At 49.3% G+C, this 245515-nt stretch overlaps 19 protein-coding genes across 33 annotated transcripts; 9 read left to right on the plus strand and 10 right to left on the minus strand.

Annotated features, from left to right (window-relative positions):
* Positions 1 to 1262: 1262 nt before the first annotated feature.
* On the minus strand, positions 1263 to 6770 carry PIGX (phosphatidylinositol glycan anchor biosynthesis class X). The gene is made up of 6 exons (XM_086467866.1): positions 6695 to 6770; positions 6020 to 6083; positions 5459 to 5600; positions 4329 to 4542; positions 2988 to 3088; positions 1263 to 1912 (listed from the first exon to the last, which is right to left on the minus strand). Exons 1-6 carry the CDS (start codon positions 6768 to 6770, stop codon positions 1739 to 1741), a joined length of 771 nt encoding a protein of 256 aa, XP_086323992.1. The 3' UTR covers positions 1263 to 1738.
* A 2985-nt stretch (positions 6771 to 9755) lies between these two features.
* Positions 9756 to 11065, plus strand: CEP19 (centrosomal protein 19). The gene is made up of 2 exons (XM_009960157.2): positions 9756 to 9915; positions 10195 to 11065. The coding sequence occupies exons 1-2, from the start codon at positions 9786 to 9788 to the stop codon at positions 10554 to 10556; spliced, it is 492 nt and encodes a 163-aa protein (XP_009958459.1). The 5' UTR covers positions 9756 to 9785; the 3' UTR covers positions 10557 to 11065.
* A 3312-nt stretch (positions 11066 to 14377) lies between these two features.
* NRROS (negative regulator of reactive oxygen species) lies at positions 14378 to 21835 on the minus strand. Of its 2 annotated transcripts, XM_086468043.1 has the most exons (5): positions 21754 to 21835; positions 20720 to 20854; positions 20046 to 20175; positions 17296 to 17419; positions 14378 to 17045 (listed from the first exon to the last, which is right to left on the minus strand). In XM_086468043.1, exons 3-5 carry the CDS (start codon positions 20147 to 20149, stop codon positions 15078 to 15080), a joined length of 2196 nt encoding a protein of 731 aa, XP_086324169.1. In that variant the 5' UTR covers positions 20150 to 20175; positions 20720 to 20854; positions 21754 to 21835; the 3' UTR covers positions 14378 to 15077. The 2 variants fall into 2 exon arrangements, with proteins under 2 accessions (XP_086324169.1, XP_009958458.2); XM_009960156.2 differs by lacking the exons at positions 20046 to 20175; positions 20720 to 20854; positions 21754 to 21835 and adding an exon at positions 18900 to 18914.
* Positions 21836 to 29321: 7486 nt separating this feature from the next.
* FBXO45 (F-box protein 45) lies at positions 29322 to 34678 on the minus strand. The gene is made up of 3 exons (XM_086467907.1): positions 34415 to 34678; positions 33880 to 34236; positions 29322 to 31896 (listed from the first exon to the last, which is right to left on the minus strand). Exons 1-3 carry the CDS (start codon positions 34676 to 34678, stop codon positions 31711 to 31713), a joined length of 807 nt encoding a protein of 268 aa, XP_086324033.1. The 3' UTR covers positions 29322 to 31710.
* Positions 34679 to 36453: 1775 nt separating this feature from the next.
* On the plus strand, positions 36454 to 40517 carry WDR53 (WD repeat domain 53). The gene is made up of 2 exons (XM_009961651.2): positions 36454 to 36936; positions 39263 to 40517. Exons 1-2 carry the CDS (start codon positions 36460 to 36462, stop codon positions 39848 to 39850), a joined length of 1065 nt encoding a protein of 354 aa, XP_009959953.2. The 5' UTR covers positions 36454 to 36459; the 3' UTR covers positions 39851 to 40517.
* Positions 40518 to 46070: 5553 nt separating this feature from the next.
* Positions 46071 to 55958, plus strand: RNF168 (ring finger protein 168). The gene is made up of 8 exons (XM_086468074.1): positions 46071 to 46120; positions 46877 to 47228; positions 47365 to 47708; positions 48537 to 48613; positions 51582 to 51758; positions 52453 to 52577; positions 52871 to 52958; positions 53615 to 55958. The coding sequence occupies exons 3-8, from the start codon at positions 47408 to 47410 to the stop codon at positions 54659 to 54661; spliced, it is 1815 nt and encodes a 604-aa protein (XP_086324200.1). The 5' UTR covers positions 46071 to 46120; positions 46877 to 47228; positions 47365 to 47407; the 3' UTR covers positions 54662 to 55958.
* A 2946-nt stretch (positions 55959 to 58904) lies between these two features.
* UBXN7 (UBX domain protein 7) lies at positions 58905 to 90849 on the plus strand. Its single transcript, XM_086467916.1, has 11 exons — positions 58905 to 58993; positions 62208 to 62355; positions 64352 to 64419; positions 67364 to 67429; positions 70434 to 70546; positions 76435 to 76581; positions 76990 to 77080; positions 78182 to 78309; positions 78740 to 79133; positions 79863 to 79942; positions 84560 to 90849. Exons 1-11 carry the CDS (start codon positions 58921 to 58923, stop codon positions 84719 to 84721), a joined length of 1470 nt encoding a protein of 489 aa, XP_086324042.1. The 5' UTR covers positions 58905 to 58920; the 3' UTR covers positions 84722 to 90849.
* A 6804-nt stretch (positions 90850 to 97653) lies between these two features.
* TM4SF19 (transmembrane 4 L six family member 19) lies at positions 97654 to 99309 on the plus strand. Its single transcript, XM_086468555.1, is given in 6 exon segments — positions 97654 to 97728; positions 97730 to 97918; positions 98029 to 98106; positions 98613 to 98797; positions 98968 to 99023; positions 99026 to 99309. Coding segments are annotated over 6 exon segments (840 nt in total). The 3' UTR covers positions 99283 to 99309.
* A 1711-nt stretch (positions 99310 to 101020) lies between these two features.
* Positions 101021 to 103114, minus strand: NEU4 (neuraminidase 4). Its single transcript, XM_086468120.1, has 3 exons — positions 102914 to 103114; positions 102455 to 102710; positions 101021 to 102066 (listed from the first exon to the last, which is right to left on the minus strand). Exons 1-3 carry the CDS (start codon positions 103112 to 103114, stop codon positions 101021 to 101023), a joined length of 1503 nt encoding a protein of 500 aa, XP_086324246.1.
* A 2887-nt stretch (positions 103115 to 106001) lies between these two features.
* GAL3ST2 (galactose-3-O-sulfotransferase 2) lies at positions 106002 to 113331 on the minus strand. Its single transcript, XM_009952899.2, has 4 exons — positions 113306 to 113331; positions 108668 to 108754; positions 107040 to 107319; positions 106002 to 106948 (listed from the first exon to the last, which is right to left on the minus strand). The coding sequence occupies exons 1-4, from the start codon at positions 113329 to 113331 to the stop codon at positions 106088 to 106090; spliced, it is 1254 nt and encodes a 417-aa protein (XP_009951201.2). The 3' UTR covers positions 106002 to 106087.
* A 5867-nt stretch (positions 113332 to 119198) lies between these two features.
* On the minus strand, positions 119199 to 126841 carry D2HGDH (D-2-hydroxyglutarate dehydrogenase). 2 transcript variants are annotated; one of them, XM_009952888.2, is made up of 6 exons: positions 126644 to 126841; positions 125371 to 125539; positions 124199 to 124342; positions 123629 to 123771; positions 122854 to 123019; positions 119199 to 121610 (listed from the first exon to the last, which is right to left on the minus strand). In XM_009952888.2, the coding sequence occupies exons 1-6, from the start codon at positions 126764 to 126766 to the stop codon at positions 121351 to 121353; spliced, it is 1005 nt and encodes a 334-aa protein (XP_009951190.2). In that variant the 5' UTR covers positions 126767 to 126841; the 3' UTR covers positions 119199 to 121350. The 2 variants fall into 2 exon arrangements, with proteins under 2 accessions (XP_009951190.2, XP_086324270.1); XM_086468144.1 differs by having other exon boundaries at positions 126332 to 126686.
* Positions 126842 to 129997, minus strand: LOC147415247 (D-2-hydroxyglutarate dehydrogenase, mitochondrial-like). Its single transcript, XM_086468147.1, has 3 exons — positions 129804 to 129997; positions 129191 to 129248; positions 126842 to 127632 (listed from the first exon to the last, which is right to left on the minus strand). Exons 1-3 carry the CDS (start codon positions 129958 to 129960, stop codon positions 127425 to 127427), a joined length of 423 nt encoding a protein of 140 aa, XP_086324273.1. The 5' UTR covers positions 129961 to 129997; the 3' UTR covers positions 126842 to 127424.
* Positions 129998 to 130665: 668 nt separating this feature from the next.
* Positions 130666 to 140578, minus strand: ING5 (inhibitor of growth family member 5). 2 transcript variants are annotated; one of them, XM_086468145.1, is made up of 8 exons: positions 140509 to 140578; positions 139907 to 139978; positions 139048 to 139214; positions 137234 to 137345; positions 136214 to 136307; positions 135094 to 135229; positions 134885 to 134946; positions 130666 to 133964 (listed from the first exon to the last, which is right to left on the minus strand). In XM_086468145.1, the coding sequence occupies exons 1-8, from the start codon at positions 140543 to 140545 to the stop codon at positions 133922 to 133924; spliced, it is 723 nt and encodes a 240-aa protein (XP_086324271.1). In that variant the 5' UTR covers positions 140546 to 140578; the 3' UTR covers positions 130666 to 133921. The 2 variants fall into 2 exon arrangements, with proteins under 2 accessions (XP_086324271.1, XP_086324272.1); XM_086468146.1 differs by having other exon boundaries at positions 139048 to 139215; positions 139890 to 139978.
* A 280-nt stretch (positions 140579 to 140858) lies between these two features.
* On the plus strand, positions 140859 to 149179 carry DTYMK (deoxythymidylate kinase). Of its 4 annotated transcripts, none has more exons than XM_086467969.1 (5): positions 140859 to 140988; positions 141359 to 141467; positions 142489 to 142579; positions 145216 to 145413; positions 148602 to 149179. In XM_086467969.1, the coding sequence occupies exons 1-5, from the start codon at positions 140859 to 140861 to the stop codon at positions 148710 to 148712; spliced, it is 639 nt and encodes a 212-aa protein (XP_086324095.1). In that variant the 3' UTR covers positions 148713 to 149179. The 4 variants fall into 4 exon arrangements, with proteins under 4 accessions (XP_086324095.1, XP_086324097.1, XP_086324096.1 ...); XM_086467971.1 differs by having other exon boundaries at positions 145288 to 145413; XM_086467970.1 differs by lacking the exon at positions 148602 to 149179 and adding an exon at positions 147550 to 148400.
* A 1069-nt stretch (positions 149180 to 150248) lies between these two features.
* ATG4B (autophagy related 4B cysteine peptidase) lies at positions 150249 to 172351 on the minus strand. Of its 4 annotated transcripts, none has more exons than XM_086467765.1 (13): positions 172318 to 172351; positions 166221 to 166319; positions 165609 to 165680; positions 163431 to 163529; positions 162454 to 162555; positions 161591 to 161663; positions 160495 to 160574; positions 157118 to 157314; positions 156006 to 156084; positions 155117 to 155262; positions 154404 to 154460; positions 154018 to 154111; positions 150249 to 152120 (listed from the first exon to the last, which is right to left on the minus strand). In XM_086467765.1, the coding sequence occupies exons 1-13, from the start codon at positions 172325 to 172327 to the stop codon at positions 152047 to 152049; spliced, it is 1182 nt and encodes a 393-aa protein (XP_086323891.1). In that variant the 5' UTR covers positions 172328 to 172351; the 3' UTR covers positions 150249 to 152046. The 4 variants fall into 4 exon arrangements, with proteins under 4 accessions (XP_086323891.1, XP_086323889.1, XP_086323890.1 ...); XM_086467763.1 differs by lacking the exon at positions 172318 to 172351 and adding an exon at positions 169577 to 169670 and having other exon boundaries at positions 160489 to 160574; XM_086467764.1 differs by lacking the exon at positions 150249 to 152120 and having other exon boundaries at positions 153116 to 154111.
* Positions 172352 to 173125: 774 nt separating this feature from the next.
* On the plus strand, positions 173126 to 195497 carry THAP4 (THAP domain containing 4). The gene is made up of 6 exons (XM_086468021.1): positions 173126 to 173202; positions 174119 to 175275; positions 183735 to 183894; positions 186835 to 186944; positions 188309 to 188412; positions 195346 to 195497. Exons 1-6 carry the CDS (start codon positions 173126 to 173128, stop codon positions 195463 to 195465), a joined length of 1728 nt encoding a protein of 575 aa, XP_086324147.1. The 3' UTR covers positions 195466 to 195497.
* Positions 195498 to 201166: 5669 nt separating this feature from the next.
* On the plus strand, positions 201167 to 219715 carry TRPM2 (transient receptor potential cation channel subfamily M member 2). 6 transcript variants are annotated; one of them, XM_086468455.1, is made up of 32 exons: positions 201167 to 201361; positions 201674 to 201759; positions 202243 to 202411; positions 202894 to 203074; positions 203461 to 203627; positions 204071 to 204251; positions 204772 to 204833; positions 205076 to 205276; positions 205651 to 205753; positions 205993 to 206114; positions 208268 to 208618; positions 209068 to 209205; positions 209894 to 210023; positions 210314 to 210459; positions 210617 to 210729; positions 210835 to 211048; positions 211615 to 211733; positions 212039 to 212171; positions 212315 to 212486; positions 212957 to 213140; positions 213409 to 213590; positions 213741 to 213873; positions 213992 to 214079; positions 214727 to 214814; positions 215243 to 215394; positions 215922 to 215998; positions 216090 to 216191; positions 216516 to 216602; positions 216805 to 216910; positions 217457 to 217558; positions 218007 to 218123; positions 218399 to 219715. In XM_086468455.1, the coding sequence occupies exons 1-32, from the start codon at positions 201167 to 201169 to the stop codon at positions 218522 to 218524; spliced, it is 4527 nt and encodes a 1508-aa protein (XP_086324581.1). In that variant the 3' UTR covers positions 218525 to 219715. The 6 variants fall into 6 exon arrangements, with proteins under 6 accessions (XP_086324581.1, XP_009945990.1, XP_086324582.1 ...); XM_009947688.2 differs by having other exon boundaries at positions 210617 to 211048; XM_086468456.1 differs by lacking the exon at positions 201167 to 201361 and having other exon boundaries at positions 201671 to 201759; positions 214727 to 214818; positions 215250 to 215394.
* A 2118-nt stretch (positions 219716 to 221833) lies between these two features.
* On the plus strand, positions 221834 to 222697 carry LRRC3 (leucine rich repeat containing 3). The gene has a single exon (XM_009950244.2). The coding sequence runs from the start codon at positions 221834 to 221836 to the stop codon at positions 222695 to 222697; it is 864 nt and encodes a 287-aa protein (XP_009948546.2).
* Positions 222698 to 224860: 2163 nt separating this feature from the next.
* TSPEAR (thrombospondin type laminin G domain and EAR repeats) lies at positions 224861 to 237324 on the minus strand. The gene is made up of 12 exons (XM_086468241.1): positions 237231 to 237324; positions 234312 to 234532; positions 233987 to 234225; positions 233782 to 233872; positions 233051 to 233207; positions 232490 to 232621; positions 230723 to 230955; positions 228563 to 228749; positions 226268 to 226497; positions 225788 to 225975; positions 225327 to 225428; positions 224861 to 225027 (listed from the first exon to the last, which is right to left on the minus strand). Exons 1-12 carry the CDS (start codon positions 237322 to 237324, stop codon positions 224874 to 224876), a joined length of 2028 nt encoding a protein of 675 aa, XP_086324367.1. The 3' UTR covers positions 224861 to 224873.
* Positions 237325 to 245515: the final 8191 nt, after the last annotated feature.

Raw genomic sequence — 245515 nt, forward strand, 5'->3', positions numbered from 1 at the left:
GAATTTTTCCATGGGGAAACAATTGCCTTACAGCTCATGCTTTGTGTCTGCCCTGTAGGGCTGGCACCTGCATCCTCCTGCCTGGCATACTGCTAAATACAGTGCTTGCTTAATGACAGTAGGTTCTGCTATGGCAGAAAGTTTAACTGGCAAATTCCTTCGTACTTAACACCACAATAGTTATTAGACTTATTTACAGCTTTTAAAGAAGAACTTGTCTGCTATATTTACAATACAAATGCTGTGGATTTAGAAACAGCAAATATTTGCTGTTTGCCATAACAAAAAACATCTGTTGAGAAGTTCTGCGATTTCTTTCGTATTTTACATTAATCAGTATTACTCAAGTTCAGCCAAAAAGCTTATTGGTGGGAGCTTGATGAATTTTAGATACACTTAGTAAGCCACGTGCCAACTACCCTGATCACTGCACATTTAAACTGGCCTGAAGTCAACTGTTTGTTTAGTGCTGACGGTGCTCAGCCCCCTGTAATCCAAGTCCCTCCTGCCTCAGTTTCTCCTATGCCTTCTTGCCACTAATGCGGGTTTCCATTCTCGCATCCTCACTTGTACAATTTCCAAATCATCCATTTGTATATTTTTACCACTTTTTTCATGTCTGTCCAAAGGACATTACCATTCACTTTCACTAGGTTATGACATCAGGCAGTTTGCTCTAAGGAATTCAACCTGTGATTTTCACTGGTATTATCCAATGTTAAAAAAAAAAAGCAAACCTGTGAGCTTTCAGGTGATAAAGACCTGCCAGAGCTGAGTGGCAATCCGGGATGTTGCCGTTCCAAGCATCAGACCGCAACACAGAATTACCTGCGTGATAGCGAGCACAAGAACAACCCCAACTCTGGCAATTAAGAATCTCACTCGGAGACAACTGTCACAACGCTGGCCCACAGCCCTGCTGCGCTCGCGTGGTTAAACAGGCCGCCAGAGCTCTCAGCAATTGTTCTCTTTGATTTCTCCCTTCCCCCAAGCAGATGCAGTGCCTGACTCCTCTGAGGTAGTGGATGAAACACTGGTGCAGCCATCATCATTCAGCACAGTCAAGGAAAAACAAGAGCCCAGTGTCAGAGCACTTGCCAACCTGTCGTGGGCAAAGTCACAAGACGAGCTCTCTATTGAATTCCAGCAGAAGCAGAAAGATGACCAAGAGATCCTGAAGCTACAGCTGGACAGCGATGAAAGGCCGATTCTGCTGATGCAAAGTCTCGGCTGCGCACAGAGCACTCAAAAGCAGGACAGAATCTGAAAATCAGAATTTTCATTCATTCATCCCCCTCACACACTCCCCGAAATCACCTGCTTTTACTAACTTAACTCTGAGCTTACAGGGAATAAAACCTATTTTCTCCACCAGCAGTCCCCAGGAATACTGTAAGCTCACACTGCCACCTACTGACAATGAGAAACAGCAACTGAGCTCTTCTGTCAATCCAGAGCAACTCAGGTTTTCCATTAAGTCATTTCCTCTCCATTTCCTTGTATTTATCAGCTGTTTTGACGGCAAATCTTTTAGATATTTGCGTCTAGTTAGTATCTTTTCACCAGCTTTTCCCTTCCAAGGGTTATTCTTTCTGCTTCTGAAATAGGGTGAAATTTCTTTCAAATTTTCTAAACTCTTTCTACTCTAATTTGACCAAGAGCAGCTAATCCCTCCCAGTTATTATGTCTCTTCACATATTCCTATGTAACCCATCTGGTTTTGCTGGATGGAGGTCAGTCATTCCATGTTTCTTTGTTCTGAGCAGGTCCCCAGGGAGAAGTCTCCATATTTGCATACAGCTGCGAGAATCAGACTGAAACAGAACACCGTGGCCAGAAGAGTCACAACACACACTAAGGAACTATGTTGCCTGAGTCCCACTGGAACCCGCAAAATCGATTCCTCGTACACCTACAAAGGAAAACAAACAGATTACACATTTAACAAGCTATTTCTTTTCGACTGCAACTCAAGAGGGTTAGTAACCAGACCACTAATTAGCCCTTTGCTAAGGCTTCTTCTGGGATTTGAAATCAAAACTGAGATGGGACACCGCCTTTCAGCAAACAGAGCGCCAGCCACTCCTGCAGCACAAAGCTCAATAAATTTATCTGCTACCATTTTAAATGGCAGCCATTTGTCTATCTTTGGTCTTACAACAGGCTTGCCATTGAGGACATGTATGTCATACAGCATGGAAAAGCACCTCTCAGAATGAGCATTCCACAGATCACTGAAAAGCCAGTTTTCTCCAAGGCAAATGACTATTTGGTTTCTCTGTGATGAAGAAAGCTCCAAAACGTTTTTGGACAAGGGCTGCAGATATCCCAGCCGTCTGCAGGTATCTCAAATACAACAAGGCACGTGCATTACAAAAACAACAGATTTGTTACAAGACAAATTAGCCTTATTTCTGAATCCCTACGCTACTGCAACCCTTCTGAGTACCAAAGGTAGTTGTTGACAACACTAAAGATCCAACTTTCCTTAGCTTTGACTACAAAGAAACCTCCCCTTTTCCTAGATACTTAGCCAATCAGATAACAACCAGAGAAACAGAAGTGGCCTTTTTTTAAGATGTTATCCCTTCAATCTTGGGGGTTTTACCCCTCCTTTAGTTAGATCATAAAGGAGTTTTCCACTTTGCTACTCCTCTGAGGCACCTATTTTGCAAAGACCTTTCTTAATTTGACCACTGCTGATTATATCCTAGAATTCCAAGTAAACTATTAAAAAAGGTGAGGAGAACAGCCATCATAAAGGACTAGAAGAGCCCACAGTGACTACAAGCATGTCAGAGGGGCAGGAGAACATCCATTAAAAGCCAGTCAGAAAGGAAGAAGGGAGCCTCCCTAAAGAGGAGAATCACACAACTAGTCTTTTACTGACTAGTTCCTGTGCTGTGGAAGCTACTAATCATGGGGGGGGGGGGAGGCAGCAGTTATTAAGAGAAACCCACAAATTCCCACCAGAAATAAGAACTCACAGGTTTGTGCATTACACTGCACCACTGACAGGGACCGTGGGTTTTGCCTGAACAGGGAGCATCCCCTTCCACAGGCTTACAGCACTCTGCTGACCAGCGACCTACGGAGAACATTAATACATCAGTGGGGTCCAGATGGGATGAAGCAATATGACCTGCAAGACTTTTCCAAATGAAGTATCTTTCCTCCACAACAGCTCAACAGAATCTACTTCCTGAAAGCCAACAGGTGAAACAGCACTGACAGAAATGTGCCAGCTAACCTGTGCGGTCAAAGTGGTGCTGGGCAGTCCTTTGCATGAACTTTTGCAACTCTTCCCTTCCTGATACAGTAGGTACCCAAAAATCAATCCCACCTGTGTGGCATCTTGGCCCTTCTGTCCTTAACAAGACAAAAAGAAACCATCATTGCCCTGTAGACCCCTCAACTTTAGTCACACAGTTATAATTTCTCTTCCCCCAAAACAAAGTCATTCTTCCATTCCTCCTTGTTGTGTCTCCTGTTGGCACATGCAAGATCTCCCCTCCAACACTTTAAATGCTTTCATATTAATAATAAATATGTTTTCTTGCTCATAAGTAGTAAATGTGGCAGAAAAATGGGAAGATTTCACATCCCTTTTTCAACTGACCAGACAGTCTTCCCTGCACCTAAGTTCATCCCAGAAAATCATTCCTCAAATAACGTGCAAGTGAAGATAAAGGAGCTGAGAATCATTAGCACATTTGACTTGGCAAGAATGATTTTGTGAAAGGAAATAGAATTTGTGGCAAAAATGTCAAGTTTCACTGTTCATGTAATTTAAAATATTCCTTGTCAGTGGATATCGGGTTCTTGTTTCACAGGAGTCCGAGACTCCAAACTCAGGCACGCAGTTTTCTGCATTTCCCGCTTACATATAGGGAACGCAGGAAAAAAAGTGTTATAAACTATTAGAATACTTTGATTACTCTAAATACATGATAGTGGATATTCAATATGCCCTGCATGGTTTCAGCTGTCAAGAGAAATACTGTAAAAACACGGTCCAAGCAGCTGACCTTTAACAAGCCAGGGCCTGCTGGGACGAACAGGCAAAGGAGCCCAAAGAGCCTGCTGCAGTGCAAGGGTAAAACAACAGCAATGCAAGAATCCTGTTGACAGTCTGCCTTTGGTCAGGCAGCAGCAGCATTCAAAGAGGAAGACAACATGGTCTTTGTCAGGGACACTATCTTCCCCTCGTGTTCACATGCCTACCAAGAGCTCCATCTCCAGACAACAAACACAGAACTGGATTCCAAGCTCTAGATTGCCCACAGTTATTCCTCTCTCCCCAAAAGAACACATAATGAGAATCTCACTGTCGCAGCAACAGAGCAGTATTTCTGGGCTCTGCAGAACAACCAACGCTTCCTCACTCTCTTCTGCCGGCTGGTGGTACCGACCGTGCACAGGCAAGGCAGCTCTAAAACAGTGAGAGCACCGATGGTCGGGTTCCATGTACAGGAGCAGAAGAAGATCTGTGGCTAAGTACTCGGGAGCCTCCAAATCAATGACATGAGGAATTAACACCGCCTGCAAGTGGGGAAAGATACAGATGTGGTTGCAGTCAGAATCAACATAAGGGAGGGATGCAGGGGAAAAAAGTATGAACAGTTTGTGGATGATTCTGGGATTTAAGCTGTCTGCTGTGGTAGCCTACTGCAGCATCAGAAGGGAAAACTATTTTCCTCATTCTGTTTTCTAACACTGGGCCTGATTTCATGGTCAGGAAGATCAAGTTGGAAAGTCTGTCCTTAAGCTGTTCCAAAATAACTTTTCAAGTCCCTCTCCAATGAGCAATTCTTACGTGTGAAAAGTTGAGAGTGCAACCATGCCTATAGCCAAGCCCAAGAGGTATTAGCTTAATGGTGCATGTAAGCAAGGCCATACCAGCACCTGCAAGGGTCCCAACAGCAGAAGTCGCCCAGACTCTTTGCATCCGTATGTTTTAATGGAATTTAGCACCTGAGGAGATTACCTTAGCACAGCCTCAGCACATCTCTCTACCTACAATGCGAAGCAAAGACTGGAAAGAACACAGAAAGCCATGATGAAAAGAGCTGTGAAGCTACTCGATCCAAATGCAGGACACACCACTTGGAGCTCATCACACCCTCTTTTGTGGGGGTAACCTTCCATCTTTGCCCCCTGAATAGCTTTACCATAGCTGCTCATCTGGGGCTGAGCAGGGTTGCAGCAACTCACTGGTACACATGCCTACATGTAGAAATACCAGCAGCACCGGACACAAAATGCCCTGCACCAGGCAATGCTGATCGAGAGATACAGTGAGATGTCATGAAGAGATAACTGTGCAGCATCTCCTTCCAGGAAAAAGAATTACTCACCTTGATTTGACAAGCCAGATAATGACCAGAGATTACAACTTCCTGAGCATATTCGTCCTTATCTGAGTAACTGCCAGATGTCTCAGCTTTGGGATCGTTACCTTTGTTAAATTGTGCTGCTGCAGCGTTGCCAGCTCATAGGGATCCACGTAGATTCCTGGTGGAAGACGAGTTCTAGCTGCCACCGTGCATCCTCCTGCATCCTCCCCCGCTACACCGAGTTCTACCTTCACCAGCAGATCCCTTCAAACAAGCAACAGAAGCAAAACGTTTATACCTGCCCTTCAAAAGATGGCACAAAACCACCCGAGAGAAACATGCAGAGGCAGCTCCCATGCGACACATTCAGAAAACAGTTCCCTGCTGAACCACGCTGTCCTGCTCTGGTTAGGATGATGTAGTTCACCCTAACTCTGCATCCCTGACCAAATGAAGTTTCACTTTGTTCACTTCTCAGAACCACCAACGGCCTCCACACAGATCTCAGAAAGCGGCCTCCTGTTCTTCCTCCCCTACAGCTTGGAATCGATAATTACTTTGTCATGATTCCTAGTGCCTAGCCCTGCCTACGGAGCACAGCTCAGTGAGTTGATACAACTGTGCACGAATCAGAAGCTTCTTCACATGTAAAATTACCCAGCAGCACCAGGGTGACAACTCACCTATGAAAGCCCTCTTTCAGAATCTCCTGCGTGACAGTGGCATCCCGACAAGTAGCCCGTACACCTAAGGTAATGCAGAACCAACAAGTAACGGTGTGTACAGAGCAGCACGTGTGATTATCACACAGGGAGACAACTTTAACAAGTTGTATAATCTATCAACACATACGCAAACCTCTCACGGCAGAGGGGAAACGCTATTTCACTGCACTCCGCAGTTTCCGAGCCCACTGACTCAGCTACTGTTGCCAAAGCCAGAACCCGGCCCTACGAACGCGTAAGTGCGCACAGCTCTGCGCGGGCGTAAATAAATATCTTCGAGATACAAGCCCGAACCGTCCGATGTCGGTACAGCAGGGCCTCAGGCGCTCACACTTGGACCCGGCGGCGGGCAGGGGCTGCGCCAAGGCGCTTTCCCCCGCCGGTGCTTACGGACACACGCAGCCCGGCCGGCTCTAATCAGCCGGCGCCGCCCAGAACCGCGGCTCGGCCGAGCTCTAGGCGAGGGGAAAGGCGCCCACCGCCTCTGCACGGGCCCGGGGCCGCCCGGCCGCCCTCACCCAGCCCCGGCTCCCGCAGCAGCGGGAAGCGCAGGGAGCCGCCCGCGGGCCCGGCTCCCCCGCGCTGGGCCAACAGGGCGCCGTTCCACCGCGGCCGGCCCGGGCGGGTACTCACAGAGGACGCAGAGTAGGGTGGACAGCCCGGCGCCTAGCACCGCCTCGCGGCGGCGGCGCCGCCGCCCGCCCGCCATGGCGACCTCGCTCCCGCTCCGGGCGCCCTCGGCGCACGCCTGACCCCGCGGGGTTTATCTGCCCCACGCTCCGCGGCACCCTCCGCTAAACGCTGCCCCGGCGCTTCAGCCTCGCCGCTGGTCCTAACGCGGCGGGCCGGTCCGCAGCGGCAGGCACCGACCAGCCGCCGCCGCCTGCCGCAGGCGCTGCGCGGGCAGCCCGGAGCGAACCGGCGGAGCAAGGCCCCGGCGGCGCGGCCGTAGCTGCGGCAACCGCCCAGGGGAAGCCCCGGCGGAGCGGAGCGGGTGGAGGCCGCTGTTGGGGGGCGCGCTTCCCTGCCCGGTCCCGCCGCCGCCGCCGCCACCGGAGGGGAGGGGAGGGGAGGGGAGGGGAGGGGAGGGGAGGGGGCGAGAGGCGGCGAGAGGCGGCGAGAGGCGGGAAGGAGGAACCCAGTTCCCTTCTCTCTCAACGTTTGGGCCTCGACCGCTCAGAAAGCCCTCGGGGTTTGCTCGTCTGGCGGAGAGAAGCGATAGAAGAGCGACTTTTTAATGGCAAAAATAGCTCTGCTGCAGCACGGACACTGGCAAGGCAAAAAAAAACCCCACCTATTTATGTTTCAGAGCTACGAAATCAGCCTGGTAGCGACGCTTGCTGCCTGCATTCTCTGAAGATATGAAACCTTTTTTACGTGGGTCCGAACGGCTTCTCCTCACGTCTGTATTTCTCACCTCAGGACTAACTTGCCATTTCAGAGGTGGAGGCCCACTGGTGTGATTGTCGGTGACCCTTTAAAAAGCCATTTCTGTTCAGTTTGAAGCATCGTTTCTCACTTTGAGATACTGAAAGTGGCTCTTGAGAGACATCGGCTTTGCTGCCTGACTCACAGAACTATTTAAAAGCAAACGGTAGAGCAGCTTTCATTGATTTTCGATATCAAGAACACTACTGCAAATTTCAGCTCTTCCCTACATGGGTTTTAACAAAGGAAGGCTTTTCAACTCAACTTTGAAGTAGCTTTTGGAGATTAGTGCAATTCTTCTTGATTTGGAGTCATACATTAAGGCTTTGGGTATCATGTCTTAGTTTGCCTTGCTGCAGTCTGTAGGGCGGTCAGAGAAGGAGATAACCTTCATGTTTGGCATATTTTCGCTTATTTAAAACCGAAAGAAAAATATCACGTGCATTCAGTGTTGTACACTAAGCTGAGAAAGAAGATCTGCAGAGGATTTGGATCTTGAAGTCTCCTCTGATACTTCATCTGACTCGAAAAGGGGACAGAGCTGATGCTGAGGAATTCTCAAGAGCGTGTTGGGCAGGGACCAATGTGATAAGGCAGAAAAAGAGAAGCTGCTGCTGCTGCCAGTCAGGCTGACGTTCCCCTTTTCCTCTTGCAAGACAAAATACTTCAGAGAAGAATAAAAAGGATTGTTACGGATTAACCCCTTTAATGAAGCAGCAGACCGACACGCTGATACCAGAGAGTTCCGCAGTCCAAATTTCATTTTGGGGAAACTCCTTCAGTGGGGCTCCCAACAAAAATCTGGTTTATACAGTACGTTCTTGCTATCTATGTACCACGGCCATAGGTTAGTGGGTCGCTCGGCACTTCCTCCCCACCCGCCCCCTTCCTCCACCTTTTAATTAAGACAAAAGTTCTCGGTTCCTCTGCCCACATGCACAGCAGCTCAGCATGTTCAAATCTTAAGATATTCTTGACCTTCATGAACACTTTGTAGCTTAAGCTCTACCCGCAATACTGTGCTGTATAAAAAGCATTTCCGTTTGTCACTTGTAAATTCTCAGCTTTTCAGTTTCATTGATAGTGTGTTTTAGTTTGAGAAGGAGTAAACGGTTGAACATCTTGCTTTAAAATGAATTTGTAGTTTCATTGTCGCCTAATAAGGAATTTTAATTAATTTTGGGCTTCATTTCTGAATCTTTTCTCTCTCTGTGTCCCATGTGTAATTGGTTACAGGTCTGGTGCTGTATTGAGATCACTCTGAAACTGTAAGAGAGCTTTACAAAACCTGATTAGGTACACTAGGTACCCCTCCTCTTAAAATATTTTTTTTTTAAAAAAGGGGGAATTCCAGTGTTACATACATCAACATTAGGGATGCAAGGTTCTCCCTCATTATATGAAATAAAGGCTATGATATCCCCAGGTTTGTGACAGAAACAGAGACCAGTAAAGGCTATTTGAACCATACCAATCACTTCGTATCTTCTCAAAGCAAACAAGTGTGTACGATAGAATTCTCTCTTTGTTGCACCTCTTGCAACATCCAGATTTCATTTTGTGGAAACGCAGTGGGGTGCCAAGACATTTCAAATTGTTTTATCTGCATTTTTCTGAAGGTTTTTTTTTTTTTTTTTTTTCAAAAAACCTTACAACAAAAAAGTATCATTATATCTGTACTGAAAAAAATGGATTCTCCCTAAAGTCCCACCTGGAACTTTGACATGAACTACCAGGCAATACGAAGTTAAAAGCCTGGTGGTTAGAGCAGAAAAGGGCTTGGCAGGTAGGCAGTTCCTGGCTTTCCAGAGCCATGGGTATAAGAGGCAGTAAATGTTGTTTGTGAAGAAACTGTAGTACATTGATTTACTGTTTCATGACTTTTTTAATTTTAAAAAATGCATGACTATTAAAAAAACCCCATCTTTTAAGTATCATTTGACTGTGTAGTACTTAACTTAGCTGATAGACCAAACAATTTACCTCTGTGTGATTTGGAATCCTGGCCAAGTAGAGGCACAGGTGTAAACCAGCAGCTGGGAGTCGCTCCGTGCCCTGGCACCCAGCTCACAGGGACACGTTCAGCTTCTGAAATTTCAGAAATCAGGCGGACTGACACCCTGCCTGCGTGGTTTTGCTGAACTTGTGTCACTCTAACCCTGATAAAAAGCACAGTATTGAGAGACGCTCATGCTTTCTTTCCCTTTTTCATTTACCTGTTTTTCAGTGAGCCTAGAGGTGGCTGAAGGCATCTCTGACAAAGCTGACCACGCTTCAGCCAGCAGTGAGGACCATAATGACTTACATTGCAAAGAAGTGCGGCGTCTGCTTTCAGCCCCCATCTGTCATCCTGATCTACCGAGACGACAGCAAGAATAAGACTCGTCAGCGCATCATGCCCGTCAGAAATTTCTCCAAGTTCTCAGGTGCGTTACTCGGGGCCAGGCACAGCAAGGGGAACAACCAGTTGGTAACAGCGCTTTTAGTAACCGCTGGGTAGCTTCTTACCAGCATGCAGGGAGCGCAAAGAGGGGTTCGTTTGGGGTAATGCTGTTCCTCCTGAGGAGCCCAAGGCTACAGCTTCACCTGAGTAGTGGCCCTGCTGAGTCTGGAGGTCTCACTTGTGAGGGTTTGGGAGAAGAGGATCTGTTTATGGGAAGAGAGTTGCTTGCAGCTCTAAGTCTTCACAGGGGCTTTCTCTTCAGACTGCAGAGTGGCTGCTGAGCAGCTGAAGACTAACCCTCGGCACAAGGCTTACCTAGAGGGAGTCTCCCTGTGTCAGCTAGAGAAGCTGTACAGTTTGCTGAAGGGTCACCTGGGAGGAGAGAGCCTGGCTGAGAGCTTGGGAAAGTTTCAACGGGAGGACACCATTGACCCAGAAGAGGATATGAACAAACTAGATGACAAGGAACTAGCCAGAAGGAAGAGCATCATGGATGAGGTCTTCGAAAAGAACAGAAAGAAGAAGGACGACCCAGATTTCATCTATGACATTGAGGTTGAGTTTCCGCAGGATGAGCAGCTGGAGTCTTGTGGATGGGATGTGGAGTCAGGTGAAGAAATGTGATTCTGGACAAAGATGTCTTGGATGGGCAGTTCAAAGACAAATCTCGCAGTCCTAACCAAGAGAATGATGTCAGCGTACATGTTCTCCTGCATTGTTCTCCACTCGTGCACCTTACGTTGGATACGGAGAACCCAAGGCCTAAGGTGCTACAGCAGCTCCAGGCTTAAGCAAGCTTTGTTGAAGAAGCCAGACTTGATGAAATGGAAGCTGGGGGAGCTGAACTTATCGGGTGATTTTAGTCTTTTCCTATGTGTGAGTGCCTAAAATAATTTTAAATTATTTAATCTTTCATTTGTTTACATTTCAGTCAGCTTTGGCTGAAAACCTCGCCAGCTTGCCTTGCTGCAATTTCTATTCAGCTTTGCCTGAAAACAAAGTGTTAAATATTTATGTCTTATCACTTGCTGAAATGTTAAATATGTATTAGTCTTTCTGGACAAATCAACACCACATTGAGAATATTACTTTTATTTCCTGAGCAATGCTTAAATCTCCAGCTTCCACTTACACAAACAGAAATCCCCATATTTAAGAAATGCAATATCTAGAAAATAAATTAGTCTTGAAAGTACTTTTGAAAATACAGTGATTTCAAACTGCTGAAGTGAGGTGTTTTGCTTCCTTATCCTACCAGATGATGCTTTCTGAGTAAAAGCTCAGTTCTGGGAAAATGTGCTTCAACTATCTGGGGAAAAAAAAAAAAAAAAAAAAAAAAAAAAAAAACAAAAGTAGCATAGTAGAAGGTCACAAAGGCTGGGGGGTGGTTTTAGAGTAAAACAGAACCTTTACCCCTGCTGCCTCATCGGACTGTAGTTCCACTCAAAATCATGCTCAGGGAGTACCTGACATGACAAGTAAAGCTAAAGCAAAAGGTCCTCCATGTTTTGGTGGTCACTGAGAAGCTCATCTCTGCACACAAATATTTAACTCATCCCACTGAAGTTTTTAATCCCACCTGCTACCTCAGCTGTTTTGTACTTGCCACATCCTGCTCTCTGGTAATAATCGGAGAACTAAGCTTAGGATCCGTTAGACAATTATGCGACTCCAAAAGCTTCCCAGGTTTTGGCTCTCTGAGCCTGGGTGGCTGTGAATGGGATGGGCCTTCCTCCTGAGTTGAGTGGCCTCCACAAACGAACGCCCGAGGTAAGCTGTAAACTGCCTCCAAGACTAGTTCCTGTCTTCCTTCTTGCAACCACGAGTGAATTAAAACATGTCAATTTTATCAATAAGACATCATATCATAGCACAGAAGCTGGGTTTTGGGAGAGCTCTCCCTCCTACACCCTGAAATGAGTCAGTTCTGTGAAAAATCTGAAACAAGTGTCAGTTAAACCACTGTACTTTGTCATCACTGGAGAAGATGAGTGAGCTTATAGTTGTCCAAGAGAGTCTTCAGTTCAGAAGAGAAATGGAAGCCGACGCCTCAAGGACTTGCCAAAGATTAAAGAAACAGAGAGCCTGACTCAGCTTTCCCAGGAACGGAAGGGGTGTGTAGATTTCCAGCATAGGCCTTGGTCTGTTTCCAGCAACAGCTGTAACACAACAGCATATAAAGATCCCCCACTTGGGTGGGAGGGGACCTCTCCACACCCAGCCTTCCCCAGGGCCAGGCCAGCCTGTGCCTGGCTTCATCCTGGTGGGGCTCAGAGGGGTTGCCTGCACCCCCTCCCCAGGTACAGCCCTCCTCACTGGCTGAGGTCTACATGAGCACTGAGTTGAGGGGGGGTAATTGCCTCTCTGGATCTTGAGGCTCCTGCTGGCCCATTTCTTCAGCCCACCCCAGTCCATCAGGACAGCAGCCCTAGCCAGTATCAGCTGGTCCTCCCAACTGGGTTAATCTGTGAACATGACACAAAGGCACTCCCCACGGCCTCCTCCAGATCATGGACAAAGACATCAAATGGGACAGATCCCAGATCAGACCCTTGGTGTCTTCTCAGCAGCCTCCCGGAAGAGTGCATCCTACCGACTGCTACCCTCTGTGCTTGAGCATCTGACCGATTTACCTGGTCGCCCACCTGTTCAGCCCATGACATCCTCAACTTGGATGGTGGGACACGGTGTTGAAAGCCTTGCTGAAGTTGAGGTAAACGGTAACCACTGCTCTTCCCTCGCGTACAAATCTATCCATTTCATCATGAGAGGCAAGCAGGTTGGTCAGGCATGACTTACCCTTGGTCAAGCCACCCTCTTCTTCTAGAGACGTGCTCCAAGAAAGCATACTCCATGGTTTTCCCAGCATAAGGATGACTGACGTAAGTTGCTTCCCAGGGTGTCCTTTTCATCATTACTGAAGATTGGTGTGACATTTGCCTTTCTGCAGTCACTGCGGACCTCCCCGATCACGACAACCTTGCAACAGCAGCTTTGGAAGGACATCAACCACTCTGAAAGTGGAAGCTTGTCTTGTTGCTCTGACATCCCTTGCACGTCCCAGCTCCAGGGGAGCCTCGTCTTTCCGGACACCATGTCCCTGTGTCCAGGTGAAGCTGCAAACATCTTCCGTGATGGAGGAGTGTTGAGTAACCCCCACATCAGCTCAATATGAGCAAGAATACCCACTTTTAATCCATGCCCTGGGCAGTGCCAGGCACTCAGGTTCCTACCTATGTGCGCGCCCATGGCTGTGCCCCAGATCTCCCCGCCAAAAGGAGAAGCGGCAGCAGCCACAGCGGTAATGGAGGAAGCGCACACATCCACCCTCCAAGGCCAGACCCAGCACCCACAGCAGGGGAAAATGACCCCAGGGAGAGGGGTGCTCACAGGGGCACCCTGCTCACCCTGCCAGCAGGGAGATGCTGAAATGTGGCTGCGGTACCCAGTGTTGGTGCAGACCCAATGGAGGACATCACACAACGTATTTATAGGTCACTGTTGTCCCTTTGGCATGCAGCTTACGGGCAGATGAATGGCTGAAATAGGTTGAGGGACTCCCCAGCTGGGGCCCGATTTGGTTTTGGCCGTTTTGGTCTAAAACAGGGCCAGAAAGCAGCTGTTTTCTGAGACAGATTTGACAGCTGGGTTTCCAGAGCCTTGCCAGCGCTCTGCTCCAGTGGTGCTGCCAGCTGATCCAGCATGGTCCAACCCTACGGTGTTTTTTCCAGCCCAGCCCAGCAATCAGCCAAGCAAGGCTCACCAGTGACCCCAGTCCTCATCCTCACGCATGCACCGAGAAGGATGCTGCCCTGCTGACAGCCTGGGCTCCCCCTGTCTGCACTGCCCTCCAGCATCACTCCTGGCCCCACACCAGCCTCAAGCATCTCGCTCCACCACCTCCCAGGACAACTCCAGTGTACAAGAGCGACACTGGGGCTGGCTGCAGGGGCACAAGCCCCCAGCACACCCCGCATCACCCTGCTGAGCTCATCCAAGTCCTGGCAACGACGAGCCCCCAGCATGCCCACACCGGCACTGCCGCCCACTTCCCCACACCCCGTTTTCCCATTAAACTCAGACACAGGTTTCACTGGAAAAATCCCAACAGTAACACAGGAATAAAGCCGCTCCGGTTCTCAGCAGGGCTTTTGAGTTAGCACAAGCCACCATCACTTCTCATTTCCACCCACAGCAACCCTCTAAGGAACAAAGCAGCACTTCCCCAGGTAGTGCGCTGCTGGTACGGGAGAGCGGATATGTGCTGCGACTAGGGCTGGGTGGAGGAAACCCCGCCACGGCACTGGAGCCGAAGCCCACAAGAGCTGGGCTTGTGCAACAAGGAGGAAGGCTTTCTTTTATTTTATATCCTTTGCATCTGTTTAATCCAGCAGTTGCCAAGAAAAAGAAATGGATGATAAAATGTTACCAGTGATATAATTTATTCTCCTGCCTTGCAATCAATATTTTACATCATTGCAGCTTGGGCTGCTTTTAACGGGCTTTTCTAACCAGGATTGTGACTTAACCACGCAACAACATCCCAAAACGTCTTTCAGCCCTGCTGACAACGTCTGTCTTACCAGTGCACGCACACGGGTGCGCGCCCAAGGCTGCCTGCGAGTTTGCTGGTGCCAGCAAGAGTGGTGTGGAAAGCTGTGGCCACGGAGACCTTTCTCCGCAGTGCCCGGGTGATGCTTGCTCCAGCCCAGGGCAATTCGTAGAGGCTGGTTGCAGACCTGGAGGATGTTTTGCAATGGGGAGTTGGCTACGGGGGTGGGGTGAATAAATAAAAGGAACTGCCTGAAGGGGGAGGAAAAACAGCGCTGGGAAAACTGCCTGTGCCCCTTCAGCCGAGAGGTTTGTTGTTGTGTCCGTTCAGCTCTCGCCAACATCAGCTGAAGGTTTCTGCTGAAGATTTGGCCCTTGAGGATGCCCAGCACAGCCCTAGGCTTCATCACCGGACATGGCCCCACATCCTTTGGGTACCCTTAGGGCATCCATAGCAGGAACAGCAGCTCTCCCAGCAACCCTTGGTCCTCCATCCATCAAGTCTCCCTCTCACTCACCTTGGAGGGTTGTCACCTGTAATCCTGACCATCTGCTTGCATTCACCGTTCCCAAGCCCATCCTCCTCCTCAGCCATCAGTAAGGGCTGGACACCCCACATCGGCTTTTCACCATTTTCAGCAGCTTTTGCTTGAGCGTGAGGAATACGACAGCAAAGGCCACCAGGAGCGTCAGGCAGGTGGGCAGAGCCAGCACCAGGTAGAGCAGTGCCAGGTCAGCCGTCTGCCAGCGACAGCTCTGCAGGATGGACTCAGGCAGTGCCCTGGGGCTCAGTGTGCGAGAGGCATATCTGCAGGTCACTTTCTGCCCATCAGGGATGTGCAACCCCTCGACCTGCTGCAGGGAGTCCCACCAGCCCAGCGTGCAGCAGTTGTAGGGGTTTCGGCTGAGGTAGACCTCCTGCAGGCTCTTCCCCAGCGGCATCTGCACGATGTGCGGCGGCAGAGCTGGGAGGCAGTTGTCCCGCAGGTCCAGGCTGCGCAGTTTCAGGATGCCCAGTGAGGTGGGGAAGACAGTCAAGGAATTCCCTGAAAGATCCAAGCGCATGAGGCTGTTAAAGGCAGAGAAGTCCATGGCAGTGGAGGAGAGGCTGGTATTCCTCAGAGACAACACTTGCAGTGTCAGAGCAAGGTCCTGCAGCCACCCCAGGTCCCCAGACAGTGCCCGATGATTGTCGGAGAGGTCCAAATGCATCAATGACGTCCCCTGGAAGGGGTGGCCGCCAAGACCCCGCAGACCACAGCCAGCCAAAGAGAGATGAGTCAAGGTTTCAACACCCCTAATGTCCACGCAGGGTGCGGTCTCTACCTCACCTGCAGTGGCTGGCTGGGGACAGAGGTCAACCCGGTTGTGGCTGAGGTCCACAGTAGTGATCTTCCTGGTGTAGGTGAAAACCCCAGGAGGAAGCGCCCGCAGCTGGTTGGCACTGAGGTTGAAGAGCTGCAGGTTGGGCAGGATGTCCCTGGCACCTGCCTCCAGCCCCAGCTCCGCCAGCCGGTTCTGGCTGAGGTCCAGCTCTGCCAGCATGGCTAAGGGGTCCGCCTCCGACAGGTGAAACATCTCCAGGCAGTTCTGGTTGAGCTTCAGGTGGATCAAGGAGGGCATCTGGGCCAGGAAGCCCTCTGGCACGTACCAGACCTGGTTCTGGCTCATGTCCAGGAGGCGCAGGGAGGAGAGGTTGCTGTGGCAGATCTCATCCCAGAGGCTGACTGTCGTGATGTTGGTGGAGTTGCCATCAATGAGCAGGAACTGCACTGTGACATTTGCCAGGGATGTGCCGTTGGGGAGGCGCTGGTAGAAGCTCATCTCGTTGTCCTTCAGCAGCAAAGAGTGCAGCTTGCTCTGCCGGGGCAGCACGGGGAAGAAAAGGAGGCGGTTGTGGGACAGGTCCAGCACCTCCAGCTCAAAGAGGTCATCGCTTTCCAGGGCCAGAAACCACTCGATGACATTGTTGCTGACGTTGAGCACTCTGAGCTGGGTCAGGCCAAACTCCACTAAGCAGGGGAGGTAGTTGTAAGCTATGTTAAGACTTTGCAGCCTCTGCAGCCCTTCGAAAGCTTGATCGATCTCAAAGATGTAGTTCTTCTCCAGGTTCAGCTCCAAGAGCTGTGTCAGGTTTGTGAAGACGGACGAGTCCAGCCTCATGATGATGTTCCTAGCCATGGACAAGGACTCCAAGGAGGACATGTTCCAGACCAAAACTGATACCATGTCCTCAGTGAGACGGTTTCCAGCTAGATCCAGCATCCTCAAAGCTGGCAGAGCAGAAAGAGCAGCTGCAGTCAGCGAATAGTTGGTGAAGAGGAGGTTGTCTGCCAAGGAGAGCACATGGAGGCCTTGGCTACTGAGGAAGGCACCGGGCTCAATGAGCTGCAGCTGGTTCTTGGGCAAGCTGAGATGCTGCAGCTGGTGATATGAGAGCAGGGAGGCATTGCCCAGGACCTGGATAGTGTTGTCATCAAGCAACAGCTCCTTGGTATCACCTCGAAGATTTCCCGGGACGGAGCTCAGCCATCTCCCAGCACAGTCTGCGGTGCTCTGCACCTAAAGCAAGAAGTGGATACATAACACTGCTCTGAGAGACAGGAGATGGCAGGAGATGAGGAGGGAGAACTTTGGGGAGCAGAGTGAGGATGGAGGAGGTGGCTGTATGGTTATAGCCTCAGCACACAGTCCACCCCTTAAGCTAAGCCAATAGCTGGGAGGGGGAAGGTCTGGAGATGCTGAGGCACCTGAGGTTTGCAGGGCAGGACCAAGCAGTCAGAAGGGTTAGCGTTTGCAAGAGACGACTTACGAGCTTGCAGCCACCGGGAGATGTTGCCCAGGCTGCAATCACCCCGCTTCCCCATCTCACTGCCAGGAGGACCAGAAGCAGGGAGAGACCAGGGAGCGGGGCCTCCATCTCAGCAGCAGCACTCCTGTGGAGATGGAGACAGAAGTGAGAAGGTCAAAAGCTGCAGACACCTCATCCCGAAAGGCTCAGGTTTTCCCAGAGAGCCCAGCACGGCAGTGGTGATCCTTGTGCACAGCCAGCCTCCTGCTTGTGGCTACTGCCTGCAGGCAGGCACACAGCCCCCGTCACTGCCCCCAGGAGCACCCAGAGGTGGTGGGCTCCCAACACGCCATAGTGGTGGCCACCATACCCCACAAGATCTGGGCCACCACAAGCTGCCTATGGAGAAATGGCGAAGAGCCCCAGCACCGAGCCCCCCCGCCCCAGCATGAGCCTTCGTCAGGGTCCATTGAGGAGAGCCTAGAGAGCAGTAGAAGAGAAGGGACAGGGAGGTGGCAGCCCGGTCCCCACACAAGACAGTGCATGTGAGAAAGGCACCGTCATCGCTGCACAGCTGCTTGCAAATGCCACTGAATTGCAACCCTCGAGCAGAGGCTTCCCCCATGCCAGGGCTCACGTTCCCCCTCTCCGGTGCCAAACGCTCCCCCGGGGGACACCGACCCAGCCACCAAGTCCCCTCCAGCACCCGTCCTGGCTGGAGGTCCTCCTAGGGACGCAGAGGCTCTCCAGCACGAGGTGCCCTGTTACTAACTTGGTGGAACCAGAGCTGACAGCATTTGCATCTGGGGAAAAGCTGAACCTCAGGCAAATGAGCAGCAAGGTCTCACTGAGGGCTCAGCAAGCGGCGTTTTCATAACTGCCAGTGCTTGAAGAAGAAACATGGGGTTATTTTTGGCAGCTTGGGTAGCCAGAGCTTTGCAGCACAGAGGGAGCAGGGGACACATCCTGGGTCACCTCCTTCCTTGGGACAGCCAAGAGCATTAAGCTGGTGTCTTACCAAAGCAGCATTCGTTAATCTGGTGGGAATGGAGAGGAAGCCCCCCTTCCCCAGGCTGGAGCTGACACACAGCTGCGCTGTGCCCCCCCAAGCCCTCCATCTCCAGCAGCGCCTTGCACACAGGCACAGTGGCAGGAAAGGGACCCTGCTGTGTCCTCACTGCACTCAAAACAACAGGGGCTTTGGCTCCAGCTTGCCTTCGACCCCTGAACCCCTCCACAGAAAGTCACACCTTCCTTCACCCAGCTCAGCCTTTCTTTGTTGCCCAGCATTGACCTCCCCCAACAGCAGAAGCGCCTCCATCCTCCCACGCTCCTCCCTGGGGCTGCAGGGATGGCACCTGCCCAGCCAGGAGAGCAGGCAGCAGCACCACCAGGAAACCCCTGCCTGCAGCCCCGCAGCCAAGCCCACATGCAAGAGGCTTGGGAGCACCTGGGCTGCTCCCCACGCTGCACGCTGGCACCGGCCCACACAGCCGTGACTCTTGCAAGCATGGGCATTAGCGACGCATGGCTACCACGATTCTTCAAGCTGGTAAGGGGGCTCCCCAAAAACCCCTGGGTGGGGTTTTCCCCCCTAGCAAAGGTATTGGGGGGTAGTTACTCACCGCACAGGGCGGCACGCAGGGTTTACTGCAACTCATCCTGCAGCCAGTGGCCTCTCCAACTGTGCTTGGGGGGCTCTTGGGGCCAAGAGTAGGTGAAACCCGTGGGGTTTCTCTCCCACCCGCTTTCTCGCTTAGCACTAATATAGCCTTTGCGGAAGGAGCTAACGGAAACTGCAGTCACATGGAGGCAGAGAGCACAGCCAGGCACTTCGCTTACTGATCTCAGCACTTACAACCCGGGTCATGCACTCGCAAACAGCTCCCCAGCAAGAAGGAACCGCAGGGGCGAGGCAGGCAGGCAGGCAGGCAGGCGGATGCCAGGGGGAACTGGCCCCTGCCAAGGGTCACACAGCTCCTGGCTCTCCCGCTGCTCCTGCGGGCAAGCCAGCACTGGGGACAACCCTTGCACTGTGAGTCCTCTGCACAGCTCCAGCAGCAAAAGCCCTGCAAGGGTTTCAGGCAGCAGAGCTAGTGACCCGGGGTGGGGGGAGTTCTTGTCTGCGGAGCCATGCCACCAACCCTGTCAGGGCTGAGGAAAAGCCACCAGCTGGGCAGCACTCCCCTGCATGGCACCATTGTGTTCCTCTAGTGTCCTGCTTGCCCTCAGCGCCCAGCACAGGGGCTTCGACAGGAGTCCAGGGATGTGCTTCCCCAAGGGGAAAAAACAAGATGCTGTTATTTCCCGTTGCGTCCCAAGCCGAGGCTGAACCTGTCCCCAGGTGTTGAGTCCCTGCTTTGGGACACCAGCGCCCAGCCTCTCGTGTTGTCTAGGTGAGGTTTGGAATGCTCAAATCCCACCACCCGCAGACCTTTGGGTCTCTCCTGCGGCTGCCTGGGATTTCGGCAAACCCAGCACCCAAGGTGCAAGCCAGACCCATCCGGATACAGGGACCTCCCAAGTGCCAATCCCTATGTGAAAGTCAGCATCAATGGCTTTTCCCACAACTGCCAAGGCAGAGAGAGACAAAAATCCACATTTCCAAGGCAATATAAACAGGGAGGACCCCCTTCCTCCTCACCCCTATCTACACCTGCTCTCCATCTCCCTTCCCACCCCATGTCACCCCTCTCCTAGGCTCCTCATGCACTCCCAAAGCCCCAGCAAATCCAGCCACTGAGGAGGAGAAACGGTTTGCCTGCATTTACCTAGGTGGGAAAGGGTTCAAAACTGTGGAGAAAGGATTCAGCTCTGCAACAGGAGCTGGTCCAGCAGGATCAGCAGGTACCGCCTTGCAACGTCCGTGCTCCATGTCCCAGGCACCAGTGCCAATGAGACCTGCAGCAGCAGTAAGGAGATGAATGTGTTATTGTGGCACACCAAGCACCCCCCCCAAGGGACATCAACAGCCTGGGTCACCCCCACCTGTCAGACCAAGTGGCCCCCAAATTCCTGCAGCCAGCTCAAATGACTGGGGAGATTTTTTTTTTCTGCCTTCACCCTAAATTTCATTTCTTCTCTAGAAGGAGACTGAGCTCTCCCATATCACTCACAAAAAAGCCCTGTAGTTTCATTTCCTCCATTTTCAAGGAAGTTTGAAGTATAAAAATCAAGAAGGAAAAGAGAGAAGCACTCCTCATCCAAGTGAACCAGAGCAGATGGCAGAAGGCCCATGGTAGGGCAAAATTCCCATGGCATTGCTTGAGGTCACAAGAAGGGCTGAGACTGCCCAACAATTACAAACCCACTCTTCATCCCCAAAACCCTGCCACGAGCCCAACCTGCACCAAACGCACTCATCTAATGCTTGGAGATGGAGCAGCCCACAGAGATTTGCCCCAGGGCTGAGAAGTCCTGAAGCCGTAAACTCGGGCATCCTCACCTGTGGCAATACTCCAGTCTTGGGTGATCTGGAGGCTCCTGGGAGACCTTCTGATGAGATTCCTTCATGTGGTGCCACCAAACAAGGTGATGCCTCAAGTGTCAAACCAGCTTCCTCCCTGCAGCCCAGGAGGAGCTGGGAAGAGAAAAACAACATGCTTCAAACCCAGCCCATTGCTTTGGCTGACCGAAACCAGCGTAACCCCCCCATCCCCAGCAGCGACGGCGCAAGTTGACAGGGCACCGTGGGATGGGAGAGACCCCGTACCTCCCGGCTGCATTTCACCCACTCTGTCCTCCCCAGAAAGCAGATGCACACCAGGGCTGCTCCCTGCAGAGTGGCTGCCAGCCTTGTGCTGGGGCAGCTGGCAGCAGCCTTGCATTGCACACTTTCCGCACATCCTGCAGCTGGATGGTTTTGAAAACATCCCGAAGCTGCTTCTTGCTCTCCTCCTCTTCCTCTCAAGCAGCATCATGCCCCCACCCAGCCCTCCTAGTAAGGACTGGATCTGGGCTTTGAGGGTTTTTTCTTGTTTGTGGTGTTTTGTTTTGTTTTGTTTTTTTAATATCAGCACAGTCAAGGGATAGGGATTGAGCTGCCAGGAACTGATGGTCTGATCAGCTCTTCGTGAAGCTCCAATCCAGCTCATCAGCGCAGGTGGATTAAACTAAAGGAGATTCAGCAGCTCGGAGTGGTGTCCACACATGCAGCTGCAACTCCTGCAGCTGTAGGAGAGGGCTGGGAATCCCCACACGGTTATACACCCAGTGAGCTTCCTCCATTCCTCCCACCCCCTCTTCCCTCAAAAATCATCTTTTTCCCCTTAATCCTCAAATTGTCAAGCACAAAACAAGAGAAAAGTTGCAATGAGAGGGCACCCTCCTGGTCGCCCCTGGACTGCTGCACCCAGCACAGGACCCACAGGGAAAGGAGAAACCGCCACAGAAACCAGCAACCCCATCACTGCACCTCGGCATGCGCTGTGTTTTCCTGCAGGAAATGTGAGTGGAAGCACTAAAAGAAAGGTCACTCACGGTTCACACAGCAGCAGGACCACAGCCTCCGACGGGTTGGGGCAAAGTGAAACAAATGTTTCTCCAGGGGCTTCCTCTACTCCCACTGTGATGGAGAAGTGGAAAGAATTAAACAAAAGTCGTTCTGCAAGGGATGATGGCACAAAGTGTCCCTGGAAAGCCTCCGGCTCTGCTCGGTCTCCAGCATTTTGCCCTACAAGGAGAGGATGCAGAGAGCACCCCTGCAAAGGGAAAACGAGATGGGGAGACCAACCAACTGCTCTGGGAAATGAGCCTGGGAAAGCTTAGATAAAAACCTACAGAAACATCATGATCTCCAGGCTCCTAGGAAACTGCAAACAGCATTACAGAAAACATTAGGTAGGCTTGAGCGACCAACTCTGTCGCAGTAGCATCTCGCCTGTTGGACCTCATTAGAAGACAAGGAGCGGCTGCAGGGTGAAGACAATGTCTTCCTCCAGCCATTCATTCCGAGGCACTGTGGTCAGCAATGACTCTGAAAACAAAAGAAAATTCAAATTTTATCTTCAAAACCCACATCAAATTTTCATTTGCTGTTTGGCCGAAGTGTGCACAGGCAGCGCAAACGTATCAAGATGACGTAAGTCAAGAAGTTACTTAAATTTAATCATCTGCTCTGGATAGAACAAGGGAAGACGAAGGTCTGTGGTATCTCAGAAGCTGCCAGTCGTAGCAGTTGTCTCTAATTAAAGATGAACTATGAACATAAAATGAAAACATTTTATGTTTATTCCTTACATGGCCAAAAGGGAAAGCTAAAACAGCCAGCTGGACAGCTTAACCTTAAACTACAGCTCTGGAAGTTCACCTGGCTGAATTTCCCAACAGGAATCCACCCAGTTTATCCCCAGGGAACAGCGAAAGACGTGTCCCGTCCCAGGCTGGTTCAGATGCATTGGTGTACATGAGCATGGGCATCTCTACAACCCCAGTGGTGCAGCTGAATTGGAGCTCTGCAAGAGGCACAGCTTCCCTCCAGTGCATTTCTTGCAGAGGAAACCAAGAGACAAAAATCAGAAATTTATAATCAGCTTCAAAATCTTTTTTTTTTCCCCCAGCTGTAGCCAGCGACCTGCTTGGTTGTTTACCTAGCCACGCTCAGCCTTCTTCTGAGGAAATGCATGTGCTAGCACTGACACTGGTTGCTAAACTAAAGCTTCAGGCTCTGGTTTAACAGTGACTTGTGTGCCTGGGAATGCCCCGTAGCCAGAGCCTCCTCCTCTGGGCTCACCCTACCACCCCGCTCCTGCTCCCTTTCCAGCAGCAGCCCACGCTCCTGGCAGGCTCTCACTCTGCAATTACCCATTTATCCACAACCACGCTCACCTTTGCTCCTCCATTTTCAGCCACCGGGAGCCTCCTAGCTCTTGCCAGGTTTTCTGATGGAAAGAGGGAAGAAGTCGCCTTCTTTGAACCCTGAATGAATTCTGGATTGTTCTGAGCAGAGCGCAGGGCTTGCTCACTTGCCTTTGCAGAAACACGCTGGTTGCCGACACCTGCAGACATCGGGGCTGCATAAGCTCGGGGTGCAGGGAAATAACCCCACCAGACTGACAACATGCAACAAGCCTGCAGGGACCCAGGTGGGCTTCTGGCACAAACAATTGGGAAAATGACACCTTTGAGCTTGGAGGACAGTTCACCGAGGACTAGACACCAACCAGGATCCCCACAGCAGCCATTTTCAGACAGGATCCCCCCTTCGACCCTTTAGTCTCCAAAACATGCAAGTATCCTCTATGGGGCTCAGAGGAAAGGCAGAAATAGGTCTCAGTGGAAAGCAAAACCACATTTCAGAGAGCGCAGCGCCATGCGAGAAGGGAAGAAGGGAGCTGGTCAGCGGCTCGGCCGGAGCTGCTTCCTGGATCCCTGCACCGGGGTGTGAGGCTGTGCCCGGTTCCCCTCCCACAGGCAGGTCCAGCACAGGCAGCTCCATCCCTGTGTTCACCACTCTTCCTTCTCCCACATCTGACAGTGTGCGAGATGTAAATGAGGAGGAAGTGGGCTGCAGAAGGGAGAGCCACAGAAGTGATCTCATTTCCCCCTCTGCTTGCCCGCACGCTCAGCCGAGCCCACCCTGCGGCCAGGCTCCTGCCGTCTCTTGTAGCCTTCATCCACCCACCTTTCCCAGGCCAGCGGTTTGAGGTCTGCACAAGGGATCCACCGCCACACCGAAGCGAACCTCCTCCTCAGAGAGCAGCAGACCATCCAGATCACAAGGTCTTCGGAGCAGAGCATGCAGCAGGATGCATCAGATGTTGAAGGCACAGAGCCTAGTATTTCTGTAGCAACTGGAGAAGCCAAGTCCATCTGCTCCCTTACAACTCAAGATCTGAGATACGACACTATTGGAAGTTCAGATGCAGAGAACCGCTTGCAACGCATCTGCAGGAGAAGCAAGTGCCTGGAGCCAGAGAAGACAACCAACCTTTCCTCCCAGATCTCCTCAAGAGCTGGAAAGCCCTGTGACCAGGGTGCTTACATCTACAGTTTGGTCTGTGGTTGCACCTAGACCTGAAAGCATGGCCCAAGCTTTCCCCACAGGGTTGCCAGATGTGGATAAATTGATCTCAGTTTTGTACTGTACAATAAAATAAACCAACAAAAGGAACACAAACACCCAATCCACCTACTGCAGCACACCTAAGTTTTTAGTGTAAAACTGTCAGGACTGGAGGCTCTAAGTCACCAGAAGAAGAAGGTATGGACAAGTCACTGCCGTGACATCACTCAGCAATGCAAATTGTGGCAAGATCAACTACTCCCATCTGTCATCACACGTACTCCCTTCCTGCTGCTGTTCTGCTTAAGAGAAGTGAGCAAAGGGAAGTGAAACTATCTCAGCTCCTCACAGGGCTAAGTGCATCCCAGCTTTCCCCTCCGGCCAGGAAAGCCAACATCCCCGCTACGCAGCATTACCTCACAAGCAGCTCTTCTCAAGGTGGCTGGCAATCAGGACTGGAAGTTGGAGCATTCACACTCCAAAGACTTCCTTTCCCAGGTGTTCAGCCATGAGGCTCAGCATCACTTCTTTCCAGCGTGATACTTGGGGGACAAGGGACGGAGAAAAGCCAGGCTGCAGGGTTTCAGAATTGGAGCACCCTCGTGCACTTGGGGCATATTCCTTGGTCTTGCATAAGAAAACAGAAAAAACTGCCAGGATAGAAGTTTATGTGGGTTTTTTTTAAACAAACTCTAACACAAAGGTGACATCATTGTTGCATCTCAAACCTCATCCCTGCAGCTGTATCTGCGAGAGCCTCAAAGCAGGCTTTCACCTTTCAGTTTGAGACCTGAATCAATGCAGGAATGCAAGAAGGGGGAAAGTTCAACCAGGTGCATCGATTAATAAAGCAGATCTTCCCCTCCTGTACCCCACTGTTCTTCCAAGAGCAGCAGCTAACAGTCTGCCAGTAAAGACAAGCCATGTCGCAGACACACAGCACAGGGGGCTTGAGATCACCGGGCCACAGGTTGACAGGTAACACCAACTTATCTCCATATTCCACACTCTCCTGAGTCTCGCTAATGTTTGTTCCAGTTCTGCTCCAGTTCTGCCCGTGTCAATTATTTTTCTAGGAATATGACAAAATTGTATGCTAAAGCCGATATAAAATCTCTTGGCCATCCACAAAGCATGAGATCCTACACTCAAGCTCTGCTTTTGCACAAGACCTTGAGGAAAGGCTCAGGTGCCCAATGTCAGATGGGACCCAGCATGAGAAAAGCGTTCTCTGTCACCTGAGCATAAAATAAAAAACAACCGAACAAACAAAAAGCCAACAAAAACCCCCCAAAAGGTGATTTGGAAGCAGTGGACAGAGGCTGCAGTACTCTGAATATCATACAAAAAGCATTTTGGTCAACACCCATTTCCTCGCTGGCAGGTTTGTCCAGCACTTCGTAATTCTTAAGTCACATATTGAAGCTGGCAGAGTGTACGCTCTTAAATTACTACTTAAAAGTGTTTGGATACGGTTTCCTTCTCCTAAGCGTAGGGTGCTAAGGAAACAAAAGAACTTCATAACCTTGGTTTAATAAACTCACTTGCAGGCTCTCCATCTCCCATCCTTGAAGTCTTTAAGGCTGCAAGCAGCAGTTTGTTACCCATAAGCAGGTATCGTGGAGGTTTTGTGGATGGAGAACAGCCCATATCGCACTTGCTCTCAGATTTAACACGTTCTTGAGATGCCGAGAGCCTGGGGAAGGCCATATGCACAGCACACGCTTGCCTACTGGGGTTGAAACTAGCTCTGTGCTTCAGGGTTTGTCTTGCCTTGATTTTCAGCTCACCTGCCGCAAACCAAAGCTGACGGACTGCTTTAAACAGAGACATCAGGAACAAAGGCCACCAGTGTGCCTTGCTGCTGGTACGTGACCAAGCTTGAACATTTGCAAAAGAACAGTAGTTTGTAGCTGGAGCCGAGATGCTGTTGTAAAACAGCTGTTTTCACATCTGTCCCTGGCTTTGGAGCATCCCTCTAAAGATGCACAGACCGCACTGCACAAATGAGAGCACATTCACAGCCCGAAATCAAAAGCTCAAGGACAATAATATTAAAATAAAATTAAAAAATAATCACTTTGCAAAACATACAGTGAAACATTTGGGGTTACAGTGCCTGTCCCGAGCAATAAAACACTGTGTGTCCATCTATAAAGGTTGCGTGACCCAGGGTGGTCACTTGTTTACACAATGCTCCTGTTGCTTCTGGATAAAACTACCGAAGGTTTAAGCTGCAAAAACCAGGAGCTCCCAAGAAGAACAGACACTATGCAGAAGGCAAGAACAGGCAAGGTTATACCCTCATACTTTTCCCCACTCAAACATTGCCTGCAGGTAAACACATAGCTTCGAACACAGGTTAAAATAACACATAACACTATGGATTAAGAAGACAAAATAAATCAAGCAAAGATGAAACAACTCCAGCTAGCTCACAACAACCCTGCAAGCGCAGGCACAGAAGGAAGAATTGCCCCCTGGTTCCTGAGCTGGTAAAATCGCAGAAGAAAAAACAACACCTGTAATACAAAACGAGTTTTATTCTAAAACCCCTTTTCAATTATTTGGTTTGCGTTTTTTCAACTGCAGTGTTGTTTTTGTATTTTTTTAAATAATCTTTCGATGATATCACTATTTCCTGGTCATAAATGCCTGAGAGGAAGAAAAGCAAGCCTGGGAAAAAGTAGACCTTGAAGGGCAACAGTGACATTTTGTTTGAGGCTCTCAAATCGCTTTCTGTCTTTTAAGGTGATCTCAGAGACTCAGCTCAGTTTGCTCTCACTGAAAATAATTTTCTGAAATGCAAAAATTTTCTCAGCCTAATTTCAGGATTGAGGGTTCAAACAAAGAAGGGTATTTAAAAAATTTCTATGTCCGTTATCCACTTCTCAACGATCACTTGTTTTGTTGAGTTTTCTTTAGTTTGTTTTGTTTTCTTCAAGAGGACAGAAAGCAAATGCTAATGGAAAAGGTTCCACATGAAGCGCTTATTTTGCACAACACTTAGGAAATTCAAGCTCCCACAGCGCTGTTAACTTTGCCCTCTCGTGGGGAGATGGGAGAATTCATTTGGAAGTCACACAGCACGTACAGCATCATGCAGCAGCACGAAAAAAAGGCACTTCAAGCATAAATTAGCAGGTTCAGCATCACTGCAGGAAAAGCTTTCTGGGTTCATTTACCACTTAATTTTCCTTTCAAACGCATTGTACCTTAGTGCAAGGTGGACTACTATCACTTGCAGAAATCAAACACGTCCCACTCCTAACCATTTAAAAATCTGCTTTGTAAATGTAGAAAGGTTCCTAGAGCAGATTTCAATAACGCTGTTTTCTGGCTACAGATTTCACCAAATTACCTGTATTGTGCAAGAATCGGTGCTGTTCCAGAGAATGGCAGCACATATAGCGCTTACAGCTGCGTTCCTGCCAGCGTCCAGAGTTATTTCTAACATGTAAAGAGCTAGAACTGAAATATCAGTATTGAAATATGCAGGCTCAGGAATCACTGAGGGCTGGTTACCTCTCAAATACTTAGGGAAAAGGAGTTTTGTATGATCAAACTATTATCAGGTCAAGTGTTATTTTAATTCATCACTGGTGTCACCATCCCAGTGAAAATGGAAGAGGGGGAAAAAAAATAGAGGCAGCCATCTGGAAAACACACCCATGTGTTAAGGAAATTTAAAAATGTAGCTCATCGGTAACTGGAGTTTTAAAGCTAGTATGTTCCAGATTGCTACTGGATTCAGAGGCAGGCAGAGAAGAATACAGCCACATTCAAGGCAGTAGAAGTTCAGCCCACAGATCAAGACCATCTGCTCCTGGCTAGTTTTGTCACCTGAAACATGGCCAAAAAAAAAATATAACAAAAAGAAATGGTGTTTCCTAGTAGAAGGCACATACAGGACTCCTCAAAATACATACTCATCACTGCATTTTAAGTGAGGAAAAAATATTTTCAAATAAATATCCCTATCAGGATGAATTCCCTACGCCATCTTGATTTATTAGTTCGTTCCAGCACCACATGCGTCCTCTTACAGAAAAAGAAGTCCCACGCCTGACTTCAGGCCAACACGAGCCACCACCAAAGCCAAGAACAGACTGCCCCGACACAAATGGCCATACAGAGCTCTTCACTTCTGCAGACGCAGAAACGGGACCAGATCAGATGACCAATTGTTAAGCTCCCCACAGATTTCACAGCACACTTAAACCATAAGAAATTCTGAGTTTCATTCAAACGATGGACAAAATGCTCACTTGCCAACAAATTCTGGATGTGCTGCAGGATTCTGAAGCCAAGACCTGTGAATCTGACAGATTTCTGTTATGGGAGCTATGAATAGTTGATGTTACTCCTGACCAAAGCAGTTAAATCACTAGTCGGGGTAAGGAAAATATTTCAAACAGCTGCTTAGCTGACTCTGAAGTACCTCAGGCTAGAAAAAGTGATTCTACATTCTTGGTGAGCCAGCACCAAACCCCTTCACTCCTGAAGACGCTCACAGAGATGTTAGCCAAAAGGTCACAATTTAAAAGCAAATTCTCCACACAGAAAGTCTGGAAAGCACCTCGGAGCTCACAAGCACAACACAGTCACCTACTTCTTCCTAAAATCACCTACTTCTTCCGAAAAGCACTGCAAAATATTGAACTTCCATAAAGAACGCTAAAGAAAGACAGAGAAGCCAAGAAGCTGACCTGGAAAGGAAGCACCTCGGCACATCAGCAAGGCAGCTGCAGCAGCAAGCACACCATCTCTTTTCGAATCACAAGACCTCCAGCGGTCAGGAAAGTCTTTTCCCACTCCACCACATGCCAGCATCCCTGTTTCAGAGGACGCAATTTCCCAAGCACAGCTGTTAGACCACAGAGTTTTCAAGTCCTCGTCAACCACTCTTCAGATTCTCTCTTTTCGAGCAGTCACGTAGCAAATCGCAGTCCCAACACCTCCATCTTCTCGGTGCACCAAATGGCTGCTCCATTTTCCCTATCACCACACCACGGATGTCATTACAGCAATCCACACCAATATATTCTTCTGAATTATAGCAGAGTTTATTTTAATATTTTGTACAGCCAGCATTGGTCTCCAGGAATAAGTTATAATCTTACATAAGTGAGTCCCCCCAAACCCACCCTTAAGGAATGTTCAACTTTCAGCATTTCTAATTTAGAGGGAAATTATTTATAGGGTAAGATGCAGTCTGAAGAATGGAAATCAATCTTAATTTGTGAATAAAACTCCTCAGAAGTTCTCAGGGTTTACTTGCATCTAATTGGATCCACGAACAAGCACAGAGGTCACGTCTTTCAGGACTGCACTGAGAATACAGTAATCTCGGGGACAATTTTATTTTCTGATTTTGGACAGGGTTTTGATTCCTTTTTTCCCCTACTTCATGCCCCACTGTTCTGCTATGCAGATACATACTTTACAGTCTAGTACAATCAACGCTTGTAACAGATTTTCCAAAAGGTACTCGTGTGCCCATGCAACACCATTTATTCGGTCGTTCTCAGCACCACTTAAAGCATCTTCATTTCTCACCGCGTATTTTGTTTCTTTAACACAGGCCAGAGGAACGGACCTCGATATCGCCTTCAAGCAATAAACAACACACCAAACAAATAAATACTTTAAAATCCTTTTAAATGGTAATGACGTACATACTCTGTTCCAGTGCAGAACCTGGTTATCTCCTAGGTAAAAAGCCCTCTAAGGACAGCTTGTCAGCAGCAGACTAGGAGCCTCAACTCACCTGCTTGCACCACTCTCCTCCCATTACTCGAGTAATGGGGGGTTAAATGAGCAATAGCCCAAGGGGAATTCCTCTCTCTTCCATGCTCAGAGAATAGCCAGTGTCCGATATTAAGCAATTCACATTCTCTAGCGCAAAGCAAAAAGAGGTTGTATAAACATTTTCTTCTCCTTCTCTGAAAAGCAAGCCCAACCCTGAAATAGCTCAGTCAGTTCAGGGAAACACCAACCAACAAGCAACGAGAGTCCAAGAGCTAGCCACAGGGCTCACAGCTTTTAATGCCCTATTAAAAGAAGCCCTCCTGGGGCTTCCTACAGACCTTTCAACCTCAGAGGAAAGCGATTTCACCAGGAAGTCCCTCCTTACTACACCCCTCAGCTTCACAGCTGCCCCAGCCTGCATACACCAGCACACCAACACACCAGGGGGGTTTGTACATGGTTTTTAGACAACCAGTGCATGTGAGAAGCCCAAACACTGAACCCCATCCCCATCGTTGGTGAGAGTTTTACTCGTCCTGACTGAAAACAAGCAGGTGAATACTTGCATACTGGTGGATCTTATTTAATTAAAGAAAGGTTCAGTCAAGTCTTAAAGCCTTATAACACCGTTTAAGCTGAAAACAAGGTCTGGATTCAGAAACTGAACACTCCTTCCTCATTATTTTGAAATCTTTCGCAACAGTGATTAGAAAGTGTAAAAATGCTTTGAAAAGTTAGTATTTTTGATGTCAAAAGGAAGACAACCTCGCTGCTGCGTTGCAGCTTCCTTTCCTGAAGGGGACAGCCAATTTTGGCGAAAGGAAACTCGTGGGGAAAACGTTTTGTGTTTCCTACAGAGAACAAAACTGTGGCTAGAGCTATGGAACCTTTCACAGAAAATGACCCACTGTAGCACCGTACTCCACAAGAGCATCCTAAAATGCTTTACAATACAACAGAAGTAGTACACTTACATGAATGTTATATACCTGTCCAAGGTATGTTTTCTGATGCCACAGAGTGGGGGTTTTTTTCCCTTTAAGAAATTATGTCCCCGTTAGAATAAAGCAAACCCTTTCTTTTAACTGTTCTTTTCAACATGTTCTATATATACAACCCTTAAAATACACTTAAAAATAGCTGCACACATTTTGTATCATTATACTAGAGAAGGGCAGTCCAGACAGACCATGCTTCTCAGTATGTTAAAAATTGTAAATAAAACCCAACCAGACTCGCTCTCCTCCGGTACCCGCGTTGGCCCAGAGGAGGGAAGGGAAGGAAGAAGCAGTTTTAAAATGGGAGTCTTTCACAACACACGCTACTTACAAATCTCAGGTTAATTTCCTCAAGCAGTTTTGTATCAACTCCTTTCTTAAACATTTCAGGTCACACGCTGCCATCTTAGCAATGAAATCTGTTGCAACATGCATGTGTCAGCTTCCCACTCAACCAACTGCAACCCTGAGGATTTTTCTGGCCTGGTAGAATGAGGAAATGTAATACAATTCCTGAAGTATGGCTGGTCCTCCATTTCAAAACTCCACGTGACTCCCTCGATGGTTCTTGGACACACACCCACACTTTTTTGTTTTTCCTCTAATACACATTTCCCTCTAACCAACATGCATATTTCTCCTCCCAATCATCCACATCTCGATGTCCCAATGGGACAATCCACGTCATCCATCCAGAGGTTTTCCCAGGTAGACCAAAGTCACTTCTGTGTTACCATAAACAGCAGACACTGCTGGATACAGGCAAACTTTTGGCAGTCCTCTGAAGGCAACTCCCAAGAACTCATAGCCCCTCTCAAACGCTAATGTTTTGTCTTCCATGTCCAGGATAACTCGAATCCTTTCACCTATCTGGAAACAGAGACAGGAGGGGGGAATTAAAAAAAAATTAAAAGAGTCAGCATATTCAAATGGTGACATAAAAATAAAGCGTAGCCCGTGTGTAACGCAGCAGGTAATTTTAAAGCAAGGCTTTCCTGTTTCACATGGTTGCATTACTTTTACGACAGGAATTTCTCAATTTCGCTCAAATGCACTAGGATCCCCAGTGCCTCCGCTACCCATTTCCAGGGGGCAGCCTGTATCTAACCTCCCACATGATAATGAACATAACCCTTCTCATACCAGCACACCACGTGCTTCAGCATACTGCAGAGTTTTGGGAACTTTGTAACGGCCCCCAAGTTACCTGAACTCTGTATTTAGCTGTTGCTATCTCCAAGAAGTAACTGGGCTGTGAACAGCAATTTTAAAGACAATGGACCTGTTTTAGACAGGGAAGTGCCACATACAAAATACACCAGATTACACTACTGTGCAGGTGCTGTCACTGACAGAGGTATTCCCTCACCGAGGCAGAAGGAAATTCCAGTACAAACCTTAGGCAAAATAAGTGTGAAAAATCTAAGTTACAGATACATATATACACACACACACACGAGTGAAACAAACACTAAACACTGCAAGAGACTCGGATCTAGGAATGCATGGTGGTCCCTGCATTCATCTAGCATACCTTATTTCAGACATAACTAGAAGTCCCAGACACCAGCAGCAAGCACAGCACGACACTGCACAAACTTCTGACTCCTCACCAGCCAGCCCCAATGCTAGGGATTTCTTCCAGCCAACACATTTTTCTTCTAACCAACACTAACAAACACATGTGTTTCCTTTAAGTTTGTTTTCTAGGAGCAGATCACTGTACAGGTAATAAACACAAAATACTCCAAAGGATCACCAATTTGAGCTCTCTACAATTTTTACAGAGAAAGCAGCAATTGCGTTCACCCTTGAGCTCCCACATGAGCTGGGGACTCTCGGCTTCAAAACCTTTCCTCACCCTGTTGCTGCAGAAAGGCCCAGGCAAGGACAGCAGAAAGCAACCACAAAGGGTTGAGTCTGGAAAGTCCTGACCCAATTTGCATGCCAGGGAGCATTCAAACGGAAAAGAGATCTAAATGTCTTTAATTACACTAATTTTAGGCATTACTCCCGAAAACAGCAGGTATAACATTCAGACAGAATGAAGTGCTTAGCGGTGAACTTTTACATGAAATTTAGGAATATCCGATACAGGTTACTACACAGATCTTCACCCACAATTGAAACATAAGCCAATACTCACACTAAGCCGCAGCATTACGAGATGAAAATTCTACAGCATACAGCTTAAGTCGCAACACGAGGAAACCCAGCGGTCAAAATGTGTGAGCAGCCAGAGGGACAAAGATAAACACTTCTATAGGGGAAAAAAGGGAGAGTGGCACTCGCTTTTCAATAGCGTGAAATTATCTGAACATCACATCCCAGCCAAGGGATGTCACCTATGGGAATGCTGCCAGTGATCAAACAAGCAGCACTCAGCACTGCTGCAGGCCTTTGCAGGAAGACTCCTACCTAAGCACTAACCTCACCTCACACTGCCACACAACAAAGGGGTAAAATACCACAGCCACTCGCCTTACTGTGCGGCAAGTCATTACTTCAGAAGGCTACAACAATCTTCTCAGTTTTTACCTCAAAAAGCAACACAGTATCTAAACAGACACCATGTGAGATGTGCTTCACATTCAATCTTTGAGATAAAAGCACAGAAACAACTGAGGGTCAGGTGCATTGAACACCACGCACAGGTGTAGCCTAAGGAAGCAGTAAAGGAAGGGGGACAGGCCTCACAAGCCAGAATCATTTGCCTTCTGCAGGGAAGACAAAGAGACCCAGAAGCAGGCATCTAAAACAAATTCACCAGACAGCCAGGACCCGTGAGGGAGGAGGTTCTTGACTGCCAGCTGCTGTCAGTGGAGCTTCCAGCCCACACCAAGCCCCGCTCACCTGGTATTTGGGTGCGTTGTTGCACTGGGGGAAACTGCCGTTCACCTCTCCATTATGCAGTAAGTTATTGTCCACCAGGTTCCAGCCCCAACTCTGGTCATCGCTGCCCAGCAGGGCCACATAACCCTGACACTGCATGGCTGCCCGCTTCGTGGCGATGCCAATGACAGCCACTGTGCCCAGCGGGCCCTCCCACCACACCTCCCAGGCGTGGCGGCCCTCACTAAAGCCAATCTTGGTCCGTGCCCCGTCCGTGCTCTGGGCGATGGGGTTGCGGTGTAGCGTGAAGCCATTCTTCTTAATGTAGACGTTCCGTGAGCAGTCGTTGGTGCTGAAGGCGTGGTGGAAGGCACGGACCTAGGGAAGAAGAAGGGGGGAAGATAAAATCCTGTCATGTTTTTCAGGGCCCCCCCTTGGTTTCCAATGGTGGCCGGGCCCAGCCTAGGGGAGTGTCCCCAGGCGCCTGGGGGGCTGCCGAGAGGCTGGGGAGGGGTGTCCCCGAGGGGCTGGGGCAGGGGGAGTGTGCCGGGCTCACCTTGCCCTTGTAGGTGGGCACGTTGCAGAGGATGTCGGTGCGCAAGGCCTCCTCCGCCAGGCAGCGGGCCGCCAAGCTGCGCCACACCTCGCTGTTCTCATCGCCGTGCAGGACGCGGTGCCACAGTTTACAGACCAGCGCGCAGCTCCTCAGCTCCCGCAGCTCCAGGTAGGAGAACACAAGCTCCAGCACCCGCCCCGGCAACCGCCAACCCGGCCCTCCCGCCGCCGCTCCCCCGCTGCCGCCGCCGGGGCCCGCCGCCATCGCCGCTCCCTCACCCCCACCCCTCTCCCGGGCGCCCCGCGGGCGGCGGGCCGGGACGTGGGGGCCACGCTGTCCCTCCCCTCGCCGGCGACAGCGGTGGCGGCGGGCCCCGGGTCGAGGGCTCTCCCCTCCCGCCCGTCCGCCCAAGGCCCTCACAGCGAGGGGGCGCACGCGCCCACCGCCGCCATCACAGCCGCTGGCGGCAGCCGGCCCCGCCCGCCGCGCATGCGCAGGGAGCGGCCGGCGGAGGTGAGGCGAGGCGGCGCGGAGGGCCTAGAGGGGTGGGGGGCGCTGAGACCGCTCCGCACCCCGCCGTGACCGGGTGCCGCAGGCGTTGGTCACGGGGTTCCACCGCCTCTGGGGCGGCTCCCCCGGAGGAGCTGGCTTGCCCGGCCCTGGGGTGGTTGGCTGCCAAAAAAGGCGGGAGTCGGGCCTACCGGGGCGGGGGGCTGCGGTGAGGGAGAGGGCAGTCGGGAAAAGGCGACCTCAGTGCGGGCGGCTGGCCGCGGGTTTGAGACCCGAGTTGCTGTTAAGACGTGTGGTGTTTTCTGTGGTTTTCTGTAATCGGCAAGGCTGAAATTTTCCTGGTGGGTTTGAGTTCTAGCTGCTCTTTAGACGAGGCTCAACAAAAATCACATGCAAAACATAAAACGATTAAAAAACCCCCAACCAAACCACAAAAAGAAACCCTGTATTGCTGAATAATGCAATAAAACTGTAGAGGTTAAGGTCGCCGAAGCTGCTGCTGGGACAGCCATAGCTCTGTCCTGCGAACCCCACGTTGCTGTCTGCGCCCCTACCCTGGCATTAGCCTTCCTTTTCCTGGCAGCATGCTAGTCTGTCCAAAACTTGTTACGCTTTTGTGTTGCTCTTCCCCCCCCTCCCCCCCCCTTAATTTTCTGCTGATTTGGTCCTGTCATACAGGCTGCTGTGGGTGGTCGTGCCAAGGAAGGGGCCTGAAGAGTTGTAAGCTGAATGGGCATGCTTTGAGGCCCAGTTAAATGTGTCACAAACCTTGCCTTAAACTGGTAATGCTTCTTTTAAAAAGATGCTGTTGTTTCTCCGATTATGCTTTACTGTTTACCAGTCACAAGAAAATCACTTTCACTTTGGGAACACAAAGTACACACGCACAACAGTATAAAATTTATCCACACAAATCAAATGTAGCCTTTTAAACAGTAATTAAGGCAACTGCTTTCAGCATTATTCAGTTTATCCCACTCTCACCAGCACAAGTTTCTTGCACCAGGTATTGCAAGACTGCTGTATGAATTGATGTTAGGTGCCGACTGCCCAGCACCTCGGCAGCTGGATGAAAGACAGATGTCTGCATGTGCTCTCACCCAGACCAGAACAATGTGGCTTCTCTGCAGGCAGACTACCAATTTGCTATCTTCCCCTTGCTCCTTCCCGGTATGTCCCATTAGGAACCGTGCCCCTGTTTGTCGGGCATGCTGTGTCCTTACACGCTGAGGAAGCAGCTGTCACCTAGGCAGCAACATCAGAGCAGCAGATTTACTCCATGTCCTGCACAGGTACATATGCCAGCACCACTGCTGTTCCACGCCATTGTGGCTGATGTTGATGCTGTTTGAGCCAAAGCTTTTTTTGCATATTGATCTGTAGGGTGCCTGTTTTAATCAGACACTGGAGTTTCAAGTAGTTTGCATTACAGTCAATGGGATGATCTTGTTGCTTTTATAAGCTTTCTGCTGTCATGAGGCCAACACCAGCTCAATTCAGGGTTTTTATTTTTGTTTCAGAGGTGTGCCTGAAACATGGCAGTCAAATGGACTGGTGGACATTCATCCTCTATATTGTGCTTGAACGTAAACACGGAAGGGCTGGTGGCTTCAGGCGCGGAGAGAGGCGAGCTCACGCTCTGGGATGGGGGAGGCGCTCTGGCAGGACAGCTCCAGCTCCCGAAGGCAGACGACGTGGCCTCTGTGGTGTTCTCTCCCCGCTGTCCCACCAGTCTGTACACCTCCCACGGAGAAACTGTCAGTTTGCTGGATGTCCGATCCCTCAAGGAACCTGTTGAACACTTCCATGTGAACGAGGAAGAGATCAACTGCCTCTCAGTGAACGAGACCGACAGTTTCTTGGCTGCGGCAGATGACTCAGGGGCAATAAAGGTTGTGGACTTGGAGAACAAGAAAGTCAGACGGTCCTTGAGACACTCAAACATCTGCTCCTCTGCTGTCTTTCGACCTCAGAGGCCTCAAAGCCTGGTTTCCTGTGGACTGGACATGCAGGTGATTTGTATACAAGTAGATGGTTACTAGGGAAGTAAAATGGTAGCTAGCCGCCTGCATAGTGAGGCGCTAATAGACTTTCACCACGAGTGAGGGTGTAGAGCCTTCAGTCACTGGAAAGCTCCTTAACTATTCCAAAGTAGTTTTGGGGAGAAACTTAAGTGTTGAGGCTGTTTGTGCCATTTTCTACTCAGCAGCTCCCCTCCCTGGTTTTATCTTCCTTAATATTTACAGTCTAAAAGTGAGCGGGGTGGGAGGAAATCAGAATATGATGCAAAGCTGTCCCTAGCAATCAGCTATGGCTGCAGATGAAATGCAGATGATAGTTAGGAAAAGGCAAAACGCTTGAGGCAGACAGGATGCTAGCAAGAATACTTCACTACAGGTAGATAAATATCTTTCCAAGTGGTATGTATCACTGTAAGGACAAGTCGTTTTTATAGTTTATCCTTTGTAATGTTCTTTGCCTTTTACGCTTCTGTCTTCTCTTCAAGAGGAAACCTTGTCCTTTGCACGCCACTCTGAGAAAAACCATGCTAGGAGTTAACAGAGTCTTGAGTTATGTTGCCAAAGCTGGCCACCCAGAACAGCTTTTCAGTAATTTCTTTCCAGTGGTTGAGATCTGACCACATTCCTGGTTTAGCCCAAGAATAAAACTATCACTTCTACAAAGGTTTCTGTGGTTCTAGCGGTATTAGGGTGAAGTTTGCTTTGACACCGTTGAGCAGTTTCACCCTACCTTCTTAAAACCAAAGTGCATCTAACACCCATTAGAACAAGTACATGCTGGTATTTAGTATAAGTGGTATTTTTCCATATTAAGCAATTTTCCATATAAGGTCCACAAGTATATACACCCAAATAGGGTTTGATGGATGGAAGGCTGCCAGGTTTAGCTTTGCCAAATTTTCAGAAATGTTCCAAATTCTTTTTTTCTTAGGTTGACTGAAAGATGGATGTAGGATTTTTTATCAGCATTGTAAGCATTTATATACTGCTTCTGTGCGACTGACTTGTTATTTTTTGTGATTTTTTTGTTGTAGTACGGTTTACTGTACCTCTGCAGGTTGTTTTTTTAGGTGAAAGTCAGTACCCCAAAATAGTAGAAATTCATTGATGTGGTTTTATACAATGAAAAGAGCATTTTTCTGCATTGAGGCTGGCTTTAAGATACATCATTTCACAAAGAGAAACTGAGCAGCAATACTCTGAAATGCTGTGCTGCAGAATGTCTTTGGACGAGTTACAAGCTCTACGAGCATCAAAACATGTTCTGGGCTCACATGTCAAACCCTCAGTGAAGCTGCAGCTGATGGGAACTGAAATTTAGGTTGCTGGAGTCTTTTCAGAAGTTCCATGGAAGCAGGAAAAACACCATGAGGACAGAAAATCCTTAGTTTGCAGAAAACTTGTTAGCACTTGATGAATTCAAAAAGCTGTTGCAGTGCTGTTTGTGATGAAAACGTTAGGACCCAGCCTCTCTGATTTACTCTGCTCTGCACAGACATCGTGGAATGCTTTCCTTGGAGATTACTAGTGGAGGAATACTTTTATCATCAATTCAGGTCCTACAAAAGTATCGAAAGAATTGTTTTTAAGTGGCGCAGTATAAATCTGTAGTACGGGAATTGCTGAATGAGAGCCGCAGGGTTAATTTGAAGGCACAGTTATTGCTTCATGAGGGGCTTGGAGGTGGGATGGCATTTTAAAAGCAAGTCTAAAATCACAACCTCCCCCCATCTCATGAGGAAAAGCACGCCCTACCTCAATATGGTAATAGCACAAACCAGATCTGCACATTGGATATATAAAAAATACATATATGTCTGTTAAAAACAAGGGCATGAACTACTGTTTGCCTTTTGCTGTTCCACTTTTCGAACACATTCATGGAAGTGATTACTTTAGGACAAATATGTAGCAGAGGCAGAACTAAAATTCAGAATGATAATGATCTCTGTTTATTGCTAGCAGTTCCATGTCCCTCCTTTTAAATAATTGATGTGCAGTCTATCATGATTACTACTGCTGAGATGAATGCAAAAGCATTTAGAACAGCTTTTTCATCCATTTTGTGGTCTAAAGGTCTGAGTCATTGCCTCTGCTGAATAGGGCAGCATGACAGTTTGGAAAGCATGCTGTAAAGATTGGCCATATTTCTCAGGTGAAGTTCAGCCGCTCTTCACAACATGTCTGGCGTCTCTTGAGCTCATGCATAGCCTTTGCTCTGCTACATCAAGAAGTGTGGTTGGGTTTCTTTACTGTTAGAGAAAGATCTGATTTTATGTAAAATGGACAAATCAGTGATTCATATGTTTTTTTCAAGGTTATGCTGTGGAACCTGCAGAAAGCTCGCCCCTTGTGGACCACAAACCTGCAGGAGTGTGAAACGGAGGAAGACAGCCCACAGTCAGCTGGCCAGCTCTTTAACCCACCACTTGCACATTCCCTGACTGTCGCATCGTGCGGCAACATCTTTGGCTGCGGAGCTCAAGACGGTAAAGTTAGGATATTCAGAGTCACTGGTGTCAAGTTTGAACGTGAGCTGGAGTTTCAAGGTCACAACTTGGGAGTATCGCAGGTCCTTTTTATGCCAGAAGCATACTGGTTGTTGACCGGAGGCAATGACGGGAAAGTCTTGCTCTGGGATGTCAGCAATGACGTTGGAAAGCAGCAAAAAAGTCCAGCAAAATCTCTGCAGAGAAGGAAGGCCCAGGCACCTGCTTCCACCAGGAAAGATGGGAAGCTCAACAAAGTGGCTTCAAATGAACATGCTAGAGTTTTACCAAAGCTAACCATTGAGCACGGAGAGAAGGTGAACTGGATCTCGTGCGCAGAGCTGAAAGGCTCCAAGAGAGTATTAGTTGCTGATCAGAGTAGTTCTGTATCTGTGTATCCATTGCCAGAACCTTAGACCCCGAGATGTTGAAAGAAATTTTTGGGGGAAAACCACTTCTCAGAGCATTTGAAATGAGTCCATGTCCATCCGCTGAGAGTGAAGTGAACAGGGAAACCTGCTGTGTCCTTCAGAAGGGGAAGGGTGTACTCTGCAAGTACTCGTGCTGTAACTGGCCTCACATTATGTTGGTATTCACTGCAGCTGTTTCTTGCAGCATTGGCAGTTTGCTTCTTGAATCCAAGTGAATCGAGTTTCAGTATATTTAGGAGCAACATTAGTTCATGACTAAGGTTGGAGCAAGAAATTCATGCTGACAGGGACACCCACAATGCTAAATGAGGATGCTGAGCAGTAACAGAGATGTCATTGCTGAGCTGTTTGCATTTTGATCTGTTGCGGTGCTTGACGTTACTCTCCCCACACTTAGCTTAAATTGGCTGTAGCGGAAATATATTCTTCATTAGTTTGTCAGCAGCTGCATATAAGACTAGAGAAGCGTCAACTAATGAGTAATCAAATTAGTTTAACTGCCATTGCCAATTGGATTTTTTCACGCTGCAGTAAACGAAGGAGCAGGGGAAAATGTACCATCTGTTAATGGGTCGGCTGTCTTACGCATTTAGTTGTTTATCCCAGGGAAAAATAACTATTACACTTGTCTTAATAAATGCTTTCTCTCTCACGGCTCCCTTGTGCTTAACTCACTCTAATTTTGCCAGACTTGCAGAAAATTGTGTCAAGAAGTGCATTGTACACCTCATCACAGGGACAAGGCAAAGGGCCAAAGGCACTGCTCCTCCTTGCCCAAATACTTCCACTGTCTTCCCAAAGCTTTAGAAATGCAATGAGCAGAACCTGGCTTGCTAGAAATGTCTTTTAATTCGCAAGTTGAAGGTGGAGAGAATGGAACTAAGAGGGAATGCTGCAGCTCTTGGCATGTTCAATTCATGCTAGATTTCCCATGGAATGGGCAAATAAATAAAAGGAAAAAGAAAAGCTTTTTGTTTTTTTTCTCAGGCTGACCTTAACCTTTCACAAAACTGAAGGCCTGGTACTGGCTGAAGACCTGCTTCACTGATGTGAGGTTTGTGCTCTTCTTTCACCAGCTGGGCTGTTACCAGACACACATGATCTATCTGCCTTCTTTTTTTTTCTTTTTGATGGAAAACTTTCCATGTCTTTTTTGCATACCCAGCTCCTGAAAATCATGAGCCAGTTGTGCTGGCTGGCTGTCCTTTACGGAACAGATTCCAGCCGTCTTGGTTTTGCTCAAAGCAGCTTCCTTCATCCAACTCTGATTTTACCATCATACCATTTGTTTGGGTTTTTTTTAGAAAAGCAATCTGCTTGTACAGCCTTTAACAGCAGGAGACTTTGGCCCAAGACACGAGCTGGTGGGCAAATGAAGCCAAAACACAGCAAACAAGCAGAATAGTGGAGGCACCCCACCATTGTGTCACCTCTGAATTAATTTATGTACGAAGACAGCCAGGATCAGGGGATCAGAGGAAGCGGCCTGGGTGCGTAGTTCAGTATGTGATATGTTCATGAGCATGCGTCTTTGCACCAGTCACCTATATTTGGATATAGCATCTATAAAAAGCCTTGGTACAAACAACCTCCAGCAGGAATTAGATCCCCTGTCCCTGTTGTTGCTGCCTGCTTCAGGAAAGAGGATCAAGCCCACTCCAACTTTTATTTCTTCTCTTCATGTTCTCCGGGAAGATGGCTAAAACCAGCATCTCTCTGCGCTCCCTGAACGAGGCATTAAACAGGTCACGAAAGGGTTGTGCTAGCACTACGCTGAGGGACAGGGAAGGATGAGGGGCATAGAGGACTGGGGCAGGGGAGAGGAGACAAGGCTGGCTGTTAGTGTGGTGAACCTGTGCTTCCTTGGAAATGTTCTTGGGTAATTGGATGTAAATCTACATCACGTGTATAAAGGAAGGGAGTTGCTCATGAGCAGTCTGTTCCACCTTTACTTCTTGGGGAGGGAAGGGGGACAAAGCCACGAGCTGCACTGTTTCGTGACCACTGTTCCGGCCAGCCCTGAGGCCTGTTGGTCCTGGTTGTTTGCACAATTGTTCCATCAGTAAAGGCCTGTCGCTGCGTGAAGTGTTGCCGGGTGATTATGAGTAACGGGAAATTCGGGTTCGTACTCTGCTATGTTGTAAATGGGAGATTTGGGATGAACTTCTGAATCTGGGAAAACGCCTCACAGTCTGGAGGGTTCCAAGATAGGAAGTAAGTGGTTATTGTTAACACCCACCCCCACCCCACCCCCCCCAAGAAGAAGAAAATGACTGTCACTGAGGAACTGGGACATAGGTGACGCAGATTCACCCTCCATTGTCAAAGCCTGTAGTCAGAAGAGAACGCTTGGCCAACAGGTTCATTGGCTTCATGTAAAATAATCCAGCCTGCTGGCACCGGTCCATGTGTTCAGCTGCAGCGCGACAGCACAGTTGCTGGTAGATGGTGTCTCTGCCCAGCCGGGCAGGAAACAATTGCAGGATCAAATATAAGCCATAAGCATGGCTCTTTGGGAGAAAGAGTTGAAAAATTCTCCACAGTTAGAGACAGGCAAGGCAGTGATCCCTCTCTGTGGATTTTCACATACTACCTTAAAAGGTGCTCTGCAAATAGTATCAAGCAAGAAATTTTTAAGTCAGCTTAGGTGTCATACACATAACTCTGGTTTACCTGTTCTAAAAATTATGACTGTCTATCACAAGTATCACAGCTGATGGCATGCAGTGCTTCTGTTCATGCAATTAATGATTACAGACTAACACCAGCTGACAGACTCGGTAAGAATCTGCTCCTCTGGCCAAGATACTAATATTGTTTTGCCAATGGCTTTTATGATTCTGATTCACACAACGGTAACCACAACAAAAAAAAAAGACACTAGAGACCTGGCCAGAGAAACAGAAACGTGGGAACCATTCCTGAAAGAAACAGTGAAAATTAAGTCTGTGGGGAACTGATTGAAGAACCAATGCAACAGCTCTAAAGTAATGAAAAATGTCGTTTCCTGTAAATGTCTGAACTGTGGAAATAAGGTTACGTAACCAGCCATGCTTTCAGAAAAGTGGGAGTGCTAGAGCTTGTACTGCAAATCTTCCAAGTATGTTCTGTACGCTAACAAGAAGAGAAGAACTGTAAAAGCTTCCTGGTAAAGAATGGGGATGTGGTTTGTGCATGCACTAGACAGAGATTAGAGGTCACCGACTCAATGGTAACTTCACTTACATGAAAAGTGTTTAGAGCTTTAGAAAGCAGGAGGTTTAATCCATTCTTCCTTGTTTCATTCAGAATTTTGCTCAAGAGACAGCAGCACTGATTCTAACCGAATTTAAAAAAGCTGTAGAAGATTAGTTACGGACATCAGTCGTACCACGGTGTAACCAAAGAGACATTTTTAGAACCAAAATTAGCAAACGCTGAAATGTTTGCTACAGATCCTTAAAAAGACCTAAGAGTAATTTACAGACAGGCAATACACTCCATATCAAAAAAGTGCTGGAAAGACAAAACTGTCAAATACTAAATCATTGGACTAAAGGCTGCTGAAAAACAACTACAGCACTGGCAGTAGCGTTATGATCAGATCTTTTATAACTTCACTATTATTTGCAGAGGAGAAAGCTCACAAGAATGAGCCATTAGGAAGCTTATTTACCTCAATAAAAAGCTGCAGATCAAGGAGCAATTCATAGGCAAGTATCTCCCCCAGGACAGCACTCATTATCCACCCAGCATCCTTGAAGAATAGATTCATTTTCTGACAATTCCACCTCCCTCTCTCTAAGAATGCTTGCACCATGTTGCTCCAAAACCTCTTATGGTTGGAGTTTCTGCGCTATCCCATTGCATTATCCTGTTAGATTGTTGTTCTCTGCCTGCGCAGCTACAGATACGAAGTGGATCTGAAAGTTATTCACAACAAATATGGAGCCACCTCACCTCAGCTTATACACTTGCTCTCTCTGTGCTGACAGACTCAATACTGTTATGACTTAGCAGCTCTTCCAATTCGTCTGAACTATCTGCATTTCTACATCACACAAGCTCAATTTTCCAAGTACAGTTCTATTTTAGTCCTAAAATTCTCTTGGCCAGCACACGCACACAAATACATCTAAATGGGTGAAGCACCACCCCCCCAAAAAAAGTTAGTCCAGGAATGATGTGCAACACAAGGGACAATAATTTGTTGAAATCCAACAGCCAGTAAGAACTCTGCCCAGTTTCAAAATCTCTGCTGTGACTCAGCAGGAGACAGAGGGCTCTGAGAAAGAAAAATCTTCCTGAAGCAAGCAAAGTCCTACCAAGGTAAGATCAGGATGTACGCAGCCTTCACAAGACCGCAAAGGAAGCCTCCTAGCCTGAGGAAACAGCAGCAAATCCTTAGGCAAGGATCTGAACAAGCTGCGAGACAGATGATGAATTAAGGTTAGGGCAACTTTTTTGTGTTTTTTTTTTTTTTCACCTGAAAGCTACTGGGTATTTTGTCCTTACTAAAAAGTTCAGCCAAAGATAATTTCTTTACTGAAAGTGTGGTCAAACATTGGAACGGGCTGCCCAGGGAAGTGGTGGAGTCACCATCCCCAGAGGTGTTCAAAAAACATGTAGATGTGGCACTTTCGGGCATGGTTCATTGGCCATGGTGGTGTTGGGTTGACAGTTGGACTTGATCTTAGAGGTCTTTTCCAACCTAATGATTCTATGATTCTATAAATGAAACAACAAACACGGTAAAGACCTTAATAGAGTGTTTAACACAGGTGGTTTAGAATCCAATTCCCTAAACATTAGATCAGTACTATAATAATAGTAACAGAAGCAGTGGAGCAAACTGGGGGTGAAAAAAGAGGCATTAGAGGAAAATATGTAGCGTCTTGCCCATGATAAAATGTAGCAATGGCATAGTTTTCGTTCAACTGATACAGTCTGGAGTTCTGCCAGTAAAATGCAAAGAAAAATCACAAAAATCTATGAGGAGTGGCTGGTGCTCTGCTAGTAAATTGCTTGTCAAGCACGTAGTGCCAAGGTGTTTGTTCTGTTCAATGTCAAATGAAAACGGTTCAAAAGATCACGACACTACAAGTAAAAGCAGAAATCATCTCAAAATGTATGAGAGAAAAAAAAAAGTGCCACTAATATTAATGCAAAGACCTGAAGCGATATCTAAATACGAATCTAGCATCTGTATTTACAAGTTACAAGACCTCTGCACCAAGGAAGGGCCAAAAAGGCCTGGGACATTTCAAAAAAAGCTTAATTTCTAGTGGTGTATATTCTCCTACAGCTTGGGAGGAGCCTTAGGATGGGATCTGGAGCTGTTACAGTGCAACGTGTCATCTGATGTCACCACTGGTTGATGCTCAAGTCCTTATGAAATGCTCATGTTTTCCACCCCTCAGAGTAGAAACCAAGCTGCAAACCTTGGAGGTTCATTTCACAGACCTGGACTCAAGCTTGCAGAAACTGGCGCAGAAGTTTGAGCTGCAGGCCGAGGTGTTGGAGAAGGAGATGAGCCAGGATGCCCCATGGCCGTGGGCACCTGAGAGGTGAGCACAGGGAGGGACAGACTGCTCCTCGCCCCCGTGTGCACAGATAACGCTGCTGTGACTGAGGATGCGCCCCAACGCGAGGCTGTGTCCTGACGCAAGGCTGTACGACCCACATCAATTTGCCTTTCTCAGTCGGGCTTGCTGTTTACTGCGGAAATGGGCAACATGAGGTAAAAGTACGGTTCCTTTGATGGTTGTTTCTTTAAAAAACAAAGCCAAGCACACAGTCTATGAAATAATCACGTGGTTTAACAAGTGGACAGCAGGGACATCAAGCCTGTTTGCGTAACTCCGTCCCACAGTAAGTGAAAGGAAAAAAAACCCAATTGCTTTCCGCACACGGTGGGAAACAGGCTCTGGTCAGGCTGCCTGTCAGCAAGGAACGATTTACGACTGAAATACGGTTCGGACAACGGAACTGCAGCGCGGCGGGGACGGAGAACTTCCCCGAGGCCCCGGCTGAGGCGGAGGGCGGTCCCTAGCCCCGTGACGGGCCTGCCTCCGCGGGCTGCGCCGCCTGAGGGCCCTCGATCTCTGTCTCCCGACAGGCTCGCCTCGGAAGAGGAGGAGCGAGCGGCCGAGCGGCACATCTGCGCGGGGCGCAACGGGCGGGCACTGTTACGGCGGCGGCCATTGCGGGAGGCCGCGGCCTTACCCGGCGCCGGGCCTGAGGGCCGCCGCGGCGCCCCTGCGGAGCTGCAGCCCGGTGGGTGCTGATTCCTTGCTTTGACCGCTCGGGGAGCGGGGCGGGGGGGGGGCAGTCTCAGCCCTCTGGCGCGTCTGTAGCGGTGGAGCGGCGTCCCTGTGTGGGGGGCCCGGCGGAGGCATGTGGGGCCGCCCTGCCCTGCCCTGCCCTGCCCTGCCCTGCCCTGCCTTGCCTTCCCCACGCTTGCCCTCTGCTCTGGACATCCGCATCTTGGGGACTTAGTAAGCTTTATTTTTTTCTGTCTATGTACGAATTGAAATCAGCCTAGAACAGGTGTACATGGACTTACTAGGCCTTTTTAACAAACCGTCTGTAAAGCTGTGTATTTCCATGTTATCTAGCATACTTAAAAAAAAAAGAGGATTTGTTTTATCAACAAAGGGAGAACAGAAACAATAAAACCTAACTTAAAGTATATTTGTCTCCATGTCGGGTTCCTGTGTGACTGAAATTGTAGTCCTCCTCTCGGAAGGACCTCCTGTCTCTGTGAAGCTGGCTGTTTTTAAAAAACTTGTAAGAACTTTAGTAAGTTCCTGCAACTTAAAAAACAGTATGTTTATCCATTTGCTCTGTGTGTCTTTTTATTTTCTGATCCACAGTATTTCTGGGCCAAGTGGAAGAATTCTGTGAGGAGCGTTGGTGATTGAAAGGCTGGATGATTCCCACCATTTTAAGTCGTACAAGAAGATGCTGAAGTGTTGAATGCATTGGTTAATTCTTTGCTTACACTAACAAAAAGTATTTTGACTTTTTTAGTCCCAGCTTGAGCAAATGAATGAATGAGGAAGAAGCTCCTCTCCTCTGATGCATCGAGATGTTGTATTTCACCTTCAGAACATGCTGGAACCAAGTCAGTGCCAGAAGCAGCTTTTGAAGGACACACATATACTGAAAAATTGACTGAATGGAAGGTTAAGGTAACTGTGATAATGTGTCACTAAGAAAGAATGAATGCTGGAAGAACTCTCACCTTCTTTCCCCCCTCTCCTTAGCACCTCCTTGCTATCCCCGAAGCACAGGAAACTGCGGTAGGAAAACCTGCTATGGTTTCTCCGTGACTTCTGGAAAGACCTGTGTCTTCCTCTGAAAGTTGAGTGCCTCTCAGATGGTGAGCAAAAGTAACCACTTCAGAAGACTTCTTAAATCCACTAATGTTTTCATAAAGCAGCTGTGAAACTGAGCATTTTCTATTTTCTTTTGTATTCATTACAGGAAGCAAAATACATGTTTCTTTTTGCTTTCAGGTATTGGTGTTGTGTTAGTCCTGTTCCTCTACTGCGAGTCAGCATGTCAAAGAAATCAGAGGCTCTGCTTTCCTTGTCTGACTGCCTCTGCCAAATTTGCATGGAGATCTTTGTGGAGCCTGTGACGCTGCCCTGCAACCATACCCTCTGTAATTCTTGTTTCCAGCTGACAGTTGAAAAGGCCAGTCTTTGTTGCCCTTTTTGTCGGCGTCGAGTCTCTTCCTGGGCACGATATAATGCCCGCAGAAATACTCTTATCAACTGGGAACTCTGGGAAAAAATTCAGAAGAATTACCCGAAGGAGTGTGAGTGTAGGATTAACGGACAGGATTTGGAAGAGGAAAGTAAGTAAAGTGTCACTTGTCCTGGGGTGTCTCTGCTTTCCAAAATAATTACTGTTGGTGGACTTTGGACATTGTGAAGTAAGGAACTGTGTGCAGACAGGCTGTGTTACTGCTAGAAAATGCAGTGTCAGAGCTCTCCTGTGAAAGGGGCTTGCAAGGCAGAGAAATGGCTGTTCGTGCCTTTTTCGTTTGTACGTTATATCATCTGGTCGTTTCAGTGGCCATTTGTTCAAGCCATTTGTGCAGAGCATTGGTGTGTGGCTGCCTGTCCTTGCAGAGGCAGTAATTCAGCACTGGTACAACTTCAGCAGTAAATCTGTGAGTGGAGTATTTGTATGTGTGTGTATTTATCACTGTCAAGGAAGTGAAGTGTTTAAAAGTTTTTCAACTCTTAGATGCTGTTAATTACTTTGATTAGAAATTCCAGGGCTTCAGTCTATGCAAGAATCTCTGAGCCTAAAATTGTGGCCTCAGAGAAAAGAAAGTGAAATCTGATTAACTCTTTGAAGAAGGATTTTGGGGTTTATTATGTTGTAAGCTCCCTTGAGGGAGGCTAATTGGTAGGTTGGCTTTACAGCACGTTGTTCCACTTGCAGTATTATGAAGTCTTTTTAATTGCAAAACCCAAAAGTTGTGGCCAGCTAACACAGTGCTTTTTTACTTGGTTCCTTTGTAACACAAAGTGCTTTTTTTTTCTCGTAGCACTTGATTTAAGTCAGATAATTCCTGTGACAGGGTATGGAAGTCAGCTTTTGTTAAAATCTTGCATTGTTGACTGTTGGGATCTTGCTTTGTTCCTCACTTCTTTTTTCCCTTCCTTTCCTTTAGTCTGTGTCCCCCTTCCGCAGCACCGGCTAAGCAAGCCTGGGGAACTGAGACAGGAATATGAAGCAGAGATTAGCAAGGTAAGTCTAAAAAAATAGTTAAAAGCATTAATGCTTGTATCTAGTTATTTTAATTGTTACCACAAACAGCTGTCTTGTTATTTAATGAGTGGTCGATCCTGGTTGCTCCTGAAGCATAAGTTAAATTTTTATCCTTTATGGAAGGTGAGAGATTTCATTGGTTTTGACATGAGGTGACTTTTCTCAAGTTTTCTTCTGCTGGTTGATCTGTGCCTCTGTGGTGGGTTGGTGTCTGGCGGGGTTTTGATAGTGGGGGAGGGGGCTGCTGAGGTGGCTCCTGTAAGGGGCTTTGAGAAGCTCCCCTGGCTCCGGTTTCGGACCTGCCTCTGGGCAAGGCCAGGCCAATGGCATCTCTGTGAATGACTATTTAAGAGTGAAAGAAGTGGCTGGTTGCTCTCTTTGTTTGTCTGTGTTGGTGAGTGGGTGAGAGAAGGGATGGGAGAGAGACAACCCTGTGGACACCCAGGTCAGTGAGGAAGGAGAGGGGGGCTGAGTCGGAGCAGAGGTTCCCCTGCGGCCCATGGTGGAGTGGCAGCTGAGCCCCTGCAGCCCATGGAGACCAGTGGTTGCCCAGAGGTTGGCCTGCAGCCCGCGGAGGGCTCCAGGCCGGAGGAGCAGGGACCGGGCCCAAAGCAGGCCGTGGCTCCGAGGCAGCCCACGCTGGAGCAGCCCATTGGTGGGAGGGCGGCAGCCACAGGAGGGACCCGCGCTGGGGTGGTTTGTGGGGAGCTGCGGCCCCTCGGGAAGGACTCCCGTTGGGGCAGTGGGAGGAGGGCTGTCTGCCGTGAGAGGGACCCCGCAGTGGGGCAGGGGAGGGCTGCGAGAGCCCCTCTCCCTGAGGAGGAAGGAGCAGTGGAGACACCTTGTGCTGGACAGACTGTGACCCCCATTCCCTGCCCCCTGTGTTGTTGGGGGGAAGAAGGAGCAGAGCTGAGCCCAGGGAGACCAGAGGGGTGGGGGGAAGGGTGTTGTATTTAAAATCTGGTTGTATCATCTCTCATTCTCCTTGATGGTGGTGGCTGTTTGTATTAAATGTATGTCGTTATCCCCAAGTTGAGTCTGTCTTTCGCCCATGACTGTAACTGGTGAGTGAGCCCTCCCTGTCCTGTGTCTCAATCCTCAAGCCTTTTTGGTTGTATTTTCTCCTCCCCATCCCTCAGGGGACGGGGTAGGGGTGAGTGAGTGGCTGCATGAGGCTTTTGTTGACAGCTGGGTGGGCTCAAACCACGACAACCTCCTACCTCACCCTCCCAGTCAGCCCAGTAACATTGCTGTCTTGTCCCTGCAAGTAGATGTTCTTTTCTGTCTGGGAAGCGTGCAGAGGTACTGACACAGCAGAATGCCAGGCAGGTCTCTGTTAGTCACTACCTCGTATTTCCCAGAACTCTGCAGAAGTGTTCTTTCAGGCTTAAAATGTCACCTTTCACTGTCTGCGTCCCTGCCCACACATACTAAAATGCCTTTTATAGGTTCTCAGATGCACATAAAGTATTTTGGACTAGCAAATGTGAAAATTTGCTGCTGTTTGGTCTTGTGCTTCCCTTCTTGGATTTCCCTCCTTATGTAACAGACCACAATTAGATGAGCTTCAGTAATGAACATACAGCATTTTCTTTCTTTCTTGCTCACTCCCTGTGTTCATTTGAAATTCAGAAAAGATTTTAAAGAATGCTGTGGCATATTGAATCATGGACTCAGGCTGTGGTGAAAGCTGAGACAACTTTATTTAGCAAGACCACTTATTTATACCCAGTCCCCCTCCCTTTCAGTCCTTCTGGGGATTTCCGCAGCTCTGTCTTATAACTATCCATTGTTCTTTGTGTTGGCTAGGTGATCATCACGAGGCGTGGGTTTTTTTATCTTGTTACTTCAGCGGATTACTTTCCCACGGTTTGTTTGCTATCAAGGCCTCACTGCTAGCCCAAGGGCTGCGTAGTGCTGATAAGCCGATGTCCTTGAGCTCATCACTCCCCACAGAACCCTTAATGTTTGCCTGTTTAAGGATCCTTCTTCTTCCAGTTCAGACATGGTAGTAGTAAGAATTACAGTTGGAAATGGTGTGAGAATCTCCTTTCCCTGACAGCCCTGTTGCTGGCTGTTACAGGAGCAGGGGGAGAATGTGAAGCAAAGGATTCTCTTTTATGGCAGTTGGGGGACAAGACTGATTGGCAGCAGTCGTATCGATGGCTGATGGAGATGGTGCCCAAAAGCAATGAAATAAGTAATGGTGTCCGGTGCCAATCATAAGACATCAGTACATGCTTTGAAACAAACTCAGACTTAATTTATCTTGTGTAGTATTGCAGCTTGGCGCTCTTCTCTAAGGCAAATTTCCAAATGTCATTACCCAGCTAAGAAAGCTTTATTCATCCTTGAAGTATTTTGCTGTCCTTGTGGAGTTTCTGGTAACTAATTTATCAAGACGTCTGCCATAAGAAAGGCAAATATAAAATTCTTGGTCTGCTGCTTTGCATTTTGCATGTTTCGAGAGAGCAGGATTCTCTAGAAGAGAGATGTGCTGTTTTTGAGGCATCTTGTGCTAACATTGGGATTACATTGATATAGGCAGGTTGAGCAAATGATGAGGTCTAGCTGGCATCCAGCCTGATAAAGAATCTTAGTCGGAGTTTCTCTGTAGATCTGTGTATTTGGAGATCTTAGTGTTGTTACTAACATTTTGAAAAGGGGAGTAATGGAACGTAACCTTGCAGGCAAGCAAGGTTAGCAGTATAGTCTTAGAGAAACCAAGAGGTAGGTTGCTGTTAGGAAACTGAAGACTCTACACACAGTATCAGTTTGATTCTTACATCTTTGGAGACTTGTGTAATTAAATACTGGCTTTGAAGTGTTCAGAGTGTCTTTGTAAATAGCGGATCATTCCCATTTAAGGAGTGTCAGCTGAGAGGTTCTGGCATAACATGTGGTCCTGCAGTAATAACCAGATGTGTTTAAAAAACTCATTTTTTAGGTGGAGGCAGAAAGGCGAGCGCATGAACAAGAGGAGAACAAGGCAAGTGAGGAATACATCCAATGGCTTCTAGCAGAAGAAGAGGAGGAAAACAGATTGGCAGAAGAGAGACGGAGGGAGATGGAGGAACAGCTGAAGCAAGACGAAGAGTTGGCCTGGCAGCTGAGTAACAGCCTGGTGAGTTAGGATCAAGGGTGACAGCAGAAAATGTGGATATACTGCAAGCAACTTAGCCTTTTCAGAGCAAAAGTTAAAATTATGAGTACTCTCAGTTTATTTTAATTGTAGTTGGAAGCTGTTGTCAGCCCCCAGTACTTTAGATCCTTGATTGATAGTTAATTTTTGAAGAACCAGCGGGAGGGTGAAGTACCCCAAACATTTCTACCTGTCTGACATGCACTTGAAACATGTGCTGGATGTTTTAATTGTGAAACATTTTAAGGCTTTCTTCTGAATACTTCCTTTTCCCCATGATTCTAAAAATACTCAGTTGGAAGAAATTGATGTCTGTAACCTGTACTGAAAAAAGGAAAGTACGATGAAATTTTACCTTATGTTTTGGCGTTTTTTTGTTTGTTTTATTAATTTGTTTTGGGGTTTTGGTTGGTTGGGTTTTGCTACCTGATAATAGTCCCAATGATGAACCCTGTGTACTTATTTGAGCAAAACCTTTTGTCTCTTAATGCCAGATAACGGGAAGAGTACAGAAAAGGTAACATTTCTTATTCCATAACTATCCATTACTTAAAATTCTAGAATTCTTTGGACAAATGTAACTAATTCTGCAGCAGAAACAAAGTAGTTCTCTGGGGTTTCTCCAGCTTGTGTTGTGGTTTGTTTTACATAATGTTATTTTCACTTGTCATCAAAGAATGACGATTCCAAAGGATGTGTGCTCAGCAGTCCTTTACCAGCAGGCAATCTCTCACCTGAAACATCCCCAGCAAATTTCTGCAAGATGAAGAACAAACCAAGCAACTCTGGAGACATTCAGAAGTAAGTAATTCAAGTTTTTCTTCTTTAATTATTGGTCTGTTTCTTGGTATAGTGTCGTGCTCCTTACTTGGAATCCTGTAGTCCAGTTTCCCTGGATAGTCTGGGGCAAACGTAAACTGTTGCATGTTAAAACACCTCCTCATAGGATAACACAGAGGAGAAGGGAAATGTCCCCCTCTTGGTGTTTTTGTTTATCAGAATGAACCTGAAGATCTTGATTAATGCAAAGGACTGACAATTCAAGGAAAAAATGCTTAAAATACACTTCTTTTTTTTTTTTTTTGACTTTTAAGGTATCTGTCTCCAAAGCTTCATCATATGTTGGGATCAGCATCATTCTCTAGAACAACAAAAAGAGGCAGGAGTGACTCTGGCTTTGTGGTAACTAGAATTGTTTTGTTACAAATCTCAGTGTCAGTAATTACGAGTTACTTTCTCCTTGCTATAGGATGCCAGTCCTATGTTCCCCTTGCACATCAGTGCTAGGCAGTTTATCTTGCCCTTTTTGAATTACCTTCAGTATTCATGGTTCCTCAAAGTGGAAAGGGAAGAATCCGTGCTTGACAGTCCGCAGTGCACACCTGTGGCTTACTTTGATAGTTCCCGTGTTACAAGTGCCTCACCTGAATGTCTTCTGTGAGCTCTGGGCTGCAACCGATAGTGTAGCAAACTAAAATGATGGTTCTGTTGCTCACCGGAGGAGGTTGCATTCTGATTTTCATCATTCCATATGTCTGTCTGTCTGATCTTTCCTGTTAAGCTTCAAAAGAAGGTGAACAGGCTTGAACAGTTGGTTTGAGTCATTGATAAGAGGAGAATGCTGCAGTTGTGTTTTCTTTAGCTAGGCTTCTGTAGGTTGTTCTAAATATTTTTGTTATTATTAAACAATTATATTTTTTTAAAAAGGAGAAGAATCCAAATTAATATTCCAGAGTAGTTATGAGCAGCACAGCTATGAGAAACAAGATCTGCGTTTTCTTCAGACCCATGGGCTTTTGATAAATTGACTTTATTAGTGGTTTCTCCCTTTTCTGCAGGAAACCAGTAGCAACGAAGGCAGCAGTTCTGTGTGGCAGGACGAGCAAGAGGAAATGCCAACGCTGTCTCCACAGCTGACCGGTGTTACTAAAGATTCTGGTGCGAAGGATTCATTTTTGGAGTGGTGCATGACCTATTTCAGTGCCTCAGCTTCAGAGGAAACCGCTGCTGTCAAGCAGGAAGAAACACAGGGTCCAAATTGTCTAGGAGATGAAGTTCCAAATGCACTTCATGGAATCGCAAAAGGGGAAGGGTCTAGAACAGATCTTTGTAGATCCAAAGGAGAAGGTGATGGAATTGAGTCAGACAGTGGCAGTTTAACACATGTAGAAAGCCTAAACCATGAAAACTCTGCTGAAACTGGTACCCATATTCAGTCAGGAACGAGCAGAAGTGTAACATGTGACCTCCTGAAGGTGGCTGGACACTCACATGAAGAGGGACCAGAGAGACTGCAGAACACTGAGATGCTAAAAAGGAAGTCACTGGAGCCACCAGCTGAAGCAGTGGTTGACTTATGTGTGCTTGATAAGAGGAGAAGAACTTGTCCGGAAAGTTTAGAGGACCAAGGAGAGCAGATAAATGGTTTTGACTTGCAGATGCAGAAAGCCTTTGAGCAGGTGTTCTATGAAAGGCGTGTGCAAGAGGAGCAGGACAGGCTTCTGGCTCTGCAGCTACAAAAGCAGATGGACAAGGAGGAAAGGACACTGAATCGGCAGAAGGGCTCTCCAGATGAGTACCTTCTTCGCACCAAACCATCTCAGTCTATGAAAGACTCTTCTGCCAGAAAGAGAGGTTCAAAGATGGCAAAAGACTCAAAGGTACAAAAAACCCAGGCTGAAACAAATCATCGCAAAGCTCGGAAAGGTTCTGGCAATGAGAACTGGCAGTCCCCTACCCGAGTCCGAATGAAATCACTGGGCATCAAGGGAGGAAAAGTTCTGAATTGTGTGGTTAATACCAGTGATGCAAATGATATTTGTTCCCTGCCTAAGAATAAGCAAAAGACGATCCTTCAGATGTTTAAAAGCTCTGTTGCAGAGTAGATCGACAGAACCACTGACATGTGGTGGAATCAGAATTGAAACTGTGGCAATGCTTTCTCCTGTGTTAGGCAAAGCTTCCCATAAACAGTTTTGAAGTTCTTGGTTTTGAGGGGGATCACTTTGGGACACAGAGTCTTGTGTGTTTGGAGTTGTTCTCATAATGTATGCCCTCAGGCTTTAAAAAATTTTAATTGGTCTTTTCTCGACTACAGCTTGTTTTCGAGCATTGCGTTTATGTAAGTTTTGATGTGCATAATGTTAGTGTTTAAAAACAAAAATAACTGATGGTCTTATCTTAAAATGAGAATTTGGAGCCTTTTACAGAAAGGATGCACATTCCACAGAGGAAAGAAGAAAAAAATGAGTCTGTGTTTCTAGTTGTCCGCCAACCACAAGATTGAAGGTTCACGACTGCTGTTAGGTGGAAGTGTGTTACTGGAATTCAGGCTGTTCGTTCGCATGACAGTTAACAAGAGTCTAACCAGACAGCCAGTCTTGCAGACACTCTCTTTCCCTCTCCCTCTCAGCCACTAACTCCGTTCTTAGACAAAGAGGGAGAAACCAGGTCGTCCTCCTACTGCCAAAGCCAAGGATCTTTCATAGATGCCAATAATATAAGTGGTTCGTAGAGGTCACTTCTGCGGATCAGACTCTTGCTGTCGTTAGGAAAAAGATACTTTTGTTTTCTTATTGCTGGTGTTCTGCAACTATTCTTGTACAATTAATATTACTTATATTTAGAGCTATTTAATTTTCATACTCAAACTGTTTTGACTCTGATTAAAAACATGGAATAGTAAAAAAACAGTCCAGAAGACAGTTATAATGGAGGAAGTTAAACCAAGAGGGAAAAGCAACTGAAAACTGGTGTTGTCAGTAATGACGTAACTATAATTAAAGATTCTCATCACCACCATGCCTGGCTGTAACTCTCCTCCTCCATTTTTAGAGGGAATACCAAATACTGTCTTCCAGTGGGGTTTAAAACTAGCAGCGTTCAAAAGACGGACAATTTAGATGTGTGGAAAGCTGAGGCTGGTGAAGAGCTGACCGACTGCCGCTCAGTATTCTTGCTGGATTGTTTTATCTGTTGCTATTACCAGTTGCATCAGTATAGATCTCTTTCTGTTTGATCCTTACCTTTCTTTGGGTTGTCTTCTGTCTTACCCATGCAGTCAAATATAATTGTTAAAGTGTTCTTTAAGGCAGAGGTACTGACTGTTTTCATGCTAGTGACACGCAGCCTTTCCAGCCATGATAAGCATGTAAGAAATAAACTCTCCATTTTCAAAACAGATGACGAGAAAGAGTTTGGGGATTTTTTTAAAGTTTGTTCAGCCTTATTTTACAATTTCTGAAGTCTGATGTCTATTTTTAACTTACTCAAAAGACGGTCCCTGCTCTGGCACGGAGCTCCTCCTTCCCCGATCACATCTCCTGATGGCTGCTGCCTGTTCTCATGTATGGCACTGTGTGCTTCTCTTATTTACTGCTGTTTTGGTGTGATGGGTTGTTCAGGATTTCAGAGCGGGTTGGAAAGGTTTTGGAGTGGTGAAGGGCAGTTCCCAGCCTCTTCCCACGCAGGGTACCCCTGCAGCCACCTGCTGCAAGAACCCTGAAGTTTATGCCCAATGCAACTGTCTCTGCAGTCGGAGACAGTTTCTGTGGCCCTGGCAGTCCTGCTGTGCCCCTCTGAGGGGTCTGAATCTCTGCTCTGTGCTTCTCAATCACTGCCTTTAATCTAGCACAGAGTCTGAATCTGGAGTGTTTCGAACTGCTGGCCATTGGTATGTAAGAAATCATCTTGCATGTCTTAAAAATTCTGACCCTGGTTAGTTGCTGTGTTTGTCTCAGCTCAACCGTCATCATACTCCAGTACAGCAGTGCTGGCTTTGAAATCGCTTTTACGGACAGGTCCTGATATTTGGGAAAGACTCGGTCGAAAAAATAAAAAAAAAAGGAAGCACGTGTGGTCATACAGGCAAAAAATATCCAGATAAACTTTAAAGAGCTGAATGGAATGAAGCTAGAAATTAGATACGTATCCCCTAACAGCTTTGATCTTTGTTAGGGTTAATTTTCATCTACTGCTTTCATGGTTTTGGGGCTAGCTCAGTGTGAGCATTGAGTAACAGTCATAAGATAGGAGGCATTTTGTTTAAAAAATGCAGGAGGAGAGTGAACGGCTGTACTAGCTCACTGCCAAGGACAGGATTCCTTCAGGTGTGCCAGCTTTGGCACTCGGGGCCTCTCCACAATCTAATTCCAGATGTTAAAGGGGTAGGGGAAGCATTGAGGGGAGAGAGGGCAAGGGAGAGAGGAGAATTTCCCTTTCTGGCAGCAATATGTCTTGTTCAAGTAGCTCAGCTGCTCATGAAGCCCTGTCCCAGTACATGGGATTGCTGCATTTAACACCAGTTTCATTCTGTCTTCCCCCAAAAGCTGTTCTGTGGATTCTTTCTTTTCCCTTTTAATCTGTCGATTAGGTTTCTCTTCCATGTAAGGTTTATGAATTGCACTAAACTAATCTCAGAAGCTCAAGGAGGGTGGGGCTTTTTGCGTCCTTACTCTTCAGTCTCACATGGACTTACTTCATTGGCATCAATAGCAAATCCTGCTGCTGTGATTCCATTGAAAACAAATACAAAAATTACAGAAATGATCCTTTTCAAGGGTCTAAACAGTACAGAAGTGTATTTTGGTGTTGGTGTATACTGGAGGATGCGTTAAAGTATTTGGGTGTTATTTGCGTTTTTCCAACTTAATGGATTTTGTCCCCAGTGTAAGAATGACTGACCCCTTGTGTAGGAAACATTTTTTTTTTAAGCAGAATGGGGAAAAAAGCAAGACTAAAAAGTCAATCATTAGCTAAAACTCAACTTTAACTGCAAAATTACTCAAAACCTATAATCTATACCAACAGCCTCATCTAAGGTGGGGTACTGCAAGCCCTCAGATCCCAAAGATGATCACATTCCGAACTGCGTGAACGGCATCATAATATTCACCAGGCACCTCTTTGACCTCGCCTTTTAGATTTTTCTTGTTAGATGGTGGAATTTGGCCAATGATGCGTGGATTTTGTTTGCACCAAGATCCTGTTTCTGTGAACTTTGAAGAAGGTGAAATCAGCTTTGGTTTAATGGTATTTGTGAAGCTGTACTTACGCTATCTGAGCTGGTGTAATGGTTCGCTGCTGCTCAAAAGGGTGAGCTCACCTTCTGCCTTCAGCTAGCTCTAGTTTGTCCCCTTTGTGAACAAATTCAGCTCATCCAACTGCCGGGGAAAAAAAGCAAGTACCAAGACTACCAGATATTTTGACAGGCTTGGTCACTTCCCTAAGAGCCAGAGCTGGTGTGGAGATGGGAGGCAGGGAGAGAAGCAAGAGGGAACAGCTCTACCTGTTTTCATAGCAGCAAGTTTTTAAATGCTTAGACTTCCAAGGAAACCTCTGCTTTCTGTGGTACTCCCTTTGGCTGCCACTTGTCAATGACAAGGTGCTCTGCAGCACACCAGCCTGCCGACAGCGTTGGCAGCAAGCCTGCCACCTGCTGTGCTGCGTTGTAAAACAACTGAAAGTAGTAAAATGTACCTTGTCTAAGGGTGCAATTTCTGCAGGTAGCACAGGGATCAAAAACAGCCAGCATGCTTCTTGTTGAGGCTGTTGCTTTACGACTTTGAAGAACTCACAGGGAAAGTATCCTGATAGCAAGTACTGCCCCGTTAACGACCTCCCTTGACACTGTTTCTGGGCCACGCAGGACCTGCCTTCTCCCTTGCAGCCCCTGTGGCCCCTGTACATGCTTCCACGTGAAGGCAAAGGCCTGCCAGACCTCTCACTGCTGTAGGTGTCTGTGACGAGGTAAATCTGTGCAGAAGCTCTGGCCTCGTGTCATGAGCGTTTCAGTGTCACCCCTGAGGCCTCTGCTTCTCCAGTCCCGCGATTGATGAGAGCAGAGGGTCTGAAATGCAGGGGGGAAGCTCTCCCCCACCGCCGTGGCCTTTGAGAAGCCGCGGAGGCCGCTGAGGCGGCAGGGAGAGACGGGCCGCGTTGCCACGGCAACTCCCGCCTCTCCGGGCCGCTGAGGGGACAGGGCGGGGCTGGCCGCGTTGCCACGGCAACTCCCGCCCCGCCCCGCCCGCGGCGGCCCGAAGAGGCGCCTCCTCGGCGGCGGCCCGAGGAAGGGCGCGGGCGGGTGCCGCGCCTGCGCAGAGCGCGCGGGCTCGCGGCGTGCGTGTTGTTGTGCGGCGGCTGCAAGATGGCGGCGCACGGGGGCTCTGCGGCCTCCTCGGCGCTGAAGGGGTTAATCCAGCAGTTCACCGCCATCACGGGTGAGGCACACGGAAGCCGGGGCCCGTCGAGCTCGGCCGAGGCCGCTGCTGCTGCGTGCTTAACGGGCGGCTCCCCTCCGGCCCCCGCCGCCGTGCCAGGGGGCGGCCGCCGCCGCGGCGGGCCGGGGGCGGGAGGCCAGGCGGGAGGAGCGGGCTGCGGCGCTGCGCGGGACGAGGCGGAGCGGCGCCGGCGGGCGGCACCGGGCACGCTCCCTGCCGTCTCCCGGGAGGCCCTCCCGCTGCCGCCGCGGCCTTCCTCCGGGCGAGAGGCGCTGGCGACGCCTGGGCCTGTCAGCGGGTGCGCTCCGGCGCCCGGCTCGCAGAGGCGGGTGGTGGCCGAGGCCCGAGTACCCGCGGTGCCTCAGCCCCGTACGTCGTGGGGTCCCCCTCGCTTTTAGCGGTGGCCTGGAGGCGCCGTTCGGTTTCTCCCCGGTCGGCCGGGCTTTTCGACGGTGCGGGGGTGTGTCCTTCCTCTCTCCCGGCGGTCCCATCCGCTCCGTCCCGGGAACCGCATCCCTCTCCTGCTAATAAAGCTGACGGCCGGGTGGGAGACTGGGGCTGAACGCTGAATCCGTGTTTAAAAAGCAATAAATATTTTAAAGTACGGTTGATTTACTGAGAATTTCGTTTGCTATTTTAGCAAGTCGCTTTTAAATCGAAGTTTGCAGCAGGTGATAATTCCTGCTTTACCTTGTATACTTTGAGTGCTTGACCCACTTCGTGTTTAATCTGCTTCACTATAGTCTCCCCTTGCATGTGGCATTGCATATCAAGTACTGAAGGAGCGTTTAAGAAAACATCTTTGACATTTTGGTTGATACAAGTGAAACTGCTTTTAGTTTGGTTACTCTTAACTAGCTCAATTTCGTATCCCTGTACTCAGGCTGGGACGCACTCAGATCCTGAATGGGGATGCTGAGGGCGTTGACGCTGTGAACGTGTTGGGAAATTATTGATCACTCAGCTATCCTTAAAGAAGCCTTTTAGAATAAACCCTCTGAATAAAAAGGACCTGCAGCAAATCTGTTTTCATTATAGTGTGTGCCTGTGTGGCTTGTGTTTTCTTTTCAGTAGTGCCTGAGATACCTGCTAAAAAACAAACCAGAACAGATAGGGCCATGCTAGTTTATTCTTCCTGACAGTTTTTTGGCTTATGCCAAAAGTAACAGCACCCCTCTTATGTTTCACAAAGGAAAAGAAGACCCCGCTGGGCTTCACCCATCCACCATTAAAGTAGAGTTTTGAAGTTCGTTCCCTTTTTTCCATTTTAACAATTTAAGGTTATGTCTAGAAGTATGTTGTCGTGGAGCTCATCTTGCCAATACTGGCATGGTTTGACAGGTGGTCAGAAGCACACACCCTCAGTGGTCTGTGCTAGCAGCTTCCAGTTTTGAGTTGTAAGTGTATGAAATCACTCCTGTCTGTGGGTAAAGGCTGAATGAATACTATACAGCACTTTGATTCTAGCACAGATGATAGCAAGGAATGAGGAGAAATAGTCCTGGATGTATTTCTCTTACCCTGGTGACAGAGTCATGTTTCTTTGGAGTTCTCATCTGGAACAGTATTGCTGAGAAAATGTAGCTCCTGTGCATCTTTACCAATGAAATGATGGGATCTCTTTGAAATTTGCTTTGAGACTTTACAAATATTCAGTGTTTTCTATTTGACAGTGCGAGTGCTGAAAACATTCGTATGATGGCAGCTTCCTTAGGAGTGCTGAAGAATCAGTACAAGTGCTTTCTCTGTTGGTGTCTCTTTAAATAGTGGAGGGTTGAGTATTGTTTTCCTTCTAGTTCTTCTAAACACGTGACTGTGCAGTGAGGTTGTAGGGTGGTGTGTGTATTCCAACCACACAGGTGTTGTTTCATTGCTACAGTCAACACTGAAACCAGCTGAGAATGCCAAAGAGCAGTTTGTTTGAAGAACACATCTTCCATCATTTTTTGATACGTCACTAGTTTTATTTTGCACCTTCTTCATCTCGATTGAGATGTGAAAACACAGCTCACTGCTATCACAGTACGCTTGTCATGGCAGGTTGGTTTTTTTTGAAGACCGATTCCCTCAGTCAGTTCGGCTTTCTTGGTGATTTGTCATTTAGAACTGATTTATGTCAGCAGTTTCAAAGTATATTCTCTGTTCAAACTAGAGCTTCTTCAGTCTTCCCCAGAAAAACTGAGAAACGTCCAAATGTGTTTTGTCCAAACTGATGTTGCCTGTGACACTGATGCTGGGGAAAGTGTTTTCTTCATTTTGGTGCCTTGCAGTGAACCTGGTAAGAATTACTACAGAGCTGAAAGCTGTTCTCAAACTGGTTCAGCTGCATTTTGCCTCTCTACCAGCCTTCCTATATGAAAATAAACTCTTTGGCAGCCCACTGCCTGTGGAGGCAGATGCTGTAGTAAGTAGAAATTTGAGGGGCTGGATGCAGGAGAGCTTCCCTTGGTGAGGGTGCTTCTGTTGATGGTGTGGTTTTTGAGGAGAAGTTAAGAGGTAGAGGCTGGCCCTCTGAGGAAAGAGTTACAGGTCATGCCAAGAACTACTGTTTCGTCCTGAGCAGCAAGAATAAGGCTGGATTTAGTGGTGCTTAGGAGAGATTTTAATAAATGTTAGTCATTATACAAATAACTGTGTAGACAAGTACTACTTTTTCCTTCTCGGCTTTTTTTTCCCTTCTCTTATGTGAACTGAACTTCTGCTGGTTTGTTTTTGCCTTTTAGCACAATCAGTAAAACAGTATCTTTTCTTTCATCTCTAAGTATCTGTTATAAGTGGGTAAAAAACTTGAGCAGCTGATTTAGTATTCTCCCTGTTAAAATGTTAAGACAGGTTTCCTTTTTTTCCTTTTTTTCCTTTTTTTTTTTTTTATGTATGCCTACTAGCGTTTGGAAAATTGTGCCAGGAAAAGATCTGACCTCTACCAAAAAAAAAAAGAAAATCCATGCTAAAACCCCTCAGATGGCTTCCACTAAGTTTTCTCTTGATGGGAGGAAGTCTGGCTGACCTACATGCAAGCATTCCCTTCCCCCATGAGATATGTATGTTTGTTTGTCTTGTTTCGTAGCTGTACTTCAGAGTTAAATGGCAATGGATGAACTGTTCTTTCTCATTATTAACGCTTTGAGAGAGAAAGCTTGCTGGTTGGCGGTTCCTAGCTCTTCCACTCAAAATGCTTTCCAAAGAATGCTTTAATTTTTCTTTGGCATTACAGGTGCCAGCGAAAGTGTGGGAAAGCATATGCTTGAAGCATGCAACAATAACCTGGAGATGGCTGTCACCATGTTTCTGGATGGTGGAGGCATAGCGGAGGAGCCTAGCACCAGTTCTGCAGGGGTGTCTGCTGTTCGACCACACACTGAGTACGTACCCGATGAGCACGTCAGTAGAAATTAGTAGTCTGTCTTAAGAATTTGTGTGAGGCAGAACAAGTAAGGCAATTGTCACTTCTAACCTGCTGTCAGCTCACTGTAATACGGGCTTGTTTGGTGGTGTTAAATTGATGGCTCCGATGTTGTTTGGGTAACTAAGTTTGTCTTATGTAACAAGTCGGTATGTAGACCAACATTAGTCTCTCTTGCATGTACTTCAGAAGTTTTCTGTAGCTTATACATACCTTTTTTTGCAAACAGAGCTCAAGATATTAAAGTGGGGATCCAGTAGTAAGAGAGCCTTACTTTTAAATTGCTCCAGCAATCTTGCTTTTCATTAATTTGGCAGTTGGAGAGTTCTGTTGGTTCTTACAAATGTAGTGACCTTAGTCCCATTTGTAAGGGTTTTATTGTGTTGTTTTAAGTGTGCCCAGATTTGGCGCTGGAAAGGCTGCATTGTGTACGCTAGCACGCACAGGAATAAGGAACTACAAAATTTGCATCGATGTGTTACATGTCAGATGCCAGTAAAGGAAAGAGTTGTTCCACTTGAGGTGGCAGAGAGTCTTTCAGTCTGCCTGTTGATGTGTCTGCTTGGGATAAATGGAATATTTTGAGTAGAAGCTAATTGGTGTAAGTCACAGTCAGTAAATGTTCTAAATTAAGCCTAGCCAGGCTTTTGTCTTTATGAAAATCTTCCACTTCAGGAAAAAAACAACTAACTTTTAAAATAAACCCTTGCCACTCATATTCCTGAAGCATGTGTAAAAATTTAAACAATTCTTTTAGTACTAACCTTCACAGTTGATGTCAAGTGCCTTCCTGCTTGAACCTGTGACAGGTAATGAAGTTAAAACTCTGTATCTCTAGGTGTTAGAGTTCTTATTTATAGACAACTTCTGGCGCATCAGTGACTTAAGATTCAAGTTTTTATTGGAATATTTTCTTTTTTATACTTGACATCCTCCAGGTGCTGGTCAGCTTAGTGTTACTTCTAGGAAGAGAGAACAATAAATATGCAAATACAAAATGGAGAATAATTAGCTTCACAACAGCAATCAAAGATGTGGAGGTTAATAGCAAGGTTAGTGCATCTTGCTGACATTGAGTTACGTTTTGAAACTTGCGTGGCCAAGAGCCATAAGCTGCATGCTTTATGACTTCGAAGAGTCTGAGGGAAGAAGGCACTTGAGGAGTAGTTTGTAGGCAGGATATAGCAATGGATTTCCTTGGGTGAGCCCATGCCCTCCTTTGCATAGATCCGTGGGCCAGGTGACCACATCGAGTAAGTGATACTGTTTCAGAGCCCTTGTGATTTCCTTTCTTCTGGTCGTAGTTTCAGGTTACCTCGCAGTCTCTGCAAGCGTAACTAAGCTGTTGTGAGGGAGCCCTGCTATGTAAGCAAAGAATTACTTCAGAAACGGGGGGAAATGGCCCTTTTGACCATCTTGTTTTCGTTCTTCTGGAAAAGAGGGGTGCGAATTTCAAGTGGAAGCAAAAAGTCTTCCAGCAGAAGAAAGCTGGTAATAAGGAAGATAGTAATTTTTTTTTTTTTCTCTGTATGTAGATAATCAGGGGAGGAGAGTGGCAAGTGGATTAATTAGCTGCCTTTGCTAAGTTTTAGGAAACTTTTCCAAGTTCTAAGGAAGTTATTAAAGAAGAAAAAAATCTTTAAATAATAGATTAACAGAGCCTGGGATTGAGTCATCCAGGGATTTGTATAATCTTCTATTAAGACTTACAAAGGTCATCCATGCCTGATCTTAATGCAGAGTGTACCAAGTCCTGCGTCAGTGCCACGAGTGGGAACACATGGTCTCCTGATGTCCCTTTTGACCCCAAATCTCTTGATTCTGTGCAATGGTACAGCGGCATCCTTAGCTGGTTCAAGCTGCAGGAGCCTTTGGAGCACAATGGGATGTGGTTTGTATAGTACTTGGAATATTATAATATCTCTGATTTTTATTTTTTTTTCCCCCTTTGATAGGGATGATGTACGAGCTCCAATTCCTCAAAAACAGGAAATTTTAGTAGAGCCTGAGCCGTTGTTTGGAGGTAGGCTTCTGTTCTTTTTTTGTTTGGTTGTTTTTTTGTTTTCTTTATCTTGAGATGAGCTTGAGAAGAAGAATAGAGCTTGCTGAATACAAAGAAAGCATTGTAGGTATTTTTATTCTTGTTTTTCCCTGCTGCAACTCTGCAGCCATGTAACATGATTGCATACTTGGAAATAACACCAGTGTTGTTGAAAACCTTGCACATTAGAGATGCTACATTCCCAGTGGTACTCATTTGCTAACTCCTGTTACATGTGAGGCAGCAGCCAATTAGCTATGGTAAGTATAAGTCTGTATTTTGGGGGTTCAGAACTATGTGATACTGTTGTGAATGTGTTCAAGATGGTAGGATGAAAGATTTGAGCTGATGAGTGAAAATGAAGAGGACAAATGCTTGCTTCTCAGGGAGATGTTACATCAGAAAGAAGATACGAACTGTATGATTACTCATCATTTTCTCCATTTCTCATTTAGGAATTTAATTGGCTCTTTAAACTGCACTGTGCAGTTAGTTTTCTTGTTTGTTTTCTGAAGCTGTATAGCACTTTTGCTTTTGAAACTTTTTTTTTTTCCTCTCTAAGGAAATAGCTGATGGAAATACTGTTTTCTTTTGGGTACTTCTCTAAAACACTGTTTAGTGCTCAGGTAGTACACTAATGTTCTGAATCTCAAAATCTCCGTCTCAAGCCTCTGTTGTAGTGGTTCTTTTACAGCAGCACAGGGGTGGAACAGCAGGACCGGATTACCTGATGCATCATCCTCTCTGTCTGTATAGTGTCCATGTCTGTATGGAGATGGAAGGCTCTCTCTTTCTGTGCTTCGTTCCTCTAGCCTTGTGGGGCTCTGTCCTCCTCATGTTGACCAGGCCGTTTCTGGCTGTCTGTATGGCTTTTGCCATGTCAAGTGGATTGAGAGTCTTACCCTTTTTATCAAGGAAGGGCATGCAGTGTTCATCTTTTAAAGTGCTCTTGTACCCATAGGAAATGCTTTTTTTGTGTTGTTTAGTTCCTGTGCTAGAAAGGAGAAGGAGGCCAAGCTTCTGTTTTACCCTGGAACTGCTTTTCTTTTAATCCTTTGTTTCTAAACATCAGGGAGGTCTTTAGCCAGGATGCATAAGCTGAGGGGTGGTTCCAGAAGAAGGTGCCCTGCTGAGGGCTCTCTGGAGACTGTGCGCTTATTCCTGTGGCCCCACAGAGTTTTTGACTCCTAGGGGCTCAAGAATCTGAGAAGTGCAGGGTTAAGATCTGCTGACCCTAATGCTTGATCCTGTTCTACCACACACTGATCTTGGACGTGCTGTCACTGAGCACCCAACTGAGGTGATCTGCAGGTCAGCGATAGCCTCCCAGCACTGTCTGCCCCACCAGCACTGATATGCTCACTAATGCCGCTTCTGTTTGTAATGTGAAGCAGCCTGACAAGCTGCTGAAATGGAAAAGATACTCACTTCAGCTCTAACCTCAAGGGGACATACCAGTTTCTGGTTTTAACAGTGTTGTATTGAGGTGTGGTCATATGAGCTTAGGTTTTCTTCCAGTTGAAGACATGACCCTGTCTATTTGTAGTCTGCCAGATACGCGGATCCCATCTTGCAGTGCAAAGGATATCAGAAAAACATTTACCTGGACGACTGTGAGCATCTTTACCAGCACTGCCAGGCTATAGCTGAGCCTGGCAAGGGAAATGCTGCTTTTGCCGAATGGTCCTTCAGTTGCTGTTCATGGCTGCAGTTTAAATTGCTCTGAAATTGGCTTTAATGGGTTGTGCTCGTGCCTAAGCATTTAGAGGTGAAAGAGATGTTACTTACTAGAGTTAGAGAGCCATTATTCACAAGCATGCTCCTCGTTCAGGCTTACTTTCTTTTTCTGTGATGGTCTGTGTGGGATATGCTGATTCTTTCCTTTGTACTCTGTACAAGAAGAACACAAGGAACAAGATCTGTGTGGCGTTCTTTGTGCCCATGGTGTGGCACCAGGTGAAAGATGCTGCATGCATTATAGGTGCAAAACGAGAAAGATCTCTGAAATCAAGTTTTGGAGGTACTTGCTTTGTGATCTATGCATAGGTTGTGCTTTCTCACAGTAGAAAGATTTTTCTTAATACAGGTTTCTAGTGGGTATACGTTGTATTTGTCTTACTTTAATTTGTTTATTATTTATTATGTCTTGTAACAATTAGTCTTTGAAAGTTCTATCTTCCAGTTGTCCTACTTTCAGTTAATAATAATGCAGATGAATAGTTGGGAGTAAGTCTTGGCAGGCAGTTCTGTATTGCTTTCCAAGTGCAGTGGCTGTACTGTACTGTAGGACTTCAGTGGTGCTTTTGGGTACTGTTTTGGTTACCTGCCTGGGCCACTGCCTCTGTCCAGCTGCAGATACCCTTCTCTGAAGGTTTTCTTGCAGGTAGTGATACTGGATCCAATGGAAAAGTGTGGCTGTTGCCAGTCCAGCCAAGAAGTTGGGACAGGATCTTGGTAAGAGATCAGAAAAGGATAGAAATGCATTGTGAAAAAAACCAAACCTGTTTCCTAATAAAGAAAACATTCTCCCATGGGGTTTAATTTTTTGAAGCGTTTCATCTACTTGAAGGCCTCCGCTAAAAATCTGGACTGGAATTGTGATGTATTGATGCTGTGACAGTGCTGCCACTGCGTACTGATGGCCCTTGGTGAGCCTATCAGAAGGGACTGACTTTAAACTTCTGGGTGTTGTTGGTACACATTTTGTTTCTGCCTTAAGGTTTGCTGGAGAGAAAATATGTTAGGAAATGGGTCTTAAAAACTATTTCCATCCTCCCATCCTCTGAGACTTCCCAATGATCTTACTCACACATCACTCATGCTTTGGGTTCCTATTCTGTTTTCCCACATGTTTGATGGGAAGTACTAATATGTAATTATTTTGATAGTATACCTTTGAAATAATTCTTGAAATATTTTTTTTAAGCTCCTAAACGACGCAGACCTACGCGCTCAATATTTGATGGCTTTCGGGATTTTCAAACAGAAACCAGTAAGTGTCTACACATCAGTAAGCTAGAGGTTCTATTTTTTTATTTATTTTTTTTTTTTAACAAAAGCAAGATTGAAAAATAGTTTCCATTGTAGGCTAGGACAGCTTTCAATCGTTGAATGTTTTTTAAATTGCCTACTGTATAGCAAAAGTGTTTTTTTAATAATGTTACTTGGCTGTTCATTGTTGTAGTGTCAGTGCTGTTTGCTGACATGTCTCTTCCATGTTTGTGGTACAGTGGAGGTTGTTGGTTCATTGTTCTGGGGTGACTGAAGAGAGAGTACTGAGTAATGGACTTAGGAAGCAGGTAGTGAGAATAATAGTCCAAACACTTACTTGTGTTACGTAGATAAAACCTGTCTGCTTTGGTATGGCAAATGTTTTCTTGATAACTCTCAAAAAAAAAACGACCTACCTTTTTCTGCTCTAGAGGGAATTGAAAAAGGGGAAGAATCTAACACCCATGTAGAAATTAAGTTAAGCCACTGAATTTTTCTTGGCTAGCCAGTGGTCATTCTGGCACTTGAGTTAGATTTGAGTAGCCCTGAGGCTTCTTCCTTGGCTGCATGCAAGGTTCTCATGAATTTCAGTGCTGCTAAGTCTATCTGTTCATGCGCAAAATCTCCAAATGACAAAGCATTGGCTGTTGTTTAAGCCATTAAGTTTCACAGAATATGATTCTTTGGCGGTAGAACACTGGATATTTCACAGCTGAGTTAGAGCTTGTGCACAGTTGTTATCGCTGATGTTGCTGGAGTGTTCAAGAGGTCTAGGCACGGACCAGGTTCCCCTGTAGTTGGGTGCTGAAATGACATACAAAACCCACCTGGATGTGTTCCTGTGTGACCTACTCTAGGTGGTCCTGCTCTGGCAGGGGGGTTGGACTAGATGATCTTCCGAGGTCCCTTCCAACCCCTACCGTTCTGTGATTCATAATTACTTTCTTTCCCCTGACAGGTTTGGTCAGGGTTTTCCAGTAATAATGAACTCATCAAATACAGAAGTCGCTGGCAGCTGTGTAAATGAAAATACACCATTTACAGAATGATCATAGCCTTAAATTTTTTCTCATCTCTGCTCTAAGACATTTTGAGACATGCAATATGTAGAATCATTGTGAGGGCTTATGATGAAATGTTAACGTGCTTTTTTGGTAAAACTTCATAGATTAATATCACTATCTGGCTATCTCTGAAAAAGCAGCCCTGGCCACAAAAGTCCAGATTATGTCCTGGCTCCTAGGCCCATCCCACAGGGATGTTTTTTGCCCTGTAGGGATCCAGTGTCCGCTCAAAAATGGTTTCTATGCTGTGGCCCACTGACGGGTCCTTTCACTACTGGAAGGTTTTTGGTCGTGAGATATTTGTTGTCCCTTTCAGCTGACTTGGTTCCATAAAATACAGTCTATCACTGCTTTTAGGTGAGCAATTGTGATTTGCCTTTATTGTATATGGTCGTGTCTATGTAGGAAATATGTTCTGTATTGTTTTGAATGGAATTAATACCACTGAAAGAAACACACTCAAAGTGTGGTACTTGGGGATAAACAAGGCTGAAAACCCATTCACCTGAAAGAGACAGTGGTATCTTGAGCCAATTGTGGGAAGAGTAGATGTTTAATCATAGAATCATTAGGTTGGAAAAGACCTTTGAGATCATAAAGTCCAACCTTGACCTAACATCACCATGCCCACTAAACCATGTCTAGAAACGCCAGTTCTGCATGTTTTTTGAACACCTCTAGAGGTGGTGAGTCCACCACCTCTCTAGGCAGCCTGTTCTGGTGTTTGACCACTCTTTCGGTAAAGAAATTTTTCCTAATGTCCAATCTAAACCTGTCACAACATGAGGCCATTTCCTTATGTCCTATCACATGTTACTTGGGAGAAGAGACCGACCCCCACCTCACTACAGCCTCCTTTCAGGTAGTTGTAGAGCGATAAGGTCTCCCCTCAGCCTCCTCTTCTCCACACTAAACACCCCGAGTTCCCTCAGCTGCTCTTCATAAGCCCTGTTCTCCAGACCCTTCACCAGCTTTGTTGCCCTTCTCTGGACAAGCTCCAGCACCTCAATGTCCTTCTTGTAGTGAGAGGCCCAAAACTGCACACAGCATTCAAGGTGCGGCCTCAACAGTGCCAAGTGCAGGGGCGCAATCACCTCCCTACTCCTGCTGGCCCCACCATTTCTGATTCAGACCAGGATGTTGTTGGCCTTCTTGGCCACCTGGGCACACTGCCGGCTCATGTTCAGCCGGCTGTTGACCAGCACCCCCAGCTCCTTTTCTGCTGGGTAGGTTTTCAGCCACTCATCCCCAAGCCTGTAGCGCTGCATGGGGTTGTTGTGACCCAAGTGCAGGACCCAGCACTTGCCCTTGTTAAACCTCATACAATTGGCCTCGGCCCATTGATCCAGCCTGTCCAGATCCCTCTGCAGAGCCTCCCTACCCTCAAGCAGATCAACACTCCCACCCAATTTCGTGTCATCTGCAAACTTACCGAGGGAGCACTTGCTCCCCTCATCCAGATCATCAATACGGATAAGCATCCAAAGACATACTTCTCCATGTAAACCAAGTCTGGAGTTGATTTTTTTTTTTTCTTTTCTGTGGGATTGCCTTCCAGTCAAGAAACAGAAACAGTGGAATAGAAATACTCCAAGTAAAAGTTATGATGCTACAATCTAGCTCAATTTCCCCTTTTAAAAACATCCCTGGGGACAAGTCACAACATTTTTTTGCTCGTTTGTTTTCCAGTGCTGGCATATGACCCTCTATGCTGATACTTACGTTTATTAGGACGTTTTTAAAAAGTGAAATAAATCCTCAGTGCTTGAGAAAGCCAGGGCAAGCGGGGTTCTTACCTTACACAGCAGCTAATCTTGTTCAGCATGGTCTAACCGTGTGACTATAGTGACAAAGTTTTGTGTATGAGCATATAGCCAATAATAAGTCCATGTTGTGAGTATTGTGTCTAATTCAGCTTTCTTTCCTCTTGGGGCTGTGCAGTTCGACAGGAACAGGAGCTACGAAATGGAGGGGCAGTAGATAAGAAACTCACTACTCTAGCAGACCTCTTCAGGCCTCCCATTGATCTGATGCACAAAGGCAGCTTTGAAACGGTAAGTTGGGAAATTCTGGTGCAGTTCCTTATGTGATGGCTGTGTACGGCGTGGAGCCCTTCTGTTAGGTTGCTGGTGTATATGACTGCATTGTTGTATGATCAGAAAGTTACAAAAGACTGCATAGTGATAAATATTTGATGGACTGCATATGGAAATGTTGATGACTTATTGAAGGGCTTAACTAGTGATGGCCGACCACATTGTTTAAATGTCAGTGTAGCAAATCACACTTGGTGAAAGACTTTAGTGCACAAGAGAGGCTGGTCAAAATGGAAGAATTGCATCCCTTGGAGTATCTCTGTAGAGCAGGGTGCAGAAAAAGCTGAAGTAAGATTGCTTTTGATAAATGAGCAGATACTTTGCAAAGGGCGATACGGTTTGCAGCCCAGCCCTGGTAAAAGCTCAGGCAGAGTTACGTTAACACAGCTAAGTGGTTTCTGATACCTGAGCTAGTAAAAGTATTTGAATGTGGCTTTGTCATGAAGGCACAACTTTTATCTTTAGGAGAGGTCTTGCTCTTGTATAGAATCACAGTGGTTCTTTTGCATCTGGTAGCGATGGAAAAAATACCCAAGAGATTGTCTGCCGGAGAAGGGGACTGTTAGCTTTGAATAATTTCAGGTGTCACCTTTCTTGTCTGTGTAGGCATGTGTGGATCTAGTCATTTGTTACGATATGGACCAGTGACTTAACTAATGATTAGAGAATATGCAAATTGGTATATATTTTTATTTTTTGAGTCCATAATTTCTAGATGTTCTTCAGAAGTTGCAGTTACTACTGAACTTCCACCTGGTCAGCTTTAAGTAGCTGAGATTGATTACTATTATGATGTCATAATTTCATGAGAATGCAAACTGATGATCCAATGGTGCAATACAGATGCTCCAGACAGTGCTGGAATTCTGACTACATGAGCTGAACAAAAATATTACTTACATTCTTTTCACATTCTCTTTTACTACCATGCACAAATACTGCTGGAGAACTTTTTGAGAAATGCTGTGCGCCTTTATTGAGTCTCCAGCTCTCATCCTATTGGCCTCATCTCTCTTTTTATGCTTCCCAAATCACCAAGGGTCTGTTGGCTTGTCGCTAATTCCTGTATGCTGGCAGTGCCCTCCATGTGCTTTAATCTCCTTACAAAATTCCAGGTTTGAAAGGCTGCTGACAGAGAACAGTGTCTGCCTCTGCAAGTAATTTGGTGCAGCGGAAGCAGATGAGCAGACTGAAGTAGTTGGTGCTGAGGCATCTCTGCCTCGTGATGTGTGCTTCAGGGTTTCCTTCGAACAAGGTTGTGCCAGGTCCTCCAGCCGATGGTACCTGCTGGGACAGAGTTCAGAGATGTTTGTGAACCCAGTGAAGATGTGATTAAAGGCAACAGTAAAGGGAATTCACATGCAAACAGCCAGTGCTGCTCCAGACTGGAACTTACGCACAGCAGGCGAGTGCCCTCTGACCTCTGCTGTGGAAGTGCCTTGTGCTAGTCTTTCCGAAAACGTATCAAGACTTCAGCAGTGTTGATTGTGGCATCTGCCGCAGTCAAAAGTAGTTTTAGTGGATGAGATAACTGATTGATAGATTTGATAGTCCTAAAGTATCTGCATTCTTATTCAGTCTTGTAAATTAAAAAAAAAAAGTGCGTGTGTAGACACACCTTGTCCCGTTCTTTGTAGTAACTCAGATTTAAAGACATGTGCCCTTTCTGGTATTGGTATTCACCTTTTTGTGTTCTTGTACAGTTCCTTGTCCTATGGGATATTCTCCATTTCAAACTGATGCTCCTCAGCTTCATTGCAATAAAAATCTCCAGCTTCTCAGTTTGACCCTTATGCCTTCCATTTTACCTTTTATGACTATAGACTGCCGTACTGCTTCAGCCTGGGACAAGGTTGGGCTTCCTGTGAATCCAGTGACCAGAGTCTCTCAAAATTCATCTCTAGCGAGCTGCTGTTAGCTTCTTCCTTTTCTGTATGCTTAGATAAACATACATAAACTGTATAATAAGTCAGAGATGTTTATCATGTTCCAAAGTACCAAAGACTAAATACTGTCGTTCTCATACCCTTGTAGTTTAGTGTTAACCTGAGTGGGGTTTTCTTATTATTGGTGTGTGGTGTATTCTAACCTCTGGAGGGGTGTGCAAGAACATTCTGCCCATACCTGCATCATAGAATCATTTAGGATTTATGACTTTATTCAAACTTAGCATGAGTGGTGACATCTGGTCTTATTAAGGTTTTCATGTATCTTTGCTCTTCTTCAGGTACTCTAAGGTTGATTTTGATAGTGAGTAGGTTTAGTTATCTTTGGTTTTCCCCAGGAAACCTCATTTTTCTTCAATTACAAAGAAATGTCATTATCAATAAGGCACAAAAAGTTGCTATTTTAAGAGTAGTTGAGCATTAACTTTCATTGAAGGGAAATTTTCAAGTGTTGAATGACATTGGTTTTTTATTTTTTATTATTAACTTGCTATCTGTGAAAAAGCAGTGTGCTTCACATACAGAACAACTTATGATCACTATAGTTGTAGTTAAGTGTATGATCAACTAATTTACACTGTAGAAATGTCGTGAAAAAGATTTGATACAGAAAATCTATAAAAGACTTCCTTTATACGATTATACGATTAGGCTGTTGTCAGTTAAGATTGCACAAGGGATTTGTAACTGTTGTTTCTTGACTGTAATGTTGAGCTTTAATGTGTATTGAGCTTCAGAGTTAACTCCTTAATGTGGAATCTGCTAGGAATAAATCACTAGAGTATAATAAATGACTGACTCACACACCAAAGATGATTTATAAAGGACAGCATGGTTTTTGTTCTAATCTCAAAGACTGCTTTCAAGAATTGCAGGTATTCATCTCTTCATGCTTGTGATGTGAGATATGTTTTCATTTGTGGGGGGTACACACCACGTTGACTTAGTTGACATTTCTTGTTTAGGGAGGAGATAGTTCTGGCATGTGCAGTTCTGTACTTAACACTTATTAGGATTTCAGTACTTCTGTGAAGTGACTGTGTAATGTAAAGTCTCAAGTCTGTCTATATGAAGTTTCCTCATTTTACAAGTTGAACCTTTTCTAGTTGCTCCTAGCTTTACAGCTGATACTGAATTTTTTTCTTTGTACGTAGCAAGCAGTGGTAGTTTGGGAGCTAATCTAGTCACTGGACTCAACTGGTGCAGTTATCTTTGCATAAGGTGCTTCTAGACTGGCTGTTTGCATAAGTGTAGCCTGCCTTTGGCACAGGAATGGCTGGGTGAGGAGAGGATGTATATCCTGGCCCAGGCAAGAAGTGTAAGTGTAGCACAGATAGGATATTTCTTGTTAGATAATCTCACGCTCTGACTTTCTGTCGCTTGTTATCTTCTGAACTGAGGGTTGATTAGAAGATGTCCAGAAGTTTGCAAGATGCTGGCTCTGCTTCCTTGTGTCTCTCTGCTGACTTAAAGGAGCAGTGCATTTCAGAAAGCATCAGAGCAAGAAAGAACCACTGCAGCATTTATAAACCGTACATGGTTCAGAAAAGTCAAATGAGAGGAAAACATGTCATTTTTAGTAGTGCAAGAGCTAGAGGTTATCTGGTAAGATCCAGTACTGAATGTAAAGCCAGACTTCTTTCGCATATTGTCTCACCAGATTGCTGGTTTGTTGCTGTAAGTTGTCATAGTGATGAAAAATGTGAATGGTAGAAAGGGTAACGGTAAACTTAGGGCAGATTGGTTTTATTTTGCTTTTTTTGTGTCTGGCTCATTGTATCCAAGATCCACTACTCTGTCTGTGAAAGTTCCTACTCCGCTGGTTGCTGAAGGCTTGAAACAGAGGTGCTTGCAAAGGGTGGTTGTTCTATACTTACCCTCTTGGTGTTGGCCTCCTTGAGGGAGGAGGAGAAATGGGAGTCAGTTGATGTTGGAAACAGTGGATCTAAAGCCATCAGGCATAGCTTTCAGGATATGCAAGCCAGCTCTTGAGCCTTACATTTTTCTTTTGTCACTTACCAGAATGATCCCCCAATATAATCTCCAAACTCAGTGTTTCTTCCCCCAGTGCTCTTCACCTTCCATCCACCTCCACCCCCTCAGAAAAACCCCAGTAGCTGTGTAAGAGCAGAGCTGCATGTGTGTGAGGTGGTATAGCAATTTAACTGTGTCCTTTTAAATGTTAAATGTCAAGTCTGTTGTTTTTAGAAGGAAGGTGAAAGTAGCCTTAAAAGCTATACATGCTCTACAGGTGAAAACTCATCTTTGCAATTGTTGTGTGTGGAATTTCCTACTTTCATCCTTTTGAGGACCTAGGCTGCATGGAGGAGAGGTAGAGCCAGGTTTTCACTAATACTGAAAAATATACAAAGTAAGTGTAGAAGAGCTAGATGCACTTCCTAGCTTTCTAGTTATGTATTTTTGAGTTTGTTCTTTTAATCCAGTATGGATTACGTTAGAACACAGGACTAAGGCAACCCGATGGACTGAAATGATGTAAGGATTTTTGTTAACTTTAAACTTGGTCAGTACATGTAGGCCTTGTTTTAAACTGATTTCCTAGAATTAGTTCTCAGAATCCATAGTTAGCTCAAAACAAGTCTTTTAAATAAAAGTGTTATGACTGTATTCAAGACCCTTACGAGTTACTTAGGTGTCACCTGCTCCACTTGTCTCTCCTGGTGACCAAATACTGGATTCTTAGACTGTAATGTCAGTGGTAAGTAGTTAGCGTGAGGTCCCTTGTGAGAACAGGAGGACTGTTCCATGCTTCTACATTGATTCTTTTTTAATTTTTTTTTTCCTTGGGTAAAATAAAAATTGGCTCTGCAGGTCAGTTGGCTGTGCAGATTAATTTTGTAGACTGAGATTCTTCGCTTTGTGAAGCTGAGTGTGTGGGATTCACATGTCTATGTCTATCACATGTTAGATAGGCTGACTATTAGAAAGTGCACTGGCTAAAACTAATTTTAAAAGTAAAGACTTTGGTTTGGGGAACAAAATACTGCCCAGAACAGCAAAATCTTGCCTAACATCCTAATTCCTTGAATTTGCTGTTCAGTGCTTTACCAGCAGGATGGTGAACACACTATAAATAAACACTTTTTTTCTTTTTTTAAAAAGGAAAGGGAGTTCATATGCTAGTTCCAGTCTTTCCAGGTGGTAAGAGCATTCCTGCTGTTGATATAGCCCTCTTTTTTTCAACAGGTATGACAGTTCAGCGATCAGAATTACATTCTTGATCAAACTCCTACCATTAACTTGCAACCAAGCAATCAGACAATGCCAGCTTTGTGACTCAAACCAGTAAGATTTCTTCCTGCGCCTTCCTGTCTTCCTCCCCACTTACAGTCTGGATAACGAGCATCAGAAAAGGATGCCTAATTTGGCAGTTGCACAGTAATAGAGTAACTCAAAACTTGGAGAGAGAAAAAAGAAAGCACTCAGAGAGGGGGTCCTGTTGAATTAATGCAAGTCCTCTGTCAATTATGCAACTACTTAAATAGAAGATATCCACAGGTTTATCTTTAGAACGAGCAGGTCTTTCCTCTGTTGTCAGATCAGTGTGAGTGACTACGCTTTTCCCCGAACAAATACTTTATTCGACGTCCCTGTGTTTCCCCCCAAGTTGCATTTCCCATTCTGTGCTTGGCTTGTTGAAATCCAGCAGCTCTGTTCATCAATCTGATTCTGTAATTCAACGAGTCTCATTTAAAGCAGGTCTTTCAGCCCTGCCTTCTGTTTTGTGGATGCCTTTTTGCTAGCACTGTCCATCTTTCTCACTGTGAAGGGGTTTTGGTGAAAAATCTGACAGTGTTAGAAGCATCAATGATCATTGCTGGCATTGGTTATGTCTGGCTCCTCAGTTTTATCTAACGAAGCTTTTCTCTCTGCTTACAGGCCAAGGAGTGTGGTCAGATGCAGAACAAATGGCTCATGATAAACATTCAGAATGTGCAAGATTTTGCCTGCCAGTGTCTCAACCGCGATGTCTGGAGCAATGAGGCTGTGAAGAACATAATCCGGGAACATTTCATTTTTTGGCAGGTGAGAAATTTAATGGGGCCATGAGGGTAACTTGGTGTCCTGATAGCTGGGGCAGTGAAAGAAATGGAGTTCTTTGAATAAAATGGCACTGTTGCAGTTCTCTTGGTGAACTTGCAGAAGAGATGCAGTTGTTCATGGGGATGTAGTTTATGGATGTAGATGTAATTCATGGATATGCATTTGAATGCATAAACTGCCATTCACTTGGGCATTCAGGGTGTTACCGCATAGCTTCTAATACGTGGAGTGTTAGAGGTATATTTTCAGCTTGTTAGAGTTACTGACAACTGTACCTACCATTTGTAGCGGGTACTGCAAAATAGAGACAAACTTTGAACATTTGCAAGGAACGGTTTGTTTGTGTTCCGTCTCTACCCAGTAATTTGCTTCCAACGTGGTATTTTGTAGGTATACCATGACAGTGAGGAAGGACAGAGGTACATACAGTTTTATAAATTGGCAGACTTCCCTTATGTCTCCATTCTGGATCCCAGGACAGGTAAGATAAGTGACCGTTGGTTATCTAGCCTGTGAGAAGGAGTGGCAGGGATAGGCTAGAATACTCTCTTTTGCAGTATGTGAAGTGCATCTCGGTTAAATTGCTTTGCTCTCTGAGAGTCCTTGTTGTCCCTGAAGAAGCGAAGCAGTATGTTTTGGAGGAACGAAGGGAATAAAACTGCTAAGGCTTGCTGAAATTCTGTGTATTTCGTATCACACTTGATATAGCTTAGCGAGTGCTTTGCTTAGGAAGTGAAAATAGTACCACCTGGTGGCAAAACTGTCAAGTGTCCTTTTAAAAGTGACGTGAAATCATGATGAGTAAACTACAATATTTGTAAGCATTACATGAATCTGCTTGCTGCTCCTTGCACAGCAGCTTTGTGAGCCTCAGCAATGACTGACTAAATTGCATCTTAATTTTGAAATACCGTTTTGGCTTTGGGTTTGTTGTTTGGTGTTTTCTTTTTACCTGAACAATCCAACTTCTACCTCACTTTCCAGCTCTTTTGATATTGTTACCTTTTCGTTTGTATCCCAACACCCTTTCTTCTTTTATCATCATATAATGCAACTATATTAATGGTCTGGTCTCCTGCTTATCAGGACTGAAGTAATAGTGTCTGTAATTAGAGCTGAGACTTCTTTCTATTTGACAACCATTTAGAAACAATCTCTTTCTTTTTTTAGTGTTGAAACTGAAGTTAGAATGCTCTTCTTAGCACTTTACTTACGAAAACAAGTGGTGTTTGCCAGGGTGTAGAATCAAAGCAGGCAGGAATGTAGAAATGCTTCTTCACCAACTTAGTGTTTGGCTTTTTTCATTTTGAAGCCTGATTCACTGTTCTGTACATGTTATCATATATAAAAAGAAAAGAATGGAAATAAACAGGGTCTGTATTTATGCCTGTCCATGACTGAAACCTTTTCAAGGGTGGAGGAGGTTTCATAATTATCAGGTGGTATCCTGTAGGAAGCTGCAATTCTACAAACATGGACTCTCGCAGAGTGCACGTGCAGTAGTGACTTGGTGTGTTTGACCGCTAAGCTGCAATCTTTTGCTGAAATTGTTTCATGACACCTTTTGTTTCATGACACCTAGGCCAGAAACTAGTGGAGTGGCACCAGCTAGATGTGACTTCATTCTTGGACCAAGTGACTGGGTTCCTGAGTGAGCATGGACAGCTGGATGGCCATTCAACCAGCCCTCCCCAAAAATGCTCTCGTTCAGTAAGTATGAGGCCCTCTAGGAGGACTGGAGAAACCTGAAAGCACGTGCTACCCTGTCTTTCTCCAGCTGTGCTGATTTCCCATTCAGTAGTATAAACAGCCTTAATGAGTTAGTGCAAGAGCATGCAAAAATATGGTGTGCCAGGGAATGCCTTCTCCCGTAATAACTATTTTTGCTGTGCAGTTTGTGCTTTCAGCATTTGTTTTGGATTTAGCAGTCACTAAATTGTGCCTATGTGGAAGGAAAATACATTACTCCGTGTGAAATTCCAAGGAGAAGGCATTAAGTAGTCATGGCATGACTGGCTTTCCATGCTGTTTGTTCCTGACAGTTTTAGTAGCTTCTCTTTGGAAGGCTGATGTCCTCTTGATTTTCAGCACGTATTTAAAAGCAATTTTTATGTATTTGTGTTGTGTCTGTATTCAACAGGAGAGTCTCATTGATGCCAGTGAGGACAGCCAGTTGGAAGCCGCTATCAGAGCCTCGTTACAGGAGACACATTTTGATTCCTCACAGGCCAAGCAGGAGAATCGGTCAGATGAGGAGTCAGAGTCAGAGCTTTTTTCTGGAAGCGAAGAGTTTATTTCGGTTTGTGGATCTGAGGAGGAGGAAGAGTTGGAGAATCCTGCCAAGCTGAGGAAGTCTCCGCACAAGGACTTGGGGTGTAAAAAAGAGGAGAGCCGGAGGCCTCAGCCTGAGCCCCCTGCAAGGACTGAGCCTGGGACGACATCAAATCACAGAGTACTGCCCTGCATTGATGCAGGGATACTGGAGGAGTCAGCTGACAAGCCTGAAAGTACATTTCAGGGCTTAGATGTGAATGGTGAGTTGCCACTTTTTTCTTTTATAGTGACCTGTGTTTGAGTGGGTTTTTTTCCTGAAAATCTTTATATGCCAACAAGCATGGTTTCATCCTTTGTTTTGAAAAGCTAAATCTCTTCTGCCTTTCTCTCTCTTTGACACCAGACGTCTGAGTGGTTCACCTTGCCAGCAGCACCACTTGGGCATAGTGATGCTACAAACTGCAGAGTCATGCTAGTTACTGAGCTCAAGTTTCTTGGTTTGAGACCTTGTCTACGAATAAAGTACGCATTGGTTTAATGCAGGTGCACGTGAGAGGGCTTCTACCAGTGTGGTAGAGAGAAGCAGAGTAACATCAGCTCCACTTCGTGCTCAGTTATCTTGGCTGCTGCAGTGGTCTGGACTGAGTTTTAGTAATGCAACTTTGTCTGGTACAAAGGAGTCCCTGGAGTCTCTGCTCCTCCGTGCAGTGCCTGAGCTGGGATGCAGGCAGAGTGAGGTGGCCTCAAAGGCGGAGGTAGCACAGTGTGCTATTTTCTCTGGATTGCTGACAGTTTCAGTCATTACTATTAAGTCTTGAAATTTTAAACACACATGGTAGAAGTATATCTTCTTAGACTGGTACCTTGTATTTGTCTCCAGTCCCTAACCCTGTTAGCTGCGCAGTAAAGTGTGCCACCTAAAAGCTACAGAAGAGCTCGACTCAGCTGCCTTGTTGTTTGTTAACTTGTAGTAACTTCCTTTATGCTAGGACCAAAGGCACAGCTGATGCTAAGGTATCCAGATGGAAAGAGGGAACAAATTTCGCTGCCTGAACAAGCCAAACTTCTGGTGAGTGGAGTTAATCAGAATCCTTGTTTGAATACAGGAGAGCTGAAACTGGAGAATTTCTTTTCCTGTGGTGGCACTATTGAAATTGGATCAAGTGAAAGTGGCATATACAGGGAGTGCTTGCGCTGACATTCTGTTGTGTTTCTTCCGTGTCATTCCTCTCTTCTAATTGACAGACTCTGCTGGTTTTGTATCTTTCCGTTGCTGCGTGGGTTGCATGTACACTGCAGTGTCTTCCTTAGTCCCAAAATGGCAAGTTTCCTGTCTAAAATTACTCTAAATGGGTTTTGCATCAATCATTAAATTACCATAAAATACTCTCAGCTCACTCGTTTGTGGTTCTTTTTTTTCTGAATGGAAAAGTTCAGTTGTTGCCCATGGTCAGACAACAGTAAAATCAAAGGCCAAACTCTTCATTCTTGTTCTCCATCTCTTTCATCATACTTCCACACTCTCTTCTGGGTGTGGATGACAGAGCAGACTTTGGAGGAAGTTCTCCCAAAACAAATTTATTACAATTATTATTTAATTACTGTGCTTCAGGTGTGTTTCTCAGCTGTGCTTTGCGCTCGTTTACCTTGGGGAAGTTGTGTATGGCTTTTCCATCAGAATTTTGCAGGTACTTGTCTGGAAGCTTGTCTGTGTAAAGAGGTCACTGTATTCCTGTTAGCCATGAGTTTTCATGACACAGTGGCCAGTTAATCTCATTTTAATGTAATCTGCCTAAAAGCTCTGCTTTGAAATCTTAGAAGGGCAAAAGCACGCATCTGCAAGAGGCCCTTATGCAGATTTAGGAGAAAAGTGTCTCATCTCTTACAGAAAATGAGACTATAACCCGGTCTGCAGCACTCCAGACAGTGTCTCAAGCTCATACTCTCATCCTTAATTCTCATGCTTGAAAATAAAAGGAAACAAAAAAAGTTGCTTTTGTTATACCATCAGCGCTCTCAAAACCGAGCTGAAGTGGGTAGGATGTAGGCTGCCTGCAGTGCTACATGTGGAGTCCTGGGGCTGAAATGTAAAGACTGAGGAACACTGGCAGAGCATCGCTCTTACTGTAGGAACCAGCTTTACTTCAGACCTTCATTCTTGCTTTGTCGTAGGGTCATAGGCATATAATCTTTTTCCAAGTACTCTTTTATATCTTCACTGCTTTTTGAGAGCAGTCTGTTAAATAAAGTTCCGTGAAATATTTAATATGTAGCACTTCTGAATATTTAATGGATTTATTTAGGTGATACGTAGGTGTAATACTGGTGTATCCCTGATTATTCTGACTTCTGGTTTGACTCCTTTTGTGGACTATGGTAGTTAAAGGAAGTTAATTTCAGCATGTGATTTCCTTTGCTGTCGCCTGCTTTACAGTCAGCAGAGGAATTTAGGTGAGTCAAAGTTTGTGGGTAAAAGCTATCTTTTCATTGCAGAGCTGAACAGGCAGCTTTTGTGCTCAAGCCATGTGATCTTTTAAAGCCGTTTCAGTCAGATCAAGATTGAGTCTCAGATGTTTCTTTGTGAGCACCTTTTCCACGCTGATTTTCTTTTCAGCTCTTAGTTGCTTCAATTTAAAGCTGTCCAGAACTATTAAAAAAAAAAAAATTGTTTAAGGAGACAGTTGCACTACAGAATTTTTAACCGGTGATACGATGTTGGTTGGTCTCCCACCAACACTGGCTGGTTTTTAAAACTTTTTTTTTTTAATGATTTCATTGTTATTGATCAAGAGTGGCTTCTTTACACACTGTTATCTCCAGGATGTGCTTATGCTTCCACTATTACCCTAATTCCTTTCTTTCCCCCAGGCAAAAAAAAAAAAAAAAAAAAAAGCCACACTGTCTTTTTGTAGAAGCAGTTGCACATTGTGTGCAGTTAAGCTGGCTGACTTCACTCTGTTCATCAGCTCAGCCCTTCATCTGCATTGCTGACTGGTTGCCTGAATAACTTCTGTTGTCTACCAAGTGTTGTAAAGTGTGCAGGAAAGGCTGGCCTGTAAACGGGGCGGGGCGGGGGGGGAGATGTGGGCAGTAAACTTAGCTGAATTTTTAAATATGGTGATTTGTAGAGGAATTTTAATCATCCTTGTGGCCTGAAAAGAAATCAAACCCACTTACTTGCTTTCCTCATTGGACACAGGCACTGTGATCTGCAAAGCCTGTAGAAGAGCAGTCCAGGTAAAAGAGGAGGTTGGGGCAACAGTCTCCTCATACCAAAGGTTTGTGTGTGGATTTTGATGAATTCAGAAGAAAACTCTGTGCAGGTACTTCCCTGTGCAGGGTACTGCGGGTACTTCCCTGGCTGTTCTGCAGTCTTCAATCTTAGAAAAGTCCAGGTTGAAAAGGATCCCTGGAGATCATCTGGTCTAACCCTCTGTTGAAAGCCTGACTGTAGATGCAGTTATCCAGGGTCTTCTCAAGCCAGGTCTAGAATGATTCCAACAAGGGACAATGTTCCACCACTTCTCTGAGCAACTTACTCCAAAGTTTAATTTCTCTTGTGGTAAAGAATTCCTTCCTTATATCCAGATGAAATTTCCCCTGGAGCAACCTCTGTCTGTTGTCACCCTGCATCTTTGAAAGAAGTGCCTTTTTCTTCTTTACATTGCAACACTGTGGTGATATTTCCACCAAGCCTTTTCCTTTCTACGCTGAACAAATCCTAGTCCTCCAACCTTTCTGTGCATACCGAGGCATGTCCTATACTGTAGTCATTTTAATGGCCCTGCACTGGATCCTCTCCAGTTTTTCTTTGTCCCTCTTTAATGTGCAAAGACCAAAACTGAACACAGTATTCCAAGTGTGGCCCAACAGAGTGGCGCAATCGCCTCCCTTGGTCTGCTGGGCATACTTTTGTTGATGCAGCTCAGGTTGCCTATCGCTGCTGCAAGGGCCCACTGCAGACAGGAGTTGAGCTTTCTTGATGAGTTTTGACAATCTCTCCATGACATCCTGGATCTTGGAATAGGCAAGCAGCGGGCTTCCGAGACTCGGAGTTAGGTCGGCAGCTAGGTGCCTCAGTCCTCCGCAGAAGGAGTCCCCTGCACCAGCATGTGCTACTGCTCCCTGCTGAGTAGGACCAGTCGGTTCAGTTGTGTCTTCTAGTGGAAGTTGTCTTTCCCGTTTATTGCTAAAGATTTTATATTTGTTTTTCAAATGATTTTTAAAAATTTATTTTTCCAAGTGAGAGGAGAGCTGCGGTTTTGCTGCCACAGGTCTCCAGGGTGCCTTATCTTACAAGTTGCTGGCCTTTCTGTCTTTGTGTCTTGCTTCTGGTCGTTCCATTCTGTCGTCACCACAAGGCCTCAGTTCTTGCCCTTGCAGTGTCACTGCCAGCGTCCTACCTTCCTGCTCATCTTCCCTGATGCAGCAGAACAAGCTGACCTCTTCATGCAGCTCCTTGACCTCTTGATCCGTCTGGATTGATACCCCTGAAACATTAGGAAGATACTGTGGGCTGTTGTGGGAGACTATATCCTGGTTCATGGACCGACAGCTTTCCTGTCAGAACACACACACCAAAATGAACAGCTGCCCAAGCGATTTCCGGAGCCCCTTGCCTGTGAGCTGTGGCAGTAACTGCCAAGTGCTTGTTTGCAACCACTTTTTTCTGTGTGCTGGGTCACTGCTGTCCTTCAGTGACAGTTAAATAGAGGGGAAGCTAGTGGAATGCGTACTAGTAAAAGATTAATGCTGCTAGCGTACCCCACTTAATTTACTGGCGTAAGTTGCCCACCGAAACTATGTGAGCAGTATTGTTGGGTCGCCCTTTGTCATACTTTCTGTTTTATTGCATGCTAGTTGTCTTTTTTCCCCCACTTATAAAAGCTATGACTTTTCATGCTGAGTCTTGCTCCCATTGCTGTGTTCCCCAGCTGTTCTGCCAATCTCCGTTTCTCTGTCCCTGTCTATTTGTACTTTACGCTGTCATCTGCTGTTTCCTGATGAACTTAGGAAATCGCTCTCATCATAGCGTGGACATTAGCTCTTCCTGATACATCTGCTTGTTGGTTGTGAGGCTGATGCTCCTTCATCCCAATGCCCTCTGTATCCTGTCCCAATTGCTACTGTAGGCAGAGAAGTCAATGAATTGAAAAGAACTTTAAAAATCAAATCAAAACAACCCCAAAGCCTCATGCTGCTTGAAGGCAGGGAAAAAAAATTAGTAAAAATACTGCATTTATTTTTGTCAATGCTACCTCACAGAAATGTTTCTTTGATGGCTTTTGGGCTTTATGTAAGGGTAATGTCTCATAAACAAGTGAGGGGGCTTCTATTTTGGGACACATAAGGATTTATATATTTTTTTTTTTAAAATCTTATTTTACTGTGACTTGAATGTGTGATGTGGAATTCGGCTCGCTTGAATTAATGAACTACTGTGTATGTCTTCCTTCTGTTTAAAGAATCAGGTAAAGGATCAGTTGGTAATTAGCTTTTATGATTATTCATGCTATGTGTGGGCTTAATTAGATAATAAAGTAAAAGAAGGTCTTACTATATGCAAAATTTCCAAATTTCCTTTGTTGTCTGTGATTACAAACTTCATTTTTTTAAAAAGGAAAATGGGGGATTTTTTTTTACATTCTTTTGAATTATATCACACTTTGCCTTTCTTTCTTTCCAGGCACTTGTGAAACACGTCCAGTCAAAAGGATACCCCAATGAACGCTTTGAACTTCTCACCAACTTCCCTAGAAGGAAACTCTCCCACCTGGACTATGAGATCACGTTACAGGAGGCAGGCTTGTGTCCTCAAGAGACTGTCTTTGTGCAGGAAAGGAATTAGCACAGTGGTCTGAGTTCTCCCAGCCTTCCTTCCCTTTCCTCTTTGCCTGGGATGCCAACTCATGAAATACACAGTGGAGGGTCATAGGATTGCAGTGCTGAAATCGGGCAGGCAGCTGGCTAGCCCTTCTCTGTCTTCTTCCCTTCTGCTCTAGTGACCAAATGAGAGTGTTCAGAGTTTTATTTTCTTCCTCAGCTTGGACCCTCCAGAGAGCATTGGGAAGAACATCTTTCCTTTGTTTTCATGGAATAAAGTAAAATGATGATCTCTGTATCCAGTATGCTGGGGCTTGGAGTGGCCATAATACACATACCCTTCTCGCTGCTGTTCTTCAATCTGGTTTGTTTAATTTATTTTTGAAAATAGTGTGTGGTGAGGCACTGAGTCATCTCTCTGTATGGAGACAGTGTAATGTTCAGTATAGTCTCTCCTTTGTTTTAATTCTCTACACGAAAGGTCTCCATTAACCTTGCAGCCTTCTCAAGGGTTCACTTTTCTAGTGCTTTGCAAAAACTTGGTTTTTTTGGGAAGAAGTTGGGTTGAGCTGTGGTGAGAGACTTGGCCCCCATCTTAATTTAAAGGCTTCTAGTTTGCATGCGTATTTTCATCCTGCTTTAAATGCTGCCAGTCGATGTAGTAAAAAAAAAAAAAGCAACACACAAACAAACAAACAAAAAAAACCAAACCCAAACAACAACAACAAACCGAACAACCAACCAAAAAGAAAAAACCTGCTGTACTCCGTGTGGGATTGACTTCTTGGGCTAGAGGGAAAACTGCAAGTCCACTTTGGAGCAGAACTGACTCCTTGGTAGAAGTAGGTGGGGTTTCCATTTGTTCTCTTCCCAGCATCCCCTGAGTGTCTCCTTTTGACTTGCTCTCAGGGTTTTGCAAACAATGGTGGGAGGTGCCAGGATACTGTAAAGGTCTTGGACTCTCTGGAAAACAGCTGGCATAAAAACTTGATAGTTGGCTTTTTTTTTCTGTGCAGGGTGGGTTTTTTTGTTTTCTCCAGGAGTGACTAGCTTTGCCAGGGTTTGAGAGCACTGACCGCAATTGAGCAGGACAGCAAGCCCTAGGCAGGTTTTCTTTCGTTAATTAAAAACATACACGGCCTTGTCAAACTGTGGAATGAACTAATGCTTTATAAAAGACTTCACAGCCTGGTGGCTTGAACGCTCTAGGCTGCTTTTTATTCTATTTTTGTGTTCACCTACTGTCACGTACCTCCAGATGTGGAAGGCTGTATAGAAAGCTACGCCTTAATTTAGGCTTTCTTCTCAGTGCTGGAAGCTGGCACCAGAAGTCATGCAGCCATATCCTCTGCGCACACTGGGCTGTGTGGAGTACCCTGTTTTTCCAATGTCTTCTCCAGACATTGAGCTGTTGATCAGTTGGTGTTACATTAGGTATTACAATGGGATAAAGATTAACTAACACAGCCATCCTCAAGGTGGATGTCAAATTTGTGTATTTACAACTAAACTCGTTTTAGTGTGCTCTTCATCAGTGAGGAAAAAGGCATGCGAGACCTTCCATAACTGCTGACTTCTTCTGCACCTGTTGGCTGATTATGCTTGTTAAAGAAAAAGACTTTAGTGGTCAGAAATTTACTGCAGACTAAAATTTCGAGATACTTTTGCCTTTAATTTCGTACTAGCCTGCGTACTTTGGCATCTTGAAATGTAGGAAGTCACAGGAAATGTCTTGCATTCCCAATGATAATATTAGCTCACAACTGTTTTCTGATAATAATTGAGGCTTTATGTGTAATCACACAGTTGTATAAATTTATTTCCCTTCTACACAAAAACTGTTTTGCATTCTGCCGCAAGGTGTGGTAACAGGAGAGCAAAATCTGATTGCGGTTTCCTGACCAATAGTTGATGTGACATCAGATGTCATTTTTGGTTTGTAAAGAAACCCGGTCATGGAGGCTGCTTCCCAGCATTGGAAAGTGAATTGTAAGGCCAGAAGAGGAGGGGTGGGTGTTGGTGTTTGGCCTGTGAAGCAGCGGTGGCACCTCTCAGCTGAAGGATCCTTTGTGTTTGTAGGATATCCAGATTCATAATTTGGAGGTATGAGAGAGCGGGACAGAAGGAAACCCTTTCCAAGTAGGTCTAATGTTTTCCTAAGTCGCTTCAGCTGTCTGCTTGAAAGAACTCTGACCTTTGTCGTCTTGAAACTCATTACCTCCTCTGTGGTTAGCCACAGGAAAATAAAGGCAGGCTGCCACCAGGACGCAGTACCCACCATGTATAGACAGTCCCTTTGTGTCCCTCGGGCAGGCTGGGGTGGGAGCACGTTGGCCTTTGCTGCTCTTCTGCTTGTTCCTGATAGCATAAGGCAGGGCGCCTTTGTGGTTCCGCTGATTGCTCCCGAGTTGTTGCTGGTTGGCTGTGTTTGCTGGTGGAGGGCCAGCCCATTTTGGACAGGCTTGGGTTTGTATCCACTCTGGGAACATTGTTCCACATCAGCTTTTCTAGCAGGTTAAGTTAAGTGTACAAAATTGACTCTACCTTTCCAGTCTTCGGTCTGTTTCATTGGTAGCTTCTCTCCTTCCCCCCTGCCCCTCCAGGTTGTACTAATATACATGGGGCTAGTCTGTGATACGGCAAAGGATATAAAATAACTAACAGCTCTGTCAGCAGTGGGGAAGAGGGGAAAGAGCATTGCAGACAAGAGCATGGACTTCTTCCATCAGCTTTGCTGCTGGAAGGATTGCGCACTGTGTGATCCCACGCCAAACCTTCCTCTCGTACCCCTTCTTTGGGAGCCAAGAGTGTGAGCCGCAGGGCAGCAGGCAGCCGACTCCCTTCTTCCCTGCTCAGCCGTAAGGAAAGCAGTAACCTTCTGCTCATCATCCTGCTATCAGGAACAAAATGGGGAGCCCTAGGTTAGCGTTTCATTGCTTTTGTTGTGCCAAGAGCCACTCTGTCACCTCTCTGATGAGGAAGCAAATGTTGCACTTGGCTGCTATGAGTTTATTGTTAAACTGTCAAGGAACATGCCTCTCAGGCGTGGTAGATGGTGTTGCCTACTGGTGTAGTGGGACCAGGAGTGCTTGCTTATGCTCTCACTTAATTTTTTTCTTTCTTGAGGTTTTATTTAGAAAAATACTAATCTTTTCATAACCTGACAGGGAAAGAAGAATGTGAAATGGAAAGTTTACGTTAAAAATGGGACTTTTCTTCCCTCTCCCAGTTCCTAGTAGTTTGTTCTGTTCCAAGAAATTATGAGACTTTGTTTTGTTTCTCTGGCACAGTGTGTTTTTGCTTTGGTTTTCTTTTGCTTTGGTCTGTGAGCAGTGGCAGAGAAAAAGTTTTTAAGAAATACACATCCCTGCACGTGGCTCTTATCTCCCTTCTTTCCCCTCTTTTACCCCTTTCTTCCCCACCCAAATACAACCAGTGCTGCAGCTCACGTGTCAACCAGCTGCACTGTGGTGGCTGAAAGCTATTAAGAAACAGCACCAACCAGGATGCAACCTCTTCAGCTCTCCACTTGTGTTGAAGCCCTTTGGGGGAATCGTTTTGCTGGAGTGAGGAACATGGCTGGAAACATTAACCGAGTTGCTACAAGCTGTTGCAGGCATAGTCAAGGTGTCAGCTAGCTGGGCTGTAGTTTTAAAGAGCCTTTGTCACAGTTGCTTCTAGATGTTAAATCTAGAGTTCAGATTGCTTTTGGCAAGGTTGGAAAAAATGCCTTAATTGGATTGCAAAATAAGGAGTTGAAATATGAAGGACAAAGCAAAAAAATCCCTCAAAGGCGGTGGTTTGTGGCTTCCTATGGGTGTTGCTTGGCCATAACTTGCGTGTTGTATTGCAAGGACTGCTGTGACTTTGGAGACGCAGAAGTGCATGTACACAGTGGAAGTCTTTCTGGGGAGAGAACTAAGCAGAGCATTAGCTCTGTTTCAAGCTGTAACTTCTTGCTGATTGTGGAGAAGTTTCCTTTGCGTGTGCTCCTCCTCTAACAATGCTTTGTTTTGACGTTTAATGCCTAATTGCAACTAAGAGTCTCAGTCACAACCAGCATTCGGAAACAGAAGGCAAAATGAGCACTGGCTTTCCCTGCCAGGTGCTGTTGACGTGTTTACCATTGGCTTCCCACTTGTGATCCTTCAGAGACCTGGAGAAGGATTTCAGATCTTTCTTGATGATATATGCTCTAAGTCAAGCTGATAGAGCAGCTTCAACCTCACAACGTTCCCTGCTGCCCTAAAAAGGGCAGATAAAGACTGTGCCAAGCGATTCTGGGCATACTTGCTATTTTTGTTAGGCTTTGAATTAAGGTCTGCAATTTTTACATTTCTGACGTTCATGGACTGAAGTATGTTGCCCTTCCTGATAAAGCAGATAAGTTGACAACATCAGTACTGAAAGAATGTGCACGTGTGTGCTTAATAGCCTTGTAAAATATAGTTGTCTGTAAAAAGGCACCCAAAGGTGCCATTGTTCCTAAGTAGAATTAAACAGCAGTTTTGCATCAGCATACTTTCCAGAGCTCCCTAGATCTGCTGCCATGCTAGTACAGGGGAATAACACCTCTGGTCCATAAAGCACATCCACTGTTCGCTGCCGCAAACAGCTTGTGTTCCACATGCTCCACTACTTTCACAGATGCATTTAGTTTTAAAGATTGCCAAATTTATATACTCGTCTGCACCAGCTTACACCAACTTCCATTGTTACTGCTGCTGGGTTTGTACCCTTGCTGAAACTTGCAGTTGGTTTTACTAGATATTTTAGTAAATAAACCTCGTGGTGAAGGGCCTGATTTCTCAAAATAGGCCTTTTAGAAAATGTAATTGTGTGTGCTTTGCTGTTTGATGTGTGGCTTGCAGCTCGCATTGGCAGCTAGTGTCAGCCAGGTCTGAGAATGTGCCCCTTGGGAGGAGCTGGGATGCTGGATGCTGACTTTTTGAGTCTGTTCTTGCCAGAGTGCTGAGCTTGTTGCTCTTCAATCCCTGTGAACAAGGGCTACACTAAAAGGAATTTTCTTCTGGGGGCAAGGCATCACTTGGGCTGTGTTTCGTCAGGTATCAAATGCTGCAGAGATGCGTAAAATGTGGTGGTGTGGTTTGTTTTTTGGTTTTTTTTAAACCACGTGAAGAACCAGATAACATAGAGATGGGTGTGGGAATGTCCGTATCGATGGGAAGACGTGTCATTTCAGGACTTTATTACTTAATTGTTATCCCTTCTTACTTCTCAGCTGCATGTTTGGAGTTGATCTGAACCAGTTTGACAACCGGCTGTTGAGGTCTGTTGGTTTGTGCTCTGCAAAGACAGTCGCGTTGAGGTTTTCCCTGTCCGAGCCCAAGATCTTACCACAGTTTGGTTATACTCTCCTGTCTGTCCTGAACTGGCGAGGTTAATGGATACCCTTTCTGTGACGTTGTACAGAATGGCTTTTATTCCAGTCTCTTGTCTGTGAGATGCTTAGTCTCTGTCCACTCCCAATAAATATAGCCATATGTGTATATACACACACACACACACGTTTTTAATCGGAGAACGCAGCACTTAACATCAGTGCCTCAACTTGCCTCAGTTTTACCTTCTGCCATTTTACGTGGGTATATCCTATCCCGACTGCAGAAATTTGGGATGTGGTCACTGTCTTTAATTACTGTGAGTGTCTGCACTGCAGAGAAAAGTAATTTTGTAACTGCTTGTTAAATGGTGCTGAGACTTTAAGATATGGAAAGCTAGAGAGTAAAAGCACATGGGGCAGGGGGATGAGGTGCTCCTTTATTGGAACAGATTTATATGAAGAACGTCTGGGTAAAACTCGACTCAGAGACCTGGTGCCTCATCAGAAACACCAGACTATAGGATAGATGGTGTTTAAAAATGAGGCCGTTTCCTCTAACTGCTGAATTTAAGTTTCAAAATAAGGACTTTGCGTGTCGGTTTTTATGGTAGTCACTTCTTCAGTGATGACAGCTTCATGTGGGAGGAGGGAGAGGATTAATTCAGAAGATTTCAGCTCACTGTGCTGGGAGGGACCAAACTCAAGGAAACCTCTGATCTATATACACAACTGCTGCATTTTTTTATAAATATATGTAAATGTCCTATTGTAATATTTGATCCTGGAAATAAAACAAACAGTTTTCAGTAGCTTTCTTCATCTCTTGGGTTTTGGGTTTGGGTTTTGGTTGTTTGGATTTTTTTGCTGTCATTTTGGTTCTAATGAAAAGTCTGTCCCTGCGTTATATGGAGAGTTTCTGATTTATTTTTTTTTCCCTTAAGGTTATTGCGGTAGACAGAAAGAAAATCAAGCCAAGTTCCCTTTGTGCGTGGTTCTGACTGTTTAGTAAAATTGCCAGATTGAGTGCGTTTGTTTCTCCGTTGCCTCCTGGTCTGTGAATCCTGACTTGGCAGAACAGGTCCAGATGCCATAGACCCTGGGAAGTTTACCATTATCCTCTCCTCGCTGTAGCAGCTTTGGTTGGCATTGCCTCTCTTTGCAAAATAAGTGGTAGAAACTGCAGCTCAGCTGAAGATGTCCAAATGTGTGTGATTTTAGTTACTAGCTCCAGGTCTGCCCAGCCAGCGAGGACAAGGCTTGCCTGAATTTGAAGCCCATTTGCAATATGGGGTCTGATAATAAGTACAACCGAGTAACTGACTTTGGTAGAAAGCATCTGGTTCCTGCTGATAAGGAATCGTTGGTTGCAGTGACGTGCTTGCTTAGCCCAGGAAAGCTTCAGCCCATTCTAGAGGTTAAAAAAATCTTGAAGTGAGAGAAACTTTTGGTACCTTGGTAGGAAAAATACCTGTGTGAAAATGAATAAGAAGAGGCAGGACTAAGATGTTCCATACTTCCCAGTGGAACAGCAGAGAAAATATGGCTTTCTGTGCTGAACCATCAGTGTCCTGCTGGTTAGAGGTGTTGGCAAGATGGAAACTCTTAACTTCTGCAATTGTCTTTTGGGCTCCTTGGGATGTTCCTGTAATGGCCTCGTGTGAAATGCCAATGAGCAGGGTCCCTTCTGGACATGTCCTTGGCGGGTACAGTGGGGAAACAAAAGGTTAAGAAACCAATCCCTGGTCATCCTTGTGTTCATGACTAGGTTAGTCTCCACTGAAACTAACTTCAGCTGCTGCCCTGGTCTTGCCCTGTTCGAACTGGCCAAAAAGTTACGGAACATGGTGACTGACTGTGCCAATAGTCAGGCTAAAACCTTCAACCAGGGTTCATTTGGGCTCCTTTCCAGCATGCCTCGGAGAGGAGGGCAAGTGTGCTTGGCCTGGCTTAACCAAACCCAAAGCTTTCTCAAGGGACGTTGTCCAAGGTCTGTGGTTAACACCCTTCTGGGTGGCACTGACCTCCAGAGGAGCCTGGGAGGAGGCTGTTGCTCTAGCTGCCTTTCCAGGGCTGTCTTGGAAGTGACTTTCTCCTTCATTGTTGGTGTGTGTTCCTCTCCTCACTGTTAACTGGACAATTCCAGTTTCTGTGATGAAGACTTGCTTGTGCGCCTCTTAAGGCTGGAAAACAACCTCATCTCTTCATGCAGCTTCGGAAAATATTTCCCATTCCAGCTGAGTCGAGAATATTTTTTCATCGCAGTCTGCAGGTCAAGGAACTACAGGATAGACTGAAGATAACGTCTGGCTATTAATTTATTTATTTTTCCTTTCTGCAGACTCTGTCCAACTTTTAACTGGGTTGGTTTATCTCATCTGAAGTGTTAAATCAGGTGAAATTCATAAGGAAGCGAAGGCAGATGTCATATTGTCTAGCAGCATCTTGTTGGTATTTCTTCAGTCTGAGTTGTAGCTGCAAACTCTGTGCAGAGCTTGTCGAACGGGATCACTGTTGGCAGCGAACTTGCCCACACCTGAGTTGGGAGAAGCCTTAGCTAGGTAGTGGCAGAAAGAGATTTGCAGATGCTGCTGAGAGGAGTGGGAGAGATCGCTGAATCATGCTGAGCATCCTCTATACAGGATGGAAGTGGAGGTTGGTTTGGCACAGAATGGTTCAATCTCGCCAATTCAAACTCCACTCCACCTCTTTGGTTCTCCTTAAAGCCAAACCATTCTTGAAACCCAACCTGCCATGCAATTTCCACAGCCCCAGAGGAGTTTGGGGAAGCAAAGAGCAGAGGAGTGTGGTTGGGAGAGCAGACACAGTCGTTATAAAAAGCTCCCAGACGTCAAAAGTTCAAAGAGCCACTGCCAACACGACCTGCAAACTGTGGACTGGAGAGGCAGAGCCCTCTAAGTGTGACAAGATAAAATAACATGAAACAACTAGGATGAAAGCAGCCGGCATTTCTTCAGCTGTGATCCGGTGTCAGAGAAAGGGTTAACAGGAGGACTCACTGAGCCAGAATTGCTTCACGTGGGACCACGTTTGGCAGCGCCATGGCTGGGTGACTTGGCAGCAAGTTACTTGCCCGTAATTGCCATGCTGATGCTTTCATCATTAAGTTCTCATGTGAGAAAGGGAGGCATGCAGCTGCTCATGATGCTTGGGAAACCATGCAGAGCTAAAATTGACCTTTTAGTGTTATTACTATTACAGATGGGCTGGAGTGAGTATAAGGGGAAGATCAGTGATACTGGGGAAAAGATTCACCCTGACTCTTCATGCTGAATGGCATGGGGTTTTCTGTGGGAGATGATTGGCCAGATCATGTGTGTGGCAGTGTAGGAAGCTGAGATTGCCATGACGTAGAAAAGGGCACAAGATGAGGTTGCAACACATTTTCTTCCAGCGGAGTGAAAAACCCTTCTTCTCTTTTGAAGTAAGAAAAGAGAGAAAGGAAAAATTTGATTATTCTCAGCAGTCTGCTGTCCGCTTTTTAAAGACTAATATGTCTTATTTAACGGGGATTGATATCCTGGTGCAAACTCTGGTTTTCTTTTCAGAGGAACTATCATTATTCAGATCATCTGCTCTTCTCAGCTTATTTTTCCTAGAAAAATGGCATTGGCTGATGTAACCCAGCCTCACCGGTTCATCTTTTTCCATGTGGCACTCAAGGGCTCCAACTCCATTTTCTATTTCTTCCAGCAAACAGTGGCACACTGTACTTGGGGCAGGTTTTATGTTCTCGACTGCTGTACTCATTGATTTGAAAGCAGGAAAAGCCACTTCGAAACGTGTTGGCAAATGCTACTCGTGTGCGTTACCCTAGGTAGAGCAAGTTGGGTTATAAACTGAAAGGTAGCTTTTTTTTTTAATTTACTATATCAGGGCAAGGCTGTCTCAGGGCTGTAAGACAGCTGTGCTTACACTTCATCTCCTGTAGCTGTTGCGGACGAGGAAGCCCACGTCCCAAGCAGCTGATGTGCCTCAGGTCCTCGTGATGAATGCATGAGGAATATGAACCTTATCCAAACTCTTCTTTGAGTAGATTCTCCCTTTTGCCTGTACAGTCCATGAGCAATTCTCCTCTTTGCTTGTGCTGCCGGCAACTCTGCTGCCAGAAAAACTGCTCCATTTTTTCTACTACAGCTTCCCCATCTCCTGTTCTCAGACATGGAGGTCACATTCTCCTGATCCTGTTTTCGGTCTCGGAGTTGCTACCATCAGACCTTCTCTGTGGGGACAGAAGAGGAGCTTCCCCGTTGCACACTAACTGCCAGCCATGGGCAGCCCTGGGTAGGACTTTGAAATGCTGATGTCTGAGGATTTGCAATAATTAAGATACCCAGAAATAACCTTATGTCTTGGTTTGAAAAAGACAGGTGTCTGTGGAGGAAGGCAGGAGCCTCCCTTGAAATGGAGAGTGCAACCCCCTTCCCTCCAAACTATTATAATTTTGAAATTAACGGGCCTCCAGGCAAAGATATGGGGAATAGGAATAACAGTTCTTTACTAATATATATATATATATATATATATATATATATAACACAAGGCAGGGAAAAACAAACAACCCACTGGTTTACACTGACAGAGTCAGAAATACAACCTGACACCCTGTTAGGGTGGCAGTAGCAGTCCGATAAGATGCTGGCTGCAGTCCTCCTGAAGTGATGGGTGTAGTTCTGTGGAAGCAGCAATCAGGTAAAAGAGTCTGGTCTTCCTCCGAAGGTCCAGTGGTAGGTAGGTAGCTCTTGTCCTCTGGAACTCCAGTGGGGGGAAAAGCTCCTCTGGGAATCCAGTGGAAGAAAGGCTGCTAGGGTGTTCAAAATCTCCGTTTTTATTTGGCATGGACTGCTTGGCTCCTTCCCCCCCCTCCCCGGGCGGAGCATCTCACAATGGGATGGGGAGTCGTGAGGCAGTTCCTTGATGGGCCATTAACAGGAGATAGCCCAGGAGCGAGTTACCGATGGGTCAGGCGATAAGGCATTGTTGTGCCCAGTAACAGGAGATAGTCCAGAGGGGGGAGGCAGGGAGCACCGCCCCACCTGGTCTCAACAGCTCCTGAAGATGGTAATAGAATATATTTTTTTCTTTTGGCACATTTTACACTGTAACCCAGGACACCTTATCACCAAAGTGTGAGATAGATAAGCATAAGATCAACACCTGGAGGAAAAGCTGGGCCATCTGCAAGGAAGGAAAGGGCAGGAGATAGGAACCAGCTGAGATATGAGAGTCTTTATTTAGAAGCTTTTATTAAAATATTAGTGTGTTCCCTCCTGTGGGTAGAAATAAGAGGCAAACGTGAACTGTTTGGCATCCACTCACAAAGCTCTTGCACAACGGGGAAATAAGGTGAAACGTGACAGAAGAAGCCCTTGGTGGAGGATGTGGACTCACGGTGATAGAGTGATAGCGTTTGGAGTGGGCTGCCGAGGAGAGAGAAAAATGTTCTCCTACATAGTCATTGCAGGTCATTCCAGGAGAAATGGTGTTTACCACTTGGGCAATGGTCAAGGCATTTAGGGCAGATGAGGTAGAAGCCTTAAAGTCTGAAGTCAGGCATGTTTTGGTGGGCTTAGGGCTTCTGCCAGTGAAAGGGTGCATAGTCAAATGGAAGAATCAGCCGCCATGCCAGCGAAGGCTGGCTCAGTCAGACAGGACAGTCATTCTTCCTTTTGAGCTGCCGGTTGTGTGGGAGAAGGAAGGACTATGACTGATGCAGTGGGTGGGCTTTGGGGTGGAAGAGGAAGATGCGGAGCAAACCCTGGGACGTCATAAATAGTCACCCATGGGCGATGCCTCCAGGACAGGGCTCATCCGAGGGCTGGACACTGCTGGCTCCACGTGGCATCGCTCCCAGGTAAGCCGGGAAGGCAGGAGGACAGGTTCCCTGGGCTTTAACTGAGTCCCCTTACTTTTGGCCATGGAGATGTGCTGGCAGGAAGGGAGTCCTTTCGAGTGTCCTGACAGAGGCTGGTTCAGCTGCACTTTCACTTTACCTCCCCTTACAGAGGGGGTTTGTCTGTCTGTATTGGCTGAGCTAGAAGAAAGCAGCGAATGCAAACTTACTTCTTGCTCAAGGGGAGAGCTGGGGGACAGCAAGCCGTGGAGACCTTCCTGGGGGAAGGAGACCTCCTGCCTCCCCCAGGGAGAACGCAGCAGTGGAGCAGGAGGGTCCTTGGAGAGGTTAAGGGGACACTTGCAGAAGACCACAAAAGCCTTCAGCTGGTGAAAGCGGCCCACTCTGTGAGCTCCAGAGGAGCAAGAGCTATTCTGGAAGGCCCTCCAAAGTGGGGAGGTGGGACTCAGCACTGGATGCTTGTGGCTCTGGGGGGACAACCGTGCCCGATCTCTGGACTGCAGGTGAGACCACGGTGAGGGCAAGAGGCCCTAAATCTCTTCTAACTGAGGTGGGGAGGATAGAAAGCAGAGGGAGGGTGAAGCTCCAGGATGGGTGGAGCTGGTGGTCCACCTTGGGCTTCTTGGCTTGTGTTCTCTCCATGGAGCAGGGTTTTACAGTCCTGTTACTCCATGTTCAGCCCTCCCTGGCCCTCAGCAGCCTGCCGGGGCTGGCATGGCTGGTCTCTAGCAGGTCGCAGCAATGCGAAGCCCCCCATTGGGCTGGTGTCTCTCCAGCCATGCAGAGGCCCCAATGCACCGCCTGAGCTGCTCCTCCCCATTGCTGTGCCCGAGGGGGGCTGAGGCGGCTCTTCCCGTGGAAACAATCACGCGGTGCCTGTTTGCTTCTGCTTCCGCAAAGCCAGGGTGAGCCTGAAATAAATTAGCCAGTATGAGAAGCAGCTCAATTCAAGGAGCTTGCGCAAAATGGGTTGCAAGCCCCCAGGAAAGGGGAAAAATGCATGAAACCAACCTGAAGCAAAAATGAGCACCAGGTAGAAGAAACCTGGGAAGCTGGGACAACAGCACACCAGGTCGTTTTCAGCAGTCCCAGAGTGGCACCCCCCATCTTGCAAGTGCATAAGAGGGAGAGCTACTTTTTGACAATGTATCCCCTGGAGATGGGCAGGCACTTTCTAGGTGAACTTGTAACTTAATAAAACACCAGTGAAGCTGGATGGCTTGCCTGAGGATAGGTGATAACCTTTTCTTAATCAGCTTTAATTGGTTTCAGCATATTCAGACCTGTGGTAGGAGTAGTGCATGATGGGGATGAAGCTGCTGTTGGATTTGATTTTGATTGGAGACTGATGGTCTTTCACAAGTCCTTGTACTTTCATCTCTTTCCTGGCTCCCTCCTGCTCATTGTAAGCACTCAAAGTCAAACCAAGCCACAGTGGCTGCTCTTCTTCCTGCGGTAACGTTTTGGAGGACCTGACCTTGCAGGTCATGCAGGTTTCAAGGCTCAAGCAGAAATAGTAGCAGGTCTTCTCCTTTTGTGATAAAATAACCTCAAGAAAAATATTTGGTGGCAGTAGATCTGTGTTAATATTGAATTTATTTTTTAATATTTAATTAATTAGATGGCATGGGGAAAACAGAATTTCCATTGGAAATTACTCTCAAGTAAGGGCGGTGCTGGTGGGGTAGACTGGGACCTAAAAGCATGAACCAGCAAAGTCCTGTCCACCTGTGGCTGTGAGATGGGGTGGGGGAGCTGTGGAGCATTGTGGGGATAAAGGCAGCCCCTTCCTCTCCTCTTCTTCCTCCCCATCCCTGTGCAGGGCGGCCATGTGTGTGGGGAGGTGCAGCCGGATCGTGGGTCCCTGCCTGCTGGTGCTGGGCACGCTCTCCATGGCAGCCAACGTCCTCCTGCTCTTCCCTGGCGGGGCATCAACGTACCTGGCAGAGGGGCACATCAGCAAGCACGCTAAGGCCATGCCAGGTGTCTGGGGAGGCGGTATCACTGTGAGTAGGGTGGTTTGCGCCGCGTCCTGCCTCACGTGTCTGTGGAGCAGGGACAAAGGGGTAGAGCAGGTGCTCCCCTTCGTCCCCCAGCGGCTTTTTTCTTCCTGCAGGTGCTGGTGGCAGCAACCCACATCACAGCGGTGGGGTGGCGATGCGCCGGCTGCTCTGACTGCGGCACCCGTCGCAACGTAAGGCAGTGCCAGGACCCCTGTGCCAAAGCAGTCTCAAGCAGCACGTGGTGGGACATGGCGGGAGGCCCCCCTCCCATGTCGGGTCATGGCAGGGTGCCACCTTCCCTGTGGCCCCATGGTGGGACGTGGCATGGATCCCCCTCTCCCATGGCCCCATGGTGGGTTGTGGTAGGGTGCCCCCTCTCCCATGGTAGGATGCTCCCTGTGGTGGGATGCTGTGTGGTGCCACCTCCCCAAAGGACAGGGCTTCCCGTGCGTGCTGGCATGGGCTTTACATGGCCACTCCCTGCCTGTCCCCACTCCCTGCCTGCTCCTGCCCAGCTCTAAGCAACCCAGCAAAGGCTCCATTCTCAGCCTTGGCTCCCTGGGGCTGGAGCCCCTTGGGGTGAGGGGGAGGGGAGTTTTGCCCCCTTATCAAAGTCCACTGATAACATGCAGCTGCATTTTGGAGCCCACCTGACTTTCAGTTTCCCCCCACTGCCCTCCCTGGGCACTGCCCACAGGCTTTCATCTCTGCCGTGCTCTCCAAGCTGGCACTCCTGGGTGCTGCTGCCTGCTTTGTCTTCTCCGGGGTGGGTTTGACCAATGGACCCCTCTGCTTCTACAACGCCTCCAAGCATGGCCACGGCAAGAGCACCCTTTGGGGTTACCCCTTCCTGGACACCGGTGGCCAGGAGCCTGGCGCCAGGTGAGGCAGCGGGGTTGAGTCGCTGGTGGTGCCTCATCAGCTTATTGCTAATTAAGTTGGTGTTATTTATGGTGGCTGGCTGGGTGGGCTTGCTGGTGGTGATGCAAGACCCCAGTAGCCCAAGAGGTCCTCACCTTCTATGGCTTTCTATGTGCTGCTTCCCATCACCCTGCTGACCCCGCTCATCCTCAGGATGAAGGATGGGGTGCCTGGGGCACACCTCCACGGTAGAAAGCAATGCGTTTCGTGACCCGCTGCAGGGCAGCATCTTGAATCTCCTCCTCTCCCCATTGTGCAGGATAGAGAACTACCTGTATGATCATCACACCTGGAGCATCTGCCTGGAGCCAGAGGGTGTTGTGGCTTGGAATGTCGCCCTCTTCTCCATCCTGCTGCTCATCAGTGCTTCTGAGATGGTGCTGGCCTCCCTCCAGATCCTTAACGGCTGCCTTGGGTGCCTCTGTGGCTTTTGTGAGGGGAAGTAGGACCTGTGATGGTGCCAGGAGGCTGGCACTTGGAGGAGATATCATTCCTGGGTGTCCCATGGCTGGTGGCAAATGCCATGGTGGGGATACGACAGGAACTGTGATACTGCCCGGTGCAAGAAGGATCGAGTGCCCCAAGGGGGACAGACACTCCAGCCTTCATGAGATGTCAAAGCAGTATGTGTGGGATCAGCGTGCAAAGAGCTGCCTCTGTGCAGAGACCTCCGCCTGGGCGATACCTCTTCCTCCTCCCTGGAACTGATGCTCTTGGGCCTGGCAGCCGTTTGGGGTTGGAAATCATCCTGGTGAGTGATGGAGGTGAGGGCCTGGCTCCTGGCATCCTGGCATGAGCCCAAAGGCTTCCCCGGCTGCTCCTCATCAGCCTCCACCTACCCAAGTGCAGAATGATACACAATGGTATTTGTAGAGAGAAGAGCTAGATCACTAACTTATTTTTGTTAACCAACCTGTATTTAGGGCAGCTTGTGTTGGTGGTTGTCTCCTCTGTGGGGCAGGAGAGGTGAAGGAGATGGGAGGAGCCGAGCTGGGCTTTGGCTGGGAGGACTTGGATAGAGTCATGTTGGGGGTGGTAGTGCTGGCATTAAGGTGTAGCCCCCCCCAAGGTTCACGCATAAACACATGCAAATGTTAGGAGCAGCCGCTCAGCCCCACCAGTCAACAACCTCATTGCACCACCCACTGCTGCGCTCACGGGGCTGTCACTGCCTCCAGTGCATCCCCCATCCCCGCGCCCTCATCCCTTAAACCTCCACAGGGACCAAGGGTGGGTACAGACCCGAACCTGCCTGTGCTGGGGGGATGGTTGCCCCAAAGCTGCTAAGGTTCAGAGGAAAGTAGCCATGTCCATGGCAGCTTAAAAAAAAAAAAAAAAAAAAAAGCCATCAGCTGGGCAACTGTCATGGTTTAACCCCAGCCAGCAACTAAGCACTGCACAGATGCTTGCTCACCCTTATCCCTCAGCAGGGAGGGTAAAAGCGAGAAAACTCGTGGGTTGAGATAAGAACAGTTTAATAATTGAAATGAAATAAAATAATAATTGTAATGAAAAGGAAAATAACAAAGAGAGAGAAATAAAACCCAAGAAAGACAAGTAATGCAAATGAGAACAATTGCTCACCACCAACCGACTGATGCCCAGCCTGGCCTTGAGCAGCAGCCCCCCCGCCCCCCCCACCCCCCGCAACCTTCCCCCTAGTTTATCGCTAGGCATGACGTCATACGGAATTGGCTCAAACAGGATCATGAAAAAAGAGCAATTAAAAAATGAACATAAGTATTTATGACCATGGAAGGAGAACCCTCAGAGCAGGGTGGTAGTACCAGGTATGGTGCAGCCAGAGCATCATGTCCCCCTGCTCTGGCACACGTGGGTGGCATGGGATACCCCTGTCTGCCTTCTCCTCTACATTGCTGCTGTTGCAACCCAGTATGTATTTCATGGCATGGCTCATGTGGTCAGAAAGGAGCCTGGGGCTGGGTTGGTAGCACAAGGCTCCATGCTCAACCAACTACCTAATTAAAAAATCACAGTATATATGAGATAAAACCTCGTTTTGGGATGGCAGTGTATGCTTTCTGTGTGATGTGGCTGTGCTGGCTGGTGGCAGGACGCCTGGGCTGTGAGCATCCTGGTGTGCTGGGCTCTGGGTTGGTGCCCTGGTGTCTGGCACTGGAGTACCGGAGGGGGGTGTGCGGGGAGCCAACCTGGGAGGGGGCACTAGGAGACAAGGCAGCTCCTTCGCCCCCACTTCCTGCGGCGTGGGGGGCTGCTGTCCTGCCGGGGAGCAGCAGCTGTCAGGGGAATGTTCTGGAGCACATCATACAGTGTGAACATGCTAAAGGAGATCTGCTCATAGGGTGACCGGGTCCCATTCTCATAGAGGCAGGCAAAAGCGATGGCTGTGCCACCAGAGATGGGGGCCTCATTGTAGGGCAGCTCCACGTAAGCCAGGTCCGAGTAAGCACTTGGGCCCTCATAGATGACCCATGGCTCAGTCCAGCTCTCCACATCCCTGGGGAAGGTGCTCAGGTGAATTCCCATGTTGACCCGTGACATGGAGCTGGTGGGGTGGGAGTACAGGACCCATGTCGGTGCTTGGAAGAAGGCAGCAGGGCTGGGGGTCATCGCAGAGTCCACTTGGACTGAAGTGAAGGTATGGGTGTGATGCCCTGGGGTGGGACAGCCCTCCCTGGGCTCAGCTGGCTCATGGTGGCTGCCAGTAGCCATGGTGGGCAGCTCTTTGCCTGCTGCCTGCCAGGCAGGTGGGTACCGGTACCCTGGGAGCATCCCAGGGAGCAGCCGGCAAGCTGAGCCCTGAAGGGCCATTGGAGGGTCCCGGAGGGCAGCAGGGATGTACACGAAAGGTGCAGGGAAGCCGACGACGCTGCCATGACAGCCATGGGGAGGCTCAACCAGCCGCTGGACCAGCTGCCCCCCATGGAAGACGGCCCCATCGTCTGTGCTGAGTGCCTGGACCCTGAAGCCCAAGGGGCTGCGGGCATTGCAGTAGAGGACATTGGAGCCATCCTCCTCGTCCACTGAGACCAGCTGGCACTCGCCTGTCTGCAGGTTGGGGATGAACTCCCCAAAGCGCCAGCACCGGCCGTGGTCATCGCTGTAGAAGGCGAAGGAGTGAGGGGTGGTCTTGCAGAGCTGGCCAAAGCACTCCTTGCAATCAATGTGGTAGCTGTAGGCGGGCACCAGCAGCCGGCCGGACCGCAGCTGGATCCCATGCCCGGGGCCCAGTGCAAATGTTGCCCAGTCTGGGGAGTGGAGATGGGATAAGGGGTGAAGAATGGCCTCCATGGTGCCCCTGCCATGCCCAAAGTGGAAGGGTCTTCAGAGCATCCCTCCCCATCCTAGCCAAGCAAGATGGTTGCGTGGGAGGGCAGCAGAGGCCGGTGCTGCCTGGCTGTCCTCACACAGCGTCCTACCCATAGCTACAGGGCCTCTCCATCTTCTCCCCCCCGTGCAAGTGATACAGATAACTCTCTTCATCCCCTCTCCCCTCTGTCTGAGGTCCTCTTCCACCCCATCTCTTTGATGCTTCTGGGCTTCCTACCCCAAGGCCACCTCCAGGAGGCCAAAACCCGTTGTCACCCTCTTGTTGGCTGTCATCCCCCCTCCTCACCTCCCCCTCTGGTGGGCTACCTTTGATGGCCCCGCCAATGACCTGCTGTGTCAGGTCCGTGGCCGTGCTCCAGCTCAGGCCCTGGTCAGCGCTGGTGACGCAGCAGAGGCGGGTGACATTTTGGCCAGTGACTATCTGGTAGGCTTCGGGAGTCCTGCCCAGCACCGTGATGAAGAAAAGGAAGAGGGTGCCGGTGAACTCATCATAGAGCGGGCAGGGGTTCATTGACCGGTGGTGCTGCAGCACTGCCGTCTCCAGCACACGCATGTCTTCCCACTGCCCAGGGAGGAGGAGGAGGAAAGGATGGAGAGGGGTGAGGATGACCTCACTTTACCCAACCCAGCCTCCCTCCCCATGTGGGTGCCTCCAGGAAGCTCGACTGTGCCACCACAAGTGGTGGAGGATAACCACTGGGCTCTCCCTGTGCCCCCCGCCCAGCGTGTGTGTCCACCCCCCCGAGATGCATCCCCATGTCCCACCTCCACGTAGCTCCCATAGATGGTGCCACGGCGCAGCACCAGCAGGTTGGCATGGGCATCATCGGCGCTCAGCCGCTCCTCCGCAAAAGCCAGGAGCTTGGCCATGCAGGGCAGGTAGAGCAGGGCGGGCACGCGGTACGTGACGCCATTGGACTCCTTCTCGAAGAGCACGGTCCGGGCAGGGAAGTGCCGGGAGCCCATGGCGTCTGTGACAGAAAGATGCAGCCTCCACCCCCCACCCCAGTGGGCTGATGAAGGGTGGGGACCGGCTGCTGGGGGGTGTGGGCTAGGAGCTGGGTTGTCCTTGGAGGGGCTTAACCTGGGGGGCTTGGGTTTGGGGAACCCCCACCCCCACCCCCCCACCCCCCCAGCAGCAGGAGATGGAGGGCAAGTCGCTATGGGCAGGGTTGGGGTTGAGAGAGGCTGAATGTGTGCTGCCATGGTGGCAAGTCACCGCCGCTCAACGGTGGGACAGGATTTTGGGTAACGCTGAAGAAGCTGACCTGGGCTATCCTGAAATAAAACTAAAAAAAATTACATTGATCTTCAAGATGCTTTTCAAAAGGGGTTTCTGGTAAAGTGAGGCCAGTCAGCAAAGGGCAGGGTGAGACCTGTGGTTCCCTGCTCGCACCCTCAAGGGTGTTGAGGGGGCAGAGCCTGTCTCTGCACAGCTAAGACCCTGGGACCAGCTCACGAGGGGGTCCAGGAGTTTTGTCCCGTGTTTCTGGTGCCTTCAGCACAGCAGACACAGCCGGCTCCTCATTTCCTTCTCCCCTGTGGGGGAAAACCGGGGTGCACAACATGAACCGAGGGGGTCCCCGGCCAGGCTGTCCCTGCAGTGCGAGTGATCCTCAAGCACCCTTCCTTCGGGGACAGCAGCAGTGTCACTGCATTCAGCTGTCCCCAGGATACACATCCCTACGTGTCCCATCTTATCACCACAGAAGGAGATGGGCATCCAACTCTGGGGCGCAGTCAGAGCCACCGAGGGCGACTTTCACCTGTGTTTCAATTAGGAGCTGTTGCTGGTCAAGCACCCCCTGGAGAAAGTGAAGGCACTCACCAGGTCCTGCTCAGTTGGGGGTGTCCCCTCCGTCCCTTGCCCGCACCCCGGGGGTAATGCTGGCTCCTGCAACCGCTGGCTTTCTGCAGAGCCTGTCACTTCACTGCTTTGCTGCCACCCTCCCCTTGCAGGGTCCCCCTCACTGATGGGTCACGGGGCTCCCGCAGCGGCGATGGCCGGGAAAAAGCCCTGAGTCAGCAGTGGCAGCCAGGCGGCACAAAGGCACCTTTATCAGCCGGGGCAGAGCTGGGGGCCCCGCGGCTGCCGAGCCACCTCACTTGCCCCCCCTCTGGGAGGGGATGCAAAGAGAGCTGTGGCGGGGGTGTTTGCATCTCCTGCCTCAGTTTCCCTCCACCTGCAGGCTGGGAGAGGCCAGACCTCCCTGTCCAGGTGCTGCAACCCACCCATGGTCCACCCCAGCTGTGAGCTCCCCAGCCTGTGGGCTGTAGTCCGGAGAGTCCCTGCCATCACAGAACGCTCACCCACACAGAAGTCAGAGGTTACAAAATTATTTTTATGTTTATATTCTGCCCTCGGCACCAGCTTAGCTAAAGAAGCTTGACAAAACTCACATGGCAAGTCACGGATCAGAAGCTCCATGGCAAAAGCTCAGGCTCAGGGTGCAGAATTGCCTGGGAAAGGCCCTCGGGGATTGCTTAGGCTGAACATGTGCGGCTGCCATCTCCTCCACCCCAGCTAGTTACAAAAGCCTCCTAAGCCTGGATAATTTTAGCTAGGGTTGCTGGAGCAGAAAAGCAAGGTGCTGTTAACATCAGGTTGCTCCTGGTGTACATCACATGGTTGTGGAGGAGCACAGGTTGCATGGCAGGACATTAACCCTTGCCTCAGCTGCCTTCCCTGGCTACCTCCTGGCTTTAAACGTAGCCAAGGAAAATCCCAGCTCTGCTTCTCACCCTGCTCCCCTCTGACAGCACCCCTCCCGCTTCCCAGGTGGAGCTGCTGCCTAGCTAGCTTCACCCCTGCCATGGTGAAGCTGCAAGCCAAGCCACCCCAGATCCATCATCCCAGTTGTGCCATCTGGGTCACCGCTGCCACCCTGACCAGTGTGAGTGGGAGGAAACACTGGCTACGCTCTGAAATATTGCACAATCGGTGTGTGTTGGAAACTGGCAATGGGCAGTCATTAACGGCGGTAATGTCAAGACCATCCTGACGAACCTTCCCAGCGGGGAGCTGGCTAACATGCAAAGACCTCCCAGGGAGGTTTAATTACCTCCTTCAATAATGAGGCCATGCCTCCCTCCACCCCTCTCCTAATCAACGATGGAGAGCTTGGCCAACACAGCAAAAGGGGGGCCCAACGGAGCCTCTGCTGATAAAGGGCTTCGGGGATGCTGAGCCCAAGGGACTGTCATGCCCAGGGACCTTCACCCAAGAGAAAAGGGTGAAACCACAAAACGGGCCCTCCCAGGGGAGCGCCAAGCTGTCCCAAGTGGTGCAGAGACGCCCCTGCACCTCATGACACACGTGAGGGGGACATCTCACGTGCCAGTGGGGAAGGACAACCAGCCAGTGTGCCTGACTCTGGGCACAATGCTCGGGACTCCCATCCAAAAAGCAGCCCTGGCATCGCATCGTGGTTAGACGTCGTTGAGCATGGATGCTGCAAATGGGAGACCCAATATCTCTCCTCCTCCTTCAAGTGCTATGTCCCCTTGTCACACTCTGCTCCCTGTTTCCCTCCCCCTCCCCTTTTTTCCCTTAAAAGCCAAAAATCAGGATGTGCTCTAGTGAGCTGTGACCAGCCTGGATGGAATGACAGCTATTAAATAAAGTTGAAGCCAAACAAAATGATTAAGACTGTGGTTAATGATTAAGAGGCAGGAAGGTCTAAGCCAGCTGAAAGCCTGCCCAGCACTTAGTAGCAGTGGCCTGTCCCACTGCCTGGGAGCGGGGAGGAGGGACTACACAGGATCCGGCCAACGCAGAGCCGTTGGCTCAAGGTCCCCAAAAAGGGACCAACCACCAGCTCAGTGGTCATGAACTAAGCCCCCCCTGCCCTGCCTCCCCCTCAGGCGCTGTGGGCCAGTCACGTGCCAGACACGGGGAGATGCAAAGCAGTGGGAAACCGCAGTGGGTTGTCGCATCTCCTAGTTGGGAGTCAGGAGCTGCATCTTCTCCTGGAAACTGGTCCACAGCAAGGGCAAGCCTAACTGCTTCCTCTTCTTGTGTGGGTGTTGAACAGCGTAAAGATAGGATGTGTACTGGAGCTCTGGCATAACCATTTTCTGGCAGGTTCTCAGCGTCCTGTTGTCTAAATCTTGTTTGAGGTTGTAGCCAAGGATATTTGCAGCCCCTGACTGGAAAGGCAGGAGAGCTTTGTTCTTGATGTGATCCTTCCCCACTGCCTCCTGGTCCGAGAGACAGGTCTCCATGAGGTCCTTCTGTCTCATTCGCAGGTGATTCACCTCCTTCTCCAGCTCCTCAAGTCCTATGGTCTCCTCAATTCTCCTCCAGAAGCTCTGGTTGAAATGCAGGTAGAGCTTCCAGTCCAGCGAGCACCATGCTTTTATCCGCTCCTCGCTTTCCGGAGTCAAGGTTTGGACAGTGTCCCGGCTTCTGGAATTGAGCTTAAAGTAAATCACATCATCCAGATCCCAGCACAAAGCATGCTTCAAGACGATCATGGACTCATCAAAGTAGTCTGCTATCAAGATCAGGTGGAAGTTCTGTTCAATCTCCTTCAAAACCACCTGGATGTAATTTTTGTTGTCCTCTGCATTGTTATCATAGCCAAAATCAAACCACATGATATTCCTGGCATAGATGTTTTGCTTGTAATCTGCTGGATGGTAATACTTCATGGGTGACGCCAAATACTCGTTCACGTCCTTGGAGATCCTGAAGGCAGGGACATTGTCTTTGTAGTAGGCATACGAAGACTCCAGCAGAGGAATGGGGTTCCTCAGGATGGAGAAGTAGAAGGTGTTTGCTGCCATCACCTTTTGCACCTATTTGTGGGGAGGAAGAAGAGAGGCTATTAGTCTGGAGGCATTGCTTGTTCAACCAGGTTTCTCCGCAGGTGTCGTGGCTCGCTCTTACCTCTGAGGGGTTAAACCGCAGGTGGTTGCACATGATGTTATAGTTTGATCCTATGGCTTGAAATTCCTCCACAAAGCGGGCCAGGAAGGTCTTCGGGTAACCCAGGTGGACAAGCTGGTTGGCTGGGAGGGCAACCGTGAGGTTGTACCTCTCCGCGAACCTGAACATGATGTTCAGGACGGTGCTGCTGGCCGTCTTGTGGGTCTTGAGGAACATGACGTTAGTCTTGGCATGGCAAGGCGTGAAAGGTATCAGCAGCTCCTTGTGGCTCTTCGAGATTCTGCAGGAGGGCAACAGATGAGGAAAACAGCCTCTCCAGTGCTGTACCCCATCTCCGAGACCTGGCAAAGCCAAACCCGTGCAGGTTCTCCTCCTGATACCACACATGCAGCTGGTGCAAGGCACCAACTCAAACAAGCCCCACCCCTCAGGTGTAGATATTGGACAGTTTTCTGCTTCTCCAGGTCCTCGCTTACCCAAGGCCTCAGCTCAACCTCTTTTTCCATATGGATGATCTTGCCCTGAAGAGCTGCACTTCAGCTAATTTGATCCCGTGTATGACCAAATATGGATCTAGGGCCTAACTTTGGGCCACTGCCCTTCCAGTATTAGCCTAAACCTCATGAGAGCTAAATCAAGTGTCACAGGTCATAGAATCACAGAATGGTTTGGGTTGGAAAGGACCTTAAAGATCCTGTAGTTCCAACACCCCCTGCCATGGGCAGGGACACCTTCCACTAGACCAGGTTGCTCCAAGCCCCATCCAACATGGCCTTGAACACTGCCAGGGAGGGGCAGACACAGCTGCTCTGGGCAACCTGTGCCAGTGCCTCATCACCCTCACAGGGAAGAATTTCTTCCTAATATCTAATCTAAATCTCTCCTCTTTCTGTTTGAAATTATTACCCCTCATCCTATCACCATACTCCCCGATCAAGAGTCCCTCCCCACCTTTCCCGTAGCCCCCTTTAAGCACTGGAAGGGCGCTGAAAGGTCCTTTCAGAGCCTTCTCTTCTCCAGGCTGAACAACCCCAGCTCTCTCAGCCTGCCCTCACAGGGGAGGTGCTCCAGCCCCCTGAGCATCTTCATGACCCTCCTCTGGACCCGCTATAGCAGGTCCATGTCTTTCTTGTGCTGGGGCCCCAGAGCTGGACGCAGCCCTGCAGGTAGGGTGTCACCAGAGCAGAGCAGAGCAGAGCAGAGGGGCAGAATTCCCTCCCTCGACCTGCTGGCCACGGTGCTCTTGATGCAGCCCAGGATGCCCTTGGCTCTGTGGGCTGCAAGCGCCCATTGTGGCTCATGTTCAGGTTTCATCCACCAGCACCCCCAAGCCCTTCTCCGCAGGGCTGCTTTCCATCCACTCATCGCCCAGCCTGTGTCTGTGCTTGGGATTGCCCCAACCAGGGGCAGGACCTTGCACTTGGCCTTGTTGAACTCCACGAGGTTGGCATGGGCCCACCTCTCCAGCCTGTCCAGGTCCCTGTGATGGCCTCCCTTCCCTGCAGCATGTTGGCCACACCACACAGCTTGGTGTTGTCAGCAAACTTGCTGAGGGTGGTCAGATCCTTCTTGGATCCTTGCTGCCCTAGGCAGATGAAGCCATGCAACCTTGCTTCTGCCTCACTTACATGTAATTTTTATTCTTGATATGGAAGAATCCCGACAGGAAGATGAGTCCCAGGCAAAGGCTGAAAATGATGAGACATTTGATATTCCTGGGAAGAAAGAAGAGTTTCAGTGGGATTTTTATCTGATAGTCCCTCCCCGAACATGAACCACCAAACTGTGCATATTGCCCTTGGGAATTTTTATCACCGGGAGCACAATTTTGCAGCTCTGAGGTATCAGCCACCTGTGGCACCCTCAGTTGCATCAGCAGCTCTGGCTTTACAGGCAGGACAGTGAAAAATTGCACTTTCACTATCACTCTCCTAATTTTGGCCTTTGGCAAGACACAGATTACTTCAGGCAGGGCCTAAACTCTTCCAACAGCCTCCCGCTCTGCCCTGCTGCCTTTTATTTTGCTTTTCTTTTAGTTTTCTGGGGCTTTAGAGCTTATTCACTATTCAAACTTCTACTTTATTCACTAGAATGTGAGCGCTTTGTAGGGGTATAAGGATTTCCTTGGTTAGAAATCTGAGCGGCTCCTGTAATCACATTGCTCCTGAAGATGGGGATCTCAAAGAAACACTAGACTGATTTTTTTTTTTTTCAATGTAACTGAGATTTTTCAATACGGAAAACTGATTAATAACCCAACAGCACCTGTAACAGACTAATTAAGCCCTGCTTTCAAACAAGAGGACTGCTTCCCCGCTGCAACAGCTCCTCCTCCCAGTCCAGCTCTTGTGCTCAGCCTCACCCAGGTCTCCTTTTCATCAGAACTTCTCACCTTGGCCTGACTTTAAACTGCTCAGAGGCAGCCCTTTGGACCAAGCGCCTCATCCACCTGTGCTTTGCCTGGATAATCACAGAATCACAGAACCACAAAATGTCAGGGGTTGGAAGGGACCTCAAAAGATCATCTAGTCCAACGCCCCTGCCAGAGCAGGACCACCTAGAGTAGGTCACACAGGAACGTGTCCAGGCAGGTTTTGAATGTCTCCAGGGAAGGAGACTCCACAACCTCTCTGGGCAGCCTGTTCCAGTGCTCTGTCACCCTCACAGTGAAAAAGTTTTTCCTTATGTTAATGTGGAATCTAATGATGAGGGGTGAGTCTTTGCCAACACTAATTAGACCATCACCACTGCATTCTAGCTGGGACACATACAGGATCTTTTGAAGGTTTGATGCTCACTGAAAAGGAACTATTTACCACCAAGCTTGATCTGACTTCTCTGATCCCAAAAGCTTTTTAAACTCAGTGTGAATTCTGTGTTTTCAGCTGTTATTTCCAAAATGGATCTGGCTTGGGCTGTAAGTTGTTTTGAGAAGATATAGTCCCATTTACAGCATGGGATGGTCACACTCATGGTCCTCCAAGTAAGCAAGGAAAGCTCCAAGTCTGCCCAGTCTGAGGGGGCACACGGCTTGCTGGGGGCTGGACCTGGTGGTCCTCTCTACTGTCCTTCTGGCCAAGGGGTCCTCACAGATGGTTCTGCTGCACAAGATGGTCGCTTTCACAGCCCCCAGCTTGTACCATGCAAAGGACACCGAATCGCTCCTTCCAGTCAGCCTTATGAGAGTGCAATCACCAGCTTTATCCAGCATGGTCTACAGCCTCCCACTGACTGGCCACAGTATGACAAGCTGGGCTGTGACAGCCTGGATCCAGCTGTGAAAAACTGGAGAGAGGATGGGAGCAAAGTCCAACAGAACACGAGCCGCTGCACGCAAAACCACAGCCATCGTAGCCAGCTGCGCTAGCTGTGATCAGGGAGCCACAAGTCGAATGTAAACACAGGGGGAGAATGGAGATGGGCAGCGATGTCGCTGCACCGTAATGGCACTGCAGAAAAATGTTTGACTTTGCTCGCCATGCAAACCTGCCTGAAACCACTTCTGCTTCAAGCTTCGCTTTGCATGAGAATGCTTTCCTTGTCCAATGGCACCCCAGCCGAAGTGGGAAATCCTCAGGCAGAAGAGCCCTTCCCAAAGCCAGGGAAGACCCTCTGACACAGCTGGTACCAACCTCTGATATGAATTTACAGCACAGCTTCTGCATGAAGAGTTTACAGACATAGCTACAGGCAGTGTTCCGTCAGTACTTCTTAATTTTTCGGTCCCAGGCTTGTTAGGGGGACTGGGGTGAGACAATCCCCTTTCCTTGATGTATGTAAGCAGAGATGAGACAGGAGAAGAAATGCAGAGGGGCCCACAGGCAGTGAGCAGGCTCACATCTGTCAAGTGCAGCCCCCGCCTATTTTCTTGGTCTTTCATTTAAACTGAAGCTGATGTTGGTGTGATGGTTTTCCAAACACATCACCCTGCCTGCCTGGAGGTCTTGCCTAAGCCAGTCTAGTGATGTCCTTCTTCTACACCTTTTCTGTAGAGTTTAACACATGTGATCATTATCCACGCATTTGTTTGGGTGGTATCCCCAGAATGGCAACTCAGCTTGATGTTTTATGGGGCAAACAAACCAGCATACACCTGAAGACAGCTCAGGATCACAATACGCTCCAGAAGGACTACCAGTCCCTTCTACTGCAAGAAGACGGGCTCTGTAGACCTCTACATCTTACCACCTCAAGGCATCCCACAATATTTTAATAGCCATTTACTTTAATAAGAGATTACATAGTGCCATCCTGCCTCTGAATCTTCAAACGTGTAGCACACCAAGCCCAGCTCCAGTTAACTAGATGCTCCCAGCAGACCCATTTTGTCTGGACATGCTTCGAAAGCCCAAAACAACAGCTGGCTTTTGCACCTAGAGACACAGGAAAGGATAACAGGAAAGGTCTGAATTATCTAAGCATGTAAAGCCTCAAATTGTTGCTGGTGCAGCACAAGGAACTGGTATTGCACTGCCAAATATGCCCAGTGGGCAAGTTATGGGCACAAAATGTGCCACCATAAAGCCCTGAGGGGCCATGCGGAGCTCACCCTGCTCCTCATGGCACTGTCCTGAAGACAACAGCAACCTGCAGCTGAGCGATGTCCACTGTCGCTGCGAGTAGCAGCTTGCCAAAACCATGGCAGCTTCCTCGAATGGCCGGTTCTAAGAAGTGAGTGACTGACTTCTTCAGTGCACGGGCCATGGAGCTGCCAGTCCCCATGCAGAAATGACAGGCTTCTTGTCCCGGGGTGCCCAACAATGCTACCTTGTGGCATGGTGCTTGCTCCCCTGCCTAGGGACATATAGATGGAAAGCTGTCTGCCTTGCAGCTCAGGGAGGGAACAGGGAGTGGGGACAGGGAGGGCACCGCAGCCACCTTTGCTCTGCTGTACCTCGGCCCAGCAAAGGCAAGCGATGGAGGTGTTCAAGGGAAGGGCCAAGGGCAGTGATCAAGGTGATCCCCAGGGAGGAGTGCAGGAAAATGGAGACCAGGGTGAGACGAGAGGAGGGGGTGGCAGGTACACAGGGCATGGTTGGTGCATGCAGCCAAGCCCTGTGCCTGATCACTGCAGGGGGTCCTGTCCCCATCACCCCCCTGGGGCTCAGCCACCCGCAGCTGCACTCGGAGGGGCTGTCACTGGCTTCAGCAACATCCTGCAAACCTGCATGTGGGGTTTCACCACCCCTTCTGCATGCACCACCCTGGCACTGCCCGGTGAGAGCCAGCATTGCTCTTAAAGACTGTTCCCTTAGTGTCACCCCCCCCCCCCCGCCTTTGTCACAAGTCTCCAACCAAGCCACTTCTAAATCTGCATGTGCTGGGCCAACAGACACCACATTCAACGTTGGCTAAAACTTCCCCCATCCTCTAATCCGTTCAAGAAAGACAAGTCCCACTCAGCTGAAAGCTATTTTGCTGTTGACTGTCTCACATGCCCAGGCTGAACCGGGTGAGTACCTGGCATTACAGAAGATGGTTTGTACATCTATAAAAACAGTTATAGCCATAAGGAGAGGGATTTCTTAACCACCTGGCATATCAATGGGAGCATGGAGGGCATGATGCACGGCATCATAGCTGCAGCAATTTCTTCCTTCTGTACACAACAGCAAGGAAGCATTTCACCCAGGGTGCATGAAGTCTGATATGGCCAAGAGTTGCAGCGTACTATCAAAGCCACTATCTATTTTTTTGCCCCATTAATACAGTCTTTTGCAAAGGAAAGTCAAGAGAGAAAGCCAGAAGCTGAATGTCACACGGAAGTTACCTAAGCACACAAGACATACAACCAGCCTGGGACCCCTTTGAGGAAGCACTTGGGAGCTGATGGCTAAGACACAAAATTCTTCTAAGAAGCCAAAAAACTTGCGGAGCTGTCAGCAGGGCTGGCGCCAGAGGTTCAACTTGTCTTTCCGACCTGTGCTGTGCCATCTCCCAGCCGTGAAGAAAACACGGAAAACTGCCTCTCAGGTTGCACTTGGAAGTGCCACCTCGGATGCTTTAAGGCTCGGGACAACCTTCTTTTTCATTTGGCTTAAGCTGAAAATAACAGACCTCTGTGTGAACCTAACAAAGTTCTTTCAAATTAAAAGACCTGGTATACAGGAAAGAAAACATTCACAGCAAAATGAATCTCTACCCTGGAGCAAACTGTAACTAACTCTATAGATCATTAACAACTTGCAGGGCTTACCTGAAACAGATCTTTCTACGAACCGCATTTTAATTCTGCACCCGTAACATTCACCTCCCTCTCCCCTTACCTTGAAATGCACCCAGGGATTTTCATGCTGCCTTGCTGCTGTGAGCTAGAAACTATATCTCCTTTGCAAATCAACTCCAATACTCCTTTCGTCTACGTGTCTCTATTTCAAGCATCCCATCGCTGCTTTAAATGGCTGGGATAGGTGAGGACAAAAGGAGTGGTCAGGTGTTCCCAGGGTGGGTGGGTTAATTAATAAGCCATGAAAAGCGCTGCTACGGCATGACATTACCCCAGGTACAAAGAGCTGCCTCGGGAGACGGGGTTTGCAACAGTTTTGCAGGGAAGTAGGGGTTTAGCAAGGACCCCTCAGTGGGGACCCCCTTCTCTCCTGGCTGCAGGGAGGCATGGGAGGCTCACGGCAGGATGCAGTCAGGAGTGGTGGGGGCTGGAGGAGGGTGTCATCAGCCCCTTCATCAGCCAGCACACCGCTTGTTCAACACCCCTTCCCTGCCCACCACCACACCGCTTGGTGCCGTGGCCAGTGCCTGCCGTGCCTCTCCTCCACTTCTTGCTCGGTGGTTTAGGAATGGCTGACAGACACATGTGGCAACAAGACATCTGGGACAACAGCAGAACAGGAATGGCGTTCACCTATATGAAACTCCCCTTAAAACACTTAAGACTTCAAATTCTTTCCCAGTAAAAATGCAGTTATTGTAGCTGGAAGTTATGAGCTTAGAGACTTTGCTGTATGTAGGCCTTGGGAGTGAGAGCTCTTGACCCTAAATGGGGGTTGTTTTATGTTTTATCTACAAAGTGACTTTCTGGTCAACCATTACAACTTGCATTACACAGGAACCTGAGACTCCACCAAGGTTCCTGCACACCAGCACTTCACCAACTGGGTTTGATGGTTGCAAATCACCCTAGGAGAGCAGGATTTGTCCCGCAGGTCTGGAAGTGAGCTAATCTTCCCACTCCCCACGCCAGGGATGACATTGATGCTCTCCTCATTTGGGCAACAAAAAGTTTACCCACATCTCCCAGCCTGGAACAGGGGATTAAGCTATTGCTTCTGGTCTTTTATGGCCATGCGACTTCCCATGCACCTCCTGACATGGTCCCCCTTCCCTCCGCACGCATGGTGCCAGCTTTCTAAACCTTGTATGCTGGTGGCCCAACCTGCCACACCAAGAGCCAAGTTCTCAGCATTCTAGGATCCTTCACCCACATTGCTTTGTGTTCGGAGTGCCTAGTTACACAGCATTTCTTTTTCAATCACAGCTTCCTCAGGCCAGCCTCAACTCCAGTGCTTATCAAGATTCAGAGATCGGCAAGGTATAGGGTTGCTTTCCCGGAGTATCTTGGTAGAACCTGAGCCAATGTGCTGTTTTACAAAGAATTTACAGGGTTACTCTTGGCACAGTGTCAGCTGCTGCTGGCAGAGGCGTCATATTAAATAGACTTCTTTCTCCTGTTATACTATCCACGTCAGCAGTGTGATTTCTTGCTCAGATTTCTTGCTACCAGCTGGTAGAGCCCATAAATCACAAGACCATTTTTTACGCTTTTACAATTAAGCCATTGCTCTCTCCTGGGGTGTTGTACACGAATTGTCAGGTTTGGTTATGCAGAAAAACATGGTGCCGTGCAGAAATCCTGACTTCACGTGGGGCTGGGCTGCTCTGAGACTGGAAGCAGCGAAGATAAGCCAGCTGATGCAGAAATAGTTAGCTGGGGCAGGATGCTGAATCAATAGCTCCATACTGCCTTTGCTTCGTGTGCTTAGGGGAGAGTATTGTGGGTCAGCCCCCATGGGCAGCTTGGCCCCATGCAGCTGCTTGCTCACGCCCCTGCAGCAGGATGGGGAGGAGAGTTGGAAAGGTAAAAGTTGAAAAACTTGCAGGTTGAGATAAAGGCAGTTTTACAGGTAAAGCAGAAGCTGCATGCGCAAGCAAAGCCAAAGGAATTCGTTTGCTACTTCCCATTGCGGACAGGCATTCAGACACCTCCAGGAAAGCAGGGCTCCATCATATGTAACAGCAACTTGGGAAGACAGATGCCGTAACTCTGAACACCCCCCTTCCTCCTCCTTCACTCAGCTTTTATCGCTGAGCCCAGCATTGTATGGTGTGGGATATCCCTCAGGTCAGCTGGGGTCAGTCGTCCCAGCTGCGTTCCCTCCCAGCTTCTTGCACAACCCCAGCCTACTCACACCAGTGGGGCAGGGTGAGAAGCAGAAAAGACTTTAATGCTGTGCAAGCACAGCTCAGCAACAGCTACAACATCCCTGTGCTATCAACACTGATCACAGATCCAAAGCACAGAGCCATACCAGCTACTATGCAGAAAATTAACTCTATCCCAGCCAAAACCAGTACAGAGAGTCAAGTGCTTCCTCACTATGCCAAAAGACCACTGCTTCAAAGTGTTGTGCATCCACATCCACATCGTTCTAATATTTAAGTCTGTCCCAGAAAAAAAATAGGATTTTGGACAAGAAGATCCTACCACAATGATTCTTTATAAAAATGTGCCCCCCCAGCCCTGCCATGTACCCACCCTGTCTCTCCCTCCTATGTACAACAGTGAACCCATATTTGAAAGCATCATTGAGACAGTGGAAGAGCAGGATAACACTGGTGTTTAAGGTCTAGGAAAGGTACTACAAAATAACCCTACAATAAGTCCTCCCTTCTATTCCATCAGGGTTATTGCTCTGTTGTTTAGCTGAAATGGTAAACTTACATTGACCTTAAGGATCTTCATGTGTAAAGACGACGGCTAAATGTAGCTGTGCCAGAATTTCCCTGGCCACAGCACTAGGTTGTCTGTCAGCCCCGACTCTCTCCCTAGCGCACTCTCCATATGTAGCTGAAAAAAAGCAGTATGGAAAGTTCCGCTTCCCAAAAAGAACCATTCACGTGTAAAGCCTGTATTTTAAACAATTATGGTCAGTGGTTTGGGGGAAAAAAGAAAGAATGACGTAGGAAAAATGCAGAGAATATAAACAGCCTGATCCGGAATGAACGAGCTGCATCAGCTGAGCTTGGCAGAAAGCAAATCCTGTAAATTTCTTCTCTAACAACATCATGGACTTTCCATATTTTTGCATCACCTGATACACAAGCAGCATGGGCTGACTGCATTTCACATTCTGTCTGCTCTTTGCTAATGACAGCATCGTTCACTCGGCTTAACCCCAGCAGAAGATGATTGGCTCCTCTCAGAGTGGTTCTGAGGAATGGAGAGGTGGGGAGTGCATCGATAGTGGAGAGGAAGAGGGAGTTGAAGGGAAGAGACCAGAGGCCAGACCTAGATATTGGCACTGCAGGTCACATAACATACAGGGGTATTTCTGTTAACAGCATCCATGTGGCCAAGTTGAGAGAGTTGTGACCTTAGAAGTGTATTGTGGAGGGTGCTGCAACACACAAGTGTAAGCCTTCATCCTTAGCGCAATTCAACAGCTTGCAGCCTTGTAGAAATGGTGTTCTCTTTAAAAACAGAAGAAAAAGGACTTGGTAGGATGATGTTCTTCCAAGAAAAAGGCTCTGGATGGATCACCTATTTCACTGCACTGTGGAAGAGCAGAAATCACTGAAAAGCAGCTAATGGAGAAGACAGCAACTGTGTATGACAACCACCTTTCCTAGTCTCATGGAGTCCGGTGAGGCCTCCCAAACCAGTAGACCTGAGTAAAAATCCATTGATCACCACCCTCTGAGCACAGCCTGTGAGCCAGTTTCCTACCCATCTTGCAGACCATCCATCTGGTCTCCTTGCCAGCTTGTCCAGGCTGTAGGAAACAGTGTTGAACGCTTTGCCGACATCCAGGCAACCAACATCCACTGGTCTTCCCACGCCGACAGAAAACATTATCCTGATGCAGGAGGTGGTCAGATTAGTGACAGGACCTACCTTTGGCAAATCCCTGGCCTTTTCCCAATCACCTGCTTCAGCTGGGTACAAAGAGCCTGGGTTGAGAGAGTGACGTGTACTTGTAAATACGGATGTGACTAGCAAACACTCAGTAGACCAGAAGATGACTCACTAGCAGATGGCTTGGCCTGTCCTCTGATTATGACAATGTAGTTTCGTATGCTGAGCTGTAAATGACATTCTTGCCTGTCATCTCAAAACAGACAGCCAAAAAAAACCCAACAAAAAACCCAAAAACCAACCACCCCCCCATCTTAGAATAGAATGGTCCAGGTGGAAGGGACCTACAACAACCATCTAGTCCAACTGATGACCTGACCACTTCAGGGCTGACCAAAAGCAAAAGCATGTTATTAAGGGTACTGTCCAAATGCCTCTTAAACACCATCGGGCTTGGGGCATCGACCACCTCTCCAGGAAGCCTGTTCCAGTGTCTGACCACCCTCCCAGTAAAGAAATGCTTCCTCATATCCACTCTGAACCTCCCCTGGCACAGCTTTGAGCCATTCCAACGCATCCCGTCCCTGGATCCCAGGGAGAAGAGCTCAGCACCTCCCTCTCCGCATCCCCTCCTCAGGAAGCTGTAGCGAGCAGTGAGGTCGCCCCTCAGCCTCCTTTTCTCCAAATGAGACAAACCCAAAGTCCTTAGCTGCTCCCCACAGGACATGCCTGCCAGCCCTGTCACCAGCTTTCTTGCCTTCCTCTGGATGCATTCAAGGACCTTCACATCCTTCTCAAATGGTGGGCCCAGAACTGCACACAGTGCCGAGATGAGGCTGCACAAATGCTGCATACAGTGGGACAATCCTCTTTTGACCAGCTGGTTATGCTGTGTTTGATGCCCCCCAGGAAGCAGTTTGCCCTCTTGGCTCCCAGGGCACACTGCTGGCTCCTGTTGAGCCTGCTGCCAACCAGCACCCCCAGATCCCTTTCTGCAGGGCTGCTCTCCAGCCACTCCTCTCCCAGTCTATGCTTGTGTCCGGTGTTACTCTGTCCCTGGTGCAGGATCTGGCACTTCGACGCACCAAATGTCATGCCATTGATGACTGCCCGATGCTCCCATCTATACAGATCCCTCTTCAAGGCCTCTTGTCCCTCAGCAGTTTCGCTTCCCAGTTTGGCACTGTGAGCAAACTTGTTAATGGTGCGTTCAAGTCCTGCATCCAGATCACTGATAAAAACATGGAGCAGCACTGGTCCCAGGACTGAGCCCTGAGGAGCACCACTGGTGACCCGTCGCCCGCTGCATGTAGCCCCATTCACTACAACCCTTCCAGTTCTGCCTTTCAGCTGGTTCTTCATCCAGTGCACTGTGAACCGACCCATCTCACAGCTGGATGACTTGTCCAGAAGGATGCTGTGAGGGGCAATATCAAAAGCCTTACTAAAATCTTCACTAAAAAGATACTCAAATTGAGGAAACAGAGACAGCGCCTGGGATTTATGGAGGACCAAGCAAGATGCTGCTTCAAAAGGATTGTTCCATAATAATCAGTGACTCCTAAGATGTATAAAAGATGTGTCCAAATATCCTTAATCCTCCCGCAAGTGTCCTTGGTCAGACCATATGGACATGCAGTACAGGTGACACATGCTTGTGAGAGGGCATGCAAAAGTGAAGAGAGAATGAACCTGAGTAGCTTCAGCCTACTTTAAAAATAAGATCACCCTCCCCTTCCACTGGGTCTTGTGCTGACTTCTGGTACTTTCCTCCACCACCATCTTCTTTCTCTCACCCTCCTGCTTCAGTAAGCCTGTATTTTTTATGCATTCTTTGCAATCAGGGATCCTCCTGAATGCCAGACTGGTTGATTTTATTTTCCTACTCTTATTTTCCTGACTATTGCCAGCTTGTCCAAGCTGCTTTTGGGCAACAGCTGCCTTGAACCACTCTGTGGCCTCATCAACTCAAGCAGGGCAGTGGATGTGGACATCAGCCTACCTACTGGCCAGGGAGCCTCAGAATCACCTCCGCCAGTGCAAGGGGGCACCTCAGGAAAATAAATCAGTACTGGTACACACAGAAATCTCTTTTGCCTTCATGCATCACATGTACAGTGCACAGAAAACTCCAGGTGATTTTAACATTATCTCCACCCAGTCTAATGCTGGTTGGGAGGGATACAAATTTTACATCTCTCTGTAAATCATTAGGATAATGGCTCTGGTCCTCTGTGAGAACAAATCAGGACTTGATGTCAAGGTGTGGAATAATTGCTAAAGGTGACTTGGAAATTAAACTTATATTAAAGGTACAGCATTGTTCATACAGTGAGGAAGGGTACAGAACAGAGTGCAGTGGGTATGCAAAGAACCCATTCCCCAGAAGTTTCCAAGGCAACCTTGGGTTTTGGCAACATCAGGGAAGCTCGATACGCTGACTCTGAGAAACGGCACGGAGGGTGGAGCGGAGTGGAGACACCGTGGCCAGGCTCTGTGGTACCACTGCCAGGATGGGAACTTGATGGTACCATGGAACTGAAAACTGCGTATTTGCTACCCTGGGCCAACACTTGCTTTTCAACAAAAGACCGTCCTTTGGGTGAACTTTGCTCACTATAATCTCATTATAATACCAAAACACACTTCCATCCCAAAAGCTACCCACCTTCAAGGTGCAACCACCCCTTTACTGAGCTTGCGCCCTGAATTTTTCTAGTCTGTACCTTTAAAAGTGAAGCGAGAGAATTTTACACCAATCGTAATAAAGGTGTGTATGACTAGAGGAGTCACTCAAACTCCACCTGAAAAGTAAAAAATAGTATAAAAATAGCTTAAGAGAAGACGATGTGAGGGATGATACCATCGATGACAAGTCATGGACCATCTTAGACTTCTGGGATCAGTGGAGGGGCTGAGCCTCTCTTCCTCCCCATAGCAACGCCTTTGGGTAAGACTCGAACATTCAGTTACACCAAGTGCTCCCAGAGAGACTCAGAAATCTCTACAGAGCTGCTTTTATAATTTAGTGTGGTGTGTTTCATAGTCAGGTTGTGTTATTCTTATCTAAACTTGCATGGGCTTTGCAGACAGTGAATTTATCACCGGCAATCCACAGAACTCGTGTATCTGTCACTGCTCCAGTAAACTGCACTGCCATCAATCCAGCTATGTGAGCTCTTGTGAACGCGACCACACTCCTACACGTGGCCGCGGCAGTTTCACTGAGTGCTGCTAGACTGACGGTGCAAGGACTCCATAATCATGACAGTTCAATCATCCATCCAGCCATGCAAGCTGTTAAGCGCCGCCAGACTGATACTGGATGCGACCGGACTCCTAGAGCCGCATTGGGCATCACTTAGATTCTAAGTCCAGCCGCCCCCAGCCCCTCTGGTATCTGAGGACAAGCTGGAAAGCAAGGGGGGTTATTTTCTGCCAAATTTGTTTGCCCTTCAACGCGACACAAGGGCAGACTGCAAGACAAGGAAGAGGAGATAATGGCATGCCTAAAGCCTGACCCTGCCAGACAGATGCCCTGGGATCCCCTCCCTCACCCCAGCTGCTGGCACTTCCCCTCCAAGTGATACTACCCAGAAGTTAGGTCACCAGGCACCCTCTCTTCTCTGACCAGTCCTTCCAGGACTGCAAACCTGTACCTGTGTGCTGTATGTAGGACAACACTGATGCCTACTGGGTCAGCCTGCGGGTCGCACCACTAAAGAGGCCATAATCTGATGCTGTTGTGGGCTTTTGGACCAGCATCCACCAGCGTGGATCAAAACAAGTGAGGGAGAGAAACATTCTCACTTGGAGATGGTGGTATAGCATGCACAGCTTCTTCTCACGTGTCTCCTCACTTGCACAAGTAAGAAAATGCCTCCTCTGGCTGCTGTCACTTCACTAAAAAAATCAGAGCAAGCTAAGGGGAAAGGGAGCTGGAATATCCCCATGCAGTATCTGCATGCTTGGCTTCAGTGTTCAGATTAAATAGGGAACCCACACAGTCAAAACCAGTAACGTGTTCTTCTTCAGAAAGAGGCACCCCTGAAAAGAAGACCCACTTCCCTTACTTGTTCCAGCACACTAAAGAAAGAAAACAAGGAGCATTTCATGTGCTTGCTTGATCCATCAGTTTGTTTACAGCTGAAGTGCAGTGACCGAGCTAGAGCTGCCATCCCTGTGTGACAGTATCTGCTTGCTTCTCGGTGTCCGGTGCTCTCAGGAACCAGAGGGCAGCATCTTGTACGGATTGAGGATCCCTTTGGGGTCTAACATGGCTTTGAAACGCTGCATTAGACAGACTGCCTCGCTGGGTTTGCTGTACCGAATGAATTGCTTTTTCTTGAAGCCCAGTCCATGCTCTGCGCTGATACTGCCATTGTATCTCGCAGTCCACTCGTACACAAATGGCTCAACGGCACCCAGCAGGGAATGGCTATAGGACTCCGCCGTGATGTTCAAGTGCAAGTTTCCATCTCCTGGAAGGAAACATTGCAGAGGTGGGTCTGTGAGAAAAACTCAGTGGCCCTGCAATGCAGACTCATTACAGCCTCCTCCACATTCTCAAACAATAGTGCCTTTATTAGTCCCCAAACTGCAAAAAAGGACAAGTTCGCTGTCCTTCTACAAACATCATGCACAAACCATTCAAGTAGGATCTTTGTTTTTCCATGCTTTCAGCTCAACATTTGAGGAAGTGTTCTGAGTTAAGCTGCTTTCAAATTGCCACTCTTGTGATTTTACAATTCAAACAACTGTGCTGCATTAAGTATTGTCCCACCACCCGAGATGGCACGTCAGACTTCCCCAATGGTATTTCATAATGATCATTAGATTTTACTACGGCCCTTCATCGCTTTGTCTCTCCCCATTATGTTTGTGCAATGTTCTAAACGCACTTTGACACTGTGTCAACAGAAACAAAGGAAGCAGAACATTTTCTCCTTTCACCACTTGTGGGTGTGACGGTATTTGATAAAGCACATAGCTGCTGGGTATTCAGAATACAAAACACTCAAAGATAGACGAAACTTACTGTCACTTCAGAACCTCCTCCTGTACTCCAGCAAACCCTCGCAGTATGCAGCTTAATCCTCAATACCAAGAGGTACCAGAGGCATCCTTTGTTATGCAGCCTTGTCTTTCCATGTCTTTCAAATCAAGCGTGCTGAAGAGCGTTCTGTTCTTTTTTCTTGTGTTTTCTTTTTTTTTAAACAGAAGAGCTCTGCTAAGCTACCAATTTACCTACTTGTAAACCAAATTAGTTTCAAAGCATTCTGACAAATGTACTGTCCTTTCTGTGCGTTACCTTTATCACTTTCCTTTGGAGGGTTAATGGCTCAGACAAAATTGATTTCCAAAACGACTAATCACTTTGGACAACAAAGTGTTTATCTACCAAATCTGACTAAGAACATAAATCAAATTGATGGTCCAATTAAACCACCTACATATTTAAATAGAAAGCACAGAGCAAGATACAAATGACCAGTCCAGTGGCCGGCTGGCTAGCGACCTGCCATTAATACACGGAATACAGTCTGAAAGCAATGAAACTGAAACACAAAGATCCTTACACACCCTCCTCTTCTGACAGATCTCAGGTATTTAGTCTACGCCTCTCACTAATCTAAAAACAACCTTTAAAACTACTAGGAAGTTCCACAGCAAAACCTGGAGCATAGAAGAGCAATCACCTCCTTTCCCAGCACCCACACTTACCCAAGTGGCCGTAGCCCACCACGTTTCTGGCACTCTGGCCCAGCCGAGCCCTCATGTCAGTCACAAGCTCATAGAGCTTTCCCACAGGGAGAGAGATGTCATATTTATAGACATAGCCATCGTGAGTGAGGGCCTCTGTGATCCTCTCCCGCAGGCTCCACAGCATCTGATGAACCAAAGAAATCCAAATAAACCAAGTACCTCTTGGGTTCCATGCTTTGTGGCATGGTGGGGAAAAAGAAGTGGGGATGTGCCCCCCCCTACCGAACTGCAAGGGTTGGTTTGGGAACTGGGGCTGGAAGAAGCACAGGTCAGTGGAAAATACTCGTGCTCACTAGGCAGAGACAAATCGCTGTCCTTCTCACTGGGACACTATGTGTCCATCTTGTTCCCTGGGACCAGGAAGTCTCTGGCTCCAACACACTGTCACACTGGCCTACAGGCCTTTGCCCACTCTGGGCCTCGCTGTCAACTCAGCTTCTGGTTTTGACAGTTTTCAGGCAGTTTGGGTCCTACCCCACCAACTACTGAAAGATGCAATTCATTATTCTGATCTTTTTAAAAGGGGAAACCCCAAATAGGCCTTCTGGGAAGAGTCAGCAGTGTAAGTATTCTTATTCTCTCTTAGCATTCTTACTCAATATGCCAAATAAGCTACCAGATCACTCAGCGACTATTATACTAAACGTCAGTCTAAACATTTACCTGTTAAAAATATAAATCCAAGTAGAGAATCATGTCAAAGAGATTTGCGCAAGAGGAAACAATGACTTGCCTTTATTTTCTTATCATCTGTTGCCACAGTTCCATCAGTGACCAAACCAGAAGCCATGGCCTGTTCTAGGAAGTTGTTCAATTTTTCTTCATCATGGGTTGAGTCAGAGCCTGAAGTTTCAATTAAAACATAAAAAGGGCTGCCTGAAAGTGAGGGAGAACAGAATAAGCAGATGCTCTGGAATAAGAACACAGGAATTTAGCGCAGGTTCCGGAGCCTTCCCCAAGCTTGGCCCGTTTCATGATGTCACTCAACTGCCCAGATTCTCTGGTGCCAGGCAGAAGGGCAGCCCAAGCGGCAATATTTTATCTGTAGGGCACTTCACTTACATGCTCTACCCTTTACCTAGCCACTACTTTTCAGAAAATCAGCAGTTTTGTTGGAACAAGTAGAAGTAAATGTCCTATTTTTAAAGACTTCCACCAAACGTGCTTGGAACTGAATACTGGGTACAGAAATTATGAAGGATGCCCACATGCTTACTGACATAAATATATATCTCTCTAAAATTAGGCTAAAAATCCCCAAGCAGTACAACCTCTCCTTCTACAGCATGAGTGACATTGCTACCTGCCACTGGGCTGGACAGCTTGAGATGTCTCTCAACCAACTCCATGCACTTCTCATCCATGAACTCATAGGCAGACAGGATCTCTCCCAGCATGGCTCTGCAGGTTGTAAACGTTTCCAGAACCTTCGCAAAACTCTGTAACCCTTCAGAGAGAACAGAGAGGGGAATCAGGAACAAAAAACAGCCCAGCAAAACCTTGTAAAAAGTTTTTAAAAGTCTATCAGGCTTTGAGTCATCTTTCCCATCTCCAGAAAATGTAAATCGCTACCCTGCACGGGTTTCAATCAGCAGTTCCTGTAAAGGTTTGAGCTGGGAAAGGTTTCAGAGCAGAACGGTAGGAGGAGATAGCGATTAGTCTTTGTTGTGGCAAGGACCTCTTGAACACTCTGAGAAGTTCGCATCAACATGTCTGCCTCACCCTGAATCCTCAGAAAAGGCAAGAAGGCAACCCAAGAAATATCTGAAGGCCACTGTGAAGAGTCCAGGCAAATTCTGGGGTCCACTGCACATATCCTACAAGTCTGTCAGCGCTTGGAATCTACTCATCCCTTCCAAGGGAGTTGAGCTGTCTGCTCTCAAGGCCACATCTGATATGAGCAAGCTGTCTGAGAAGGCCCTTGTGGCCTTGGAGGTTTTTGAGATTAAAAAAAACAGTCCCTTTGAAGGCTCCCCACAAACAGCTCTGTTAAAAAGCCTCAGCAGGAACACCCCTGCTGAGGCTCACTCAGGAGCAGCTTTTAAGCAACTGTGCCTGGCCACATACCCTGCTGATCCAGGCCCTGACCTGCAGACTTGACTTCTCAGCCTTGCCTTGTCACTGTGGCCTCACTATGGGTGCTGGATTGCGGCTGCCTTTGCCTACTGTCACCAGCCTTGCCCTGCTCACCTTGCTCAAGTACTGTCAGACCAGGCCCTCGGCAGTGAGGGCACTGTCCTGCCTGCCTCTTCATTCTGCCAAGCTCCTGGCTCCCCTGCCCTTGCAGGTATTTTACACCTTTGCCCCACAGACATAAAACAGCCCCACAGGTATTTTAACATACAGCACCACACTATTTCTCAGAAACAAGCTGATGCTGGTAGTCCAGCTCAGCAGGCTGACCATCTTCTCTCCAATCCTATTCCCTTCCCAGCCTCTGAAATCAGGTGTGAAGTTATTAATGTCAGCTCCTACCTAGGAATGCCAGATTCACAGCCTTAGGTTTCTGAGGACAGAGTATGGAGACAGAAGTGATAACTCCCAAGGTCCCCTCAGAGCCGATGAAAAGTTGCTTCAAATCATAGCCAGTGTTATCTTTGCGCAGAGACGTCAAGCAGTCCAGTGCTGAGCCATCAGCCAGCACCTGTGGGAATACAGTCAAAAGCACCGACGTAGAAATCTGCTGTCATAAGCTTCTCCACTACCAAGCTGACGAAAAGCTGCCACTAGCCTTGAGCAGAAGACACCAGCTACAGCCTGTTCCCACAGTCTCGTCACTGTTCCTCCATTCCCAGCTCTTCCTCCCTTCTATATTCTACATGAGTCTTTTTTCTGCTTCTTTTTTTATGGTGCTGTTTGCACATGTTCCAGCAGGACAAGTAACAACAGAAGATTGAGTCTGCTCCGCTTTTCTTACCAGCGGTGAAGACCAGCCATTCTATGCAGCCCTAACTCCCATTATTCAACAGAAACACGGAACACTAGGTGAAACTGTGAACATAGTTAACCAGAACGAAGTATGCCCTCCACCACCTGAGCCTTAAATCAAGGTTGAATGTCTCTAAGACATGTTACTAAAGGCTGATTTGACACTAGAAGGACTAACCTGAGAGACAAAAGCTCTCCCTCCTTTCTGGGCCTATGCAATAAAATCAAACCAGGCTTTTGTTACCCACCCAATTTATTTCCTATTAGCCCTCTGCTCCCAAGCTCCAAAATCTTTTAGAACCACTAATCTCAGCCTTTACATGCAGAGGCACAGCCCAGTTGGGCAGAAGCAGGCTGAGAAACAGCAAAGCCTCCAGGAGAAAGCCAGCAGCCAAACAAACCCAAAGCGGATGGCTCTATTAAAAGTTGAGTGAGCAGCCACTAGAAGAGAGTGCTGTGGGATGTATTTAGCAGAACGTTCCCCAGACCACCGCTCCATAGAACCAACCTCATGCAGGTAACTTGGGATCACCACATCTCTCCCCACCTTCTTTCCACTTCTCTGGATTAGAAAAACACTAGTACCACTCCTGCCAGTGAGGACAGAGCTGGAAGCTGGAAAATGTGGGAGCAATACAGATGCTACATGCATGGAGACACTTGCTGACCCTTCTCAAAAGGGCCATACGATGAAAAGTTAAGAGTAGGAACCTGGAGAGGAACTTGTCTGCGTAATAGATAGCTAAGGGCTAGGACAGCAGGTAAATGGTAAGAAGCGGAGGTTCACACACGGAAGGGAACTGCCAGTTACTTGCCTTACCACTTCCAGTCCTAGCACTGTCCCTCGGAGAGAGCCGTATCTCAAGAGCCGTAAGCCTCCAGCATTTGTAGCCACATTACCACCAATGTGACAGCTACCTTTTGCTCCCAAGTCAAGCGGCATGATAAACCCCTGCTTCTCCAAGTACTCGTTGAGTTTCTCTAAGATGCAGCCAGCTTGGCACACAAGGATTCCTGAAACATAAATGTTCTGCTACAAGCTGATGCCCAAGAAGAAGGTGCCTTATCAAGAGGTGGGATAAGTACATGCAGATGCAAATGCCTCTTCCTCCAAAACTTTCTGGGATTCAGTTTAAAGGCACAAGGAGTCTGTGCATGCTACAGGGCATTGTCCTACCCCTCCTCGAGCCTAGGGGGCCTTTGCCACTGCCTTAACATCTGGTCATCCACAGCTCTGGACTGGTAAAACACAATGATATTACGTATATGTCTGCCTGTTGTTCTCCCTCTCTGTTTCAAACACTGGCATACTCAAACTAGCCTGATTCCTAGCTCTCCAAATCAAAACAATGCATAAGTTTTCTCCATCCCTCCCTTCCCTCTGCTAGTGTAGTTATCAGGTACCACCTTCAACACTGTCATTCTGCTCCACCTGCTGGGTTTCTCATTTAATTTAAGAACAGATAATAGGATGCCCACATTTCTCTTCTTTCTTCCTTGCTGTTATACCCTAGGGATTACATCAGCAGCAGAAACCTGGATGAAACAAACCTTTGACGCCCCTTATGAAGCTGCTGAGCTGAAGCTCGCTGATCCCGCAGTTACCAGGAAAATGGCTGGTTTAGGGCCTGGGGCTTATTTCTGTGCCTCAGGTCTCTACGATATTTACCAGACACCTTGTCAAAGCTGATGATCCTGTTCATGAGAACAGTGGAGAGAATGATCTCATCAAAGACAGGAACGCTGCCCCCAACGAGGCCTGTGTTACCCCCCTGTGGGTTCACTGCCAGGTTCCTCTCATAGCAGTACCTGGAAAGAAAAAGGTTTCTGAAGTCTTACGCATTTTAAGGCCATAATCTAGGCTACCACAAGAGTTTCACCTCCACATGAACATCTATGCTGTGACGGGGCTCAATGCTCCTTAAAATTAAGCAGCATTTAGCCTAAAGATTAAATTGATACAAAGGCACAGTTTCACTGCAGAAGTGAGAAAGCACAACTCCTTGCTAAACTCACCCCAGCACTGAGCAAAGGAACGAACGCTTGGTGTCACCCTGTGCACATCTACAGATCTGCCACACAACATCTGCCTGGAACTCACCACCCCCTCAGTTTATATGCAAGTATTTATGTAGCAGTCTGTGTGAACAACCTGGCTTCCTCAGCGACCTCTGACAGATGACCTCTGCAAGTGGTTTACGACATTACTGCCCTCCTCCTCCCCTCAAGAAATTAACGCCCTGTAGCTACAAAGCATGTGCATCTATGCCTCAGCTGCTTTGCCCCCTAGCCTGCCACCTCCCTGCAAAGCACCACCCATCACATCCTCTCCAAACTCGCAGAAGTTCTTGCACAACGGGTGGCACAAAGCCACGCTGCACCAGCACTTACTCAGAAGCCCCAACTGTACCGTGCTCCGTGTATTTGTTTTAACAGAGCTAGGAGCAGGTTCATGCAGCTTTTAGCCCTTCAGCCAAACGGCGATCCTGCATACCAACGCCGAACTGCAGCCAGCGAACCGGGGAAGTGTTCTTACTGTCCACTTGATTTAGTGGACAAAACATCTAGCTCCTCAAACTGCCTGATTCTGGCCCAACCTTCTTTACCTTTTCAAACAGACCTTCCCAAATCCTTCAACACAACTGCTCCTCTTGAGCACTGGTACAACATCTAATTTTGACAATTTAGAAGAGCAGAAAAGTCATCAATACTGAATCCACTTGCTTCTCTCTCTCCCCTTCCTTTTCTCTGCTCCACACTAAGCACTCCTGAGATCCTTCTGCTCAAAGCCATCAACATTGTTTTGATAAGTCTGCTGCTGCCCACTTAGCCTTTACAAAGCCATCTGGCCAGGAAAGACAAAGTTTATTTTGGAAAACAAATGAAAGTTGGGCCTTTGTTTCTGCCTGATACTGACATGACACCATCACCCCTGGAAAGCCGAGGGCCAGGGAGAGCACTGGGCCTGGGAAATACAAGGCACAGGTGGAAGTCCCTTTCTGCCTTGACAAATTTCAGCTAAATGAGAACATTCCTAATTAGGAACCTGTAGGTTTTTTAGATGGGCTACACTGCCTACCCAGCAGCACATGCATACCCCGAGACTAGGAAAAGCACGCAGGTCCGCTGGAACAAAAGGTATGTCAGGAAACAGTGGGCAGCCCAAGGGCAGTGGGGATACAAAGAGAAGGGAGAGCTAAAGTCACCACAAGATACGCAGTCAGGAAAAAAAACAAACAGCTTCAGCAATTCCAATGCTCGAGCAATTCCTGCCTGAACATCTAGAAGTTCCCTTCACCTGCTGGATCCTCCCTGACTAAACCTCAGTTTCCTTGCCACAAAGCCCAGCAGAAAAGGTGCACGTTACCTGAGGACTTGAGACACCTCTGCTGTTGTCTGGGGCTTCAACATCAGCTTGCTACAGCCTGCAATGAAAGCAAGGGACTCTGAAGACAGAGGTCAGAAAGAAAAAGGTGGTAAAATGATGTCCGAAATAACAACACTCCCTCCACTGCGAGGGAGAGGCGTTTTAACCACTTTTAAAACAAGCAATTTCAACAGTGGGCTTTCCCTTAAAGCACTGTAAAAACTTTGTATGTATACATAGACTTGGCTGCCAGCAGAGGCAATAGGCAAGGTTTTATATTCTCATGAAACCTTTCACAAAAGCAACAGAAAATTCACAACACTTGCTTTCGGAGCTTCAGCCAAAACTGTTGAGTGAATCGATTTGATTCAGGAAAAAAATTAATTAGTAAGTTAACACGGCTTAGATTTTTTAAATGAAAGCCTGAAAGGTTACCAGACATTAGGTAATTCTCAAAGGAATATTTTCCATCAGGAAAACTCATTTCAGTCTGAAAAGACGCGATCTGCTAGAAATAAAGATGAGATTTTCTTTGGCAGACTTTTCACTCTGGTATGTTAACAGAGGCAGAGAGGTGTTCTCAAAATCAAAAAAAATAAACAAACACACGTACCTTGGACTGATTTAAGCCAGTCCACATTATAAGGTTTCAATTCCTCCGGGTTTGTGATGACTCTACCTGGCAGTATGCGCTCAAAGAAAGCCACATCGCTGTCAGACACGTGGGAGAAGGGCAGCCGCTGCACCCTGTAACGCTCACTAGTCAGCATGACTTCCTGGCAGCTGGAGGAGGCTGTGTGGAGCACTCTCCTGCCCCAAGGCCTCGCACCCCACGGCCTGGAAACCACACGCGTGGGCGTGCCCGGCTGCGGAGGCATTCCCCGTGCAGAAGCCACGCTCTGCTGAGCCAAGATCCTCCCGTGGAAGCTCGTCAGCCATCTTAGCCGAGTCCAGCGACTCCACAGCGAGCAGCGGCAAACCGCAGAAGACATCCCCGGGATCACCCTAAAAAGCAGAGGTGTAGCTCATCTGCAAGCTCCCCATCTCCTGCCCGGGCTCTGGGGGGGTTCATCTCCCTCAGGAAGCAGCTGAGGCGCTCCCCCAGCCCCTCTACGTGTGACAGCCACCCAGGGGATACCCGGGGGTGGGGGGACACCCATGGCATAGCGCCTCAGACAAGCAGCTCTCCCTTTCTGACCAACCACCCGCCAAACCCCAGACGGGACCCGGCAGCCTCACGCACCCCTCGGGGTGAGGTGTGGGGGGGGGCACGAACCCGTCCCGCCCGCCCCGCTTCTGGGCGCGGCAGCGATGGCAGGCTGGGGCTGAGGCACCGCCGCCGTCCCGGGCGTCCCGCCGCTCCTCGCGCGCTGCGCATGCGCGCAGCGCCGGCGGGCGGCAGCAACCCCTCGCGGCAGGAGGCCGCCGCTGCTCCCCCAGCGCTCCTGTGCCGCCGCAAAACGCTCCCGTCCGGCTTTATTCCCAAAAATACTTTATTTATAATATATCCGTTATCTGTTACATGATCCAAAAATACAGATGTACATTTTTACTTTACATTCCTTTTTTTTTTTTTTAATAAAAAGCTTTATATTCTCATCCATTTACGAAGGGAACACAGACCTGACTCCTTTAAAAAAAATAGAATGATCAGGTTAAAGTACTTTCACCTCCAGTATGGATGAGTGGCAATAAAGCTGAACCCTACAAGGTGTCTCGACAAGCTTCAGTGGAACACTGTTTTGCGTGTGTCACAGCCATGCTCTTCAGAACACGAGCTCTGAAGTTTTCTCCAGAAAAAGTTAATTTAACACTGTACATTCAAAATTCAGGAGAAAGGTTCTAATCCTTTAGTAAGCAATAACAAAGGCTACTAGTATTTCTGTCTGTGAGTTTTACAGATCTCTCAAGCCAGCTGTAGGTGACCAAGAGACGCTCCTGAGCCCGTCAGAGCCCCTGCGCTGGCACTTTCCGAGCAGGAGAGTTTATTGCTGGTATCGGATGTTCTGACACATTCGAGACGCGACGTCGTCAGGAAGAGGAGTATGTTGTACCTCACACCGATCACCATTCCCGCGAAGTATCTTTCCTTTTGATGGCTGATGCTAATAACTTCTAGAGCTTATTTTTCTTTCTGCTTTGCTGGTTAAAAATGGAAAAGGTCTGCTTTTCCGCGCCCCAGAAAGCACTTGCTAACAGAACACACTTTGCCGTCCCGTCTCTCTTTCCTGAGCCGAGGGCGGTCAGCTCTGCACTTACTCATCCGTAGCTGTGCACTTCCCTAAGGGCATGTTTCCAGCAAGACCTCAAGAGGTGCAGAAGAATTTTGAGATAGTTTCAAATCAAATGCTAAACCTACGGTGACACCACCGCTAATAAAGCCTTGAGGGGGCGGGGAGGAAGAAAGAGAAGAAAAAGTCATATATACTACCACTGAATGGAAGGGTAAAATAAAACCTGAAATGGCATCATCACTAGTCTTCAGGACGCAGTAACAGTCCTACATTAATCCAGTGTAGCAGGTCAATGAGGTACAGGGCTCGCTCCCTGGTTTTACTGAATTACAGGCTGGCTCATGAGGTATTGCAAGTAAATTTGCTCTCAAGAGGCAGAAAGAAAAAAAGGGGGGACTGACTATTTCTAAGTTCAGGGTTGTCTGACTGCTTTTCCTCCTCCTTCCTTCCAGCAATCTGCTTTTAAGTTGCCTGCCCGCTTTCTGGGTGCTATTCCAGAGGCAGCAATGACAAAGGCACATCATCTATGGAAATTCCATACGCAACAGGCAGTGAAGGCACGTGCAACATCACACTTTAGTGACAGGACCCTGGAGACAGGGTTGGTTGGGTTTTTTTCCCCTTAGAAGATGCAATAAATCTAAGTGTTCACAGAAAAGCTGTCTCAGTACCAAGAGGTTTCTTCTACGTCTGTCTTGGCGTACCTGCAGCATCTACAAAGTCCAACAGTGGAAAGCAGGGAAGGCAAATTGGCAAGAGCAGTGTTCTACTTTCTTTCATTGCAAAACCCAAGTAAGAGGGTCAGTGTAACAGGGAAAAACTTTTTCTTTTGGAAACTGTGCCAAAATTTGACTAGAAGTGGGTTTTTTTCCTTCTCTACTGCTTATTCAGATTGTTTTTACAGCAGGACAAAAGCTTATCTGGAAGTTTCTTAACACAGCCTTTATCAAGAGCTCCTGCACAATGGTATGCAAAGTAGTACACAGCCTGCACAGAGCTCCCATCAACACCCATCAGGGACCACAGCCAGCAAAAGTTCATGAACCCTCGTGCCTACTGCTGCAGGGGGGTTTGGTTTGGGGCTTCCCCCCCCACCAGCAGAACCACCTTTCTGCACAACATCTTCTGTTGTAGGCAGGGAGATATATACGAAGACAAGAATTCTCTCCCCTCTTCCCTCAACTCCTGCAGCCACTGTAATTCAGAGGAAGGAAAAAACCAAAAAGACTTGTTTTCCTACTCCTGATTTCCTTCTCTTCCTTCCCCTACCGTGATGACCGCAAGGATTCACATTCAAAGTCTGAAAGGCAGCTTAAAGAAGTCAAGAACGTGCAAATGTGCCTCCGCTAAAAAAACCCAGACAAGTCATTTGAAAACATTCCTGCTCAAGAGCCTTCTTCAATAGCAGTGCTGCACAGCAAATGCTATTCAAAACCCCCCACCAAGCTACCACACGGGCCCCCTTTCAGCTCTGCCACACCATCCTGGCAGTGCGCACATTGGGTCCTTGCCCTAAAGCCTGTTTTCCTGATTTACCCAGATGCAACAAAGGCAAAGACAAGCAACAAAAATCAGGCCTTCATCTTCTTTCACGAATAAATCTGACCTTCTAGCTCTGTAAGAATACTGTAGGTTTCATCTTCACAGTAAGGTACCTGAAGGATCTTCCAAGACATGGCAACAGCCAGGAAAGGCAATGCCCTCTCTCAGTATTACTGTCACATGCAGGACAATTCCTTTGCTATTCAAAGGTTTTCTCCCCTCAAAAAAAGACAAAGCTTTTCTACAAGGAGGCAAGAAGTCAAATGGTTTGCCTCTGTTAAGGTTCATGTGAATGAGGGCAAGATCAAGTAAAATAAAGGCAGTCTAAAGGCAGACAGAAGAAATTCCCCAAAAGAGGTTTGATCTCACCTCTCCCATCCCTGCCCTGTCAAAACTAAGCTCAGTACTCAGCTTTGAGAAAAGGGACACTGGAAACAGTTAACCAGCTCTCCTGTTCCTTTCTGTACTACAAAACTGCACAACAGACTTCACATCTGAACAACAGAGCCTACTTCCTTCATGTAGGCTACACTGGAGAAAATTTCTTCTTCTCTGCCACACCACGCTCCAGGCCTAACTTTTGATGATGGCACCACGCTGAAGATATAGGCATTTCGTTCTCCTGCGATGCCTTATGTGGTTTCACAGACTCCTATAAACTAGCAGAGACTACAGCTACCAGCTGCCCTGGCACTTCATAGCAACACTGATTTCAGTGCTGTGCAAATGTGACATAAATAAAATCCCTGTGGCAAAGGGACTTTGGACGCCCTCCCAAAGTCTTTTTCTTATGAAAGAACAGGATTTATAACTGGCCACTGGACAATTAAATATCACACCAGAAAAAGAAGGAAGGTAGGTTAAAAAAAGAAGAAAAAATTCAAAGATAATATTGCATCATGAAGGAAGGAATATATTAAATTCTTGCCTCAAAGGATTTACTCCCCTCTACTCCTTACTTCTTTTTCTTTCTTTCCTGAACACAACGAGGACAAAACCTACAGGGAAAAAGAGGCAGTAATTAGTTCCTGAAGTTAACAGCACATAGCCCAAAGACTCTTTTTATTATCTGGGAACAAGTGGGTGGGAAGGTGGTTTAAAAACAGCCAACTTAAGTAACTGCAACAGTTTCTATGACATGCAGAAGCCTGGACAAATAGGAAAGGAACTGTACCAACTCGGGTGGACTGGAGGGACAGACAGCACCAGAAGGCTTCCAGGGATCACCAGCCCCTCACTGCTGTGATTCACCTTATTTTTCATTCACCTAGAAGTTACTCCAAATAACTCCAAGTTTGTCACACAAGTTTCCTCCACAGGCAAAAGAAAAAGAGATAGATTCCTCCAATTCCTTCCTTCCTCTGTCTCCAGTGATTGCAGCTCACTTCCACTTAAGCCTGTTCCTGACAGGCATCTGGTTCATGGACAGCAGCCCATTAAACAGCAACTAAGCACAGAACAAGCCCATGAGTCTTTCCAAGATGAGCACATATATAACCAAAACATAGAGCGGTCTTCAAACTTTGCTTCCAAAGCAAAGAAAATAAAAACAGGTCTCTTCTCAATTTTAACCACAGCCACAACTATGGGCCAATACAGCAAACCTGAGATCTAATGTGTACACATTTATACAAGCCTCAGATCAAGAACTGTTCTGTTTATCACGCAATTTTGCATGTGCCCAGGTCCTTGTTTTGCTCCCACCAGAATCTGAGACTGCCATGGATGCAGACTTTAGGAAGAAGGTTCCCCTTGTACCTTCTACCTTCACACAAACACAATCCCAAACACTCTGATGATGAGAACAAAGCTCCTCTGTCACAAAATGTCACAACGGGGTTTTAATTCCTATGGTGATTCTCTTTGAGGCAAATAGTAGCCTGCTAAAAATCAAAAAGCTGTACGTTGTCATGCTTACCATTTCCCTTTTGGTTTGGTGGTGAGGTCTACACAAGCAAAGTGGAACCATTCAATGGGGCACTGCAAAACAGAAAAGGAAAAACCCACAGAGGAGATGCTTAGTGTTTCACATTTTGTACAATCTAATTAGGCAAGTACCCCCGCCCTTGGACTTCACAGAGTTGTGAGGTAGCGAACATCCGAAAATAAATCCTCTCAAGTGCTTACCTCTTGGTTATCACAGCCAATCATTTCACCATAGGACACCTGGTGACACAAGCAGTAGGTAGGTTCATTGGGGTCCACTGGCATGTCAAGAACATCCGAGGGATGCACCGACAGGATGGTATCAGCAAACTCAGATCTGCAGGCAAGGACAGGTTGTTCAGGACAAAACGCTCTTCAGTCGCAGGCAACACCACGTTTCCAAGATCTAAATCCCACTTGGGAAAATTAGTTTTTAACAGTATCTTCCCTAAAACATACTGACCCCACTTTAGAGTTTCTATGACATTATCAGATATCATCCAATAATTAAAATCGTAAGCTAGGTTTGATCAAACATAAATCATGAGCTTGGCTATGAAGGATTAAAAGAAGGATTTGTAGATGCCAAGACTACAGTAAAAAAATTAACGTAGAAATCACTTCTGCTTGTGGAAAGAAGAATCTGCTGTGTTTCCCCAGTCTGTTTCAATCCATATTCTTTTCTCCTTGTCACATACGGGCGAATCCTCTTGCTCTGACACGAGTGTATTAAGTTGACATGTCAGTCAGTCACTGGAAACTATTTTTAGTTTTCTGCTCCTCCATTTAGCCCTCTGAAAATATGAGAATGAACGGAGCCCCTTTAATACAAGTCATCTCCTGGAGAGAGAACATGCTTTCTTCCTTGCATCACAGAAGCAAATTAGATTATTCAAGACTATCTAGGACACAATTCTTTAAAAACAATCCCCCAAATTCTCCAAGATTTCTAGAACAACAGTAAGTTTTTGTCCTGACAGGCAAGTTTTTCTTTCAACAATCAAGACCACAAGCAACTGTTAAAAATAGCTGCGGGACAAAAATCAAAGCTATTTTCTCCCAGCTTGCCAATAGCAAGGGAGACAGAGCTCATCCTTCCAGTCAGAGGGCATTCTGAGCATGCTGTTTCCACGTGTCAATCCAGGAGTTAATTAACAAAACTGACTCGTCCAAAGCAGGACACTAGTGAAATGGAGTAAAACCAGAACACTAACACTGCTCACCAACCAGACGTGAGGCAGAAATAGGGTAATATGAGCTCGCGGAAAATTCACAAAGTGTCAAGCCAAAGTCACCAGAGCTGTGACTGGGTATGCCTTACCCTCCTTTGAGTTTCTTTTTCTTTGGTGTATCTTCTTCAGATGCTCGCCTGCCTCGGCCGCGAGAGCCTCTTTTATCTTTCTGACTTCGTCCCTCTATAAAGGAAAAAACCCATCGTTTCAACCTGTTTGAATACCAGAAACATCCCCAGATGTCCTCATTTTTGGTGCATTGTTTTGAAATCCTTATTTCATACATAATTGAATATGAATGCTGATTCTTAAATACATGTTTATGCCACAAATATGCCAAACTGGCAAATTGCACAACTGAGCACTGAACTCCTGCGTTTGCAGGTTTGGCAATTAAATCACTGCAGCACAATGTTAGCCCGTATCATTGCACAAGATATAAATAGCATCGTGTGTGATTAGATATGCTGTAATTTTTTTTTTTTTTAAATCTCAGTATATTTTTAAACACTCAGCCAGGTCACTCATTTATCTCCACATCGCTCATCTTATTCATAGCTCAAAGGCATAGAGCTGTGCTGCTGTTAACCACACTCAAATTTCACTGTAATCACACGAGACTTCCAGTACACACTACAGAAAGTGATACCTTCCTCTAACTCAATTTTCTTCCTGCTGTTCTCAGCTTAATTAGTACTCAAATTCTGGCAAAAGGAGGAAAATGAGCACATCTCTCCTCAAAAGGAGCTTACAACTTGCTCATTAACAGGTCAAGCCTGAAACCAAGACTGTTACACTCAAGAGCTGCAAGAACATCAGTTCAGTTTTGTCACTGTTAGTTCCCCCTCGGCCAGTGGCCCCGTTACAACCAGTAACCACAGGCCACCTCAGGATGATCTGGCAAGCAGAGATAGCAAGTTAGACCCTAGCACTAGATCTTTTTTCATCTGTTTATTGCCCACTAGAACACTTTAAATATTTGAGAAGCACTAAAAACAAGTAGAGAAGTACACTACAGCGTACTGCTTTTCTTCCTCCAGAAATAACAGCCTTTCTGTCAGACACCCTCCATGCTGGAAAAGGCTGACAACCACAAACAATTTACTCACTTTTCAGGCTTCGAGATCCAGGGCTTTCAAAGTCACTGCCTTCCAGTTTATCTTTCAGATCTGCTTCAAAGCGCGCCAAGTCTGCATCCAGCCGGCGGATATGCTTATCCACCTGCACAGAAGGGGAAACCACAAACTGAATTAAAAAAAAAAAAAATTGAAAATCCCCAAATGAAAACAGGAAGGTCTGTTATCGGCATGAACAGGAGTAGAATACTTCAAAGCCAGGCCTGAAAGGGGTACCAAACTAGAAAAAGGGAAATTGTACACGCAAAGGGATTTAAGGCAGATAGAAAAAGAAAACAGGCAAAAGAGGAACCAATTCCTCTACAGACAAAGAGGAAGGAAGGAAAAGGGAGGTGGCATAAAGGAGAGTCAAAGCAACTCAGACTAAAGGTTTGCAGAACAAAACAAGACTATGAGAGCTATTAAAAAGAATGGTTTTCTCCCTGCCATTTTCAAAATATGTTCTTCAACTACTGCCCATGAAATGTGTGCAGTAGATCAGTCAATTTTTTCTGGTATTCCACTGGCACACTGTTCAGAGAAATTCAGTAATAAATACAGGCTTCTGCTGCCTATCTCCAATACCAAGTCAACGCACGTCAAGTAACTACCTTGTACTGCCCTGGCTGAAATAACGTCGCTTCGGAACAGAGACGTAGCAAAGGTATTTTAAGCCACCATCCCCAGACTGTGTTGCTGCAATACCAAGTCCTCAAATCAGTTATCTGGGACACTTTTCAATTCCTGCAAAACAGACTTCCTTTTCTGCAGCATTTGATGGCAGCTGCAGATGTAGCAGAACCCAAAGCATCTCTAGAAGCTGGACAAAACACACTAAGTACAGTCAAAAGGATTCCCCTTGCTCAGGTTTTATCTAGGGGATAAAATATACAGAGATAAGCATTATTCATAAGGGACAGCTAAACAGGCACAGAAGAGGGGCAGAAGAAGAAAAAAGTGCAAAGCTGCATCTTAAGAAATGAGATTTTCCCACCAGGTGCATCGAGGAAAGTTTGGCGTCCAATATATGACCAGAATGGTGGAGCTGACAGGTCTGTTTCCTTTGTTTCTTGGAAACCAAAGTCATTGAGCAGATTTCCTTGCATTCCACCACAATATAGTATTGAAGTTGACTTAAAAAAAAACGTTGCTTGCAACTAAGACCAGCCCTAAATAAATTATCAGGTGACAGGGGAGCTGCTGGGGAGGAGGGAGTGGAGTAATGTTGACAACTGAAGTAATCTTAACCTCGACTATTCAGACCACGTGCCTTGGTCAGCAGTAGTAGCTGACTTGCTTAGCACGAGGAGCAAGATTAAGCCTTAGGCCGCAAGCTGTAAGCCAGCAACATGGAGAACTTGGGCTGAACTCTTTCTCGGTCCAAGAAGAACGGCCAGTAGTTTTACATGGCTTTGGTAAATTTTACCTTGACTAACATAATGAAATTGTATAAGTAACATTAATGAAGATTGTACACCTAGTAATATAAATTAGAGTGACTCTTACGATCAAAGGAGAAGAAACTAATTCTTGGAAATGAAGAAAGAGACTGTTCTACCTGGAGTCAGCAGAAGAGGAATGAGATCCAGCAGCAGATGGAACAAAAGATTATGAAACTGTCTAAGAAGGTAAAAGCACCCGCACCAAAACTCCAGCCAAGAGGACAAGCAACCATTCAACAATTCGACTGGACAAGAGACAAATACGTCGGGGAAAGTGGACTGTGAGGGAGTGTCTTCCATGTCCACCAGCAGCCCCACTCCAGAGTATGACTGTTTTTACAAAACTCTCACTGTTGTGATCCTCACCATCTCGTACGTCTGCATGGCCAGCTGGACTTTATCATCGCTGTACTCCTTGCATTTGCTGTAGGCACTCTGGATTTTCTTCAGGTGTTCCACTCGCTCCTGGGGTAACATGTTCTTCACTGATTCAATATAGTCAGCTGCAAGACTGTCAATTTCTGCTTTCTTATCTGAAAAGGAAAGTATACGTACATGAGAAAATTATCTGCCAAAGCAAGAGGTTTTGTTCTTTTACCTCTTTAATGTATTTAGAAAGCCTCTCCTAGCAGTTTTTTGACTTCCCCTGACTCCTTAATGTATGTAAAAAAAAATTAAAAATTGTTAAAGATATTCACTCTTCAACACCTGCGGTATGACCCTGCTCAAGTGCTTTACAGAGGAGGGGCGCAGTTTAAGATCAGAAACTGAACCCATGGGTTCACAACCTTCAACCTCTTTCCCCACACACAGAACCTTACATTTGTTGTACAGCCATTTACCGCTCTAATGGTTCAAACCGAAAATGATTAACGTGCAACCAGATACCAACACAAACATCAAAAAAAGACAAAAAATTGGTCTGGCAAGACACACAGCAATCCACAACGCAGCAGATATGGAAGTACATTCAAGCAAGGCCACCTGAGGGGCCACCTCGTACAGGCATCACGCAGCTACAACTTAACACGCAACTACTGAAAAAAAAATCTAGTCCTGTGAGCTGTCACCCTCACAGAAAAGGAACAAACATTGCACAGCACTCGGGTTGAGAAATGGAAGAGCCGCAGAGGGGAGCCACATCCTCAAAAGCCGAGTCTCCCCACGGCTCCTACCCCTCGGTCGAGGGTCTCTTGTCTTCGCTGCCTGAAATACCTGAACACACCTTCTGTTCTCTGGTCCAGCTCCCGCATCAGCTGGAAGTTCCTCTGCAGCTCGCAGGGCAGGTTTTCGATACCTGGAACGTAAAGGCCAAGAAACACTCCAGCCTGCTCTGCCCCCGGCAGCCAGCCCTCCTCCGGCGCCGGACCGAGCCGGCAGAGCCCGAGGCCCCGCCGCCCGCGGGGCCCAGCACCGCTTGGGCTCGCCGTTAGCTTTACGTGCCGTGACCTGCCCGTTTACGTCAGGAGAGCCCACGTACATGCACACAGCCCTTGGCGGGACCAGCACGTACCCAGCAGCCGCCTGTTTCCCGCTGGTTATCAGCGGCACCGGAGGAACCGAGCCAAGAGGCCCCCGCGCCGTGACAGGACGCGCGGCAGGCGGCAACCGCACAGCCAGCCATCGCCTCACCCCAGCGCGCGGCCATGACGCACCGCGGCGCCGGCTGATGACGCACCGACACCCGCCCCCCCCCCCCCCCCCCCCCCCCCCCCCCAGCCCTAGCCCATGGCGCAGTTCTAATTCCCGCGCCGCCCCCGCCGCGCCCCCCGCCCCGCCAGTGGCAGTGGCACCCCCCGCCCCGCCAGAGCCGCGCCCCGCGCTCACTGTCCAGGTAGTGCTCCAGGTACATGGCGGTCGCCATCTTGCGGCCCGCGCCCCGCCGCCGCTGCCGCTTCCCGCCGCCTGCCGGGTCCGCATGACAAGGACGGCGGCCCCGGCCTCATCCCATATTCATAGCCCGCCCGGCGCCTTATTGGTCGCCGTGGACGCTTCGTATTGCATATTCATGAGGGGCAGGGGGGGCGGGGGACCGTGCCTCCCTTCCCGCTTCACCACCTCCCTGGAGGACTTCAGCGCCTCAGTGCCCTTCCGTCGGCTAGAGCGGCCTAGGGGCGCTCGTCGGGATTGGCCGGGCGGTGGCGGAAGGGGCGGGGCGGGAGGAGCGTGCGCGCGGTATGGCGGGCCGGCGGGGAGCGCTGATAGTGCTGGAGGGGGTGGACCGCGCCGGGAAGAGCACGCAGGGCCGGCGGCTGGTGGAGGCGCTGCGGGCCGGCGGCCACCGCGCCGACCTCCTCCGCTTCCCGGGTACGGGGCACGCCGACGCCCGGGGGGAACGGGGTGGGAGCGTGCCCCGTTGGGCTGGGCCGCGGTGCCTGGTGTGGACCTCGGGGAGGCGGGGGGGGGGAGTGATGGGGGCGCTATCCGAAGGCTCTTGTGGCACACCCGGCCCCTGGCCCCTGGCCTCCTCCCACCCGTGACAGATTGACCCTCATCCCCGGACAGACAGACCAGCCTCCCACCCAGGACAGGCAGATAGACCCCGGCCCTGGACAGACAGACCAAGCTCCCACCCGGGATGGATGTCCAGACTGACATGCCTCTCGAGACAGGTGGACACCCCTTGGAGAGAGCAGCTTGGGGCAGCATTTGCTCTTTCTCCCTTTCTTTCCTACAGAGAGAACAACGGAGATCGGGCAGCTGATCAGCTCCTACCTGATGAAGGAGAAGAACCTGGAGGACCACACTGTTCACCTGCTCTTTGCTGCTAACCGCTGGGAACACGTGTAAAGATAATGTTTGTTAAGTTGTAAAAGAAAAACACATGGCATTGAATCCCCTTGGGGTTTTAGCCTGCAGTGGGTACAGTAGGTACAAGAGTATGATGCTGTTTAGCAAGGGAAACGTGGCTGGAAGCAATGTCTCAAGGACTTTTACAGCTTTGGATTTATTCTTAGATCAAATTCCACAGTTTGGTTTTTTGAAATCCTTAGGTGCGATATTTCCAAGCCCTGTGCTGTACTGGATTCAAGAACTGGGGAGCTGAGACTACCAGCCTAGACTGTGAATTTACTTTCTTTCCTGAATGAAGAGACCTTGCTTTGCAGGGAAATCCATGTGAGTGACAGTGGTTAAGGAACCATGTCCAAACTCCCCCTCTAGCCGAAGGCTGCATTCAGCCATAGGTGGCTGTCCTTGCTTTTGGCCCCTGAGTCTTTGTGTGTAGAGCTAGGGAAATCTGTGTCAGCTGGTTTGTTTTTTTTTTTTTTACCTGGAAATTTATATTGCAAAATGTTTTCATTTAAAAAAAAAACCCGCAACTTTGCTGATTCTGCTGTAGTGGCGGTGCCAAGCAAACTGGGAAAGCGTAAGACAGATGAGTGAGCTGTAGTAAGAAATGTCATTGTTGTGAATAAAGGACACCTTTTTCTGATCAAGGCAGAGCATATCACAAATCTACTGCACCAGTTAAAAAGGGAAGAGGACTAAGCTGTTCGTGCCTGAATGTATCTCATCTGTGAACTTGCCTGTAATCCGTGGAGCTGCCCAGAGCAGTGCCCAGCACTGGGGCACCCTGAGCTTGGGTGTCTTGAAAGGATATTTGCTTAATGGCTGTTAAAGGACAGAATACAAATAGCTATTTGTCTGCAATCAGCATCACAGGTAACCCTGACACTGCTAATGATCACCGTTATTGATGACCAAGAAGGACTGGCCTCACAAGCCATCTTTTAGATAAACTCCTTTCATTTGTGTCCCTATAAAGGAGTGTAACTTTATTTGTTTTTTCTCCCACATGGTTTTCAGACCGTTGATGAAAGAAAAACTACATCAAGGGATCACACTTGTGGTTGATAGATATGCCTTTTCTGGAGTGGCCTTCACAAGTGCCAAAGAGGTGAGTGAGACCTGCAGCAGCCCCTGCCCCTCTCTGTGTTTGGGGAAGCAGCTCCAGTTAGAGACCCGATACCGATGTCGCTGTGCATGGCCTAGGCTCCTCCTCTGGGGAAATAAGGTTTGAAATTGAGGGATGGAAGTTTCAGCTCAGGTATCGACATGGTCTGTTTGCCTGGGTCTACCCCTTCCTTGGAAAGAGCAGAGAATCTCGTTGGGTCACTTTTTGTAAATCTGGACACACTCCTGGGTGTGGGGCAGACAGTCTTTTTGACTCTGGAGAATGGTTATGTCAGTTTATTTGAGACTCTCCATGCTTGCTCTGGCTGCTGGCCCATAAGTGTGCAAAGAATAACAGAACTACGTATGTGGAAGGGACCCGTGGAAGTGATGAAGCCCAGCCTCCTGCTCAGGAGTAGGTCTAATTTCAAGCATGCCGCTTGGGGCCACATCCAGCCAGGGTTTGAGTATCTCCAAGGATGTAGATCCACAGTGTTTCTGGGCTCTTCTTTCTGCGTTTGCTCACCTTCAAAATTATTTTCTTCCTTTAGCCTGAATTTCTCATGTTCCCACTTGTGCCATTTGGCTTGTCTCTGCTTCCAAGACAAGTCTGCTTTGTCAGCCTCCCTTTGGGTTATTCTGCACAGCTATAGGATCCTCCTGAGTCTTGTGCTCATTCTTGTGCTCTGACAAGGCTGTCCTGGAAGATCAGCTCTCCTGGGCCTTTTTGCCTTCCATGGGAGTTTCCTGGGGCATCCTCCTAAGAGGTCCCTATTAAACAGAGATCTGCTCTCCTGAAGTCCACGCTGGTGATTCTGTTTATCTTGTTGACTCTTCTCCAGATTTTAAACCACTGTCTCATGTTCCCTGCAGCTGAGGCTGCCCTTGACCTTCACATCTTTGACCAGTTCTTTCTTTCTTCTGAGTAATAAATCCAGCAGGGCACCTCCCCTCGCTGGCTTATCGATCACCATGTCAGGAGTTACAGAATCACAGAATGGCAGGGCATGGAAGTGACCTCTGGAGATCATCCAGTCCAACCCCCCCTGCTAAAGCAGGTTCACCTACAGCAGGTTGCACAGGGCTGCATCCAGACAGGTTTTGAATATCTCCAGGGAAGGAGACTCCACAGCCTCCCTGGGCAGCCTGCTCCAGTGCTCTGTCACCCTCAGAGTAAAGAAGTTTTTCCTCATGTTCAAGCAGAACTTCCTGTGCTCCAGTTTGTGCCCATTGCCCCTTGTCCTGTCGCTGGGCACCATTGAGAAGAGCCTGGCCCCATCCTCTTGACACCTGCCCTTTAGATATTTGTAAGTGTTGATAAGGTCCCCTCTCAGTCTGCTCTTCCCCAGGCTAAAGAGTCCCAGGTCTCTCAGCCTTTCCTTGCAGGCAAGATGGTCCAGACCCCTCATCATCTTCGTAGCGCTCTGCTAATTCCTTCAACATGCTCCATGAACTTGGATTGCTGGTGCCCAGCAGATAGGTGGGTGGTTGAGATCCTCCATGAGTACCAGGACCTGCAGATGTGATCCTTCTTCCAGCTGTTTAAAGAATGTTCATCCACTTCCTCTTGCTAACCAGGCAGTCTGTAGCAGGCCCCACCCCAACATCACCCATGTTACTCTGCCTTGGTATCCTGCTTTTGGCAACCCATGTTGTGATGCTTTCAGGTGAGCCTCCATTATTGTATCATCCCCTCCCACTTTCAGTTGTCTATAATGGCAAACCTTCCCCTGACACATCTGGTGCAAAGCTCTCTTCACAGGCTTAGCAAGCCTGTTTGCATAGACATTCTTGCCCCACTTCATTGGAAGCATCCCATTCCTGCTCAGTAGCTGTTGATCCTCCAAGAGCGTTCTGTGGTTGTAGAAGCTGAAGCCCTGCCTGCTGCACCAGCTGTGCAGCTGAGAGTTGACCTATGCTCATTCCTGTCCAAGCCTTTCCCCGTTTCCTGGAAGGATTATGGAGCTCCTGGGCCCCCATGCCCTGCACCCTCACCTCCAGAGCCCCGCAGTCACTCTCGATACATTTAAAATCACCCCGATACTATTGCTAGTGCTCATCTGGATGAGTAGTGAGTGGACAAGCCTCAGTGGTCTCTCCACAACATTGTGGATTTGTGTGCCCTGGTGCAAGTCTTCAGATCTGCCAACAAGATCTGAAAGTTGGAAGGTTTTGTCTGTTGTGCATGGGCTGAAATTCCTGGGTAGGGTGGGTGTTTGAAAAGGAGTCTCCATGGGCTCAGAAAGCTCCACACTGAAGCTGCTTGGTGTATTTGGGAGCAGCTTTCTGTTGGACTCATCACAAGTTTTGGACTGATAACAGCTGCATGGAGACTCAAAACATGACTGATTTAGCTTTGATGGGCTCTGCCGAAGAGAGATTAAAAACTTTAGCTCTGTCCAACTGAAATGAGAACGAGAGGTGCACAGCAAAACCTGCCCCCCAAAATTACCAGGACTGTATTCCCACATGATGAGCTGGGATATCGCCTTTTTGGTTTGTAGCCTGTGCTTAGTGTTTTGGGCTGTGTCTGCTCTCTTCTCTGGCTGTTCCTTTCCCACCCCGCTCTCCAGCTAATCTGCTTCTTTACCTTTTTCACATTCCTTTCTTTCACCTCAAACTTGGTTATCTTTGGGACAGAACTTCTGCCTGGACTGGTGCAAACAGCCTGATGTTGGACTCCCAAAGCCCGATGTGGTTCTGTTTCTTCAGTTAAGCCCAGAAGAAGCAGCAGAACGAGGGAACTTTGGAAATGAACGTTATGAGAACAGCTCCTTCCAAGAGAAAGTTCTACAGTCCTTCTATCATCTGATGAAGGACAAGACATTAAACTGGAAGGTGAGGAAATAACCCTACCCTAACAGGCCTGTCACAGACTAGGGTGGGGGGGGTCTCTGATGAGAGCTCCTGAATTGTGCCCATCGCATCCCTGTGCTCCTGCACCTGGTCAGGGGGACATATTGGGGACCAGCCAAGGGCGCTGCGCTCTGAGGCAGAGAGGGCACTTCCCTGTTCCAGGACACGCTATGGGGCCTTGTGGAAGGCTTTTGTTTGGTTGGTTTGTTTTGCAAAAGAAATAATTTTCTGGAAATCTTTCTGTTTCTCAAAGACAAACTGACAAACGTGGCTAAAAAGCAGTGGCACACGCCCATCCTCTTCCCTGCCTGTTTCCTTGGCGTGCTGCAGCATCTGCCAAGGATTCTGGGATCCCTCCTGCAGCTTGTAGACACAATACTGCTGATCACCTTCCTTCTCGCACAGCCAGTTTCCATCAGCATTTGCTGTCAATGCTACCAGAAGTCTCCCCAAATACAGGATCTTTTTTGTTCCTTGCTGCTGCATCGCTTTCACTTCTTAATCATCCCTTGGAGCTGTTTGCAGAGGACTGCACAGTCAGCAGCCTTATCCCAGAAGAGGAAGTGTTCCTCACTTATTCTGTGTGTAGATGATCTATGCTAAAGTTTTCTGGTGGGGGCATCCTTTTTACCACCTCCATCACCCTGTCAGTGCTTGATCATGAGATAGGGGCAGCGTCTTCTGTTTATCCTGTAGCTTTCATGCAGGCATAGGATGACACAGATTATAGAATCATAGAACCACAGAGTGGTTTGGGTTGGAAGGGACATTAAAGACCATCTCATTCCAACCCCCCGCCCACGGGCAGGGACACCTTCCACTAGACCAGGTTGCTCCAAGCCCCATCCAGCCTGGCCTTGAACACTGCCAGGGAGGGGCAGACACAGCTGCTCTGGGCAACCTGTGCCAGTGCCTCATCACCCTCACAGTAAAGAACTTCTTCCTCATATCTAATCTAAGTCTCCCCTCTTGCTGTTTGAAACCATTACACCTTGTCCTGTCACCACGCTCCCTGATCAAGAGTCCCTCCCCACCTTTCCTGTAGCCCCCTTTAAGCACTGGAAGGCCGCTGTAAGGTCTGCCTGGAACCTTCTCCGGGCTGAACAACCCCAGCTCTCTCAGCCTGCCCTCACAGGGAAGGTGATCCAGCCCCCTGAGCATCTTTGTGACCCTCCCCTGGACCCGCTATAGCAGGTCCATGTCTTTCTTGTGCTGGGGCCCCAGAGCTGGACGCAGCCCTGCAGGTAGGGTGTCACCAGAGCAGAGCAGAGGGGCAGAATCCCCTCCCTCGACCTGCTGGCCACGCTGCTCTTGATGCAGCCCAGGATGCCCTTGGCTCTGTGGGCTGCGAGCACCCATTGTGGCTCATGTTCAGGTTTCACCCACCAGCACCCCCAAGCCCTTCTCCGCAGGGCTACTCTCCATCCACTCATCGCCCAGCCTGTGTCTGTGCTTGGGATTGCCCCAACCAGGGGCAGGACCTTGCACTTGGCCTTGTTGAACTCCACGAGGTTGGCATGGGCCCACCTCTCCAGCCTGTCCAGGTCCCTGTGATGGCCTCCCTTCCCTCCTGCACCACACAGCTTGGTGTTGTTGGCAAACTTGGTGAGAGTGCACTCGATCCCACTGTCCATGTCATCAATAAAGATGTTAAAAACAGCACCCATCCCAAGTAAGCAGTAACTTATGGATAAGTTACTGGTCACCAGAAGCTGCAGATGTACACAGATTTGCCAAATGAGCAGACTGGGTAAGGTAAAAGTAATTCTTCACAGCCTGGTTCAGGTAAACACGATTCTCTAAAAGGAAAGCATTTTTGTGTACTATTAGAACCTGAAGGACTTAAAGGTACAACCATCACCAAAGTAGGACTTTTATTCCAGTGACTGTTACGCTAGGAAATTACCTTCCCTACATCACAACAACTGGAAAAATAAGCTGACAGAAAACATACCATAGTGCAACCCCCCAAATAACTCATTTAACAAAAATAAGCATGCTGTTGTATGAGACAATATGGAACTTGGGTACAGTCTGTGAACTCTGATTTTTCCAGATTCTAGCAGTGAGTCACTTTTCTCTTATTACCTGTCTTCTGTTATTTCTTTTGTTTTCCAGCTATTACTTGAAAGGAGTTTTCACTTAAAGCAACATACCTGTTTAAAATACGCCAAAGTGCACAACTACCAAACAGATAAATACCAGAACAGGTGAAGAGGTTTCCCTGAAATGAGCATGGAAACCCAGTTCCAGTGCACATTACAGTTAGCATTCCTGTCTCTTTTCACCTCAGTATGACAGAATAACAGACATCAAACGCTGCCAAAGAACTGTTTAGTCCACGGCATGAAGTGCAGCTCGGTGCCATTGCTTACACAAACGGATTGAGATCAGCAGGCTGCTTGGAGATACTGTGTGAGCACAAAAGTGGAGTGCTGCTGGCTGGGCTGTAACGGAAAGGCTACCGTTTAGTCATGAATTATTGCAGATCCTCACAGACTGCTCTTTCTCAGCAACGCTGCGCGGGCCGGCGTTGCACAGGTCACTGTGATAAGTCTGCACCTCTCTCTACAGCTTTTCACCAAATCCTTTCTTCACCTTGGTCTCTCCCTCTACCACACGGGAGTGATGCCACTGTTCTTTAAACAGTGTCAGCCTGAGAAATACCAGCAGCATCTAGCTCTGCTACCTCTACTGACCTCAGCTTGCACTAGTTAAAAAAACCAAAACAAACAAAAACCACCAACAAATCTGAAACTGGAGCATCACATGATGGTTTTTTTAGAGGTTCCTACTGTCATGAGTAGTGTTTATTTTGAACAACCACTGAAGGATCAATACACTGATGTTTCTGGGGGACTACAGTACAGGGTAAGGAACGTTTACCTGCCTTTATGTCACCTGCCCCAAAAACTGTCAGCAAACAACATGCAGCAGCAGCAGTCTCTTCTGTTTCCCTTCATCCAGCCCCACATCTACTTCTTAAATGTCTGCTACTAAATAAAATAGATTTTCCCAATTCCTCTTCAGGAACAGGAGTGTAATTTCCCTGCTCAGGAATAGTAACACCATTGAGTAAAGGGGGAGTAGATATAACAGCAAGGTGCATTTTTCTTATTTGGTGGTGTTAACTGAGGAACATGTTGCTGTATTTTCTGTCTTGGAAACAGATAATGGATGCTTCAAAGAGCATAGAAGACTTGCACAGAGAAATCAAGTCCGTTGCAGAGGAAACCATGCAGGAGGTTCAGAATAAACCTTTAGGAGAACTCTGGAAATAAAACTCGATACAGGTTGTTCTTTAAACCTAAGGGGAAAACCCACATCTTGGATCTTCCTTGCTTGGCTGATTCCCCTGCATCACCGTCCAGTAACTAGAGCTTAGATCTCATGTATTCTGGCTCCAGCGTGCTGCTGATGTCCTTGGGATTTTATCTGCTCTTCCCTTCCATCCTGCATAGTCCCTTATGTACTTTATAAATGAATACATGATGAGCATGTAACAAATCCCTTGTAAAAAAACCTCCCTGCCTCCAGCAGGAGCTCTTGTTCTAGCCCCAGTCCTGCAGCGCAGATGTGGGTGTGGAGCCCAGGGCTGTCCCTGCACATGGACAGCAGTGACAGGCAACAGCCTTTCCAGTTTGGGGGAACTGCTATGTTTCTGGTTCTTCTGTCTCTCGTAAATGCATTCCCTGTGCTGAAACCAGTCCGTAGAGGACTTGCTAATAAATTATTCTTTTAAACATTTTGCACAGGGCATTTTTTTTTTTTTTAGTATGATCATTTATCTTCTAGAAGGATGGCTGGGAGGTGAAGGTGCTGCGGTTCAGGCACTAAATCCACGGAGAGCTGTTTGCTAGAACTGTGGAATAAAGGGAGAGATTAATTCAAGTCTGCTCCCCAGCTGTTCAGTGAGAATGATACAGAAACAGCACTGCTATGAGCAGGTAAGAGTCTGAAATACATGTATTAGCTCATAGCAGGGCCAGTTTGAAGGGTGAGTGGCACCTAAGTCATTTTAGACCTGTCAAGTTACTCCTGTGGCCAAGAGCAGAGGCCAGCACAGTTTAAATAGCCCGGCACAGGCTGCCAAACCAGATCAGCTATGAATTCACCCAAGTCATCAGTAGTGACCAGCAAACTACAATAAACTGGAATGTTAAATCGAATCATTTGCAAGGTGCACCGAGATATGGAGATAACCAGGAGAGTTAATGTCTCTATCTACTGGACAGTTAACTCGCCTTCTAGCAGGGTGGACGGGAGCGATCGCCAAGCTGGCCAACAGACTAAATCCTGCTCTAGCTCTTAGACAGAGGTGAACTGATCCACCAGCAGGAAGAGGAAGGTAAGTGTTTAAAATAAGATTGCTAATGAAGCATCGGCTGGAAAAAGCTGCTGCCTTCACTCTGCAGCTGCACAGCGCTCGGTAGCAGAAACACTCCTTGTGAAGGAGGCGAGCACCTGTAATGCTGAATCGGGCCCTGCCAGCCACACCGGCAGAAGGCGACACATAGAGAAGTCATTTAATTCATATTAGCTTTAGGCTCCTGGATAAAAAGCCAGAAATACCTGTGAAAGATCTAAGGAAGCTGAGCTTAGCTCTGTTACTGGGGTTGTGTTAACACTCAGGTAAAAAACCTCATCTGGCTGAGCTCTCCTTAACCATAAAAGCATGAACCTGACATTAGTAACTCTTGTGTACAAATGAAGCGGGAGATGCCTCCCGAATAACAGAAGGACCTGCCGCACTGCAGGGTTACTCGATACCACCCGCCCCCACCTCCAATTCCTGTGCAAGAACAGTAGGACAGGCAAAGATTTTAAATCAGTTTATTCAGATACAAATTGAAAGCAGATGAATGGAGCACAGCCCCACTTCTTCTGCTGCCTCTTCCCCTAACTACAAGAGAGAAGAGGAGAAGCAGGCAGAAAGCAGCAAATAATTTAGTGACTGAAGCATCGTGGTTCCCAGTTCAAATCTCTGCCTTTGGGTAGCATACGGACAGTTAGAGCATCAGTAGGTCAGTCACAGGGGAAAGGGGTCATTTCTACCCAGCTATCGCCACCACCCTTGGGCACAAAAGCATCAACTCACAGGTTCCAATCCTAAACGTACAAAACAAAGCCTTGTAAACAGGTCTGCAATCTGCAGCGTGCAGTAAGGAAACTAAGTCAGCAACTTCTGCTGCAGTTTGCGCTAAGACAGCTCTCCTCCCCAGTTTACCTCCCTCTGAACTCTGTGTGGAGAATGGCCCCAGGCAGAGCTATCATCTTAAAGTAGCTAAGATTTCCAGTATAATTGGGCCATCTCAAGGCTTCCTGTCTCTACTGCCCTCTTTGGGATTATTACTTGAAATGGGTTTCTCTGGATTAGCGCCTACAGTACCTTTGTGCATACTCTGCAGCAAGGGGGAGGTGGCAGAAGAAACAAGAAAAGGTACCCACGCAGCTAGGAAGCCCACTCGACCTTCTGGCATCTCTTCCGGTTTAGAAAGGGAATGTCTAACAGGAGTCATTGGAGGAACTGCTGAACAACCCACCGGGGATACCTTGAGGAATTTTATAGCTCACATTTTTGGTACCAACAGGATTAATTTCCTAGACACCATGCCAGCAAGCTGGGGCACAGGCACAAGCACGCACACGACTGGCAGATCTCAGTTGTGTTTCACCTCTCCCAGCTATGGAGTTTCTCTTTTTTTTTTTTTCCTTCTCTCCAGGGCTATGGAATCCAGTTCCCTGCTTGAAGCAGTTTTCCTGAAGATATTTGCTGTAGAGATCAATCCACTTTGGAAGCGCAATGCTTTATCAACTCACTGAGCAAGAACACACACATTTTCTATTCTCCTTCCATTCTTTCTGCTGTTATTTAAACTGAGATTGAGCTGTTCCTCCCCAGCAGCATGGGTCTGCTCCACACTTTCCCAGCCAGCCTTTTGCTTGTTGAATTACCAGTCACTTGTAAGTTCCCTCCACTTCGTTTTCATAGGATGTGAGCAGGAGAGGGGTACTACACCTGCGAAGAAGTGCTGTGTACTGCAAAGCGTGAACAGGAGTTGGAGTGTGGGAAGCTTGGCCTCCTGCACTCAAGGGGCTTCACAGCTGTCTTGGTGGGACACGTCTGCTGTTCTTTTGCGTTGTGAGCTGCAGTCCAAGTTGGCCAGCGAGAAGAGAAGCTGCTAAAGGAATTAACTGTACATTTCGCCTCCTAAATGATGGGTGGCTCTATTTAAGCTTCAGCGGGGAGCCCCCAGGTAAGGATTTAGCGCTCTAAAGATTTCTATGCCTCCCCCAGAAGGCCAACTGACCTGCTGATGTAACAAAGAGGCTTTGAACTCCTAAGCACCACTGCATCTGCTTCCAGCAACTGTTTTCTGCTGAGAAATTCTGTCTCCAGCCAGTAAGGCTGTAACACCCAGCCTTGGTTCTTCATCCCAACGCAAACAATGTGCGCTCCGCTCAGAGGCTGCACAGAATGCCAGGATGGACAAGAGGTGGGGATGGCAGCAAGCGCCTATGAAAACTGGTAGCCCCAGGCTCTCGACGGAACTTCCCTCCCCCCCTTCTCCCCACACATAACACAAATTTGCAAAGTCAGTTTCCTATTTGTTTTCAAAGGGATAGGATTTCAAAATCTTCATCTTCTGAGTCAAAGAACCTTTCCAATCTGTCGGCGTCAGAGGAGTCTGCAAAGAGAAAAAGAAAGCGCTACCTCTGTGGAACGCACCGACTGCTCAGGACCAGTGAGACCAGCAGCTCGAAGGCAGCAGAATTTGTGCGTCATGTGTCTGCAAGTTCCAAGAGATCCAGTGACACACCTGAACGAAGGCTCTTGAGGAGGGATGAGAACACATCAGAGGCATGGAAAACGCACTAGAGAGAATTATGTGGTGCGCAAAGGGTGTGCCAGGTTTCACAGATCCTAAACGCAGCCCTGGGGCAGTGCAACACTGTGCTGTGACTGTTTTGTACAACCTTCCTGTGCAGCAGGAGCTCTGTATTAGCAGGAAACTGTTCTGCCTCAAGAGGCTCAAAATAGGAGAACTTGCCCAGGTCTGGACTAATATCCATGAAGGCTTCTGGCCCTATTAAGTGATACAGGAGTATTTTTTCCCCCACCACATATTAGAGACTTGTTTTCTGCAATAGTTGCCTTTGCTCCAGCTACTGGGGAATGTAATTACACAACATGCACTCCCCCAAAAGCAATTAGTACAGTCCATTTTGTGAGGAAAGGTAATGTACTTGGCCCCTCCTGTCCATCCTTCCAACCCTATGGTGAGGAGGGAGCACATACCTAAAGGGGAAGCAACTTTACCGTAGGGAAAATTCAGGTGAGAATTCAGGGAAGTAAAGGAGAAATCTACATTAACTCAGGGTTCAAGAAAGCGCTCGCTGGACATGGCAAAACAGCCAGCCAAAAGCTAAACTGCAGTAACTGATGGTTGGGGACAGAGAAGTGCAAAGCTGCAGACCCGCCTCAAACCTTTTGTGACAAGCTTTAATCCCATGGTAGACTGGTGCAAATGCCTAGTGTCACTATTTTTGATCAATGTGTGGTGCCCACGAGCACTGGCAGCACAACTTCCAGAGGTGCTCCTCACAAGAGCAGCCCCCTTCATTTCAGTAACACAGCAAAGAACCCAACTGGTAGGGGAAAATAAGGACAAGGGGCTGGACAGTCATGAAAGTACCATTACTCCTTCTAGTGAGCGGTAGGACTGTAAGAGAAACAGAATGGCCATAGCAGATAGGAGAGGCTCTACAAGCTGGGGAAGAGGGAGAAGGACAAGTAGTCCACTAAAAAAACCCCAAACATTTTTAAGAGTAAGAAAGGCAGCAATCAGGGACAATTTAATACAGGCAACGATCAATTGACAGTTTAAGGAAATTAAGCATTCTTACAGAAAAGGACAGTGAGATAAGGAAGGGTTTGAAAGTTCATGCTAAGGAGAGATAGCAAGGAAGCATAGGGTGCAGGGTGCAAGTGACAGGACACAGTCCAATGCCTGGTGACAGGATAAGTTTGTCCACACACACTCACTCCTCTTGGCAGAAGCTGGCTCTTTATCTCCTGCCATGTTTGTGCACATTACTAACATGATAAGCAGAGCCTGATGGCCAAGATACTGCCCAGCACTTCTTCCTTTTTGCATTGGTAGTGGAACATGCACAGGGAAGGAGTGCCTTATGCTGGAACTAAGTTTCACCAGCCCTGTCTTTTGACCATTTTCATTACCTAGAAACTCAGTTTTCAGCCTCTGCAATGGACCCTTTTGATTTCTCCAAGCACCCCTTTACAAAGCAGAGATTCACATTGCTGTGATAGCCTATGATTTTTTTTTCTTCCCCTCAGTCACCATCACTGTTCACAGACTCATTCTAAAAATTGTCCTGAGACACTGTGGAATCTGCGAACCACTAGTTGAAAGCCAAAGAACTAGATCAATTGACCTTAAGAGCTCCAGATCAAACTCCAGGCGGAACAGGAACATACTAGAAGTCACCGTGCAATTCCACACAATTTCCAGAAAACCAAGGGGACTGGCTCACCCGTAGCTCTGCCTCCCTGCGTGGCCTCACCTGGTGTGATATTCAGGACGTCAGGGTTGGAGAAATGCGAGGGCTGGCGTTCGACCAGTTCGAACATTGGCAGTGCTCCTCTTACCAGGGACAGCTGTGGAGCAAGAGCAGAGCCATAAGAACCAACATCTCTGTACTCATGGTGCTCTGGGTCTTTAAGGGGTAATAACGACCTGTTGGGACTTCATTGCAGCTGAAAAAACATTTCTCAATGCTTTGACTCTCATCATCAACAGAATTTCAGAGCTATGCTCATTTTGGTAGTTTAATAAACTATTTTCGTATGCCTTAAAATAGGATCATGCTGCAGAGAACACTGTCTCTGTGCAGCGGTCTGTAAACAAGACAATACCCTATATTCCCTTCCTGGTCATACAAACACAAACCTTTTTGATTTGCTGGCACCAATTGTTGAAGTCCTCCTCTGTGTTGCAGAAAAAGCCCTGAAAGAAAAAGAATTTACCTTTATATACTGTAGATCGATCACTTTGGTCATAAGGCCTTGTATTAATGCCAAGCAACGTGACCAGGACTGCGAGCAGTTACAACACCCAACTGCCTTGCTTTTAAACTGTGGCTTACACTGCCCTGTTAAACTGAACACTCCCCATATGCTTGATCTGACCAGACTATCCAAGTGCTGGACCCATCAATGTAATGGTCTGCTCTACTGCAGAAAGAAAACTGGGCAGAAACAACTCGCATGGAAACAATGGGCAAGCATCTCAGGTTCAACAGAAAACAAGCCACGCTGAATCATAATACAGATTTAGGAACAGATTCAGATCTGACCATCAAAAGGCAGGAATCAAAGCCCAACTAAACCAGAGAGAAGGACACTGCCCCACGAGGAATGGCATTTAATTGCCACACAAAGAGGACTTCCCTGTACCAAGCCTGCTTTCTGCATGAGGAGCTTCTTTACCAACATTACTGAAACACCCGGCAGCACTTGCCCAGAGCACAGCATGCCTGCAGAGCACCCAACCCATCACCGCTGCCTTTGCCACTTCTGTGGGGAAAGGGACAGCTTCATGTGAAACAGAGGGACCACGATACTGCTCCTTTGGGTGACTGGAAACAAGCAGGAGGAACGCACCACTGCAATGGAGGGGTCGAGCTCCGCGATGTTCATTCTGCAGGGAGGGTGCTGGCAGTGGAAGCTTTCATCAGGGAGAGAGCCGCTGTCATTGGGCTCCACTGCAGGCTGCGTCGTGTGGGGATCCAGGTAAATGAGTTCCTCACCTGGACAGACAGGCAAGGAGACATCAGCAGGAAGAACCATGCCAGAAGCAGGTCTCCTGAGAAGCAAACGGTGAGATACAAAGAAGAGGAAGAGCGACGACAGAGCTAGCTCTCGTAACCCCACAGAGGAACCCACGTTCTAGGGACAACTGCTTTCAGCCATTTTCCCAAACGCTTCTCATCCAGGCAAAGAGCCAGCTGCCAGCAGAACCATGGTGGCTACTCTGCAGCGGGATCAAGCCACAGGCACCATTTGGATACTGTTCCTGCACATGCCTTCCAGGGGCCTGTGTAACCTCAAGTAGGCCCCAGAAATGCAAAGCACAACCAGCCTGAGGTCTCAGGCAGAGAGAGAAAAATCAGAGGGAGGGAAGGGAGTAAAACGACAACGGTTTGTACGGTTTCAGGAAGGGGACAACTAAAGGGCAGTGAAGTCCAGCCAAGCCCCTAAAGGTAGGTCAGCTCTGAATGCAGGAAGAAGTCTCTATGAACACCTCCTTACCGACACGATTTAGCATTACGCAGTGGAAGTTTACAGCCCATACTATGGCCACTGTTCAAAGCTACATCACTCAGGTCCTTGCAAAGAGGTTCAGTTCACAGCAGCCTTCCATGCCTCCAGCAGGAAAGAAGAACCCTGCAGCATGCACCACAGGCCAAGCAGGAGAGCTGTACAGCTCCTCAAGCATTTTTCAACTGCGGGAAGACGCTTGGAAAGTCTTTGCCATACTCTGGGCACTCACCTACGTAACCAATGAAGTAGTGAGCACTGTTTGGTTTCCCTCCGATCACTCCCAGGGACTGGGGCATCATGAAGCAGTGCTGGAAAAGCAATACAGAAGACACACAGCTGACAGACAGTGAGACAGCAGGTTGCAACAAAGGCAAACATCCAAAAATGCAGTAAGAAAGAAAGATGGGGACACTGAAAATCAGCAACCTTAGCAGGAGAAACAGCCATTTCTGGAGAGAAGCTCCATCAGGAAAGCTGAAGGCTGCAACACAGGGTCTTCAAGGAACATGGATGCAGCTCAAAAACACTTTTAACTGCTGACAGGAACACACAGGTGGAAAAACGGAAGCAGCAGCACTACTCTAGGACTCAGCCTGGGCAAATCCTGGCTCTGCTGCAGTCAGCAGCACAATCTCCTGGAGCTGTCATCAGGTTGCGACGGTGCTCTCGGGAGGGAATGATCATTCAGGAAACAGTTTAAGTTCCTTAGCCAGCTGCAGAATCCAGGCACCATTTACTGAGTTAAAGGCAAGTAACCTCACATGAATTTGGAGCTGTCTTACCTGCGCAGCTCAAGGCTTGCTAACATTAGGACAGCAAGACAATGTGCACCCTGTCTCGTGCATGTACTCCACACACCCTAAATTCTGCAGCCTCCTGATACTCCAACCTGCAACCATCTGCCAAATTCTAGCCTCAGTCTGCAATACAAGCTCCTGTAGCAGAGCCACACGGAGTTTGCAACACTCCATTCATTAATGCTCACGTTGCCACCAAGCACAGTACAGTTTTGCTAAACAAATGCTTCAGCAGGTTGGTACCACCTAAACACAAAGAAGGACTGAGTTTAAGTTATTAAGCAAGATCTTCAAAAAAACCCCATCAAACCACAACCAAAAAGGCCCCAATGCCCCCAAACCACCTCCTATTTTGCCAACTATAGCCTGCAAGAACCCATATCCTGACCTCTGACAAGGATTGTCTCTAAACACACTTTTCTTTTGCCAACAGGTCGATTCTTTTTGAGTTTTTTTGCCCTAAAACCAAATTCCAGAAATGACTTCATTCACACCAGGGTCCTTACGCATCACAACACCAGGAATTCAGCTCCAGATCCCCTACCTTTAGTGTTTCAATATAGGCTTCATTGATCTCTGTGAGCCCAAGGCGGAGAGGTATCAGCAGCACCAATGGTTTCCACAGTGAGAGCCTATCTCTAACCCCTGCTTCCTCTGGGTACCCGTTACAGAGTACGTCTGACTCCACAGCAGGGCATGCTGCAGCTCCAGCACATGGGAAGTTGGATTGGCACAACCGCCCTACAGAAAGGGAACATGAGCAGAAAGCATCAGAAACAACCTCTGTTTGTAGACCCTGTGTAATTCTATGCAAGCTCTGATCAATTCCTACTTACTAAAAGGCTACAGCACTTAAAAAATAGAAAAGCTTAAAGAGGTCCAGGGCTGGGATCATGCAACATATGTACTCCCTGCAGGTCTTCTGGTAGGGCTTAGCATTTCCTCTAAGCTTACATCAAGATTATGCCAAAGCATGTTGTACTCACAGCCACCATCTGGTGGGCTGTTAAAATGCAAATTCTTCCAGCAGGTGAGCTGCTACCAATAACCTGTGCCAACGAGGTTGAACAAGTTGATTAGGAGGTCAGACAAGAGTCCGGAATTCAGAGAGCATGTAGGCAAAAAGAGAAAAATCTGGAGTGTACAACTCCAGAGGAGTTCATGGAGGATATGAAGACAGTTGAATTGAATGAGGAAAGCGTTATGGCTTAACACCGGAAATATTCACCTGTAATTAGTGCAGTAACAAGATAGAAACATGGTGTCTGTCTAGATTAGTTGTCATTTTCCTGAAGTTCACTAAAGCCTTCACAGATTTTTTGGGGTATCATTCAGAAGCTACTTTAGAGACCCAAGGCAGGACAATCATTAAACTCTGCAATTTCAGCACGAGCTCTGCTGGTAAGACATGGGGCAGTAAAACTCCTCGGGTCATACGCATGACATAAGCACTACGCATCCTCACTCTACAGGCTTGACAAACACACGGCCAGGCTGTAATGCAACCAGATTATGTAAATTCTGGTAAAGAAACATCTCCAAGCCTACCTGTCTCACTGGCCAATTTCATTACTTGGTGGGTGTGTGAAGAAAAAACCCAAACCCCAGAGAAACCCACAGCACTTTAATCACGAAGCCAAAGCAATTAGACAAAATACCAGGGGCTCATTTAAACTATTCCTGGCCTAAGCTGAATGCCAGGACACTCCAGCAGGTAGGACACAATGTAAACAAACACCTTGAGCACCAGCCATTTCAGCAGGGTGTTGGCTCGCTACTAAGAGCTTCGAATCCAGTTGAACAAGGCAAATGTTACACCCGAGCTTAGAAAAAGTGGAACTTTGATCTAAAGCCTCAGTATGAGAGACAATCTGCACTGAAGAGTCTGCAGTTGCCCCCTGTACTGTCCCTCAAGGAGGGAGAAGGTGTATGCGTGCATTTCTCATGCACACACGTATTATAGTTACTGGAGGTCCCGAGAAAATGGGAAGTCATTATTTGTAGTATTTATCCTCTTAAAACAGTAAAGATCACAGATTTTTCTGTTGCAGTAGCCAGCCTGTTCTGATGATCCGAAATCAGCTGCCGAGCCAGCACTGTTGCTGAATGGGTGCCACTGCAGGTTTCCTCATCAGGGAAAGCAACTGGCAACCCTGCGCTGTGATATGAACATATTTCACCCAAGTTAAGCAGTAGGGAGCTCAGCACAGACTAAATTCACTGCTCCTTTGGCAGGCTTTGCAGCGCTGTGGTGCCACAGCACAGTGGAAACCACCTAAAGCTTCCCAGCTGGATCCAAACCATTTACTGCAAACATATTCCAACAGATTTGACACATTTTTTCTGCTGCTGGTCTCTGGCACTGGCTTTACTGTTTTGCTTTCTCACCACCTTTCTGATGCCTCTGATGTCCAACTAAGAGCCCTTTTTCTGATAAAACAGACTGACTCAGAAGGGATAAAGGTGGATGTTCCTTCACTGCTGTGCAAAAGGCATTTCCTACGAACCTTAGGCTGAACAGTATGAGTGACTGAATTTAACAGATGTATGAAACAGCATTAACTTCTGAATGCTTCACTACTGACAGATGTTTGGGGCACAAGATACATAACGTACCTACAGACATAACACAGCAGACCTACTCACACACAGACTTTCAGGCCCTGAACAGGTACGTTATGATTCACATTTGCAGAAAATAAACACCCCCTGCACATTACAAGCCGTATGGACATGTTACTTGAAGTGGTGTCAGTGCTGAACCATCAGTGCCACAAAGAGAAGAGCCTGTAGCACACCCAAGCCTCACAGCCAGCATGCTTCAGTTCTAGAAGCGATGTTTTCAGACTAAAGATGAAAGAAAAATCCAATTTATGTTTTCACGCCGGCCTTTGTTTAAGCAAAGGGCATTGGCACATACCTTCACAGGACTATGTGTACCTAAGGTTAGATACACACTTCTCAAACAGATCCTATGTTTCTTTGCCTCTCAGCTGAGATTACCTGATGTTAGTTTGTAAAGTGACTGTCCTGCACTCTAGGGACAAATTGCCTGCTAACTGATGTTGGCTCCGTGGCAGCCAGAGCCAGTCTAAATGATGCCTGCCACGATCTCACCTGTAACCTTGCACCAGCTCCTGCACTCACTGGGCTGTTCTGCCTGCCGTTTCAGAACATTGCGTGGTTTTGTGCTGTGTAAGCGCACTGCCTAACGAGTTAGTCCAAAGCAAGTGAGGGGAAGGCTTGTGCGGCCAGGACCATGCAGGACTGGAGCAGCCAGCAATGCAAGCATTCAGCTTTGGTTACTGTGGCACTGCGGCCTGAGCAAGCGTGCTAGAGATGAGCATGCTGCACAGTTGCTCAGCCTCCAGAGCCATCCTACTGTCAGGATGCACCAAAAAAAAGAGAAAAAAAAAAAAAAAAAAAAAAGAAAGAACTAGTAAGCATGCCTTAAAAGATGACGAGAGATACACTCCAGAGACCGACGCACTTCTCCTTACCCCTGCCAATTTTGTTCATTTTCCACTTCAGCAATCTGTTGTAGTTTTCTTACTCTGCCTAATAGCAGAGACATTCCTACCCCGTTACATGAGAGAGGAAGTAGCCATTTACTGCTTGCTACCTGTGGCCATGAACAAGTTTGACACTACCCTCGAAACAGATCCCACCTATTGTCTGAAGGTCAGCAGACCTTCTCTCCAGATCCAGAGGCCAAGTCAGAGGCTTTATCAGATGAAGCAAAAGTCAAACAAGAGGCTTCCTTGCCCTATTCTCATCTGGTTTTAGCATGCTTGGCCACAGCTTTAAGACACAACATTTACTACATGGTTGTTGTGTTGTTCTCCTATTTGCTCTCCATTTTTTTTTCTGGCTTCTTGCTGCCAGAGGATATACCACATTCTACCTCTATATGACACTTACGGATTTCTTCCATCACTACTGTGTTGTCCATGGCTATATGTACTGCCAGTGAACTCCACGTATCAAAAGTTGCAAGCTTTCTACAAGAAAATTAAAAAAAAAAAAAAGTAAGCAAGGGTTAGTTACAACTACAAGACAAAAATGGTGCTGTCTCAAAGAGGAGAAAGTGCATTAGGAGAGATCAGCTTTCACCCATTATGCTGTAAGTATGTTTTTGTACACGTATCAGAGTTAGAGACTTCATTATGGCCAGCAGAATAAACAAGACTGCAAATGGACCACACCTGGGAATTTGCCCCTCAGCAGCTACTAAGTACAAGAGCTCTGATACAATCTCCCATTCAAATCCCGTAACTGCTGGTTATCAGAAAGCATGAACAGCATAAAAAATAAATAAGACATTAAAAAAAAAAAAAAAAAAAATCACCTTTACTTTCTGCACATATCTCCTGATCACCTATACCAGATCCTGGGCTAATTCAGCATATGGTCTGACCTGGGAAAGCTGCTTTTAGGCAATCCCAGCCTATTCTAGGGAGCTAACTGCTCATCTAATCAAAGTGAGGGAAGAATGGTGACAGGAGGGAGAATGTTTCTCAATACAGCGTGTCCCAGTTATTAAAGGCAGTCCATGCTCCAGCACTGCTCTGATCCTCTGCCTGTCACCATGGAAGCCAGGCAGCAAATATTAATGCTTTCCTCTGCTAATGCATTAGTGACTTGACAGCTTGCTGGCAGCTTTTTGATAACCATGATGCTGTTGCCAGGTCAGCAGAGGCAACTCAGAGGCTAGTAGAGATCCACATGATGGCGACGGTCGTCTACTTTGACACTTGCTTCTGGTCTGCTGCAGAAGTTCTAGTGGCAAGCATGTTACTTGTGGGATGTGGAGAGAGATTTTTGGGGGTTGTCCTCAACTTGAAATCTGTTTTCTCCCACATCTGCCAGCATCTGAATGACCGAAGGGCTTCTTTCAAGTTCCCGCCCAAGCAGGTCAATCAGGTCAAGCAGGTTGCCTGCTAACAGCATTAAAACTACAAACCAAATGACCCCACTGTGCGGTTCAAAAGATACGAAGTGAAAGCGCAGGACTTACTTGAGCACTTGTGCGACTGTGTTTGGTCCATACCACTGACCTATGGATTTTCCCTCTCCAACTCCCATCTGGGCTGCATCACAAGAAAAAAAAAAGACAAAATCATTTAGCAAATAATTTCACCTACACTGCGTCCCTTCCTAATCAGAGTCAGTATTTAACAGGGAAGAAATCTCACTTGGAAACAGTTTTGAGTCAGCAGAATCTACTCTTTCATGGGGTATCTTAGTGTAGATGGGAGAGAGAGAAGCACATCCTGAAGGACTGTAAAGCAAATCCTTTCCCCAAAATGCAGTAACACAGAAGTACAAAAGGCAATGTTACCTCAGAAGAAATTTTACTTAAGAGTGTTTGATTATGAGACCACCCCTGTAATCTCAAGTTCTGTTTGCTGAAGGTATAGGTGCCTCAACACCGTATAGGAAAAACTGGAGCAGGCTGCTTCTTTTTGATTTGCCAGGGAAGTTTACATCAAAGTGAGATCCTTCCTTAGTCCATTTGCTACTTCTGAGTTTCTTCGCTCAGCAACCTTCTCGCATTACAAGGTCCTGGTGAGAACTGCAACCACACGCGTTCCTCTCACCTTAGCGAGCTAGGACATGGAAAGTGACGCTGAATGTAACCTAAAGCATCAGGCAAACCTGACAGCCTTAATGGAGTCAAGAAGAAAAATCCACCATAATCCAAAGAACGGTAGTTTTACACCACGGCAGAAAACAAGCAGCAGAGTATCATGTACTACCTGACCCGCTTGTTGGTTTTTTTTTCTGGCTAAGCTAGTAAAACAAACACGGAGTGATGTTCCACACTCATGGGAAACCCAGACTGAATATCCCCATGCTCTTCAGCACTCAGACTCTTACCTATCTGGTGAATGGAGTAGTAGCTGTCCTTTTTGTCAATGAAGGCATTAAGAACATTGAAGTAATTATCCATCTGCCTCTTCCCTTTTATCCACCTCCAGTCTAAGACAGACAAGGCAATATATTAAACAAAACATATTTACTAACAACTAGTGGCTGCAAGCTACAATTCTCTTCCCTGTGCATCAATCAACTGGCCCGATTTTCATGTCACTTTCTTACTACTAGGCGTCTGAGGCATTCCCAACACTAAAGGATTAATTTTAAAAGAAAAGTAAGCTTTCTCACAGCTGGGATAAAGGGGTATCACCCACAAAAAACAAATAAACAAACAAACAAAATCAGAAAACACAAATTATAACTCTAACCCACAGACGGGAAACAGGATTACAGTTTCGCATTGATACGTGCAAACTATGCATTCTGCGAAAAAAACAGGTGACCTCACTACAAAAATCATCCCCCACAAATTCAAAGGCCATCAACAACTGTCAAAAAAATGCTCTGCTCTGGTATAGCTGCTTACAGATCAAGCACGGGCCAAGCACAAGAACAGAAGTATTCAGGGAGAGGAGACCACACTCAGCAAGCGAGGGCTTTGTGACAAAACTGAACCATAAAGAAGAATCAATCTACTAAGTTGTTTTAAACTTCAGCTATATAAAAAACCCTTCAAGAAAAATCTAGTACATGCTCGGCTTCAGCAGATTTAACTAGCATGTATACAGGGCTCTGCTTTGTTTTAAGGCTTGGAGAACTACATCTATCTATGTAAAGTTGTAGATAGCAGGGAAAAAGCTGCTGGAGGGTTTCCAGGAGACTTATTTCAACAGCCCTGAACTTGGGAAGACTGAAGAAAAAGTTACAGAGCCCTCAGTAACTCCCAGGTGTGCCCTTGTTATCTGTTGTCCTTACAAGTTCTGAACTTGTGGGAGCACACAGTCCTGGAAGTCAGCATGGGCTGTGCACTGATTTACCTCTTCCCAAATGCCTGCAGACCAAGGCCTGAGCAAAGATCATCTGGCCACACCGCAACATACAGCCCCAGCCAGTATCAGATGTGGGACCAGTTCCTCCTGTAAATGAGGACAGAAAATAAACACGTAATGAATAGTAAAACAGTGCCAAGAGGGGGAAGAAATGAGAGCACTCCAAATCTGCACGGGTAATAGGTTCACCCAAGAAATCAGGCAGGGAACAAGGACTACCTTAGCTCACATACCTAAGACTGAGAAACAAAAACGTAGTTATCGGCGACTAACTTAACGGCATCCCTTAAAAGACAAACAAACAAAACACTCTAACACTAACTGAAAGGAGAAAAAAGCCTTTCAAAGGGAAATCCAAACAACTCGATTAGAAGGGGAGCTGAATTTCTCAGGAGCACAACAGCCCTTGAGCCTAGTTGCAGACTCGCAGCCCAATTCAGAGACTCATTTCTACAGAGAGGTGCTTGTTACAGGCGACTTCTTGTAATCCTCATCTTGTGACTCCTCATGCAAAACAAATCAGTCCCAAGGAATTCCCACATCACAGGCAGCTATGACTGGATGAGATTCCAAAGTGAATAACATATGCCAGAAAAAAAACCCCACCAGCCAAAAAAAAAACCCACCCCAGCAACAAAAAAACCCCACGTCCTACATAATATTGGAGAATAAACTGGATATTAGCTCACACTGGAAAGTGTGAGCAAAGGCCTCAAGGCTGGAAGCACTTCCCTGACAGAACTTCAAAAGAAAACTGCTGCTCCTCCACTGAAGATCTGGCTATTATTACAAGCTTCATAGATAAAACATTTAGCATGACCACAGCAAGTGAGCTGTCTTGCAAGCATGCAATGAGCTGTGCCTTAGCGCAGCTGCTAGCAGCAGTTTCTTTGTAATGCTGCTTTCTTCTTTCGATCCTATGCAACTACTCTGCACAAAAAGCACAGGGAGAAAAATCACCCAAGAAAACTACTTAATCAATTTCTTCATGGTCAGCAGCTATCTTCAGCTAGCAATTTCTAACATATACAATATCCATAATCAATAATGCTTTACAAAGTTAGCATAAGACATTCCCTTTGCCCTCTGAAGAGCTTCCAATGTTTAAGTGGGCAAGCACAGGGGAAAGTGGCCAATAGAAGAGATGACTGGGAGAAGAAAGACTGAAAAATGTAAATACAGTAAACTGTATAACATGCAAATTGTATCTACACTGTAAACAGGAAATGACTCAGAAAATGGGATTTCATTTCACCCCCTGCCCTTTAATAATTCACATAGAAACCCCAGTTGTGTTTGTGAGACATAGCTAAACACACGCTAGCCCTTCGCCCGTTCAACTATGGCTCACAAATGTTAATTTAAAGGGATTAAGCTCCATCAAGGATGTCTCACAGCTTGTCAGGCAAAGGGTTTCCCAGTAGGGAAAGTAGAACAAGCCAGGAGGACCAGCTACCAAGAAGTCTGTTTTCCAAATCTGAGCCTTTTTCCCCATTGACTGCTGGGGCTGACACTGACAGTGGGGACACAGATGGGGATTGGAATTCCTGGTCTCAGATCTCTTCTGCTACACCTTCCACCCAGTACACAAAACCAGACCACAGAAGGGACTGCGCAGAACACCTTAAGGAACCAAGCCATCCTCCTTCAAGTTCACTGAGAAATGTTCACCATATTACTACAGTTCCTGCATGGAACAACCACTTCAGGCACGTAAAAACCCCACACACAAACTAACCCACACATAGTCTAGAGCAGAGGCACAAAGGCAGTAATTTCTGTATCACATCACTAGCTTTCATCGTTTTAATCCACTTCAAGCCCAAAACCATAATTAAATAATATTTCACATTAGACTTACGTAGGACCTAATGAACATGAAGTACAAAAATCTGCCCATGTTGCTCAAAGAAAGGATGTTCCTAGGTAGGCTTTCCAAACTCATTCTTGTGTCCTTTTTAAAATCACTGTTATCCTTCATACCCAAGGGGATGAGGAATTCTCATTATCAGATAAAGTCTATCCTATCAATTAAATGAAGTGCATTTCAGGTTCTTATAAATGGAAGTCCATTAACGTCATGCTCATGGGGACTGTTTTATTAGGTAGAGATAACCAGATTATCATCATTTCCAGGATGTACTTGGACTCATCCACAGCACATACCGATAGCAGGGAAGTTCTTTCTGTAGGTGAACCAAAGCCGAGAGGTCACATCCAACAGGATCTCTTCTTTCTCTGAAAAATTAATCAGCATCGAAAGGCAGGCACATGAGGGTAGCACCAAACACAGCTAAATCCATCTCCCACTCTCATCTTCCCTAACGACAACAGCATTCTGCTCCTCACTCAGTCTGCACACCCAGGGAGGCAAAATCTGGCTGAGGAACAGGACGGTGCCTGTGCAGAAGAAACTTTCTTTTTCCTCTAAAATAGCCACAATCAACCCAAACACACTATGGCCATAGACAAATTATGAAGCAGTAAACCATCTTCTTGCCTTTCCCCTGAGCTGTCCTCTTGCCTCAACCCTCCTGGCCTCATGACAGGAGTCCCAATAACTACTATATGTTGATTTTCTGCACAAAAATAATTCAGAGTCCATGGAGATGGCCAAACAGAAGCAGGGTAGTTATGGTTTGCGTGCTTTGCCAGCAAAGACAGACTCTGCAGTGTGCTTATAAGGTTTGCAGTCGCCTTGCTGCTCAGAAAGCAAAGTGCGACACTAATGAGGTCCTCTGGAGTAGTAAAGCACATTGCACCACGCATGTAAAATACCTGTAAAAACACTGTATTTCCGGCCGAGGATCCAAACAGGTTCTTTGGTCTCAGGGAAGTCTTCATACTCAAACCTGAGAGTGTCGTAGGTAAGAGTAGCTAGAAAGAGAAAGAATAAATTACATACCTTTCATAGCTTTTCCTTATGTTTTAAAAATCATACACTACAGAATCAGAGCTGCTGTGGCCCAGTAACTTACACACACCCATAGCACCTGGCTCTAGCTGGCAAGACACTGTATGGCTCTCCCTGCAGCCACCAGCTCTGGAAGGCAAGGAGAGTTGACACAGCCCCGGCTCACTCCTGGCTGCTCCACAAGCAGAAAAGCCGAGGGATTTGCATGTCAGGTCAGCTCCAGGTTCTGCCCAGTGCAGAAAACATCTAGGACTTCAGCTGGCAGCTGCGCAATGTTCTCCAGAACAGGCACCATGGTGCATGTCATCAGCAATGATATCGAGGTCCTCTTTCCAAGTGAGTAAAGTGATTAAAATCCTTCTTCCAGAGAATACAATTTTTGGTGGTGGAGCACAAAAAAGCACAGATGGCATTAAGATGGGGACTAAACTTTGCTCTGCAAGTCCATTCCTCCTCAAGGGGCAATGAATCCATCAGCAGTCATCACCTGCACTGAAAACAGCCAGCAGCTTGAGCAGAGCTGCCTTCACAGATGTCACACTGAAGTCTGAGGAACACAGAGCTGGGCAGAGATGTGCTTGTTCACAGGCAAACCTTACATCTATTTTACCAGCTCCCTTCATAGCATGGCATCAGATATCCATCCTCTTCCTACAGAACAACTCTGGCTGCTCTTGGATCAGGGCAGCTTAAGCTTTCATGCAAAAGGCACAGGCAATGGGAAGGGAAAAAAAAAAAAAAAAAAAGAAGAGTTGGATGAACAGTGCTCCACTAGGTCTGTATTTGGAAATAAAGCACTTTAAAGTGGTCTGGGTACCCTAGAAATGAACCATCTTATTTTGTAGGTGCCAATTCTTTAACAAATCACCCATAAAATTTAAAGAACTAAGCCAGCCTGCTCTGTAACAATTAAAGTAGCTATTGAAAATCTCTCTCACAGTAAATGCAAAAAAATCTACAGTAACGTGACACAAGTTTAAAACAGGGCAATAGACTGAATGACCACAAGCTCCCCTCAGCCCCGTTTCTGCGAAAGGTGCACACCTCGCTTTTTGCTTCCCAGGAGTCACCTGCTGCTTTCCTTCGGTGCTGCCTACGTAGCAGATCTCACCCTTCTCACAAGTACAAGACATTTGTAGATGAGCTTTCCTCCCCATCATTCCCTGCTTAGCTTTCCAAAGCGTCATCTGTTGCACAAGTAAATAACAGCTTGGCTGATTTGCATCAACGATAGCTCCAGAAAGTCACCACAAAGTTCTGCTCCCCCTCTTTCCAGACATCTAGGATACTCCAGGTTGTGCTTGGGCAAACAAGCTACGCAAGACATTTTGGCCTCCTGTTGGTACCTCATCAGCCTTCTATCCCTGGGCTCTCTGACCTGAAATTCCAATTCCAAATGTCAAAGAAAACACTTAAGTAGCAGCAGCAAGACACCATCACTAAGAGCAACTACTATTTAAGCAGGAACCTTGGCAACAGAGATGAAAACAGGCTCCTAAATCAAATTTTGAATTAGACTCTGGCCCTAAACTTAGTCCGAAAGATTAAAAGTATGCTCCTTGTGTGAATCAGTCTATAGACCGTTTCAGGCACATTTAGGATGGCATGGGCCACACGTTCCCATTCCTGTCCTGTGATGTGACTTCTCCACAGCAAGCTAAACAAAGCAATTCTGCTGTCACAGAAATGCTCCAGCAAATTAATGCAATCTTTTCCTCCAACAAACTTCAGCAGGGAAATTAAGAATTTCTTTACCATACACTAGCCAAAGTTCATGAATCCCCAGCAGTCCATGCTTTCTGTGTCTATCTTCACTTCTTAGCTTGGCTTGCTTTGCCCCCTTTCTTGCTTGATGTTGGAGATTTCTTTCCAGGGAAGGAAGCATCGTGACTTCTGCAGATGTTTTCAAGTGTGCATTACTTTCTACTTTCTCCCTTAATTTTCAGAAGTTTCCCATTGGGATGAAACATTACAAGTTTATTCTGACAGCTCAAAGGGAGGTTAGTCATTAGGATTTTTTAAAATTCAGTGCCTTACCAGAGACAATCTTAACATAAAAACTGAAGTTCTCACACAGGTTTTAAAGCCCCAAGGAATACTTTGTGGTTTATTTTGTCAGTTCTCAAGCTTGCCATGTGGCCAGCTCTCTGTCAGAATAGTTTCAAATAGCTTAATTAAAATGACTGAAACAAGGATGCTACACAGAAACTATCAAGCTACCCACCATCCCTCTTTCTCCTTCCTACCAACACTTCCTCGCCTTCTCAAGCATCACACCCTCTGCGGCCCCACATTTCACAGGGCACCAGGTCCTCAGCTGCAAGTGGCAGCTTCACAACAAGGATCTGCTGGAAGGGGGCTGCTGGAGTCCTTCCCCTTCAAGCAAAGCTAGGAGAAGAAGGAGTCAGCAGGTGGGAGGGATTCCCAGGCTGCCCGCCGGACCAGCTGCATATTCAGGGAACACAGCACATGCAAACTGCAAGTGCCATGACACTGCACGCTTGTGAGGAGAGTCCCAGACCTGCAGTCCTTCAGCTGAATGCCCAACATCTGGGCTCCGTGCAAAGGCCCTGTAGGCCCAGCTGCACATCCCAAAGACAGGGTCAGACATTAGTGCACGTGGTGGTTTTTTGGAAGAAAATACTTGCCACCATCTGAAGAGGCATGACCACTAAATGCAGGAGTTAAGGTTTCACCTTCAAGTGATTGCTCCCAGTTAGTATCAACAATTTAATAAGGGGAGCAATAAACGCCACACAAGGCTCAAAGCCGTTAAGTGTTTCCTTTACAAACATCGACCTTCATAAGCTCTGGCACTTTTTCAAAACTACATCCATTGTGCTATTGTCCAGATGGGCTAAGTACGAGCCAGTGGGACCCAAATAATTCAGCCAGTGGTACAACGAGTGTCACAGCTTGCACAGAAGCCTTTCTCTCCCTCTTACAGCTAGAGGCAAAGGGTCTGAAAATAAATAAGACTGAAAATTCACCAAGCAGAAATCCCATTTGAAGAGGCTCCTTTCAGAGCTGTGGAAGTCATGTCAGATCAGCAAATTTCTCAGGCAGCGCTCCAAAACTTCACCTTCAAGAAACCTGCTCTCTGAGCATCCAGAACAGCAGAGCAGCAGCCTCTGCAGAAAATCCAAGCGCACATCAAATACGATAGTTCAACTTCTTCCAGTGCACACTGGATATAGAGTTAAAAAGCCAAGAGTTTCACCCTCAGAAAGGTGGCCCCACTTTCCAGGAGCCTCGGGCATGCTGTGGATGATGTGAGGTTGGTTGGATCTCTGCCCCATGGGCACACCTTCCATGGGGTCTGCTGCAGTGTCCCAGAATGCCTTCTCAGCCCACATCCTCCCTAGAAAGCCCTGACAGAAAAGGCAAAGCTTTGTACGCACCACTACAGAAAACACCTATAATAAACCCAGGTAAAGGCATTAAAACTAAAGACATATGAAGTACCAGCATTAAGCCTGAATGTTTGAGTTGTCTTCTGCTTTTGCGCACATGCTTAGATCTACTCAGTTATAAGATAACAGGCCACATCACAAAAGCCTCCTTGTATGAAGTGCAAGGAACCAACCCTTGACACAACCAGCACGTGCCTGCAGAATCAGCGACTTTCACCATCAGTTTACTAAACCTGAGTACGTGCAAGGCTATTTAAAAGCTCTACAGCATCATCTTGACAGAGACCAACTGTCTCAATACATAGAATTAGGGTAAAGCGTGAAATCTTGCCTCCCTTCTTCTATTCTTAAGCTGTACAATGAAAGAGCTGAGCTAAAAATGTTATCCCAACTTGTAATAAGCTCCCACAGAAACACATTTTGAAGTACAGCCAGGCACCAGCGAGCAGACCCTGACTGGTGATGTCAGTCTGCAAATGTGCTGAAGGCAAGATACGTGTTTACCGCAAGCATCAAGTCCTTGACAGCTACTCTATCTGCTTTCCCAAAACCAAAGCTATTTGGTTTTCTATCAACTTTGAGAAACAAATGACAAGAAGTCAAAACTTGGATGACTCTAACAGAAATATGCCAAATGATTTTCCCTGCCACTTGCACAGCAAAACAGCTGATGTTCACTCCAGCAGCAACCATCCTGGTTATAGTTTGCCTGTGCAGCTTAGATGTTTTGTCAAAAAAAAATTTATACAAAATACCGAAGCAGAGATTTGAAATGTCAAACTGAAGGAAAACCAGGCTTTGCAGTACCTCCCTTCCCAAATTGCTTCTTGGGCTTCCCCCAGTCTCTAGAGAGGCCTCTCTCTCTGACACTGCACTGCTCCTCAGACAGGGCCCTCAACAGCTCAGAGGCATCTTCCCCGAGACCTCCAGCCTCAAATTAACTCTGCCACAAAAAAATCAGAAGTGGAGCAGATGATCACCTCCCTCAGCTGACTAAGACACATTGCCCAAGGCAGAGCAGAGAGGAGGAACGCTGCTGGATGTAGAATATTCCAAAAGAGAGTCAAGAAGAGAAGGTCAATTTATTGTGTTAGTAAAGCTCATTGCTGAGAAACGCCTAGAAAACAGATAATCAAAGAACAACACCTAAACCCTTAGTTCTGGCCTTTGCAGAAGAAAGATTAAGTCTTTTCTTTCCCCTAAGCTCTTTCAAACAAGACAAATCCCGATTATATAAGCAACAATGAGGAGTTAAGAGATAGCCAGGGAGGAAAATCAGTCAATTGGAGAGTGGTGCTTTCTTGGTGGACCAGAGCAAACAGCTCAAAGTCTGTCCGTCAGGTCCCTGACTGTCTCATGAGCAGGGCTGGATGCAAAGGGGCTGGAGCTCTCATTGCTCCAAAACCCAGAGACCCACTTCCTCTTTGCACAGAGGAAATCCAGCCCTACTGTCTCTCACAGCAAAGTTTTTCTTCCCTTGACAGGCCTTGTAACGCTTCCACAAAGGGAAAGCAAACATTATCTCCCGGTTCAGGTTGTGCATGTTCACTTGCTGGAACACGTTTTGTCCCGGGTAGGAGAGACTGGGTACAATGACGCACAACGATGCACCAGGCAGAAAGGCAGGACGCTATCAACCGGACTGTGCTGACAACAGCAGCACCTGCACCAAGGACAAAACCAAGTCAAGACAGCAGTCCCAAGGGACAAGAGCTACAGATTCCCTCCGCATACGCACGCTCGCCCAACGCAGAGGAGGAGTCCATGAGGCGCAGCAAAACATCCATTATTATGGAACAACACTTATCTCTGCAGAGGGTGCATGAAAGCTGTTACTATGCGAAGGTTAGAACGAAGCGAGTCCCAACCCAAGCTCCAACACACTTTTTTTTGCCCCTGGTATGAAAACAACACCTCTATGGCAAACGGCTTGGCCGGCACTCTCAGGAAAGGCGAGGAGCAGTCACGGCCGAGTCGCCTTCCCCCTCGATGCAGTGAAGGAAGCTGCAGCGCCTCGGGACCAGAGCCCAGCACGGGAACACCTGTCCTGCCACTGCTTTCACCCTCCGCTTCGCCTCCCGGGCAGCCCCGTCGAGGCGACCTCGCCAAACACCGCGGAAGGGCTCAATGCCTTTTAGGAACGACGGCAAAAGGCTGGGAAGGGCAGGAGGGATCCACCTTCCTGCTTAGAGGGGCTCCCTGTCGGCTCTGGCCTGCAGCGGCGGACACCGGTGGTAACGAAGCCACCGCTGGGCCGCCCCGAGCCACCGCCTTCCCCCGCACGGCAGGCGACCAGGCCCCTTAGGGCTCCATAGGGCTGGGGACACCGTTTCCAGGGCCGTATCCCGGGGACGGCGACTTGTTCGGGCAGGGGTCGCACCTCAGAGCACCGGGGGGAGGCCGCACCTCCCCAGGCCGCCCGGGCCTGCGCTGCCCCAGGAAGCCGCAGGCCTCAAACGATCGCCGGGCCGGGCCGCGGGCTCCTGAGGGTGAAAGCAGCTGCCCTCCCGCCGCCGCAACGCGGGAAGGGGCCGCCCCTGCCACCCACCTGCGTCCATGGCGGCGGCCCCGCCGAGGGCTGCGGGCGCTGCCGTCCCCACCGACACATACGCCCCGGCGCAGCCCTGCCCGGCTGCTGGCGCGAGCGCGGCGCCCGCCCAATGGGAGCGCCGCTCGCCGCCGGCCTCCACGGCGGTTGGCTGTCGGTGACGCTCGTCACGGCCCGGCGAGCCGCGCGGCTTCCTCCTCGCACTGGGGGCTGCCATGTTGCCGTACGGATTGGCGGCGCGGAACAGGGAGCGGGGCCTGGTCGGCAGCGAAGCCGGGGCCGGGGCCGGGGCCATGGAGTCGGAGCGGCGGCACGTAAGGGCTCCGCTCGTTCCTCACGATGCTGGCGGGAGTGGCCCATGACGCATACATCTGGGAGTGTTCCGACATACGGGCGCGGCCATCGTGTTGTACGGAGCCAGCCCAGCCCCTTCCCTCCGTCCCCGGGAGGGTAATCCCCTCGCCGCCCGCCCCTCTAGGAGACGACTTTGACTGCTTGGCCGCCGCGGCCCGAGCGCCTTATCGGGAGGCAGACGCCCTGCAGCGCCAAGGAAGCAAGAAAGCAGTGCCAGGAGCGATTCACACCCGCCCCACAGCACCCGCGCTGTACGGCGTCGCCTCGGCCAAAATGGCGGCGGCCATGTGGCAACCGCCATCTTGGTTGACGGCAGTGCCGTACAGAAACCCCTTCCCCAACGGTGGAGGGGCGGTCGGGGTGACCTGGCTCCGCCATCTTGCTGTACGGCTGGCGGCGGCCCGGGCTGGCGGGCGGGGGCCGGGGCGGGCCCGGCCGGCGGCGGCGGCCGGAGATGGTGATCTGCTGCGCCGCCGCCAACTGCTCCAACCGGCAGGGGAAGGCGCACCGCGGCTCCGTCTCCTTCCACAGGTAAGGGCGGCCACCCGCCCGGCCCGCTCCGGCCCCGCTGCCCCCTGCCCTCCGCAGGTGCCGCCGTCGGCTCTCCCTCATCCCTCGGCTCCGCTCCGGCCTGCCCGCCGGGCTGGGGGCGGCTGTATGCCCCCGCGGCCCTTCCCCTGCCGTGCCTGCCCGGCCCTCACCGGCACCTCCGGGCCCCGAGCGGCAGCGGCCGCTCTTTGTCTCCCTCAGCGCGGGGGACCGGCTTTGGGCTCCTTAACACCTCAAGAAATCGGCTTGGCGGCAGGGAGATCCCCCTCGCTGCCGCAGGGCCTGGGCTCCGGGGTTATGCTGAGGCCTGGCCCCCCTCCCCCCGCACTGCCTCGGCCTGGCCCCCCGCCTCTTCCCCGCACCGGGGGCCTCGCTGGGGATGCTGGCACAGGTAAGTCCCCACAGGAAGGTCGTTATCTCAGGCGACTGATGCCAGCCCGTTTGGAAAAGGCGCCTGGTTCAGCCACTCAGGGTCTCTTTTCAGTCCAGGCATTTTTACACCTTCTTAAGTAGACCTGGCATAAATATCCCCAGGGCTGCAGAGGCAGTGGGTGGACAACGTAGCGGCCGAGCTGAGGTGTTCCCGTGTCCGTCGCATCCTTGTTCCTTGCTGGCAGGCTGCTGCCTTGGTTGTAGGGTAGGTGAGCAGCTGAAGAGCGGGTTGGTTGCTGATGGAAAGGGAAACAACACTTTTCAGGTCTGTGCTGCTTGTGAAGTGGAGCTGTTAACAGAGAGAATGAATATCAAGTGTTTTGGCCCAAAGTGAAATAATCCTTAAATAAGCGTAACTTGCTAAAATACAGCTTTCACAAGAATTTCCTAAACCGAAGAGTACCAATCCTTGTGACTTCGAAAATGCAACTTATTTTTTCATGGTTTTTTTCTGTTTGTTTTTTAGATTCCCTCTGAAGGATTCAAAGCGTCTGATTCAGTGGCTAAAAGCTGTTCAAAGAGACAACTGGACTCCCACCAAGTATTCGTTTCTTTGCAGTGAGCATTTCACCAAAGACAGTTTTTCTAAGCGGCTGGAAGACCAGCACCGATTGCTGAAGCCCACTGCTGTCCCTACTATCTTCCAGCTTGCAGAGAAAAAACACAACAACCTGGATTATGTCAGAAGCAGGAGAAAAATAGCAAGCCAGATGCCGCTGCAGGATGGAGAAGACCCAAGGGAAGGAGGCTGTGAGGTAGTTCAGAGGACCTCATCTTCAGGCCAGGACTTCATGGTGATGCAAGAGACGAAAGAGATGGAGGAGGCGACTTTGCAAGTGGAAATCAGATCGAGATCTGAGGAGGAAGAGCACCTCTGCAGCCAGCTGGACGGCTCTCGGAGAAGGACGTTAGGTGATAATTTGCTTGCAAAGCCTGGACCTCAGAAAAAGCCTGAGAGATCTCCTGTGGAGGACTGTCCTAAAGCCACCTGGACGGGGAGCTGGGTAGCAGACAGAAGTGGTGTGTCGGTCGATGACTTCACGCCTCCTGCCTCTGGTGCTTGCAAGTTCATCGGCTCCCTTCATTCTTACAGCTTTTCCTCCAAGCATGCCCGAGAGCGGCCGTCTTTCCCGAAAGAGCAGCTAGAAAGGAAAAGGCCAAAGAGAGACGTGGAACCAAGCTGCAGCAGCCGTCTGATGGGACATGATAAGGCCGTAGCAGAAGGCTCCCCTACTTCATCCCTCACTGCAACCCCTCAGAAACCTTCCCAGGGTTTGTCAGCGTCCCCAGCAGACCTTACCCCTCAGCCTGCCGCTGAGGCTGTGGTGGGGCGGAAAGGTGACACAGACGCCAACCCCATGTCAATCAACGAGGTCATCATGTCGGCCTCCGGAGCTTGCAAGCTCATTGACTCCCTCCACTCATACTGTTTCTCCTCCAGGCAGAGCAAAAGTCAGGTGTGCTGCTTGCGTGAGCAGGTAGAAAAGAAGAATGGAGAGTTGAAACTTTTGAGGCAGAGGATCAGTCGCTCTGACAGTCAAGTGAGGAAGCTGAAGGAGAAGCTAGATGAGCTGAAGAGGATCAGTTTCCCTTACTTGAACAGCCTGCTATCCCAGGACTGTGGTCAGTATTCCCGGTGGCTTTGCGTTCAGGCAGAATGCGCCATTTTCTTAGTAATGAGAGGCTGTTTAAGTTAGAGGTCGTAAGGATGTGATGGGTAAGAGGTATGAGAACAGTACGTTTTTGGAAGGAGAAGTAGTGGCTTGTGTTAGACCGACAGATAGAGGTGAAAGAATTGGGGTTTTGGGCACACAAGCTATTTCTTCTATCCTAGAAGTTTCTGAGGTGATTCCTGCTGTGGAATGAGAAGTTAGGTCATGATGTTGCAGACAACTCTCTTGATTATTTTTTTTTTTTTTTTCTTCCTGGTTATTTTAACTTGTTTGTGACTCAATAGCACCTGTTAGGATTTGCCTTCCTTTAGAGTGTTCCTGTGAATTTTTTTGGTGGGTTGATGAGCTGTCATGGGCAGCAGGTGTCTGGGAGAGCTGTGGTAGTCTTATCCAGTGACGGAAGAAGTTTTTGGATCTTAGATTTCATATACTGCAGTCAGGACTCAGGATATGTGAAATCTAAGCGAGGTGGTAGGTATCAAATATGACAGTGTCATGATACGCAGTGAGGTCACTTTTCATGTCTGAATGTCTGTGGTTTGATCATTTCCTTCCTTGGAAGGCAGAAGAAGTCAGGAAACGCATAATAAAGTGGGAGGAGATGGAGAATGACTTGTCTATTGATTTAAAAAAAAAAAAATTAAAAAAAAATAATAAATTGAGGCACCTGAAAGCCTAGGGGAATTCAGTGAGGGATGAGGTCGTGTGAAAAGGTTGTTGTGGAGAAGTCGAATTGGGTCATAACCCTTCCTCTTGCAAGAAAAAGAGTGCTTTAACGTACAGCTGATAGAACTTTGGCACAATGGTTCTTGTTGCACGACACAATTTGGGGGAAGAGTTTAGGAGCATCTGACGAAGGTGGGTGTTTGTATGGCTGCTGAGAAGATGTAGGGTTGCCTTGTGAAGGTTGTGTGACTTGGGGCTTTCTTGAGGAAGGGGTCACATGGATGGTTAAGTATCCCCTGATGGTAATTCTCACATCTCTTCTTCTTTAGGAGAAGAAACCTCATGGCTCCTAAAGATGTGTAGTGTTAGGCACAGTGAGAAACGTGATACTGGCATAGGCAGACACGTTTTCCAGACTACTATGGCATGGCCTCTTTCCTCACTCAAGTGCAAGGAAATAAATCCTGCTTATTCTCGTAAGCACTATGATTTTGCTTTTCTTGCCTGAGATGGATGTTCTTATACATATGTCTTTGAGAACATGAGAATTACGTATTAAGAATATCTTCTATAAGAACGTAAGAATTACATAGTCTGTTTTCTAAGGGAAAATGTCTTTTTTTTTTTTTTTTAAATGAATTGACCAACTTGTTACTTGTTCTGCCATCTCCTGTCAACAAAAATGGTGATCACTAAGTGAAAATGAACCATTTTGGCGACTGTAGCTTGGTGCGATGGGAAGTTCTTAGGGAACTCTTCGGCTGGTGGCTTTTTAAAAGGGTTTGTTGGTGGCTGCTGGGCAGAGTCTGGTTTATGCCTAGACACTTAAGTTTTACTGTAATACAAAGCCGAATTGCAGAAAAGCTTCTTGGTATTTATAAAAATATGGTTGGGTAATATATTAGGTTAATAATAATTATTGTCTTTGTAAGTAACTACATTTCAGTTGTCCTAAGTCATCTGATGTGTAGTTGAGGTGATGTTATTAGCTGTGAGCCTGAGCCTGAGCCTGTTTTTTTTCCTTCTAAAGGCAGTGCCTTGGGGATGGGCAGTATAAGTACTGGCAGTGCAGGTTGTTATGTGTCTACATCCCAACTCCATGAGCTGAGACCTCTCTTTGCTGCTGCCTGACATTCAGCTGCTTCCACAAAATCGCGAGCAGAAAAATGAGCTTTAGGCCCAGACCTGTTAAGCAGATCTTTGTTTTGGTCCTAGTCCTCAACTGGTATTTTCCTCCAATGAGAGAAGTAAATTGCTGTTGGCTGTATCCAAACTACCAGTGGCTGGAAAGAGCAGGTTTCTGCAAAACTGCTGCGCACGCAGTCCCTGCCAGCCGCACTTGAGGATCGGTGACTCAGTCTGGGTGAGTCTGACTCACAGCGTGCTCGAACTGTCACAATGCACCCAAGCGCTATTTCCCAACCTGTTTTAACAGGGGGGGCGACTAACTGGTTTCAGGAGAAGCCCTGCGCTGCTTCCTGCACAGTTGCCACAGGGACCTTTTTCATCTCAACTTTGAATTTGCCCACTTGTTTAGTAGGAAAATGTTTTCTTCTGTTTCATGGGCCACTTCTGAGGTCCATGGACCAAAGGCTGAGGAATATTTCCAGCAGAGGGGCATCGTCAGGCACAGTGCACCAGGCAGAATGAGGTTAGGTGCATCTTCTGGAGAACAACTGGGAGAAGTTAGGGAGAGCCAGCAAACAAATACGGATCTAGTGTCCTGGGGAAGGGGAGACTGTTTTAACAGCACTGTCCTCTGATACGCAAGTACTCTCTGAACATCCTGTTCTGCTTGAAGGTTTCACAGCTCTGCTGCACCATAACTCCCCCAGTGCGAGCACAGATGGAGGAGGTCCGAGATGCTCCTTTCACAGGATCGTCTCATCATAATGTGCTCAAGCTTGGTCCTTTTGTAAAACTACATCTCCCAGCAGGCACCAGGACCACTGTCTTACCTAATCATGAGATCACTTCCCTTATAGCCATCTTATCAACCTTGCACAAAACACTTTCTGGTGAGCAAAGGTGGTTAGAGAGCTAGACCAAGCAACAGAAGAATAACTCTGCAAACTATGGCTGGCAGTGGAGCAAACACAGGTATGTTTCAGTTTCAATGGGATTCAAGTGTCTGTATTTATCAGAGATGTAAAGCTGTAGGAATTCAGCTGTTGGAGCATAGCTTCCACACTGTGTGTCTGATTTCATGAAGGTCATATTAAAGGCCGGAGAGTTTGCAGAATGAGTCCATGTGAAAAATGGTTAGAATTTTGGAAGGAATCTGTAGGAAATCATATTTCCTTCCAGCTTAGATTTGTCTTTAAGTATTTGTAGAAAGCCAGCATAGAAATGGGGTCTCTTATAATACTTTTTACACGTGAATGAAGTGTAGTTGATGAACTTTGGGGACAAGCATAAGGACTTGAACATTAAATGTCTGGGTTTGTGCCAAGACGGACTCCTGATGCCTGGTGTGCGGGGCCTGAGGTGGTGTTTCCCATCAAGGTGGCCACAGGTTTTTGTTCATGTTGCAGAAAACAAATAGCAAAATTGTGTTCCTTGGTGGCAGTGAGAAGTGGGGTTGTGGAAGGATGTGAGCTGCTGTACTTTTCATCTGTCTGAGCAGGACTTGAACAGCAATGTGTCCCTGTGCAGTTTAGCTTGAAAATGAAACACTTATAATGGGTTGCAGAGATGTGCTGTCAGAAAAACTACCTCTGTCAGGGCAGGCGCTCCTAACCTGGCAGCTGCACGTTAACTTGGAGCTAGATTTTGGAAGATAAATACTCTTATTCTGAGATGGTAGGTGCTGCTTGTGATTTTTTTTTTTTTTTTTTATCTGCCTTGTCTGGGATGGGAATGGCCAGGGTAGAAGGCTGGTCAATAGAGTAAGTGGGTGTTGCAAAGAACAAAGGAGCTATAAAGTAAGCTATGAGCGAGATAAGGAGTAGGAGTATGTGTGCATAGGTTAAGAGGGGGGCTGAATCTGTGGCAGAAGGCATCACAAGAGAGGCTAGGTGAGACTTCACCTATGGCCTGAGACCTATGGCCTGAGCCCATGCTGCCCTGCAGCAGGTGGGAGCTAAGCTGCCTCGTGCCCCGCGTGGGAGCAGCCAAGCAGCAGGTTTGGGGGCTTGGTTGGTCAGGGAGGTGGCTCTTTCACTCCCCGCTTGGAGAGAAGGGAGGTTGGAAGTGGGGAAACAAGCCTTTTTGCTCTGCTGTTGGGTTTTTTTTTTCAGTGGAATGGTCTTGTTTTTTCTAGGTTTTTTCCCTAACAGCCTATACAGCTTGTGCATTAAACATTTACTTCTGCAGTGAGTTGGCAATGACTCATAACAAAAAAACAGCTTGCAGCTAGGAAGCAATGAAAATGCTAACTAAGGAAAACTCGAGAGAAAGTAAACTACATTGAGGTAAGTTCAGGTAGGCTGTTTGGGTTTCTCGTGTTTAATTTTTAAAATGTTTTCTCTGTCTTGTAGTGCAGGAGAACTCTGACAGTGACTACAGGCACTGGAGCATCTTAACACAGAGGTTAGAAACAGAGGCAATAACACATTGGTGCTTAGTCACGAAATTAATTACAAAGATAGGCTGTAAGATGGCAATTTGTGAACATAACCGCATTCCCAGGTTTTAGAGCAGGGATGGAGCTAGAGCATGTCAGTGCTAGGAATGCTTTACTGGGGGGAGCATCAGCAAAGTGTGTAAAGGGGTGCAACACTCGGGGAAGGGCAGCAGAGTGTAAAGCCGCCTTCTTGTACTTAAATACGGAAAAGGTTTGCTGAACAAGGCTACTCCTTAATTACTAGAACCTTGGTGATGATGATTTTAAATCCAGCAAGTGACTCAGAGCAAGAAGGGACTGCAGGAGGCTGCCCAGCTCTTGCTGTAGACCCTGTACTTTGAAGACTGAGAAGATGCTGTGTGAGTTGGTTTGATTTTTGTTTGGGGTTTATGGCTGGGTGGGTGGGTGGGTGGTTTTTTTTGCTTAAGTTTCCTGCAGCAAATATTCCCCAGCTTAGGGGAAATAGGTTAGCTGCCTTGCTAGCAACCAGCTGGCTGCTCACGCCGGGGTTTTGCTGATAAAGCTGCATAGGAATTTGTGCCAGTGTAGCTTTCTGTGCCAGGGATCCCACTTGAGAACCATGCTGGCTGAAGCCTGTGTAGTCATGGCCCGAGGGGGTTGTCCAGCCGCTTTATTTGGTTTGTCTCATGGCAGGGAGAGCATGCAGTCTCACACTGCAAAGTGTGGACGGCCAGTTACAGTCTGACTTTGTTACAGTGCAGGGAGGGATTTGACTTCTAAACCCTCCATGAATGGGAAAGCTGTGGAAACAGTCTGTCCGTGAGTTCAGAGGGATGAAGTGGAGTCAAATGGTGAAACAGAGCTGACTCGTGTGTGCAGGACTTGGCACAGACACGACAGTTTTGGCCTGAGTGGCTTCCTGAAGAAAAGAGATCCAGGTGATCAGGTTGCCTGTGTGTTTTGTCTCCCAAGCTGTTGCAACTTGTGAGCGTCGTGACTGATTTCAGTTCATAGAGGAGCAAAGGTCTCAAAGATGCTGGGTTCCTAATGGCTTCAAGAAAGTGTGTCATCTGGTAGAGGAAAGTGATTCTAGGAATGTCCTTGTTACGAAAGAGGCTGTAGTGTGAGCTTCCCCATTATTAGATAAAAGAGAAGCTCTGCATGTGGATGCAAGAGAAACAGCATTAAGAGGACCCCATCTGAGGCTGAAGCTTTAAACATGCAGAAGGGTGGCCGTATCTCTTGCACTACAAATTCTCAGACATGGTTCTTCATATTCGTGGTTCTTTATATCCGTGGTTCTTATTGATATTGTCACACACTTACTTTTTAAGCTGTAGTAGCAGGTTGTTTGTAAAAGTGATGCGACAAAAGATGAGATCTTTAAAAAGGGAGGTCCATGGTCCTTTGTCAGTGAGATTCCTCTTGACAGTGACTGCGTCTATAAACCTGTTGCTTGAAACAAAGCAGATCAGCAAAGATATTTTCCTCTTTAAACTCTACTTTTTGTTGCTAGAATAGTCTTGCAGTTACCCACCCCACCCATAAGAAGCTAATTTCTTTTCAAATCACCCCTATTTTTTTCTGATGGACTCAATCAGCCTCTTTCCTGTCTGCCTCCATACTCTGCTTTTCCACTCTCTCAGCTTGGCCCTCTGCCACAGAAGGCTGCCAGGGAGAAAAAAGGTCTTAGTCCACTAGTCAGAGACTGATACCAAAGTAAGAGCAGCACTGCATAGGATGTGATCAGGATGTGTTTACTCTTCTGCACTTCACTGAGTCTCTGGTCCTTATTCCCACCAGCACTTCTATGGCTCACGGCTTTGCCAAGTGACGAAGAACTAAAAAACTCATCTTGGCTTTGCTGCCATCCGGGTAGTTTGGAAAAGTAATAATGGTCACTTGGCCATGGTCTTTGCCCAGATGCTGTAGACTTCAGCTAAATCTTCACTTTTCAGCTGACTAAAAGTTCAGCTCTTTGGAAGCAAGACTAGCTTGCCTGGTCAAGCACCTCCAGCCAGGCTGGACACTGCACAGCAAGGCATTGGAATCACGCTCTGGGTGCTGGAATCTATCAGTTGGCTTCTCTTGGTTTGTGACTGAGTCTAAAGAGTGGAGATTGCTAAAGCTGTTTCTTTCGTCTGTCATTTTGATGCTTTTTCCTGAAATGCTGCAAGATTGGTAAGCAGAAGAAAATTAAGTGCCCTATTACAAACGCTCTGATGACAGAAAGCATCCAGCTCCTAGGCTTTGTTGCCAGCTCGTGACCCAGGAGAGGGCAGCAGCAGTCCAGGCTGCAGTCCCTTCTAGCCTTTCCAAAGCTTCGCTCTTCCCTTCTACATTGGGAGTTCGAGCCTGCAGAAAGCTTGGAAAGAAATGCAGTGTATGCAGTGGCAAGTGAAAGGCAAATACCAGTTGGACGGGGTAGCGATACTCTCCTTGTTTGCCAAACTGCAGGCTCTCAACAGGAAAGTAGAAAGGGAAACTGGTTCCTAAGAGGCGGTGTAGAAGCATGGGGTTTCTTGTAGCAATAGTTTTGCACTTTTGCTAGCGGTCATCACTGTGTTAAGGTCTTTGCTGCACAAGAAAATAATTTTCTGTTGCTTTGGTTGCTCATGGTACAGGTGGAAGGTAAGTATAATGAAATACTGTCCGGTTCACTTAACACCTTGGTAGGCTGTTGATGAGTGCACAGGCTGGTGGACAGTCTGTGCAAAGGCTGGCTCTGATGCCATAGATGTTTATCACCTATTTCATAGCAAACTCTCATGTTTTCTCACGTTGCTTCAATTGCAAAATACTTCAGGATAAAGAAGAGTAATTAGCAGCATCTTGCTGACATGCCGACTGGCTTTCTAAACCTGCTGTCTGTGAGAGAATAAATAACAAAAGCGGTAATTCTGTTTTACCTGAGGAAGTTTCTGTTCCCCCTCCTTTGGCTTTCCAGGTGCAGACTCTCTGTTCTTCCTCCTCGCTCACTCTTTTTAGCCTGACGTTTGGGACTGAGCAAAGTGAAACTCAGACCGATCAAGCAAATTTTACCCACAGCATCACCTTTTCAGGTCCTGATTTCTCCCTGCAGCTGAGTCCGTGCCTTTTAGACCAGCTGGACAGGTTTTGTTCTTGTATTGGACGATACCATTAGGTGTGGGAAACAACATCCTTCAACTCCCACGTTGCCAGTATGACCCATTTATTCTGCAAGTGGGAGAAGGACATGCTCTAAGTATACTTCAGTCATACTGTCTGCATAAACAGCTAACCTAGAGTAGTGGGCATCTCATTTCTGTTGGTATTTTCTGAGATCACGTGGGTGCTGTGTTGCTTTTGCTGCCTACACCTTAGGAGTGAATCTGCTTTGCTGTTCGTGTGGCTTTAAATTGTCTGCCTCCATTTCTCTTGATTATTTTTTTTTTCCAGGTCACACTGTCTGAAATCACAGAAAAATGCAAAACTGTTGTTTATCAAAGCTTTTCTAAAATGATTCGTTAAAGAAGTTTCAACTTTGTGAAGCAGACCTTGGTTGCTTAATAAATGCAATGACAAAGGGAAGTCACTTTCTCTTCCATTTAAGCTTTAACTTGCAGGCACCCTGTTGTTTTTAAAACGTTTCACTCTTAGTCCAGACCCTAAGCAGGACAATTTCTGAATGATCCCCACCTCTTTGTACAAGTGCAGGTCGGTTGTTAACCTCTTCAAAAAAAATTACAGCCAAACTTGGATCTTGAATATGTATGTAGCCTTTTTTTTTTTTTTTCCTCTGAAGTGTGGACTCGTTTCCTTGGTCTCTGAAACAAACAGGAACAGTATGTACTCAGAGCTTGAGAAAAATCAGGCCAGAGCATTTGAGACTTAATTATCATTTAGTGATAATTCTTTACGCTGAGATTTCAGTCTTCTCCTTCCTTGCATGTAGATGGGAGGGGGCTTTCTCTTCAGATCAAGCTACAGAGAGGAGTCAGAAATGGGCCACCTGGAAGAGTGCTCAATGTAAGAGCAGGTTTGAAAACAGACCTGCTTTTCGTGACTGTTTGTTGTTCCCTGTCTTCCCTTGCACTTTGTTGCTGATGCTGCTCTACAGAAAAGTTTTGCTGCTGCGTTGGACCATTTCCGAGGTGTTCTGTATTTGCCTCCACCCAGCTGTAAGCAGCTCACAGCAAGCTGCAGAGCACAGATCCGTGAATTTTCTTTCTTCCTTCTTTCTTCTTCCTCCACAGAGACTCCCCAGCTGAATCCTGTGATGGAACCTCTGTCCTGGATGCTGGGCACCTGGCTCTCAGACCCGCCAGGAGACGGCACCTTCCCTACAATGAAGCCCTTCCAGTACCTGGAAGAAGTGCACATCTCTCACGTGGGGCAGCCCATGCTCAACTTCTCGTAAGTCTAGGGGTTTTTCTGTGTGGGCAGCAGCTTTTGGATCGGGGTCAGGCATGGCTCCAGTGAGATTTGTTGGTTGTGTTGCTTTTCCGGTTCCAAAGTAAACAGGTTTGCACCTCCCAGATGAGATGATGTAATGATATGTGACTGCATGGTCTGACTTCTATTTTCTTTTAAAATTTGTGCTTAATTGGCATGGTATGGCAACACATCCACCGCTGCACACCTGCAATCACTGAAGATTCACTAGCCCAGGAGTACAGTGCACTCCTACAGAGCTTTTCAAAAGTGAGTTCACATCTGTGAACTCGTGCAGAAGTTCAGGATCAGGACTGTGGCCATGATGCCATGTACAGTTCTTGTGGCCCACCAGTCTTGAGGGTTACATAGCGAGAAGTAACTCAGGGTGCTGCGAATATGACTTAGAATAGAGAGAGTAACGAGGTACCAAGAATGGCTCCAGCATAGACATCACTGTCATTTGTGGAAATTCCGTACCTGTCTTCGAAAGACCAGTGATTCTTCCACTTCAATGTGATGTGCACTGGGTGCATGTGTTAGCCAAAAGATCTACTGCCCTCATGGCCAGAAAAAAGCCCGCACCATTCTTCTTGCTGTCAGTAGCTGTCTAATTAGATATGAATCTTCAGGTAATAGCATTACAACTGCTATCATTCTGCTTTGTGGAACTCCCACTTACAGATATAATAAATGAAGGAGCTGTGGCGTGGCTGCCAAGTTTGTCCATTTTAAACTGTGGTACTCAGTCTTCACCACCGTGAAAATCTGAGAAAAATTAAAGTGTTTAACAAACTCATGGGATAGGAGGCAGATAGCGTAACTGCTTTGGCTGCAAGTCATTGTTCTAAGAGAAATGGAAAAGAAATCTGGAGGAAGAGAAGTGACGCGTTAGCTAACTGTTCACTGCTGCTCCAGTACTCTTTTGGGAGGGGTGAGTTGGAAAGGTTGTTGCTTTGAAAATCAGAGAAAAGAATAATGACAAGATGCCAACACTGTATGAAAGATGCCCTGTGTTCCTGGTGTGTGCCATTCGTTGTGACAGAGCTGCCAGCTCAGCATGTGGCATTTTTAGTCCAGTTTCCCAAAGAAACAAAGCTCTGACAGTCGTTCTCTGTCTACACCTCCATCTCCAACTTGTAAACAGTTGCTAATTTGAGTTGCTTTCTTTTTTTATTTTTTTTTGTGCCAAGGAGATACACAGCTCAGACCTGTCGAGCTCTGGAAAGCATCAAGAAAATAGGCAGCAGGCTTGGAGGACAGAGACCCTGTGCCTCCTGGCTCCTGGAGCAGTGCCACCTGACTGTACAAGACAGTCCATATGTCTCTTGAATACTCCAAGCACTGAAAGAAGCCTGATTTAAGTTCATTTCTCCTTTGATTCTAGATAATCTCACCATGAGGCACGACTCCGTAGGGTAATGGGCTTCACTGGCTGCAGAGCACAGAGGCTGAGATGCTAGGACAGTCCTTAGCAGTGATGCAGCCTGTGCCACCAACAGAAGTCATTGCTGGTTCTTCCTGTAACCACATGGTTAAAAGGAGACATCCTTTATATAGAGACGAAGCCAAACAGCAGGAGTAATTTGTGTATTTGTACCCAGAGGACACTGGGGAGCCAGAAGCAGCTGCAAGGCCCCCAGACTCCTCCCTAACTGCCTGTCTTAGCTGTGCTCCCCCTTCCTCGTCTCCAGTTCTTTGAAGACCACGGGTTTCTTGTACCATGTGCAGGGGTGCCATGTGCTCCACCTTGTGCTGCTGGCCTTCTAGGAAACGTTGACTCTGCATGATTCATTATATTTTACTTCACGTAGGAAACACTTGCTTTGGACTTTTCAGCTCTCAGTGCTTCTTTAGTAAATAACTGCTCCAGTTTGCTACATGTCAGTGCCTGGACCAGCTCCTTGGTCAAGCTCTTCTTGCACACTTGCCTGGTCACCGTTGGTGTGGTAGCTGACAATACAGTGTATCCCCAGTGCCAGGCCAGGTCACAGTGGCCGAGGTGACTGGTATTGGCAGTTTGCAGCAGGCACATCCCAGTCGCACAGCAGAGGCAGGTGTGGAAACCACCATCACATGAGGGAGTTCTGGGTGCAGATTTAGCAGCAGCAGCAGCTCCAGGGTTGCCTCTGTCTCCTTTCCTGTAGAAGGATGCAGAGTGGGAAATTCTATGAAAAACAGTACGAAAAGAAAGAGATTAGTCTAGAATAAAGAAACAACAACAGGATCGTCGACTATATTATATAGATACGTAGCTTGCTATTGTGTTTAAGCTGCTGTTTAATTCAGTTACCTGTATAGACTCAGGGATGCTGTAGCACTAATGTAATACATTAACACACATGATATATGTAATCACCCACATCACGGGTGACCAAACATACAACTGTAAGGCCTCGTAAAGAATAGATAAGAATCTGAGCTGAAATGTTTTGGGTTTTTTTTTTTAAGAGCATGGTGGGAGAAAGAAGTCTGCTTTGTTACTGCCCGCAGCAAGTAATATGCAAAAACTGCACCTTGCCAGGTTTAAAAATAAATAAAGACAATACTGTAATTCCAGATATTTATTTGAGAAAAGGAAGTATTTGAGACAGAGTATGGCTTCACCATCTGTGAAATGTCTGACTTCCTGAGGGAGTTTCTGAGCTAGCTCTTAGAAGGACCTAGGAGTTGTGGGAAATCTGAAGCTTGAACTTAAAAACAAACTCCAGCTCTAAGAAGTAGTTGTGGCTGTAAAATTACTGTATTTTTACACATTTACATATCCCAGCTGTGAAGTGTTGTCAGTCTTTTACTCTTCAAATAATACTGCAGGCAATCATGTGGTTAAATAAAATACCGTTTCCTCAGAGGTGAAAACAGGCCAAACACTGTAGCTTCAGTACAACAAACAGCAGCTTTTGTATTCTGATTTCCCCTCAGGTTCAACGCCTTCCATCCGGACACCAGGAAGCCCATGCACCGCGAGTGTGGCTTCATCCGCCTCAAACCTGACACTAATAAGGTGGCCTTCATCAGTGCCCAGAACACAGGTACACACCTGATACCCATGCTGGGGAAAAGAGGAAGTTCCTAACCTGCTGTGCCATTTCATCACTTTTCTGTAAAATTATTGCACCTCTTAGTTTCATTTAATTTATTTTTACTGTGGGTTCAGTGCAAAAGAGCAGCTTGCTGCCCTTTGGTGGCTGAACCCACAGTGAAAATAAATCAATAAATGAGCTTGTGTCAAAAGCACAGTTTTGAGGACTGGCTCTGTGGCTTTGCCCAACTGATGTGGCTTTCTAGCTTTGTGTGACAGGAAAGGACTGCAAGTCAAAAATCCGCACATGCAGGAGACTCGAGGGGGATCGTTTCCTCAAATGATATGTTAGTATTTGCAGACGTAGCCTTGTAAACCAAAGGAACCCCTGCATTTGTAACAAGAATTGCAGTCTGAGCCTTAATGATGGCAGGTGATAAGTGGCCAGTGACATTTTGGATGCCTTCGTAGTCTTTTTTTCGGGGGGGGGGGGGAGGCAGGGGGAACGCATGCAGATAAGATGCTTTGTTTCCACTGCTCCCGTGAGTCAGCCATAGTTGACCCTGTGGCAGAAATAGAGAGGTGCATGCCTTGGTTTGTGAGCTCCTGGGTCTGGAGTCCTCCTTCTATCGCTGGTGTGATGTTTGGCCAGCTGCTCCTTCTAAGCAGGGTCAGGACTAACCTCCCACTTAAACTGTTGTTGCCGATGTCAGCACTTGCTGTATTTGATTCTGCGGTGCAGGGTAGAGCTTGTGAGGCTGTGGTGGTTTTAAACCCCCTTTGCAGCCTCTCTGTCCAGGAGGGTTTGGTGTGACCTGCAGAGCAGGTTCCCTGTTAGAGACCCTGTACCCCTGTATGGGCTGTGGTGCTACTAAGAGCCTTGGCAGCACTGTAGTGGGGGAGCTTCTCTCCTACCGTCCCCTTAACAATCTTGTAGAGTAATCTCAGTGCAGTCGTCTTTCTTCGCTCCTAAACTAGGAGAATCTCCTGCTGTCCACATGTAGTGCCTTGGTACTTGTTACACACTTTACAGGGACTGAATGAGAGAGAGAATCACATCTAAATTATTATAAGTGAAAGAGTATTAAAACCCAGTTGATACTTAAATTTGCATCTAAAACTCCAGAGGAGGTGCTGAAGGGAAAACTGCCAATGCAATGCTCATCCCACATGGTATGAGTAAGTCTGTTTGCCTAGACTTTTCTAATCAGCATTATGTGCCTGAGGTTGCATGGATTTGCAGTTGTTGATATGTGCTAGGTCAAATAAAACCATTTTTGGGGAGAATGGTGGTCTGTTACGTAGCCTAATAATTGTGACACTGTTAAGTAACCTTTGTAGCCTAATAATATATATGACCTTGCTTCTCACTAGGTCTGGTGGAGGTGGAGGAAGGGGAGGTGAATGGACAAGAGCTGTCTATAGCTTCTCACTCCATAGCCAGGATCTCCTTTGCCAAGAAGCCCCATGTAGAGCAGGTGAGTGTGCAGGCGGTGAGCAGTTCACATGGTATTGCTAGTCCCAGAAGGTGTCTGGTTGAGAGGATACGTTGATTAGTATGCTTTAATTGCAGATTGACATCAAGAGTCCTTGGAAATACTGCTTGGCATCCTAGTTTATCCTTTCTGTAGCAGCCTTCAGAAGATGTACAAGACACAGAGGGGTCGTTAAGATCAGAACCGATATGCTGAATCGGACCAGCCAACCCAGAATCCTGTCTCCAGCAGGTCTTTAGGGAAGACAATAGGGAAGTCTTGTCTAAAGACCCTTGTATGGCAGTGGTGTTACTTCTTAATGCTGGTCTTCTGGATTAATTACAGCATGAGGGTGCACACGTAAGGTGTGTCCAGTATTGGGCCTCGTCAGGGTATTTTAGGAGCACCAGCCTTTCACTGGAGCTCCGCCTGGTCTGCAATTCTTGCTTGCCTGCTTTTTGGGGCATTCACAGGTTGCTGTGGGCTCTCTTCCTATCTATGGCTGCTCAGCAGGGCTGGCACTTGCTGTCAGCTCCAGTCTTGGTTGACTGCTTCTTGGTTTTTGATGTTGGGGTTTTTTTTAGCATAGCAGTGGTTTGTTGTTGACACAGCTGGACGGTGTACAGGGAGCTGCAAGTAAGACAGCACTGCTGGAGTTAGTCTGGCGTACTGAGGTCACCGCTGGAATCCTAGCTGTCATGTACAAAGTTGTCTTGGCTTGACTAGCAGCTGAGAAAGACAGCAAGGTTGAACAAGCTCACAGAAGGAGTAGGTACTGGCATCTTCTTACACCTGTTTTGTTTTCTCTGATAACATGTGAACCAAGTGACTGCAGTTTTTGAAGGGTGACAAGTGAGGTGTGGCTCTCGGGAGACAAGACACTACTTTGCAGCAAATACAGTGTTGTCTTATTCTGGACTTGAAGGCTGAAGTTTGGCAGCCTAGTTTTTATGTGCTATAAAACTAGACCCATAGATAACTGAGAGCACAAGTTTGTGCAGATGCAGCCAGTGTCATAAGTGTGCTCCCTAAATTGACTGACGTGCCAAAAATTATATGTGCGTACACAAACAATGTCCTGACTCCAGAAAGGCTGTTGTAACCCCGCTGTGTTCAGATGCTTGTTTTTAAGTTGTTGGGTTTCTCCTTTCCCAGGAGCAGCTGTATTGCCTCCTTTCTATAGCAGGAAAAATAAAGTAGTTAAATACTATGAATATCACCAAGGCAGCGGAGCTCTTAATTACAAACATTTAATGGACCGCCCTCTCAGAGTCACTGCCTGAAATGTGAGCAGGTAGACTGGCAGGAGGAGAGGGGGAAAGCAACAGAAAGTCAGCAAATGTCTTGCTGGTTGAGGGATCCAAGGCTGACTGGCTTAAGGCTGGAAGAGGGAACCGCTGGAGCTGAAGTTCACCTGGCACCTAAGTGCAGGTCAGGCCCAGTACTGGTCACAGTGGGTGTCTGGGAGGCACTTGCTGGTGAAGGAGGGTGTGGAATGAGAGGGTGTGGCAGGTAACCAGCTCCCAATGCGTTTTCTTCTTCACCAAGAGCAGCGCAAATTGCCCACGGAACTGAAGAGACCACAAGTGTCATGTAAGGGCACGTGTGCTGCTACTGTAGTTGCTCATTTTGAGAAAACTTCACCAATAATGTTGTCTTCCTGCTGAAGAGTGATTTGGGATGGCTGTGGCTCGGCTGAGCTGTAATTCAGGCAGGAAGACCCATTCTGTGGGCCAGGGCTGTGCTGCAGGTGCTTGCTGGCATGGCTGCGCTGAGGTGTGGGGAGTTCCCTGTGAGCACAGAGAGGAGCAGTCCCCGGGGGTCTGTCCCTACTAGGGGTGACGCTGATGGGACAGAAGGCACAATTGCAGCATATTGGACTTTTCCTACCTCTCTGAGGAGCCAGTGTCTCTCAGCTCCCACCCTGTGTGTGTAGATAAGAGATGCTTTGCAGGGAGTGAAGGAGCACTCTTGGATGGAGTTTGTTTCCAAACACCCTGCTCATGTTCCTCTGCTAGTGTCTGGAGAACAGGCATGTTTTCAAATATTTTTAGACTTCAGGACTGTCCTTGCAGTATGTGGGTACTGAGGGAATTGGCTGATGGACCTGCAAGGCTGCCATGTGGACCTAGCGAACTCGACGGGGGTGTTTGGGTGGTTTCCCAGTGGTCAATCCAACCCAGCCCATGCAATGCCCATAATTCACTATTTCTTGTACAAACTCCAAGTGGTTACGTGTTCCTGCTCCCGTGGAGGCTGTGCAGCAGCTGCAGCACCGTTCATAGCACTGGTGGTTTGTATGTGGTCCTGAGCATTAGGTACATGTGTTTTTAGGCTATCCAGGAGGCCACAGATACAGGGAGTTAATTGTGCTGGATCAATAGGGGCTAGCATTGGGGAGCTCCTTAACTCATCCTTCTCATGCATTGCTTGTGTGCAAGCTGCCTTATGCATAGGCGCAGCCAAATCGGAGAACCCTGAGGTCTCAAGAACAAGGGAATCTCCTCTGTCTTGTGGATCTATGCCACCAGCCCAGCAGGCAGCCTGTGTAGTCAGTGAGTAATTCTGGTCGTCTGGTGTGGTGGTGGTTAAAAACACTCCAGGGGCCCAGTAGCCTCCTGCTTCTTCCTCACTTAATAGGATTTGGTGCCCCCTGTAGGGGAGACTTGGCACGCATATTCTGTCTCAGATCCCTCTGGATGCCTGGAATGTTCTTCCTGTAATTTTGCCAATTCAGTGGGAGACCATGGGACAGTGCGTACAGTAGTGCAAATATCATCATCTCCATCGTTTGCTGTTTCGGTTCTGATCGGTGACCGTATAGGTACGGGTTCTGGGGTAAGATCACAATCAGAATCTTCCACCAGTTCATCATTGTTATCGTACCAGATGTTTCCCTCCCATGTCTTGGGATTGACACAGTGTATTCATTTGCAAATTTGTTTAGCTGAGGAGGATGGCATCTGGCTCAGTAAGAGATCTGGTTTTACCTGTAGTTGTTTCTCTTGCCTCTGGGCCGAGGCCAGTAGCATTTTAAGTTGCCTGTTTTCTATTTTTAGGTTTTGGGTTTCAATTGTGAGGGTATCTACCCATGTCCCCAGTTTCTCCCAGGTCTCTCTTTCAAAGGTCAACAATGTTTTCAGTACTTCATTTTCTGACTTCAAAACAGCGTATTCTACATCTGCAACTTTTTCAGGGGAAGGGGACTTTTGGAATTCCTTTTGTGTGCAAGATAGGCAAGCCCCCAATATTGCATGAACAATTCCTTCGCCTTTACCTTCTTTGATTCTTTGCTCAGTCCTACATCTTTCTATTCGCTCTACCACTTTGTCCTCATCTTTCCAAAATTTTCGGGCCCATTCTATTCCCTCTTGGGATGGTGCACACTTACATTTTTGCAACAGCTGATCCATGCCAATCCTGTCCGTGACACCAAATTTTTCTCTCGCGTTAAGGAGTAAGGATGTGACGTTTGCCTGTCAGAGTGCTCGCGGGGACTTTCACTGAAACAGTTTCACAAATACAGGTAATTTATTAAGGCAACAGATACACCAGGTATGGAATTGCCGTTGATAAATGCACTTACTGCAATAGCACTAATATAATATGATAATGCTGGCCAAGTGTTCCTGGGTGTTCTTCACCAGGGGTGAAGGTGCAATTCTTGCCAAGAAGGCGTCCCTAGCCAGCCATCGACCATCTCTTCTAGATTTTTCAGTCCCTTTCTCCCAATTTTTACCCCTTATTCTCCTCTCTTTATTGTCTAAGTCTTTGTTTCCCCTCCCCTGGGTTATGTATAGCATGATTTAGGTGGAGCATGGAGTGACATATATGTATAGCATGATCTCTATAATTCTCATTATCATACACAGGGGTGTTAACTGTAATATTAATTTTCTAGATAATTAAGCAAAAGTTTCACGCCAGGGCATCGTAGCCTTCAAAATTTTGTGCTGACACTGTTTTCCTACTTGGTCCCTCACTCTTTAGCCGAAACAGAGCTGTCTTGACACCACAAGGCTCCCTCTTTCAGCTGTTCTCTCCCCTCGCAAGGTTTGTAGAAGGGCGAAGCAGATACCAGCGTTCTTATCCTTGTGCTGTTTTTTGCCAGACGAACAAGTTGCTCAGCTCTTGTCCTTGCTCTGTCCAGGGCATAATAAACATGTTGCTTTACTTTGCTTGAGTTGAACCTTACAAGCCTGGCATTTCTCCACACAATATTATCTTTGAAAGGTGATGGAGATCAGTGGAGTTTCCTTATGACTGGAAACCCATGGCACGTGGGTCACCCATCTTCAGAAAGCACCTGAAGGTCAACCTGGAGAGCTACAAGCTGGGCAGCCTCACTTCAGCCCCTGGAGATTTCTGTCCATAGGAAGGGGAAGGTGATTTGGCACAGTTAGGATGGTTTTACCATGGGTAAATGGTGCCTGGCTGAACTGGTTGTCTTCTGTGATAAAATTACTGGATTTGAGGAGGAGAGGACAGCAGTGGTTGTCGCTTACTTTGAATTCAGCAGTTTTGCATGGCCCTTTCCCAGTGCTTCATGTTTCCTCTCCTGTTTGGGAATGTCTCCCCATGCATCTCAGGTGTATACGGAGCTTGCCCTCCCACGGTACCATTGGCCAGCCTTTGATTGAAGCTTGCTTTTAAGAGAAAATCCCCCTATTCTTTTTTTTTTTTTCCCCAGTTAATTTAATTTCCTCCTTTTGGCATTCAGACTTCGTTGTCTGACCTGCTATTGTCCGTTAAGAAACAAATGGGCTGTTTGGGAATCCTGAGCTAAGGTCACGCGTTAGGTGATTTCCAGGAGTGTCTTTTGTATTCCTTTTAATTGCCTTTTCCTGCTCAGGATATGTGAGGAACACTGTCATGCATTACAAAGAAAGCCCCATCTGATCAGCAAATATTAATCAAAACATCATTTGCATATGGCTCTGTTCCTGCTGTCGCCTCCATGAATGTCAGAACACTGGTGTGTCCTCTGCAATCCTGCACAGCTTTGCTCTCTGGAAATAACCTCCTGGAAGGACATGTTGGATATTGGCATTAAGGGCATGCTGCGGGCGTAGGAACGAATGTGTTAATGGAGAGGATGCTGTCTTGGAGCATACAGGCTTGTGATAGCTCATGGACATGCACCTGCGTGACCTTCACTGGAGATGAATGCATTTGCAAAAGCCTCTGCATTTTAGGAATTTCTAAATGGGGCTGATTTAAGTGACTGCAAATTAATCATGCTTGCAGGTTATCCTGCTGTCCACAGGGCTTTGTTTCTCTTCACCCTGGGATTGTGTTCAGCATGGGAAGAGGCAAGTGGCCACCAGGCAGTGTAAGCAGCTCTTCTGGGTGATGTGGAGCAAATCTGTGCTGAAATCGTGCAAAGGGCCAAAGTGCTGGGTGCACAGGGTCCAAGCCAAGCTGCCTCCTTACAGCAGTGCTCGCTCAGGGAGCTGCTGTGCCTTAGTGTCATCCACGTGGTTACATGGCCCTTCAGCTGCTGGGCTGGGCAGCTGGAGTGGTGCTCTCCAGAGTGTTAGTCTGGAACAGGAGCTGAGGTTCAAAAAGGATGGTCCCACTTATCTCCTTTATTTCAGCGACACTGAGGAGCGGGCCTACGACCTGAAAGCCAACGGCATCCTGGGGTGTATTGGAAGGGATGTGGTCAGTAGGTCGAGGGAGGTTCTCCTCCCCCTCTACTCTGCCCTGGTGAGACCACATCTGGAATATTGTGTCCAGTTCTGGGCCTCTCAGCACAAGAAGGACAGGGAACTGCTGGAAAGAGTCCAGCGCAGAGCCACAAAGATGATGAAGGGAGTGGAACATCTCCCTTATGATGAAAGGCTGAGGGAGCTGGGTCTCTTTAGCTTGGAGAAGAGGAGACTGAGGGGTGAGACCTCATTAGTGTTTATAAATATGTAAAGGGCAAGTGTCAGGAGGATGGAGCCGGGCTCTTCTCGGTGATGGCCAATGATAGGACAAGGGGCAACGGGTGCAAGCTGGAGCATAGGAGGTTCCACATTAACATAAGGAAAAACTTTTTCACTGTGAGGCTGACAGAGCACTGGAACAGGCTGCCCAGAGAGGTTGTGGAGTCTCCTTCTCTGGAGACATTCAAAACCCACCTGGATGTGTTCCTGTGTGATCTACTCCAGGTGGTCCTGCTCTGGCAGGGGGGTTGGACTAGATGATCTTTTGAGGTCCCTTCCAACCACTAACATTCTGTGATTCTGTGACCTGTGCTGAACACTGTGAATGCTTAGCTGCTCCCTCCTCCACTCTGGAAGCTGCTGAAGCCTGGGTTCAGGCATCTCCTTGCATGGGTCCGAAGTGGTCCAGCTTCACAGGGCAACCCCCAACTGTCTCTCTCGAGATTTGGTGCAGCACAGACTCACAGCCTGCCTGGGTGGAGGGATGGGGACGATGTCACCTGGACAGCAGTGCTCTCCCCTCCTGCCCGAGGTTGAACCCCCACCTGACTGCAGGTGCAAGCTGAGTCTCAGCAGGCTCCGATCTCCCCACATAGCATGAGCAGCGCCTTATTCCTTACGGCGTGGTGACCTGCAGAGAGCCCAATTGGTTTTGACATCATTCAGCACAGAGCATCTCCCTGAGCTGCCAGCTGGGAGCTGCTCTTCTGCTGGTGGGATGTTGGCCTGTCTGTGCTGAGGTGATGTCTGGAGTAGCACCAGGATACTGCGTTGCTCCATGGATAATGGTCTTGGGGCTTGGAGCAGGTATTTTGGAAAGGGCTGCCTTCTGTAGGAGAGAAAACTCGTTTACTAGCATAGTTGTAGTGAGCATATCCTTCCATCTGTGGTGCACTGACAGAAACCACGAGAATGGCCGGGGGAAGGTAGAAAGCGCAGATAAGGAATTTAGCCCATGGATGCTGTTTGCTCGATTTCATTATTTCTTTTCTTATCCCGTTTTTAGATTACCAGAAAATTCAGGCTCAATTCCGATGGGAAACTCGAACAAACTGTCTCAATGGCAACCACTACACAGCCCATGACTCAGCACCTTCACATTACCTACAAAAAGGTGATGCCCTGACACCGGGAGGGCTGGGTCTCTACCTGCCGAGGGTGAGGAGCAGGGTGTTGTGCACCGAGAGCAGCGGCAGCTCAGCAGCATGGTGTGGCAGACGCTGGAGCTGGCTGCCTGTGCTTGCCCCCAGGGCCGCAGCCCTGCCTGCCCTGTTGAGAATGTTACTCAGATGTTTCTGTAATGGTATATTGAAAAAAAAAATAATAAAAAGCTTTTATTTTTATGGCTGTGTCTTTGGGCGTGATTGCACAGGGGTCTGCGCGTCCCTCTGCTGTGGCAGTGGTTACAAAGGGGATTTTTGATGCCTGTTCATGAGTAGGCATTGGGTTGCAGCTCCAACCTCCTGGACCCTTCTCTGCAACCTGAATAATGCCACAGAAGCAGCAGGATCAAGAATGGATTTGTGCTGCAGGGACAGACCCTGAGGACTCCAGCTCCTGCCTAATGAAACTCTGCTTAAATACTCAGGGAGCATCTGCATCTTGCTGTGGGACAGAACTATTGCAGGACCTGATCCTGAGGGTGCCATCCCACTGACTTGAAAGGACCTGGAGCGGTCCTGGAGGTCAGGACCAGACCTTGCCTAGCTTCAGTACAGAATGGCAGGAGAGTTTGCATGACAGCTGTGAGCGAACAGACAGAAAAGAAATAGTGAACAGTGGGGATCGATCTTGGCAGTTCTTTGTTCTAACTTGGGATGCAGCCTTTGACCTTCATCAAAGCTGTCATCGAGTCCTCAGCATGAGGGGGAGGTAAAGGTCTAGCACTACTTCTGGTCTGCAGCAGAGGTAGGAGAGGCTGTTCCAGTTCCGTTTCTCCCCAGTTGTCTCCAAACACTTTCTGTGGTGGGTGTGTGCCTCTAGGGAGGGCCTTGGCCATTACATTTCTTTCTCATAAGCTTTCTGATGCCAACCCTTGCATCAGAAACTTGCAGAGATTTAGGTCAGAAAATGCTGGCTAGCAGGACGTGGCTCTGTAGTACTTCCCAAGGGCTCCCTCTGAGCAGCATCCTCTTGTCAGAGGCCCCAGGCCGTGCTGAGCATAGACGTGGCCCTCCCTGTCCTTCCCCGGCGCTCCAGGGGGAGCAGGAGGCAGGATGTTTGTGAAGCTTTCTGGTACCTCAAGGAAGATCCAACCCTTGCAGGGCTTTTGGCAAAATCCCCCCCTTACAGCACAGCGTTACCTGCTCTGGCACTGCAGGTGTATTGCAGGGTGGCATCAGCTCTTCCCCCCATGAGAGCCAGTCTGTGGTGGGACCAGGGAGGGACCTGTAATGGATCCTTGCTGGGCGATCGGTGCTTAAAGGCTTTGATCTGCTGCTTCTTGATTCTGTTCCAGCCCCTCGATGGAATTTCTCACATGTAATTGAGCCCCACTAATCCATCCTGGCCATATATAATGGATGGCAGTGGAGTGGAGGAACACAATCGTGGCTGAATATTTGTAACAGATGTCCAGGCAGTGGTGCGGCACGTCCCTCTGCCAAAGATCCCCCACTGCCAGTACCTGCCCTCTGTGCCAGCCAGTGCAAAACCCTTCCTCTGTCCCCAGAATGTAGCCTGGCCGTATGCAGGGGCAGGTGCCATGACTAGCTTTGTCAGAGGACGGGGCCATTCTCTGCTGGCCTGAGGAGCGGGATGAGGCTGCAGCTGAGCTGCAGTTTCCAGGACTGGCAGTGGGGATGCTGACAGGGGCCGTGCTGGGTTTCTTCTGCACCTGTTTGCTTGCCCTGGTAGACCCCGGGCCCTGCCTGGGAAAGGGCTGATGCCCACAGTGCCTCCACCACAGATGCTCCATTCCTCCCAGCTGGTGCTGGCCTCGGTGTCATCGCTTCAGGAAAGGCCCTTGGAACGAGGCATCCTTCATGGGAACTTCTTGGAGAAACAGGCACAAATGATGCCTTTGAGGCATGGTTCACAAGTTATCAGTCTGGCTGAATTTGACCTGGAGCATGGGACGTGCGTGCGGGCACAGGCCCGGCAGCGCAGCTAGAGTCCTTCATGCTCTTACCTCGTTCCTCCCGCTGTTGCAAATGGATGCTAACTTGCCTGGATTTGTTTTCAGCCTTGCTGGGTTTAGTAGGAGCGGTGGGAACTGCCCCAGCGCGCTGGCTCCACGCGGCTCCTACTGGGCCACTGTGGTTTTGGCATATGCAAAAGTGAAATAGAAGCCACGGTCTCCAGAGAGCTAGCCAGTCGAAAGCGGATGAACGTTCACATTAATGTGTAATTAATGTGCAGCTGTGGCTTCAGTTCTTTTGGCGGTGCAGAGTTAATTACAACTGAACTGTAAAGCATTGCACATGGATTTTATTTACTGCATTATTAATGGCAGCTGTTCTCCCAGCAAAATGTCTCAGCTGTTTGCTCTTGTTCAAGGAAACTAGAAGAACTCATTGCATGGATGGCCCATGCTAACTTTCATGCTTTGTCTGGAAAACGAGCTAAAGAATATGATCGCCCCACCACATTTTCCTTTGGAATCAACCTGTTTGTTTAGTGCATTGTCCCAGCACCTGAGCCCTTTGCAACACGAAGCAGGGCCCAGGGCTTCAGCCCCAGACCTGAAGGATGTGCGTGTTGAGAACCAGCAACGTTGCTCTCCCCAGCTGCCTCCCAGCCCTGCCCCATGATGTTTTACAGTCTTCTCCAGCAAGAGCCATCAGGGATGGCAGGGGCCTGGTGCTGCAGGACCCTTGGCTTGCTCTGAGCTGTAGTTGCCTGGGCTGCTCGGTTTACCTGCCACTGCAAAATCGCTTGCTGCTGCATCATCCGCTACCCTGCTGCCTTCCTGGCCTGGCTTTGCTGCTTAGCACATTTCCTGAGGAGGATGGATGCTGGTTTTGTTAAGCGGATTTTGTGGCGAATGCAAGTTAAGTGGCAGCAAATCCAGTGGAGAAGCCAGATCATTTAGAGCATGGAGCATAATGGGGAGGAGGAGAGCATCTGAAATGGGGAGGTGGGAAGCACAAGGCAAAAGGCGTTTGGTGCCCATGGTGTGACAGTGAGGTTCCTTACCCAGGGCTTGTGCTATGGAAATTCACGCTGGCCCTTGCTGACCAAGGTGAGAGGCTGGGATGCAAAGCATGGAATCACAAGGGTAAATATTTATTCATGTGCATGAGGGTCCCAGCCAAATTGGGGCACCTGACTGTGGTTTTAGACAGGATTCTTATACCCTTCAAGCGTTCAGGTACAACATGATTGGACTAATCACAAGCACCCACGCTACCAACTGCTAATCACAGTAAAACTTTGCGAAGCTGCTCTATTTCTGCAGCATTCTTGCTGCTTGTCTGTTGATCCAGGCATCACTAGTGCCAATCTTGCTCGAGTTACTGACCCGTGATGCCAGATGATGCCAGGAGGGTCTCAAAGATGTGTCAGAGGGGCTGGGGTGCGGGTGTTATCCTGGGGTATCCCTTACCCTTCATGGACAGCTCTAAGCTTCCCAGAAGCAAAGTCCTTCTTTCCGGGGCTGGGCTGTCTGTTGGTTTGTTTTGCTTCAGCATGAACAATACCAGAATCTCCAGTAAAATTCCACTACCTCATCAGTGTATAACTAATATACATATATATGCACACATATAAAGTTAATGGATTTTCATACTATAAAGACTGATTGAAATTGGCAGTTAGGGAAGGGATTTCTCGTCACACTTGCAAAGCCTGCGATGCACCCAAGCCTCCAATCAGTGCTGCAAGGCTGCTGCTCCTTTCTGGCAGCATCCGTGGCCTGGGCCCCGCTGTCGCCCCAGCAGCTCCTGCTCCTGACATCTGCCAAGAGGGGCTTGGGCACAAGCATCTCACCCCATGCAGGGCTGGTGGCAGCGGGGGGTTGTGTGCTTGGAGGCCACGGATGGAAGCCGCTGCTGCGGGCATTGGGGAGCGTGACTCAGCAGTTGCTCAAGTAAACTCGGGGCTTGCCGCTTCTTGGCAGGGACTGCTTCCGCAGCCTGATTTGCTGGGAAGCTGCCAGCCACCCTGCCATCTCCTCCTCTCTGCAGGCAGCTTGCAGGCAGCTCTGCCTTATTCTCTGCTCATCGTCTGTGTCTCCAGTGACAAAATGACCCACCGGAGGAGAGGGACACAGGGCTGAATCCTAGGACAGGCACGGAGCAGAGGAGGTGGTGATGCGGCCGGAGGGTGCTGCAGGGAAGGTATGGGCAGCCTTGCCGACGGTGGAGGGGCGGGGGGTGGGCATGGTTCATAGGCAGCAGATAGGGCTTTGCACCCCTTCCCCATAGGTGCTGTGACCACCCAAGACGTGACCTGACCCCCCCAGGGTGAGGGGCCCTGTGCTCCAGGCCCCTTGAGGGTGCAGTCCCCCTCCTGTGGTGCTCGTCAAACCGGGAGGGAGGGGACAGGCAGTGGGTGCTGTGGGAGAGGCTCTGCCCTTGGCCCCGGAGCCCTTAAGGACAGGTATTCTGGGTGTTTTATCACCACGGTTGTTCATCTCCAGGTGCCCATGGAGGACCCAGTGTGAGAGCCCATCCTGCACAGGCTTATGAGCTGCTTGTGGCCATGCCCCAACCCCCCACCAGCCTGCCTGCCCTTGGGGGGCCAGGAGCAAGAATTAAGGGTGTGTTCAACCTTATTTAAACAGCTCTTTCTCAAGCAATTAGATCTGCTGTTGGTCGTGCTGATGCAGAAAGTCTGTTTGGCCAAAATCTGACTCCTAAGGCCAGTGGGGCTGTGTATCTCCCGGAGGGAGCCTGGGAGGGAGGCTGACAAAAAGGCTTTTCCTTGCTGCTCCCTGCCTGCAGCAGCACTGAGCCTGGCAAAGGAGACGTGAAGGAAATACAGTGGTAGCCATGATTTTGCTCTGCCACTCTTTGTCCCATCTAAGGGCTCCCAACCCTTGGGGGTGATGCAGAATTTGGCTTGAAGAAAGGCAGCCAAAATCCATAAACACAGCCCTGCTGACCCCACAGCTTCGCCAGCGCCTTACGCGAGTGCCGTACTTCCTCCTTTACCTAATCACAGCTCCCCTGGGAGGACACCATTCCCCTTTGGGCTTCCAGAGACACCCAGGAGCTTTTCCATCCTTGCTCCAGCAGCTCTCCAGTCTCAGCCATTCAGGAGCTCAGCAATGGCAGCTGTGAGCGTTTGGGAGGGCTCAGGAGTTTTGCAGCCCCAGCTATGCAGCATGCCTCTGTGCCCCTGTTTTTAGGCCTGGGCTCTCAGGGGACCTTCGCAGGGGGCATGAGACCCCCCCGCTATGGAGGAGCACCCTGTGTCTGCAGCCAGCAGGTTGGTACAGATTTTCCAGGCAGGGCCATGCTTGGGCTGCTCGCACAAGAGACCTGGTTTCTGCTCTCCCTGCTGCCAGAAACATCACAGCTGAGCAAGAGAGATTGCTGTGGGCTTGTGGACGGCCAGGCAGCGGAGCAAGCAGGCTGGCAGCTGCACTGGTGGTCAAAGTACAGCAGGGTCAGTTTTGAGAGGCTGATGGGCTGCGTGGGGCAGCATGGTGCACGCTGAAACTGGTTCAGCACCCACATGGCCCCTGTGTCAGGACTGTGACGAGGGTCTCATAAGTTTCCCATGGACACCTCTCCACCCAGGGAATGATGGACAGGATGCCCCAATGCTTTAGGTCCATGATTATCCTTCTCCTTTTCTGCTGCACTCAGGATGGAGATGTTCAGCACCTCCCAGCCTAGGAACGGGAGAGAGGAGGCCAAGTGGGGCAAGACACAGCAGCCATGGCCGCTCGTGGCCGGCGCACCAAGGTGCTCCCCTCTGAACTGAACAAGGTGTGCCCTGAGAGAGGAGTCGACTCCGCCACACACCCCAGAAAGATGAGCGACTTTGAGGTGGTCCCCAACCTCCAGCAGAGCAGTAGCAGTGTCTCAAAGAGCAGGCGAAAGGCACATTTCCCCACCGGCAGCAATGAAAAGGCAAGTTCAGGAGGTGCTGGAAGAGGGGGAGGTTGGACAGAATGCTGTTAATGAGTTATCTGGTGACTCAATAATACCAGGACACTTCAGTTTTAGGGAAAACGCCAAAAATCTGAGGTACACGTCCAGCATTCATATCTCCTTTCTTTGGGGTACCTTGGCTTTGTCCTTGGAGATACTGATGGTGTTTTCTTCCTTCACATCAAAAGAAGCACCCACATATGCTCCAAGTACCAGGGTGTCTGGCCCCTGGAGTAACGTCGGGCCCTTTACAGAAACCCTGACCACTTGCTGCTTTTCCTGCTCCCTCAGGAAAATCTCATCTCATGGATTCCTGAAAACATCCGGAAGAAAGAGTGCACCTACTTTGTTGAAAGCTCCCAGACATCAGATTCTGGGTAAGTCAGACAGTACCTCATTCCCCTCCCCTGCCAGGAAAGCAGAAGATGTGTTTGGTGACAAAGCTGCAGCACCAGAAAATCCCACTTTTCTGTCAAGGGGATTCACAAATTCCTTTTTGACTGGTTCTTCACCCTGCTCTATGGCACGTCGCTGATATCCTGTGCTCCAGTGAGGAACCTTTCCAATGATTTCACATGCAGTCATTTCCATCCATACCTCATCCACAGCAACTTTAACATTTCTTTCCTAAACCTCTACAGGTGGAAATACCAATTTTTCGCTAAATTTCCCCCCAAACACTGCCTTTGTTTCCGCCCAAGTTCTGAGCTGGAGGATGAGCTGGGTGGGAGATGCTGGTGCTTGTGGTGTCCTTAATGAGAACGCCAACACCTCCTGCCTGGGCTGGAGTAGGTGGGCCAGATGGACTTTGCCTTTTGGGTTTAGATAGTTTTCAGCAATGTTGGTGGTGTGTGTTTCAGGAGGATTGTCTGCGAGTGTGGCTATCTCAGGGAACAGCACCTGGAAGATGCTGCCAAACCTCCCATCTTCCTGGGGAAGGAATGGGACCCCAGCAGGCACATCCAGGAAATGCCAACAGATGCCTTCGGTGATATCCACTTCACAGGCCTGGGACAGAAGATGGGGAAGGTGATGTGTTTTTCCCCTCTGTGGTACACGGGAAGCAAGTGCTCAGGTCTTGCCATGGCAGATGAAACGCGAATATTTCCCTCCTGCATGGAGGTTAGGAAAGTGTCGAAATGCCCCAAAGGCAACACTGACCCAAGAAGAGGAAGGGGGGTGGACAGCATCCCTTCTCTCCCCCATCGCTGTACCTAGTCCCTTTCTGTGACTACAAGACTGATCTTCATACTGTGAGTCCCACGCTTCAAGGAGCAGCTGTTCCCTGTCCTCATCCTTAGGGTCGTCTTGGGAATGCTTAATCCCGGGGAAGTGAATGGGAACAGGGTCATGAACAAAGACCCCATGGCAGCAGCAGCAAGACTCTGCTGGGAAATGGCGTGGGAAGCCCCTGGTTCTTTGCTGGGACAGGAGAAATTGTAGTGGAGATGCCTTGTTACCCTGCCCCTGTTGTTTTCACTCAAAATGCATGTATGCTCCCTTTTTTGCAGTATGTGCGTGTCTCCTCGGATACCCCTCCACAGGTCATCTACCACCTCATGACACAGCACTGGGGCCTCGATGCACCCAACTTGCTCATCTCAGTCACCGGAGGAGCCAAAAACTTCATCATGAAGCCAAGGCTGAAGAACATCTTCCGGCAAGGGCTAGTCAAAGTGGCCCAGACCACTGGTAAGAGATGCAGAGGCTCTCCATGCGATTGCAGTGGGAGAGGGGCTTATCTGGCCATGCGAGGTTCAGTGAGATGGGCTGCTGTGGAGGTACCGAGCTGGTCCAGGAGACCTGTAGGTCCCTGTCCGGACTACCACCACCAGGGATGGACTGTTCTTGCTCAATTGCTGCAAACAGGCTCATAGGGGGCTGAACTGAGAGATGCAGCACTGTGCTGAAGAAGGCATCTCCTGTGCTACCATGGCTTGATGTAGCAGGCAGGGAAGACATCTTCTGGGGGACAGAGCATCTCTGAGGACCAGGTGTTCCTGCAGCCATATGGGGGGATGCCAGGAGATTGCTGTGAGCAGAGCCTCTCCCTTCCCAAGCCCCTCTCTAACCCCCAGGGGCCTGGATCATCACAGGAGGGTCCCACGCTGGTGTGATGAAACAGGTGGGAGAGGCAGTGCGAGACTTCATCCTGAGCTGCAGCCACAAGGAGGGCGAGATTGTCACCATTGGCGTAGCCACCTGGGGGACTGTGTACAACCGGGAGAGCCTCATCTGCCCCATGGTGAGCCAGGCAAAGCAGGAGATGTGTTTGCTCTGCCTATGCCTGGACTGTCAGGGAAGTCCTGCCAAGGACTGTGGTGGGAACGAGTGCTTCAAGACGTGCCTGTGGCTGACAGCCCTGGTGAAACTCAGCTTCACCAGAAGGAGTGATGGTCCTGAGCTGATGTTTGCTGAGAAGCCCCTCTACCCTACCCAGTGTCTTGAGTAGGTGCTGTGCTTCTCCTGGGAGGACCCTTGTAGGTGTGTGGGCAGGTGGAGCAGAGACAGGGGAGCATGGGGCAAGGCTGACACGAGGGCTGCAGGACGGGCAGGGATGGCTGTTTGGCCAGACTGTCCCCACATGCTGGCCTGTTCCTGTCCCACATGCTGGTCGCTTTGGGCATCTGGTGCTCCTCTGCAACCCTGCCAGGCTTTTCGCAGAGTCTCTCCTTCTGCACTATACAGGGTGGCTTTCCAGCTGAGTACATACTGGATGAGGAGAACCAAGGCAGCCTGTCATGCCTGGACAGCAACCACTCCCACTTCATCTTGGTGGATGATGGGACCCACGGGAGGTATGGGGTGGAAATCCCCCTGAGGACCAAACTGGAGAAGTTAATTTCGGAGCAGACCAAGGTGAAAGGAGGTAACATCAACACATAGCCAGGCTGGAGGCAGGGGAGGGCACAAGGTGAGATGGGCCATCCACTGGTATCCTGGCCTCTGGTGAAAGGGGAGGCTGTGGCAAGGGGTTTCAGAGGATTGTCATGATAAATGTGGAACCTAGTTCCTCAGTGACACAAATAAAAGAGCCTTTCTCTGCCAGCTGCTTGACTTACGGGATCACCAAAGGGTTCCCCAAACCTTGTGATGCTGAGTTGATCAGGGAGAGCTGTTTCTTCCAAAGGGCCAGGCCTCCAAGGGGGCTTCCAGGTGGCATCTTCTTGCTATGCAAATAATCTTCTATTTTAACACACGCACACACATGCTCCAGCAGCATGACTGCCAGGAGATCCTCTCCACTCTCTCCCGGAGCCTGGCATGTCAGGGGCAGTGCTCCCACCTTGGCTTTCACACCTCACCACTCAGAGTGGACTTCATTCAGCTGCACGGGGCAAGGGGGGCTGCTCCACAGGGAGGTGACCCTGGGCTCTGCTTCCCCGCAGGTGTTGCCATCAAGATCCCCATCGTGTGCGTGGTGCTGGAAGGTGGCCCTGGGACTCTAGATGTAAGGAACGGCTCCTGCCTGCTCCTAGCAGAGCTGAGGGGGAGTAGGGGGGGTGGGGGGGGTGGGAGAGGGCAGTTCCTTGCTCTGGGTGCTGCTCTTTGGTGTTGGTGTGAGCGTGGTGCCCCACTAGCTGAAACGCAGCTGGATGGAAGTGCTGTGGAGCAGTGGTGTGGGTCTCAGGCTCAGAGAGGCTCTGCTGGCCTCTGGGTGGGATTAGGACCAGCCTTCCCGCTCTGTTGCAGACCATCTATAATGCCATCACCAATGGGATCCCCTGTGTGATTGTGGAAGGGTCCGGGCGTGTGGCTGATGTCATCGCACAGGTGGCCAACCTGCCTGTGGCCAAGATAACAATTGCCTTGATCCAGAAGAAGCTGAGTGTGTTCTTCCACGACACCTATGAGCTCTTCACCGAGAGCAAGCTGGTGGAGTGGACCAAGAAGGTGAGTGTCTTGCAGGTAGGCAGCTCCTCTTGCTAGGTTTGTGGAGATCAAAGGGGTCCCCAAGGGTCCTTGCTCATGAGCAGCAAGGCTCCCAGCGTGAAGTTTAAGGCTCATTTTCCACCACCCATCCACCTCCCCTCAGGCGTGTTCAGCATTGCCCTGGTGGCCACCCCAAGGGCTCGAGCTCTACCTGCTCCCCTTGGGCAGAGAGGTACTCTTTGGGACCAGCCTCAGCCAGGCTGGGAGACACAGCACAGGGGGTCTGCAGGCAACCTGAGGGGGGCAAGGGATAGCCCCACACAGGACAGGGGGTTGCAGGAAGCAGCAGAGAGGAGATGCTGCTGCTGATTGCTTGCCCACGGCTCTCCTTGTAGATCCAAGACATAGTGCGGAGCCGTCAGCTTCTGACCATTTTCAGAGAGGGCAAATATGGCCAGCAGGATGTGGATGTGGCCATCCTCCAGGCCCTGTTCAAAGGTGAGGAGTGGGGACCTGCTTGGGGGGATGGGGAGAGGTGAATGGTATGGGGGTCAAAAGTCACCTCCTGCAGCCACTTGACTTACGGGGTCACCAAAGCGGTGCCCAAACCTTGCCGTGCTGAGCTGATCACAGAGAGATGTTTCTCCCAAAGGGGCAGACCTCCAAGAGGGCTTCCAGGTGGTATCTACTTGCTCCGCAGATGATCTTCTATTCTAACATGTGCGCTTTGGACACAGCATCCCGAAACCAGGACCACTTTGGTCGTGAGAACTGGGACCACCAGCTGAAGTTAGCTGTGGCCTGGAACAGAGTGGACATTGCTCGGAGTGAGATCTTCACGGATGATCACGAGTGGAAGGTAAGACAGTACTTGTGCTGCTTCTTTGGCTTACAGCTTGTCAGGTCCCACTTGAGGACTGTGGATACTGAGGGTACTTTTCACCTCAGCTATGCCTAGGGAGAGTTTTTGAAGACATTTCTCTTAGACCCTAAACTCAAATCACATTGCCAGGGGCTCTTAATCTGTCCTGTTTTTCAAAAGTGCTCTGAAACACTCAAAGCAGAGGTGAGCACGTCCTGCAAGTCATCACTTGTAAAGGTCCTATTTGGCCTATTGTTGTTTACAAATGTGATTGGTATTTTGTTCAAAACCAGTGTCTTTTAAAGACAATCCACCAACCTAGAGCCCAAATTACCTCTTGCCAGCTCTGCCCTGTTGTTGCTGATCACGCCACATGGTCAAATGGCAACTTGTCTCTAAACTCATCTCACCCAGCCTGGCGTTTCCCTGCTCAAATTTTACTAGAGAGTTGTCATGGTCCACTCAGTGGACTCATGATGGTTTGTTCAGTTTGTTTGCTGTGATCTCAAAGTGCAAAATTAAGGCGAACCATGCCAAAGGGGTTTGCTTTAATCAAACAGTGAAACTTTATTGTTTGCCTGTAAAGCGGTGTGCGATAGGTAAAGAGGGTGAAAGGAAAGGGAAAAATAAAGTGAAAAGAGGAAAGGGATTGATAGCTACCACCGCAGGTCCAAGGCATCCCTATGGTCCCAGGTCCAGGCAGCGTCCTGCCGGTCCTAATGATCGTCATGATCCTTGGTGGGAAAGCTTCCAAAGTTCAGTTGCTGAGGAGCCCTTTTTTATGCCAAGTAACACACCTTGCTCCTCCTCTGTATCTCCGCCTCTTCTAGGCTCCATTGATGCTGATCAATTTTCTTGATAACAATTATCAGGTTCATCCCTGGTACTGGAGAACGGCATGGCACTCCTTAGCCAAAACAGAGCCGTCTTGCCTCCGCAAGGCTCCCTCCTTCGGCTGTTATCTCCCCTCACAAGGTTTCTAGAAGGGAGAAGCAGATATCAGCACTCTTATCCTTTTGCTGTTTTCTGGCAGATGAACAAGTTGCTCAGCTCTCATCCTTGCTCTGTCCAGGGCATAATGACCTTACAAGCCTGGCATTCCATTCGTGGGATCAGCAACTGTGTCTCAGACAGGCTGCTGCAGACTCATGTCAAGATGTTAGCCTAACTTTTGGGGTACCATACTGTCCGTATCCCTGATGATGAGGTTGAGACAATGCTGGTTTTGGACCGACTCTTATAAGAGTGGGGCAGAAAGCAGCACAAGCCAGCTCTGACATCCCATGCCTGATCCAGCTGTTGAGAAGCAGAGTTCTCTGTCCTTTCTGCTGGGGCTATGGGACTTGGAAGGGATTTTCCTATTTTGTTCGACAGTTTGGATTCCACCAGCTCACATACCTTTTGTGGATCTGGGAAGGGCAGGTGGGAACTGATAAAAGTCCACATGATAGGTGTGGAACCTGGGGCTGGTCCTGGACAGGGAATCTTTGATGGTGTGAAAATGCACAGTCTGAACAAGATCTACACTTTTGCTGGGAAGGTGCAGGCCAGAGCTGTTACAAGGTGCAGCAGCCCTGAACTGAAGTATGAAAAGCTGAGACTAAATCCAAGCTGTGGCAGAAGGTCAGCAGGTGCCTTTCTGCCAGGAGACTTGTACCCCCTTACCCATGGGCTTTGTTTTCACTTCTGAGCACATGTAAAAGTTGTCTTGGAAAGGAAAACCCCACAAAGGCTGAACTGGGTGACCATTGGGAGCAGCCAGTCTCCCCATGGCTGAGATTCAGCTGGCAGCACCCTGATCCTTCAGCTGAAGAGGACAAGCCTGTGAGGTCCTGTTTGTTTGTATGGTGCATCCTCGTGAGATGCGGAAAGAGGGTATGCCCTCTACTCTAGCCCCGCCCCCCCATCCCTCCACCCAGCAGACAAGGGAGCAGAGAGCTTCATTGCCAGAGGGGAGAGCAAGCATACTAACCCAGAAGTGTGTCCCTGGGGGATGTCCCACAAGTCCCAGAACCTCCCAGCTGCTCTCTCACTACCCAGAAACTCCTTGTGTGCTCAGGGGTAAAATCTTCCCCCCATCTGGGTGAGGAGTATGGGAAGGCCCTGCTCTGGGGCTATGGAGACCTTCACCTCTGCCTCTGGCCTGCCAGCCCACAGATCTCCACCCCGTGATGGCAGCCGCCCTGGTCTCCAACAAGCCAGAGTTTGTGAAGCTGTTCCTGGAGCAGGGAGTGCGTCTGAAGGAGTTCGTCACCTGGGACACCCTGGTTTACCTCTACGACAACATGGCACCATCCTGCCTGTTTCACAGCAAGCTGCAGAAGGTCCTGCTGGAGGAAAGAGAGCACACAGATGGCTCCAAAATGCCAAGAATCCAACTGCACCACGTCTCCCAGGTGCTGCGGGAGCTCCTGGGCTGCTCCACACAGCCTCTGTACCCCAAGCCCAAGCACATGGAGCGGCCCCGGCTCTCCATCCCTGTCCCGCACATCAAGCTGAATGTACGTATCTCCAGGTTACGTAGTGACAGGGTTGCATTAGGGAGGGGGACACTGGCTCCCATCCTGGGGGTTGCAGCTGGGTCTCTGTGCTCTTACCTGCTCAAGAATCCCACTTAAAGTCCCTTAAAGCCCTGCCCAAGTCATCTGCCCCACATTCAAGGTGTGACTCCCACCATCCTACACCATGTAGCTGCATGACTGGTGGGCAGGACCCAGTGGGGTCGGTGCACTGGGTAGGATGGGCACATCCCCAAATGATTCTGGCCCTAGAAACAGTGGCATTTCCAGGATGAGTCCAGTCTTGTCCACCTCGCTATCTGCAGCAAAGGCCCTTCCATGGGTGGTGGAGACAGGCACCCAGAGTTTGGAGGTGGCTTTGTGCCGAGGGGTCGTCTGCTTTCTGCAGCCTCTTGGTAGGGGAACAGGTCTGACTATTGCATGCCTTGCAGGTTCAGGGATCAAGTCTCCGGTCCCTTTACAAGCGCTCTGCCGGCCGAGTCACCTTCACCATGGACCCAGTCCGCGACCTGCTTATCTGGGCTGTGGTCCAGAACCGCAAGGAGTTGGCAGAAATCATCTGGGCCCAGGTATCACAGCCTGAGCTGTCAGTCTCAGCTGAGAGGCTCAGATGGAGCCAGACCTCCCAGCCCCAAGAGGAAAGATTGCACCAAATGGCATTTGGAACAACAGGCGAGCTGGCCCATGGCAATGCTCGAGCCTGAACCCCAGCCAAATAGGAGCCAGCTAGTCAACCTTTGGACACTTGATGTTCATCCCCAGACACACACCATGATGCCAGCTCCCTCCCTTCCCTGCTAAAAAGTATGCTGCAGGCAGAGGTGTTGTGCTGGGCCAGAGGTGTGCTCTTCCTTGCAAAGGCTGAGAGAAGGCTCAAGACACCGCAGGCAGGACACAGGAGCATAGCAGCAGGGTCAGACAAGGCTTCCACCCATAAACAGCATCCCCAGGGCAAGAGACAGTGACGCTGGCAGCACGGTGAGCGAGCTGTGCAGAGCCGTGGAGTCACACTGTCTCATCACCCAAGGCTTCCCACTAGGAGAGCAGGGTGGTCCCCAGATTCCCCATGGCAGTGGGTTACCTCCTGCCTCTGCACCCAGAGGGGAGGACAGCTCAGCCTTTGTCCATCCTGAGAAGCAGCCCGCTTGGAACACCCTCCTTCCCTCCTGTGGGAGCCATGGAGAGCTTGGCAGGACCACTGGGACTTGCAGGACAGGGCGCAGAGCCCCATGCTCCCTCTGTCCTCTTCTGCACCAGAGCCAGGACTGCATGGTGGCTGCGCTGGCCTGTAGCAAAATCCTGAAGGAGCTCGCCAAGGAGGAGGAAGACACCGACACCACTGATGACATGCTGGCCCTGGCTGAGCAGTACGAGCACAAGGCAATCGGTGAGTGGGAGGGACTGGCACCCCAGAACTGCTCTTGCGACCTTCAGGACTGGCTAGTTTGCCTGGGAGGTGTCTGGAGGTGATGGGTGGTGACAAATGGGGGTCCCCTTGTCATGGTCAGGGTTGTGGTGCTGCGAGGGCTGTGGCCGGGTGCTGGTGGGAGCACAGAGGGTGGCACTGCATGATGCAATGTCCGGATCCCGCTGCAAAGGGTGACTTTGCGGGCTCCTTGCTGAGCACCAAGCCAGCCCTGGAGTTCCACCTTGTCTCTGTGGTCCATGCCTGGCCAGGTGTGTTCACAGACTGCTACCGCAAGGATGAAGAGAGAGCCCAGAAGCTCCTCACACGTGTTTCTGAGGCCTGGGGGAAGACAACCTGTCTGCAGTTGGCGTTGGAGGCCAAGAACATGAACTTTGTGTCCCATGGGGGTGTCCAGGTGGGTTCCCAGAAGTGGCGCTTGGATGGGAAATGCCGGAGTGTGCCCTGCCCCAGATCCGGGTTTCCTTGTTGGCAGTGGTGGGGCACTGCCCTGCAGCCCTGCTCTGACGGGAAGTGCTTCTGTAACCAGTGCTCCTCTTCCTCCCTCCTCACAGGCCTTTCTAACCAAAGTCTGGTGGGGGAAGATGTGCGTGGACAATGGGCTTTGGCGGGTGATCGCGTGCATGCTGTTCTTCCCACTTCTCTACACCAGCCTCATCACCTTCAGGTACTTCTTGCAGCCAGGGCATGCGTGCACCAAGACTTGCTGGGATAAGCTGCCATGGTATCTCCCTGGGCAGCTGAGCCCCGCTTCCACCCTGGCTCCCTGCAGGGAGAAGAGGCTGCAGCCCGCGGGCATCCTGAGACGCCTACGAGCCTTCTTCACGGCACCTGTTGTCATCTTCCACATGAACATCCTCTCTTACTTCACCTTCCTCCTGCTCTTCGCCTATGTCCTGATGGTTGACTTCCAGCCATTGCCGTCCTGGCGGGAGTACCTCATCTACTTCTGGCTCTTCTCCCTGGTGTGTGAGGAGACCCGCCAGGTATGGGGCAGCTAGAGCACGGGCCAGGAGGAGGTGAGAGGAGGGAGAGACGCCCCTCTGGGTGCTCCTGAAAGGTCCTGCACAGCTCGCATTCCCATGCTGCTTCTCATGTCACCATCCATTCGGAGAGGACTCAGCACAAGGGACTGTCTGTTCCCCACTGTCCCTGAGGCCAGAGGATGTCCTTGGCTGTGTCTGGCCTGGCCCTGGGTACTTGCAGAAAGACAAGCTGTTTTGAGCTGAAAACATCAGGAGACGGGGAGGGACCACCTCCTTCCTTGGGCATTTATTCCCAGAAGCATTTCCAGGCTTTGCTTGACATTTGGGTTTTTTTCAGCTTTTGCTTCAACATCTCAGTGCCTTTCTTCACTAGACTAAAGAGTCCCATGTCTCAAGTATCTCTCCCCATGCTCCTTCCATGCCCCTATAGAAAACCCTGTAGTCTCAGGCTAACTTTGGGTAAGCAAGAGGGTCCAGTAATGGCCAGCAGGTTCCCCCTCTACAAGACACGCGAGTATCTCACGAGGCGTTCACTGAAATACCAACCCCTCTTTTCTCCCCAACAGCTGTTGTATGATCCAGATGGGTTTGGGGTTGTAAAAATGGCTTCCCTGTACTTCAAGGACTTCTGGAACAAGTTGGATATCTGCGCCATCCTGGTCTTTATCACAGGGCTGACTTGCAGGTGAGTTGCAGAGCCACTGGCCTGGCAGCACACAGGCTCAAGCCACAGCTGTAAGCTACAAAACTAGTGTGAGAGTCGTGCAGGTTTTTTAATCGCAGTTTCTTCTTCCAAAGGCCAGTGGTCATGTGATTAATTCTGACCAATTTACCTTTGCTTTCAGCTGCTTTTAGGAAAGTTGTTTTTCATGCCACAGCTCTCATCCAGCACTCTATGGAAGCTCACTGACATTGCAGAAATGTAATGCCGTGAGATCAGAAAAAACCCACACCGGTGGCACTGAAATGTTTCCTTTCTTCTGTGCCCAGGCTGATCCCGTCAACTTTATATCCTGGGCGCATCATCCTGTCACTGGCTTTTATAATTTTCTGCCTGCGTCTGATGCATATTTTCACAGTCAGTAAAACTCTGGGGCCCAAGATCATCATTGTGAAGCGCATGGTGAGAGCTCCCCTGCACCCTGCCCATGGTGATCAGCTAGAGCAGACGGCTGCCTGCATGGGATGGATGTGCCACCCGTGTTATCCTATCCTGGAGCAGAGTTTGCTCCGGGACACAATTTTGCTTCCCCTCTGTCTTTGCAGATGAAGGATGTCTTCTTCTTCCTTTTCCTGCTAGCAGTATGGGTGGTGTCCTTTGGGGTTGCCAAGCAGGCCATCCTGATCCACAACGAGGAACGTGTGGAGTGGCTTTTCCGTGGCGTGGTCTACCACTCCTACCTGACCATCTTTGGGCAGATTCCCTCCTACATCGATGGTAAGGGACACCAGGCCATGACAGCACGTGGCATGAGCAGGGTGGCTGCAACAAGGCTGAGAGGTCCCAAGCTCATGCTGCAGTCTGACTAGCTCCTGCCGTGTTGGCCTGTGGAAGTCCTGCACAGGGCTCCTCTCCAAGCACAACTTAAGGCCAGGAGGGGTGTGGGGCTGGAGCCCTGCTCCGACACGTCAGGAGGGTTGTCACCAATGCAAACCCAGGGACTGCACCTGCCTGAGTGGTCAAGAGAGCAGACTAGCAAAGGCACAGAGGTGTGTGTCGATCCAGCTTGGTGCCACAGCTGCAAAGCTGGTGGCCGTGAGCACAGTACCTGGGGTGAGGCAGATTAAGGTCAAATCCCTGCCTGGTGCTAACCTCCCTTGATGCTGGCTGCTTTCAGAGAGCACAATGTGCTTCTCAAGACACCACAAGGTTTGGCTGCAGGGGAGTCATGCTGTGCTCTCTTGCAGGGGTCAACTTCAACATCGACCAGTGCAGCCCCAATGGGACCGACCCCTACAAGCCCAAGTGCCCAGAGACAAATGAGGACAACAAGAAACCCATCTTCCCTGAGTGGCTAACAGTCATCTTACTGTGCCTGTACCTGCTCTTCACCAACATCCTCCTCCTCAACCTCCTCATCGCCATGTTCAAGTGAGTTTGACCTGGCCCCATGGTCTTGATGGTGAAGCGAGCTGGCTTTGCTTGCAGGCTTGGCCAAGGCCAGGGCACTGCACATCGAGAAAGCACAAAAAGGGTCCTGGGGCACATGCTGGCCACAGTACAGGGGTGCTTTGGGGTTCTTTTTAGACATGGTGGAAGCAGGAGGTGCAGGACAGGGGTGATCAGGGAGACAGGTAGGAGCCCAGGCAGTGTGCCGCCTCATTCCCACGGCATGGCTGACACCTGGGTTCTGCCCCAGCTACACCTTCCAGCAGGTCCAGGAGCACACGGACCAGATCTGGAAGTTCCAGCGACACGACCTGATCGAGGAGTACCATGGCCGCCCGCCTGCACCTCCACCCTTCATCCTTCTCAACCACCTGCAGATCCTGGTCCAACGAGGCTTGCTCCGCAGGCCAGCCAGGCACCACAAACAGCTCAGTGAGGACAAGCATCTCCCCTCCTGCCCTTTGCCCCCTCTCCAGAGCATGGCACCATGCACTGAGGCACGAGGCTTGGCATCTGGGCTGCGGTCCCGGGGCTTGGGGTGCCCAGGGATCTGACAGAACTGCCGTTCCCTTCCTTTGGCAGAAGAGAAGCTGGAGAAGAATGAAGAAGCTGCCCTCCTCTCTTGGGAGACGTACCTGAAGGAGAACTACCTGCAGCACCAGCAGTGCCAGGAGAAGCAGAATACAGAGCAGAAGATCCGAGACATTGCACAGAGGTATCAGCACTCCTGAGACAGGGACATGCTTCTGTCCTCCAGTGTCCTGGGCAGGGAAGAGCTGGCATTAATGCAGAGGTGGCTGCTGAGGGGGTTCCTCTCTAAACTGTCCCCCCAGAGTTGATGTACTGGCAGAGCTGCTGGACTTGGACTGGGTGAAGAGGACAGGGCTGGTGGAGCAGAGACTGGTCTCTCTGGAAGACCAGGTGAGGCAAAAGCTGAGCAACTACCTAAGAAATGTTGGATTTTCCAGGGGCTGAGTCAACTGAACTAGAGCACAAGAGAAAGCCCCTCTCAATCAATGCCCCTTCAAGTAGTTTGAGTTTCCTTGCCAAAACAGCAGCATTTGAGAGGAAAAAGTTTATGGGAAACGTTCTGTTTGACTCCAAAGTGAACAGGATGAAGGTGGGAAGTGGTGGGATGAGACCCTGCCTCCACTGGTCACCCAAGCAGTTGGATCTGACCCAGCTCTTCTCCTTGGCCTGAGAGGACCCTCCAGACCTTCTGGAGACAGGGAACTCTCCATCCCCTCTCCATGAAGCTGTTCCACACCCTGTATGAGCAATGGGGTCCCCGGGGAGCCAGACTGGGCCTTGGCATCTCCTCTCTGAGATGGCCACAGCATGGCTGCTCTTTCCATTTCCATTTCTGCATTTTTCAAATGTTTCCTTGGAGGTGGTTTTCCAAGCTGAGCATCAGGGCTCAGCAAGGATTGCTGCTGCCCTGGGGGATGAGCAGCCAGGAGCCAAGGGCAGCAGTGCCTCGTGCCAGGGCTGTATCCTGCAACACTCGAGGGACAGAACATGGGGGCAGCTGGGGTCCAGGAGGGCTGACCCTCCCCTGTCCTACGCAGGTGCATCAGAGCACCCAGGCCCTGAGGTGGATAATGCAGGCGCTGCAGGACAATGGCTTTGGATCAGGCGAGGACATGCCACCTGTGGGTAAGTGGAGCCCATCTCCACCCCAGGAACACTGGGGAAGCCCACGGCTCCGTGCTGGTGCCTGCGGGCTGCAGACCAGGGCTGAGCAGCCCCTCACACCCCTCTGTTAAGCAGCAAGGCAGGGGCAGAGGTTCCTTTGGCCCAGGGAGGTTTAGGGGCTCTGCGAGGCTGCCCAGCCCCTCCTGTGGCCATTGCCATACTCTCCTCCAGAGCCCTCCCTGCAGCTCATGGCTGAGGCTTTCCGCTGCAGCATTCCCAGGGAAGTTCCTCTGGGGCCTGCTGGAAGGGACGCCGGGGGCCAGTTCCCCCAGGAGGCATCAGCATCTCCATGGAGAGACCCAGCCTGCCCCCGCAGCAGAGCCACGGACTGCAGCACCGGATTCAGCACCCTGCTTTGTGGGGCCTCGCTGTCTGTGTCTGCCTTGCAGGCTCCAGCAAAGCTTTGGAGACAAAGGAGGTTGACCTGGAGGGGAAATCCGAGGAGAGCCAGCCCCTGTACCATGTGCTTGCCCGAAACCTCCTGTACCCAGGGTCTCACACCCTCCGCTTCCCTGTGCCGGATGAGAAGGTGCCCTGGGAGGTAGGAGCTGTGACCCTGGGCAGCAGGGCTGGGATGGGGGGGCGTGGGGCAGACCCCAATAGTGAGAAGAGGAACAGGTACCCATTGTCACACCCGTGTCACATTTTGGAGCTCCTGTTTTGCCCAGCCCTGAGACAAGTGGTTTACTGGAGCAGCTGCTCCCAGGCCCTCCCAGGGAGAAGGAGAGGTGAACGGGCATCGTTCTTGCTGGAACTTGCAGTGCTGGGGATGCCTGGGGATGCTCAGTTGGGAGACAGAGGGTACAACCACCTGCCTCTGCATTTCCTGAATCAGGGCTGGCTCAGGGTCAGGGACAGGATCCGGCACTAGGGCATGAGTGAGAGGCACAAACCCTCCAGCCAAGACCCCAAGCATGGCTGGAGCCCTACATGCCTCGGGGAGTGACACCACAAACTGGGGGCAGAGGAAGGCACTGGGGTAGAAAGTGTGTCCTTGGGAGTCCCAATCCCTGCCTGCTGCCAGAGCAAGGACACAAGGGGGGGCTGACATGGCCACGTGCTATGTAGGTGGACTTCCCGCTCTACGACCCTCCCGTCTATTCGGCTGATCACAAGGGCATGGCTGTGCAGGACCCGTTCAGCCCGTGAGTGTCCCCCTGCGGCTCCCCACTCCTCTGCCCCTTCTCCTGAGTGGCACAGCCAGCCCTCCCTGCTGGGCTGCCTCCTGCTCCCCAGCTCCTTGGAGTCTCTCCTGAAGATCAACTACAACACCATGGATGGGCTGATTGACCGGCAGAGCTTCCATGGCCTCTATGCTGTGCAGGACGGGCTGCCTCTGTGAGTGCCCCTGCCAAGGGCTTGGGTGGGCGAGGTGGGAGCTGGGGTGCCCGGCTATAGGACAAGCACTGGGGAGATGGAGAATCCGGGGTGGCCTGGGTTAATCCATCCCCCTCCCACTTCTCTGCAGCTAATGGTGAGGCAGGGGTAAGGGCAGGCATCTTCCTCAGGGCTGTCCGCCCACACCAAGAAACCCAGCACCCCAAAAGAGGTGCAGTGCGGTGGTGGGAAATTTGGAGAATCAGTACAGGACTTTGATCAGCATGATGGGGTGCGCAGAGGGATCCTGGCACCATCCCAACCTGCTCACTCTCTCCCTGCCAGGAACCCCATGGGCAGGACAGGGCTGCGAGGACGCGGGAGGCTGCACTGCTTTGGACCCAACCATGCCCTGCACCCTGTTGTGACCCGGTGAGCGCATGGGGACAGAGCGGTGGCCTGGTCCAGGATGGGGCTGGGGAGGTGGGATGGAAAAGGGGGCATGAAGCTGTCTTGGAGAGATTGGGACCTGTCAAAACCCACTGCTGCCCATTCAACATGGGAACTTGTGCCAGTGTGCTGGGCAGGGGGGGAGCTAAGTCTGACTGCAGCCTAACAGGGACCTTTCTCACAGCTGGAGGAGGAATTTGGATGGGTCCATCATAAGGAAGAGCTTGAAGAAGATGCTGGAAGTCCTAGTGGCCCAGTACCCGCTATCAGATGTCTGGGCTCTGCCTGGGGTAAGAGCTGGTGGAAAGCAGAAGGCAGGGAAGGATCTGGGGAGATGGGGACCAGCTGGCAGCTGGACGCCCTGCAGAAAAGGGAGAAACACAGACCGGTGTCACAGCCTTGTCTGAGGAGGCACGTCTGCCCCTCCCGCAGAGCATCTGCATGCGGGGCTGTGCTGCCAGGAGTGCTGGGTGAGCGGTGGTCCCATTACACACCCCCACCCACCCTCACCCGCTGTGTCCTGCTTCTCCCTCCTCCTCCTCCATGGCTTCAGTTCTCACAGGTCCTACAGGTGAGCATGTTCAGCCATTGGCATAGCGCCCTTTGGCAGAGAGGTCCAGGGGTTGAATCAGGCAAGCTCAGCCATCTGCTTGGGCACGGCAGAGGACTTCTGGCAGGAGAGGAGGGAGGCACCACTGCTGCTTGCTCCCCCCCCCATCAGAGCTTGTGGTATCTTCTGCAGTGGTGGCAACTGCCTGATGGCCTAGCTGGTGGTGGTGAGGGAGGCTGGACTAGGCTGATGACAGGCCCTATGGCTGACATCTGCTTTTGCGCAGGGGTCACTGGAGCCGGGTGAGACATTGCCACTGAAGCTCAAGTGGATCCTGCGCCGGGAGTTCTGGCCCCAGTTCCAGAACTTGCTGAAACAAGGCACTGAGGTGGGTGTCCCAGCAGTGTGGGGGCATGCAGGCATCACCCCAGTACAGGGGCACACAGGCGTCACAGCGGTATCGGCACATGGGGGCATCACCACAGTACGGGGACATGTGGATGTCATGGTGACACAGGGGCACATGGGTGTCCCCAGGGTACAGGGGCAGGGTGCATCACCCCTTGGCCACTGCTCCCACTGGAGAGGAATGGCTGGGGGAGGTGGAGACACGCTGTAATGGCCTGGCACTGCGCAGGGATCTGGGAGGCAGCCCAGGGACCCCAGAGGTGGGCCTCACACACCAGTGTCTGTGCCTGCTGCGGACGCTCTCTAGCTGCAGTGGGAACAGGGGCAGAGGGGCTGTGGGGTGATGACCCACCACCTCTGGGGCCTCTTGGTGTCCCCAGAGAGGTAGTGAGGGCTCTGCTAATGTGGCAGTTCTTCACCATGCACAGATACACAAGGGGTACCTTGATGACCCCCGCAACACGGATAACGCCTGGGTTGAGACGGTCGCCATCAGCGTGCACTTCGACAACCAGAATGATGTGGAGATGAAGCGGCTGAATTCGGTATGGATCTCTTGCCTCTGTGGCTTCCTGGCCTGGCTCTCAGTAGGCATGGGGCAGGGGAGCCAGATCTCCAGACCCAGATCTCACCCTCATCAGCAGTGGGCTTCTCCAGCTGCATGCGGTGGAGGAAGGACATGGGGATGAACATGGGGTGGCACAGCAACAAGGACCCCAAAAAGAAAGGGCAGGAAGCTGGGGACTGGAGGTGCTGTTGAGCATGGCTGGCATGGCCGCTTGCCGTCAGCACACATGTGATGTCTCTGGTCCCCTTCCAGTTCCTTCAGGGCTGCGACCCAGAGCTGTGCGTCCGCTGGCAGGTGCTGGACAAGAGGATCCCCCTGCACACCAACCACAAGGAGCTCCTGCACAAGGTCTCAACCCTCCTCAGCGCCTACTACTGAGTCCTCAAGCACAGGCCAAAGTTCCTGCTGCCCCAGACCAGGTTCTGGTTCTCTCACGTTTGAGACCATGGGCAGCTACTGGAGACTAGGTACTTTGGTTGCCTCCGTGAATGTACATTGCAGGTCTCTCGGAGGAAAATTGTCCCCTCCTTGCCAGCTGGGGGCAGGGGCTGCCTGGGCAGTGCCTACACAGCATCTCAGTCACCTGAGCCACCACGCTCAGCCCCAGCTTGTGTCTTGGTGCTTCCACATCAGCCACAGCACTAGCCCAGGCCTTGGGCCAAGCAGAGCTACAGGGCTGTTCCTACAAGGTGTTCCCAGCTCCCACCTGCTCTTTGCTTCACTGTGGGCACTGGGGACTTGCCAGCCCCAGCTACACCTCCATTCACGATATCCATCGGGTATCTCTGCTGCCCTGCTCCTGCTCTGAGCCCTGGCATCCTCACTGCTACAGCTCCTGGAGGATTGCTGTGGAGAAGGCTTGGGGTCTTTTGCACCTAAAGGCCCTGACTGCACTGCAAGTGTCTCCTGTGGCAGCTGTCCCCATATCTCTGGTTGCCTCAGACCCAACAACATGGTCCTGAGCTGTGATCCAGCACTTCTGAAGGCGTGAGCAGCTCTTGACTTATATGCCTACGGTTTCATAGCTCTGCACAGATCTACCCCCCATGTCCATACTATGATGTGATCTGGTGTGTGTAAGCTGAGCACCATCTTGTAGTTGAACTCCTTCCCTCTGTCTGAGCCAAGGCACCCACCTGCCCTCATTCCCTTGTGCACATGAACAGAAAGGGGCAGCTTGCTGGGACCCATGTGATCCATGCTCTGTAGTCCCTTGCGCAGGCAGGGACAGGAGAGAGGACATCAGTGTGCCCATCTCAGACATCTCTGCTCTTAAGGCGTCCTTCACTCACCTTTTCTGTCGCCTGCCATGAGGAGAACAAGGCACAGTGGAGACATTCCTCAATAGCCCAGAACAGCCCCACAGTGGCTTGCTATGCTTGGGACTGCTCAGGGAGGGGTTTCGGTTCCCCCACCCTCTCCTGATGTATCAGACTGGCCAGCCAGGGCTGGTGGCTGCCACAGTACAACTGCAGTTTCACCAGTGATGCACTGGGGCTTGGTGGTGTATGTGAATGTGTCAGACTGGCAATTTAGTAAACCCAGCTCAATAAAACATGTGTTAAATAACTACAGGCTGGTAGTCTGTTACAGCTGTTAACCTGGGGCCATTCCTGAAGGGCATGCTTGGAGCGTGCTTCCAGGATGAGCCCAGTTTGAGTGTTCCCACCCCTCATCTTGTGGCACAAACTCACTTTGCTTGCCCATTTGCACACACCCCCCCCCAGCCTCAACGCTGGCTGCAGAGATGACTTGAGACGTTCGCCACCAACGTGAGGAGCCGCTGGGAAGCACGCCGTGTGCCAAGGCTGTGGCACAGTGCTTTCTCCCATTGCTCCTGGCCTGCTCGGTGTCTGCTCGTGGTCTCTCACCACCGTGAGCCAGCGCAGGCGCAGGGAGGGCACGGCTGGGGAGGGAAGAGGCGATCCTCTCGCAGCAGCAGCTGAGAAACCTTCTAGACCCGCAGCCCCGAGCGAGCAGCAACCACAGCCTGAGAAGAACTGCTGAAACCTAGCGCGAAAGGGCTCCGAGCGGCTCTGCTGCCTGCCCACCCCACTCCCCCGCCGCCCCGCTCCAGCCCTCCCCTTGCCCGGCCCCCCTCTGCGCTGCCACGGGGTACCCCCCGGTCCCCGCAGCCCCTCCTCAGCCCCGCCCGGTGCCGCTGAGGCGGGGACCGCCCGGCCCGGGGCTCCGGCAGCAGCGGCCGCAGCAACAGGTGGGGCCGCCTCTTGTTCGCCCTCGGCCGCGGCGGAGCCCGATCGCTGCCGAGCTGCCGGAGCCGAACCGAAGCGGAGCCGAGCCGGTAAGGGACCTCGGGCGACGGCGGTGGCGGGAGGGCGGTTCTGCTGCGCGGAGCCCGGCGGGGTCCCGGCTCCCCAAGCGCCCCAGCAGGGAAGGTCCGGCCCCCGGCCAGGGCACATGAGGGCGGGTCGGGGCTGGGCATCACCCCCACACACGCCGGGGTCCGGCTGGGGCTGGGCTGGAGGGCGGGGAGGGACGGGGTCCCTCTGAGTCCCTCCAGGAGCTCGTGCAGGCGATGAGAAGCGGCACCGCAAAGCACATCCCCGGAGAGCCTGGGCTGGCAGAGCCTGGTAACGTTTGTAAGGCCAGGGGGGTTTCACGGGCAGCTCGACTTAATCTGCCCTGTAAGAGTCCACTGCACAGTCCCACACCGCTGGGCAGGTCTACAGGCAGCATCCCTCAGGTATGAGTGTCCCCCTGGGTGGTACCCTGTGGATGCTCATACCTACGAGATGCTGGTACTTACAGGGTGCCGTTACCAGGGGCATGCCATTAGCAAAAGGGTGCTGGTACCAGAGGGATAACCACCCTAATGAGCTCACCACGGACAATTTCCTTCTCAGGTGAAAGGCTCCCCGGGCCTGCCAAGGTCCCATCCCACAACTTTCCCCTCTGTGGGGATCTCCTTCCTGCCAGCCTGGCCAAGGCAGCAGGAGAGGTGTGAGTAGCACCAAAGGGCAGAGGAAAGAAGGCCCACCCGCTTCACCTCCTAACTCATCCCCAGCAGGGCTTTGCTGTGGGAGTCACTGGCTCCTCTCTTAAGCTCCAGCTCCCGGAGTCAGGCTGTTAAACCATACTCTTTGTTTACTTTAAAAAAACAAAGTCACCTCCAAACCTCTGCTCTGGCAAAACCCTTGGAAACATGACTTGTACCAGCTCATGGACCAGATGGGGAACACGAAAGAACTCTATAACTTGTTATTTAAAAACCCAGTGGTGATTAAGCCGATCTGATGATCTGGGGAGTCTGACTCATCTTTTTTTTTTTAACACTCAGGGTGGGTGAGATAGGAATTGACTGCTGCTGTTCTCCAGCAGCAAATCACCACATCCCATGTGGAAACTGGCAGCAGGCTGGGGCAGAGGCTCCTGGGCTATGCCCATCTTGACACCCCCCCATCCCACAGCAACCTTTATCCTGCCTGGTGGTCTGTGCCAAAGTCGGGGCAGGGTTTTTAATCTCTGCAGCTCTATGTCCGGGTATAATTAACCTTAAACCAAATTAAGCTGTCCTGCAGAAGATGGTAGCCAGTGTCATTGCACCCTTGTTTTCTGGGCTCCTGAGCTCAATCTCTCCCCACTTTGCCAGGGCGCATAACATGAAACGTGATGTTTCAGGAAATAATGCCGTGTCATATCCTTTCCACCCACTGCTTTCCTCCAGCAATGGGAGATGCTTTGCAGGAGCGCAGAGGAGCCACCCTGCTGTCCAGAAGATGCTGCAGCCACCGAGGAATTGCCAGCAGCCATGCCAACCTGGTCAGGTGCAAGATGACCCTCACGACCACACCGGCAGCCAGCATCACCCAGGCTTTCTTTTGCCTCCTGCTGTGTATCCCCTGGGGCAGCTCCTGCCCCCCAAGCTGCCAGTGCACAGAGTGGGCAGGGGCAAAGGCCGTCCTCTGCAGTTCCCGGCACTTGGAAGAGATCCCCAAGGACATCCCCAAAGACGCAGTATTCCTCAAGCTGGACACCAACAGCATCACCAGAATCCCCAGCAATGCCTTCAGGCACCTCACCCACCTGGAGGAACTCGATCTCTCCAGGAATGCCATTGAGAAGATCGACAGGGCGGCTTTCAAAGGGGTGGCTGCTGGGCTGCGTACTCTTGACCTCTCCAGCAATCGCATCCGTAGCATCCCCAAGGAGGCCTTGCTGGCGCTCAGTGCCAAGCTCCGCCTGGCCAACAACCCCTGGCACTGCGAGTGTGCCTTGCAGGAGGTGTTGTGGGAGGTGCGGCTGGACCCCGACTCTGTCCAGGACATCACCTGCCACACGGCCCCACGCGAGGAGTACGTGGGCAAGCCACTGCTCCAGGTCCTGGATGCTGGTGTCAACTTCTGCAGCGGGCGTCAGAGAACCACGGATGTGGCCATGTTCATCACCATGTTTGGCTGGTTCGCCATGGTCATCGTCTATGTGATCTGCTATGTCCGGCACAATCAAGAGGACACCTGCAAGCACGTGGATTACCTGAAGTCACTGCCAAGCACCCAGGGCCATGCAGAGATTACCAGCACTGCCCTGTAGTGCAGGATTAGGGCACCCTGTTTCCAGCTTCTTTGCAGGGAACCAGTGGCAACTTGGTGGGCTTCAAAGCTTCTCTGTGGGCTTTTCCAGCACTTGCTCCAGTCCTGCAAACGAGTGCCACTGACTTCGTCCCTCCCCAGTGACGCTGGATGGACCTTGAGCAAACAACATGGGGGAGGGATGCCAGGGACACACCATGCAGACCTGTCTGTGGAGCCTAGATTCCCAGGGAGGAACCCCCTCCCTGCAGACCCCTTTTAACCCTGACAGAGCTGGTCTCGCAGGGAAAGTGGCCCCAGTCACATGCTCATTGTCCACATGGTCTGGAGACAACCAGCCCCTGGGGGGAGACAGGTGAGGGTGAGGGTTCTTGTGGAGCCAGAAGGTCCCTGGAGCCTGGGGCACAGAGGGATCAGTTGCTCTGTGCAGCGGGGTCACTCCGTCCCAGCCTTGCAGAGAGCAGGACATCAGCCCCAGCCTCCACACAGCATCTCAGCAGCCTCTGCCTGCCACCAGCAACCGGGGGATGATCTCCCAAACCTTTGATATCTCAATAAAGCCCTGCACATAGGAAAAGCCCTCAGGGTTTGTGCTACGCTGGGAGCTGAGTGTCTGGAGAGAGCAGTGGTGCTTGAAGGGGTTGCGCTTGTCCTAATTCAATCACTCCCAAAGCAGACAAGCCTAAATTCAATGTACCAGCTCAACTCCCATTAGATTACATCCCCTCCACCCTCACCCGAGCCTGCCTCGAGCAGGGGCCAGCTGGCCAAATGGTGCCTCTGCATCTTGTCTGGTACATCTCACCTTATCTTGCCCTTTCTTGGGGACAAATTAGAGATGCTGCTCATGGCTCAACACAATGGAAGCAAATCAAGTTCTGTTGTTTCACAAGCAAGAAATGGTCCTTCCCGGCAGAGCCAGCTGCGGCCACGGCTGGGCTGGGGGAGGAGGGAGGTCTGCAGGGGCTGCCCGTGCTGGCTTTACTGGGCCTGGACCCTGGGGTGGCTCAGGCCATGACACCCCTCAGCCCCTTCTTGGGGGGACTGGCACCTCCTGGGGGCTCTCCAGTGCCAAACCTGGGACTGGGGAAGGCTGAGTGATGCTCTGGGCCAGCTGGGAGAGACAGAGGGTCCCAGGTGGGGGGAGGCAGAGGGGCAACCTCACCCCAGCACCCCGCTGTGGTCAGGGCCACCTTGTCCTCACGGGCCACCTATGGCCAAGGACATGGCCCTATCTCACTCAGGGGGTGGCTTGTTGAGTGGACGGAAGCCGCTGCCATAGTCAGAGTAGCTCAGGTACCTGCAGCTTGCTCGTGGAACAGAGGCTGGGTGCACACAGTTTATTAGAGCTCTGGTTAAGCAAAAAAGTCCCCCAGCAAAGGCGAGGAAAAGAAAAGAGGCCACGGTTTCACCTGGAGCAGTTTGGGGACTTTCCCATGCCCATGGTAGCTGGATCGGTCCCAACACACAGCAGGTTTGCTCGGAAGTCACTAACCTCATGCAAAGGGGTGCAAGGACCAGCATTGGTCCTTGTACACATCTATGGACTTGTACAATATACACACGTCACTTGGCAAGGACGACTGAAACTGGCCATGGCGCAGCAGGAGGGTGGACAGGCACCCACAGCAGTGGGATGGGGTGGATGGGTCCTCAGCAGCACCGCAGCCCCTGGCGCTGGGCAGCCAGCGCCAAGCCCAAAGCCAACTTTTCCCCCAATTTCTCACATGCTGTTTCCTCCACCCTGCCACGCACCCACCCCAGCAGCACACATTCTGCTCAGTTTCTTTTTCCCTGGCTTTGTGCGAACTCTGGCCACAACCAATGGCAGCTCTGGGTCCCTCCTGGCTGGAAACTGCCAAGCACCACGGTCCCAGCAAGCCTGGAGAAGCACCTGGGTGCCAGGCATCCTGGGTAGGACATGGCTCTGGAGCGTGACAGGAGAGCTTGCCCAGGAGAAACAGCACCAAAGCAGGGTCGCAGCCCCTTTGCCAGCCCCCTGACAAGGCTGCAGGGAGCCCTGGAGCTCCCCTCCTCCTCCTCCCCCTCCTGTGGAACGCACAACCAGCCAGCTGCAGGGCTGATGCTGCAGCTGTTCCTGGGCTCTATGGTCCATCTTCACCTTAATGCCCAGCTTGCCCTGATCCTGGTGATGAGCTGAAAGTGTCTCAGCCACCTCAGGTGGTTTTCAGCTTGAGCACCTTGGAAAGCGGCTCCTTGGCACTAGAGTAGAGGAGGTAGGAGCCCTCGGCGGTGTGAAATGCCTCCCAGTCTCTGCAGCCAACAGTGGGGAGGTGGTGTGCCGCAACGAAGCCTTCATAGCCTTGCCACCTGCATGGGGAGGGCAGTTAGGTCTTGGGGCACAAGCTGGGCACCTGAAAGCGGGCAGGAAAGCCAAGCTGTGGGGCTGGCATCTTCCACCTCCCCGCTGCAGTTCAGGGTGGGATGTCCCTCATTGGGGCTTTCCACTCCTGCCCAGAAAGCTCTCCAGAAACAGGGAGCAGTCCTCCTATCTGTCCTCCCTGGGCAGATGCACTGCATCTGCAGAGGTTGCCCCTGTGCTGGGCTCTGGACAGGGTCATTCCTGCTGGGAACAACCACCCAACCCTGCCCTCCTCCCACAGCAGTACCTGTAGATAATACTGTTAACGGAGAAGGTGAAGCCATCGAAGGAGTTTGCTACCACCAGAAAAGAGTCGTCTCCCACTGAGAAGAACTCCCAGTCCAGGGCACTGGGGATGAAGCAAGCAAAGGGGCAGGTGAGGTGGCCCCTCTGTGGCCAGCCAAGGAAGGGGCTGCACATCTATGAGGCTGAACCCATCCCACACCAACCTCTGCCACTTTGATGATATACAGAAAACCCTGCTCTTCTCATGCTGTTCCTGAAAGGAAATCCACCCTTGTTCCCAAATCCAGGGCCTTCTCCTACCTCCCTCTGGGATTTTTGTGCCAAGGACCTGTCACCCATTGCCCGCCCCACCAGTCCCAGTCACTGGCAGCGTGCAAGCCTGCCTAAACCCTCCAGGAGACCTCGAGGTTGCTCAGGGGAAGGATGCAGGCTGAGAAGCACCCTGACTCTTTGCCCAGGTACCTGTAGGTCAGGAGGTCCTGGAATTTGACAAACATCTGGGCAGTGATGTTCAGCTCATAGATGGAAGAGTTGATGGCGTAGAAGTTAGAGGGTGCTGGCATCCCACTGTCATAGCTGTGGCTGTTTGCAACAGCCAGGAAGACTCTGTTCCCAATACGGAAGACCTCCCAGTCAGCAGCACCGAAAGTCTGCAGGGAAGGAAGCCACATGAGAAGCTGGATGTGGGCAAGCCTTTGCAAGCCAAGCATGCCATGAGGTGTGGGGAACCTGCTGGAAGTGCAGTGGGGAAGTTACCCACTCCTAAAACCCTCGAAGGAAAAAATAAACCTTGCTCTGTCAGTCCCTATGGGAGAATCAGGGGAAAACTATCACTACATTTCCAGAGGTCTGAAGAGCATCTGCCTCTATAATTATTCCCAGGCATGTCTAAACCTAGAGGGGGGACCAAGGAGTAGAGTTTGATCAGTGGCCAAGCCTTACCAGGATAGACTGGAAGAGCTGGAAAGAGCCACTGAGCCAGATGTAGATGTGTGAGTAGATCTTAGTGGATGTGCCATTGAACGTGTTAGCCACAGCCAAGAAGGAATATGGCCCGATGGTGAAAAATTCCCAGTCATAGGCTCCAGAGGTAGGGATGGTCTGATTGGTTTCAAACAACCCTGTCCTGGGGTTCCACCTGTATATCACGCTGTCTATGTTGTGGTTATTCCCTGGGGGAGACAGACAGACAAGATATGCACCATGAGGAAAAGGAATACCTGGCTCGTGTAAGAAACAAGACCCAGAAACAGGTTCAGCTACACAAGTATTTGCCAGCAGGTTGCAAGGCTGTTTGCTAGTGACTGATTGCTCCCCAAGAAGTAGCCAAAGAGACTCTAGAGCCTCCATCTCTACCCAGAGCCTCCATCCCCACCTAGAGCCTCCATCCCTACCTGGAGCCTCCATCCCTACCTGGAGCCTCCATCCCCATTGAACATGTTGGCAGCTTATTCCCAAATGTGCAGTGGCAGCATCGTGGCAGCCCCTGGCAGAGGAGAATGGGGAGGGTGCTGTCACCCTACACAAGCAGCACACCAGAGGCACCATGCTGGTGCCCCAGAGCAGCCAAACTGTCGGCTGTCCCACAGGGTGGCCATGTGTAATGGGGCCAGTCCCAGCGAAGTCCCTAAGCTACCAACATCATGGGATGCTGTCACCCTTCGCGCACCAGCTTGCACAGCTGGGAGGCAGCCACAACTGGAACGGCACCCAGTGATGTTTTTGAGCACTCCTTTGCCAAGTCCCCATGCTCAGCTCCTGAGCACTGGAGCTGGCCGGGGACCTTCATGCGCTGATCCCCACTGATGGCACAAACTCCAGAAAGAGGGAAGGGATGCCACAGCCTGTGCCCTGCCCCGTGCTGGGCACTCGGGCTGAGCCCACCAGCACCAAAGCACGTGCTCCATCCAGCTCGTGGGCTCTGTTCAAGCACCTCAATCTCATGTCTGTGTGGGATGCAGCTGGGTTTAAAGCTAAAAACCTTTCTGCAGCCTGGCACAACCCCTCAAGCCAGAGCTGTTCTTCTAAAACAGGGCTGGCTTCATTGGGACAGGAGGGGAGAATCACCAGCTCCTTTCCACCTCACGCTAAGCTCTGCTGTACTCGGCCTGGCCCCACTGGTGTTTCTGGTGGCTAAGCAGCAGCGGGACCACATGTTAACAGGTTTCCAGGCAATCTTCATTGTAACAGAACAGACTTTGGCAAGAAGGGCTGCGGGGAGAACAGGGTGTGTGGGAAATGGCACATGGATAAGTGGCAGCTCCTCAGGGACTGACCCTCCACCACCCCCTAAGGGGGGTCAGTTTGGCTTGGCCATGATGGTCTTAACCCCTGCATGATGTGCATGGCCAACGAAGGGACCTTTCTGCTGCCACTGCCACTACCATGGGAGTAGGTCTCAGCCAAACTGGCCACGGTGGGGTCCAACAGGTGACATGGAGAGTTTCTAGCCCATCTTATAGGCAGCTGGTGCCCAAGCAACCTGCCACCAGCTTTAAGCCTGGTGCCAGAGGAGCTGATGCCCCAGGATCCAGTGCTGATGGCAGGGAAGGAGCCCACCAGCCCAGCATCTGAACCCGGCTGACAGCATCCTGGAAAGCCAAGGCTGTAGTATTGACCCACCCATCCCCCATGCTGAGGGATGCATCCCCAGCCCAGAACAACTCGTGGCCTGGGAGGGGAATGAGGCTGCATCACGTCTGCAGGGTGCCCAGGGAAAGAAGGACATCAGTGGGCTCTCACTTGGCTTCCCTCGGTTTCCTGTGTGCCCACAAGGCCAAGGCTTTGGCTTATCACAAGGCTCAGCCCCTGAAAACCCATGCAGCTGCCCTCACCACCCCACCATGCTATGTAGCATTGGGGAAACAAGTGAAAAGAAGCAGAGAGTTTCAGCAAAGACACCATCTCCACTTCTGTCCTTGTCCCCCGCAGTCGGAAACCCACAGGGGGACCATATCAGCCACTTCCCCGAGTGCTTTTCTCTCATAAAATGAGAGGATCTGCAAGGGTTGGGGCTTCCTGAGGGACATCACACTCCGAGCTGCGTGCGCTGACTCCCCAGCTTTGCCCTCCACTTCAGCAGAGGATGTAGGGAGCTGCAGTGTTTCCATGGCAACGGGAGGATGCTCTTCAGCAGGGTGCCTGTGGTGGGGTGCTGTGGTCCCCAGCCCCCCGTGTCACTCCAGGGCCACCTGCCCCAGCTGAGCTGGGCCAGTATGGAATATAAGGGCTGGGTACCTTCTCTGTGGTTGACCACTGCGAGGAAAGCCTCTCCCTCAATGACAAATGCCTCCCAGTCCCTAGCGCTGTGCGTGGTGATCCTCTGGTACGTGATGAATTTCTCTTTCCTGCGGCTCCACTTGTATATTACAGAGAACTCCTGACCCCTGTCATTCTGCTCAAAATTAGCCACTGCTAGGAAGATCTGAAAAATAACAAACAAGGACATCTTGATTTTCTCCTCTCAAAGGGATGCAGACAAGCACGGGCAGGATAAAGATGGGATGAGTGAGGGCAAGCACCCATGGAATGCGGGGCCAGGGACCGAGGTGGCCGGTGTGAGGCAGGACAGCCCTGGCTGGCAGGGGTCCCCCAGCAGCCCCCAAGCAGCACAATGCACCTGAAGGGGGAGGAACAGGGACCGGTGGCTCATGGGGATCTTTGGCACATCAGCAGCGGCGCCCGCCATACGCAGAGCTAGGGCAGTGATGAGACTTGCAGCCACAGCCTCAGAGCAGAGCTGAGGGAGAGCCATGCTGCATCTGCTCGCTCCCTGCCAGCCACGGGAACAGGGAGCATGGCTGTGCTGATGAAATGGGCTGGGGAGGGAGAGGGGGTGTCCAATCTATCAAACTTCTCCCATAAGGAAACGTTGTTCAGAAGAAAATTGCAGATATGGTAAAAATAATAATGATAATAACGATTCCCTGAGACAAAACAGGAGAGAAGAGCAAGAAAAACTCCCTGTGAGCGTCAGGGACAAGCGTGCAGCAGCAAAGATGGCCTTGCACAAGGTAGGCAGCACATCCAAGCTCACGGGAGCATGTGGTGTGTCATGCTGGCTCCACCACTCCGGCATGTTTTGTATGGAGGAGCAGAGGTTATGCCCCAGCTGGGCTGCAAAGATGCATAGCAACACAGCCTACAAGCAGAAAACAGTCAGCGGGGGCTGTCTCCTGCCTCCTGCCCAGCACAGCACCCTGCCAGCACCCATCTGGGGCTTTGTCCAGCTGAGGCTCAGCCACCCCCAAGGACAGAGACTTCCACCCTCAGCGGAGGCCTGTGCTGGGTCTACACATCCCTCCAAGGTGCATCCCCAGCACTGGGCAGTTCTCCCGTTGAGCCCCAGTCCAGGGAGTCCCTTCAGGGGATCTGCAGAAACAGAGCTTCAGAGGGAAGAGAAAGTCCTGGATCCAACCCCACAACTCAGGATCCTGCAGTCCCTTGATCTCCATTGACAGAAGCCACCAGGAGACCCCAGCCCTGCCCTCTGGGGCTCTTCACCCCCTCCCAGCAGAGCATCGGCAGGTCCTGGTGCAGTGATGAGGTGCTGACACCTACAGAGGTGCACTCCACCTGCAACGTGTGTGAGGAACCTGGGCTAAATGGAGAGGTCTGTACCACTGCTGGTGCAACCTACGGTCATCAGCTCCACGCAGAAACATGCCAAGCATGGTTAGCTGCATGCAGGGTGCCTGCCTCTGTCCCCAGCCATTCTGGAGCTCCAAGGGTAGCCCCAACTAGGGCACCTGCCCCAAGCTTGCAGGACAGAGGCCATCCTTCCTAGTATGTCTGAGCAAGTTTTTCTCAGAGAAGACCTGAAGGCAAACCATGAGCCTTGGTGAGCATCAACATGGGTGCTTCGATGTGTAGGAATCACGGGAAGTTGGGACCCCCCAGCCTGGTGGACTCCTCTGCCCCCACAGCCGTCACTGCAAGGGGGTATTGTGGGTCCAGACTAACACTGGGGAGTCTCAAGGTGGTTCCCATCAGCAGATAAACCCAGCTGAGGATGTTCCTGTCTCCTGCCCATGAGGGTGTAGCCAGAGCTTTGCAGAGCAAGCACAGTGCTGGCGATGGCAGGCATGTTCCCAGCTCAAAGCCAGCTTTGCAACACAGCTGCATTTTTCAGGGCTTGACCAGGTTTTCTGCAGGATCCCACCCTCAGGCAGGTTAATGCAGGCGGGACGCGGCCCATTTGTATCCAAGTAGCAGTGCTGTTGGTGCCACCAAGCCTGAAGACAGGACTTCTGCCCATCCCTCTGTATGCTGGAGCACATGGCTAGTGATGGGCAAGCCCTGCAGCCATCCTGTGCGGCATCTGGTGACAAAGCCAGACAGGGAACCTTCCCAACACCCCTGGGAGCTCTGCACAAAGCTGGCTCTCAGCAGACTTACCTTCTTTCCTATGGTGAAATACTTCCAGGCCTGAGCTTGGTAGGTGGGGATGTTCTGGTAGGGTACAAACTTCCTGTCAGTCCACTTGTAGATGGCTGATCCTGGCGGGGTGTACCGGTTGGCAGTGGCTGCGAACAGTCCCACCTTTGGGATGGTGAAGACTTCAATACCCATGGTCTCAGAGTTGGTCACCAGGTTCTGGTATTCCTCCACGTAGTCCAGCCTTTGTTTGACTAGGAGACCATGAAAAAAAAAGAGAGGTGAGGTTAAAACCAGATGCCTTTGCCTAGAGAGGTGCCCCTCGGTGCATAGCAGAGCTGGCTCATTGACGCTTGTTGCTGTATGGAGTTTTATGGGGGGAAAATAAAGGTCCTGGTGTCACAGGTGGTGAATGGCCAAAACTCGAGGGGGTGGTAAAAGGCCTGACTCCATCTCATTGGGCAGCACGTTCAGCCTCATCCACCCTGCCTGTTCCCCAGCAGAGGGCAGGGCTGCAAAATGCTCTGCCGGGCAGTCTCCTCCGGGAGGGGGGAAGAATGACATGCCACGGATTTTGATTGCTTCTTACAAAGTGGGTTGATATATTTATCCGAAAGAGAACGAGGACCTACAGCAAAAGGGCCTGGGCTGCTGAGACCAGCCAGGTTACCCCGTACCCACCTGCAGCAGCCCTGCACCAGATGTTTTCTCTGGCTGGAGTCAGCATGAGCTCTGGAAGAAGTTAGAGAAGACTTAGACAGAATTAATGCCAGAAATTAGAACAGAAATGCTAAGAGCAAACTCAGCAGCAAATGGGTGGGCACTGGAAGGGACAAATGGCAGGAGAAGGGCTACAAAAAGGGCCAGTGTTGGTGGCTCCAAGGGGCGCAGGTCAGCAAGACGCCAACACAAGATCTCCTTGGGAAAAGAAGGGCATGGTGCCAATCCTGATGACTTCCAGAGGTAGGGAAGGATGGGGAGTCCGGCTGTTGCCAGCTCCTGTGAGGAGCAAATGGCTCATCCAAACCCACCACGTGAGCACCAGCATAAGAAAAACCCAGGAAGAGGTGGGAAGGACAACTCGGTTGTGGGCATACCCCACCCTCCATGTCCTCACCAGGGATCCTGGGCAGACTGCCTGGAGCAAGTGGGAGACTGACAGTGGGTGAAATCCATTTCCTTATTGAATAACGTCCATGCCTCCAGGCTCTGGTTGCTTTGTCACCTTGTTGCTCCAATGTTGCCCCACTATTTTCCGCATGAAGGCCACCAGAGCTGGGACAACACAGGCACTCTGCCTCCACCACCATCACACTTCTCCTTCTGGTATCTCCAGCAGCTGATGAGTCTTTCTGCTCCTTCTTGTCCACCACACAAGCACTTCGGCACTGGGAGCACCTGCACCTTTGGGACCCCATGGCAGGGAGCACCCCAGGCATGGCTCTCCATGGGGTGAGCTGTCGCGCTTAGACAGACCAGGAGCTTGTCCCTGACCAGAGAAGCCCCAGGAGGGATGGACAACATGGTTAAGGTGGATGGATGACACCAGCATTGTGTGAGTGATCAGGGAGCTGGCTCACAGAGGCGCTTGAATCCAGAGCTGCACTGGGAGTATCAACATGGGCACGGAGAGCAAAGCAAAGCCTGGCCAAGCAGGGGAGAGGCAGACCCCTCATTCTGTTCTTGCCTGACTGTTCCCACCCCAAAGTGTTGTCAAGGGCAAATTTCTGCTCCTCCTCTGCTGCAAGAGCCTCCCTCCATCCCTGAGAGCCCATTGCACACCAGTACCTTCCAGCATGGAAATCCAGGCACTGCCGTTGCAGAGGTACAGCCCTCGCCAGGAGGCGTTGAACCAGAACTGCGCCTTCTGCTGCTTGGTGCAGGGTGGACGGGACCCCAGGGTCACCTTCGTGTCAGTCTCTGGGCATGGAGAGGAGCAAGGCAGGCACCCCTTAGCGCACACAACAGAAGAGCAGCAAGGCTCGTAGCCATGCACACAGGGAGGGTTAGATGTCCCGGTCCCATCCTGATGGTAGGCACCAAGGAACAGGGGAAATGGCATCCCAGCATTGGGCCAGGAAGCCACTGGCTGAGAAAACCCTGAAGGCTGGCACCTGTGGGGCTACTGGCATGAGCCCAGTGCTGCCCAGGGACCTGGGCAGGGGCACTCTGGCTCTCCAGGGAGGTTTTGGACAGGTATCCCACCCCAAAAACACACTGAGAAACAGAGCGTGCTGGTGACACCCTCTTCCCCTCCACTCCTCCTCCATGCCCAGCCCCACGCAAAGAGCCTTCCTCAACAAACACAGAAAGTGGCCAACCAAGCCTGCACCATGGGGAGATACTGACCGTAGGGGTATTTTAGCACCTCGTTGCTGGCTGGCTTCGTGGGGAGATCCTGGAGGACAGTGGGGACAGAGAGCGTCGCTACTTTAAAGTTCATGGCGGTGCATATCCGAGGGGTGGCATCAGCTCCTGGCAGCAAGACAAGCTGTCTCAGCAAGCCCTGGGAAAGCAGGAGCAGCAGGATGGAGAGCAAGTCCATCATGACCAAGACATGGAAGCTGCAGGTGATTCATGCCCTGGATTTTCCTCCTGACTCTTGCTCATTACCCTCCCTCCTGGGCCATGGAAGCCTCCACAGGATTCACACAGGTTTATCGGATCCTTGTTACATTCCCAGCCTGCCAAAATCTCCATCCTGGGCAATTTAACAGCTGGTGCAAGGGGAGCACTGGCAAAGAGCTTTCACCGCCTCTGCTTTCCACTACTGGTCAGGATCATGCACCGCCCTAACTTTTATATCAGCGAGACTGTGCCATCAACTGTTTTTCTGTCACCGCACTGCTGACAGCATCCTCTTAAAAACATGTTTGTCCCACAAAGTGCCAGTCACCAGCACTGCCCCTTGCACGCCCACAGCTGGATGAGGACCAAGCCTGGCAGTGGGACCCTGGCCACCTCTGTTGCACACACCATGGCTCAAGTCCTGCCAGCAAAGGGGGCTGAGAGGGGGCTGCAGCTCACCCCACAATGAGCCACGAACATCCCTGGGCAGCCCCGTACTATGGGGCACCTACCGTGAACACGCCTTTCCTTCTCCTTCTGTTGCCTAGGTAGAAGCTGGCTCTCTTCACCGACAGAGAGGCTGGAAATGGCGTCTCCACCACCCTGTGAATGAGCAGAGAAGAGGCAGGGAACAATTTTATGTTGTCTGCTGGTGGTTGGTGGAGGAACATCACCCTGCCAGCACTCCTGACCCCCCCGCCACTGCCTCCAACCTACACGTCCTTGGGAACGCTGCAGTCCACCGTCAGGGAGAAGGACTGGCCGGAGACAGCCAGGACGAGCGTGTGCCACTGGTTGTCGGAGAGGGAGACATTGGGGAAGGTGACACGGGTCTGCCAGCCGCCGGCCTGCTCCTGGCTCCAGAAGAGGAAGTGGAGCTTGTCGGGAGCGTAGCGCAGCCCCACCAGCACACTGGGGCTCTCCTCTGCCATCAGCGTGAAGACATACTCGTTTCTCTGCAGAAGATCATGTGCTCAAATCTGCGTGCCACAAGCAGCAGGGCTGTGCTGTGCCTGCTCCATGCCCAGCCAGCAGTGCTTACCTTGGCAGGGACACTGAGGACCGTCAGCGTGACGATGATGGAGAACTCCTCAGGGAAGCGGTCACAGTGGATGAAGAGCCGGGAGGCGGGGAAGCCCAGGGCACGAGGCCGTGAGGCAGCAAGCTGGAAACCACGCACCCCCTGCACTTGAAACACCCTCATGCCGTGGGCCAGCCTGCCGACAGGCACCACCTCCGAGAGGATGTCCAGTGGGCGCAGGTCTGTGCCAAGAGACAGCGGAGCACATCATGACGGCAGCAGCAGCTATCACAGCCTGTCCCGCAGTGGGACGGGGTCCCTGCCTTGCAGTGGGGTGCTCTGCCACCTGGCTTATTCAAGGTAGCCAGCCCATCTCCAGCGCTGGCCAGAGCACTCCGTGGCAGCAGAGGGGCCCAGCATGCCCTGGTATCCTGCCATCCCCTGCCCGGGGTCTGTGGTGAGCCCCTGCTTTGGGGACGTTTGCCTTCCGGACACCAAGGCTGATATCTCCAGCCCCACAGCAAGAACACCAAGTGTGCAGGCTCACCTGCACGAACCATCCCACTGACACAGCTCCAAATGCTGACCCCAGGCCTGGGACCTGCCAGCTGGGCAGCCCCACCAGCTTCCTCAGGACACCAGCAACCACAACCAGACCCAGGAGCACAGGCAGGGATCTGCTTGCAGGGCAGCCACCCATCCCCATCCCATCCCCAGGACAGTGGGGCACAGCGCTCCCTGCTCCAGTACTGGTCCAGGCTCTCCCACCCCAGCCCTAATTGCACACATGCACATACTCCCCCGGCAGGCACCAAAACTACTCATTAAATAATTATCCTCCCCCCAGAAGAGAAAACAACGTTCCCAGCCCCAGGTGAAGAACAGCACTGCATGCTGGCACCACAAAGCTGTCCCCACATAACAGTGCCAGGGTCACCGTTAGTCCAATGCCTTGACAAGCCCCATGCCAGCAGCTGTGGGAAGGGCTGCACTCATGGTGGGTGCTTCTCCAACCTTCCTCGCATTGGCACCCTTCCGCCTTTTATTTTGGAATGCTTCCCTGGTAGGATTGCGATGTCTGTAGCAAACCACAAAGAGGCTTGGTGGTGATGCCCAGAGGATGAAGCAGCACTCAGCTAGACTAAAAAATCCCTGACTGTCCCATCCCCAGTGAGACTGGGCTTTTAGCTCCTATTTGTATTAATAAACCTCGGCTGCTGGGGCACAGCAGGAGAGCTAGCAGGGAGGGAGCTGTGAGCAAGGCTGGACCAGTGTGTGGCTGAATCCAAACCAGCTGGAGAAGGGAAGTGTTTCCCCCCACCCTGGGCACCCCCAGCCAGCCCAAATCCAGATGGGCAGAGCAAGGAGAAATCCGCTTATGTGGCTCCTTCCAGCCTGGAGCAGTGAGATTGGTGAGGCCCTTCTCACCTTGCCACCTCTGAGTCCCCCCTGCCTGCCCCTCCGCTGGTTTAAGCTGCTCCTAAAGCAAAGCCTCGGTGGGGAAGGTTTAACTGAAATGACTTATGTCAGAAATGCATGACTCGGCAAATGACCAGTTCCTGTTTTTCTCAGCAAAAAGCACAAGCTGAATTCAGGCTTGGATTTGCAGAGGGGTTTAGGAGTCCCCCACTGCCCCAGGGGTGGCTGGGATGAGCTGGGGGGGGGGGGGCTCAGCTCATCCGGGGCTGGAGGCTGTGCCCGAGGCTGTGGGCTGTGAAGGGACCAAGTCCTAAAATCAAAACCATATCCCTAAACGCAAAGATGTGCGTCTCAATCTGCCTCCCGCATCAGTCACTGCTAACGAGCAGAGAGGAGCCGGCAGCTAACAGCTGGGAGAGCAGCCTGGGGGTTTCAGCCCAGGTCGGGCAGCACATGTGCCCCGCAGCTGCCTGCTCCGTGGGGCGGCTGCCTGCAGCTGGACACATCAGGGCTGCACAAGGAGCCAGGGCCAGGCACCGGCAGGAGGGATGCTGGGGCCTCGATACCCTGGGACCGCTCCAGCTGAGGCTGCTTGGGGACAGCAGGGACATCCGTGGAGAGACCAGAGCACCCAGGGGAGGAGGCGGTGGGCAGAAACTCTCTGATTTCTCCCAGCTTTCTTTTTCACCTCCAGTCGGGCTGTAATAAAGTGTAAATACAGGCACCATCAAATCGAGACAAGCCCCAAAAACTGGGCTGAAGTTTCACTGCCTGTGCAGGGACCACGCAGTACGGGAAGGCAGAGCCAGGGGACAGGGACACTCCTTGGCTTGGGCTGCTCTTGGCACTTCCCTGTGGGAAATGCTGTCAGAGCTGCCAGCTCCTTGGCTGGGGCAGCAGGACAGAAACTTTCCGTGAGGTTTTGCTGCCAGGAGGACGTAGGTTGTGTCTGGCAGAGCACAGGGAGCCCCAGAGAGTCCAGGATGGGAGGGATTTTCCAGGGGGACTTCATGGCTCTCATTCTCCTTCCAGTCCTTCCCCTCCCTATGTTTGTCCCCAGGGCCAGCAGACCTTGGGACAACGCTTGTGCTGCAGGGATGGGCACACAGCTCTCCCCACAGCACCAAGGAGGGCTGGTTGCTCCCCTGTCCTGTGCCACGTCGGGGAGCTGCAGGCACTGGGATGATCCCACTACCTGCTACCCATGGGTGCAGGCAGGGTGCCGGCTGCTGCAGCACCCGAGGCATCACACCGTGCTGTCACCCCCAAGACTCGGTCCACTGGCATCCAGGCACCAAAACCCCTGGGCTGGGCTGCCAGAGAGAGGCTGCCCCACGCAGGGCACCCCGTGGCTGCCACATGCCCCCCAAAACAAAGCACACATTCTGGGGTCTGCCCTGGCAGCATGGGGAACATCCCATCCACGGGAGCACACAGATCCCGGCATGTTTCCAGACACAGCCAGAGCCTATCTCGATGCCTCCCTCCTGACGCAGCCCACCCACCAGCCTTCGCTCCTACCTGTGCAATGCTGCCACGTCCTGCCCCCCCCGATGAAGCCCCCGCCGGTGGCCCAGTGGAGGAGGATGAGCCAGAGCAGCAGCGGAGCCGACATCAGGGGGCTGGTCTCAGGGGGTCCATCCACTGGGACACCCCTGCTGTCCACTCCTCTGTGCCTGGGCAGGCACCACTGGGCTCAACCCCCCCAGGGGCTCTCGCATAGTCCGCTGGTGGGACCACCTCCTCAGGGATGTGCTGCTGCTTCGCTGCTTCTGGTGTCTTAAGCCCCGGCTCTGCCGTCCCCTTGCGTGGGCATCGTCCCCGGGGGCAGGGCAGGGGTGGCAGGCGGGGGGCTGCTGGGGGCTCCCCTGGGGTGGCTGCGTAGGCAGTGCTGGCTGCAGCCTGTGCGCAGACATTTAAATGAGAAGTTCATGGTGGGAGAGGAGGAGTCCTGGCTCCTTGGAGAGCTTTTATCTTTTGCCCAACCCTCTGGAAGGCAGCTCTTGGGAGGGATTTTTTAATTTTTTTTTAAATTTATTTTTTCTTTGCTTCCTTTCATTTTTGGTGATTTATTTTTCTGGGGTCATGTGGGAGTAGGTGGGAGATTCACCCCTGCCTGGAGATACCAAGGTGGGAACCTTCCTGCCCCTAAAAGCCTTGGGCTTTTGGCAGCACAATCCCAGCCTGTAACAGGGCAAGATCCTCTGTCCTCTCTGGTCCACTCCACCCTGCCCCAAAAAAAAGTCAGACCCCACAAGGTGCATATTTCTCCCCCACAAGAGCCTTGGGCAGGTGATGCACAGCCAGTGCCCCAGGCAAGGCTATGCCACCAGCCCCAACCCCACTGTGAGGACGGCGGCAGTGTGTCGAGCGTTGGTTTGGAAACCCTCGAGGTTACACTGTTCAAACGGGAGAGACAGCAGTGGAAAAACTCCCTGCACGCAGCAAGCTCCGCTGGGTTTCTTCAGCCACAAAATGAGTTACTTCCATTCCCTGAACAATTGAAATGGGCTCCCACTGCCCCCCCGTCCCCAAGGCCTTCCCGCAAGGCGAGCTCTAGAATAGAAAGCGGATGGACAGGACGAAATGCCAAAAAATTGTGTTGCAAACCAGGGGTTTTGTCAGCAAGGAACAGCTGGAGCCGGACCCACAGACATGCCTTGCTGCCGGTCTGTCTGCACCCCTCACCAGCCCAAAATCCACCATGCCCATGCAGAGGGTGCAGCCCATGGGGTGCAGGTGTGTGGCAGAGTGGAACACCCTGCACCTTGATCCCAAATCCTGAAAGGAGCTGTTACCGCAGCCCAGAGATGCCCAAATGCCGTCAGTGCCCCTGTCTCAGAGCCAAACAGCCCCTGAAGCCTGGAGGGTGGTTGTGCACAGGTCTGGGGATGCTTGGCACCGAGTATAGGGCTGCGTGGAGCTCCCCCTCCCCGAAAGCCTCTCATTGGACATCCTCCAAATTAGGGCTCTACCAGGATCACACTCAAGCAGAGCTTAAGAGGAGCTTGATCTCCCTCCAGAGTGAGCTGCAGAGGTGAGGCACCGCCGCCTCCCCATCCCTCCTCATCCTCGCGCTGGGGACTGCACCCACCGGCATGGCCACCACCCAAACCCGGGGGTCCCAAACGGCAGTGGGACACCTGCCAGCACTGGGGCTGGCAGCAGCCATCTCGCCAGGACTCCACACTGCATCTCCTGGCAGGAGCGGGGCTCGGCACCCCAGGCCCATCCAGCAGAGAGGTCGGTGCTTCGGAAGGGAGGCTGGCGCGGAGCGCAGCTGCTGGCAGGGCCCTGCCTCCCGGCAGGTTGGCACTAGGTAAGGCAGCACAAATGAGAATCAGAGCTGCCGCATTTCCCAGGGCCGCCCACATGTGTCAAGTTAAGCGTGGCTTTGGGAGCTGGCAGCACCGCCCTGAGCAGGGGACTCACACAAGCGGACGGATTTTGGGAAGTCTCCCGCCAAGGCCAGCCCCGGCTCTGCGGGTGTCTGGGCAGCCCATGCGACTCCTCCTGGGGAGGGAGGAAAAGTTCTGCCCGGGATGCCAGGGCAACTGGCTTTTCTAAAGGGCATGTGGTCATCTTTGAGCACTTCTGTGGCCAAAAAGATGGTCAGTGGGGACATCTCCAGACACAAGGACAGAGCTGCATGTGTCCCCTCCAGAAGCAGGGGGACCTGGACACTTCCAGGCAGGAGGTGGAGGAACCGAAGCCCCTGTCAATGAGCATGGAGGACATACCAGGCGGTACTCAGCCCAGCACTGTGGGCTCAGGCTGCTTTTCAGCCACGTGCTGTTAATGAACCGTCGCCCAGTGAGGACAGGTGGTCCTCAAGGATGTTCTCCACCCTGGCACGGCAGAAGATGGCAGAGCAGCTCAGGCAGTGCCTGGTGCTTTTCTCCCTCCCCAGAAGGATCTAGCTGGGGAACTGAGCTGTGCTGTGAAATAAGGACAGGGGCCCATCACTGCCCGCTGTTGCGTTGGGTCCAGGACCTGCTCCATGGCCCAATGACAGTAGGAAGCAGCCTGCAAAATTGTTCCTAAGCACACAAGCGTGCATTCCTATGCGCACAAGCAAGCGCAAGAGGATGAAATAAAAGAGACAAACAGCAAGACATTAGCCTAATTCGCATGGGTTGTAAATAAAACCATGTGGCAGCTCCGAACAAAATAATCCTTGGATTTCCACCAAAAAGGTTTGGCCATCCCTGGGTTAGACAAGGTTGAGAAACCCATCCGTAGACAATACACTTCAAGCAGAGCTTCCATGCAGAGGACAGTGCAAGGAAGGCACCTAATCAACGCCAGGAACAGGCTGGACGCTGCACGCAGGGTAATGTTCCTGCTCCTCCAAGATTGTAACTCATTCCTTATTATTTGCAGACATAAAGTCATGTTTCAGGGCTTGTTATGCCCTATTCATTTCAGTTTTTATTCCTGACATCTGCAAGAGCTTTCCCCCTTGAAACATGGCACGCATATAAGCACTGGCTGCAGCAAAGCTTTGAGGGACCATATCCATAATGCACAGATGAATGCAGCACTGCCCATCTCATGGATGTCCCCAACCTGGGCTCCAGCTGGCAGCAAGCAGCACTGTGTCCATCCTCCTGCCCACGCTGGCAGGGCCAGGGGAGCCAGTCAAGCCCAGTTGGTCACCACCACACAGGTGTGGCCACACTCATATCCACAGGGACGGAGCAGGAGGTGAATGGTAAGCACACAGAGCCAGTCTCACCTGCATGAGCAGCAGGGTCAGGATCAGCCCTTTGAGGTCAGTTATTAAGAGGATGGGGGGAAATTGTCCTCAGAGCAACTGCCCAGATCCCATTTCCCCAGATCCCAGTTCAGGTTGGACACTGGGAACATGCCGGGATGGTGACAGACAGGGTCTCCATCCCCAGCAGTTTCCAAGGTTCCTCCTTCGTCACCTCTGTCCTTTCTTCTAGGCTGGAAATCCTCCCCATGTTTCCTGGAGCTACTTTAGCTCCTCGAGACCAATCCACCGACATAAACTGGAGTTCCCTCAAGAAATCTCCACACTAGGAAACCTGTCAGCATTGTGCAAGAAGTGTAACTCTCTTTAACCCCACCGCCTTTCAAAAACCTAATTCCCAGAAGTTTTTGAGAGGTTCTGCCAGGAAAAGTTTTGTTGAAGGACTGGGAGAATTGCAAAAGGCATCGTTTTTAGGAAAGCCACCAAAAAAAGCACAAAGGCGCCCCAACGCTGCAAGTTCTGCTGCCAGCTTCCCAGGCCTGGAGCTGCCTTCGGGAGCAACCCCTGCCGGGCGACGGCAAGCCACCAGCATTGCTCACATCCCAGAGCCTTCTGTGCCCCACACGCCTGCATGCCTCCCCAGCACTGCCAGCCCCACAGCCACGGGGAACGAAGGAGCCATCCTGGCAGGGCTCCCCTGGCTTTGGCCACGGGCAGCAGGCAGGGCTGGCAACCTGCAGCCCAGGTCCCTTCCTAGGCAGCTGGGAGCGAGCCGAGCATCCCGCCCCGCATTTGGAGGACACATGGCAGCTGAGCTGGCAGGCTTTGAAAGTGCTCCAAAAATCCATTAGTTAACTTTCGCCAGTACGAGCAAAAATACAGGCTTTAAGGCCGCGCTTCTGCACCAGAGCTGCTCAGGATGGGGCAAGGTAGTGCCCAGCAGCTGCATCTCCCCTGCACATGACAAACAGCCCATTAACACTGCCTGTCCCTCGGTGACAATTTTTTTTTTTCTTTTTGCCACCTCTCCCCAGTGCGCCTGAACCTCTTGCAAGAGGCCAAGCCACCACCCCACAGCCACGGGACCCCCAGCCTTTTCTCCGCAATCCCCACTTTCCAGCAAGGTAGCTCTATATGGATGGAGGGCATCTCACCCAAGCAACCACGAGTTGGAAACGGTGCTCTGGGTCCGTACATCTTGCATCTACACAGAGACAAAAGAGCAGCAGGGGGGCTAATGTGTCACTCAGCAGCAGGGCAGGAGACCCAGGAGCTCCACCTGGATTCCCTGCTCCATCTGCAACAGGAAAGCCCCACTTGCCTTTGAGCTCAGCTAAGATCTCTCTGCAAAGGGAATAAACAGAGCTCCTAAGGCCAAGAAGAAGGAGGCAAAGTTCCCGTTTCACGCTTACTGCTGCAAAGCCCCTGGGCATCCATACCCACCCCAGCCTGCTCTCGGCTCTGTGCTTCTTCAGTGAAGGCACTTGCCCAAAGACCCTGGGGCTTTGCAGAGCCCGCGCTTGCAGGCGGAGAGGGGAGAAAGGGAAGGGTTTTGCAAATGCCTAAGCCTTCCTCTGTCAGGAGCAGCAGTTCACTAGGCTGAATATGCAAATCTGAGGGCTATGCGTGGGGAACTCTAAGCTTGGCAGAGCAAACCCCACGCCAAGTGCTGCATCTCTCTCAGCAGGCTGCCTCAGGCCAACGCCTGAGCCCGGGGGCTGGCTCTGGGATGGGGACAGCCACTCCCCAGCTCCCCATGCAGAGAGGAATCTCCCCCAGCAGCCCTGTGGGAAACCCTCCACCTTTGCCTCATAGCCCTTTGATCAGGGCATTGACTGCACGCTCCAGCTTGCAGCAGGTGGATGGTGGTAAACGGCAGAAAAAGCCATGGCAGTGAAGCCCAGGGACTTGCCCCCACATGCCTGGGCCCGTCAGGGACTGGCAGGGATAGTAAAGAGGATGCTGCCTGGACCAGAAATGACCCCATGGCTCCCCAGTTAGTGCCCAGCCAGCACCTCTTCTCTCAGCTGCAGCCCACCTTGGATGAGGGCAGTAGGAAAAGGTGTGGGCACCACAAGCCCCTCCACCAGTCAGAGCTCCCCCAACGCAGGCAGCAAATCTGCTGCCTGCGCTCGGGGCTGAAGCCAGGTCCTCCCTCCTGTCAGGCTGCACTACCAGGGGCACAGAAAGGCTGAGCACCCTGCAGTGAAGGACAGCAGCTTCAGCACTGCTCTGCTCTGCAGACATGAGAAAATCTCTTGCCCCATGGCAAAGAGAATCACGGGCCAATTTTATTGCTTGCCCGTACGACAAAGTAGAGCTTTTATTATTATACTAGTGATGATTCAGGCTCCGGAGGAGCTGGCAGGACCACAAGGGTGGCAGAGCAGGCGGTGCACAAGGCAGGCTCCCCGGGTGCCAAGGCAGGAGTGCAGGCAGCCACGCTTGCTCTGCCCACCCACCAGCAGCCAAGTGCAGCTTCATCTTCTCCGACATCCGGGGAGGGAAGCGAACAGACAGAGAACAATTGCTATTGTTTTCCAAGACTTTCTTTGGGCCAGTTCCTCCAGCACAGTGCTGCCGCCCAGCCACTCCGACTGCGGCACTGCGGCCCCACTATGCAGACGCTGGCGGGGACGCAGCCCCCCGTCCCCAGGCGCCTGCCACCCAACCCTCAGAGCTTGGTCCCCACTAGCATGGGACAGAGATAGAGCCAGCATCCTCGGTGGGGTCACCCCATGCACCGCAGCTCCTGTCCCACTCCCCAGCACCATCAGGCAGCCCCAAGATGATCAAGCACAGGGACATCCAGCTTCCCATAACCCATCAAAGCATGATGCCCACAGCGCAGAAGAGTAGGGAAGGAGAAGGGCAGAGCAGGCCATCCTAGGGAACCTGTCTCGCCCCCCCTCACTGGTCCCACACAGTCCATGTGGGAAGAAGAGCAGCCTTTGCTGGCAGCGGGGCCTTGCACCGGGGAGCAGGAGGTCACGCAGCGGGACTGTGCACGAGGATGAGCATCCTCTTGGATTGTCCCCTGAGCAAGGCTCTAATTACAGCTGTCCTCTCCAGGCCCAGTGCCGCAGTACCCAGTGATCGCTGCCTTTGAAGTCCAGGCTTTCAGAAATCACCACGAGGCTGCTCCTAATTGCACTTTGCAAGAGCGGGGAGGGATTAGTGCCAGAAGGGGACAGGCAAGGGTGGCAGCAGGGGCTGCTGCGGTGGTGGGATCTAGGGTCCCACTGCTCAGTATGTGGCATCATGCTGGGCAGATGGGTCTCCATGGGTCCCACAGAGGGAGTAGAAAGGTGTCTACAGCAGAAGGTACCAATTTAACCTGAGTCTTGTTTGACAGGGATTGTAATTAATTGGTAAAATAAATCCGATGTTGCCTGGTTACTGACGGACGCTAAAGAGCATCAAGTCTAAAAGCGAGGCTGCACGGGGACAGTTTGGACAAGTGGCTTCAGCAACAATGCTGATGTTTTCATAAAACCAAGTTTAACCTAGAGCCCTAGGCCTTAATGAGGCCCTCGGACATGAGCCACTCTCACCAAGGTCATGTCTAGGCTCCAAGGCAGAAGATCTTGTGTCAAAGCAGGATCTGGCCAAGGACAAAACTCAACTTCTAACTGCCTCTCCAGGCAAAGAAGACTTGAAAAACATCTGCCCTCCAGCCCGCCCTTCTGGCATCCCTCCCTCATCACAAGAACTGGTGAGCAAAGCCCAGCTCCAGCTGAGCAAGGCCTCTCCTGAGCCACCCTTGCAGCGAGCCCACAGACACCAACCAGAAGGATCTCTGACCCAAGGAGGGTTCTGTCATTGTATCACAGCAAACTACGCCCATCACCGCCCCACACTCCACCATTCCCTCGCTCCCAGAGGGATGAACAACGAGGGGAAGCCATGCAAGACATAAGGCCCTGGGGGTCAGCTCTGCAGTTCACTGTCGGCTTGGAGATGTGAGATGCCCTTCAAACACACCTGCCCCACAGACAAAGATCCCCCAGCACCTAACAGCTGCTGTTGACCAAGCGCAGAAGGATCGATGCATTGACCGGACTAGCAGAGGAAGACGGGGATCCTGGTGAAGCAGCACATGAGGAGAGGAGCCTGCATGAACCCGTCCCAGGCAGACCCAGCAAAGAAACCCCAATTCACCTAATAGCATCACGCCAGCCTCAATTTGGGTTCAATTTGCCAAACTGTTTTGGTGTGGGAAAAACTGGTTTGGGGCAAAACTCCCAACCCACCCGTGGGCGGCGACCCTCCCCACGCTGGGCCGAGCATCCAAGCACATGGGTGCCTGCCACCCCCCTGGCATGTTGCATCCTGAATCTTTGCCACTTTGAACCCACCTCCCGCATCACCCCACAGACCCCCAAGGGGCGGCTGCAGCGGGTGCATTCGCCTTCACTCCACAGCCCTGCAAGCCCTGCTTCAGGGCACCCACCCTCCCGGCAACCCCCAGCAGCTCCTCCGGCCAGGGTGACCCAGCTCCTTCCAGAGCTGTGACAGCAGCGCAGAGCCACAGCCTCTCCCCACCATCATCCTGCCAGCCACACATTGCTGACTCCTGCCTGCATCCCCTGGATAAACGCACCAAAGTGCCCCCGGAGAGCCCTGCCTTGGCGAGCTGGGGCTGGCTGGTGCCCGACACATGGAGGAAGGGGACTCAGCCCAGAACTTGGCTCATCTCTCCCCACACCCTTCAGGAATGACATGACTAGACCTGCTTGCAAACAGCTCCCCGAGAGCTCACGCACACGGTGCTAACACCAGCAGCTACCCTGTAATAACTCACCATCCGTATCATTACCATTAATTACATATTAACATACCCCATAATCTTAACTGCTGCTAAGTCACATCTTGGGGGGTGCAAGCCACTTTCAAAAGCCACCTGGCTGTTTCTCCTTCGGCTCTTACACCACCCATCCCAGGAGAGGGGCCGGCAGCCAAAGCAGGACTAGGATGTGGCGGGTGGCTGCAAGGATCAGGGCTGGGATGGGTTGGAGTCACAGGGAAGGCACTGATCTTCCAGCCGCCCTGTGCTCGAGGGGACCGCAAGAGCACCGAGCACATCATG

Source organism: Leptosomus discolor, chromosome 7 (genome assembly GCF_034619465.1).
Source record: "Leptosomus discolor isolate bLepDis1 chromosome 7, bLepDis1.hap2, whole genome shotgun sequence".
NCBI lineage: Eukaryota > Metazoa > Chordata > Aves > Leptosomiformes > Leptosomidae > Leptosomus > Leptosomus discolor.

Bases quoted from the DNA above. Each gene is read 5' to 3' on its own strand.
- PIGX (XM_086467866.1), bottom strand. From the start codon at position 6,770: ATGGCGGGCGGGCGGCGGCGCCGCCGCCGCGAGGCGGTGCTAGGCGCC. The intron at 6,084-6,694 runs GTGAGTACCCGC...GCATTACCTTAG, and splicing joins CACCCTACTCTGCGTCCTCT to GTGTACGGGCTACTTGTCGG. The intron at 4,543-5,458 runs GTAACGATCCCA...CCCCACTTGCAG, and splicing joins AGCAGCACAATTTAACAAAG to GCGGTGTTAATTCCTCATGT.
- CEP19 (XM_009960157.2), top strand. From the start codon at position 9,786: ATGACTTACATTGCAAAGAAGTGCGGCGTCTGCTTTCAGCCCCCATCT. The intron at 9,916-10,194 runs GTGCGTTACTCG...CTTTCTCTTCAG, and splicing joins AAATTTCTCCAAGTTCTCAG to ACTGCAGAGTGGCTGCTGAG.
- NRROS (XM_086468043.1), bottom strand. From the start codon at position 20,149: ATGGAGCACGGACGTTGCAAGGCGGTACCTGCTGATCCTGCTGGACCA. The intron at 17,420-20,045 runs GTAAATGCAGGC...CCATCTCCACAG, and splicing joins TTGAACCCTTTCCCACCTAG to GAGTGCTGCTGCTGAGATGG. The intron at 17,046-17,295 runs GTAAGTCGTCTC...TTCTTGCTTTAG, and splicing joins CTCCCGGTGGCTGCAAGCTC to GTGCAGAGCACCGCAGACTG.
- FBXO45 (XM_086467907.1), bottom strand. From the start codon at position 34,678: ATGGCGGCGGGCCCCGGCGGCGGCAGCGGGGGAGCGGCGGCGGGAGGG. The intron at 34,237-34,414 runs GTGAGCCCGGCA...CTTCTTCCCTAG, and splicing joins TGCCCACCTACAAGGGCAAG to GTCCGTGCCTTCCACCACGC. The intron at 31,897-33,879 runs GTGAGCGGGGCT...CTCTGTTTCCAG, and splicing joins ACAACGCACCCAAATACCAG to ATAGGTGAAAGGATTCGAGT.
- WDR53 (XM_009961651.2), top strand. From the start codon at position 36,460: ATGGCAGTCAAATGGACTGGTGGACATTCATCCTCTATATTGTGCTTG. The intron at 36,937-39,262 runs GTGATTTGTATA...GTTTTTTTCAAG, and splicing joins CCTGTGGACTGGACATGCAG to GTTATGCTGTGGAACCTGCA.
- RNF168 (XM_086468074.1), top strand. From the start codon at position 47,408: ATGTCAAAGAAATCAGAGGCTCTGCTTTCCTTGTCTGACTGCCTCTGC. The intron at 48,614-51,581 runs GTAAGTCTAAAA...CTCATTTTTTAG, and splicing joins ATGAAGCAGAGATTAGCAAG to GTGGAGGCAGAAAGGCGAGC. The intron at 51,759-52,452 runs GTGAGTTAGGAT...TTGTCATCAAAG, and splicing joins GGCAGCTGAGTAACAGCCTG to AATGACGATTCCAAAGGATG.
- UBXN7 (XM_086467916.1), top strand. From the start codon at position 58,921: ATGGCGGCGCACGGGGGCTCTGCGGCCTCCTCGGCGCTGAAGGGGTTA. The intron at 62,356-64,351 runs GTACGTACCCGA...CCCCTTTGATAG, and splicing joins GCTGTTCGACCACACACTGA to GGATGATGTACGAGCTCCAA. The intron at 70,547-76,434 runs GTAAGTTGGGAA...CTCTGCTTACAG, and splicing joins ACAAAGGCAGCTTTGAAACG to GCCAAGGAGTGTGGTCAGAT.
- NEU4 (XM_086468120.1), bottom strand. From the start codon at position 103,114: ATGGGCTCCCGGCACTTCCCTGCCCGGACCGTGCTCTTCGAGAAGGAG. The intron at 102,711-102,913 runs GTGGGACATGGG...CTCCCTGGGCAG, and splicing joins TCTATGGGAGCTACGTGGAG to TGGGAAGACATGCGTGTGCT. The intron at 102,067-102,454 runs GTAGCCCACCAG...TCCACTCCCCAG, and splicing joins CATTGGCGGGGCCATCAAAG to ACTGGGCAACATTTGCACTG.
- GAL3ST2 (XM_009952899.2), bottom strand. From the start codon at position 113,331: ATGAAAATCCCTGGGTGCATTTCAAG. The intron at 108,755-113,305 runs GTAAGGGGAGAG...CTTTCTTCCCAG, and splicing joins ATCCCTGGGTGCATTTCAAG to GAATATCAAATGTCTCATCA. The intron at 107,320-108,667 runs GTAAGTGAGGCA...GCCCTCCTGCAG, and splicing joins ATCAAGAATAAAAATTACAT to AATCTCGAAGAGCCACAAGG.
- D2HGDH (XM_086468144.1), bottom strand. From the start codon at position 126,475: ATGCATGTAGCATCTGTATTGCTCCCACATTTTCCAGCTTCCAGCTCT. The intron at 125,540-126,331 runs GTTGGTTCTATG...GTATTCCCACAG, and splicing joins TCCCAAGTTACCTGCATGAG to GTGCTGGCTGATGGCTCAGC. The intron at 123,772-124,198 runs GTAGCAATGTCA...CCTCACTTTCAG, and splicing joins GCTGTCCAGCCCAGTGGCAG to GCAGCCCTTTTTATGTTTTA.
- LOC147415247 (XM_086468147.1), bottom strand. From the start codon at position 129,960: ATGCTGACTAGTGAGCGTTACAGGGTGCAGCGGCTGCCCTTCTCCCAC. The intron at 129,249-129,803 runs GTACGTGTGTTT...CTTTCATTGCAG, and splicing joins CTGGCTTAAATCAGTCCAAG to GCTGTAGCAAGCTGATGTTG. The intron at 127,633-129,190 runs GTAACGTGCACC...TTTTCTTTCCAG, and splicing joins GAGGTGTCTCAAGTCCTCAG to GTACTGCTATGAGAGGAACC.
- ING5 (XM_086468146.1), bottom strand. From the start codon at position 140,545: ATGGCGACCGCCATGTACCTGGAGCACTACCTGGACA. The intron at 137,346-139,047 runs GTGAGGATCACA...CCTTCTGTGCAG, and splicing joins CCATGCAGACGTACGAGATG to GTGGATAAGCATATCCGCCG. The intron at 136,308-137,233 runs GTGAGTAAATTG...TTTCCTTTATAG, and splicing joins TGGATCTCGAAGCCTGAAAA to AGGGACGAAGTCAGAAAGAT.
- DTYMK (XM_086467969.1), top strand. From the start codon at position 140,859: ATGGCGGGCCGGCGGGGAGCGCTGATAGTGCTGGAGGGGGTGGACCGC. The intron at 140,989-141,358 runs GTACGGGGCACG...TCTTTCCTACAG, and splicing joins CGACCTCCTCCGCTTCCCGG to AGAGAACAACGGAGATCGGG. The intron at 141,468-142,488 runs GTAAAGATAATG...CATGGTTTTCAG, and splicing joins GCTAACCGCTGGGAACACGT to ACCGTTGATGAAAGAAAAAC.
- ATG4B (XM_086467763.1), bottom strand. From the start codon at position 169,670: ATGGAAGGTGTGCCCATGGGGCAGAGATCCAACCAACCTCACATCATC. The intron at 165,681-166,220 runs GTATTTTACATG...TTAATTTTTCAG, and splicing joins GAAATACAGTGTTTTTACAG to AGAAAGAAGAGATCCTGTTG. The intron at 157,315-160,488 runs GTCATATAGAGG...CCCTTTCTGTAG, and splicing joins GATGGAAGAAATCCGTAAGT to GGCGGTTGTGCCAATCCAAC.
- THAP4 (XM_086468021.1), top strand. From the start codon at position 173,126: ATGGTGATCTGCTGCGCCGCCGCCAACTGCTCCAACCGGCAGGGGAAG. The intron at 175,276-183,734 runs GTCAGTATTCCC...CTTCCTCCACAG, and splicing joins CCTGCTATCCCAGGACTGTG to AGACTCCCCAGCTGAATCCT. The intron at 186,945-188,308 runs GTACACACCTGA...GCTTCTCACTAG, and splicing joins CATCAGTGCCCAGAACACAG to GTCTGGTGGAGGTGGAGGAA.
- TRPM2 (XM_009947688.2), top strand. From the start codon at position 201,167: ATGGCCGCTCGTGGCCGGCGCACCAAGGTGCTCCCCTCTGAACTGAAC. The intron at 204,834-205,075 runs GTAAGGAACGGC...GCTCTGTTGCAG, and splicing joins GTGGCCCTGGGACTCTAGAT to ACCATCTATAATGCCATCAC. The intron at 216,192-216,515 runs GTGAGTGCCCCT...TCTCCCTGCCAG, and splicing joins GTGCAGGACGGGCTGCCTCT to GAACCCCATGGGCAGGACAG.
- LRRC3 (XM_009950244.2), top strand. From the start codon at position 221,834: ATGGGAGATGCTTTGCAGGAGCGCAGAGGAGCCACCCTGCTGTCCAGA.
- TSPEAR (XM_086468241.1), bottom strand. From the start codon at position 237,324: ATGTCGGCTCCGCTGCTGCTCTGGCTCATCCTCCTCCACTGGGCCACC. The intron at 233,873-233,986 runs GTAGGTTGGAGG...GCTCATTCACAG, and splicing joins TGCAGCGTTCCCAAGGACGT to GGTGGTGGAGACGCCATTTC. The intron at 225,429-225,787 runs GTACCTGGGCAA...CTTCATCCCCAG, and splicing joins CAGGACCTCCTGACCTACAG to TGCCCTGGACTGGGAGTTCT.